This window comes from Lathamus discolor, chromosome 2 (assembly GCF_037157495.1).
Source record: "Lathamus discolor isolate bLatDis1 chromosome 2, bLatDis1.hap1, whole genome shotgun sequence".
Taxonomy (NCBI): Eukaryota; Metazoa; Chordata; class Aves; order Psittaciformes; family Psittacidae; genus Lathamus; species Lathamus discolor.
Window position 1 is genome coordinate 74,977,728 of NC_088885.1, and position 225,925 is coordinate 75,203,652.

Below are 225,925 nucleotides of genomic sequence, written 5' to 3' on the forward strand. Positions count from 1 at the left end.
GACAAAAAGTCAGTGCCTAAACACAAACTGTACTGATTATAAGTAACCAGTCCATCTTGCCTATGTATGGACTGTCTGTGCAGCTGCTCAGTCAGTTGTCAGCCCCATGTGCAGTATCATATGCTGACCAGCATATACAGGAGAACCAGTAGAAACCACAGTGACAACAGCCCTGCAGTATGTCCGACCCCAGCCCCCAAAAGAGATCAGACAATGATGGGGTGTGTAAGACTGTTCCTAGACATTCAGCTATCACTGAAGTTATTGAGCTGGTAAAGATCTTTGCAGGCAATTTCTTCTCAGACAGCATGGGCTGCAAAGTAATTGCTGTATTTTGCATTCTTCTTCTGACTACTACCCATGTATTGGGACACATATATGCATGTATCTCATGGGTTGGCCATGAATCAAAACAGAACTCCTGTCTCCAAATTCACAATAACCACTGTGTTGTTCTCTGGTGTTAGAAGTATACAAAATAGGGGTTGCATGTTCCTGTTTAGAAATCTCCTTCCGGTTTCTTTCAGACCTGAAGCACCAAGAGGAATTCTCGAGTCAAATGCTCCCACTTTTTGAGGATACATAACTGAATTATTTGTAGAGTGGTACCAGCTAGTAACATAGTCCTTACTGGGAACTATCATTAGGTGGTCCAGAAGGGCAATCCAGACATTGATTTAGTTTTTTATTTTCACTTTGTGGGCTAAGTAAATGGATTCATTTTCATTGCTGTCATTTATTGGAGGCCAAGAGTGAACACTGACAGTGAACACACAAGAGTGAACACACCAACTGACGAAGGAGGTATTGCAGACATTTGACACGGGTTTTATAGTGCTTTATTCTGAACAGTAATTAGGTAAACCAGTACTGAACATATGCAGCAGACAGTCTTCAGACACAAATGAAATCTGATTACCATGACTTCATATGGAATTTGGAGACTGGTAATTACAATGTTAATCTCACTCAAGTTGAAGTCCTTATTTCTCATGCCTCAGACATCAAGTAATTGTATGGAGTCTCCTTAATGCTGAATCCAGAACTAGAAATTGCAGACAATCTGTGCATGAAAAGTGTGGCACTTCCAGTATTAATTCAACTGTTTTGTATCCTAGAATTGCATAATTGTTGTTTTTCTCGGGATATATATATAATAGGACTCCTTGTAGCTGTGGTGAATTGGTCCCATCTTGTCTAAAGGGCAAAGAGTCAAAAAATTCCACACAGCAAAGTCCAATTTACGGACCAACGTAGGTCATGCTGAAGAGTCTTCTGGGTAAACATTCTGTCACCATGGTTATTGCCTCTTGCATCCACAGGTCTCAGTGCAGCTGCTGTTTCACAGATGCAAACTCTGATGCTAGCTTGAATTGCCTAGCTAGGCTGTCAAACTTGGACAGTGTTTCACTGGGCATTGGCAGGATCCAGCAGGGCACTCTCTGGTCCACCAGGGTGTAGCCAGCTACAAGGAGAGGGCTGTCACACCACATGTCCACATTTTCCCTTTCTATGCAGTAGGAATCCACAGAGCATGGGTCACAAGGAAGAAGAGTTTGGCTAGAGAGCAGGAATGTAGCCCTTCCTCCCAGAGCCCTTTCCAACTCCTGGTCTATATAAAACAGGCTCTCAGTTCACTTTGCTTGGGGAAAAAGATGTCAAAGAGGAACAAAATATATTCATTGCCAAGGCTGGCATACTTCTCAGTAAATCACGATGTGTTCTTCACAGTGAGAATCCTTCAGCTTACGGGGATGAAACATAAGAAGATAAACTAGTCCTGCTGCATATGTAGAGTACATTGTATTACCCCGCTGATATACGAAACTCCCGGATTTCCTTTCAGAGGTGGTAGTCAGGATGCCAAGCTTTATAGGAAAATGCACCACCATAAATGTAATTGTGCTTTTTCATAATGAATACACCCTGATTAAGGAGAACAGAACCGGCCTGAAAGAATCACATTGCGGGTTTTGTTGTGCCTAAACAAAAAGATAAATGGATGGTCAGCTTTAAATTCATCTTTGTGTTGCAGAATCCGATATCCTGGTACCTCTAGTGACTCGCCACCTTGTTCATTTACTTCCAAAGAGACTTTATGGATGATTTTTGACATAACCACACCTTTGGTCTCACACATCTCAGAGAAATCGGATGCATTCTCATTGAAGACACTTGTCATTCCCAGGCTTTCCAGAAGTGGCTTCAGATCATAATCACCTTCCACGCTAAACTTTGGGAGAAATACATTCACTTTGGTGTTGGCCATCATGCTGGGATTGGTCCACTGTAATAATGTCTCTGGAGTGAGTGCCTTTTCCAGCTGAAGACATAAAGGAACAATGGAAGTTACTGAGCAGTCCAATGAAAGAGAAAAAAAAGACCATTCCTGAACTTCCCAGTCCTATCAAGCCCCCAAAAAGTAAAGTCCAAAAGGTGACCTTTGCTTTTGAATTCACAACTGTAGCATTCAGGGTTAAGCTACTCTCAGGTGTATTGATGCAAATACGACTTAATCCATAGAACACAACGCTGGAGCAAGTCCATTTTACATGCATGCTGTGATTCTTACCCCCCTTTACAAGCCTTTGACAGGCAATCACTTCAACCACCATGTGAAGGAACCTGAGAAAGACAATCTGTACTCAGGCTACACCCAGCCAAGTGGCAGATCCAAAGGTCTGTAGCCTGACCCTACAGAGTAATGAAATTGCTTGTATTTGGGACAGAAAAAGACTCCAAATCCAGAGCCTGATCTCAGTCAATCATGAAGCTGTTTGATCAATTTTTTAAAAATTGGGAAGTGATGAGGCAGAATTTGGGCCCGTAACAAACTACTATCAGAAAGGCCTCTCTTGCATTTTAAGATAGGAGTTCTGTAATTTACTCCTACATTAAAAAGTACCTTACAGCTGCAGACTCCTCTGCCTTTACAATTTATGGCCAGTTGTAGCAAAATACAAAGGAGACTTGCATGATCATCTATCTCTTAATCCTTAAACTTTGAATAGAGGTGAAAGTATGTTCTAAAATTTTTATAGAGAAATGACATAAGAAATAGTTGTTCTTCAGGAAAAGCCTTACTCATTTTCAAATTTATGTGCAACTGTAATAAAAAATGGTTCATTTTCAGGCACCTCTGCTCAAAATTAAAATTAAGTGTAAGACCTCAGTAAAATAAATCATGGATACATGTCAACTGAAAAAAATGAGGACACCAGAGTAAGTAATGTCAGCAGTACTGAGTACTCAGTAAGCACAACTTTAAGCACTTTACTATGGAAAGAATAAAAGTCTTAAGATGAAAACTATTTTAGAAGTCCAGATTTTCAAATTGATGCAGATTCCTAAAGTGCAACATGAGCACCTTCTGCACTTCACAATGTCCTCTGTGTGCACCCTACCTAAAACTCTTGTTCACAACCTCACGCTTGGCCACAGTGTAAACAACATCACAGACAGGAGATCAGGAACAGAGAAGCAGAATAAGAAGGTAAATTCACAGGAAAAGTACTTTTTGTTTCCTTCTATATAGCATCTAAATAAGAAAAACCTTCCCTAAGCATATGCCATTATCAGCAGGCTGTTTCCAGGGGGCACATCATACCAATTACATTTTTTCATCTCACCTTCTCCAAGCCAGTGGTCTCATCTTCAATCTCTTTGGGCAGCATAATGAGCATGCTTATATGTTTGTTAAGGCATGGCAACTCAAGGATGGCAACATTTAATTCTTTTACATAGCCCAGGCAAAAAGTAGCTTCCAGATTCATCATCTGCACTGGTTTAGTTTCAGTCTGCAAAACACAGAGAAAACAATCGAGCATTTCTTTTAATTAACAAACAAGTTGGTGAGAGTTGGAAAAGTTGTAAGCTTGCATGGAATTGGTATGTTGAGTTACCATCAGAGAATTTGTTGGCTTTCACAGGTAATTAAACCAGCTGTAAGAAACTCTCTTGCCTTTTTACAGTAGGCAGCTTTACAAAGAAAAGTGGAATAGAATTCTACTTAATATAACAGCAATATATGGGGGATGTGCCTTAAAAGAGAAATTTATCTAGTATCAGTGGCCCTTTATGCTTATTTCACTGAGTGCTACAAACTATACTGTCTATACAATTATACATTTTAATGCCAGTAAGTATCAAGGACTTGAACACTTCTCAACCGTGAAGGTCAAGCTGTTCATACGAATAATTGATATTTTCTTCAGGAGCTGAAACAGAAAAAGAAGAAATTTCAGGCGTATCTAAAGCCCATGTCTTTGCCTTTCATGAAGGAAACAAACCAAAGCAAAACTATTTTATAAGGAAGATTTACAAGCTGCACTGTTCATCTGGAAACGTTTAAAATTCAAATGATAAAATTTGAAGTGTTACTTTTGAAAAATAGAAAAAGGAACTTGAGATATTTCCTTAATTTTGGTTTTGATTGTATAATTTTAAAACTTATTTAGCCAAAACTGTTGCTGATGTGGTAATTTGTGAATATTTTCAATGAACCTGAAACTCCAACTTTTCTCATGCACGTATATACATATGTATATATTTGGAGTATAATCTCTTTATCTCACAAATGTTGCCCAGCTTTATATTTTGGTTTAAAGCGGAACGTATGATGGCAACATTCATATCTGGTTACAGATTCCTGAAGGCAATGGCCATAGGCGCTGCACACACTTGTACCTCATGGCTAAGCACAGCAGATATGCCAAGGGCTGTAGCCCTCAACCTGACTGGAAAGAGGGAGATTGATGGGGCACCATCCCTGAAGTGGAAAGCACAGGGCCAGGCGCATAAGGGGTATTCTTAAAGAGACCCCTCAGGTGTAGATGTTTCACTAGCCCTGTGACCATGAGAAATGCAATGTTTTGTGCTTCGTCTCTACTGGGTTTGGGATGCAGCCTCTGGTACAGGCTGCAAGCTCTTGGAAGAAGCTACCCATGAGAATGTGTATCTCCTTGTAGGCAATGTCTGCTTCTGATCACTTGTACTCAGCTCCTGTTGTCTAAATATACTAACAGGACAGTCTGTTTTCACACTGGGCCTTTGAAAGACAGATGTGAATGCACCAGCAAAGTTTTAAAACAACACAACAAGCAAACTGGTTTAGGGACCCTTGCAACAGCATGCAGATAGCATTATATAGAGTCTAAGAATCCTATAATAATACGTATTTCTCATTTTCTATTGCTGGGTTTCCTTAGCTCAAAGTTTGCATTTTCTTGAGTGAAAACAGTACTTTTTAATTTTTATTTTTTTTTCAGAACATAACATACCTTGTTGACTTTAAAAGGACATTCTTTGATCTCTGCCTCTGGAAACTTCTTCATCCAATTTGTGATGAAATAAGCTGCATTAACTAGGAGGATCTGAGTCTGGTCATTTACACTATCCTCATTCAAAATATTCTCCATTTTGCCTGTGAACAGGTTTAAGATGGTTGTTAATACAACAAAACATTATCAGCATATATGGTAACATTTCACTGAATTAAAAAATCTGTGTCCTGCACCTCACAAATAAAATATTTTAATTCTACTAGAAAATTCCAAAAAGAAGCACTGACTTAAAATTGCAGCTTAATGTTTGAAAGTGGATTTAGGTCCAAGGCAGATCTTCCAAATCACAGGTTTTCTTGGCTTATATAGCATGTTATCAAAACTACATTTACTGCTTTGTTCAGTACCTGAAAGAAAGTACTGAATTTTCAGTGAAATTCCACAGGTTTAAGCAAAAAAGTATTTGCCATTAGGAGGGCAAGACTTGAAGGGAAATTCCATATTAGCAGCCTCTCACTTCTAGACTGATACATGAGAATAAAATAACCAGAACAGCAAAAAATGCTGCTCTGGTTACAGTTCATAATCAAATACTGCTACAGACTTCAAAAAGAATATGGAAATGTTGTGTGCTTTACTCTGTTTTAGACCTGTGCAAGCACTGCCATAAAAGACACTGAATTCAGAGCACAGTAGAGGCAAGTCCTGCCTTCATGCGTGAATTGCACAGGGCGAGATAATTTCACATGGGCATGTGTGCCATCCCAGGAAAAACCAGTTGTGGACCCATGTTTGCATATGTGCACCACACGAGGGCAACAGGCAGCAACAGACCCCAAAGACACCTGTGCCTAGGCTGCAAACAGGCTGAGTGATCTCCTGGGCCAGGGCCAGATCTCTGTCCCCAACAGACTGGGCAGGTTCTGCCCCAGGGATCCTCATGGTCACTGAGGGGCATCTCCCATAACTCAGGCCCATGGTTGGTGGCTCAGCAGCACTGCAGGAAAAGTTCCTGCTGCCCCATTCCCACAGGAAGGCAAATAAGAGATGCACATCTGCTTGTGGCTTCCTTGCTGGCAAAAGCAGCCGAGCTGAACTAAGCCAAGCTATTAATTAACAGCCTGAAATGCAGAGCTCAGCAGGTACTTCCCATCACAGTAAAATGTTTAAAGTAGACCAGGGCCCTGGTGTTTGGTGTATCTATGTCAGATGTTTGTGAAGCAACACAGCCAGGAGCTGTCATCCTCCCAAACTGTCTTGCCGCAGTCAAGTGTGAACAGCTTTGCCCAAGGCTAATGCAAGGTCAGTCCCACATTTCCACCTTCAGAAGTGTTGCAGTGTAATTCCAAAACAGGCTGACATTGCTAATCCTCATGAATCCAAATAGTAGCTCTAGTCTCCTTGCCTTCTCTAGGTGTTTATTTCTAGAAGCATTAATAAAGACGTGTCACAAGGACAAAGATCTCTTTCTCGAAAGAGGCAAACAGCACCCCCAAGGTTAAGCTGTACTCACCATCAGTTAGCTCTGAAAGAGATTTGTTGATCTTCTGCCGGGTTTCCTCGGGTTTTTCTTTGAACTCCACTAATTCCAGTTCAGATGGAAAAGGCCTCTTTGTAGAGTTGACAAAGTCCTGAAAGACACAATGTACCAAAGTCATCCTAGGTTAAATGCCACCCCCTCAATGGCTCTCTACAGAGTCTGCAACATCAGCATCCCAAGTCTCACCACCACGTAGCTGGGGAGTTTAATATGAGTGACAGTGGATGACAACCAGGATGCACAGCTACATTCAGCAGATTGCTCCCAAGGTTGTCTTCAGTCCAGTGGTGTTACATCAGCAGCTAAAGTAACTTTGGTATTGCAGGAGTGACTACATTTTCAGAGTTTGAAAGGATAAAACAACCCTTGGTGCAGACCTGGGTAATAAGGAAGACTGAGATAAATGCTACAGATGCTCACATCATGTCTGTCATCACCTGATGTTTATTGCTGTGGATAGGTACTGGCCTTTGCTGTAGCAGAGGCTGAACAGCAGGCAATATGATTCATAGAACCACAGAATGGTTTAGGTTGGAAGGGACCTTAAAGCTCACTCAGTTCCAGCCCCTGCCACAGGCAGGGACACCTCACACTAGACCAGGTTACTCCAAGCTCAGTACAGCCTGGCCTTGAACACTGCCAGGGACAGGGCAGACACAGCTTCTCAGGGCAACCTGTGCCAGTGCCTCGCCACCCTTATAGTGAAGAACTTTTTCCTAACGTCTAATCTAAATCTACCCTCTTTCAGTTTAAAAACATTCCTATCAATATGATTATAAAATTATTAAATTATTATAGCACCATTTAAACATGTTGAATTTTCTGAAACACCACTTTTAGGCTGACTTTGTCTTTGCTTGGGGCCCTACTCAAAAGCAGCTTAGGGTGCAAAACAGAACAAACCAAACAAACAAAACCCCCAACCAACCAAACAAAAAACCACCAATGTTTTTCCCAGGTATTTGCAAGGTCCGTAAGTTATAAGGCCAAACACCACTTGTGGTGTTTCCATAGCCAGGCTCCTGCCTCCTCAGACAGCTTAAGTAGTAATTACTTGGGTGTGTGAACTGGACACACACTTGGCCCACGAACTTTTTTTAAAACTGCTTTTCACTCATACTTACAAGGCAAAGACCTTGATGTGGCAGAGAAGTTAGGTCACATTGAAAACCTACTGAGCTACTGACATAAAGCACATTAATGAAAGAATTAGAAGTGTTGCAATAGTTGCATAGCTTGGGGTCAGGCAGAACACTCATCCGTCCTCCTACAAACTTGCATGGCATCAGAGCATTTTACATTGTTCATCATCTGAGTCTACCCAATTAACAGCCAAAAGTGAGAGAATTTTTTTTAAATAACATTGCAGTCTGATACCATAACCCATCGACATGCTGGCCAAGCAATTCATAGCACCAGGCTTTTCTGCAGTACTTACTGTGGTAGGATTAAGAGACTTGTCTACAAAGAGCCGTTTGACCATTTTCAGTGCAAAGAAAGAGCTGAGTTTGGAAACGTCTGAAGTTATTGTTTGAAACCCGAAAGAAACATCTTTGACATCTTTTAAATGGAGTACCTGTAAAATGAATATAATAAAATACTAAACATCTTTATTTTTATTATTATTATCTAAATATTCCTAACAGCTTTGCAAAAAGTAATGCTCGTTTGTGACCAGAATTGTGGCTTTTTGTATTTAAGCTAACAACACAACCTCTCACTGCTCTTACTCAAAAATCATCTATTTATTTGGCATCCTCACATAAATCTAAAAATCTGATCCTAAAAGAACTTTGACCAATTGCATTTCTTTCCTGTGAGCGGTCCAAAAACTCAATAGAGCTGTTCATGCTGGTGATGTGGCTTTCTCAACTAAAATGCTGTAGTATACAGTCAGGTTTTCACCTAACTTATATTCCTGTTCAAAAACCTGGAGCTTTTAAGCCAGATAAATGACGGTCCCAGTTAGTCTCCTTTCTAGAAGTGGGCTACACCTTTAAAAATGCTTAACAGATCATCAAGTTTTCTGGTTGCTGTGACTGATACATGACAGGGACTGTAGCGATAAGACAAGGGGTAATGGGTTCAAACTTAAACAGGAGAAGTTTAGATTAGACATAAGGAAGACACTCCTTACTGTGAGGGTGGTGAAGCTCTTGAACAGGTTGCCCAGAGAAGTGGTAAATGCTCCATCCCTGGCAGTGCTCAAGGCCAGGTTGGACAGAACCTTGGGCAATACAGTTTAGTCTGAGGCATCCCTGCCCGTGGCAGGGGGGGCTGGATGTAAATGATCTTAAGGTCCTTTCCAACCCAAACCAGTCTGTGATTCTATGATCCTATGACATCATGTGATATTTCAGCAAAAAATGATCAGATAAGTATGTCTGTTTTGGCAGACGAAGTATGAGCTGGAGGTAAGGCTGCTGACCCACACATGGCCACATCCCAGCTCCTGGGAATGACAAGTCCAGTTCTAGGATGTGCTGGGGTGACCTAAAGCTTACTGCTTTTAGGCACCAGAGGTGAGAGGTTTCTGCTGGTCTCGTTTGAAAATAACCCTGTAAATATGAATTGAATTCCTAATGTCTGCTTATTACAGGATCTATGATGGTGGCTGTTTCATTACAGGCAGCCTGCCCAACCCTCCTCACATGTCTCAGACTCCCACATGAGGCATGGCAGGCACTAGCAACCTGCTTTTCCCTTTGTCCTTCACTACTGCTCTTTCTCCCTGAACACATCGTATCTTCACAGACACAGCAAATTGCTGTTCTGCCTTAGCCAGCCCTCTGTGTCCTTCCCTCTCCCTGCTCAGCAGGAGCAGAAAATAAGCTCCCAAGCATACAGCACCAGCGCAGGTCTCATAGCCAAACTCCGTAGTCATTTCCTCAGAAACAACTTTCTCCACTTGTTTCCTTTTCCTCCAACAGTTTTATTTCTTAGCATTTTACATGCAGAAAGCTTCTGTGCCTGGAAATTATTTGGGGAGAAAGCTAAACTACTGCTACTTCTTTACCTGGGAAAGCTTTTGGCATAAGTTTGTTAACTGATATTCCAGAGTAAGACTGCCAGTTTGGCTCCCTTTGTATTTAGTATTTAAAAACCAAGCACGAACTCAGGGGCAGGAAGAAGTTAGAACAGTGGGAAACAGGAGATTCTACATTTAAAAACATACCAAGCTCTCCTGAGTGTTTGCAGTCAGGACTTTTTATATACCACTTGAGAAATATGAAACATAAACGCATTTGTGAAACAGAGCTACATTTGTGGACGTGTATGCTAACTTATTATGGGATGGTTCAAAGCAAATTACAGACATAAGTGAAAACAAAATTAAGAGCAGGTTAATATTTTGAAATCTCCCATTAAGAAGAAAATGCTTGAATTCTGAAATGGTGAGGAAGCTGCAGGGGTCATCTAAATTAAAAAAAATAATAATAATGATCGGAGTTAATTTAATTAAAAAGAAAAAAAACCCCACAATGCTGTGTGGAAAAATCTGCAACGCCTAGAAGATCTTCATGGATATATTGCTATGCAGCTCTGTGAATAGCACAAAACTCATTGTAAACCTGTGGCATGAGTGAGGGCACAGGGGGCTGCAAGTGGGGCTCCCTTCAGTGAACGACAAGGTACAGAGAGGAATTCCCAGTGGAGGGAAAATATATTCAAATATGTAGAATATCCATCAAAAGTAGGTAATAATTATCACACAAATGCATATGGAATTTGTTTCTGATCCACCTTTAAGGAACTGCAGAAACCATGGGCACCCTCACCAGGATAAAAAGGAACTATGCAAATCTCTGCTTACACAGGGGCAGCAGAAGAGGCTGCAAGGCTGTCTCCCTGCACTGTAGAGAGACCCTGATAAACTGCCATACTGTACCATGGTGTTGGAAACCCCTTAAACACCACAAGCTGCTTGTAAGGAGAAACATGGCTGAAGTTGAGCCTTCTTCTGCTTCATCTGCCTCCTCCTAGCGGTATTGCAGAAGAAAGGGGAAATGTCAGTGACGGAGCTGCTAACCATACTTGCTGCTGACAGACAATGGAAAAATCTTTTCCAATTCTATAAAGCTTAGGCAGTATTGAAAGACGAAAAAAAAAGAAAAAACAGTTATCCAGAAAATTGAGTGATCTTGACTGTGACTTGCAGCCACAATCAACACCATGCTAAAAGGAGACAAAGCTTCAACACAACTGTTGAGGATTCTGCCATGTCCACCTTGTACACAATTGAGAAAGCTTTTTCTTTATACAAGATTTTCAACCTCTTTTTCTGTGTGGGTTTATGGAGTGGGGAAACTTCCTGGAATTTTGAAGGGATGGTCTGCAGCCTGACTTACATGGGAACCAGATGTCTAGTAGTATATTAATAAGAATAAATAAGAAAGCATCTCCAAGTGCCACATAATTTTGCAGCCACAGAACAAAATGCTGACACCTTACCTGTTTCATTTGGTCTGCAGTATCACCTTTTGTAGCTTTATATGCCAGAGCCAGAGATGTTGAGGTACACAGTGGGGAAAATATAATATTGGCTGTTTTGTCCTTCTCACATAGTTTTTTGAACATATCAACTGCAAAGGCGGTGTTCGCTAGTTGCAGAGCATCCATTGTCATCCTGAAACAGAAAAGAGAAAAGAAAGATGACTCAGCGTAATTCTAGCTCCTGCTGTGGTGGGGCTGCATCAGACCACTGAAAGAGGCTGGACACCCGCACAGAACTGAGCAGCTTGAACCTTCCAGGAGAAGAGCGAAGGGCCTGACTGAGGCCACTCAGCTTTTGCCAGCACACTGGCAGCTCCTGAGGTCTCATCTACATCCAACCAAAGAAATGAGAGTGGTTCATTAACAGCCATCATCTTCAAGTGACAGATGGCAATCCCACATATTACACGAGCCAGTATTGCCAGAAGCACTTTGGGAAATCTGGGTAGGTCAGGGTGACCCACGCACATGAGTCAAATTGGATCACATATGAATTTAATCTGTTTTTAATTGATACTCTTAGAATGTGTCAACTTCTAAGGTACTTTGCCTATGCTCTGGGCTCTCCTGGCTCTCAGACAGACCTTTAATAGTCTCATAATCGCTCCTGTCTCTTGCTTCATGGCTAATTGTTCATCAAGGCTTTAGTTTTTGTCCTTCCTCTGAGGGACGATTCCCCATTCTCCCTAGCCTTGCTCGAAGTCTTCAGAAAGCTGTCTGGTCCTATAGGTTGAGATTGTCCGAGCAACTTAAAGGAAGCCTCCTAAATAAATACTGCTGTGTGCTCACTCACCAATTACACTGTTTTAACCGCAAATATTTTCCTAGTTGTTCCTAATAGCTACAGTTGCCACAGGGCTGTTAGCTGATCTGTGCAGTCAGAAATGGGAAGGGTAGTGCCCAAGGGACAGCCACTGCAGCCCATGTTCTGGGAAAGCCAGAGAGTATTCCCATCTTCTAGACTGCTTTCACATACCTGAAATTGCACTTTGGTCTAAGCATGTTTGTGTAGGTTCAAGCTGACAAGGGTGAAACACAGAATTTCAGTCAACAGCACAAGTCTGGCTTTAGACCAGCAAGCACAAAAAAGACAACCCCTTTTGTCATAGTGAATTTGACACTACTCTGCCTCCAGTGTCATCTATCCCTAAAAAAAAGGCAATCTGTTAAAACTGGCGTTAAACAGCTCCATCAAAGCTACTGACAGAGGCAGAAAGGAAATGGAAAAGATAAATATTGAGCATAAGATTTCACACAGAACATAAAGGATATCTCCAGCATTTGCTCTATCCAGAAAAAAATGGCAAAATAGTGGAATAAACATGGAGGGGTGATTTTAAAAGCTGTGTTCTTATCCAGACACATACCTATCTACACTTGCATGTCAGGCTCTGACACTGAAGATCTAGGGGCCCTATTTTATCCTATCATGAAAAGGAAAGTCAGTTATTTCTTACATTGGTAGAAGGTTTGCTAATCTTTTGAGAAACACCTTAAGGACAGGGATTTCTCTCCAATAGCTACTTAATACTGCAGTCTCACTTACCTAGTTCATATAACTTACATCCTAGTGCAGGAAAGATCTCACTTTCGTGGGAGAAAGGAGAAGCAGAAAGGTATGAGAAGAGAGAAAGGGGAAGAGGGAACATATGGGCAGGCAACTGTCTCCAGCAAGGTAACTTTCTTGACTGCTCCCACTCCTCCTGGTTTGGAAAGGCATTTTGAATTAGAACTGTCTCCTGTTTGAGTGCATGTGTCATACCACTCAAACGTAGCTAAATATCTGACACTACTGTACAGAGACACTGTTGTAGTACTTGACAGTAGTGAATGACTTCCAAATAATCTGTGGTATTTAACATTTTTATGGGAGTAACAGAACTGGTGCACAATTTGCCTGTGACACAGTAGGGGGAAACACTTTTGATTTACTTGTAAGGCCTGTTTGATTAGAAAAGGCTTCTTATAAAATAAATGCCTTTATTTTTATTTTAATTAACTTACAAATGTTCTTGCATCTATTTGGTAAGGCAACTGTTTTACTTGGCAACTGGTTTGTTTTGGGCTAAAAGATGCAGTATAAAAGGCTACTGAAATGCATTGCACAATCTAATTAAGTAAAAAACCACAAAGGTACTGGCATAAAACCAAGGCTCTTTAAATCCACGTTTGAAAAGCACACCTAACCGGCACTGCACTCTTGCAAAATGTTCTGGCTGTTGGTATTAGCAACAAACTGTTTGCTAACAAATTTCCTTCCACTGGGAAAAAAAAATAAATGGGAATTTGTCTTGAAGAGGGGAAACATTAAATATATATCACTGAAGAAAGTTATCCCTACATAAAAATATAGAAGAGTATGCTTTGCAACATCTAGGGGCCAGTAGCCTGGCAGTGCCCAGCAGCTGCTAGGTAAAGAGAGATTATCCATGTGAGATCCCATTTTACAATGTCAGCAGGTAGTCACGCTGATGTCAGAGTGAGGCTCACGAAACATATCTCAGAGATCTTATATGTCTAAAGCACCAGCGCAGCAATGCAACCATCTATCTCATTTACGTAGTTACAACTTATCACGCAGGAAAGCAAATAATTACCAGAAAAGAGGGCTCAGCATGCACCATAAAGGACAACAGCTTTGGGCAGAACACTGGCAAAAGTCAGTTAAAAAAAATTTGAAGGACTGAGACTGCTGATGAGGGAGTAACTTGGAACAAGAGGCAAAGCAGCAATGTAACATCATCCTTTAAAGTGCCTGTCTGTAGCTGCTCATCCCAGACGTGCACTTTTGTGCCTGTGCATGTCTTAAATAAACTGCCTTGCACAGGCTACCTACCTTATCTTCCCCATTAACTCAACCATTCACAATGAACACAGAATACATAATCCTTATCTCCTTTTCTCTTTCTTTGTCCCCCTCCCCAGCCCCCTAAAATTTGAGATTTGTGGCAAGTAGCAGCTTCTCAGGTATTTCTTACTAAGAACCAGGTGGAAAATTACCCAGGTAACAAAGAATGTGTCATTCAACATCTACCCCCCTCAAGAAGTCAAACAATACAAAGAACATCACAATGCAGAATGAGGCATGTAGCTCATCTGAAAGAAATCTTGACTTAAAGAATATCATTCTTTAGTGCTGGATGGCCTCATATTATTCTATTCAGGCCTCTGGATCTTCCTTACAGGCCAAAACTCAACATGCAATCATAACCACTAAAAAAATACTTCTTGACCCTTTCTAGCTAAATATTGCAAATCCTACGCTGTCATTTTACCATTGGTATTTTCAGTTATATTGGCAAACCTAGGGTGATTTTAAGATGCGTGTGTGCTACCTGTGTTTTGCTTCCTTAAGTTGCAAGAGATTCAGAGTAAGAAAATAAAATAGGAAATTTTGCAAAACTAAATGAAACTCTTTTTCCTTATGCCAGTGAAAAGCTGTACCATAGCTTAAAACCTCTTCTGACCTCATTAGTAACGCTGATACTGCTCATGTTGGTTCATTTTCTACAAAGTTTCAGTGTTCCTTTTTCATCGAGGAAAGCAGGAGGTACTTTGTAATGAACCTTTTATTTACCTTTTATTCATATATTAACTGCTGATACTCTCAAAGCCTCTTTTTTTTTGGAGTGAAACTATTCCTGGTAGCAGTAAAGCTCTTCATTCTCCCAATTTCTTTCAGTGCTACCATTCAAATAATGCCCATTCACGGCATTTTGTTGGGAGAAAAGCTCAGTCCCACCCTTAACTTTGAACAACAGGCTGGATAGAGAAGAATAATCTCTATACCACTTCTTCAATTCACCTGGTCAGCCATTTTTTTATGCTCTAGTTATTTATGATGTATGACCTCACCTGGAGTATTGTGTGCAGTTCTGGTGTCCTCAACATAAAAAGGACATGGAACTGCTGGAACAAGTCCAGAGGAGGGCCACGAGGATGATCAGGGGGCTGGAGCACCTCCCGTATGAAGACAGGCTGAGGAAGTTGGGGCTGTTCAGCCTGGAGAAGAGAAGGCTGCGTGGGGACCTCATAGCAGCCTTCCAGTACCTGAAGGGGGGCCTATAGGGATGCTGGGGAGGGACTCTTCATCAGGGACCATAGTGATAGAACAAGGGGTAACGGGTTAAAACTTAAACAGGGGAAGTTTAAATTGGATATAAGGAGGAAATCCTTTCCTGTTAGGGTGGTGAGACACTGGAATCGGTTGCCCAGGGAGGTTGTGAGTGCTCCATCCCTGGCGGTGTTCAAGGCCAGGTTGGATGAAGCCTTGGGTGGGATGGTTTAGTGTGAGGTGTCCCTGTCCATGGCAGGGGGGTTGGAACTAGATGATCTTGAGGTCCTTTCCAACCCTAACTATTCTATGATTCTATGATTCTATGATATTTAGGAGCTTATGACATTCATATTACTGAAAAAAAATTACTGTAGTAAACATTTCAAAATGTTAAATCCCACTAAGGACTTGAGCATCCCAAGCCTTGGGAGTCCAGTAAAGCCAGTTCCAGTCAAGTGAGAAGGGCTGAAGCTCCCATGTACAGGAAAGCCCATTAGCTGCCCATTAACAGTCTTAGAAATTAGACCAAGCTCCTGAGTCAGTAATCACAGGGAACCCTCAAACAGGGAGGAGTAAAACAAACTGAAAATGAAATTTCAGAACGGCCTGCTGCATTGATTCTTGCTGAGTCCCTCCTTTCCCGGGAAAGCGGTATGTCAGCATTTCCAGAGAGGCCCGCGGCACTGGGGCATCTTCTAAGCACAGGTAGCTTGTGATCCACCCAGCTTTCCTTAAAACTGTCACAGAGTTACAGAAGCACTTTCAGGTACAGAAGGGGGCCGAAAGGCTACGGAACCAGTTTGGAAAAGCCTGCTTTAAACATGTTTAAGACACCATTTTTGCTTAGTCACTCTTGAATGAAACAACAACAACAAACACTCCCCCCTCCCAAACCAAGAGAGAGGCTTTGTTTACTACCTGCTTACTAAGAGAAAAGCTAAATACAGCTTATCTTTTAAAAATATAACCAGCAGAATAGGAATGCCTGTGTGGAAATGTCTGACAAGTTATTTTAACTTTAGGGTAGGGATAATCTGATAAAGCAGAACAAGCATTTATTTTATTCTTGTCCTGGTTAAGCAGTCCTTCCAGGAGAAGTCACTTGTGACAGATACAGCATGACCAGTGCTGGCCATTCAGTGCTGGGGAAGTGTATTTGGTTTACAGCTCAGGAGCTGTGAGCGCCAGTGCTGTATTCTCTCCAGTTCAAGCAAACTTCCACTGTCTGAAACCGTATGAAACAAGATATATGCATGTTTCACAAATGAGGCATTAATATCTGAAATTAGCTCAAGCACTGAACATGACCCACTTTAGTTTTTACTCAGCAAGCAGAAAATATAAAGGAAATAAGGGATTTCTGTGAGCCTCTTCTTCTTACTTCTACAAAAATGACAACTCTCTACCTGGCGGAATACCTGGCTATGCAACGAGGACACAGTTTCCTCTGAACAGACATTTGTTTGAGGAATGCAAGACATCAGACTGATGTGGGACTAGAACATCTTGTACGGCTGAGAAAAAGCACTGTCAGCAAAATAGCAGGGAAAGTCACTCCAGGAAGGAAATCGGGATGAGCCACCACAATATGCTTTGTTGTACCTCAATAGCCAGTGAATTCGTTAAACTGTCACGCTGAAAATAAATTGGTAATTACTGGACCAAAGTTCCTGCCCTTCACTTTAAACAAGCGTGGGTTAATCACTTGAGTAATAAAGCAAATGGAGTGCAGTGTGCACACCTCTGCATAAAATGAAAGGCATACTCCTCTATAACAGAGACTTACAAGACAGTCCAAATGCTATTTTGACACATGGAGTATGTTTCATGGTATCATACACAACCTGTTTTTTCTGATACAGGGAAAGCCATTTGCAATAAACCACCGTATTTTAATAATTCGTAATGCCCTCCACTGTCTTACCTGCCAGATCCGATTCACTGCTTCCAATAAATCTTTTCAGAGGGAAGAAATATAGCATAGCAATGCAGCAATTTTGGGATGAAACCAAAACATTGCAGTCTGGGGAGGATCTTTGCTCCTTTCATTTCAGATGGTATCTTTTTGAACAAAGTTCCTTATCCCACTCCCTCTACAACATTATGTTTCACTGTGGAGACTTTTTTAACTATTAGTTAGGTGTTAACTAAAGTATCAGAAGAGGAAAAAAAGCTGTACTTACTTTGCCAAGCTCTAATCCTGGTAAACAAGTCAATGGAATGGGTACAGCACGAAGAACTAACTACCGGTGGTGAAACCTTGCTGAGCAGAAGGCTCTCTTACCTTGCCTGCTCATTGACACCACTCCCACTTTACCAACCTTAATTTGTGCAGACACACACTCCCTCTCACTCTCTCTTTCTTCCCTCCCCCAGCCTTAATCATGCTTCATAGCAACTCCTGCATTGCAGGAGCAAAATGATTCACACCCAAGTTGTCTTTACCTGCCCAGCTACTGAAGACAACAACAAGCTCTGGCAGGAAAGAGCAGCCTTTGTCCATTGCCTTCAGCAAGCACAGTACAAAAGGCACCAGACAAGAATGAAGGAAGACTATGAAGGAGAGAATACAGGAGCAATTAAAAGGCCTTCTGAGCAAAACAGTACTCCAAATTACTTTGGAGTTTCCGCTATTTGCAGAAAAAATTGCAATCGTGAAAAAGACACCCAGGGTAACAAACAAAACATGTAGGAGTGTGTGGCTGAGCACCTAGCATCTGTATATGCATTAAGGCAGTGTCTTAACTCTGTCTTTGTAAGGGGAACAGGTCTGTATTTGGTTGCCCTAAAAGCCCAAGGCCACACTGGAGTTAACACTCCAGGGAAAATACCTGCCCTCCTTATTGCTGTAAAGCAAGAGCTTCCTTCCACAGGCAGCCAGGTCTTCTGCAAGACAGCAGCCTTTTCTGCTGTCCCTAGAGGTGGAAGGGGAGCAGAAAATCCCATCCCTTCACCTCCAGGATGAGGACACTTGGGTTCATGTTGTAAAGCTGATTTTAACGGCTGGACAGTGGAAAAGAGAAAAGACTCTACATTGCCAAGCTGGAGGTGTATAAACATCACCCACAATTAGAAAATAGCTCTGTGATGGCTGAGGTCGGGCACTATGTAGCTGTACTGAATCCTTCAGCCTGACCTAGTTACTGCTGAGAAATTAATTATTTCTGGTCATGGTGCTACAAAACTAATAATCACTGCTGCAATTGTGATGCTTCAGATGAAGGAGTCCACACTGGCACTGGTAACTGAGCAGCTCAGAGGGAAGTCTTGCTTTCCCTGAGAATGGGTATTTTTGGCTTATTTGCCGTTGGAGGCAATGTTAAAATAACTGTGACTTCCTGGTAGCTTCTTACTCATATTTATGAGAACTCCTGCCATATGACTGTGTCTTACTTACAGCCCAGCCAGGAAGATGTGGAAAAGTAGAAGATGCTGATCTGAAAATTACAACATGCTTAACCTCAGGTAGTTGAGGTTTGCAACGGACAAGAAATGAAGCCACTCTCTCCCAGTTCAGGAACACTCTCTCATGGTCTGACTGAATAACAACTACTTGCATCAGCTTCCCTGTGTCCTGCACTTACCTTTCACTAAATTAGGCTTGTTCAGTTTAATCTCAAAGCACTTTCAACACACACCTATTATGGCCTGTATTTCTATCACCAAGTTAAAAAAAAATAAGAGAGAATAAAACAACAGGATTTTTCCTTATAAAAAAATCAAAATTATTTTTAAGCCCGCTGTTAGTTGGACACCTTCTATTGTGATATTATGTCAGAAAATAAGTAAATCAGGGAAAAACAATGGGTGTGTGATGTGGAACACTTTGAATATTAAAGCCTTGTAATGCAGACAAGTCACAGTCTACTTACAAAGTAATAGCTCAGCTCTTGTCCTCTCTTTTACACAGCCCAAGGAAAAACACGAAGACACTGCTGGATGCTGGGATCCAGAAGTTACATATGTGTGTCTTCATCTATGAACTGGCAAGCTGGACGCACTTCCTTGCAGAAGGGATGCAACCAGCCAGCTGACTCTCCTGTTAGTCAGCCCGCTTTCAGCCCTCGCTCCCCCAGCTCTCCCTGACACTCCCTCTGAACAGCTCCCAGGAACGCTGTCCCTGCATACTGCTGGAAGGGAACAAAAACCAGCTACCTTCTCTCCACCCTTAGGGCAAGCTTATTTGGGAGGAGGGAAACTCCTCCTGCTCAAGACCACATGGAGAACTATTCTAACTATTTCAGAGACTCAAACACTGTAGTGTTCTGTTTGTTTGTTTTTTCCTTCCCCAAACTCACTAATGCTCAGTGCATACGTGATTGCAATTAATGCTGTTATGCTCTGAAGACCACATGGGAAATCACCTACAAGTGGAAATGAATATAAATAGAACAAACTGGTGCATTCTTTCTAAGCTGCCAGTCATGAAACGTCTCCTAACCAAGTTACAGCTTTCACAGTAAGCTGTGGATCTTGCAAGGAAGCCAATGACAGGAGGTCAGTTGTACTTTTTATTTTGATTCGGTGACCTATAACACAATTAGAAAAATTCAAAGGGTAAGATTGCAGAGTCTGTAAACAGGTACACACAGCAGCACTTTTAATATTCCCCACATAACATGAGTTCGGATTTCTTTTTAGCAACAGGAATAAGTGATAGCCCAAATATTTTTAATTTCCATAAGAAATACTATCAAAGATCAGACTGACAGTTACAAACCACAAGGTAATTTGAAATTAGAATAACATTTGCAATAATAAAGTGTTATTCTCTGGTTCCATTGAGAAAGACAACTGAACAGCAACAAGCTGTCTCTATTTTCTCTTTCTTCCCAAGGTGTATGCCCTGTTACACATAAATGATGGTGTCACATAGCAACACACTGATTCAACATGTATGGTAGCAACAGTTTTCTTCAGACACATCTGCTGACGTAGAAGTATTACTCACCGGTGATTACTTCTAACAACAGACTGGAAATTAATTTCTCATACCTACTTACTTACTTTTGGGGTTTTTTTAGTGAGGCTGTTCTGGACTGGGGTGTACATTTCACTGGGAAAAAAAAATGAAATAGGCAACCAAATACATGACAGCTTTCAGTGAGAACAAAGCCTTTAATCTGGTGATGAGAAATTAATGATCCCATGTTCTGGAATCAGGCTGTTGAGAATCTGACTACTTTCCCTAAAGGTATTGCTCCCAAAACTTAGCACCAGGCATAATGCTTGGTGCAATACAAATAAATCAGCTTAACAGAGACAGATTTGACTGACTACTTGGAAGAGCCTGTGAAACAGCCCCCTAATATGACCAGGAAATCAAAGTATAAGGGGAAATGCATATATATATAAGAGACAAAAAAAAACCCATGGCGCGTTATTCTGAAACTTCATCTTTTTCCCACAACAAAGACTAAGATCAACTGCTGTGAAACAAAAGCAGAGATACAATGCTTTGGATTTATCACTTCTCACTATAACATCAGTGATCCGCTCTGTCCAGGAAGATAAAATTTCGAACCCATCCCTGTGTGCACTGCTGATTCAGGGTGCCATCTCATGGGGACATAGATAATACTCTTTTTCCCTTGTCACCAATGCCGGCAGTTACTGCACCATGTTCCTTTGCCAGGCTGGAACTATGAGTCAACATCACCTGCCTTAATGTCTGTTCCAGAATGTCCTGGGTTCAGCAGTAGCAGTTATTTTTCTCCTTCTTAGGAGCTAGTACAGTGCTGTGTTTTGATCTTTTGGCCTGAGAAGAGTGCTGATAACGCCGATGTTTTTAGTTGCTGCTCAAATGTTTGGTCTGGCCAAGGACTTTCTGAGCCTCATGCTCTGCCAGGGAGGAGGGGAGGCCGGGAGGAAGCAGAGACAGGACACCTGACCCAAACTAGCCAAAGAGGTATTCCATACCACAGCACGTCATGCCCAGGATGTAACGGAGAGTTACCCAGAAGGGCTAGGGACTGCAGGGTTGGAGGAGGTATCGGTCGGTGCTCGGCTGGGGAGAATGGGGCGAGTTATCTGTTGGCTGGTGTTGAGGTGTTGTATTCTTTCCTCTTGTTATTTCCTTTAGCATTATTATTATTGGTGGTAGCAGTAGTGATTTGTGTTACACCTTAGTTACTAAACTGTTCTTATCTCAACCCGTGGGAGTTGCATTCTTTTTGATTCTCCTCTCTGTCCCTCCGGGAGTAGAGGGAGGGAAAGAAGGGGGGGAGTGAGCGGACAAGCTATGTGATTGGCTTTAAACCACAACACAGAAAAAATGCAAACATTCTCACATTTGTCATGTTTCCTCAGTCTTCTCTTTTTCTTCCCATTTAGTGATATTTTCAAATCTTTGAAGTGCCACTCCCTAGTATTCATAGGATCACAGAATAGTTTGGGTTGGAAGGACCTTAAAGCTCATCCAGTTCCAACCCCCTGCCATGGGAAGGGACACCTTCCACTAGACCTGGTTTCTTCAAGCCCATTCCAACCTGGCTTTGAACACTGCCGGGGATGGGGCAGCCACAGGTTCCCTGGGCAACCTGTGCCAGTGCCTCACCACCCTCACAGTAAAGAACTTCTTTCTAATATCTAATCTAAATCTGCCATCTTTCAGTTGAAAGCTTGTCCTACCCCTTGTCCTATCTCTACATGCTCTTGTAAAAAGTCTCTCTCCAAATTTCTTGTAGGCCCCCTTCAGATACTGGAAGGCTGCTATAAGGTCTCCCATGAGCCTTCTCCTTCTCCAGGCTGAACAGCCACAACTCTCTCAGCCTGTCTTCATAGGAGAGATGGATTGTTTAGGTGAATGGATTCACATGATTGAAACCACCGTACCATGGGAGTACTGCTACTGCGGATGCTTTCTCTACATATCCAGTCTGTTGTACTCAAGTATAGATCTGTGGAGGACCTCAACTACTGAGTTACTGTCAGCATAATAATCCGTCAGTAAGTTCCTAACTGAGCATTGGAGCAATTTTGAAATTGTCATCCTTCACCTAACAAAATCTGTATTGGGATAGGACTGCCCCTGTGGCTACATCAAGGTAGGGACTCTAATGAGAGAGGAGATCATACTGACATAAGCTAAATTAGCAGACCTACTTTTCCCAACAGGAGTAAAGGGACCAAGCAGCCCTCTCCCTCAGAAACCAGACTAGTTTTAACTCAGGGCTTCAGCAGTTTCTGGAAGGGGTTACATGACCTTCACTGCCCTCTGTAGTAGACCTGGACTCTTGACAAACAGCTTCCCTTCCAGCTTTGTGTTTGCATTACTCCCTTAAGAGGGTATGAGAACTAGGGACGCCCCCACACCCCCACTGCCCTTTCTTTTACCTACTGTCATCAGTAGATGAGTCACTCTCTTCTGTAATCCCCATAGTTGTGTGACTGTGTGATTAATGCAAGCCAAGGCACACACTTTCCCAGAGTTGCTCAGTGCAGTTTCATAACCTGAATATATGTGTATTACAGAAAAACAAAGGCTTAGAAACAATATTTGCTAAAGATTTCACTGGAAATGGAAACAGAAATTCAGCCTTCACATGTTGAATTTTCTCCTGTTGTCTGTTTTCAGTGGAGGGTGGAGTGAAGGACTTTGTTTATCCCTGAATGCAGCTAAGATGAGGTGTGAACATGTTAATTCTTGCTTCTCCTGTTGGTATTTGGCAGATCTATTAAAGGCAACCAAATCGTAGTGGCATTCTTTTGCACTACTTGAAGGAACACACCCTGCAAGTTTTCTGTATGATCAGGAAACTATAGAAGTTATAGCTTCAAACCATCTCAACTTCCAGATGTAAAATTTAGAAATAATAGCCTAAAACCCCAGCTAATGTAAACTGATTAGTGTCCATGATAGCAAGGGAGCTATTCCCATGCTGAGCAGTAGCAGGACAACTACCAGTAATGCAGGACTACTAGATTGGCATCACAAAACACATAGAAAAGAATACTGTATTAGCCTATAATGTGAAAATATAAAAAAAGTTATAAATCATAAAAAATATTCTATATTTTACAAAATAAAGTGTTAGGACTTGATAATAGAATGCTTCCTTTTCACTTTCCTAGTTACAATTACCCAGACAACAGGCAACCTATGGAGAAATAGCTTTCTTCAGTCATTTTGAGATCTAATGCTCCCATTAAGCTCTATGGGGACATTTCAGAGGATACTGCATGTATACCCCAGCAAGCTACCAAACTTATTAGCACAATAACATTAACATTTATATGATAGGAGTAGGACATAAAGATGTAATTAGGCCTACAGAAATTTGTGGTAATGCAAATACCTATCCATCTGTTTATCTAAGGTCAGGATTCAAAGCCCACTGTGAAGGTGGCTATTGACTTCAGTGGATTTTGAGTAAAATAGGGCAACAGACTTGTTAGTGAGAATCATATTGAAAGGTGTGGAGAAGGTGTTGTGCATGTGGAAGGATTACAGACAGCTCATGACAGAGTAATAGCCTGGTTCAAAGAACTTCCTGCTTAAGATGAAAATTATTCTGAGTGGCTTGGATGAAGAGAAAGTTAAATGACTTCTCTATCCTGTTTCTTCTCCATTCCGTACAAGACCTAATTAAAAGGCTTAGGAATTAAAACAGCGATTAAAATTTAGAGGGAGCCAGGAAGGAAATGCTAGCCCAGAAATGTAGTGCAGGCTAGACTGCAGTAGCTACACAGCCTGCTACTCCTAATACAGCTGCTAGCTTTTGGTGGTTGTGGGACTTCTTGTGCTCCCCTGAGCCTGCAGAAGTGAGAGATGCAGCAGCAAGTGTCTTATCACTGTGATGCTCATCCCCCTGTACACCACCATTGCATCTCCCATACTGTGGAAAGGGGGAACATATTGGTTGGAAGACACCTTGGATGGCCCAAGCTCTTCCTACCCTCCTGTGAATTAAAGAACTGTGAGACTCCAGATCTGAAGCAGAGGGGATGTTTAGACTCTCACTTCTTAAAACACTATTTTGAAGAAAATTACAAGACAAACCACCATTCAGAAGAAAAACTATTTGAAGGGGCTGCACTATGGTCTACTCCCAGAACAGGTCTCTTATCCTTTATTTCCTCATTCATCCAGACTACAAGTCACTCAGTAATGTTGCAAACACTGCTCCCTACAGTCACATAGGAAAAAAACACTTTGAATTTAGCGTGAGAATGAAGTCTGCTGGAAACATCAGAAGTAGCACATCAGTTTTAAAATGTATGCATGCAGTGTGACTCTCTGGTTTGCAACAGCTAAGTTCAGTTATTCTGCCGCATATTGGAACTGCAAAAGTTACTCCCCCATCATCTGTGTAGAAGAGTCTGGTAATGCCTTTAAAAGCACCTACTTGAGCAGAACTGCTTTTCTGCTTCTCACTGCCTAACCATCCTGGAAGCCTGGCAACAGCAAACACTACAGGCTTTCTATTGCACCGGAGAGCAAATTCCCAGAAAGAAAAACTGGGTCAACTCACAGATTTGTGTCTTTTTTAAGACAGTGAGACACAAGCTGTGACAAGCAGCTGCCTCGAACCTTTGCATAACATGGGCTGTAGAACCTGATCTACCGACTTAATGAGACCCATGATTTGTCTTTGGATTATAGCATATATTTTTAAAAAATATGGCAGTGATTAAAAAGAGACCCCAGATGATGATAGCATCTACACTATCCTTAGGAGCTGTTCCAGAGATTCTACAGGTCATCGAAGTATTAAATGAAGGCAACGTGAAGTAACCCAAAGTGCACAATCCAAACCTGAAGCTTTCTAAACTCAAAGAAGCATTGGCTGCAGGACATCTTTCAACGGTTTTAATAATAAAATCTCCAAAGTGAGTTGGGCTGTAAGCCTGCTAAATGCTGTGACTGTGGAAACATTTCAAACAAAAATGCAGCTACACCAAACTCAACAATGCATAGCAAATAATCATATATGGGTGGCTAGGAGTTGGCAGCTCCAGCTGGCAAAACTGGGTATCTTAAATGAACATGAGTCAAACAATACAACCCTGAAGCCACATCTGCTCAATTGTGCATGAAGTCATCACTGAAGAGATTTTACTCCATTTAATTAATTTAATCTCAATGAGTTAGCAAGACCTAACATACAAAATGCTATGCAGAGAAGACCTAGGTGAAATGTTTGTCCTTGGCCTGTATACAGAACACCACACAGTTCCTGCGTGGTGAGCTCATGATGAGGAAAGCCTCACCAGAAATCACCAGACTCGTGCTGTATAGGGAAAATATTACCCTTGAAGATAACACCGGCAAAGCTAAGAAAAATAATCAAGCCATGGGATGAGATACAGATTCTGAAGACCACTTACTCCTAAAAAAAACAGTCCTTCAAGATTTGCACCAAAGCTCACCTTTGCTTTGAGTACCATAGATGTAACACAGCTTTATTTTGGCTTGTCTTTCTGGTCCTGAGTACAGCTTTAGCTCATTTCCTCCTGGGCACCATAGCTATACAACACCCTTTCTGAGCCCCAAGTCCTGAGTGCATTAAAAATAAGGGATGTTAGGATACAGCTCTGTTCTACCATCCTGGTGTGGTTTCAGTGCTATTAAAGTGGTTATGGATGACAGCCATTCACCCAGGAATATCATAGCAGCAGTACTCCCAAAGGTACTATGTTAGAGGCAGACACATTCCCAATGACAGCTGGTGGCTTGGATCTCTTAGAAACAGCAGTGCTCCTGCTTTTGAGCCCCTCATGTTTTCCTGTGCAGAGGGGGAGGCTTCAGACTGTGCAGGCCACACAGCCAGACTGACAGTCTGTGCCCAGCACAGCTTCACCACACATCCATTGGAGGTCCAATCTCAGGTGCATGAGCTCACTGTGTTTACACCAAACTAGATCAAGGTAACATAATGGGATTTGGACAACCTGAATTTTACTTGCTAGCTTTGTTACTGCCAGCCTTTGTTACCTAGGTCACAGTGATCTTTCTGCATAGTTTCACCAGGTAGAAAAATACAGAAAAACAGAGGTTGTATTTTCTTACCTTTCTTCTCTGCCTTGCCTATTTTCAGTTAAGTTTTCTGAGACAGTGATTTCTCTTAACTGCACAGCTCTCATGTCATCTAGTTAACACTGAAGTCTCACTCTGATACTAATATTAGTCATCTCTAGCTATCTCTCAGCTGCCATAATGGAGGAAAATCACAGCTATGAGGCCTGGCTGTGCTGTAGACATGACTTGTTTTATACCCATCTATCCTTGGCCCAAGGTGTTCATGCAGCATGTAGTGCGGACGCCTTCTTTCCACACCAGGAGATGGCAGCAGGAAGTGTTCTCCACAGTAGCTCACTCAGCCTTAACACGGAAGATCATACATGCCTGTGCCACCCACCTGAAGTCACAGCAATGTGAGTAACAGCACCCCAGGGAATTAAGAGATGGACTTAGCTGAGGCCAATAGGTACCTATATTAGCATCTTTAAAACATTTTCTTTTCATTACACTTTATTGTACACAATCATTGTGATAAGGATTCTTAGAATACGGTAACACAGGAACTTTTTCCTAAAACTGAAGTAATATCCTTTCTGTGATAAATCATTAGCTTCTCAGGAATTAATTTTGATGTCATTACTCAGCATTCAGCCAGTCTTTCCTCAGGCAAAACTAGCTGCGAAGTGCAATTATAGTAGGAATACTGTATGAGTAAGACTTGAGCAATGAGTGCAAGATTTAGCCTGTTATCTGTATACATAGGTCCCTTCTCTTTTTGATTTGCTTTCTTTTAAATTTCATTCATATTTGCAGAAACCAGGTGGGCTTTGTGGAGTTTCAGAAGCTAGTTCAGTGCTATTGGGGTGGCATTTACTACTTACATGCTTGTGACATACTTACTGTTTTAGAACTTTAGATGTAAAAGCTAAATACAACATTACAGATTTGAAAATCATAGGTACAGATGACACAGACAGGAATATTAGTGACAGGAATGTATCTGAGAATGTGCCATTACACAAATCAGAATGAGAAGGTAAAGACAGAAGGGAAACTGAATCCCCAGGGAAGTAGTGTGGTTTTGTTAAAAAAAAGGAGGTTAAAAGTAGACCAAAGGCTCCAAGATGGCATAATCAACAGTAAAAGTGTAAAAAGGATGGGTTTGCCTCACACTTTGAAGATGTAATAAGAATAAGAAAGAAGCAGTTACATGTGATTTAAGCCACAGAGCTTCTTGAGCACTTCAGACCATGGATGCTCTGCTTGAATCCTGCTGCCAATGCAGCTATAAGTTTCCTTTAGATATCATCAGCTCTCCCATCACTTACCCAGTTTCAGTTGTCTTTTGTGACAAATGCAATAAAGCATATTTTCTGAACCATCTCTCTTTACCATCTCACTTCCCAAAGCCCAATTACATGACTTTATCTTTGGTAAATCACATCTTCTCACATTTGCAATCAAGCCAAGAAAAACAGCTGTTTTCAACCATGCCTAAAAATCAACCAAAGCATCCTCCAGTATGTGGGTATACGAAGCCACTTACTAAAATTATCTGCGAACCAGATGACTTGAGGAAAAGATTGCCACAACCTTCTCAGGTATGGGGGTCACTGTGGGGGTGCCTTTTATACTCTGCCCAGAACAGGCAGACTACCGACAGTATTGGACGAGTTCACTGAACCATAATATTAGAAAACAAAATCAAGAAGTGACACTAAAATTTGTAAGTGTACTTACTAATCTATAACTACCTCTACAGGCAAATCTCGAATTTACAACTACTTCTAACTCTGGCTCCCTACAAATACGTGAAAGGAGGGTGCAGTGAGGAGATGGGTGGTCTCTTTTCCCAAGTAACAGGACACGAGGTAACGGCCTCAAGCTTCACCAGGGGAGGTTTAGATTGGATATTAGGAAAAAATTCCCCACCGAAACAGTGATCAGGCATTGGAACAGGCTGCCCAGGGAAGTGTTGGGATCACTGTTCCTGGAAGAGTTCAAAAAACATGTAGATGAGGCCCTTAGTGACATGGTTTAGTGGTGGTCTTGGCAGTTCTACGGTAATGGTTGGACTTCATGATCTTAAAGGTCTTCTCCAACCTAGCTGATTCCACGATCCTATGATGCCAAGTCAAACTCACATTGCAGTCACCTGGAGGTAGTTGGAAGAATGAGGTTTATTAATCTGGTGAAGTTTCCCAGATATTCCTTTTTTTGCCCTAAAGGAATGACAGCAGCACAGTGAAGCGTATAGCAGTCACTTAGGAGAGGTTCACACATCCACACAAGGGAACTTCGCAAAACTGGTTTACCATTTGCTACATGTTCTGCATCACTTCCTCCTTCACATTCTGTGGGCATCGCACCTTACCCGAGTGTTCTTACTAACACACGGGTGAGCAACACCCGACTGCTCATCACCGTGCCCATTAAGAGCCGGTTCTGCCACTAAAAGCATTCAGAACTCGGGCTGTGCAAAAGACAGCACTACTGAGGGCACCAAATCACGGCAGAGGGGCCAGAAACTTCCCTAAACAAACCGGAATTAATTCTACCCCCCAGCCAGCCTTTTAACGCTTTACTGAACCAACGCTAACACCAACACAATCCTACAGCGCTGGGCAATGGATACGCATGCGCGCAGCGCTCTCCGCGGCACGGCGGAGCTACCGGGACGCGCCGTGAGGCGCACGTCATGACGCTAGGGGAGTGCCCGGAAGCGGAAGCGGGTCGGTCGGTGGGTGTTGGGGTGCGGAAGTGTCTGGTGGAGGAGGCCGCGGTTTCGGCGCTGTGGGCGGAGGGGAGCTTCCCCACTGGCACCCGCGGGCCTGCTCTCTCTTCTCCGGTGACCCCCTGCCGCTGCGCTATGGCGAGCCCCAACATGCAGGTAGAGCGACCCGCCTTCCTGGGGGACTGCTGGGGGTGGCTCCGCGCCGGGCGGGGTGGGGGGATAGGGAGCGCACACGGCTCAGCTGGTGGGGTTGGCAGCCGCTGGAGGTGTCGAGGGGACTCGGCAAGTAATAGAGGCTGCGGATCAGTGCTCTGGTCAGTATCGGCCTCCGCTGACAGCGGGCGATGGGCCTCGCTGGAGCGGCGGGGCCTGGTGTCCGCCTGGGAAACGCTGATGCCTTTTGTGGGCTAGGTGCGTAGTTTGGCTTAGGGTTCTTCTAAGGCTAGCGACGGTAGGAAGTTTTTGCCTGCTCTGTTTACTGTTTGTGCCAGCCCTCGGTTGGGGCTGTATAATTTGTTCTGTGGCTGTTTGGCAAGACAGCAATGATCTGTGTTAGAAACAGTCATTGTCTCTTCAGCTGTTTTGAACCACGATCATTTCCCTAAGCTCATTACGGCCATGTAATGCTTACACTGGCAAAGCTAAGGGAGGTACTGCAGAGTCTAGAATAAACAGAAGGAGAATGAAACCCGTTTAAGATCATGTTCTTTCTGATGATGATGTTCATCGAGCTATCAAACCACAGCCTGATAAATAGTGTTTGTGCTTCATGGATAGTTAGAGCTGGACAGAGCACTGGAACAGGTTGCCCAGGGGGGTTGTGGAGTCTCCTACACTGGAGATATTCAAGGCCCGCCTGGACAAGTTCCTGTGTGATGTACTGTAGGTTACCCTGCTCTTGCAAGGGGGTTGGACTAGATGATCTTTTGAGGTCCCTTCCAACCCTTGGGATTCTGTGATTCTGTGACATCTATGCTATGGTTCATACAACTTTCTAATAAACTATTTCCTGTTTGATAGCAGTGTTGAGCTTCCCAGTAGCAGACTAAGATGCCAGCTGGTGTAATCAAGTACTAGAATTGAGAATCTAATGCCCAAGTAATAGGCTTTGGTATTTACAAAAGCAGAGTATACCAAAACCAGCCCTTACATTGTGTAGACTTTTTTCTGTTTCAGAGGGCTGCAACATGCTGTATTTTCTTGCACTTCCATTTTAGCAGGTGGTCTTTGCCATTTATTCTTTGGATTTAGTGTCACATGCATCACTTTGTTGTACTGTAGCCAGGAACTGTTGGACTCTTCTGTGGTAGTCAGAGGTACTTAAGAACTTTAAGAAAGTGTTTTCTGGTTTTGGAATAAATTTTGCTCTTTTGCTGATTTGAATGATGTGTAGAGGGGCCAAATGGAGCCAGCACAGCATGAGCAGCAAGGAGGAGATTGCCCAGTTGTATGTGGTAAGCTGCTTATCAGCTCATGGTTTCCCCAAAAAGGGAAGACTGAAATTCTGTTCCAAAGAAACAGATGCTTACAGTGTTCCAGCACTTGCCGCAGCAGAGCTATGTAGCCCGCTTTACTGGATCATTGGTTTTAAATAACTTGCTCTATGATTTCAGGTAGATCTATTGAGGTGATCTTTGCCTCCAAGACACAACACGGAACAACAGAATGAGAGATTTTGATATTTCTTTTTTCATGGCCACTGTTTACTAGTTTTGTTTCGCCTGAAGCACGACTGAGTGTCCAGATAGCTGCAAGAGTGTCTGTACTGGAATGTCTAATCAATACTCCTTGCTGTAGTTGAAGCTCTCCACCTTGCTCCTGGACATTGTTAGTATGCTCAGTATGATTATGGCAATGCTTAGGAAAATAAATAGACCCGATGTGGAAAAATATTTGTGGAGCTATAGAAAATGTAGTTAGTGTTGGCTAACTTTGGCTAAATGACTGCCTGTTTTAAACTTACGTGAACTAGGCATTCACACTGACAGTTTTAATTGTCCTGAAGTGGTATAGGCATTCCAAGGAGGAAAGTGTAATAAAAGGTAATAAGCATTTAAGAGCAAAAGAGTAACGGTGATACCAACAAATACACAGGTCAATGTATGCAATACACTGAATGGATTAGATCACAGTTTTATTTGAAACTAGCCCAACAAATAAATTAAAAAACCATTTGTAACTTCTAGAACTTTTCTTGATGCTCATGATTTGGGCACATCCTCTGTCTGGTGGGGTTTTTTTTCTCCCCTCCCACTGTAGTGTGAATTAGTATCTCTCAACTTGGATATCAAGAAGCTGAGTCCTTCTAGAGAAGCCAAACAAATGTATTTGAAGATGTCTTCCAGTATAGGACTGGAAATGTGATAGTGCATGTACTTCCTGTATTGACTCTGTTGACAGAGTTTGCTGATGTCGTCAGTCATAGTTCAAAGTGTCTGGGTTTGTGATTAAAAAAACCTCTTAGAATGGATTTCCAAATTTTTCCATTATAAATGCAAGAGATTTGTAAGGTAAATTTCATAGACACACCAGTAGTAGTTCCAGCTTACTACACAGTTCTTCTCACTTACACTTTTTTCATGTGCTAGTAAATTTCAGCAGTTTGTTAATCACTGTTATAAATGGATAGAAACATTGTGTCACATACAAAGCACATGTAAGAGTTGCAGTCACTTGCTTTCAAATTTTTTGGGGCAAGTGTTGAAAAGCGGAAAAGCTGGCTGTCAAAAAACAGAACAACAGCTTAAAATGTCTCTTTGGTCATGCAGTATGCTCTCATGTAGCGCTTAATTATTCGCTTGTATTACAGAAAGCAATAGACCTTGCTAGCAAGGCAGCGCAAGAAGATAAAGCAGGAAACTATGAGGAAGCCCTCCTCTTGTACCAACATGCTGTGCAGTATTTTCTCCATATTATTAAATGTAAGTGTAATGTATTAGATAATTAAGTAGAGTTTAATATTCTCATTGTACAGGGTAATCTCATATGTTGACATAATTACTTAAATTTTTACTATCATCGTCAGTTGGTAATTGTAGTTTGACTGAGGTCGTATATTTTGCAGCTTTTGCTTTTACCATGTTGTGTGCTTGCTCCATTCTTGTAAGAAATCGGATTATTTTTACTTGTGTTTTGGTTTAGACAGGGAGGCAGGGGGTTGCTATGTCTCCTGTGGACTTTTGTAGCAGTGTGTCAGGCTGGCCACTGCACAGGGAAATGTAATAAGTACAGGGATCCGTGAATTTCTGTTGTGCTGAAAAACCATGTTACACAACAAGTCTTTGTATCTACAGAGTGGTTTTTTTGTTCCCTAATTCATGCTGGTTGGTTTTTTACAACCTCTCTGCTGGCTTTTTTCTTAATGTTATAGTCAGCTGTTCATCTTGGCCAGCAAAATGTATGAGATGGATTTGTATGTTGTGTTTTCTCTTCAGTTTCCATATTCTCATTATTTTATGCCTTTTCATGCTTCTCTGTATCTTTTGTGTCATGTCCAGTATTTGTATGCAAGGAGTAAGCTTTCTTAATGTAGGTACAGCCCTAATCTAAGTGGGCTAGGGTAACTCTCCTGACATAAGTGCACTTGCAGATCTCCATGATTTGGAAAACAAAAACCCACCACTATTTTCTTTATAATCACTTAGGTAATTTGTGTTTATCAGTTCCTATCCGTTTATATCTTACAGACTTTTATTGGAATGTCACTTGCTGTGCTTTTGACAATACTGATGTATTTTTTGAAACTTAACACAAACCTAACATGTTTAATTCTGATTGCTGATTTGAAATACTGTAATAATGACTAAGAGAAAAGTGGCTGTTAAACTTAACTCCTTCAGATGTTTTATGTAATTTTTTTTCTTTGACATGAACATCTTTTAAAATTAGTAGGCTATGGAAAAATAAAATATAATTCTAAAGAAAAATTGCTTAGTACAAGCAGCTTCTTAATGAGGTATTTTAAGAAATGAATTAAGGCAATGTATAGCTTTAAAGGTTGACAGTAAAGCTTCCAGTGCCATTATCTTTAATCCTTTACAGTCAAATTTTAATGTTCAGGTATATATTTGTTTTCTGGTAGGTGATGACTTCCTGTCATTTCTTTCTATGATACAGTGGCAAAATAAGGAGTTGAGGTGTTCAGTTATGTGGTGAGACCTGAGAGAGGTATATTGATAAGACATAAAGACAGCAGAGATTGTCTTGTTTTCTGATTGATACACATGTGTTTTGCTGTTAACAAGGCATTGTTTCTCTTTAAACTCTTAGATGAAGCACAGGGTGATAAAGCAAAACAGAGCATTAGAATGAAATGTAGAGAATACTTGGACAGAGCAGAACAGCTGAAAGAATATCTGAAAAAGAGAGAAAAAGCTGCACCAAAACCAGTTAAAGAGTCTGGTCCTGCTGATGGAAAAGGGTATGTTTTTGCAGAAGGTAAAGCAAAATACTTCCTGAACTCAGCTTATGCTAAAATTCAGCTCTTCAAAGATAATTTTAATTAGTATTTTTGAAATGCTTTGGATGACTACTAATGCTGAAATACAGCAGGCTAATAGAAGAAAACTAACATGAATTAGCATTACAGGAATTTCTGTGCTTGTTTACTAAACTGTGTGATCATTTGCATAGGAAATTCAGTGAAGAATAAGAGCTGTTTCAGACTAACACATTATTACTAGATTTAAAGGCAAAGAGTCTGATGTCTCTTAATTTTTTTCTACATTTAAATACTTGCTAGGAAATAAATTCAGACTCATGATTACTGGGGCCTGAGTTTGATGTGTCTCACAGTTCATAACAGGTGCAAAGTTCTTTGTAGGGTGAAGTTCTGTGAGATGGGCTGAATCGCCCTAATGCCTTTCTGCTGCCCAGGCTTTCTGCTGCTTTCCTTGTATTAGATTTGTTTTTCATTTTGCATATCAGAGCTGGACAAGCAGAGCCACCTGGACAAGCAGAGCCACCTGAACAAGCAGAGCCTTTTTTGCGTTTGCTACTGCCTTTGAGGAGATAGGAAAGGGTTCAGGATAATGCCTTCTAGCAGATTGCCCTTTTTAGCAGTGCTGAACAGCTACAGTTATTAAGTTGTCTCTTTGAAACTTCACCTGATTTTCAGTCTCCTTCATTGTCTACTTGTCTCATCAGTTTTATTTTTTGAGCTGTACTGTGTTCTGGTGGTTTATAATTGAAGGAGCTGATAACATCACAGAGGCTACATGTATTTCATGACCTCCTCTCCAGTTGTTCACTATCTAGTCTCCTTTTATCCTTCTTTAACTTTGTTTCCTTTGCTCTGAAAAGATGAGGATGTAATAATACTAGATGGAATTGACCAAGTCCTGTTGCAATTCCAGATAGGGGGCAAGAGCCAATGTCTAAAATTAAACCATTTTAGCACTCTGATATTGCTTTCTACAAGGGCTTTTGCTCTCTAACGGCTGGCTCAAAGCATGTAGAGGCATGTTAAGAGGGCTTAGACTGGTAAGAGGAAGTTGAAATGGTGAGGAGGGTGAATTAGGAAGAATGTGGTATAGAAAACCGGTAGTACAATGATGTAAACTTGTAGAGATCTGAAGGCTTCTCAAGGTTTCTTTCATTCCTTAGCCTGGTGGTTTTCCTGCTATTTGCATTCTGGTTTTTATCCAAAGACAGCAGTCTCTTTTATTGTATTTCAACATTTTTTCTTGTTTCAAATCAGGAATGACAGTGATGGGGAAGGGGAGTCAGAGGATCCTGAAAAAAAGAAGCTACAGAATCAACTTCAAGGTAATTTTGAAGTATCCTTTTCTTCAAACAGCAGGGACTTCAGTCAAACAAGTTCTCATATTTTTGTCGCCTAAATGTTATGGATTAACTAACTGTCTGTAAGTGGCTCAACTAGTATGCACTTTTCACATACAAAAGCATTATATTTCTGGAAGTATGGGTTTGCATGCTATGAAGTCATAAAGTGACAATGTTGAAATGTATCTCCTGTACCCTGTACTTCATGTTAAAATTGTAACATTTATCAGGATAGCATTTTCCAATGGGAGAAGTTGCAAAATTCCATGCAGCTGTTGGCTAAACTGACTCAGTATTTTTTACTCTTAAGTACATTAGAGTATTGCCTAGAGGCAAAGGTAACAGGCATACAAACAATATAAGCAGGAACATTTTCACAAAAGCTTACACTCAAGTTTAGGAGTTGAGAACATGGATTCTTGCCTATTTATAGTAATGGGCAGCATTTTCTCATATGCAGTGTTGATTTTCTCCCAGTTGAGTAAATAATAGATTGGTGTTTCTGTATCACTGACTGTATGCAGCATTTGTGTTCAATGTATAGCAGCTACCAGTTGTTTTGTACACAGTAAAAAAGAGGCTTTATTTGGTATTTATTACCCTTTAATGGTGAAGAATTGTTTAGAGCTTCCCTGCCAGAAAGTGCTTATGGATCCAAAGAAACTTCATTGTTCTCCACTCTGTTTTTCAGTGTAACAAAGATCAAATGCATTTACCAGATCTCTCTGCCTGTGTATTTTCAGGAACTGTTGTATCATATTTGATACGATATTTGTAATAGCCTTCAGGAGCTATTGTATCATATCTGGAAACTGCACCATGCTTTTTACGCTTCTCTGCACGTTTACTTAATCCTATTCATAGTTATGTGGGACAGTTTTCTATGCTTTAAAATGACAGTAAAATGATGAGCTGCCTCTCACTGTAAAGGGTTTGTTTCTTCGCACGTGAATCTGACCTTCAGTTCTTAGTTCAAGAAACAGTTTCTTGCATCCACCACTTCTTTGATACCTCCTATAAAATGACAGTTTTCTTGCTTATACATTTGATTGCTTGAAAGCCTGAGATGTGAGATCCTTGGTACCTTGAATCTTAACACAGGAGTCTGTTACTTGGGTAATACAAGCTCTGGGCAGCCTTCAGAATACTCAGTTTAATTTTGCTTCCCACAACAGCTACAGAACTTTCCTGTATTTAATATTGCTGCCTTGTCCCATCTTCCCATCTAAAAGTAATCAAGACAAAATAATTTTTAGTATGTCAGGCTAACCAATGTGAAGTCTGAAGAGACAGCTAAATTACAGTTCAGTTGGCTAAAGTCAAACTGACCTTGTTGATTAAGCAAGATGGGACTTGGTGATCAACTTTGAGAGAATGTGGCTAGACTACGACACTTTGCAGCTAAGCAGGCTGCATGTAACCTTTCTCATTCTTTCAGACCTAGCTCTTGAAGTTTTTTACCATTAGATGATCCAGTTGTTTGCTGCGTATCTGGAGATACCCAACAAGTTACTTCATCTGCTGGAGAGTCTTATAAATCCTGGGCTATAGCAGCTACATTGCTTCCCTTGTTTAAAATGAAATTTCAAATTTTTTGGGAAGTACAATGGTGATTTAGTGAGGAGATGGTGCCTGTGTATCTGCTGGAGAAGGTACCCCTCTGTGACTACTGAGTGCACATTTGCTGGTCAGTTACAAACTAGCTTTAGCCATTGCAGGACCTCTACTAACTCTTTGAGTATTCTGATTATCCGTGGCTTAATGTGGTAAAACAACATTGTAGATTTCTGTAGAAATAACATCTATTTGACTTACAGTATTCAGTGTTTATGTCTACTTTGAAGCGCCTTGTTTTTATTCAGTATGGACATGGGCATTGATTTCTTAATTTTTTAATCTTTTTTCTTTCCCCAAAATGGAATTTATTGAAGTTATAAAAAGGTATGCACATCCCTAACTTATACAATCTTTTGTTATAGGAGCAATTGTTATGGAGCGACCAAATGTCAAATGGAGTGATGTTGCTGGCCTTGAAGGTGCCAAAGAAGCACTTAAAGAAGCAGTGATCTTGCCCATTAAATTTCCACACCTATTTACAGGTCAGAATTACAGCATTTATTTGCTATCGGCCAGTCAGGAGTAGCACTGGGGTCTGAGAAGAGTGTTGTACCAATGTGTCAGAGACTCAAGCTGAGTTCTTAACAAAGGGATTGTGATCAATCTGACAGAAGTTTCATGGGTAGATATGGAAAACCTCTTTAGTAAATTTAAAGGACTTCATCAGAAAAATAGTTTCAGTCTTTCTACACTATTTTGAAGGCTGATGTTTTCTCTCTTCCAGGAAAACGAACACCCTGGAGAGGGATTCTGCTGTTTGGACCACCAGGAACAGGAAAGTCTTATTTAGCAAAAGCTGTGGCAACAGAAGCGAACAACTCTACCTTCTTCTCAGTATCTTCCTCTGACCTTGTATCAAAGTGGTTAGGTGAAAGTGAAAAGTAAGTTGGAGTTGCCAGAGGTCCAGGAAATCACTGGCAAGAAGAAATTAACATAAAGCTAGATAAGCTGCTATGAAGAAATTGAGTTTGAGTGGAGGGTGACATCATTAAAAAAAAACTTCAGGTGTTTCTATGTTTCATGCTGAAGTGCCATGGGAAGATACCATTATGTGCTGTGTTTTGTACTGCTGCAGCTGGACTTTTCTTCAGTGCTCTAGATAGTTTGTTTTTTTTTTTTTAAACTAGCTCAGAAAGGTTTCAGGAGCACTGTGGAGCTCATTCTTCTGTGCTTGGCTCTGATGCCCAGTCACCCATCAGTCACCCAGATACCCATCAGTCTGGAGTGTTGGGGTACCTCTTGGCATCTCCCTGCTCACGTGTCCGAGCAGCTGTGCTGTTAACACGTGACATGTTTTTGTCCATATGGAGGAGTTTTTCTTTATTCTGGTTTCAAACAGTATCAGGAATCTAAGAGACTTACAAAAATAGGTTGGAAAAGAGGAGCAGCCATGAAAGAAAATTTCATGGTTTCCAATGCTAACTCTTCACTTGTTACTATGTATTACGTTAAGACCACCAGGAAACCTGAAGTGACATGTTGGCTCTGGTCTAGAAGTCTAGACTTCCAGTGAAGACTTACTGAACTAGAAAAGAAGTCTGGGATTGTTGTAAAAAAAGCACTTCCATGTAATGATAAGAATACTTGTCAAAACCATGCTTTGATAGTTTGAAGTGTGGACAACTGAGCAACATTAAAGTTGATAGGATGAGGAAGAAAGGCTGTTAAATTAAGTGTTTGAACTGGGTTTTTTCCCACAAAGCTGGAAAGCTTTTCTCCTCCTGCAAAAGCAATACAGAACTTGAATCCAGTTTGGCATTTTTTCTGTTTAACTTCATTTGAGACTATTGCCTGACATTTAGTGTTGGTAATGTGAAGGATTTCCCAGCATGTTCTTATTTATTTTCCTTTTTAACTTGGGAAGATATGTTAATAACATTAGGTTATGATCATAGAATAGTTAGAGTTGGAAAGGTCCTTAAGATCATCTAGTTCCAGCTCCTGATGTTAAATAAGAGAAAGCAGTGTTCTCTCCAGTCTGCCTGGAGTGGTGGTTTTGTATAGTCCAGGCTGTCTTGTACAAATGTAAACTTAAAAAGGGCTTTTTCTTACAAAACCTTTATGCTTGGCTATTCACTCAGTAAAATGATGAGACTTGGAGCTGGAAAAATATTATATAGTTTGAGTAGCTTTATATTACACTTTTTTCAGCTTTCTCTAAAAGAAGTGACTGTATCATAATCTCAAGTTACTTGTTTTCACTGGTGTAATCATTAAGATAACTGAAGCTGTTTCCTTTTTTAAGATTAGTGAAAAACTTGTTCCAGCTTGCCAGAGAAAACAAACCTTCTATTATCTTCATTGATGAGATAGATTCCCTCTGTGGGTCAAGAAGTGAAAATGAAAGTGAGGCTGCCAGACGGATAAAAACAGAATTTCTAGTCCAGATGCAAGGTAAGTTTACTTCGTTTTCAGAATCTGTCAGAGGAGTTAAGATACATATGGTAAGGGTAGCTTGCATGAAAACATGAAAAAGATCTGCAGTTGCACCCTGTTAACTCTTCATGACATTTTAAACCAGTCTCTTGTTTATTATCTAACCTGTAAATTGGTGTCTGCCCTGATACAGGAGTTGGTATCGACAATGACGGAATCTTGGTCTTGGGAGCAACAAACATACCCTGGGTTTTGGATTCTGCTATCAGGAGAAGGTATGATGGCATTTTTTTTATGATACGAAATTTGCAACTTTTGTGAGGGTTCAATCTGAGACTACTTCAGGTAGTAATCCAGCTCATGTTTGCAGACATGGCTAATGTTCTACAACTCAATTCCATGAGGTGAACTGAGCAACACTTAAAAAAGGTAGGTTGTTCACTCTTATATTGGCCCTACAGTTTATTTGATTTTCTTTGTTTAGATGATTGTGCTTGAGCAAGCAGAAAACTATTCTGTTTCCTTGTTGGCTGGTTTTCTGGTGGGCTTGGGGGCCAAGTTACAAAAAACGCACTCCAGAAGGGCAAGAGTGAGTAAAGCTTTCCTTTCCAGCTTTTAAACTGTTGTGTAGCTTGAGTTCTTTCATGGAAATGTACCTTTATGTTACACGGAAACACCATGGTTTTCTGCTGGTCAGACATAATTTGCAAATTTTCAGTGCATGTTTTAAATGCTGTTCTGTAGATAAAGAGCTTCCATACCTATCTTTGACTAGCTGGATCTTTATTTGAGCTGCAGAGCAGCAGAGGAAGAATTACAGCTCTGTGACAAATATAATTATGTTGTGATGAGGGCACAGCTTGGATAATGGTAATTTTTGTGGGCTAAAGAAATACTACCTTTTTTTTGTGACTGTCACTGACTTTATTCGTATACTTCATTGAAGCTGATCACAGTTTGATTAGAGGTTGAACCAGGTGACCCCCAGAGGTTGCTTCCAACCTGTATGACTATAGTTTTGTGTGAGTCAGATTTAGAGGTGAATATGTTGCTTAAAATTTCAAGTCATTCTTGAAATTCCAGTGCTGGAGTCCACAGTGGAAGACAGACAGATAGTACACCATGGATATAATCAGTGAGGGCTGAACACCTCTCCTGTGAAGAAAGGCTGAGAGAGTTGAGCTTTGTTCAGCCTGGAGAAGACAAGACTCCAGGGAGACAGTAGAGCAGCCTTTCTATATATAAAAGGGGCTTTTAAGAAAGATGGGGGGGGCATTTTATTTACTTGTTTGTTTGTTTATTTACTTACTTACTTACTTACCAAGGTCTAAAGTGACAGGAGAAGCGGCAACAGTTTTAAAATGAAAAAGCATAGACCTACATTGGAGGAAGAAATCTTAATGATGGTGGTGGTGAGGCACTGTTACAGGTTGCCCAGAGAATCCGCTGCTGCCCCATCCCTGCAGTGTTAAAGGCCAAGTTGGGGCTTGGAGCAGCCTGATCTAGGGGAAGGTGTCCCTGCCCATGGCAGGGGAGTTGGAAGCAGATGTTCTTTAAGGTCCCTTCCAACCCAAATCGTTCCAGGATTCTTTGCAGTCTGAAAGAGTAGCTGTCTAACTCATGTCCATAAGACTTAAAGGAACTTGTGCAGCAATGGCAATAATCAAATTAATTTTTCGTGAATTTCACCTGTTTTGTCATGTATATCAAGTTAACTGTATTCTAGACTTCGGAGTCACTCTTACTTCATTGGTGGGAGGTAATCCCCATAGTGAGAACAAAAGCTGTTTCAAAGGAAGAACTGCAGTTACAAACATTTTGTACTGACAACTGTATTGAGAATATGACTTCAAATTTGCTTTCAACTATGAGCTTTCCTTTAATTGGAGACTGTAGAAAGTGGTTGTGTCAGCTTGCTATCACACAGTTCTTTGAGTGTGAAAATGCTCAAATGTACTTCAACACTTGAAGACTTTTTCCCCTCAATTCTTTCTTTTAAAACACAAACTACTGGAGAGAATCTGGAAAAACTTCAGTCTGAAGAGATCTTTGTCATGGAAAGGAAATAGTTGCTCTGCTCTGGATGTTATCTTATGCTAGCTACGGATTTATTTATGAGAACACATTGTTGAATATTGGCCTTAAGTGTGTGGTTTTTTTAAAGGTTTATAATACTGAAACTGTTTCTTTCTAATACTCTTAGGACCAAACTGTATTTATTTGCATAAGCTTCTTTCCACCATGCACCTGCATGAGCTAGCATCTGTAGAACATTTTGGGTTTTCTTTTTAAACCAGGTTTGAGAAGCGTATTTATATTCCTTTACCTGAAGACCATGCCAGGGCTGCAATGTTCAAACTTCACCTTGGGTCGACTCCAAATCTCCTAACAGAAGCAGACTATCGAAAGCTTGGAGAAAAAACTGATGGCTATTCTGGTGCAGATATAAGCATCATTGTACGTGATGCACTGATGCAGCCTGTTAGAAAAGTGCAATCAGCTACTCACTTTAAAAAAGTAAGTAGGAATCTTTGTTTGTTTTTGTTTTTTGTTTTGTTATTTCATCTCAGAACTATCTTAATTTGAAAGTTCCTCGAAAGTAAACTGAATTTGGTTTTGGGTAATATTGCATGCTTACGAGTGTCCTTTTTATCAACCGTGGGAGAACTTGAGTATTTCTCTTCTATTCTTTTCCTTTCTCTCTACCTCCCCCAGTCCTGCCATATATCTGGTGGAGCTAGTTTCTGGGTATTCATGACTCTTCATGTCTCTAGATAGTGTTAAAAGTATTCAGTTTGAAGTTTGACGTAAATGGGAATGTTAGAGGTACTTATTTCTGGATCAAGTTACATGGTTCTTCATGATTTTCTAGCATGTTTAAAATAAATGTATTCCTCATCCACATGGGAACAGATGGATTATAATTATGCACATTCTGCTTGCTTGGCATATTTTTCTAACTGACAAATTAAGGTTCTTGTAAAGTTCTAGTAAAAACATTGATTCATTGTTACTTGTTATAGTATTAAAGATACACGAGAACTAAGCAAACAGATTTTATAGGGCTTTTGAGGAGCTTTACCCAGTTTAAAAACAGAACAAGTATTTTGAAACACTTGATTTGATAAGTTTATTCTGGGTACAACTCGGCAGTAACAGTGATTTAAACTATATTTGTTTAAAAATAAGCAGCTGTTTTGATCTCTCAAGTATTTTCTAGATGCTTCCTTCCTATAAGCAGCAATACCCGAAGCATTTATCCACTGGTGACTCTAAGTGACAATGACATTTCAGGCTAAAGGGCTATTACCTTTTAGCATTTTCTTCAAATTTTGAAGAATCTGAGGCACATCTCGGATTAGCATGGAGCAATGAAATAACCTTGGTTATCACGGTTTGTGGAAGAAGCCAAAAGGAATTCTGGCCTGCTTTTGCCCCTAAAAAGGAAGGGAAAAAGCACACAACTAGAGTACTTTGAGTGTTCTTGCATAAGCTAAGTGTGTGGTTAGTACTTTAGTTTCATTCAATTTCCTACTTTTAGAAACAAAATCTTAGGTTTATTAATTATTTGCATCATAATGGACAACTCGGCCCAGTTAAACAGTGCTTTCCTCAATTATTACTCATTCATTGTAAACCATTCCTTGCTCCATGTGATGACAGAGGCTTGTCAGAGTGCATTTTGAATATTCCAATATGCGCTCTCCAGCATCGTGCTCTAAATGCAGTTTGGGGTAGTAAATCCAGTTCTCTGCTGTTAAAAATAGCCAGCAAGTGTGGTATCCTTCAGTCTTTGCATATGTTTTGCGTTCCTGTGGATGTATGATGCTTCAGGTAATGGCGAAGGAAAATAAAACAGTGGGTCCCAGATAACGTGTTGGAGAAAGGTAACAGATTCCTGGTGCTGCTTTTCTGAAGCTGCACATCAGACCTTTTCCCCCAGACCGACTGGCGGGGGCGGGACGGGGGGACGGACAGGGATGGTTTTTGTTCTCCCACTAGATGGTGCTGTTCTCTCTCGCGTGCTGCTGAGGTGGTGTCCGAAGTGCTCAGAGCTTTGTGGTGCATTATGTCCAAGATTGACTAGCTGTCTCTGGCTTCCTCACTTGAGGGACACTCAAGGGTAACTATTGAGCAGAAAGCTGTTAACCAGCAATGAATGAGCTCCCAAAGTGACTTGGGATTCGGAAGGGTGGTCTTCTCCAACTAGAATTCCTGGCATGTTAGTTATCCACAGAAATCCTCAACCTTAGGAGGAAGCTTCTTCTGGGATTTGACCTGATGTGAATTTAAGTATCTGGCTGCAGCTGCACATTATCAAAGGGAATGATGTAAGGATATTCATACCATTTATTTTTCATAGGATAGGTCTTCCCAGTGGGTCTGTATAAAATCAATATATAAAATATATCTGTATAAAATCAAGGAATATTTTTGCTGTAAAGATGCTGTTCAGCTTCTGGGTTTTGTCTTTAAAATTTTCCTCCTATAAACTGATTATTTTCTTAATTTTAGGTAAAAGGACCATCAGTGTCTAATCCAAATACAATGGTAGATTTGTTCACCCCTTGCTCCCCAGGAGATCCTGGAGCCATAGAAATGACATGGATGGAGGTTCCTGGTGATAAATTACTGGAGCCTCAAGTTTCCATGGTAGGTATTCTTTTGTACCATTTTCTTCTTGCTGTGCAGAACTCTGAAAAGACTTTAAAGCCTTTTTCAAATGGTTATGCAAGGCGGTTGGAGTTGATTGTTTTCACAGATGCTGGACATACCAGATAACATCTGAATTCCCAACACACAGTGCTATAGTATGGCAAGCCTGTGGAAAAGCCGGCTCTCTATCCCTGATAAGCATTTCTTTCTTATTGTTCTTCTCTGCTGGCATGCAGCTGCTGTCTTTTTATCCATAGACAGCATCTGGCTCTTCCACTGTTCTTTCACTTGTCTTTTATTCATAAAATCATAGAATGGTTATGTTTGAAAAGGACCTTTAAAATCATCTAGTTCCAACCCCCAATATTTTTTTTTTTTTTTTTTTTTTTTTTTTTTACATTTGGGAACTTAGCCCCAAGACATGTTTCCTTCCCATTGCTCTAGCATTAATATCGACACTGGGAAATGCAAAATTATATTCAGTGTAAACTGGGAGGTGATGTGCCATAGGTAAATATTGCCCATGAAATAAATACAAGCATAAACAATAAAATATAAAGAGATTGTGGATATAATAGTAGTTCTGGTTAAATTTTATCACAGGTGATACAGCTCTTTTAGGTGTTTTCTTTGTGCACCTTAAAATCCTTGTTTTGGTCTAGGGAATAAAATATGTCCTTTTTAGACAAATTGAAATTGTAGTTCACTGCTTAAAAAAAAAATTGCTGGACACTTATTCTGTATTTTTTCCCTAAGAGGGGAAAAAAAAGAAGCTTCTGAATTTAAGTATTACATTTGAGGGAAGGACTTCATAAACAGATCTGTGCTGCTACCATTTCTTGTGTCCAAAGTTCTGTGACAAATTAAGGAAATGAATTTATTTAATGGAGATCACAAACCTCTAAAGCAGTAGGCACTACTTTGTAAATATAACCATCACTGTATTTCAGAAAATCATTTTCTGTGCATATTTGCATACTGAGGAAATACAAAAGGAAATATGCAGGTGCAGGCCTGCCCTGGAACTTCTACCTGCATGGTCTATCTGGATTTCTTTAATCACTCTTTCCTGGAATTCAACATAATACGTTGTGTGCTCCTAATGGTACCAGGGCTCTGACTGATGCACTATAATTGCACAGGTGTTTAAGTGTCCTTAAAAAGATCAGGCTTTAATTCTTTTTAAGGAGGGTATCTCTAGTCATAATACTAACTTTTGCTTTTACCCATAATTTTATAGTAATACGAGGTGTTAGGCATTACTTTTTTTCAGTTGCCCTTGGCTAGGACTTGATTAGTTTTCTTGTCTGTTTTTAGTCATAGGGTGTTCTAACTGCTGCTTTCAACTTTATAGATCTGTGATTTTTCTGAACTCCATTTTCTAGTATGTATTTATCTAGGAAATTGACTTAATTGAAGGGACAAATTACTAGTTATGAACAGTAAAACTTTGCTGGAAATTAATCACAAACTGATATTCTATATGCTTGCACTGTAAAGAGCACATGGGAACATCTGATTATTTTCCACTTCTAAGCTCTTGAATGGATGAGTGGCATAAACCTAAACCTGAGGTTTCATTATTAGAAAACTCGATGATGGTGTCTGTCTTCGCAGGGCTAAAATATTGCCTCTGTGCAGGAGTGTTTAGGCTTACTTAAAGCCATGTGTAAATAGGAGCTCCTGTGGCCATATTGTTTTAATGGGCTTTTTAATACATATTTGTCTTAGCAACCAGATTGTTAGCAGTGGTACTGTACTTGTTTCTGAAAACACTTGTTTTCTTTTCTGTTTGTTTTTTGACAGGCTGATATGCTCAGGTCACTAGCTAACACAAAACCAACAGTTAATGAACAGGACCTGGAGAAGTTAAAGAAGTTTACAGAAGACTTTGGTCAGGAAGGCTAAACCAAAGATATATGTGGAGCATTAGAACTTTTATTCCCTTTCCTAAGTATTCTTGTGTCTTTACTGATGGCACTTCAAATAAATGCCAATAAAATCACTCCTTTCTGACTTTGCAGAAGGAATAGAAGGTACCTTTGCAAAGACCCTTAAGCTTTTGTATTGTATTGTTTTCCTCAGATGTCTATTAAATGTCTTCTATTGAAAAATAATACGAAAATACAATTTTAGGGTGAGACAGCAAAGTGATGTGGTAATGTCTATTAAATGCTAGAAAACTTTAAATCATTAGTTCAGTTTTAGGTATTATATTAAACCTGGGTACAAGTGAGTTTTAAACTCCCAGTAGGCTCAAAAACCCCTTTTTTTGCAGGTGGAAGAGAACATATTTGGGTGTTTTCAGTATCAGTCAGTTTCCATATTAATTGCTCTCATTTCATATAGAAAAATGTATCAAAATTTGCTTATCAAGCATATGGCAAGTGTGGGTTTGCTATTAAAGTAAGGAGAAAACACTGTGAGGGTAAGACTACATGGGCCAGTACTTTGTTTAAATACTGATGGAACTGGTATTTGGCTTTTTCTGCTATACTGTGTCAGAATTTTGCCTTAAACAGGAAGGTTTTGTTTTTAACTCTTTACTAGCTGATACGCACTGTCACTATGCAATTTAGCAAAAGTTTGTTAAATGCAAATATATGGGAAGGTGTTTACTGGCTGTTCTTGTTTTGGAGTTTTATTTTTTTTTTATTGTTGTTGCCTCTAAATCTTGATTTACTTTCTGCAGGAGTTTAACCGAAGTTAGAAAAAAGCATTAGTAATATCCTGTAAGATTCCACATGTCAAAGCTGGCAAGGTGTAGGTAGTCTTTGGAGAATGTATGGGAGGTATTCTGGGAAGCAGCATGCTTTCACATGCGAGGAGAGTATAACAGATGTTTTAGCCACAGACTTTCTGATGATAAATTAACCCAGAACTCTACTGATAACTGTTGCATACATTACATCAATTTAGTGCTTAAACTTGGAGAGAAAGCTGGCAGTTTAGTATGGTAGTAGCACTTCCACTGGTCTCTTTCTGAAGAAATACAAATGGAGATGTGCCTGAATGGGACTTAACAACACTTCCGTGTCAGCATTGAGTTTGTGCCTTGTAAGTTTGCACTGGCTGTAGATACAAAACATCCTTAGGATACTCTGTTCCAGGATCATTGTACAATTCTTATCTTGTATAGGCTTTGTTTAACTTGCATTAAAATAAATTTGCACATTTTTTGTGTGTATGTTATAGGTACATATACACATATATGATCATCTTTCGATGGGGTTTTGTTTCCTTTATGTACATATTTTATGTACTTTATAAATCATAGGATGGGTGAAATTTGCTGTACTTCATTTAAGTAAAATGTTAAGAGTACATCACCAGCTATGTTATTTGAGTGTTTCTTCAATGTTCAAGTATTTTCTGCTTGGGTTTGGTTTGGTTTGGTTGTATTTCTTAGGCTTTGGTTTCTATGTTTAACAGCTAAACAAAGTATTTAGTTAAAAACTCTTTGATCTGCAAGGTGCTGAGCTTTTATTTACTAACATGATGAAACATTCTTTCCAAAATCATTCAATTATACACAGCTTTACCTTTGTCTTATGTTAGAATGTGTAAATGTGAATCAGTGGACTACAAATCTTTTTACGGACCTCTCTGGGGGCAAAGGGGCAAGAATTCCAGTGCAGGTGCAGGCAACTATGGTGAGTAAAATCCTACAGCTTTGCAATAGGATTGCTTTTTCATAGTTGCCTCTTGTGAATACTTTAGAAATATTCACAAGTGTATGAGCCATATACTGTCAGGGCTTTCACTCAGAGAGAGGTTCGACGCTACTATCTGAAGTACTTGTCTCTTCACCTTTTTTTAAAATGAGAGTCATTATTGCAATCCTAAAATTCTCAGGAATTTTTTTGTTTGTTTGTTTGTGGTAGGCTGATTTGTCCTATGAGTTTCCACAAGCTGAACTGTATAATCTCTTATCTTTAATGTAGAAGGCATCTTGCTGCTTGCTCAGTTGTGGGATGACATCTGTAACAGAAGCACTAATGTTTGATGTTTAAAGTTGCTTTTAGAAATATATTCCAAATAAACGTTGCTGCTTAGAATTGCAGCTACAATGACAAATTTATGGTTTGCTGTCTTTTTAAGGTAGAAATAATTAATATATATCGCAGAGCTACGTAGCTAAGTTATCCCAGAATAGATGATAGCCTAGTGGGGGGTGAGGGCTGCAAAATCACTTCTTAGTTTTCAGGGTTAATAGAAAATACTCTAAATAATTTATGAAAGGTTGCATTTGCTTTACATAATCAAACCCTCTTTAAATACTGGATAAATTAGTTGTACATTTTTTATATAGTCTGAGGTATGACTCACCTTTTGCTAGTTAGCTCACATTTTTTTCCTGACTTCTGATGTTACTGCTTACCCTGAGTGTAATATGAAAAAATGCTGTTTTCCTTCCTGTGGGTAAACTAGTTGGTCACTTAAATCAATTGTTTGTGCTGCTGGTGTTCTTTACAGATAGTTTCTTCACATTGACATTAAACTTCTTGGATTTCCTGGCACTTGTGGCACACATCTCAATGCATACACTGAAAGGGTTACAAAAGCTCAGTAAATTAACTTGGTGTGTTTTTTCCCACGTTGCCTGATTGACCTTAAATTCCAGAGTCTTGTTTCTTCACTAATTTACCTGTTAGTTTTGTTTTGTCATTCTCTAGCACAGCCAAACCGTACAAATTTCTTTCAAAGTTTTTGTTTAAATTGTTTTGGTTTTGAATTATCTGCTGGTCTTCAAATACGCTTTCGTTTTAGTTAGCAGAGCACAACACATATCTGAGGGAGATACTCTTGAATCAGCTGTTGTTCATGCTTGTGTCTGTCAGGGGCATCTGATCAGTTTGCTCTTTCTGTCAGCTGAAGCAAAGAAGCTGCTGGATGTTCCCTGGTCAGGCATTTTGATCTACTTTTTGTGTTTATTTAGTCTGCTTCCTAATAAGAATATTCTAAACTTTTTTCATGTTACTTCTGAGAATTATCTTGATAGGAAGCTTTCTAACAGTTCTGAATTTGTTGAAATATGCAGGAACATCTTTATTGTGCTGTTTACTCTTTCCTTCCTCCAGAATTATAAGCTTGTTTCACGATTGGCTTCCATACATGTTTTTGGTCTTAACCAGATCCATCCTAGTAATCATGGTTGACTTAAAGCCATTCCTTAACTTACGTAAACTGTTGCAAGGATGTAGTAGACTTTGTTTCCTACTGTGCTGCTTTTCCAACAGATACTTATATCAGAATGCTGTTGCCTTTATTCTTGAACAGGTAGGTTTTGTTGTAGCTCTTGTGTCATAGTGCCAGTGCCTTCCCCTTCAATTTTTCTTTAGCTTTTTTATTAACAGCATTTTAATCTAGAGATTTTATTCCACAAATCCTCTGTCATCATAATTAGGTGTGTAAAAACTATTAATTGTTCATTCATCCTCTGTCCTGGCATTTGTGTAATGGCAGCCCAGGTATTAGATAAGCATGTCCTGTTATTTGTCTTTTGGTTGCTGTGACCCAATTACAATTCTTCCTCTCCCTCCCCCACCTCTACATAGACATATGCACACACACGCCCTTCTGCTGGTAGCTTTTTGACTCGGCCACTTTTTTTGTGCCATTCTCTGTTTACTCACACTTGCATCCTCTATCCTACATAGGAGGCTCCAACTTGAATAAGTGCTCGGGCATACTTCTTCCCTTCATCACACAGATTCAGCATTTGGGGATGCCAGAGTCCATCTATCTGTACCACCTGTGCCAGACTACCTACCACGTGTTGGTCTGCTGGTCCTTTGCAGAAATACTTAATATTTTAGGGCTCATTTATTTGGACTTGATCATGAAATCAAAAAATTATGTCCTATCTGCATCATAGCAGGAGCTGAATTCTCTTCTAAAAAGGCTTTGGTCATGTTTTGAGACATCTTCAGGAAATAAGTCACCGACACCTGAGTGCAGGGCTGATGTTGATAATAAAGCCAGGGTTTTCTTTCCTGCTTGGTGACTTATTAGCAGGCACTGTGCCATGAATTGGCAAGAGTTACTTTTGCTTGCCTTCCCTCTTCTGCTGCCTCAGCTAATTCAAATCAAAGCAATTGAAGGCAGGGACTTTGCTTTCAAACATGCTCAGTGTCACATGTGTTCTGTAAACTATAAACAGTAATTTCCTCTGACTCATTGTGTTGTGGCTGATGACCGTCCACAGGTAGTTTGTTACAAAAATCTCAGCTGGAGCAGTGGCCCTGCTGCTTCTTGTCAATGTCTCAACAATAACAAGTCAGCTAGACGAGGGACTGAGAAAGTTGCTATAAATACCGCCATCTCATATGGGAAATACAATGGCAAATGAGGACTGTTACTTACAGCTGTGACCTGGGCTCTGGAAGAGTTAAGTGAATTGTATGCCCAATAGAAAGCTAGGAAATAAATTAAATTAATACTGTATGAATTCAAATGATCACTTTTCCTCCCTCCTCTCCTTAATGGCTGGAGCTTGGGCTGTGGTGGGGAGGCTCTGACCTGCCAAGGCCTTATTTTTGGGTAAGATTTTAGAAAATCAGGAAAATTAGCTGACTACTGTTTTAAAATGCACCATTTAAAATGCCAGCTGAAATGCTCATGCTTTTGCCTTGCTGAGTCTGAGCTCACTTGGAATTTTAATGTTTTAATTAATTAATCACAGCCATGAATTGCTCTGTATGCAACCAAACAGCAAAGCAATTACTGATTTTTTTTTTTTTTTTAACCTTTACACGTGCTCTTATTTTGTTGTGCACTTGTGCATTCATGTCTAGCCTTGTTCTCTGTCTGTAATTTAAGGTTTTCTTTTATAGTTTGTTGTTACATGCCCCAAAAACCTCATGCGTGTGTCCACTGTCAGTATGGAAAGAAGCAGGTAGTTTGCCTGCCTGACAGCAAACCTTGCTAGTTGCAGCACAGCGATTAGTTTCCATAGGAGCCTCAGGGCATTATGACAGAGCCTAAAATCTTCTCATTGCCCTTCAGCTTCACTGTTCCTCCACCAGCTTCAGGACAGAGAAGGGACGCCCGCCCATATAAATAGATACCATCATTACCTGAAGGCACATGGAGGGCTGTGGTAGATGTGCATATCCATATATGCAAATACTGGTTACAAACCCCTCAGGAAGGACCCACCAAAGGTTCAACAGGTAGTCACTGCAAAGTCACCTTCAACTTCACTTACAGCACTGCATAGTGCCTGCTTGTTCTGAGTTTAGGTGAGCTCAGTCCAGCATAGTGATGGCATAGTGAGGCATAGTGATGATGGTGTTCTTCCTGGGCAGTTGGAGACTGAACATGGGGTAAATGTATCTTACAGAGACACAGGCGGGGTGAGATGCACTGGTCTTCGGGCCTCCTGGGGCTGGCACGGGGTGGAAATCAATGGGTGACCAAGGGCAGCGATGCTGACGCTCTTGAGCTCCTGTGGGGTTTTGTCCTGTCTTTGTCCTAGTTGTCAGCTGTGTAAAATGGTTTCCACAAGCTTTGTAGCCATCAGACTTACTCTCTTAGGCTGCTTTTTGTATAAAGCATATTCACTTCACCACAGTAGAAACGGGAAATGCCTGATGCTGCTGCTTAGAAGAAAAAGGTTTTGATCAGAATTTTCTTTGATGTGAAATGTTAATTGGCAATCTATGCCTGTCATTTCCCTGTTGCTTTTGAGTTGTATTCTCTGTTTTCTTGCTGTGCTCTCTAATACCACGTTTTCTTGTTTTTTTGTCTGACTTCCTCTCTGTCCTTCACACCATTATTTTTTTTTTTTCATAGAAGATGAGGCACTGATTCCTTTTTAAAGCCTAATTCAAAGCTCTTTATGTCCCTGTATTTCTTCAGTGTTTATACCAAAGCAAGCTTATATGCAGCAAACAAGCTGACAGAACGCTTGCTATTTCCCTTTTTCCCTTCAAAGCAACAGGGCCCATCTGTACATGCTGTCCTTTTCCTGGCTGACAGCAGGATGGCAATGGGCTGGGCTGTTTGAGGATGGAGACAGATTCAGAGAAGCACAAGCAACACGGTGTATTTCGTAGCAGTGCAAGGGGGAGAAATGGTTGAATGCTTGCTTTTAGACAGCTACTTTGTAGTAATTTCTCCTCTGAGAAGAGACCTGAGCTACATACATCTTCTAAATTTGCATTGTGTAACAGTAGCTTCCCTGCAGTGTGTTTCAAAGATAATTTATCAGGCACTGATACAAGGGCAGATGTTGCGTAATTGCATCAAAGAAATAAACAGCCTCTTGCCAGTGCTGTGGATATCCAGTGTTACCTGGAACTGGAAACAGATTTAATTCCTGTTAAAAGATTGAGCAAACAAAGTTCTCTGAATTGCTTTGAAAGAGAAAGTGGCATGAACCTGGAAGTTTCAGTTCTCACAGTATTTTTAAGAGTTCAACTACAAAGCAAAGGGCCATGGAAGAGTACACGCAGAGCTCTCCCACACAGCGACATGGGGTAGGGCAACTGGCTGTAGAAACATGAAACGTTGTCATCAAGAGGCACAAAGAACATCTGGAGAGCAACACGGTAGCTTTACAAGCACAGAAACTACCTAAGATCACCTCCAAAAGGTAAGTTTTTGATAAACCAGGGGCCTACCAACACTGCAAATAATTAACCTGTTGTAATAAGATTGAGTAATATGAACATGCACATAACAGACGTGGCTTGACTGAATGACTTGGGGTGGTATAACTAGTAGCTTAATCCTGAAGCAGAGTGAAGTCGGGGAAGTTTAGGACCTGTCATGTTAAAGATTACCTAGAGGTATGTGTTTCCAAAGGCATGATATAAAGCACAAAATGATGCCTGTAAGAGAGGCTTGCCTGGGAACAACTTCACCACCAAGTTGCTGAGCAGAAATCAGGTACAGTGAAAGAAACAGGCCAGAAGCTGCTGGAAGTATAATTACAAAAATGTTCCCTATCTGGCTAAAAAATGAAAACATTCATGAAAATACACATCCAGGAAGGTTGTAATGACAGTAATAGGTGCAAGACTGCCTCTAAGGAAAGGCAAAACATGATATAAATATTGCTCAAGTGATGTGATGGCTTCAAGGGTAATTCCTGAAGGAGTTAATTGAAAACAGCCAGGAAAGACTTTTTCCTGCAGCTGTCCACTTAGAATTACTATCTGGAAACCTAAAAACATACAGTGACTTAGAAGTTAACTTCTCCGCAGATGAAATTCTGTATTAAAGCTCACTGACACAGTATGTCAACATGAGCTTAGAGATGGTAACTGCAGGCTGCAGCAGCTGTGGATTTCCTAGACAGGTAGGGAGCAAGGGCAGGTGTGGTAATCCTCACATGGCTGTTCTCTGAGTTTGTTACACAAGGGACCAGGGGGCTTTACTTAAGCCTCTGAGGCTGTTCCTTGGCTCTCATTATCCAGTTTTCCCTTGGGAGGTAGGCACCACCCTACTTGTAAGCACAGGACTTGTACGTCCTCTTTTCCTCCCCCTGAAGCATAGATTCCCCATCAAAGCATAACTTCTTTGCTCCCTTTGGCATGGCAGATCCTTGCTTTATGCACTTGGCAGCTCAGCCCTTTCCTAGGACATCAGGGAAAGGGGGCAGCTACCACCAGAGTGGAGAACTGTGAGCCAGGACAGGAGCTGCACCATCTGATTTTACTGGTAAAGGAGGAAGTGCTCTGCAGCAGCGCTGATAAGTGGAATGTTGCAGGGGAAAAGAATGGAAAGCCAGCGCAACTCCAGAAAACCTTGATGTGTCGTATGTTGAATTACTGTTACTGTAAGAATGGCTCTACAGACCAAATGTAGGATGGAGACCTACAGATTACAAGGAGTATGCCTTCTGCAGCAAAGGCGACAGCATGTTTGCTACTAGCGAAGCAGTCGCTTTTTATTAGGAACAAAAGAAAACCCCTCTTACCTAGCATGGAAGGTGGCATACGCAGTGGGGAAAATCTTTCTTACTACACCTGGCAGGAACGCAACTGTGGTAGAACTACATTTTCAAACTTGCCAGCAGGTTGCTTCTACTTGAATAGCACGTTTTCCTGTATATGTTCAGTTATGGTGGCCCACTAGTGAGTTCCTGGGGCCTGGGTGCAAAATGGTGTGACAGGCAGCATGGCAGTGTGGATATTGTGCAGTCTGTCATGGCTTCTGGGTCAAACAAACACACTGTGTATCTCTTGACTTCTGCTCAGACAACATCCATAATGCTACATGTGTGATCTTGGAATATTAACTTTAATTGTATTTATCTGCTTAAATATAATTTTTAAGGCCATTAGAACAATTCAGAATGGGTGCTCTTATGTCAAGAGCCAAAATGGGTGTCTCTATGTGAAACACCTGTGTTCACTGCTTACAGATATTTAAAAGTTATAGCACTGAGTCTTCCAATACAAAGGACTGCCATAGCCTGTTCCTTCCCATGCCTGTTCCCACCTGCTTTCAGCAGTGCTTGCTCCAGCACATTTTCCATGCCACCGGAGAAGAAGCAGTCCACTCGGCATTCTCCTCCAACCTGCAACATCCCTAGGAATATTCAGCAAGCTAACAGAGTCTCTTTTGCTCAAGTGTGAAGAGCAAATTGTTCCAGTGTGAAGTCTGACATAAGCAGGTGTACCAAAGGAGAAGAAATATGGATAAGTGAAATTCAAGATCATTTTGGTCCCAAGTTTGACTTATGTATTTTTAAGTTACAGACAGTAAAGATTTCCTTTTACTACTGGTTGTCATTAATTTTATTTCAATAGATCTATTGTTCAATATGCAAAATAGCAATACAGTTACTTCTTCAGCATAAAATTAAAAATACGTATAACAGATAATTATTCACAATTAGAGTTACTAATGAAGAAAGTTGGTTGACAGGAACCACTCATCTAGGCTGCCATTATTCTAAAACCTGGAGCTTCACAAGACTCACAGAATTACTGATGTGGCTCTAAGCTCCCGTAGCCATTAATGCTCACTTCTTAAAGAGTGCCGTTGGATGCCATACAATGCTTGCTACAAAAAAAAAAAAAAGGCAGAACGCTAGAGAAGAAAGCAAGTTAATTTGGAAGGATAACAGGAAAAAGTTGTTTCCCTTGGCCATTAAACTTACTCTTTCATGACACTTTCTTTTTCTAAATGCAGTAGGACAGGCTGGATGGAAATCACATCAAGTCCCTAGGTTTATCACAGTATAGCCTATAGCTCCTGATCTCTTCTCCCCTTTCAAAATACGCAGAAAAGACAACCAGAATATTCAGCAGATGAATAGCTGGGGACAATACAAGCGACACCAGTGGCTGGAGGTTGCAACCTTGCTACCTGCTCTTCTAGAACTTCTCCCTTCTTCTTCTCGTTTCTCCCAAAGGAGTCTTAAAACAAGACGTATTTCTTTTACGTGTACCTGGTATGTTTCGGGAGCATTTAAGAAGAAGATCAAAAGGACATTTCTAGTATCAGCCATTGTGCTGCAATATTAGCAATTCACAAATTTGTTTCCACGTTCAAATGACAACTCTGATTATTTAGTTGCCATGCTTTGATTCATACTGTATATCTCAACCCGTAATATTGTTGTTGCAAAAGTCTGTTGAAAGATTAAATTAACAAAACTGAGGAAGCAGAAAACCGCAGCTGCAACAGTTCTTACAGTCTGGCTGCTTTCATCTACTTGTATTGTATCCCCTCTCCTTCCCTGAACACATCACTGTTGTACTGAAGCTTCTTCTAAAGATTAATTATCAAAGCAATAAGAATGTTTTATCCATTCTTTTTCCCTCCCCATCCTCAGGGTATGCATAGAAATTGGTCAACTTGCTCTTTAAAATTATACGCTTTGTGAATGTTATTTACAAAGGTCAGATTAATTGCACACTGCTTTATGTACAATCTCAGTTTGGAATGGAGAGCAACGATGTTTACGTTAGCATTCAACTTCTAGTTCCGCTGTCATTGAGAAAACAGTTCTATAGTAAACAATTCCCTTGTGCCAGGAATGCATTTCCTCCGTGAATGAGGTCATATGAGAGGAATACAAAACAGGCAACTTAGGGCAAACTGTAGTTTCCATTGGTGTACTTTAAAAGAATAAAAAAAAAAATCTGCTGGGGAATTCACCAGTGAATTATATGCAGCTCATAAGGTCTTCCTTCACCTTTGATTATATTTTTCACACAGAAATACATAACGCTTTACAATCCAGAGAACAAAACAAAAGCAGACATTATCAGAGCTGCACAGTCACCCCCAAGATTGTAAGGTGGCCTCTTAGCCAAAAAACCCCAAACAGTATGGATTTCACCATAAAATCTACTATTAGGGAACTCCACATTAGCCTAGAAGGGCTTCTAAAATGTGGTTTGTAAGGTGTTATTGATTTTAACTGTGACCGATCAGGACTACATCATGCATTCAAGGCTTTTAAAGGCCCCCTACCAACCCATTTTAACCATCATTTTACTAGGAGTTTATTGCAGATGATTTCTTGCACCTGTGCCCTCACCTCACCTTGATGTTGCCAGTGATACTATATTGTGAAAGATGGATTTATCTCTGCCTGCTTTGCTTTATCTTCATAATGCTGACATTTCAGCTTTGAAAGCCTTGCTGTCTTCTATGGTGGAAGTCTATAAATAGTCTATAGTTATTACCTTATTAATCTCTTTTATGTTAATTCAGTATTGTTAGAAAGATAACATATATATGCTGTCCTATGCGCAAAAGAGGAAATGAACATATTTTATTGCTGTTTTTTCCCGATCCACATCTTATTTGATTTCTGCTAACAATATAATTAACATCCTGTATTTTCTTAGAGGGACTGCTAATCAATTTCCATTGTTGGCACTGCAGCAGCTAGCATCCTATTATGCATGTTTTTTTCCTCTCACTTCCTCGTACCTCTGCCTTTGCAGGGCTGAACTCTAAATGCCACCAAAGACATATTCCAGGTGAATCCCATTTTGGGATTAATTCTTGGTTTCTCATCCTTTTACTGCATCGAGTTCAAGTTCTTTGTTCTCACCCTGAAAACTGCATAATCCCTGCCTACACATCTGTTCCCATTTCCACCTACTCACTACTTCTAATCTCTCCACTATTATTTTCACACCCTTCTGCACACCCTCTTGCCTAGGGGGTTTTGGTTTGGTTGTGGGGTTTTTCTGTGAACTATTTTGTGGAAGTCAACGACTGCATAGTAACTACTGAGAAAAAGTATTTTGAGAGAGTTTTAAAGCTACACATAATTATAGCCTAAATTAAAGAAAAAATCAAACTCAAACATTCATACTAAATAAATATGTAAATATCTAAGTCAAATATATGGAATTATTTTATTTGGGCTGCTCTGGACGTGGTTTGTTTTAATCTTTGTTCTATGATTGCACCTAACAGCTTAAAATCATGCTGTTGTCCTTTCCTCATGCAACTAACACGAAAAACCTGTAGTTTTCCCAGCAGGGACCAGCATGGTGAAAAAATACCAGATTTTTAGGTTTTAGAAGGTGGCAGCGTTAAGTCCATCCGCAGCCAGCAGAAAACAGTGGAGCTCAACTGCGCCAGGAAACCCAGTCTGGCAGAATCCACGTCGTTTTACTGGAGGCGATGATGTAAATGAGGCTTTAGAACCCGCCTGTGATAAAGTCAGCTAATTATCTCTCATAAAAGGTTTTTGTTTTCCCGCAGAAGAGAGTACCCTCTGCTCTCGTCCCTCTTCCCAGCGCACGTCTGTCGCAGGAACAGCCTGACACATCTCCACCGTTTGGAGTTGCGTCAATTGGTAACCTCGGGCAACGTATTACAGAGTCTGTGCACAAAGAGGTGCTTATTATTCAGGACATTTTTGTAAGCACATCAGGAAGCCAAGATAAGTGCTTAATATTGCCGCACTTAACCATCACTACTTGTTTCCCCGTTCAAGCTGGCGCTTAGTGCCCGGTGAAAGGGGCACCCGGCGTTCACACTGAGCACGGACCTACAGCGGCAAGGGGATGCGCCCCGCTGAAAGCCGGTACCTGCGCAAGGGCCCGCTTCTGCCCCGGTCACCTCCGCAAACAGCCCCCGCTGGGGCCAGGCAGCCAGCACCCCCTCACGGAGCCCCGGGCCCGGCTTGCCTCGGCTTGGCCCCGCCCCTCCCTTTCGGCGGGAAGCGGCCGCCCGCCCCACGTGACGGGGCAAGGTCCCCGCCTCCCCGCGCGAGCCCGCCCGTCACGAGCGAGGACCCCGCGGGGCGGCGGGCGCGGAGCTGCGGCTCGGCCGGCAGGGGGCGCCCGACCGGCCCTGCCGCCTCGAGGGCCATCCCCTCCCCGCCGCCCTCTGCCTCCGGCCCTGACCCCCACAAACACCCTCGGGCTCCAATCTCCGAGCCCGGTCCTTCCCCTCGGCCAATCCGCGGGCACGTTCCCGTGCCTCGCCTCAGCCCGACCAATCCGAGTGCGCAGGCTCGCGGTGGCCTCAGCAGCCAATCAGGTCGCGGAACGGCGGCAGAACCCGCCTCCGGCCCGCTCGCCCTGTAGCAGTGACTTCTCTCCTCTTCCTCCACCCCTCTCCCCCCGCCCCTCCGCTCCGCTCCGCTCCTGCCGCGGCTCAGGCTGGCGGCTGCTGCGGCGGCCCGCGCTTGGCGCCCACCTTAGCGCAGCACCTGCCGCCACCGCCGCCTGAGGGGCTCGGGCCTTCCGCCAGCTCTACCCGAGCCATGCTGCTCCTGGCGGCCGCTTTCATCGTGGCCTTCGTCCTCCTGCTCTACATGGTGTCGCCGCTCATAAGCCCCAAGCCTCTCAAGCTGCCCGGCGCTCACGTCGTGGTGAGTGGGGAGCGCTGCGTGAGGAACGGGTTCCACTCGCCGTCCCTCTCCGCCCCGCGCTGAGGGAGCGGGCCGTTGGCTTCGCTCTTCCCCGCCGCGGCGGGGAGGGAAGAGGGGTGGCGGTTTCCGTGCCGTTTTGTCCGTTGGGCTGGCGGGGAGGAGGGAGGCCGCTTCCTCTGAGGTGGGCGCGCAGCTCCGGGAAGGGGTGTCTCGCTGTCGGCGGAGGGCATGGCGGCGTTGGGGAATACTCGCGCTGGGGGGTGAGCGGAGGAAGGCGGCCAGTCAGAGGAATGGCGGGGGCTCTCGGGGAGCGAGCGGGCGGTCAGTCCCTGCAGGCTGGTGGTGGCGAAGTCCCGTGAGGCGGGTGGGAGGGTGTCGGTGCTGGGGAAGCCCCCTGCTTGATGCACCCCGAGCTACCAAAACATGGGAGCCCCAAGCCCCGGGTGATAAGGAAATGACCTGTACTGATGAGCCTGACAACCGCTGTCTATCTCGGTTGGCTTAAGGTTATCTTCTGAGTCACTACAAGTACGAACCGTTTTCGGTCTTCATGTTTACTTTTTGAGACATCTCTTTTGTACTCTCGAAGTTACCAGATACCTCGAGTTATTGTTTTCTTACAGCATTTCCCACGGTATTTCAGTGGGGTGTGTGCTTATAAACAAAGGCAAAATCTGTTGTCTCCTTGGTCTAAAAAAACAAGTCAGATGTGAGGAAATGGAAAAGCTAATACAAAGGAAGTGTTTAGATGACATTCGTGCACCTCTTCATCTTTAAGCATGTAGATACTGATGTCTGTGAGCAATATTTTGACTAGTCAAGATGGTAGATGTAAGTCTTTAGGAGGAAGTTTTCAGAAAGACGTATTGTTGAAAGAGTTCATGAATAGGGCACCACTAGAAATTGTATGGGTTTGTAGCTTGGGGAGCAATAGGGAAAGGAAACTATACCCACCATGTGCTTTCAGGTGGATCACAAAGTAGTGGATTTGGGCACATGAGAGCTGTTGAAGGAATTGGGGTCCCAGAATCAGCTTATTAAACTTTTGTTAAATCTTTAAGGTATGTTCTGTGCAGAGAAGCTGTAGTCTACTGTTCGATTAAATATGGGGGGAGTAGCACTTGCAGATGTCCTTTATTACAGTGGGAGTTTGTGATTATCCAAAATATAGGTGTTTTAGGTGCAGGTGAGTTCACAACTGCTCCAGGTTGTTTGGGGTATCTTTCTTTTGATCCCTGTGTGGTGCCTTGTTTTGTTGGTATGTGGTGATGGGGTTGTTTTTTGTTTGTTTGTTGGTTTGGTTGGAGTTTTTTAGTTATTTTTGGAGCTCCCCTTTGGAGGATGGAGCTGTCCCCAGAATAATTTAGACCTGTCAAAGTTGCAACAGTATTCCCAAATTGCTTTATGCAGTAGGTGTTACTTGGATGCTGCAACTGGCTTTACAGCATCATATAGTGTATGAGGTGTGTCCGAGCTTGCATTGAAGTTCTCTGGTTATGGCTCTTCCCACAGGTGTAATGCTTGTTAAGGAGGAACCCTTCAATACTGTATAAAAGCAAAGGTGAAGCAGATGTAAGGTCCATAACACTATCTAAGGACTTCTTTGAAGTCTTCTCACAGAAAAGTATCAAAATCTGTTTGTGTTCTCCATATGTAAATTCTTTTTAGTTTATTACTTGATTCAGATTAACATAGTATCTTTGTAAGGCCTCAGTTAAATCCAGTCTTGCAATAAAGAATAAAGATCTGCAAATTGTGTATTTAACTGGTTAAGCCTTCTCAACTGTGCAGTGATTGCCATTGCACAATAAATACAATTTTTCAAGGTATACTAGAATAAATTGGTGGGATTTTTAAGCAGAAAAAGTCAGTCTTATCTAGAAACTCTTCCTTCTGGGGGTTGTTGAAAGTATCTTGAAAATGTATCTGCTACGTTTCTGGAGGAAGGTCATTGGACAGCTTCAGAAGCAATTACATACCAGTTATTGAATTTTCAACTCAAGTCGGCATTCTTTTCTCTGTTAATCATCATAGAGTGGTTCAGGTTGAAAGGGAACTGAAAGATCGTATAATTCCACCACCCCCTGCAGTGGGCAGGGATACCTTCCACTAGACGGGTTGCTCCAAGCCCCGTCCAACCCGGCCTTGAACACTGACAGAGATGGGGCAGCCACAGCTTCTTTGAGCAGCCTGTTCCAGTGCCTCACCACCCTCACAGTTAGGAACTTTTTTCCTATATCTGATCTAAATCTATCCTCTTTCAGTTAAAGATGGAACTGAAAGTACGCTCTTTGAGTTTAAAGCCATTCCCCCTTGTCCTGCCCCTACATGCACTTGTAAAAAAAGCTCTCTCTAGATTTCTTGTAGGCCCCCTTTAGGTACTGGAAGGCTGCTATAAGGTCTCATAGAGCCTTCTTTTCTCCAGGCTGAACAACTCCAACTCTTTCAGTCTACCTTCACAGCAGAGTGCTGCAGCCCTCTGATCATGGCTTCCTCTGGACTCACTTGAGCAGGTCCACGTCCCTCTTGTGTTGAGGGCCCCATAGCTGAATGCAGAACTTCAGGAGGGGTTTCACCAGAGTTTTCACCAGGGTTTCAATTCAAGCACACAGCAATTCTCTGTCCCTCACCCCAATATTTGCATTTATCAGGGGGGAAATAAGTCTTATGATCCCTATGATCCTTAGAAGCTGAACTCTGTTACTGAGGATCACAGCTGGAGAAGTTGGAGCCAGCCTTTTTTGAAGAGCTAATTTGGTACCTGTTCTTCTCAAACACAGAAACAGCTCAATAATGCTGCTCAAAGGCTGGTAGTATTGCATTCTGACTATCTGAATAAATATCAGATTTAATTCTCCCTTCCTGGTCAGAAATTAGTCTGTGTATTGAGTTCCATATGACCAGATACGAGTTTTGTTGACTCCTGAGGCTGGGTTACAGTGAAATTGAATTGCTACTGATCCCAATTTTTCCAATGTCTGGACCTGATGAAATGCGGTAGCACTGTAGAACTATTGGCCACAAAGGTGAGGTAACTGTAATATTGTCTTGTTTAATGTAGTGGATGGGTGGTGGTCTTTTAATTCTGAGCATCTACATTAGTAAGTTACATACCTAACAAACTTCATAGCTTTGCTTAGGCTAACTTCATTGTAGCACAAAGCAGTTTTCACTAGTGTTACGGATTTTTTTTTTTTTTTGCCATTTCAGGAGCATTCACCATGAAAGCTAACCTCCCATGTATTAGTAACTGCTTCCCACCTAAATGCTAAAGTTCTCAGCTAATTGATATTGCCTTTTGTCATTGACACAAACCCTATCCAGTGTTCTTGGGTGTGACTATGAATAAAAACTCTTTTTCCATTTCTTGCTTGACTTCAGACCTTGTCTTTCTGAAATGAAATTAGCATTGTTTGAGAAGCCAGAGGCTTGGTGCCCGTACCTTCACCTTCAAATAATTTCTCTAGTTGCTGTACAATTCCTAGTGTAGTTGACCTGTTCATGATACTCAGCAGTATGTGCAGCTAGCAAGCAGCTGTCTCTCAGTGCTATATGCCAAAAATTGAAATTGGAGCAGTATTCCATGCACATTGATTAGTTTATGTGCTGGTGTACCTGCTACTGTCAAAACTCAGTAGAAGCAGCTAATGAGTGCTGTGAAACTGTGATCTGCCCAGATGTATCAAACTGAGTCTTTTAATCTTTTCAGAGATGTACTGAAATCTTGCAACCCATTTTGCAAATACCTTAAAATGTTTAACTTCTTTCCGTCATAAAACATTAAATGGAGTTCTGCCAAAGTCCCAAATCGTTAATCTAACACTCTCACTCTTACTGACATCATTTATTTTGAAAGCAGTCATCCTTCGTTCAGAACACCACAGACCAGGTTTCACATTTCTAGACATGCGTCTTGGAATCATCCTCAACGGTTTGTGCGGTGTGAGGCTAATCTGAAGCAGCTATCTCTAATAATAGAGAAATCCTTAAGAGTTGAAATTAATCTTTGTGAGTGCTTCACCCGTTCTTGGCCCATTTGTGACTGCAGACAGGCCAGTTAGAAGCCATGGTCCATGTTATAAACTTTTGCTTGGATTATTCGATTTACCTTAAACTGTTTTTGAAGGTTAATGATAAAATACTCAGAATTTAGTGACTCATGGGAATGTGCTTCTGACTCTTCTGACTTTACTGCCTCCAGGAGTGGAAAGAATTTTAAGGACAATGCATCTCTGAAACCAGAGGCATTGGCAGATGAAGAGCAAACACAAGGCTTTTGATAGGGCATGTAGTTAAGAGATTGAGGATCTTTGCTTTGACACTAATTAACTCAGTGCCTTCATTTTCTCATACTTAAAATGGAGGAGATACTTTACCTTCTCTGAAGTATTTTGAAATGTGATAAAGAACAAAAAAATTATAATTTCCAGAGCAATCCAAATATTTTTCTGTGTGTTAGGAAATCTTTTTTTCATAACTCACTTCAGCAACAGATTTTTTTCACAATAAGTGTTCTAGGCATTTTCTTCAAGTATCTTGCTGATTATAGTCTCTTAATATGCTTGTAAAAGATAACTCAAATGATTTGGGTATGTAAGGAAGATACCTGTGTTTACTTAAGGATCAAATGTACATGCAGACTGAGACTGGGCTTAAATGAACAAATCATATAAAGGCAGTGTCAGACAGGCAGACATTTTTATTTTACTCAAAAAGAGGCGTCAGGTTTGTCATCCTACACCTTGTTCCCCGTGGAGTTTGTGAGTAGGTTTATTGAGAGTAGTCAGAGAGGTGTTAAGGTGACTTTAACCTGTATATTAGTAACATTTGGCAGTGTATCCTTCTGCAACATGTGATGCATCACCCTGCGTTTTTCTATAAACAAACTATTAATTTCCTGTTTGTGTAGAGGTTTACTCAGTGTTACAGTTTAGAGGAAGAAGAAAAGGTAATGGAAGTTCAGGTGCTGGCATCCCCACAAAACTGGAATTGTGGGATGGCATGAACAATTCGAAGTCCAGACTGGGGGACTCAGAAATGCTCTACAGAGGACCAAGTGTTGAGTTAATTGATTTTTCTTTTTTATTTCGATAGGAAAGAAGCTATTTTCTGTTTATGTTTACATGATGATATCTTAAGCAGGCATGATACCTTAAGCAGACCATCTGTAATTGTTAATTTTACAAATAATTTCTACAGTGACCAGGTATGGAGGGGCAGTATATAATTGTATCATTATGACTAACACGAATAGTGATTTCAAACTTGTAGCTACTTCTGCTTTTAAAAATAACATTTAGAACTTAGTCAAAAGCATGTGAGAGAGCCCATGTGGGTGCAGGTCTAAATGTGCTTGAGGTAAGAAATGAACAAAAACTGCCACTGAAGTAAAACTGGCTTTGGGGTAGAAGCAAATGCTCATTGATCTGCTCAGATCTTATTTTTCATTCATACTCAATCAGTAAACTAACTTTAGTGTATCTTCTGTACTCACACCTCATTGAGTGATATTCTAATCTCAGTATCTTTTTAGAATTTTGATTTGATTTGACTCATCGTATGGGGGAAGGTGTGAGGGTAGTGGACTAACACTGCCATTTTCAAATAACTTTTAGGTAACCGGAGGCTCCAGCGGAATTGGAAAATGTGTTGCTATTGAATGTTATAAGCAAGGTGCTTTCATAACACTGATTGCAAGGGATGAGGTAAGTGTATGTTTATTTTTACTGGCTAAACTCTCTTCACAAAATCCATGCAGGTGGAGAATAATTTTAGCATGTATAATTATTCATACTTTCTTCAGTGTATATTTTAAGGGGATCTTAAGCATTTCAAATTAATGCATTTGAACAGCAGAGGTGGCTGCCTTTTTAAGGAGTGTAGCTCAACATGGAATTAGCTTGTCTTAAAACTCTGCCAGTGTTACCACTTCTGTTAATGGTATTCATTATTTTACTGTCTAGATCTGTGGCAGAGGACAAAAGCAGGAAAAACCCCATATTCTTTAAAACCATAGAATTACCCTACAGTAAGTGACAACTGGGGTTTAAATACAGTTCTTAGAATTCACTGAATATTTTGGTGTCTAATCAGCATTATATCATACTTTTAACTAGTGAAAAACTGTTCATCAAGACAGTGCTGGAAGAAAAAGGGGTGTTTTGTATTTGTTTGTTGTTTTTTGGTTTTTTTTTTTTTACTAACAAGTGTTCTAAATTTAGTTGGAATGACCGTTTTTGTAATGGTTTTTTATTTTATTTGCAGAGAAAAACATTATTATTCAGGAAATAAAAGCACTTAATTTGGGGGGCTCACTTCCAGCTGTCTTTGATAATTTTCTTTAATTTGAGAACTTACTTTGCTTACTCTTGAATGAATCCAGAATGAACACTTTTTTTTTTTTAAAGGAGTATAGCAGTTTTAATTTACCAAATTTTAGTTTATTTCTGTTACTGTAATTCTGTGACAGTGATTTTACTTCAGAATAGTTTATATAATATTGCATAAATATAAAATAGAATGAAATATAGATGAAGAATTAGTACCTACAGTCTTAGGTGCTCTGTGTAGTTGCATGAAACAAAAGCATTATATCTGTTATAGGCATCGTTACTGGCATTATAAGAAGTGAAAATCAGAAAAGTGAGTTCTGGTAGTTTTATGGATTTTGTATATTCATAATATATTTATAAATCTGTAAAATTACAATATTAGGGTGTTACAACTAGTTACAGATAACTCTTCAGGGCTTAAGGTTTATTTCTAAGCCTTATTCAGATACCAGAGACTAACTGCTCTCAGAACTGCAATGTTCTTGTGTTCATTTCAGAACAAGCTGCTGCAGACAAAGAAGGAAATAGAAAAGTATTCTGTTAATGACAAGCAGGTAAGATCACTGCTAACAGTGAGTGTTGTGTGTTTTGTTTAATTCACTTACTACAACATGGTTCAGTAGTCCTGTCTTTAAAACAAAGCTGTTTGACAAACACCAGCAAGGACTTAGCATTTGAATTGAAAAATATGCTTACATGAGATATTCTGAGCTCTGCTGCGTTTGATGTTGCCTTGCTAGTGCATTAGCCTGATTTTCATAGAGAAGGATTGATGTCTTTAGCAGTAGATGTAGTATGCTTTTTTGGATAGTTGTAATTTACCGTCGCTCAATAAGTGCTTGTATGCTTCAAGATGAAGTGGAAGAACCAATTTTTTTTTTTATTTTATTTTATTTTTTATTTTTTTTCCTCTCCAGATCTCTTGCTTTTTGCAATTCAAAAATAAAGCAATTGTCTTGGGAAAGAAGTTAAGGTACTTGATTCCAGGTTTAGTTCACTTCGTCATACATTGTTTTTCCTGGCAAAGAATTGTAACAGATGCACAAGTTAAATTTGTGAAGTTCTGAAACTTCTGAACACTGAAGCTGCCTTAGTGAATAGGTAGTGCGTTCATGCATAAAAGGCACTGTTAAAGAGCTTGCAGAGGTACTGGCTTGGAATAGGTAAGCTTGCTACATTCAAAATGTGTGACTTCAAGATGACATGCTAAAATTATTTTTTTGCAGTAATAATAACCAAGGGGAGAGGTGAAACCGTATTGAGACTGTTAATGTATTTGACTTCTCCTTTCTCATGTTCCAGAACCTTTTTGTTACTTTCCTGGTTACAAATATGAACAATTTATGTGTCTGCAGAAAGGGATCTGAATTGATAAGCTGCATGTTTTGAAAAGCAGCAATGGAAAAAGCCAAATATTTGGAGGCAATAGTGCTAGTACTAGCTGATACAAAATTTTTGTAGTGCCTCAGTTTAGAATATAAGATTTTGTCTTTATTTTTTTTTTTTTGTCGAAGTGCCCAAGCTGATTTTTTTTCTTTTTTCTTTTTTTTTTTTTTTTTCCCCGTGCATGCTGCCATATTCAGGTCAGCTATTTGAAAAACTGAACCATTTGTGGTGAGGAGAAGCTATGTTTTGCCCAATTATGAAAATAAATAAATAAATCCTAATAATTGTTTTCTTGTAGCTGCTCTAGCAGTTTCCCAAATGTAGCATTAAAGTTAATCCCTTGTCAAGCACTGTGTCAGGATGTTCTTGTTGAAATCTGTCCAAGCTTGATAGATGCAGACTTTTTAAAAGAGTATTACTTAGTGCGTGTTCCTAAGAGGTTCAGTTAAAATCTCCTTAAAGTACCTTCAAGGTTGAGCAAGCTGCAGTGTGGACTGAGCAGGACTGCTTTTGCAGGGGCAGCTTTAGACTTGTAGCCAGGTTAAGTAAGCATAGGCAGTGGGACTGGTAGGTGCTGGGCTGGCTCTTCTGTAGTTATTGTTGGATTGTAGAAAAGGTCAAAGGGGAGCCTGCCTGGTCTAAATGCAAAGAACAGAAGTGGAAAAAGCAAGGAGTCTGAGGCAGAGCTCACAGTGGTACAGCAGATCAGAAGCTGGGAAGCAAGGGTAGCTGAAGTGAGAGAAGCTGTACAAAAGGATTGCTGAAATAGCATAGAGAAAGATATCTGATACACATCATGGACACAGAAACAGTTGTTTACTAAATGTCAAACTAAGAGGCAGAGATCCTCAGGAAAGATTATTTTTTCATGAGCATATGCTGTCACCGTTCAGCTCAGATATATGCATGAAACCAGGTTGCATTGGCAACCAGGGTCTGACATCTGTACATTTCAGTGTTTGACGTTTTCATGCAATTTATTTAGAGTACTGACAGTGCAGCCATTATGGGTATAGGTGTACAATGGAACAAAATCTTTGCCCTTAGGTATTTTTGCAATTTTTTTTTTTTTTTAATAGCTTTCCTAATGTAGAATAGTTACTTCACTGGGAGCTGAATTGATCTTCTATTGTGAAAGCTTTATTAATGATCCACCACCATGCAATATTTGGAACAAAAGTTGGGGAACACAGCTGCGGATATTAGACTATTTCTTCCAACATATTCCTTGTCTTAAGCACGGATCTATAGCACATGCTTTGCAGTGAAGGTAATCAGTGTATTGTAAAAAAAGAATGAATGTAAAATAATACAAGCAGAGAGGTAAATTGTAAAATGTGGTAGTAGTAAATAAAAGCTATGATAGTTCCCAAGTGTGGTGTTCACAGTGTGAATAACTAATCTGTGAGATCTGATATATGAACCAACTGCTCCAAGTTTGATACAGAACTGATTTTTAACTCTCCTCACTGATCTTATGAAGCTATCCAGATAATAAATCAATATAACTTCCGTTCAAATGGTATTGTGTTCTTAAACTTCTGTAAAAGATAATGTTTCCAAAATGGGATAAATGCCCTAAGGCGAGATGCATGCATACCACACAATAACTCACACCACAAACTTACTCTGATGTCCTACTACACTCAGTGCTGGGAGGCAGGAATAGCCAACCTGCTATGCAGGAATGGCAAGCAGATTCTGTTTATGTAGCTAAGAAGTGTGCAGTCTGACCAGAGGCGGGACTGACAAATGACTAGCTGCCAAAGCAGTTAGTTATATTGTGGTAAGCCGCTTTTTTGGTTTGTGTGTGTCCACGTGCTCCATGCAAGTGGTCGTGGTGATACTTGTTACAAACTGGTGATGATTTTGTTTTATTTCGCCTCAAACTTAAATGAAGTTTAAATGAATTGACCAAAGTGACAGAAAGAATAGAAATCGGATTAAAAATACAGGAGTACCTCCTTTTATTGAGATTGCTTTTCCTTTGAAGATGACGAATTCCCCTGAAGCTCTGCTGATTGCTCAGCAGAAAGTATAGCTTATTTGTCAACACCTGGCCAAGCTGGAATTTATATCTTGCAGTTTTTAAGTGGTAACCCAAAGGCAATGCTTCCTTTGGCCGGAAGAAGTTGGGTGAAGAAGTTACAGGTTGCCCAGAGAAGTTGTGGCTGCCCCATCACTGGAAGTATTCAAAGCCAAGTTGGATAGGATCTTGAGCAGCCTGGTCTAGTGGAAGGTGGCCCTGCCCGTGGCAGGGCTGGTGGAACTACATGATCTTCAAGGTCCCTCCCAACCATTATATGATTCTGTGAAGTTGATGTGAAGGTGTTTCCGAACGTGGATTCTGAGATCATCTTGCTGAAAGTAATCAGTGACTTTAAGAAAAACAGGGCCCAACAAAATTTAGCTGCCATGAAATTTAGTCATTTGGGTTTTGTTGTCCTGCCCTGCCTGGCCCACCCTGCTCCTCAAGCCAATGCTTATTTTCAGGCTTTCGTAGCTTCCAAACTAAACCCCATAGTCTCTGGTTTCCAGACAAGGAGTAAATATATACACGTTCTTTCACTTTTTAGATAATGCAACACTGCAACTAGTCAGTTTCTCATAGAATTTTATTTTAGTTTTGTCATTGACATGTCCCAATTAAACAGTGTGCAACTCAGTTTACTACTACAAAAATAAAGACATGATGAAAAAAAATGGGTAGCGTGCATTGCCAGTACTGAAGTTATCAGGCTTTTAACACTTGCTTTATAAATTTTGGAAAAGCTTGTTGGGGTTTTTTTGTGGGTTTTTTTCTGATTTTGTTTTTTGGTTTTTTCCAGTGTTGTTGCTGTAGTTTTCAGAGTAACACTCTGCAGCCATACCTTTCTAGGATGTGGAAAAAAATCTTTGTTCTTAAAGACAGACTAGGGCACACAAATGGTTTGACTTGTGTTTAATGCTGATGAAAGTTAAATGTAGCATTATGAAATTTTGTCTGCCTTGGTTTGAATAGTTTTTACTAAGCTTTATGTAAATAACTCAAGTCATAGTGTGTTTTAATACAGTAAATTAGAAACAATACCTTGTGCATGTGTAGCTGCTTTGAAGATCCTGAAGTGCTTTTATATTCTTAATGTAATATTATTATACTAGAATGTGTGTGTATGAGGGGGAGGGGCTCGGAGGGGGCAGGGATTGTGTTCTCCAGTGTGGGAGAAGTATAAACTGTCCTGTCAAAAAGACTTCTTGGGAGACTTCTTGGGTTTTTTGTTTTGTTTTTATCTGGAAAAGATATGTCATTGGGTTTTGTTTCCTTTTGAAAGGTTTGGAGTCAACAGTTACGGGACTTACTGTGTTATTAAAACATTCCTTCACTTTCTTTTTCCAGGTTGTACTCTGTATTTCTGTTGATGTATCTAAAGACTATGAACAGGTGGAGAATGTTCTAAAACAGGTGAGGAAGTACCTGATTCACTTATGTATCTTAAGAAGCTTATCTCTGTGTAATGTATTTCTAATGGAAATAGTTTCTTATAATGATACTGTACTAAAGGAAACATGCTCCTCATAAAGATCTTAACCTCTTTCTCCTCTTTCAGGCTCAGGAGAAGCTTGGACCGGTTGACATGCTTGTAAACTGTGCAGGAACATCAGTTACAGGAAAATTTGAGGATATTGAAGTGAACTGTTTTGAAGTGAGTGAGCATGGGGTTTTTTTGTTTTTTTTTGTTTTGTTTTTTTTTTATCATATGATTTCTTTTTCAACCATTCTAACAATTAGCTTGCATTCCTGTGTCTTTGCAGGCTTTTTAAGAATAGTGATACACTTGATCTGTGGTAGCTGCCAGAATTAGATCTGTGAGGATTGTCTCTCATTTGTGAGGATCGCCTCTAATTTCTCACTTAACTATTGGTCCATTGGTAGGGCAGAACCGTGAATTCTCCCTCCAGGGTAGTGTCAAACCTCAAGATGGCACAAGGCATGTATTTTATAGTTTAATGTACTGTGAATGGCACTGAATTTCATATGGTCTTACTTTTTTTTCTGATGAAGATTTTTTTTTTATTATTATTACGTATTTTTAACATGTTTAAGAAAAATTTAGCTGTTATCAGTGTTCAATTCCGAGGTGCACAATTTTTTTGAAGATTAAAAAGCTGCTGCTCTTAGATTAGAAGACGAAAAAAAACCTTGCCTCAAATCCGTGCATGTTGGTTACTTTATACTCACAGTCCCTAGGCCCTGGGTCATCTACAAATAATGTAAATAGGCATAATTTTACAATAAATTCGAATAATCCATTCTATTGTTTGTATAGGCTATCAATTATGGTTTAGGTCTTCTAAGAGTGAAAATTAAATAATTCCACTTATCCTGCCAAAGATTAAAATCTCTGAAATGCATAAATACGTAGAATTTTTCTTGTTTTAGAAAGCTCTTTAAACTTTTATTTCAGTATGTTTTCATATATCATGTGTAAGTGGATTGTTTCCTGGACATTGTTTAGGTTAGATTTTCCCTCAGATATTCTTTTTTCCTTGAAGGCCATATGGTTCAGAGTATTATCAGTATCCTGGATGCTGTTAAGGCTTGTTGATAGACTAGGTTTCTTTTGGCTTGAAGTAAGATTTTTAGCTATAAAACAGTTTCTTTTGGTAGCTGATAGAACAGCAAATCTAGTGAGCCTCATTATTAAAGCCGACTGAAATAAGGAGTTTTGATAAATAACACCAAGCAGCTGAAGAATTCTGAATCTGTGGCTCAAATACCGTATTAATATCGTTTGTACAGAGATTAATGGCAGTCAATTATCTGGGTAGCGTTTACCCGAGTCGAGCAGTAATTGCTACCATGAAGGAACGAAGAATGGGGAGGATTGTGTTTGTATCATCTCAGGCTGGGCAATTAGGCCTCTTTGGTTATACAGCTTATTCTCCAACAAAGTTTGCTCTTCGAGGGTTGGCTGAAGCCCTGCAAATGGAGGTACGTGTGAAATAATTTTGGTATTTTAGATTGTAAACAATTTATTTTTCTTTCAACTAGCAGCACAGCACGTTTTCATCTAAATAGGTCTCTTTGTCTTGTGCAAGCTCTGTCTGTCTGCTATGTTGGCCCCCTTTTTGGCAGTAGTACAGTCCTGTTGCTCTGCATGGGGTTGCAGAAGCTACGCTGATTTCAGTTGCATAAGAGGGAATAGATTGAATCCATCCCTAGAACTGAAGGTGACCACATGTGTGGGCATTTCTTTTAATCTTTTAAATAAAAGGACTTGGTTTTTAAATCTTTTGAGTAAAAGTCTTTTTCAAGGCTGTAAGTGCAGAAGGATATTGTAGATTCCATGGATGCATGAGGGGCAGGCCAGTGATTCCCAGCTTGTTTATGAGGCCATGGTAAGTGGTATGTGAACCATATGAAGCAGTAGAACTTGCAAGCTAGAATTTGTGGGTTATCCACCAAAAAAACCCACGAAAACCTGTATTGACAGTGGTTCACCCTTCTCAATTTTGGTATGCATGAGCTTTTTATAGTGCAGTAATCTAAGCTTATGCTGAAGTCAAGACTAAAAACCAACTGAACACATTTTTTTAATTATTCAGTGGAAGAAGGTTGGTAAGTACATTGTAGTAAAGTTAAATTAATTAGAAAATTACTTCCCTTATTCTTCTGTTATGAAGATATATTTTTTTGGTTAATTGTTCAGATATTATGTCCTGGTGTTTGGTTCTAGACCCTTGCATAGTCCCTGTTGTTACCCTGTTCTGTTCAATATAGCTGTATTCCTTGATCCTGAATGTGAGGTGAAACTGCCTCTAATCATTGCTGGCCTCCCAAATAGAACAACGTGACTGCAGGGTCCTTTGGACTGGTGACAGATATTTTTGTGAATACTGACTTACACAAAACTAAAATTAGAGTGTTTATGGACCTTTGATGTGGTATTTCAGTAAGTGTTTTCAATATAGAATGTTTCATAATATAAATAAAAACGCTTAGCTCTGTACAATGTTTTGCTTTATCTTAGCCCTCTGAATAGAAAAGCGTCTTTATTTGTATTGGAATACAGATTTTCATTGTTGCAGTTTCTGAATAGTCACGCAGTAAGTGATGTAATTCTATGACACATACATGCAAATACATAACTAAATGCAGTCCTTGACATGAGACCTTTACATTTTCTTTCCTCTCATTTTCTGCATTTTTTTCCGTTCTGTATCCTTAGGATTTGAGCCCTTGCAAGTTTATACCATGGATTGAAAAGCCTTGTGACTTGAGTATACATCCTAAAGATACCAGATTTTCCTTTCACATTTTTGTTGGTTTGCCCTCATCCAGACAGTAGTGAAAATATGTTGACATCAGCAACAGCAAAAAAGCATGCTAATAAGCCTCAGTGAATGCCTTTTTGGCCTCGTGATTGTGAATGTTGGGTACTGGTTTTGGCAAAGGTTTAGTTTCACTTTAAAATTGAAATTGGTAAAATCGCAGAACTAAACTACTTTCATATTCCTCCTAAATGTCTTAAACACTCAGATTCACCAGATGATTTACATCAACTGCAAAGCACTGAAGTATTTTTATTAAACAAAACAACACAACCATCTTTTAAAATCTTTGCTGTTTTGCATTTTCATTTGTCAAAGCTGTCTTGCAAGTGCTGAATACGTAACCCTAGGAGCAGTTTAAATTCATGCTTGCTGTATTTCAGTACAAGAGAAATTAATGAAGTTGAGGGACATGTAAAGGCTGTAAGTACTAAAATAACATTTACTTTGTAACATGCAGGTAAAACCTTATAATATCTACGTAACGGTGGCCTATCCTCCAGATACTGACACACCTGGCTTTGCAGAAGAAAGTAAAACAAAGGTAAGTTGTCCTTCAGTAATACTATAATGTTTTTAAAGCTTCACTTTGTAGTAAGTAATGCATTTCAGATTTCATTTATTTCCATAGCACTTTTGAAATCAGTGCATATTGACATTTTAAGAAGTACTTTTAAAGACTTAAATTTCATCAGCTTAACTACTCGAGTTAAATGGCTTGTAGGATAATATTGCGTATTGTTCTGGCTTTAAAGGGAAGACCTGCCTACTTTTAATAGCTGAAACACTGCAAAATCTTTCTGTACACAATTAAATTATTGTTGTGGAATGGCAAACTGTGAAACCACTGTTTGTTTTGATATCATATCTGACAAGCCAAAAATAATATCCCTATGTTGTGTCTCTGAATATGTAGTTGTTCTGGTAGATGTGACAGATCAAAATAAACCTCAGTTCCTTCAGTAAAGTATACAAACTGTCCATGCTTTATGAATATATGTAATGACACAATTCAGTAATGACTGTTGACTAGCATTAAAGTAGGAAGTAAACTTCTTGTGTTTGTAGTGCAAATGACATTCTTTCTAGAAGAGTGTGTCAGTAGTAAGGTCTTTTCCATTGGGCTTACCTTGAAAGTTTTGACTTTAGCAAATTTAGTTGCTTCTCATCATGTGACATGTCCCTGCACATGACCCACAATTCCAAAAACTACATTCAGGCCTCCTGTTCAGACTGAAGTATCAGGTAACCAGAGGAAAATGTGTCTTATTTTTTTATTTGCATACTGTGAACCAGAAACCTGATATTTAAGGAGATCAGCCTTTTCAAGATGCCTCTTCATGTATAATAGGAAATTATATGGGGTTGAATCCTATTTTGACTTTTGCCCTTTATGTTAGGAGTCAGTAGGGATGGTTTAACACTCTTCTTACTTCATCATTGTTGATACGGGTATTCTGTATTATGGAACAAAAAGCGCCAGAATTAGACATCTGCAGATACTTGTATAGCTTGCATATTCTCTGGGGTTTTATTTTCCTTCGTAATAGCCTATTTCAGGAAAATATAATCACCAGCAAAATGCACTGTTCATCCAAGATTTTTCTTTACAAGAGATTCAGTGAGATTTATCTTATTAGTCAAAAAGATGTTGTCTTTCAATCAAAGTCTTTCCTATGTTTTAGCATACATGAAGTCTTCAGGTGACTTGCTCCTGTTGTGACAGTGCATCTTAAATCTGTGCAGTACTGCATTGCTCTGACAGTTCAGATGCTTGTTTATTATTGTTGCATTTAGTTAACACTACTTACTTTGCAACATTTCTGCAGTTAGCATCTCTTTAGAACTATTTTTCTCTGTACTCACTGAATATAATAAAAGGAACTGGGAAGATGTTAGGAACTGGGGTACAGTTTTCCTCTGTTTGATACTGGCCAGTAAGCTCAAAGGTACATAGGGGTTATGAAATGAAGATCTGATGGTGTAAGCCATATCACTGTAGGAAAGTGTGTGAAAAGTGTTTGTGAATTCTGCTGGCAAAAACACTGATTCTCCTCTCTGCCTCCTCTTAAAATACACTGGAAAAAAAAAGTTTTGAGCGAGCCTGGTGTGTGAAATCAGAATTTACAATAGTACAGGTATTTGGAAGTAGGCCTGTTTCTGTGAAATTTAATTTTTGTAGTAATTTGGATTGATAATGAGAGAGGAACCAGTAGTTGCTCAGCTCTTCCCTAGAAGTATTTGGGTTTTTTTTGTGTGTTTGGTTTGTTTGTTTTTTAAAGTGTTGATCTCAGGATTAAACTAGTCACAGCACTTGACTAGGCTTGAATTCTTTAATTAAATTTTGTTACTAGATGTAACAGAATTAACCATTACAAGTCAACTTGTGTTGACCAAGTACTCCTTTCTCCCTAACTTGGTGCTGGTTTTTAATTCAGCAACAGAACTGTCTAGCTCCACCGTTGTTTGGTTTGTTTAAAAGGACATGAATGACAAACATGCTTCTAAATGCTTGAAAATATGTTTTTGCTGCTTGTTTTTGTAACAGACGAGATTTTCTTGTTTGGTTGTGGGTTGTTGTTGTTTGTTTTGGGGAGGGGATTTGTTGGGGTTTTTTTCCTTTATCTTTGGTTTGCTTTTTGTTTTTGTGGAAAAAAAAACAAACATGCTTGCTAAAATTAGTTGTCCTAATTGCTTTTTTCTAGTGAGGCAAAGTAGCATAAATGCTCTAAAACATGAAGAAATAAAATGTGATGATGGATTTTGGTGGTTACCAGTGTATGGAGTTCGAGAAATTAAAAAAAAAATAAATGAAATAAATTGTTTTCTAGGATCTCAAAATATTTCAGGCCTATCTTAATTTCTGGCAAGAAGCATAAGCTAACTAATACCAAGTGCTGAGGAGACATAGTTTAAGCATTTTGATTTCTTCTACTGAAAATGAAATACTTGGGGGGAAACACTCTTTTGTATTTTATTAGTAATAAACTATTAAAAAAAAGTACTACTACTCAAGAAAAAAATTGCATTTCCCTCCATAAATAGACTAATACCTATGAAGGTAATAATTAAGTGAATGTTTTAGGTGACAGTATGATACCACTTGGCTAACAGTGATGTCCTCCATGACAAAAGACCCAAACCCAAAATTTGACCTTCATATTTTTCTATCCTGTATATTGTTAGTCAAACTTATACTGGTGTTTTTCTACTAAAGCCCTTAGAGACGAAGCTGATTTCTGAAACCTCATCTGTTTGTCAAGCAGAACAAGTCGCCAGAGTTATAGTCAAAGATGCCATAGTAAGTAAATTGTCTTTCTAAAGCAAAATTATCTTTTTAAAGTCTCTCGTTGGAGAGACAAGGATTGCATGTAATACTTGTTCAAGGCTGTGAGACAATTGTTAAGCTAAATGCAGAATCACTTGACACGAAACTATACTCTTCAGTTAGTTTGAATAGGAGGCATACTTTTTTTTCTTTTGCTATTGTGCCCACAAATGACTTTATACAGTCGCTTGGAACTAAAAAATATCTGAAGTTGTACATCAGACAGAACAAAACAATGCATCAGTATGATGCAATGTCTCAAAGGCAGATTATGACTGACTTTAAAGCACTAAACTCTATTAGTTTTTATGCGTGAAATACCATTTGTCTAACCTCAAGAGCTTGTTGAACTATCTTACTTTTCTTGAAGATGAGTTCATATAAAAATAATTTTACAAAAATGAAGGCAGTCTAGCCTTTTTGGCTTTTAATGTCTCAAGTATATGATTTATGGGTGATTAAAATACATAAAATGCTGCTCTTAGTGGTTAAAAGTGTATTGTCTTTCTGAGGATTTCTTTTTTAATGTTTTGTTCTATGGAATGCCTGTATGCTTAATGAACACCATGGAATGGAAACAAACATGAAATTTCATGTTCCTAAAGCACCAAGATTTAAGCCCAAAATCTGTAATTACTTTACAGTTCAAAATACTCTTGATCTTCAGCATGATTTACATTTACAGCAGGTGTTCAGTTGTGAAGATTTTACAATATTTTCACAAATACAGCACAAGAACAAAATTTTGTCTGGTTTTGGGGGATGAGTTTTAAAAGCAAGCACAACCTCTCATAGCATTGTGCTTTGGTGCTTAAGGAAAACTAATTTTTTCTCTAATCTTAAGCATCTGGTATTTCTACACCATGCTTTCCAGCACTTTGGATGAAATGTTATTTCAGGCAACCATGGCCTTTATGCACTCAAGCTATCAGCGGAGAAGTCTGTACTGTAGAAGCTGATGGTCCTCTCGGTTGTGTGTTGGGAAATAACCAAATCTCTAGCATAGATTCACTCCTAACCCTGATTCAGGAGCACTACCACCTACTTTCACTTCCGCATCTCATAGATTTAGTCCTGCAGTGTTTTGGAAGGTCTGTTTTCCAGCATAAAGTCTGCTTGCAAAAAAAGGGGAGAAGCCTGGCAGAGCTGCAGTTTCCCTCATGAGTAGTCAAAATCCAACCAACCAACCAACTTGGTATCTGTCTCCCATCTTCTGCCAGCTGAATTGCTTAGCAGGCTGTGTATCTCATGCTTTTGAGGAGGGCAAGGTAAAAATCCTTGACATAGATTGAGGACCTGTTACCTAGCATCTGAAATGCACCCCCCTGCCTAATTTCATGTGACAATGAACTAATTTTAACAAAAGGCAGGCATTGATTTATTCTACAGTTACTGTAGCGATTGGTGATCTGGTGACCTGACAAGAGTTAAGGTGTAATTCTGCCTCTGAAATGCATTTACCACCAGGGAGTCTGTTGCGCATTTTCTCAGTCAGTAAGCATGCTTCTTGTAAAGAAATCTGCAGTAATATATCCCACCGCTCTCTAAAGAGATGTTAGGTTCCTTGGCTATTTTCAAGTGAATGCCTTTTGGAATGTTGCTGTATAGCACAAAATATTTTTTAATATCGTTTAGTAGTTTTTTACATAAAAATATTTGTTATTAGTGACATCAGTCAGCTGTGTTCATCAAGAATAGCTGTTGAATATGGCAAATCGCAATTTGCTACAACTGGGTAAATTATTTTTTTCCTAATTGCTGTTTTCCTTCCATCCAGCAAGGGAATTTTAACAGCTCAGTTGGATCAGATGGTTACATGCTATCTATATTGACAAGTGGAATGTCACCAGTCACTTCAATTACTGAAGGTCTTCAGCAGGTAAAATTTGGGAAGGCCCCATAGTTGTAATTTCTTACAGTTTAAAATACTTTAATTTGTGAACATTGATTTTCTTTTTATTTTTTAATTTTTTTTTTCATCAAATGGCTGCTAATACCATGGAGACTTGGATTTAGGAAACTGAAGTAGTATTTCCAAGCGGAAGCAGGAAGTTGTTGGGGAAGTTAAGATCGCTACCTGCTACTCAGTCCTGAAGTGTTACATAGTTATGATGGTTTTCATGAGTTTGTTTTCTTGAGATTATATGATGTTCTTGCCTGGAACTTTTTTATTTCATGAGTAAATAATATTCTGTAATCCAGGATTTTAAATGAATTGAAAGATGTTTCTCTCTGTTTCTAGGTTGTTTGCATGGGCATTTTTCGCATCGTTGGCTTATTTTACCTAGGAAGTTTTGACAGCATAGTGCGTCGCTGCATGATGCAAAGGGAAAAATCTGAAAGTGCAGATAAAACTGAGTAATCTTTACCTTGAATTGAAAGAAGAATGTCAAACAGTCCTGGACAGCTTGCTGCTTAAGTGGGACTCAGTTTTTCTCCTGAAGGATTTAGACTGGAAGTAACTGCGTATGTGACAGATGAGTCCCCTCGAAAGCTATGAAAGAAAACAGAAGTACAACTCCAGAAAATGCCAAACTATGCAAAAGTGTGAATGAGGATTAGATTATTTTTTTGGGGTGATCTGAGATGGAGAGAATCTGGGAAACTTGTAAATGATTCTGCAGAGTAGAATTTCAGAACGTACTATGTGTGGTAATTCTGGACAGATGCTTAAGTTTTCTCACTTTGGTGCTTATGGACAAAATAAGTACCATGACAGACTGGGCTGAAGTTAGATTGAAGTCCCCTGAGCAAGTTGGTACCTTTTGCTAACGTTCTGGGACTGTTCTTAGTTTAGAATGTTAACTTTTCCTTTGGCCAGTCTACAGGTCCTTCTGTCAATGACAGCTTTCCTTATTCTATTCAACATGCAACTGTGGAAACCTTAAAATGGCAGAAATATTTGTATGATCCAAGCTTTCTCAGTCTGGGAGTAATTAAAAAGTATGGTTTAATGTATGCATACTTTCTAAAGGGAGATGAAGAACCCGTTCCCACAGAGAAATGCTAGGAGATATGGTTGGGTCTGTAACTATTCTGGCCTTTGATGTATGTTGTGAACAAAAAAAATCAAACCAGTATCAAGTGTGTTGATTATGACTTTCAGCATTTTAAGCCATTGAAATAATGTACAATTTTTACAGATATTTATCTGTACTTTCCTATCTGCCAGTTTTTGCTCTGGAAAGGAAAGTAGCGTAGTGCTACTGTTATGCACATTATTTTTCAAAGCTGCAAATGATGAGCCAAACTAGTAGTTGATGATAGATTCAATTGTAATTAAAATGCCAGGCTCTTCCAGTAGCAGGAATGTAGCTTTGGGGCGGAGGGGGAGGGCTGTGTATCAGAATGGCATTCCACATGAATTTTGTCATTGCACGGAAAAACTTTTGCATGGCAAGAAATCATTTAAAATACTCTCCTTCTATGCCTCAGTTCTAGTTTGTTTCACTTACAATATATGAAACAAGGCTGCTCAGTAACTGCTTCAGAATACACAGAACCCCGTGGTTGTTTCTGATAAATCTTAACACTGAAAAAACTTGATGCATAACAATGATGTTTTAAGGGTGCACTATATATACTGTTTATTTAATGGACCACTGTAGCAAGTGCCTTGTGAGCTGCTTTTCTTTCAAAAGCTGCATATTTTGTATTTGTTAGCACTGCTGTGCTTTCAATGTCATATTTTTCATTTTCAGTCAGTACTCTGAATCTAAAATTACTCATAAAACTGGGCACTTTCACTTACTTGAAGGTAGTATTTAACAGCCAAATGGGAAAAGTTGTTTGCTTTTGTTAATATATTCTCTACATCTTCTTCAGAAGAGTTATTCAAGCTGAGATGAAAAATAATAGGGGGTTAATTGGAAAACCTTTAATATGTAATTTATTGAGGCTGTTTATTTTCTGTCTTTGAATTTGGTTGATTACTTTTCAGTTTTTCTTCACATAGGCCAAACTTGCTTTAATACCTGGTTTACAAATGTATTTTGGGGGGAGGGTCACGTTGGCACTCTCATTTTAAGTGGTTAGACTTTAGTTGAGGCATTGTTGAATTCATCACAAAGACAATGTTTTAGGTCCTGCCTCTTGATTTTGTTCAGATACATGAAGCTGTGTGCATGCCTGTGTTATACTAGTTCTGAGAATAGGGCATATTCCTGCATTTTTAAACAGCTAGGCTTCAATACAAAGAAATCTAGTGTGCATATGTTTCCTGTGCTGCTTAATGTGAATGACATAATGGAGCATTTATCACACATCCATTGTCAACATTGCTGTGTTTCTTAAAGCAACAGACCAATGCTGTCTGGACCCTGTTAATTGTGTTAATTCTTACTTTGATGAAAATCAAATACTCTGTGACCACCTGCATGAGATACAAGATGGGTAAATCAGTTGTGCTGTAATTTGAAAGAAATGGTTATGTAAATTACTTGACAGCAAAACAAGCTTGAAGGTCAGGACTTATAACCAGTAAGACTTGGGATACTTGAATTTTTGGATCTTCAGCTTGCAGTGTTAAAGAGTTTGCATTTAAGAAACATAATCCAGAAGGTCAGAGCACACACAAGACACTATGGCAGCTGGGCCTCTTTAAAATATTTCGGGTTGGACATCACTAGTCACTATTTCTTGACCACAGAGTCCTCCAAGTCGTGACTGATAAAATTTCAGCTCAAGTCTCTGTGAAGGAGAAAATTACGGCCCTCATCTATAGACACATCAGCTCACAGCTGATCTTGCATAGTGTGCTTGTATTGACAGTAAAACTGTAGGTTGAACCCCTCAGCGACTGCGCAAATTGGAGCAAGGCAAGTTTTTGAAGGAAGAAGTGAAGAATAATCTTTTAAAATGTTCTCGTTTCTGCTGTTGCAAGTTAATGAAGTTAATTTTAACTGATAAACTTTTCAACTGTTTTATTGTCAACACATAGTAAATTGTCAACAACAACCTTTGGTGTAAATTTTGTTTTCTTATGCACATTCTTTATCAATATACTCATTTTAAGGTCCAATATTAAGTGAAGGAGATGCCTTGTAACCTTGTGGAAAAATGCTTAGCAGCTGAAAAACTATTTTGCCAGTTTAAATGTTATGAAACCTCTGCGTTGAAATATTTTAGCAATGTGTTAGATCCGTGAAGAACTTCAAATAGGCTTTATTACGTTTTGTCAAATTGTCAGTAATTTAATCACTTGTGCCATATCAGTCACTGTCTTGTCTCTTGTTTTCTTGGTCAATCTCTTAGATTCAATTTAAGCTTTTTGACAGTCTCTTCCATTCCATGTAGTTTCTAATGACTGTCTGCTTTAAAATACAGATTCATTGTAACTTTGCGTATAGTTTATTTCACCAAGGTGTTCTTGTGCAATTTGAATAGATCTAATATTTTACTAAGAAATAAAGATATAGGTAAATAAACTTTATTTGCTGTGAAGAGCTCTAGGCACTTTTAAATGGTAAAAATATATAGCATTATTTGTAAAAAGAAACTTTGTGCTGATTGCTTCATCATTTTTGTGCCAGAACTGTAAACTAGTTTTCGTATTTTATATTTCTTGAAATAAATGGAGAATCAACAAAGCCTGTAACTTCTAAGTTCTTTGAGAGCAATGGATAAACTAATATGCAGGGTGTGGTGCAGTTTTCTTGTTGGTTTTGTTTTGGGTTCAGTTTTTATTTTTTGTCTTGGGTTTTTTTAAAATTTAAGTCTGGGATTAGTTCAGCAGGATCTTCTTAGATTTTCTTAGATCTTTCTTAGACAGCAGAGGGGGCAATATATCCCTTCGTATTAGCAGTTCAGGACAGGGGTGTACAGCAGATGAAACACATAAGGAGTTCTACTGAATTTGCCAGCAGACCCTGTGTCATCAAACCATGATAAAAGTGGGATGAAATTGACAAAATCTGCCACTATTGCAGGGGGTGCTGCCAGCACGTTAACTAGTGATTGTGCTCTCTGATGTGCTTGTGGATCCTGGTGATCGAAGCGATGCTCATCCTTCCTAGCAGAAAACACTAGAAATAATAGTTATGGGTAACTGTCTTTCTGTACCAGCACTGAGCATGCAGCTGTCCAGAAGATTACTGTATTATGTTTCAGCTCTGTGGCAGGAGGGCTGAAGTAGACAGCTAGCTCCAGGATAATAGTGGGGGAAAGATACTTCCTCTCAGAGTAAATCCAAAATCGCAAAAGTTCAGTCTCTTAGGCATTCTTGTTGACTTGTCAGAGAATCAAAGATGGATTGAGGAAAGTACGTGCTATCTAAAATGTGTTTTAAAGCTGAGGGGCTGATGTTAATCTTGGAATGCTGGAGAATAAATGTTATGAAATAGAAGAAAGCTATGTTGCATATTGGAGCTGCTGATTTTTCCTTTTCAGTAGAAGCAGCAGGCCAGAGTAGATTGCTCTTCATTCCTCTTTGTAATCGGATTTCAGCTACAATGCTAAATACCTGTGAGCTCCTTTTTTTTCTCTTTTCTTTTCTCCTCCTGCCCAGCCAGTACCAAGCACACTGAAGAGTAGGGGTGTGTGACCGTCAAAGCTGGTAGTAAAACCTCATGAAGTTTCCTTTCCTCTGTCACTGGGGGGAGAGTCTCAGGAGAGCCAGAGGCCTTTAAGTGAGGTGTCTGTCTTGCCACACCTCACATCCCCTTTTTTCCCTTTCTTTCAACCTAGCTGCACCAAATTGGTGGAAAAGGTGACCAGACTAATCTTTTGGTGATGGTGGTGGTGGTCTGCAGTGGGGGGAAGTAATGCTGTTAAGCTTTTGGACAGAAACTTACACTGAAGGAAGTGGAAAGTGCAAATACTTTTATTATTAACCACCCCCCCCCCCCCAAAATGCTCATCTAATTTGAAGGGGGGAAGCATTTCATAAAGCTGATTAGGAAGGTTTGCTGTTTGGGGAAACCTTGATGAATATAATCCCAAACCTCCTCTGTAGTAGAACACCACCAAGTCAGTCTGAAATTTTATATTTTCTAAGTTGAAAACAAGTTTGTTTTCAGCTTGGAGGGGAATCCCCGTGTTAATTTTAAACCTTTCGAGTTCTAACTATGATGTTCGTTCTGTAGCAGTGCTGCTAGAGCAATGCAAATGAACAAAGGGGCAAAAGCAATGTATATATAATTTAGTGTTAGGCATGCCACGAAGCACTGAGAATCAACTGCCTTGGCCAAAATAAGGTGTTAGGTCTGGAGCAATACCAGCTGCCAATAATGTATATAAGTTTAAAATCAAATTTTAAATGTTCTAGGTAACTTGCAGCAGAGCGGAATATTATTTTCAAAGCTCACAGGTGTGTCAAAGAGTGCAGTTAGAATGAGGTGTGTTGGTCATTTTCAAAGCATTTACTCAAAAAAATGCTTTTCCCTTTTTGGTCCGAGAAATTTTAACAGGTGTAATAATAGTTGATGGGTCAGAGACGGACGTTCTCGCTTGTCCAGCAGACTCTTCCTGTGTCCTGTTTCTCCAGGTTGAAACTGTCTCCTTCACTTGCCTCCTGTTTCAACTTGGAAGCATGTGTCTGATTCCTTTTTCCATAGCAGAAAGAAGGAAGAGCAAGCATAGGCGGCATTTCCCAAATTGCAAGAATAGGCTGGTAGCTTGTGAAAGGTGGAGAAGACAACTCAGGTACCGTAAAGATAAGACCCTGTTGCCACATCGCAAAGCAGAGATGTCGAACAGAAGGATTTCCAGAGCTGGATGCTGTTATTTCATCTTCGTCCAATGCAAACCACAGGGTTTCTCTATCTCAACAAGAAGTGGAGGTAGTTGAGGAGCAAGTACAGTAAAAGGCGTCTGAAAGTCAGGAACTGTTTGCTATGTTGGACCCTAAGGATATTATCTGAGTATCTTGCCCAACTGCCTTTCCTGATGAGCACAATTAAGCTCCATGAAATAAGCCATAATTGCAGGTTGAGCATTCTTTAAGCATTTTACAGTAGCATTCTCTGCTCTGTGAGTGCTTCCAGCCAAAAAGGATGCACTCCATACCTGTAGCATTTGCAACACCGGCAGGATGAAAGGCAGTCTCCAGTTTCAGGAATGCACTCTGAAGAAATGAAAAAGTTTTTTCAGATTAAGCTGCCACCATCCTGGTTAAAAATTAGGAAAGTACTTGTCCAGGCTTCATGGGCGCTGCTTTTTCCTATGCTTTTTCCATGCAGAGCGCTTTTTTTAAAGCATTGTATGTGACAGATGCTAGCTGCTGCTGAGATAGCAATGTTGAGCAACAAGTTGAGAAAAACAGATGAGACAGCAATTAATGGTGGTATGCAGTTGGTAGCAGACAATTACATGCACAATGCAAGTCTCCAGACGATAGTTGATTTCAAGGCATTTTGTGTATCTTGGGAGAGGTCTGTGGGTATCTTGCATGGTCTCTCAGGCAGACAGAACATGAAAGATCACAGTTGGTGGTCAGTTTTATAGTCATTTTGATTAGGGCAAGTTAGAAAGCTATTGCAGGCACAAAGGCACGCAGAGCAAAGACACGCTGGCCTGGAAGGGTGAAAGCACTGAGTGCCTTGGACACAGGGAAGCACAGCTGTGGGTGGCGCAGGCAAATGCCTCCTGGACAGGGCACCAGTGAGCATTTACAGAGCCTTTGGCTGTACAAGGAAGAGCCTGCTAATCTGCATCAGTGCAAATTCCCCAGCCGTGGGCACCATCTTAGTGAGCTCTTTCAATAAAACCAGTGTTTAAGCTGTGCCAGAACATTGTAAGGCAAAGAACCTCCTTAGCTGTCATAATTGTATTTGCCTATGGCACTCAAAATATTAATTTGGGGTTACTTAAATTTAGATTTTTGTTAGATTTTTTTTTTTTTTTTTATCCTTTGGGGGATATGATTTCTCTGGAATAGAAAATGTCTGCAGATTTTCACTGTGAGGGTGGTGAGACACTGGAACGTCCAAGGAGCAGCTGTGGCTGCCCCATCCCTGATGGTGTTCAAGGTTAGGCTGGATGGGGCTTTGAGCAACCTGGTCTAGTGGAACGTGTCCCTGCCTGTGGCAGAGGGGGTGGAACTGGATGATCTTTAAGGTCCATTCCAACTCAAACCATTCTATGATGCTCAGCAAACAATGCAGCAATGCACTTTCTCTCTTTGCATGCTGTCACACAGCACAACATATACCCCACTTGTCCATGCGCGCTCAAGCAGGGCTCTGAACAATTGCTTGCTTCTCTCCAACTTGCTTGCTCCTGAGCCAAGGAAATAAAAGGGTGGGCAGGTCACCAGGAGCCAGGCTTGCTATTGAAAGCCTGTTGATGTTAATACAAAGGTACAGGGAAAAGGTGTCCACTTTCAAACTGTCAGGAAGTTCAGCATTGCCAGGCATTGCGAACTTTCCTGGATTATGTGTTAATAATGCGCCTAGTGCACCTTGGGCAGCTGGGAAGCCATCAAAGAAACAGCAAGCTGTGCAGGATCCTGCCCGTTTGGCCAGTTGCCCAAGCACGGATGAGAAAGCTATCTCCAGAAAATAATCTGTCCTTTACATTGCCAGACCCGACTGATGCTCCTGCTTCTCTAAGGCAGGATCGTATCTTGAGTAATCATCACGTTATTCTGCTGCCTGAAAGCACTGTAATGATTTCTTAGCTGACTCCATGCCCTTATTCCATGTTCCTTGATATGCCCTGAGCCTTTCTTGCTAGTTCCTTCTATCTGCCACCCCAAACATATTGCCTTTATTGTGGGTATCTTTTTAGCTGTTGTTTTATCATGCTGAGCTCGAACAAAAAGCAAGGGAAAAAGCAGTACCATGATGGAAACGTGTGACACTTTAATCACCTGCTCAGGTGGTGTTATAATTGGCTTAAGGATGCCGCTCCCTTCGATTACAGTCATAAACGTGTATTAGATGCAATGCATTTGACACATTAAGTTAAGAACAAGACTGTTTAATGCATGTAATTTTGTTTTGCTTTTTTCCAGAGTCCCAATTTGTCATTCTTCAAGGCACAGTTTTAGTGTCCCATGACTCATCCCTCATACCCTTGCTTAAAGCAAAAAGTGCCTAGGATTTTGCTTTGTGTTTTTAACTTTTTGGGGTACAGCATCAGCTGTGTTTGGTATTAGCAAGCTTTCTTGTGAACCATGATCTCTATTTTCCTATTAAACTTTTACAAAGGCTGGGATCTATCATTCCTATAGCAAAGTGCTGAATGTAAAGCTGCTGGGAGAAAAGCATCATTACTAAATCCATTCCAAACAGAAAACCTCATAAAGTTTTGCTGTACCCCTTACTATCAGAAATCAGTTATGAATTTTGAAGCTATTTTATTTTACTATGTGCACTCTGTTCATTTAGTTGGTCTTACTTCCATTTCTGCATACAACCCTACACAAATTCAATGGTATTTTCAGTTTCTCCTTACAAAAGCCCACTTATTTTATATGCATCTTTGTTTCCCGCACCAGACCCGCACTGGTTTATCCTCTGGGCTTTAAAATCGATCCTGCCATGCCATTGCTGTGCAGCTTGCCCGGATAGTTTTCTTGTGTTAGCTAATGTTGGTGTCTGATGTATTTTCAGTTGTGGGACCAGCTGCACTGGATTCAGTTGCTAGCATAGTGACAGACATTCACGGCCGCCTAGTTGGTTATGGCTGTTCCAATTTTGTGTATCGCTTGCTCCAGTTAAACCATAGCATATTAATGGAAATGCCAGGTTACTTTCTGTATGCAGAGGACACTTTTTTCTTCATTCACTTTTGGTGCAAGACTGAAGGCAGTGATTTTGCTTGGTGGGCAGATCCCTCTTGTACCTTCCTGCCATCAGAAGCGATCCCTCAGCTTATGGCAAGCACCATACTTTCTCAAGTCTTTTGCACAGGCAGAGACGAGGTGTGTTTGCGCTCCAGCATTTCACCATGCTGAGAGTTACACACATCCCCGGTGGGGTGCAGCCCTTAGCCCCTGGCTGCACGGAGCATCCTCCGTCTTCTTTGGATCTCACTTCGCCCGCCGTCCCGCAGCCTCTGCTCCTCCTAATCCCCGAGAGCACAATCGGCCCCGTTTTAAACACCCGTAGTACTGGTCGGAGGCGACTCCCCGAGCTCCCCGGCACGTCTGCGGCGGGTGAGGGCCCGGTTCCTGCCCGCCCGCATTTAGGAAGGCGGACCCCGGGGCCCGCCGCCGAGCCCGGGCCAGCGGCGGCCGCCGGGGGGCGACAGCAGCCCGCCGGGGAGGCTCGGCGGCGCTGGGCGGTCCTGCCGGCACTGATCCGCACAGCACCGCCGGCCGGCCCCCGAGCATCGCTCCTTGCGGGGCCTGCATGGGCGCCCCGACGGCGAGAGGAGGGGAGGACAAGGAGGAGAAAGAGAAGGAGAAGGGAGGTGGAAATTGCTAGCACTATGTATGGTGCCAAACACCTTCCCAAACCCACCTAAATTAAGAGATGCCAGAACAATTAAACATCCTGAATGCCCCTTCAAGTACCTGGAATCATAGAAACACAGAGTGGTTTGGGTTAGAAAAGACCGTAAGATCACCTAGTTACAACCCCCCTGCCATGGGCAGGGACACCTTCCACTAGACCAGTTGCCCCAAGCCCCATCCAACCTGGCCTTGAATGGGATAGGGCAGCCACAACTTCTCCGGGCAACCTGTTCCAGTGCCTCACCACCCTCACAGTGAAGAACTTTTTCCTTATATCTACTCTAAATCTACCTCTTTCAGTTTAAAGCCATTCCCCCTTGCCTCATCCCTACATGCCCTTGTAAGAAGACCCTCCCTAGCTTTCTTGTAGGCCCTGTTACGTACTGGAAGGCTGTTATAAGGTCTCCCAAAGCCATCTCTTCTCCAGGCTGAACACCTCCAACTCTCTCAGCCTCTCTTCACAGGAGAGATGCTCCAGCCCCCTGATCATTTTCGTGGCCTCCTCTGGACTTGCTCCAAAGGTGCTGGTTTGCACAGGTTAGAGACAAATTCCTCAGTGTGGCCTCAAAGCAAATCCCCGGATCACCCAGAGCACAAGTGAGCTCTGTGCATGGGGAATCCTTCCAGCTTGGATGCCAGGAGTTTCCCTTCCTCCCCACTCCAGTGTGTATTCCCTCAAGCAGGTGAGCTACCACCTGCAAACTACTCATGATGGGAGATTCTGTGAAGGAAATGGACACTTGGAGGGCAGCATGCTTTTATTCCCCATATCCCCTGTTAAAAAAAAAATCAAGTTCACAGCTTCATTTATGCATTTTATTCCTTTTAGGTTCAGGGTAGTTTACATACGAGATTATCATCCCAGTCACCCTCATATGGAAAAAAAATGGCAGAATTTATCAAACTCTTTTTTCCCTTCTCATATTAGGCAGGAAAAGGTGCCGAGTATGGCCCCCTGGTCCTGTTTCACTTGGCTCTCCCTGGGATGGATGCCTGTATCTGGAGCTGTCTCGTCATCACTCATCCCTGCCCTGATGCCACTTGTCAAGATAACAGGGCAGTTGAGCCATCACTACCTCCCAGCACTGTGGGTTTAACGTACTTTGAAGGTGAACTCTGCTTCTTTGGTCAAGCTCCATATTAATCCCTAAACAGTGTTGTTCCTGCTCTTGCATTGAAAAAAGAAAGAATCTCTGGGCTGGGTGCAGGGGCAAATCTTGTGTCTCATTTCATAGAATCACAGCCTGGTTTGGGTTGGAAGGGACCTTAAAGCTCATGCAGTTCCAACCCCTGCACGGGCAGGGACACCTTCCACTAGACCAGGTTGCTCAAAGCCCCATCCAGCCTGGCCTTGAACACTGCCAGGGATGGGGCAGCCACAGCTTCTCCGGGCAACCTGTGCCAGGGCCTCGCTACCGTTGTAGTGAAGAATCACTTCCTTCCATCTCATCTAAATCTGCCTTTTGTCAGCTTAAAGCCGTTCCTCCTTGCCCTATTCCTACACACCTCTGTAAAAAAGTCTCTCTCTTCTCTACTCCACGCTGAACAAGCCCACCTCTCTCAACCTCCCTTCACAGGAGAGGTGCTCCGGCCGTTGGAGCATCATTGCAGCCTCCTTGTGTTGGGGGCCCCAGCGCTGAACACAGCACTGCAGACGGGGTCCAACTCCCCTCCTGCCCCACGGGCACGGCCTGTGCTTGGAGCAGGTGTGGGGGGAACACCACAAGCCGGGAGGTCACCTGCGGGGCCCAGCCTGTCCCTGGTCCCCGGTCCCCAGCCCCGCAAGGGCTCCGCTGCCGCGCAGCGGCTGCTGCCGGGGCAGCCCCCCCCCGTCTGCGACCCCTCCCCGCCTACAGCGGGCCATTCTTCTTTGTAAAAATTACTATTAATAATAATAATAGTTATTATTATTACTATTATTAATCTATTATTTATTTACGTATGTGGACCCGCGCAGCTGCAGCAGCCCCCGCGCGGGGCGGCAGAGGCCCGCAGAGGGTCGCGCTCCCTCCGCGGAGGGCCGGCTTCCTCCGCGCCGCCGGTGGCCCGGTCCGCCCGCTGCCGGCCCTCCGCGCCGCCCCGCTGCCGGCCCCAGGCCCGCGGCGCGCTGGAGGGCGGTCCGGCTCTGCGCGGGGCTGCTCGCAGCCGCCCCCTCCGCATTTCCCCCTGTTCTTGAATGAAGCGTGAGGCGGGGCTCTAGCGAGCCACCGCGCCCGGCTGCGCTGCGCGGGGCCGGCGCCGGAGCCGCAGCCGCAGCCAGAGCCTCCCCCTCGGGCTCCGCTCCTCCCCGCCTCCCCCTGCGCCCGCCCCTCCGCTCCGCTCCCCGCCGCCGCCGGGAGAGCTCCCCGCCCGCGCCCGCCGCCGCCGCTCGGAGACGCCGCCGCCCGGAGCCGGCCGGAGCCGCCGCCGCCGCCGCCGCCGGCAGCAGCAGCGCGGAGCGCCCGGAGGAGCCGCCCGGAGCCGGCGGGGTGCGCGGGCGGGCGGGCGGGCGGGCGGGCAGCGGCGCCGGGGCCGCGGTCCCCATCGGCACCGGTCACACCGTACACGCGGCCCGTCCGCGCCCCTCCTCGGCAGCGCCAGGGGCTCTTCCTCCTCCGGTACAAAGCTGCTCGCTCGGCAAATGGCACTTCGCCCCGGAGCCACAGTCAAAAGCAATTTTTTCTCCATTTTTATTTTCGTTTTTCATTATGTTTTTTTTCACGCTCTTTCTTGTGAAAAAGAATTGATTTCCTAAATACATAATTCTTTTTATTTTTATTTTTATTTTTTTTTTTTGGTGCGTGCGTGCGTGTGTGTGGAAGCACCGGGCTCTCCTGCGATCGGTGTCTGAATGAAACTACGTAAATGCGTATGTCTGTACGTTGCACTGGAGGGAAAAACGGAGCACTTCTTCTGCACGAGCTTGGATGCAAATGCAATTCATCTGGTCTCCAGGATTTTCCATCTCTTTGGGGTTGTTCGCCTTCCCGGGCTGCGAGGCGGGATTTTCTGAGCCTTGACACATCTTTGGAGATGGCTGTTAAGCAGGAGTCTGGGAAAAAGCATTTGAAATCCTAGAGAGAGATATTTTTGTGTGTCCCTTTCCCGTCCCCTTGGTGACTTGAAGCATCAGAGCAGCCAGAACTTAATGTTTCTGAACACTTGCGATGTTTGGGTTCTGTTGTTGCTATTTTTTTTCCTAGAGGAAACATGACAGAGGAACGTATTTATAGTCCAAGTAAGTACTTTACAGAGGAAATTTAGTTTGTGTAACTTAACAAAAAGTAGCGTTGAGGTTTCTAGCCTAAAGTGCGTTGGATTAACGTCCATCCGAGGCTGTTTAGCAAATCGGATTGAATTGCAGCTTTTACGGTGCGTGTTCGTCCGCTCCTTCGTGTCCGTGTAGTTCAGCACCGAGGGGAGAATGCACCTGATCTTGAGTCCGTATTATGCTTTTTAAGATGCATTTCAACACCGAGGAGGAGATGGTCCTAAAGTAAATTTGTAATAAGTAGTAAATGTGCACCTGGAAGTAAAGTACTTACAGCATTTTAATCCCTATTTATACCGTGCATCTCAAACCGAGGAGGAAACACTGAGAAGACAAAAGTACCTCCAAGAACTCCCCCACACCACCATGAATGAAACCGTGCCCGATACAGTAACTGGATTATAATAATTTTTTGGGGGTGTTATTAATTTTATTATTGTTGGCTTCTTGTTTGGGTTTATCCTGCTCCTCTTCTTCCTCTCTCCCTCCCTCTTGTTGCTTCCTCTTGGGAATTATGGCTCATCCGGGGAGAAGAGGCTACGATAACCGGGAGATAGTGCTGAAGTACATCCACTATAAACTCTCGCAGCGGGGATACGACTGGGCACTACTGGGTGAGGACAGGGCACCCCTGCCTCCGGGTCTCTCTCCTCCTGCTGCTGCTGCTCCTGCGGTTGCTGCTGCTGCTGGGACTTCCTCTGATCACACTGGGCTGGTATCTCCGCACCCCGAGCCCCCCGGCTCGGCTGCTGCTAGCCACGTGCCCCTGGCCGAGGGGCTGAGCCCCGTGCCCCAGGTCGTCCACCTCGCCCTGCGCCAGGCAGGGGACGAGTTTTCCCGCCGCTACCAGAGGGACTTTGCCCAAATGTCCGGCCAGCTGCACCTGACGCCCTTCACGGCCAGGGGCCGCTTCGTGGCGGTGGTGGAGGAGCTGTTCCGAGATGGGGTTAACTGGGGCAGGATCGTGGCCTTCTTCGAGTTCGGCGGCGTCATGTGCGTGGAGAGCGTCAACCGGGAGATGTCTACCCTTGTAGGCAGCATCGCCGCCTGGATGACCGAGTACCTGAACCGGCACCTGCACAACTGGATCCAGGACAACGGAGGCTGGGTACGTCCCCCAATTGCTTGTTCTTCCTCCCGACTCGGGCCTGTGGCCGGTGGGCTCCAGGGTGGGCAGTACCCTGGGGGTTGCACTTCTGTTGGGGTGACCAAAAGGTTTCCCTGGGGAGCATCCACACTGGTGTGTGCCGAAGCAGCATAGGCCTTTTGCCAGCTGTTGAGTTTCACCTCGCTATGGGGTTACAGTGGTTAGGGATGGGGGAAGCAGTTGCATCTCGGGAGACTGAAAAGGATGAGAGGCACTCTCTTCGTCACGCTCCACTCTCCTACCTCTGTCCACCCTCGCCCGGCCAAGGCAGGGTCCTGCAGCAGGGTGGGAAGGTGCAGCAGAGGCACCTGTCCCGCTGTTGGGTGCAGGCGCATCGTGTCAGGTCCCAGGCATGGGGCAGTGGGGACCGTGTGTGTGCCTGCCAGCATCCCTGCCCATTCCGAGTGACGTGCCAGGCGGCAAACACAGGATCTCGGTGCTGCAGGCGGGCAGGTGGCCATCAGTGCTGGTGTCTGCAGCTGCGGTTGCAACTGGAGTGGGGTTTCATGCTGTAGGATATGTTTAGTGTAAAAATCTGTCTTTGTCTTGAGATGAAACAAAGATGCTGGGAGCTGTGTCCATGGGATTCTTCTGGAAAACGGGCGTTTGTCATGATCCAATGGGTGGCTGTGTTTCTGGGGTAGAGATGAGCTCTGGCAAGGGCTGGCTTCAGCATCGTCCAGAAAGGGAGGGTTTCCATGTGTGGAAAATGGACAGCTTTTACGCTGGTAGTCAATCAGAAGCCTCTCCTTTCGCTATCTCTCTTTACTGGATGAATAACCGCGTGGAAATTGGAAGGGTAGTGCTTTCCTTTTTTCTTGTACTAATTGATACACTGTAACAAAATGTGGTCCCAGCTGCTCTCCAGCAAGCCAAGCCTGCTGTACCTGTAAAGTTTATGATATTAAGGCATTGGAGGAAGAAATGGGGAAAGTTATACTGAAGAAGAAACTTTATGTATATTCTGAGAGCCGGCATAAGTCACTTGGAAATGGAGGTTGGCTAGGTAGGACACCGGCAATTCCAGGTCCCGTCCACTGTGAAATACTGAGGGCTGCTTCAGTTGCACAGCGCACCTTTAAGAGGGGTGTATGAAGGAATGTGTGTGTTTCCCAGTTAACATGGTTTGAAAGCCTGGTGTTAGTGATGCATTACTCAACTCAGTTTTTAGCCTTGGGTCCCTTGTGAAGGCACTGTCAGGCCAAGTAACATGCCACCTGCATTGACCACCTCTGTTAAAAAACAAAGAGGCTGCTACCTACTGCTGAGTGTGCCTGACTAACAGATGTATGTGTCTGGGGATCCAGAGGACATCTACTTGCTGCTGTAATGGAGGGAGTAAGGCTCCCCATTGAAATGGGAATCCCAGGAATCCCCATTGAAAACCCTCCCCAGGAAACCCCCTGAGGAGTGCTGCAGACCCCTGGTTGCTTGTCATGTTGGAGGCAGGAGTGTTCTCCTGCTTTCCCCTGCTCCCACCAAGGAGAACAAAATTCAGGGTTCAGGGGCCAGAAGGGAGAGCAAAAAATGTGTGTGCGTGCGTGTGTCCCCCCGTGTATTTATATACAGACATACAAATATGTGTATACAAATATGCATATATATACAGACACACACACAGAGTGACTCCAAGTGCTTAGTGGTTAGGACCACACTTGGAAGAGGCAGACCTATCTCCTGATCTCCTGTTTCATGGATCAGTGCAGAGGGTTTGTCAGTGTTTTGTTGGGATTTCTTTTTCCATGAAACAGATAAGTGGGGGGAAAAGAATCTGCAAAGAGTTGAGGCTTTTGGAGACCTTGGCTGGTTAAAAGCTGAGCAGCTAAAGGGTTAGGGATTTTGCGATTGCACTTCTGGGCTGGGATGCCTAACTTGTGCGTAAGTCCCTCCTCAGGCTGGAAGCCCGTTTGTGGAGCTGGGGCCCTTGGTTCGCTCCAGAGCCAGTGAAGTCATTCTGTTGACTCCAGTGAGCTTTGGATGAAATCCGTAAGCATGCTGGAGATGTATTGTCCTGCGGGTGTATTGTGTAAAGAGAAACATAAATAATGAATAAACCCGAGAATGTGAAAAGACAGGTGTTACCAGGCGTGATTGGCCAGATGAGGCGAGTGCTGGAGCTGTTTCTCGACAGTTAGAAATGCAAGAAACTCGGACTGTAAGCACTGACTGCCTTTAAAAGGAAAAGATGCTTCTTATCGATAGCAGTTTAGCTGTTTATTGAGGTTTCCTATAAACAAAAGCTCCCGAGTTTGGATGCATGTGATGCCATTTACTGCCACGTGTTATTTGTAATGTACACATGGAAGAAGATGTGCAAAATACTACCCCATGGTGGCTTTTGCCTGTCTGTCTGGGAACTGTCTGGTACCTTTGTACCATGGGATTATTAAACATAGACAAAATTCCAGCTGATTACAAAGAGCCAAAGACTAACGTGAAGCTGCAAACACAGCTTTTAGGATCCTCTCTTCAGATGGAAGAAATAGAATGGCATTCGGGTAGTAAATTTCGATCTTTCTTTCTTTTTCTAGCTTTTGGGATCTGTCAGTGGGAAAGGATGCTTTAATATATGCACTCGATCTTCAGCTTGGCACTTGCACCATTCCCCATGTATGAACCTTACTAAAGCATCGTAAGTGGTTCTTCCAAAGTAACTGATCACCTTGTAGGAGGTGAGGCTTTGTAGGACTTCAGTGCAGCTGCCTGTGAGATCTCCCTGTCACACAGGCTGCCATAACAAGCAGGAGCACCGGCTGTTGTAGTCTTCTCCTTTATGTTGTAGCTCCCTGGTATGTTGTGGAGTGGAAAGTTTATTAGAAGTTGTATAGTAGTAGAGAGGAGAGCATCGGAGTTAGTCATGAGCATGTGTTATACAGTGAGTAAGTTGGACAGCATGTGCTTTGGGCCTCTTTTATGGGCCTGTGTCTTATACTCGGGCCTGAAGTTTGGTCAGCATTTCTTTCTTATTTATCTGTTTGGTTTGAATTGGTTCCGTAAGTTGGCAATGTATTTCCAGGACGTGAATTCTTTCCAAGTAAATTTGGATTCCAAGGAAAACAAAGAAGGAAAGAAGCATATCCAGGGGCAGGTTGGAAGGGGATATAGCTGCTGCAGTATAACTTTTAGGCACTAGACATTCCTGTTAATGGTGTCTGGGAAATGTTAATACCCTTACAATACACAGCGTCATGGGTTTGTTAGCAACATGTGGGGACTACCTGCACTGAAGCTGTATTATTAACTTGCGGTTCTGGTAGCAAATAAATGCAGCTTTCAAAGATTTTCACATAGGCCAGGATACCGCAATATTGTACTTTGGCCTGATAACATCTTAATTGTGTTACAAAAGAAATAAGAGGAGAACCAGCTCATCTCTGCAATTTCATGGTACTTGGTATGATGTATGCTTTCTGACTGACAACTTAATGGCTTCATTTCTTGTTTTAGAGGCTGGTGTTTGAGCTGCAGAAGGACAGGCTTGGCAGCAGGCTGTTGCACTTGGCGACTTTTGACTTTGACATAGGGAACAGTGAAGTGATGCAGCCGGAGCAGGGGAAATAACTGGGTTGGTCTTGCAGTGATGGCTTCCCTCTTTGGATACGCAACCTAATGTATGTGGGAGTTACGCTCAGCTCTGGATGCTTCTAGTCCAACGTATGGCTTCCTCCCTGAGCTGTTCCAGAAGAAGCAAAAGCGTGAGAGCCATAGGAGACACAGGCACTATAATGTACGTGTAGACAAGTACATTTTTGATGTAAAGAATGTAAAGAAGCCCAGGTGAGAGAAGCAGCATTGTGTTGAAAATTCAGCCAGAAAAGGCATTGTTTAAAATTACAATATTTACATTTGAACCAGGAATGTGCTGTTTTCATCCAATTCTGTTCTTTTATTGTGGTTCTTTGTTGTGTTTGAGAGTTATGGCCAGACGTGGGGAAGGATTTAAATGTCTGAAGTGGACCATAGGTGAAAGACAAGTGCTTGCATCCTCTGAGTGCCTGCCTAGCCAGAATGGTGGCAGAAGCCCCTGGCTTCTCTTTGCTTCTTGCCCAAGCCAGCTGGAAGCTGCTCCTGCCTGAGAGAGGGGAAGCCACTTGGCACACTGTAGGGAACACTGTTCCCAAGAACCTCCATGTCCCAGAGCCGGCAGGCATCCTCTGGCCTGGCCACTGTACCTCACATACCATCCTCATACGCAAACACAGTGAGGGAGAAAGAAGCCCCTGCTTTTCCTGGTGGCTCCTTGGTCGAGGCCTTTCCTTAGGTAACAGGAGGTTTGCCTACAAGACCTTCTCCAGCCTGGCAGGGGTGTATGCACCCTCATCTCTGACATCTCAGGAGGCTTCACCTGCCGGATGGCTGCTGGTGTTGCTGAGGTGTCCTCCGCTTTGGCAGCAGGGCTCTTCCTCCTTTTGCAGGGGTGAGATTTCCTTTGGTGAAGGAAGAACCGGGGTGTCTAATTCCCACAGTCCTTTTTCTCAGGTGGCTGTCTACAGCCAAGTGAATAAATGCGTCTTGGATCAGCCGCTAGACCCCACGTTTCCCTTCTCCTGGGTTGGCTGCCCTAATCACTGTTTCCTCTTTTCCTTTTTTTTTTTCCTAGTAAATCATTAATTCTTCTTTGCTCGGTAGCATGCCTTGGAGAGGAAGTGTGGAGAGTCGCTATGCCCCGCAACGGTCCAGAGCCCCTGTGTGAAGGTTAGGGATGGCAAATGCTTCTGCCTCCAGGACAGTGCATGGATATCAGTGTGATGGTGGGGCCTCCCTGTGCTTGTGTGTGGGACACTGACCGAAACCTCATCCCTTTCAGGCTCTGGAACTACTCTCCCAGCAGCTCAGCCAGACATCCACCTGCACAGCACCTTCCTCCTATTGCAAGCCCTGGGCAAAAGCCTCTCACTTGCGCGGGATGTGACGGTGTCTTGGTTGGAGCCGGATGCCCCATGCTGGAGCAGAGGCACTTTGAGTTTCTACCGGTGACATGTGGCCTTGTAACGACTCAATCCCCAGTGGGGCTAACCCCAAGTCACTGTTTGACTGGTAAAAGGAAACTATCTGAAATCTGCTCAGTTAAATAAATGAATTGGTAGTTTCAAGTGTTACACCTTCTGGGTCCTTTGCCAGTTTTTGTGGCTTTGTGGGTTTATAATCGAATTCTCAAAATATTATCAAAATATTTTTCTTCTTGCTGTTGCTGGAGAGCAAAAAATCAATTCTGTAGAGGACCTGTGCTGAAGCAAGGAGGAGAAGAGCTAGGGCAGAAAGAGAAAATGGGTGTGGTTTTCTAGTCCCTTTCATTTGTAATAGCTTTCTCTGTGACGTGCAGCAACTTTGGGTTGTGTATTTTCTCAGAAATACCATCTTTTTTTTTTTACTTGGAAAAAAAACAAGAGGAAAAAAAAAGAGTGACCGTGACCTTTAAAATTTCAGAACCAGGGGTCTTGGTTATAGAGATGATGTCATTTGCCTTGATCTTACAAAGAACCGTAAAGTTCAAACATCAATCCTATTAAAAGTTTTACTTTACTTTCAATATTGAGAAAGAAGTTAGTTCTGTGCCTGCATTAACACGGGCCTCTCCCGAGCAGCTGCATTAGCTCTGCTGGGCAGTAAGTAGCTTAATTTTTTGAGTATGTAGCTTGAAATTTGGAGTCAGTAATCCACGAAGAAAATCCAGTTGAATTTTTCTGCTGAGGCACAAGTGTTTCTCTGATGGCAGAGCATGGCTCTAGCTGGAGAATCACAAGACCTGCGCAGTGATGTGTGAAATTGCATGTGGAGCAGAAGCATTTTCTCAGCAGCCAGATACCAGGGCCTGGGCTTCCTAAGGCAACACAGGAACTTTGTCCTGCAGCACCAGCAAACATTAAGCCCTCATGCCCGATACAGGTGTCCTTGATGACAGGGCCATCTTTCAGTGGGTTGGACCTGGGATGGTGGAGGGAGGTGGATGGTGGCTCTCCATATGCCGCTCTGCTCACTAACATGAGCTGCCAGCAATCTGGCTGCGTCCTTGTCACTCTTCTCACTCTACAGCCGCCTCACTGGGCTAGCCCGCAGTGTTTTAGCACCCTGGGGCTGCCAGCGAGGCTGCGAGTGCTGGCTCCCAGCCTGGGGTCTGGGCAGCCCCAAAGCAGGTCAGCAGTTTTGGCAGTTGAGCAGCTGTAGCTAAAAACCAGCATGATAGATCAATTAAATAACAACTCTCTTGTGGCAAAGTGAATTTCTATGTTTTGGCGGTTGCATTGCCATCCCTGTTGTCTGTTGGGGTTATGGTGAAGGCTGTGGCTGGGCAGAGGTGAGCACATGGCCATGCACCCCATGGCACGATGGTGAGGCATGCTTCCCCCTCCATTCCCAGATACGATTGTATTTGGTGGGCGCCTTGTTCTTTGCTTGTTTTGCCCTTCTGCTTCATGGAGGGCTGGTGATCCCCACCTTTCTGCAGGCCTTTCCTTCCCATCACCACTGCTGGCACCAGGCACTGGGTGCCGGATGTGGCCCTAGGTGCTGCTGCCCGGCCATCAGCTGTGGTGTGTGCCAGGTCTGGCCCTTCCCACCTTCCTCCCTGACCTGTTCTATTTTCCTTCTTGTCCTTGGTAGGATGGAGCCCGGCCTGTTTGATTTGTTGGGTTTTTTAAAATCATTTATTTATGAGCACCTCGTGACTGCTCTCCTGCTGGTTTAGTGATAATAATAACAGCACTTGTTACCCGGTGGCAGCAAAATACTGGTTATTTCTGAGGGCAGTACTGGCCTGTTTTATTTTCCATTTCATATATAATAATAGGATGGACGAAGGTGTGCAGTGCCATAAATCTTCTCTTCCCCAGCAGGGTAACATCCAGGCCTTCTTGGCAAACATGAACGCCGATGACAGATTTGAGGGATTTTTATTTTACTCTGGCATTCAGTCTCATTAACAATCTGATGGGTTTGGGGTTTTTTTTTTTTTTCTTCTTTTTTCTTTATTTGTTTGGCTCCTAAAAGACTATGAAACCGGATAACTTTTCCAAATGTATCTAGAAGTCTGGAATTTATTTTCTGTTATTTTATCCTAATGTTAGTTTGCTGTCGTTATTATTGTATATTGATAGATTTTGCTGAATAGCCCTCACTGGAAAGTTCCTTTCAGGTTTCTGGATTTTACAGTTAATGAATAAGAAAACAAATCTGATTTTAGAAAGTGTTGTCACTGGTTTTCAATAGGAACAGCAAGAAGCACTTGATTGGACAGTTGTAGTTATGTTTACTTTGTACGTGCGGCAAGAAAAATAAGATCAAATGGAAAATACAGGTTTTCAATTAATAGAGAAACACAGCCTTTTCTGCAATGCATGATTAACCCTTGGGAGCTGTTTTCATGGGAGAGCTGTGAGTGGAAGTACCAGGCTGCATTCAGAAAAGGTTTAGGGATTTATAAATGTACAAAACCCATCTATGCTTATGTTTGAATAAGGTTGCTTGAAAGAGCATACATACACACCTTGGGGTAAATTTAACATCAGCTGCTGAAATGAGATAACCAGGTGCTGAGGGTAGACCTTTCTCCAAGGAATGCAATTCTCTTTTACACTGCTTCTCCCCCAGAGCACCAGGTGCTGGTTGGTGGCTGTGGATACTGGGATGGATCTGCCTGTCTCATCCATCCGGGGAAAACTCCTTTTTTCTGCATGTGCTTTGTAAAGGTAATTGTAAATGTGCTTGTTGTGTTGCTAAGAGCACCCACGTCACTGAATATACTCCTGTGCTTCTTGAACATCTGTTATGAACTGCCACATTTAGTGAAAGAAACAGTCAGTATCCTTCACCACATACATCATTTTACTGCTATTTTATTTTATTGAAGTATAAAAAGGATGATTCCATTTTGTTGACTGACAAGGCAACTCAGTGGTTTTTGGGGTACTTCAATGAGTAATTTATGTACGTGGGCCAATATCAGAAAGCAAAGGCCCCATTTTTCCCACATAGTGCTTGAAAGAGGCTGTCACACAGTTGTTCGAGAAAGCAGCTGAGAGTCAAAACTTAACTTCCTCTTCTTGGCTCTAGTACTGAGTACATAATAGGATGTGGGACAAATCATTAATATCTCTCTTTTTCAGTTAACCAGATATGAAATCAGTATTCCTGTTAGTATCATTGCCCACCATGCTAGCATGAGTTGGGCTGATGGTTTTTTTGTAAGAAAAAAGAAGTCATACAGGGTCCAGTATTGAGCAAAATGTCTGTCATTGTAATTTGGGGCTTAGAATAAAATTCATTTCTGTAGCATTACATTTTGTCATTGCTGGAGCTTGCTAGCCTGGGAAAGAACAAAGTGAGACAGATTGTGAAACTACCCGGGGGTGAGACCTGAGTGGAAAGAGGAGAAAGAAAGAAAAAGTTAAATGGAAATTAGGATTAAATTTGTTCAGCTCCACTGTTTAGATGTGTTAAGCAAGGTTTGTGATAGATCAGTTTCAGGAGCTGATTTCTAGTTTTTATTTAGGAAAAGGGTTAACAGTCTGAGAAAATGGCAAATGGCAATGGTGGTTTTTTCCTTTATGTACCAGCACAGTTCATCGGGGGTTTCAAGAAGGAAATTGTCCTTCCTTTTCTGTTCACACCATATGTAAAAGCTGTCTGTGGCACTTTAGGAGAAGGAGCAATAAGCTCTATTACATGCACCTGTAAGAAGCATCTTCATACACATGTATTCATTTGCTTCCATTCGCAAACTTCATTGAGTGTTCAGATACAGGCAGAAAAAGCAAATTCAAAACTTTTTTAGGAAAAGGAATTAGTAATCAAGTCTTCGGGCTTGACCATGAGGTTGAATTTACTTTTAACTGGCTTACTGAACTGAAGCTTAGGAGATGAAATTCCTGTTGTGTGCTCTGGAGAGACTTGCAAGAGTCACTGGAAAGTCAGGATAAGGCCTTGGACAGGAGGCTGCTGAAATGCCTCCCTCTGTGGTTTGGGACGATCCTCTAGCATGTCTTCGTGATGGAATAACTATTGCCAGCTTTGTCTCTAAAGGAAAGAGCTCCTTTCTTAGGAATATTTATCACATGTTCAAACCATATATTATAAAATGCAATAGAAGACCCTATTTCTAATCTTTTTTTTCTTAGAGAAAGAAGAATGAAAAACAATTCAAAGACAAATTTGAATACAGCAGTAAATGAGTTGGCATTTCCATTATCAGAATAAGCTGATCAATGTTGTACATTAGTAAAACCTGTTAACTTCTGAAGAATGTATGCATAGCTCAAGTAAAAACTACATTAAAAAACCTAAAAACTCCTTGTTCATAACAGAAGCAAATCCTACATCATGCTCCAAATATTTGCAGATTTTAGTTCAAGTAGACATACCCAAAGCCCCTCTCCTGAAATCATCTGGCAAATCACAGTAAATCACGCTGTCTAAATATCGAATCCGCGATCTGCTGCAGAAGGTCTCGAATATAACCAAAAAGGAGGCCTTACACCTGTGTTATTTTCAGGTTCCAGCCTGCCCTGTTCCATTGCCAAGATCTGCCATAAATAGCAGTGCTGCCATGAAGCCTGGGCAGGGAAAAGACTTTCCTCCTAGTGGGGCTGGAGGATGGCAGCGGGGCACACCGGCAAGGGAGGAAATAAAACCGGTCACTCAAAATGTCAGGTGGCAATCAAGGCTGCAAGTAAATGAGCTGGCCTGGAGTCTGTTCAAGCTTCTGCAGTAGCTCATGGCTGTCTGCAGTAGAAAATTCCTGCAGTAGAAAATTCACGTATTTGGCTCGGGACTGAATGTGTGAAATCCTTGCCCGGTTATAGTCAGTAGCTATTTTTTTTCAAGTATGGACATTAAAACCAGCAGTATCCAGCCTCGTATAGAGTGAGCATGTGGGCAGACCCAAAAAGGGATCTGTAAAGTGCTGTACAAAGCCTTGGTTGTAGTGGATGATTGGGCATGTCTGTGCAGTGATGGAAAACTGGAGGGAGGCTGCCTTGGGTTTTGCCTTGAGGATGCTCCTCAGCTTCCCTAGCTGTCCTTGCTGTAAGGGGAACCTGGCCTGGGATGCTACAAACGCCGCTCTGACAATGCCTGTGTGGGCCAGGGATAGTGTTGTCCCACCAGGACCACAGTGCGTTTCTGGAAGCTAGTCCTGGTGGGACATCAGGCTGTTTAGGTTTGTCCAGTAAAGCTGTGCCTCAGCCCCAGGGGTGACACCATGAGAGGGGCAGCTCCCTGCTCTGCTCTCCAGCCTGGGTGGCACGAGTGGTGGGGAAGCCTGTCAAGGCATCTCTTTGTACCTGTTTTTGCATCTGTTGAAGCTGGTTGTTTGTATTTATTTTTCAAGCAGTTGGAATTTTCTGCCCTTTTAATTTTATTATTTTATTTTCCCAACCTAGCAAGAAGGATGCTTGGGACATGGTAGTACGTCTTGCGAGCAGGGACCTCTGTGGCAGTTTAATGGGCTGACGGAAGAGGCAGCACTGGCATGCTGTTAGGCTGTGTAAATGGGCTTAGGGTTTGTTTCAGAAAGCCTGCTCTCTTTTTTCCCCCTCTCTGCCTCCTTTCTTTCTCCCCCTGCAGACAAAAATACATCATTCTCACAAACGAAACTGTTTAATTTTAATAACTGGCCTAGAGCTAAAACTGGCAGTGAGAGAGGAGCTGTTTGGTTTGCAGTCGCTGACAGCTGAAATAAACTACCTGTTCTCTTGGAAGGGATGGACAGCCAGCTTGTTTGGTTTTGAAGACTCTTTGATCCCTGTAGAAACTTCTCTCTCAAAAAGAAGGAAATGAAAGATTGGAATTGTGGCAGCTTGGTGTTACTGACTGTTCTTTACACGTAAGGCTCCAAGTATGATGGAAAAAGGTGGTGTGTAGACATCCCTTGTCTCTGTAGTTCAGACCCTTTTGTTGAGAGCAGCTCCTCATCATGAAAGGCTGCTGTCACCAGCGCCTTGGGAGAGACTTGGGGTCCTGCTAAAATAATCATCCCGACTAGGCTGGTTGACAAGACCTCTTCAGCGTAGCCAAAATGGCCCAGGTTCTCAAAACCCTGCCCTGGAGTGATGAAGGCTCGATGATTAAGTTAGATATTAAATAATTTTGCAATGACTAGTTTTACCTCTGGCTCTGTCAGAAACTCAGCTTTTCTATTTTGCTAGTTTTCGAAAGAAAATGGCAGCACTCCCATTTCCTCTTCTCCTCCCTCAGGGCCTGCCACCCTTTTTATTTCTACTTTTTTCCTCCCAGGGCCATTAGACAACACGCAAATTATTGTTAATAAGGCCAGAACAATACTGCATTCCCAGTGGGATCATTAGAGTCAAAGACATCGCGTGCCAGCCCTCAGTGTGATACTAATTTTGGCTGTATCTGCCCCAGGGTTTGGAGGTCAGGCGGAAGGGGGCTAGGAAGCATGGACCCAAGCAGGACCTGTCCCTGCAGCCTCCCTGCTCCACAGCAGGCTCTTGGCCAGGCTGTGTCTGGCGGCCCTTGTGACCCCCCAGCAAGGCTGGTGGGCTACAAGGCGCTGGCTTCTTGCTCTACCTCTCCTGCAGCCTTATCAGATGTTTCTCAGAGGAGACACATCCTCCCCTGGACAGAGACCTTGCAGACTACTTCCTTCTCTCCCTCTGCCCTCTGCTGCTCCAGAGAGGCATCTTTGTTCTTGAGAAATAAGAAAGCACCACATGGCTCATTTTGACATCAGCTCCCGCTTGAAATATAGGAATGCTCAGTGGCAAAAGGATGGCCAAAGGGCAGCTGGCAACCCTTATTCTCCTGAGCTTTGATGTGGAGTCTCCAGAAAGCAAAGATAGGCTGGGGGAGCTATGGAGAGGATGCTGTACTCCCATATATCCCTCCTCTGCCCCAGACCCTTCCTTCTGGAAGCCCTGAGAGTCTTCCTGCAGAGCGACTTGCTGGCAATGCATGTTTTAACATCAGCTCCATAAACTGCATGGGCTGTCTGCTACAGCTCAGGGGGAAAGGTGGGGCAGCTGCCTTCAGACCTTGGCCTTGGGCTAGTTTCTCTCTGCCTTTGCTTTGAAGTCATGGCATTTTGTCAGTGGGATTGTTGAGAAGGGGGCTTAGGGCATTTGCAAGGCTCCTTTTGTAACACCTTTTACTGGGAGGTGGCTGTAACTCTATTAAAGTGAGTATGGGAGAGGAAAGAGAAATGTACCTCCGACATCACTGACTGAAGTAAAACTAGAGCACATGGGATGACTCTGTCAAGGCTGGGGTTGTGAGTTCCCTGTTTCTCCTGCAAGACTTGCCAAGGGCTGTGTTAGCCCAGTGCAGGGCAACGGCTGGAATCCCCACCTTGGTTACACTTTTGGAAAAGGCAAATCCCCGACATTGTATCTTCACCTTAGGTTTTAGTGGCGAACAAAATTAAAAAGGAATGCTTTGAATTTTATGAAGTACTTCAAAGTAGTGGTTTGTTGTTTTTTTTTCCTCTTGCTGGGGATTCTGCTAGCTCCCCAGTGCTGCGAACCCAGATGCGCTTACCTTTAAGAGGTAACGAGCCTAACTGAACTCTCTGACTTCCAGGGAAGCAGGATGAGAGGGCTGAAGCAGAAAGTGAAACTCTCTAAAACCAAAGATGCGACAGAGCAGCCTTCTTTCATTTTCCCAACTGAGCGTAATGCAAAAAGTAAGCAGTTGGCACAAATGACTAATGCAGGTTTGCTAGGGGGATGATCAAAAGCATGCTGAATTCAGCAGTATGTTTTGCATGAAGTTAACAGGGTTTTGCATCAGACACATTGCAAGGGAGGCAAGAATGTTTTTTGGAAAAAAAAAAAAAAGTCTTTTAAAAAAATGTGGAAAATTCTCCTGTTCTACCTCCTACATGTTTCTATTGTCAAACAGTCACTGATCTTATTTTAGACTTGACCTTCATGTTCTTTCCACAGCACGCAGGCTGAATGACATGTTATTCAAGTTCTCGGACAATATTATGATATATCTGCTTTTATATTTAGCTTTAACTTTTATTCTCCTTACAAACAAATCCACCTAATGCAACTACCACCTATCCAGGGAAAATATTTCCATTCCCCTCGGTTTAATTTGGACAAATTTGGCATGAAAACATTCAATAGTTCCATAATAACCTTTGCGACAGGATGCCTGTTGTGCTGACATGCAGGTCTAGAGCAACTTGTACCATGTGCCAGGAAATTGCATTCTTAAGAAAAATCTAGACATAAATTCTGAACAATCAACACTTAAATTTTGAAAAGTCTGGCAGCAAGCTGTTATCTGCCTCATGGGTTTTCGCTTTAATAGCTTTTTGCTTTCTGAGCTCTACCTCTTGGTCCTTAATGCAGGCTGTATGCCTCTGGCCCAAGCAAGCTGAGCTATGTAAAGTGGAGAGAGGGGCAATTAGTTGTTTTGCTCTTGCTGTTTCTTGCATGCCTGTGTGCTCCAGCACTGCACCTTGATGCAGCAGGGGGTGATTTCTTCCCAGAAGAAAGCAGAGCTTAACTGGAAGTTACACAAATGAGCATTTAGCTGTCAGTGGGCATTCACACAGCAGGAGCTTGCTGGATTTCAGTGCAGTTCAGCCTTGCCTCCTAGTCCAGAGGGCAGGAAAGTGGATGGGAAGAGATGAAGTATCACCAGACCCAAGTGTCCTATATCAGACTGGGGTATCCTTCACCCTGGGACAAGCTAGTTTTCTGAAATAGAAGGGAACTGAAGAGTACACTGTCTCCAGGGCAAGAAAAGGTTTTCACTGCCTTGAGGTCTCTGAGCACTTCAGTCCTGTTGCTCATCTCACTGGAATCGGAGCAAACAAACAGCATTGTGTGGATGCCCACCTTCTAGAGCTGCTGCCAGCTTGTCTGGAAGGCTCCATGACTCTCACATGTTCCCAATACCTTCATTGCTCCTACTTAAGGAAGCAACAGCATGGCTGTAAGACCTTTATGTGGCACTCTGCCAAGACCCTGTGGATGTGTGTCAAATCAGCAAAAAAAGGGTGGTTGCGACTGCATCCGTGAGCTTTGGTGGTAGGAGATTGCAAGAAAAACTGACACAACACTTATGGCTCATTGGGAAAAAATAAACCCAATGGGTTTTGTGATGAGTTCAATAAAGCAACTCTCAAGTTTAATTGGCAAAACATTAAATGGGATTGTAGGAGGAGGTGGGGATAGGGTAAGGGTGTTCCATGGATATGAACTCGAAGCAAAATGAAGGGCTGCGAAACTGTGTGAACTAAACCCCATCAGGGAAGGCTTACTAAAACTTGAACCAGGAAAAATTATAGAACTCTATAAATAGCTAAACTGAAAATTGAATGCATTTGTGTGTATGTGTGGATGCACACGTCTATCTATGAAGTCATGTGTGTAAAAGAAATATAGTAGTACTTCATGTGTTGGGGTTTTTTTAAGTAGTGGAAAATGTTTTAATGATTTTCTTTATTTATTTTTTTCCTAGAGACAGTACATTATGTTCTGTCCTTAGGGCCAAAAATACAAAGTGCCTATTTTCATGAGGAATCTACAGAAGGAGGAAGGGAAAGTATTATGCAGTGTAGCAAGGGTATAGTAGCCATTCCACAGTGATTACACATCCAAGCAAAGCATGTACTAGAAAACTCAAAAATATATTAGAAGCGGAAAACAAGATGTGTGAAGTGTTTCCTATTCCCTCCCCACGCTTAATGACAACCGAGTGAGCAGGGAGGCGGTCATGGAGTTTAACCCCTTGTATTTGAGAATAAGACTGTATTTCAGCGGCAGGCAGCAAGCATGTTATGTATGCATTAGATTGAGGACTTCCTCTGCTTATTAATTTTGCTCCCTCAAAACTTGTAGTTATTTTTGATGTGTTAAAATAGTCCAGACACAAACCAGAAGGGACTAGAAGCACCAAATAATGCAGCAGACATTCAGGAATTAAGACAGCTGAAATGAGCCCCATCCTGAATGGCTCCTTAATTAATGTGCAAAAGTGTTTTTAGTTTTATACCAGTAATTTGTGATTCAAAGGCTGTCCCCCCACCCTCCTCCCATTATCTTTTCATACCTTTCATTCATCCTGCAGTGGTCAAATGATGAATGGAATCAGTCTTCTGGGAAAAAAAAAGGAAAAATAATAAAGCAAAAATGCTCTTTTTCATACAGAATTCAATGAATTAAAGAATCTGTACAGCTCAATTTGATTTAAGAGCAGGACGCAGTCTGGAGTGTAATGCCCTCATATCATGAGGGAATCAAGTTCATATTCAAGTCTCCTTTGCCGGCTTGTTTAGTCGTTTATGATAACATCAGTAGCTTGGTAAATGATGTAATGGGAGTTAAATCAGGATGACCAACATAAACATCTGTCAGTGCATGTGAACATTTGATGTATGACCCCAAGGCCCAGTGCAGCAGTCAGTATCTTGGCAAGGAGTCCTTGGACGTCAGCATCACTCGAGGTTGCAGGATCGCACGCTGGAAAAGATACACGCTGTCTACTCTGTGCTGTTAGCTGGTAACTGGGTACGTGATCTGGCTGGTTGGTATCGGGTGTATCCCTTGCCAGCGTGTCCCCTCCTTAACTCACTGTGGGCAGAACTCACCTCAGTGCCAGGGGTCAGGGCAAGGCACTGGCATCACAGTGCTTCCCCTGGTGAGCCTCAGCTGGCATTGGGTGATGAGTAGGCTCGTGCAGGTTCTCTGAATGCAGAAGAGTTTTACAGAGATAACTGTTATCATTCTGGGTAGCTGTATAGATTGAGATTTACAGACCGATTTTGTACCAAAGAAATCAGCCTTAGTATTTTGTGATGGTAATATCAGAGGAATCATTTCCTGGGCTCGCATTATATGAGTTATTTTCATTCAGATAATCTTGTCATCGTGTTCTTGCATGGGTTTGTAATTTTCTGAAAGCATACAGGCTGGTATGTTCGTGTTCCTCATTAATATTTCATTATTATTGTTTTTAATGAGATTCATATAGGAAACTGATAGTATCTAGTACAGACAAATGTGTAAGTTATTGAATCTGTATGCCTGCCACAGAAATGGACAGAAAGGATCTAAAAAAATGTCTTGCAGAAAGCAGCACAGAGCTAAGGGATCTCTGCCAGCTATGTTTTGGATTGAATTGTTATTTGAAGGTAACACAGGTGCGAAGGTAACACAGGTGAGAAACACCCCAGTGAGGGGCACCGAGGGCACCCTGTCATCAGTGGGAGCCTCAGCATATGCAGTGGCTGGACATGAAAACCGTGATTGGTCCCATGTGCCCACCCCCCCCAAAACCAGCTTTGCTTTAATGCATGGGGATACTTGAATACTGTTCCCATTCACGGTACATTCTTGCTGTTATAAACATGGTTGTTTTCACACAAAAACTAGGCATTTTTAGCTATTTTACTTCTTTTTAATAACTTCAAGGTACTGCATGCTTGTAATTTACTTCAAAAGAAGTCTTTTATCGGTCTTGAATAAATACATGAAGTTGCAAAATGCAGACATCTTATTGCCATGACTTTTCAAAATAGAGCTGGCAGCGTCCCTCAGTTTTTATTATGAATATAATCTAGAGTCTGTTTGCAACAAGAAGGAGTAAGTTATATATTCCAGTGTTATTAGGATTTTGGAGATGAAATGCAAGCCATTCAAGAACGCAAATGAAGCTCCATTACTTCAAAATAAATAATAAATGCAAGCTAAAATATTTTATCTCTTTAAAGAGGAACTACCAACTATAAAAAAAAAAATCATAGTTAGCTGGATATGTTAAAATTAAAAGTGCCAGAACAGCACACTGTTATTCTAAATGAGAAGAAATACTGAAGAAAGAAACCACCCTTCGTCGCCCGCAGATGTGCACACGTGCACCACACATGCCCAATTTGGCTTTTACAAAGTATGCTGTCAAGTGAATACTGTCATGTTCCCTGTTTAATCAGTTTCCTCTTTTATTTGTGCGCTGTTGTATATGAAAGGAAATCTGCTTGTAAAGTCAGGCTTTTTAATAATTCATTCACAAATGATTAGAGTTCAAGGAGAAAGTTGTTCCTTTAAATGGCTGAGCCAAACAGGAAAAAAACACGGGTATCAGGGGATGAAAATCACTTCTGCCTACATTATGTATTGTATATTTAAATTCCATGTTCAGGCTTAAAAATTAGGTAGGGCAGGACCAGCTGCAGCAGGGCATCCATTCCAGGAGATTGGAGATGCTGATCAGCACCCGCACAACCACCATTTACACAGACGAAACAGTGCTGACCAATTTGGTGGCGTGGCATTTGGAGGCAGGCGGAGGGATGGTGAGAGCGACTCGGCGGGTGGGCAGGGCACGGGCCTGGCTGGGCTTCAGCGCTTTGGGTGATTGCACTTGTGCCCTGGGAAAGGGCTTGCAGTGGGGTTTTTATTTCATGTGTTCCCTCCTTTCTCTTGTGCAAGGAAACAACTACCAAGGGCCTGGATTCAGGAGTGTGTTTAGACTTGAAGCTTCCCTTTGAAATCCCTGTCAACACTTTCCCAACATTCAGCTAAACAGTGAAACAAGACCATGAGGATGCTGAAGCAGAGATGAGAGCCTGTGCATTGTACTCATTCTGGTCTCCAGAACTGTCCAAGTGGCCCCAGAAAGCCTCTTTCTATTAATGAGAGCATTCTCTTCAACTGCTTTGCTTTCCAGAAGCAGCCTAAGCAGCTGCAACCCATGTTTCCAGTATTTGCAGGGGGCTGGTTGTACAAGTGCAGCTCAGACACTGCATGGTGAGACACAAGTACCTTTCCATTTTGGGGTGGGGGGGGCTTGCTCAGCAGGGATGGTCTGCACTTCTCCCATGCAAAGCCAGTATGCTTGTGTGTGGTTAGTGTATATACCATCCTTGGGGATGCTGCCGTGCCTTGCACTTTGCCTCTCATCCTCCTGAAGCCACACTTGAATGAGTGAAAGGGTGTTGTCTGAGTCACTTGAGTGTGATGATGCCATTTAGATGTGACTGAAGCCCAAACGATGATAGAGGCATGAAGAGGAAGAAAGATAGCACTTGTCAGATAGAACTCTGTGGTCAGCAGATGCAAGAATATTTATTGGTCAATATTGCATGTATGGTCAAGAACGTCTTGGCCATGGAAATATGTAATCTCATTTATTCAGCTGGAACAGCCTCAGCCCAGGCCCCCAGTATCATATGAGCTAGTTCAGGTCTAAGCTGTAGGTGTCTCAGCATGGGACGGAGTTTGGTAAGTCCCAGAAGTGTCATTGGGGTGTATCTGCCATGTGGGAAAGGCTGTTGGTAGTGATACAGTGACCCTGGATGTGGTGGGGTCAATGGCTTTCTTGAAAGAATGAGCAAGTGGCAGCTGGCCATGGTCCGCAGGCAGGTAAGTAGCTTGATGATAGGTGCGGTACCAGTAGATGGTGCTGAAGAATGGATAGCACAGGTCCCAGGTTTCACGAGGACCCATTAAGAATTCTTGTTTGGTAGCATTTTACTAGCTCCTTGCATGCCAGTCCGTGTGTGAACATTGAATCATCAGCTGGGTGCAACCTGGGCCCTGAGGTCTGAGCCAAACAGGCTACTGAGTGTATCGTAACTTCAGTTTCTCCTGCTAAATTGAAGATGCTTCATGTTTCAAAATTGGGCGTGTTGCTAGTATAACATTCCCTCTACTAAGCATGCTCTGAAACTGCTTACTCACTGGCAGTAGGGAGCATTACTTTAGTGGCTTATCATAACACCCAATAGCTGCTCATTTTCAGTAAAAGGCCAATGTTTATTGGCTTTCCTGCTATTGCCTCTGTGCTCTTCTGTCATGTACTGCTTTTGTCTCAGAAGGTCTGCAGTACTCGTGGGTGTGATTGAGTCCCAGAAGACTCTTACTTGACCTTGGTACACTTTGAGTAATACCCAAAGCTGTCTTTTTTCACCTCGGGTTGTATCCTAGTTGCTACAGGTCAGAACTGCTTGAGTTCGTAACTGCGTAGGTGATTACTATAGTGTTTTCCATTTGAAGTAGGAAACTGCCTGTGCGAGAAAAAAGAAGTAGAATTTGAGATTGTTTAACAAAAAATAGTTTCAATATTTTGCAAGTTCAATTATGAGTGATTTTCCATTATTAGCTTTACATGCTTTTAATGCGGAGTGTAAATTAGGCCACAGGAAAAGGACGATCTGGCTTCAAAGAAACAATTAGGCTGATTGTGTTCTTCAGATTCGTGGAAAACAGCTGTGGGTGTAGTGGTAGCTCCCAAGCTTTCTTCCATGCTAGCATACAAGATGCGCATGCAAGGTGGACACTTCTGCTGTGTGGGAGTTTGGAGGAGAGGCTTGGTAAAACTGGTTGGTGAAATTACCAACAGAGCTGTAGACCTGCAACAGTAGGATCTTTTAGAGGTGTGTGAGCTAGGGGAGGGGGACAGGAGAAAAGGCATCCCACATCCTCCTCATGCAACTGTTAAGCCTCATGGACAGAGACCACACTGCATAGATGCATGAAGACATTCTCTTTCACTGCTGCTTGCCCATTAAGAAAAGTTTCTGTAAGAATGTAATTATCGTTCCTTTGATTGAAATGCAACCCTACCCGTATTAATACAGCCTCTGAGAGGCATGTCTTGTGCATGTACTACACATTCACAAACCTTTGTGGGATGCTTTGAAGGCAAGTGGGTATGTAGCTAACTGCTGAATTAAGAAAGGTCTTCAGAGAGGCAAGAGTAGGAAGAAAAAGCATTATCTTAATACTTAATGACTTGTATTTAGCTATCAGTATGTCTTCTTGCTATTCCTTGTGCAGTGTACTCTTGGAATTAAATTCAGAAAACATGACTCTAATTTTCATGTACTTGTTTGCATGTTAACTTTTGTACATGAAGACTAAACTTATATGCAAAATAAATTGCTTATTTTCCATGTGAGAATACCATTTTGTGCATGAAAAGGCATGTTCATGGGGGATAACATGTATGCAGAGCAATAGGCCATGAAAATCACCAGTGATTTGGTTGTATCCAAGCTGGAAGGTGGTACCACAGGGAATGCTCCCTTTGGAAAGCCGGTGGTTCTGCCAGGAGAGACTCTTCTCATTGACCTTTAAGGTTTTGTAGTGATTATTCTTCAGATTTCCCTACAGCTTTTCATAGAGCTTATCTAGGTCAGTTAGTTAACCTCCACTGCTCATATCTGGTACCCAATGACCTGCATGTGGGTGACTAACACATCTGTATATGTCCAGAGCCTGACATTTTTGATGAGAGATTTCCCAGGATTTCTCTACGCCTGTTATTCAGAAACAGGTATGGAGGAGCAGCTGTTCCTGAACAAGTCCATGAACCAATAGTCTTTTTTTTAGGAAGAGTCCACATTGCTTCTGGACAGTCTTTAGGGTATTGCAGTATTGGTTTTGGTGAAAGAGGAACAAAGCACTCTTATTGCAGAAGAAGAGTGGCAACTCATGGAAGACTTCAGAAATAGCTGCTGTTCAGTAATCCCACATAAAGGCAAGCTCTATTCTTTCGCTGTGGATGTGCTGCAGGGCTTGGTTTTGGGCTTCTGAAGACCTGTCTTCACAGTTTATGTTACTTAGTGGTTGTCTGAATTGTGACTTCAGAAACATTTAGCTTGGCAGGCAAACTGAAGAAGCATTGTTTAAATAACCAAACAGGTACAGGAGGCTATTTGATGTTTGGAATCGTCAACAAATTATGTTGGATATCTATTTTCAGCGAAATCTTTGTAAGTTTCGTGCTGCTTCAAAGTAGAAATTCTGAGATCAGGTTTTGTTTGAGAATATTAAATTCACAGGGGTACAAGTGCTTGTGTGTGAGGTGCTGCAGTTTGGTTTGGGCCAGCAACTCTTTGCTGGCTTGCCAGTGGTAACAGAAGCAATAACTGTGCCTTGAAAAAATATGTGTTTCTCCCAAAAAGCTCCAGCCCTTTCAGCAAATGCAAAAAATTAGCAAAGATCTTCATTGTTTGATGTTACGGATTTCATCAGCACCTGGAAGAGGAACGCAGTTCATAACATAAAACCCTTCCAGCCTCCCTTCCAGCACAGGCCAGTTGGTGTTTCTAAAAGAGACTCTTTTCATACGTGTGTCTGAACAGGTCCTGTAGCCCATCTTTTGTTTTAAAGCTGAGAAATACAGGAAGTCCTTTTGAGTGGTATTCATTCTACCTAATTTTCATTACACCTTCCTTCTGGCCAGGCTGTGATGCTTTTGCAGATGCCAATGACTGCTGGGACTATCAGAGAGCAGCCGCTGAGCCTCTCCAAAGCTACTCGCTCTGGCCCCTGGTTGCAGCAATGGTCAGACCTGGCAGGCTGCATTTGTGCCCCAAAACCATGAGAGAGTATTTATCTGACTTTTTTTTCTCAGCAAGTGTCAGTATTTCAGTGCAGTGCTTTGCATGGCTCTTTGTCTCTTTGGATTTGCAAGTTACTGAGACTTAGAAACCTTGTTTATTGTTCCCTCTCTCACTTTCACATGACTTTTTATTGAAGGCCTGAGCACTTCATAGGCAGAGTGTTAGATTCAACATTCTTTTTAAATTAAATGTACTGGGGTGACCTAATCAGATGCTAGCTGGTTGACCACAGGAATGGGAACCACGATACTCTGTAATCTAGTTTAATGTTAATTCACTCTTTGACCTTAGGCAAACAGCTTAGTTGCTGCAAAATGGGGATGATAATTCCTTTGAAATGTTGACAGAAAATTGAATAAATAAGCAAGTTTTACTCTCTGTGGATCAGAAAGTCTTCTTTTCAAAGGGACATCAGGGCTTGCATTCTTTCAAGTGACTTGGGAATCAACGGGTATAGCACAGGCTTGTGGATCACCAAGCACGTACCGTGTTTTCTAGTACTGAGCCCTGTACCTCAGCTTTCTGTTATGTGCGTGGGTTTTTTTTCAGGGTGGAGTGAGGGATTCATGCCTTGCCTCCAAAGACCATGCCATTCACCACTGTACGCCTTTTGGTGTGGAGAAACGAGACAAATGGACATCCTACTTCCCCTTCAGGCAGAAATGTAATGCTCAATTCCATGATGGTTTTAGTTTTGAAGTAATGTGCCTTTATACTAAATAATGACATTAATGAACCTCGCTCCATAAGGTTAAGTGCAGCAGTGGCTTCATTTGCTGTCAGTGAATTTGCTTCTCTGGCTTTGCCTGAAATTTCCCGTGAAACTCAAAGTGGTCCACTTGCTGTTTAACATCCCGGTGACAAAAGAGCTCGTGAGAGCAGAGCAACCTTTCCAGTTTTTAATTTCTCAATTGTGTTTTCTAAGTTTTGACGTGCCATTTATTTTGATACCTGGTATTTTTCAGGCCACGCTTTTATTTGGTGGGAATAGCATTAACGTGTATTAAAGCAGAAAAGCCTGAGGAAAAGGTTAGAAGTTATTCCCAGAATGTAAATAATTTCCTAAATTTTGGGCTCTACAAGTCTGATGTGTTTTAAATGGCCTTCCAGAGTGCAAAATGAAACTCAGCATGGCATTTAACCAGCAGTTTACAGAGGTGCTAGTTATTCCACTTGGCTATATTTAGGAGTCCAGGAAACAACAATGACAAAAAAAAAAGTGAAACATTCTTGCAAAAAAATTAAAGGAACAGTTTCAGCTATAAAACTGATGTCTACAGCAAAAAACCACAGCTGCTGAATGTTACCAAATCATAATAATTGTGACGGAATTACATCCCGATCTTTCTTTAAGACATCTTCACCCATGTGAAGGCCTCTTGATTTAAACAGCGCTCCGCAGCAGCAGGAGGGTTTATGTTAGAGGATCCTGGTAAAACTGGACTGCTCATGTAAATCAAGGCTTATTTTTGCATTCCAAAGGGGAGTGAGATACAAGCCATGTGAAGCAACCTTTATACAGAGACTCTGCACTAGTGAAGTCTCAGCTGGATGCTGTGCCCAGCTTCCAACAGAAAGCAGTTGACCAGTCTGAGAGGGAGTCCAGAGGACTGCCCTGTGGCTTGGAAACATCTCCCACAAGGAAAATTGGGGCAAACACCATGTGTTTGGTCTGTGAAAGAGCACAGAAGGCAATGGGATGGCAAGATAAATCTTCACAGGAGCAAGAAGCAGCCACAGATCCCGAAGGGGGTAGGACAAGAGCAGAAGTATAAAAAATATATATAGGCGTAGTTGAGGGACCACCTCTAGCTTAGTGAAACCTTACTTAGTAAAGAAAAGACAGTACAATTAACATAGGTAAGTGGACATAAGTAGTCCCTCTCCAGCAAATAAAGTAGGTAAAGTAACTTAAGTTGATATTTTGCACTCTGCCTTATGAAGTGATGTAACTTTTACCAACCTTTAAAATAGTGATTGTGAATGAGTCAGTGTTTCTCAAGGGCTTTGGTCAGCTGTTCCCGTTTACTGGTCTGGAATCTCACTTTTATCATGCAATCTCCCTCAGCTTCTCATGTGTTTAAAACCAAAGTTGCTGTCATTATACTGGGATACTGTCATAGTCAAGATTGGAAATTCACTGTGATAGATGCTACTTAAATACTCAGGGAGGCAGTTACCTGCTTTTGCAGGTGTGTGGTTAAATTGCTTTCCTGCTATAGTACAGTTCATTCAGGCTGTGATTTCTCATCACAGCGCTTTTATAACCTTAGCATAAATGCAGATTTATCTTCAAAAGGTTGGGTTTTGCTGCAAGAAAGTGCTAGAGAACATATTGATGCAAGTTTCCTTCCTTAATTCCCACCTTCCCCAGGATAAACGGCGTTTGCACTGGCTGAGCATGCCTGTGTGATTACGCTGCCATAGTTCCATTGGACAGCTATTCTTCGTGCCGACCTGGCCTCAGCCCAGGCTGCTGTAAACACAAGATGCATTACAGATTAGAGGGCATCCTCTTGAATAGGAGCATCAGCGGGCCCGGCCCAGGCACAGGCGTCGTGTTGTTATGAAGGGGAGGGAGCTTGTCTCACAGTGCTAGTCTCAACATCCTCCAGACATGCCAAAGGGAGAGCCTGGGAATGACTGTGTTAAAGGGTGGATTGACATTTAGTTCTCATGTCTCTCCTCCAAGAGTTTTGCTGCTATTCAACAGTGATTACTTGGTGGTAATCACCCCCTTTGCCCTCTTTGCCTTCCTCTCAGGCAGGTAGGAAGTCATTTTATAGCCAAGCACCCTCTTTGCCTGTCCTCCCTCCCACCCCAGCCCCTTGCTATGAGCAGGTCGGCAGCAGTGGTCAGAGGTATCCCTAATGAGGTCCCTAGCTACTCACTGGGCTGATTTGGTTGTAGATTTTAATAATGTGAGGTTATTTTGTTAGCAGCTTTACTTTCCAAGTCTTTTCCCCCTTCCAGCACCCCTAGGTACAGCTCTACTGGATCAGTTACCATCTGCTCCAGTGTTTGCGTTTAGCCTGCAGGGCCTGTGATCTCAGAAATATTTCCTGTAAATGGGATCGCTCATGCCAGGCCTGTCACACAATAGATATATAATTGGATAAAACCTGAACTGAAAACAACAAACAAAAGAAGAAAACTACATGTTGTGCCATACACAGCGCGTGAGGCTGTCCAAAATGGGATACACTCCTTGTTTATGTCTTAAGCTGCTCTCATATATCTTTTTTATTCTCCTTTGCTGTTTAACAACGTCAAATTAATGTAATAACTAAATTCCACAGTGCAGTTTTTCCTCACTTAATATCCGACTCGAGCAGCTTGCAGTGCACAAGCAGAACAGCACTAGCACCACAACAAATGTATTTGTTGCATTTTAAGTCGTTATCCTCATCTGGGATACCAGCAGGAGCCCACGTGGAGGTTGGAAATCTTTCTGCTTCTCCAAGGGTTGGCTGCTCACAGCATTTCTTGTTCAATGGCAAGCAGGATGATGCATGGCCTGGGAGCAAGGGCGGGCCCCAGGGGAAACGGCTAGCAAAGCACAGGCAACCAGTCCCCTGGTCAACAAGAGCAACTGTGAGCATGGCAAATCATTGATCCTTGCAAAGGAAAAAGAAATGCAAAATGTCTTTAAACCTACTTTGAAGGCCTCCTGAGTAGGGGTGTGGGTTTGTGTAAGACACATACTGTATCCTTTGGGACAGCTCGCCTTTGGGACCTGCCAACCTTTCTGCAAGAAGGTGGAGTTGATGAAAAACATCTGATGTGATGAATCCACACAGAAATGTAAAAAACCCCAAATCTGATTAAATAAATCAGAAATTGATCACTGTGGTTTCCCCCTTGTTCATAATGTAAATTTTCTTCGTCATCACTGCAAGAACAAACTGTGAGTCGAGTCTGTGCTGTTATTCTAGTAGTAGTGAACTTACAAATACATTTTCTGTTTTGTTGGAGGGACTGCAAATGCTGTGTGCTAGTCAGAGCTTGCAAAAGCTGCTCGGAAGTGCACTGCACAGCATCAAGAAAGGAATTGAATTCAGCTTCAGTCAAGACCAATAATTGGTTTTTATACTTAAACCAAAAAAAAAAGAAAAATCCCCAACCAAAAGATGTTCATTTGTCTCTGGAAGATAAAAACAAAAAAAAAAAAATATCCCAGAGTTTGGATTTGATTGCCTTCCCTTAAAGTAATAACAGTAAACCTAATAAAGGGCCTGATTTGCAAATTTCTCCCAACAGACAGTGCCACGACGTTATACTAACTTTGACTTATTTATGATAAATGTACTCTAAAGCACCAGAAAACCTTGAATCCTTTCTAATTCCAACATAAATGGATTACATTTTATCAGTATAGCTTATCTCCTAGAACTCTGCCTTTTTTTCTTGCATCCTTTTTTACAAACCCACAAAACATGTTTTAGTCTATTTTTTTGGCCATGACCAGCAATTTCTAAATCAGGAATAAAATCCTAGTGCCATTTTTGGCAATGGGCTATGTTATTGGTTTCTGCAATGCCAACATGTCATCAATAATGGTTAAATATAGCCCTGTAAATTCACCGTTCCTAAAAGAAAGTGTCCTGATATATTACAGCAGCTTCCGTTTGCTGTTTGAACTGTAGGTTTAGTGGTTCAGAATAAAATCAGGTTTGATGAGCCTTAAAGAAACAAATAAACCAAGCCAGAAGCAATCAAAAATACATGGGAGTTCATAAAAAGTGAGCCTTGGTTTCTTTGTCTAGAAGATTAACACTTCCTCAGGAGGGCTGTAATAGGATTGAGCCTTCCCTCTGGTACTTCAAAGACATGTGCTCCTGAAGACTTTTGCTGAGAAACTTGCAGTATCGTTTGCTTTGCCTTTGCTTTGCTTCCCAGTTTCTTTCAAAACTTTAGGGAGGATCTGAACTGAGAATCATGTTGCTCCTCCTCCTTATTTTTATCCCTCAAATATTTTCTCTGTTTTCTATGCAAATTTTTATTATTTATATTTATGCAAATTTTTATTTTTATCCTTAAAGAAAAAAAATAATAATCTGAGTTGCATGACAGTTGGAGATTTTTTAACATAAATCTCTCTCTCATGTGACTACTTTGGTACTTTCACATGCTGTATTCTTGTGTTTAATGATGTAAAGTAAAACACTCTTCTTTTTCATTCAAAGTGAGCCACAACATGTATTTTTATTACATCTGCAGTGCTGTTCTTCTTTTTTTTCTGGGAGAACACACTGTAGGCTTTGACGTCCCAGGCACTATGTACCATGTAATGAATTTAGCTCTCAGTGTTCATGTGTGGTTGTAATGCACTGTCTCCTTTTTTCCATACTTGGGCTATTTCCCCACCCCTGTTCAGATGGTTAGGCTGCTTTCCTTGGTGGTGGAAACCTTGAAAGCCTTCTGACTGAAGACAAAGCAAACCACCCTCTAGGTAAGTGTTAACTACTGGCCTGGCGATAGCTACCGCTATGTGTTTAGAGAAAAGAAAGCAGATGTATTACGTGGGAGAAGCGGGTCCTGTGCATGGGCTAAGCATGCTCTAATGGTTTGGCTCAATAGGTAATAGTTCCTATCTGGGCTGGGCAGATTCGAAAAGTAAAGTTGTGGTGGCCAACAAGTTCCCCTGGCTCCAGGGTTACACGGTGCCATGCTGGGCTCTCTCGTTCTCTCTGTAGGTCTTACAGAGACGTGTGTGCTGCTTAAATGCCTGCAATTGCCATTTCTGGATCTGTCTGTAAGTTGATGTGCCTGGAGTTGGGTAGGGAGCAGAGAATCAGACACAGATATATGCAATCTTTGGCCAGGTGGCTGAATCACAGGATGAAGCTCCCTCTATATGCCCCTAGGAGACATCAAGGAAAGAACCAGAAAGTCCCCAAGCATCTTGTTCGTTTAGTTCTTGTTCTTTCTATGACAAGTTTTGCTCTTGTACTGATTGAAATGAGTGGGATTAGACAGGGCACACCAGTTACAATTTAGTATTTCACTTCAAATGTGCTGTCAAGCTTTGTAATTCTATTGCCAAGATTTCTCATAAAGCATTTTGGTATGTTAGTTAATACATTTAAATCTACTTAAAAAGCCTCTCTCTCTCTCAAGAGTAAATGGAGCCCTGCTTAATATTCCTTATTAGCTTACTTAGGGGGGAAAAAACGGTTGTCTTTGCCATATTGGCTGACATAGGGAGTTGTATTCTTACTCCATGTACTTTACTAATTTGTAATCTTTCACTCTAAGTAGCTTGTTTCCATCTTCTAGCGATTTGGTCATTTAGTATCTGCCTTGACTAATAGTGCGGTGTAGCAGCACAATTTCAATGACCACAAATAAGCAAGAAAAAGTTGCAGACTAATTCTGGAAGCTGGACCTACCCGAACAGAAACTTCCAGTCTGCTACACAATGTTCACCTAAGCCCCAGTGAAGCAGACCCCTCTGACCAGCCTCTGGGCCTGCTTGTTGATTACCAGGAAACATTAACCAAGCTATGGAAGGTACTCATTGCTGGCACTTTTTGCATTACTAAGCGGTGCACAGGGGCTCCAGCTGTGTGGTGGATAATCCCAAAGTTTCCCAGTATGGCTGCAGGGTGGTGGGACTTGGCACTGTGATGGTATTGAGGGCTTTTTGGGGCAGCTGGGACCCTCTTTTTGTCCTCCTCACCTGAGGGAAAAGGAATAGTGGGTACCTGGGGTGACCCTGCTCTGCTTGGTACGCAGGGCTGGTGACATTGTCCAGGTGTGACCCAGCATGCAGCTATGGTCCGTGTGATGGAGGGTTGTGTGTCATTGGCTTCTTTCATATTGGGATTGGGCTCCTGGTTTATTGCAACCCTGTAAATTATGCCTTTGCTTGCTATAAATTAACCACTGTATGAAGTGCAAAGTCCAGAAATAAAAGGACATAAATAGTTGGGTTTGAAAGCTGTATCATCATCTGTAGATGTTTAAGTGGGGATTTTATCCGTTAGATTAGAAATACCACTTATCTCATCCTTCTGGTTATTTTCACTACCCTTCTAACTTGGAGATAAATATCCCTTAATGGTTTTTTTATGCGTTTTATTTCTTTTTCCATGATGATCAGATCAGTTCTGGCTGAAAATGAAGCCAATTATCAAGAACAATAAATAAAAAAGAGGCGCGCATTGCTCCTTCTGCACTGAAAGAAAGAACAGTAAGTTGAGACAAAACAAATTTGGTTGCCAAGTCCAAGTACCAAAGGCAGCAAGGAGAACTCGGGCCCCATCCTAATTAAAGAGATCTAAACACAATGAAAACATATTGTACTGATGTCATATGTTAAAATATTTATAATTGCACAAAAAGGAATTGCAGCCTATTGAAAACATTTACAGAGCTCACCATTTCTGTGAGCTAAAGAGAACAGTGACTGAAAAGGACTGGTTTTGCTCAACTGTGAAAGTTTTGCTCTTCAGGTTTCTCCTGTGAGGTCCAACACTACCTTGCCACTTTGTCTTATCACTCGCTGAGATAAACGAAGTGTGCTGCTGACGTTGTATCCGAAGACAGAAGATGATATCTGTCAGGAATTGCCATTTCCCCGGGCATTGTGTTGCGATTGGCTCTGCTGGAATAATTTCAGCTGCCAGGAAGCCGTTTGCAACACAAGGGCCCTTCATATTGATCCGGCATGCCAGGTTGCTTGCAGGAGGGCCAGAGGCTCCTGAAAGGAGAGGGAGGAGAGCAAGGGCATTTGGTTTGACAAAAACAAATACTTTTGCCTGTGTTCTGCAGAGAAATAGCTGGGGGAAAATGATGTGTTGGAAATCACAGTCCCTTTCAGCAAAACCAGAGAGGCAATAGGAAAGTCCACAGCTGTATGTATACAGAAAATCTTGAAAATGCTGAAAAGTCAGGCTGAACTAATTTTCCATAGCTGTGTGTAATGGGTATGGTGAGCAAAAGGCACGGGTGGCTTATGATGCTCCAGAGTCCACTGTCTCTGGTGGATTGCACTACCTGGTACACACTGGTGTGTCAATCCACCTGTGTCCGTTGTGTGGACAAGATCCACGACATATGTTCCCAGAGAAGCTTATTGCAGATGTGCTCAGTTAAATACTCTCTGCAGTATAAAAATAGGTTTTTGGCTGCACATCATGTACTCATTGGAGTAGGAACTTTTCAACTGTGGCTTAATTTAATATCTTCCTTGTTGGTGTTTATGTTTCTTGAGATTCATTTACATGTTATTCTTCCTCAAATGCCGTTGAGATCCTTTTGTAAGTAAATCATGCAAGGACCTTTTTACGTTTCTCTAGTATTGACAAGCTCTATGCCAATATATGGACATACTGAGGCTTCTTACTAGCATATTTGCTTACTAACATACTTGCTGAGGTGAGTAGCTGGAGAGAGGACGCCTTCAACAGCTGAGCGGGGGAAGCTCCGCGTCCAGGAGCCCCAGCTCAGAGCGGCGACAGCCACCGAGGGAGCCTCAAGCCCTCGACAGGACCTGCCCAGGAGCTGGCAGCTCCGCGGCGGGAGCAGGGACTCACAGGGGGAGAGCCAGGAGCAGCGGCACCAGCCCTGGCTGGGTATAACCTGCCCCAGGGAGGGCTGTGACCAGGACGGGTCGGGGCAGTTCGTGCGGGCGGGCGAGCGGGATGGTGAGCACCCGTCGTATGGCCAGGGCCCGGCCTGGGAGCTCTGCTCTGGCTGCCCCGGCGGTGGCAGCGTAGGCACCCAGACAGAGCCGATGAGAGGGGAGGCTGCAGTGCAGAGCTCGGGGTGTAGAGAGTGCCTGCACTGGTCTGGTGAGGGGAAGGTGCACAATGGGCAGGGCTGCGCTCGGTGCTCCCTGGTGCAGGTCCTCCTGCAGCAGGTGCCTGAGCTGCGGAATGTTGTTAACAGGTTTCAAGATGTCAGGGTAGCTGTGAGGAAGCAGGACTGCTTGCTCCAGGCCCAAACTCTCCAGGGGCCTCAAGCGTCCATCGTAGCTCATGGAGCAAAGAAGGAGGCTGCTAAGCCAGGAAGCTGGGAAATAGTAGCAAAAAAAAAAAAAAAAAAAAAAAGAAGAAAAAAAGGAGAAAAATCAAAAAAAGGAGGAAGAGGACAAGTAAAAGCAAGGGGCTTCCTCCTAAATCTGTTGTCCCCACTCAGAACCGCTTTGCTGTCCTGCAGGGGGCTGACGAAGAAACACACACCTTGCACCAGAAACAGCCAGCTGATGCACTGGTAACGAAGATCACTGCTGGTGGTGCCAGGAAAAAGCGGCAGGTCATAAGTAGTACGGGACTGTACTCCGAAAGGAACAGAGGCACTCATCTGTCTACCTGACCGGTCTTAAGGGAGGTGTGTTGTGTACCAGGGGCATGGATCAGGGATGTTGCAGAGAGGCTGCCTGCTCTAGTAAGTCCCGCTGTCTGTTACCCACTTCTAGTGATCCATGTGGGTGCTAGTGATGTAGGTAGCAGTAGCCTGGAGAACATGAAGAAGGACTACAGAGCCCTGGGAGAGTTGGTTAGGGGCTCTGGAGCTCAGATTGTCTTTGTCAATTCTCCAGGATAAAGGGGAAGACCTTAAAAAGGTTAGGCAGATTGGACAGGTTAATAAATGGTTAGAACAGTGGTACCATAGTAAGGGGTTTGAGTATTTAGAACATAGGACTCAGTATGGGAGGCCAGGTCTACTGGAGGCTGGTGAAGCTAGTCTGACAAGGCAGGGGAAGAGCAGTTTTGATAGGAGGCTTGCCAGATTGGTCAAGGATGCTTTAAACTAGATGTGTTGGGGGAAGGGGGCATCATTCCATCCCATCACACCCAGTCAGTTGCCAGCACCTATAATAAATGCTCGGAGCAGTGTAGAGATATTCCAGCTGCTCCAGCCAATGAGCCAGCTTCATTTGGAGCTCAGCTCAGATGCCTCTATACACCCGTAGCATGGGGAACAAACAAGAAGAGTTAGAGATGTATGCACGTCTATGGGGGTATGATATAATAGGCATCACAGAAACATGATGGGATGGCTCCTATGACTGGAGTGTTGGAATGGGAGGTTACAGGCTCTTTAGACAAGACAGGCTTAGCAGCTGGGGAGGGGGAGTTGCTATTTGTGTTAGGATAGGCTGGAGAATATGGAACTCTGTCTGGGGGCAGGTGAGCAGTGGACAGAGAGTTTGTGGGTCAGGGTTAAAGGGAGAGCAGCTATGGGGGACATTACTGTGGGGATCTGTTACAGACCGCCTGACCAAGAGGAATCTGTGGATGATGCACTCTATAGACAGGAACAGCCTCACGCTCACAGGCCCCTGTTCTCATGGGAGACTTCAACCACCCTGATACCTGTTGGAGCGATGGTACAGCCTGGCACAAGCAATCCAGGAGGTTCCTCAATTGTGTGGAAGACAACTTCCTTCTGCAAGTAATAGAGGAGCTGACAAGGAGGGGTGCCATGCTTGACCTCGTGCTCACGAACAGGGAAAGGCTGGTTGGAAATGTGACACTCCAGGGCAGCCTTGGTTGCAGCGATCATGAGATGGTTGAATTCTTGATCCTCAGGACAGTGAGAAGAGCGTGCAGCAAGCTCACTGCCCTGGACTTCAGGAGAGCAGACTTTGGCCTCTTCAGGAACCTGCTTACTAAGGTTCCATGGGATATAGCCCTGGAGGGCAGGGGGGCCCAAGACTCTTGGTTGATATTCAAGGATCACCTGCTACAAGCTCAGGAGTGTTGCATCCCAACTAGAAGGAAGTGCAGCAGGAGGGCCAGGAGACCTCCTTGTGTGGAAAAGGAGCTGCTGAGGAAAATTCAAAGGAAAAAAGGGGCTTATAAAAGGTGGAAGCAAGGACAGGCAGCCTGGGAATAATATAGGGATGTTATCCGGGAAGCTAGGGACCAGGTTAGGAAAGCTAAGACCAGTTAGAATGAAACTTGTCTAGGGATGTTAAGGATAACAGGAAGGGATTCTATAGGTGCGTAGCAAATAAAAGACAGACTGGGGACAATGTAGGCCTCCTCCGGAAGCTATCAGGAGAGCTGGCTACCCTGGATTTGGAGAAGGCTGAGGTTCTGACTGACTTCTTTGCCTCGGTCTTCACTTGCAAATGCTTTGACCACACTACCCAAGTCTTAGAAGGCAGACTCTGGGACTGTGAGAATGAAGACCTTAGGCCCACTGTAGGGGAGGATCTGGTTCGAGACCATCTTAAGAACCTGAATGTACACAAGTCCATGGGACCTGATGAAATCCATCCTCGGGTCCTGAAGGAGCTGGCAAATGAAGTTGCTAAGCCACTGTCCATCATATTTGAAAAATCATGGCAGTCAGGTGAAGTTCCCGACGACTGGAAAAAGGGAAATATAACCCCCATTTTCAAGAAGGGGAAAATGGAAGACCCAGGGAATTACAGACCAGTCAGTCTCACCTCTGTGCCTGGCAAAATCTTGGAGCAGATTTTCCTGGAAGGCGTGCTAAGGCACATGAAAAACAGCAAGGTGCTTGGTGACAGCCAGCATGGCTTCACTAAGGGGAAATCCTGCCTGAACAATTTGGTGGCCTTCTACGATGGGGCTACGGAACTGATGGACAGGGTTAGAGCAGTTGACATCATCTACCTGGACTTGTGCAAAGCGTTCGACACTGTCCCACACGACATCCTTGTCTCTGAATTGTAGAGAAATCAATTTTATAGGTGGACCACTCGGTGGATAACGAACTGGCTGGATGGCCGCACACAAAGAGTTGTGGTCAGTGGCTCAATGTCTGGCTGGAGACCAGTAATGAGTGCTGTCCCTCAGGGATCAGTGTTGGGACCGGTCTTGTTCAACATCTTTGTTGGTGATGTGGACAGTGGGATTGAGTGCGCCCTCAGCAAGTCTGCCAATGACACAAGCTGTGTGGTTCAGTTGATACGCTGGAGGGAAGGGATGCCATCCAGAGGGACCTTGACACGCTTGTGAGATGGGCTGATGCCAACCTGATGAAGCTTAGCCATGTGAGGTGCAAGGTCCTACACCTGGGTCAGAACAATCCCAGGCACAGCTACAGGCTGGGAGGAGAAGAGATTGAGAGCAGCTCTGCGGAGAAGGACTTGGGTGTGTTGGTCGATGGGAAACTTAACATGAGCCAGCAGTGTGTGCTCGCAGCCCAGAAAGCAAACCGTACTCTGGGCTGCATCAAAAGGAGCGTGACCAGCAGGTCAAAGGAGGTGATCCTGCCCCTCTACTCTGCTCTTGTGAGACCTCACCTGGAGTATTGTGTGCAATTCTGGTGTCCTCAACACAAAAAGGACATGGAACTGCTGGAACAAGTCCAGAGGAGGGCCACGAGGATGATCAGGGGACTGGAGCACCTCCCGTATGAAGACAGGCTGAGGAAGTTGGGGCTGTTCAGTCTGGAGAAGGCTGCATGGAGACCTCATAGCAGCCTTCCAGTACCTGAAGGGGGCCTATAGGGATGCTGGGGAGGGACTCTTCACTAGGGGACTGTAGTGATAGTACAAGGAGTAATGGGTTAAAACTGAAACAAGGGAAGTTTAGATTGGATATAAGGAGGAAGTTCTTTACTGTAAGGGTGGTGAGACACTGGAATGGGTTTCTCAGGGAAGTTGTGAATGCTCCATCCCTGGCAGTGTTCAAGGCCAGGCTGGACAGAGTCTTGGGTGACACGGCTTAGTGTGCAGGGGGGTTGGAACTAGATGATCTTAAGGTCCTTTCCAACCCTAACTATTCAATGATTCTATGATATCAAAGAAGAGTATTTATTAATTACTGTCTTTATCAGGAATTTAAGTGGCACCAGAAAGGTGATGGAAACTTGAAATATCTAAAGCATTGGTTTAGGGAAATAAGAGTATCTCTGTTTAGCTGTTTAATGTCTACCCATGATATCTAATATGAAATGAAAAACCAACTTGTAAATCATACAATAGAGAGAAAATGGCATTACTTCTCTGAAATTATTAATGAGCCGAGAAAAGCTATTGCATTTCTGCACGGCTTTGCTGTAGTTGGAAAAATTGACACTTTTTGTCAGAAAGATTGATAGCTCTGCAGGGGTTTGGGAAAGAACAAAAGCAGGTTAGTGGGGGGAGTGTTAGAAAGGGGTATATGAGGAAAGATGCCTATTGTTTTTCTAAGTAGCTACGGGTCATGTTAGGGGAATGCGGACAATCCCCACTTACCCACTAAAGGCAGTTTGAAGGTCAAGAGAATTCCAGTCAAAATCTATATACATGGGTGAGCGTGAGGCTGTCCCCAAAGTAACACGCTTGCTAGGAAGCTGGAGACAGTGGGTAGAGTATAGTGCCATGCTTATGCAGCTGCGTGGCTTTCCAGCAGCATGGAGGCAGTTCAGCCCATGGGCAGGCAGAGTGACTGACTGTTGGCAAAAACAACCAGTGTAATGAGGGCGGATGGCAAGAGCTCAGCAGGGGCAGAAAGACATTGAAAAAGCAAAAAATTAGCTTAAGTACTAAGGAAATCTTTCTCTGATTAACAGCTTTTAGGGTTTGCATTGTTTCCTCAGGGATGTGAAAGGCGGCAAACCTTTTGCAAATCAGGAACATGGCTTATTCTCCTAAAGCCAGGGGAAAGTCGTACCTGGGTGAAAAACCTTCAGAGGCAGGGAGGCACTGGACATGGCAGTGTTACCCCAGTCTACATGAAGTAGCATATGACCCTCTGATAGACAGAAGCAGCCACCAGATTTGGGGATACCTAATGGCTTTTGTCTTTTTCTCTTGATCAGCATCAGTAGCACACAGCAAGAGCCCTTCAGTGGCTTGCTTCTTAGTGATTCCCAACACGGGTTTTCTAGTCATGCTCCTAGCAGGGTGGTGCCGGTGTTTGCTTTCCAAGAGGCCTGTCCATCACCCATGCACGGCTCTTTGCTAGAGCAACATGGCTGCTTGCCTCACCCATTGAAGCAGACATTAGCTTGTCCTTCTGCTGCAGAATTCTCCAGCTCTGTCCTCTATTTAGTCCTACAACAACTCAATTAGCCTGATGGAAACGAGATGTCAAAATGCCCCAGGCTTCAGTGACTTACCCAATGTTGCTCAGAAAGCTTTGGCAGAGCGCTGCCTCCTGAATCTGCATGCAATCTAGCAATGGGCTGTTTGTCCTCCTTACCTTCAGACACAGACAGGGCGAGTGAAAGTCTGAGGCATTCAAAAGACAGTAAAAAAAAAATCTTTTATTTATTTAACTTTCTAACAATTTAATCAACATCCTGTTATTCTTAGGAAGTTTAGATATGGCTCTGCTTTTGGTTTTTTGTTGTTTTTTTTCTTTTCCTTAATTCAGCTTGACATATGCAGTCCTGGGGTCACTCCTTTTACACATAGCTACAGCCTTGGCAAGATAAATCTAGACTATCAAAGAAGAAACGTGTTCATATAATAAAGTATGGACATATTCTCCCAAATCTGTGTTTAGCAATTGAAGCTTATTATGAATGTAATTTGACTAAGGGGAAGAAAACCCTCACTTATCTTCAAATACTGCATATGAGACCTGCGTAACTGACAGATTGCAGAGCAGGTTTTAAAGTGGACATGAAAAGAATGGCAAATTCTGTTTTCCTGACAATAATTGCCATGGAAAGAAGTTGGGTTAGAGTAGCTGGAATAAAAAGTCAGGCTCTAAAAGAAAAATACTAATTATTGGTTTCTCTAATCATGCAAAATGAATGTTTTATGACATTTTAATATGATGCTTTTAGCCTTTCCCACTTTGTCAGTGCCAGCATCCTCTGAGCAGCTCATGGATGCTATAATTATGTGCTCCAAGCGATCAGCTGCATTGTGCCTTACCTGCCTGATTCAAGCTGAGCTGGAGACATGATACTCTGACTCAGTGATGTGCAAACCACTGCTCATTGGGAGGCAGAAATGAGGATGCCAAAACAGAAACTCCTAGCACTTGCCATAAGCTTTTGGAAGGGGATTTCTCATGGAAACTGAGGCTTGGGATCTAGAGAAGAGCTTTGCATCTGAGGTGTCTCAAGATGATAAGGTATCTGCATGCAGGTTCTTGATACAGCTTATTAAAAAGATGTGGGCTAGTTACAGTATCTGAATATAAATTTAGACCTCCATAAAATTTAGAAGCATTTGGATCTCAGCTTTGAGGCCAACCTTGCCCCTTTAGTGGGATGAAAACCCTTTACATATTTATTAAAACGAATTTGCCAGCTATCAGCCCCTAACCGTCTTTGCTTTTGAGGGGTTTGATTATAGATTCATATTTGAAAGGAGAACATTCATCTACCGTTTTCTCAACACTTAAAATTTTCCTGTTAAATTAATTCTCTGCTGATGCCTATTTAGATGGTGAGATAGGCTTATTTACAGGCTTATTTACAGGGTGTACTACTATTGAAATTAAATCTGCAGTTTAATTTCCCTTTTAATTTGTTTCTTCATTGGAAAAGCATCATTATTTCTTGGGAATGCTCTATAAGAAGAGGAGGCTGCTGTTTCTACTTCATCACTTCAGAGGTATACCACAGGATTTGGACGTAATGCATCTCTGTGGGGTTGCTGATTTCCTATATTTATTCAGGTATATGATTTGTAAATAGTATGGGAAAGTAAGGAGAAAATATTCTCATTTCAAGTGGGTGGTGCAGACTGTATACAACTGTTTTCCACCCTACCCCCATCAGGACGTGAAACAGCTGGTATGTCTCTCCAGAGACTAATGTGCTGTCTCTAGCTCCATTTTGCCTTTAAGCCTCAGGCATTACTCTGTAAGTGCACTCCAGGAATTAAATTAATTTACAAGCTGAAGAATATGCTGTTTCTCCTTATTTACAGGTCTCAGATAGGGCTGCTACTGTATGGTTGGGAGGATAATGCGCACATTGCTGTCGAGACTAACTAGCGTCTTCCCAGGGCAGTCAGCATGTTGGCCAGGGCAAGGGCAGCCTTGCAGCCTTCACCACTGTCTGCCCACGTCATTTCAGGTCCCAGTCATGTCAGCTCACTGGTGAGGTTATTAGGAGATAGTTCAGGTAAGCTATGCCTCCCCTTATCTTAACCTTTATCCCTGCCATGCACACATTTCTTAATATGTCAGTTTGGTTCTTCCAAATCATGTCCATTTGTACTTAAAATCGAATCGCTTTAAACTGTCTCCCTGAAAAATGACAGCTTCTGGAACCTAGCTCATGTTTTCCTGCATAGAGAGTGCAGACAGCATCTGTCTTTGAATCAGGTCATGCTCCAACCCCCGATACACACAGTCTTCCTTCTCCAGCTAATGAGAGCAATCCAAAATGGACTGTGATTTTTTGTTCATGTCAGTAATAGCCATCTCGGTTGCAGTTACTTCAAGAGCTCAGTGGTTCCTCCTATCTACCCCCTTTGCCCAAACTCCCTGGCAGGGTGTGTGTTTAGGTGTGCTGCTGCAGTGCTTCATCCCTGATGGCCCTAGCAACCTTGTCTGCCTTCCGGCATCAAGGTTCATCAACATATATATTTAGTGCCCACCCTTGTTAGCCCTGAAATAAACCAGAACTTTCCTCCTGCCCTCAGCCAGAACAGAATTTGCCTCTGCAGTGAGACCATGATAAGATCCGGTCTTGAAAGCCCTGTGTTTGTTGCTGGGGAGATTGGCTATACCTTGCCTTACATCTCTTCCAGTGAAATGCCACTCACAGACAGGTTATGTGTTATACACAAAAGCTGTACCCCTACACAGAGAGGAAGGGCACCAGCCCTGCTGCACACCAGTGTTGGAAACCCAGTGGTCGAACAGCAGCATTTGAATTAGAAGAGCAATTTTTAAACAGCTTCAAAGCATAATTCATGTCACAGTGCAGGAATGCTGAAGCTTTTTGATCTTCATCATCATGGACCTAAAGGTGAAGGGCTTTTTTCTGGGGGGCTAGTTTCTTAAATCCCCTAAGAAAAGGTAACTATAACAATAAGGGACCAGATGTGTGGGAGTAAATGCAGCTGTAACTGAATCCAGACGCTCTTCTGTATGTAGGGACATGAAGGGAATGTTCCAATAAAATTCACGTAATAAAAATCTGAGCCCTTTTTTTTTTCTTTCCCCCTTGCTTAAACTTGGATTCACATGTGTAGAATTCCTGTGGACTTTGATATGGATTGACATTAGCACCATACAAAACCGGGCTGCGAGAAAGATTTTTAACAGGCATGGTGTACTGGAAGGTAAATGATCTATGGAGACCTGCAAATTTCAACAGAAAAACACTTGCCCAATTAAAGAGCTTAGCAAACCAGATATTTAAGCCATTCAATCACCCTAGTAGGATGAACTAGCTGGTCTAGTAAACAGTTTCTCAAACTTTTGGGAAGTGGGACTCCCTTTTGGCTCACCTGTTTCCATGGCACCCTGAAAGGAATGCAGAAGCAGCTCAGCTCCTGGGGGAGAGGAGAGCAGAGGGTGGGTGAGCTGTAGTCATTGGCTGGAGGTGCCCACGTCATACCCTGTTCAGAGAACAGAGCTGCTGCCAGTGACTAAAGGAGGTGAATGGTGCCCTTCCAAAGGTAAAGGCTCCCCATTTGTAGCTGCTCCCTCTTCACTCTCCTCTGAAAAAGAAGTTTCTTGTGGTTGTTGCTGCTCTCTGAGACTTGCTGTGCCCTCACGCTTCCTTTGAGCTGCCTGGGTTCATGACCAACAGTGTGAGTAGTTCTCTTTCTTGTAGGAGAAAGGAAAGAGCAGAGTGGCAGGGTAAGTTTTTTCCTGTAGTTTGTTTTCCTGTAGTTGAGATAGCTCTGTGCTGAATTAATTTTTACCAGACAACTTACATTGCACAGTAGTGTCTTTTGCTCATGCCCCACGCATGCTTCCAAACACAGGCAGTACCAGACATTTCAGCACGACCAAAAGCGCCTTCCATCTGCCTCACAGCAGCTGAAATCCTCTTTGTATACAAAAACAATTTCATTGAATGCACACAAACCCCGTTTGCGCTTTTGCTTGTGTTCCTCTTTGCCGGGGTGTAGCAGGAACACTACGGCATTGTCCTGGCGGGACATCTGTAGTGCTTCGCTTCTTCCTTCACATGGTGTTCCGTCTCCATGCCCTTTGCACCCGTCTCCCTCCCGCACAGGAGAGGACAGCAGCCTTTCACCACAAGACATCACTGGCTGTTCCTAATCATCCCCGTTGGTCATCATGAAGTGTGGGCTTGGTATGGCACCAGCAACCACAAATTAATTGTCTGCAGGGCGCAGTGGTTGAATAGGCAGAATTCGGCACATTTGCGGAGTTGCTGGGTGCCCATATAAGGCTCTTCTATGAGTCTGTCTCTGACATACGACTATTTAATTAGTCCAAACTCCATCAAGCGTCAGTTTGCAGAATGGTTTATTGGAGAAGTGTTTGGTGACTGGTACATGAAAAACCAGTGAGCTCTCTAAAGCACTGCCCTTGGCTTTTTGTAGATTTTCCAAGGGAGGTATACGTAGTTCTGCTCCATATAGCTGTTTATTAGTTGTTATTATGATGATGATGATGCTCAGTTTTAAGGACTAATTTTGGGCTTACTTGGTCCCTGTTTTAGAGCTATTCTTAGTGGGTGATATCAGGAACTGAGAGAAATATGGCTGTTACTGACTTGTTTGCAATCATTTGGCCTTCTAACCATTTAAATATTTAGTTGTTATGCTACTTGCAGGGGAAAATTCCAATTCTTGTCCAAGAGTACTTTGGAAGTGTGTGTACATAGATTATCTCCCTGGTGTCTTAACTGTAAATATGTAGTTTTATGTATCTCACTGTAGGTGGAAAAACTTTACTGAAAGACCTTTTCACTTAGCAGACTGCAAGTTATTTTCTTCTCTTTCTTTGGAAGATGTATACTGGAATTACTGCTGTGTTGTAAGGCTTCTCTGCTTCTGTTTTGCCATGGGATGTGTGAATGGTGCCACTCACAGCTCTGTGACAGGGAGATGTGTATGACCGATGGAAACAGACGCAGTGAGGACTGTTTTGCATAGAGCTGCAATGTTCAAAACTGACTGCCCAGCTCGTCCCCCTTGAGCTTCCCCTGGGTGATGTCCTGCTCTGCAGAGCATCCTTCACACCTGCCCTGGTGCCTTTCTATAGGTGCTGGGTGCTGCAGCTGAGGATGCTCTAAATCTCTGCATTCATGGATGCTCTGAAAGTTTTGCCCTCTCTGCTGTTTGCCAAGGCTGGGAAATCCAGGTCTTTCTGTTATGTTTTGATTATAGGCTTTCCTGCTTTTATGAAGTTTGGACTCGTTCATTTTACTATGTAGAGCCTGAATATACCATTGAAAATTTACTCAGTATGCTTGGTAGAAGTGTCGACGCTTCGTTAGGCAGACAATGCCAGCTCTTACCCAGCGGGGCTGGCACATGCTCACAACTAGGCTCCGTTTCCTCTGCACCCAGCACACAAAGGCTGTGATTCAGCTGCCTCCTGAAGCACAGACTGGCTGCTTTTATGTACCTGGGGGACTGAGAACAATTCAAATCCCTTGGTTCAATATCTGGCTGGCAATGGGTTAAGTTGTTTTACATGCACTTTGCACAGATGGAAATGAGTATGGAAGCCATAGGAGAGTGCCAATGGGGAAGCAGCAGACACAGCATGTATATCTCTCTTCCTTTATCTCGATTACCTTAGTGTGGTTACAGCTTGAATGCAGGGGGCAAATGGAGAGATGTTAGGACCTGCTTTTTCAAACCTGGGACTGAGTTTCAAAACCCTCTCCACCCACAGCTCCCCCTAAGGTCTGGGATATTTAGGTCTGGGTTACTTGCTGAATGTCCAGGGAAGTGTGGTAACACCCACCTCTATCTACCTCCTGGGGTCAGGACATCACTGCCCTCCTTTCAAGTGCAGTAGCACACTGCTGGAAGCAAAGCTGGGTTCCCACTCCCCCCATGGGTACAGAGGGAGGCAGTCCATCATCTCAAGTATCTTCAGGAAGCAGCCACTCACCTCAATGCCCAGTATCCCACCAGAGGGGACAGTGCCAATGGGGCACAGGAGGGTGGTGGGCTGCCCCACTGGTGTATCCCATAGCATCCTATGCCTCTGAGGTGGCCTCATGGGGTGCCACTGCTGCATCCTGAGCAGTGCCAAAAAAAAAGAGGATGTCCAGAGACCAGCTGTAGATGTACTTGTGCCCTCTGTGTGCTGTACTGAAAAAAGGAAGTGTTGTTTTAAAAATGAAACAAAAGGGGAAGAAATTATTTAGTAATAATGATATCATTCATTAAGGTTCTGTATCCTTAGTGAGCATTGAAGGGTGGCAGGGAAGCATCACGATTGCATCAGGATTTCCTTACTAACTGACCTTGCTCTACCCAAGACAGAAAGAAACTGAAAACTGAGGGGGTCAGAAGGAGGGGGAGAAAAGGAAAAAGGGGGAAAAAGTAGAAAGCAAAGGGAAGATAAAGCATGAGATAAAGAAACTGAGAAAGAGACAAGATTAGTACCATGGTCTGTACCAAGGAAACTTTAGCAGTGTTTCCCCAACTCTGTGTTTTATCAATATAAAGCCAGACAGTTTAGTTTTTTGGTTTAGTGTTTGTAGCCACAAAAATGTGTATTATTTCCTTCTTACCCACAGTGTACTCAGAGTCATCCATCCAATACAGAAGTTAATCCCAAATAATCTTGTCACCCAGAACAGGGAAAGTGCCTTCAGTTTTACCACCCTTTATTCACTTTTTACTTACATATGTATCTCAGTAGAATTTGTGCTACAATATTTTTGAGTTTATAACACTTTCCTTGCTGTTTGGGTTTTTTTTTTTTTACATGAATAACTTCTTTAGCAATAACTTGTGCTTACTGCCAGTTTTTCTAACTGTTGTGGCATAGTTCACAAACCTGGCATTGGAATGGATATGCTGAGAAGAACACTTTGGCACTGTGGGAGAAGTCCTGTGATCTCTGCGCATCTACTAAATCCAATTCTGCTGAGACGCTTTGAAAGATACTTTTTAGGGATATAGATTTAAGAAAAAAAGCCTCAAACCTCTGTTCCTTCTGCCTATGAAATCAAAGAACTAATGGTGTGATAGAGTGCTAAATGCAACTTCATAGGCAGCAGGTCATAATTTCCCAGTTGCTAACCCTAAACCCCTGAAGTTTTCTATGGCAAAGCAGCAACATATGGTGCAGAATGCCCAGGCTTTCAGTTTTAGTCACCATTTTTTCATCATCTAGGCTTTAAAACACTTGAAGAAAAATCCCCAAGCTCCACAGAACCTCCCTAAAACCCGTTGGTAGCGGTTTGGCATGAAACAGGGAGAAGCTTTTACCCTGGGGATTACCCATAAGAGTGAAATCAGTCATGAAATACTCATGAGTTTGAATTTGATGCAGTCTATCTGTTGACTTGCTTTTGTAACTGCTGTTTGCTATCTCAAAGTCACTTGTCACTGTGGGAGAGTAGATGCCTTTTGTCTGTCTGTAGCTCTGCTCACATGGGCCTCTTGGGTTTCGGAGGCCTTTTGGGCTGCCACGTACACTGGCAGCATTGCCAAATCTTACGAGGCTGAGCCTCACTCTGATGCTCTTAAGGCCTCCACTTCTGGAGTTGGTTGCAGAGAAGTTTCTCCACTGTGGAGAAGTCCTATGAAAACTCAACACCAGTGCAACCTTAAAGGGTCAGAAACAGAGGCTACACAAAGCCCCCAGAATTACATTTTTTCCGAAACCCAATGTGTTATTTTTAAGCTGGTGGCTTGGATGGGGTTTGGCTCTCACGTGGGAATTCACTGGGGAGTTTTCCCAAGAGGGAAAACTCTCTGTCATCTCTGTCATCCTAACGCAATTAATTCCTGCAGCTAGATCTGTACTGAGCTCCACCATCTTCTTTGGGACTGGAAGCCAAAAGCAGAATGAGCAACAGACGCAGGTTTATTTGGGCAGCAGAGATTTGTGTCCAGCTGTAACATCAAAGTGGGGTTGAGCCAGGAGCTCTCTGTTGTTTGAGGCAAAATTGGGTCTCATGACAGCACATATTCAAGGAGGAACCATCTAGCAGCTGACTGGAGAGAAAACACAAATGTAAACTTAGCCTCTCCTTGATCATATGTTTAAAGCTAGAACTACAGAAAAAGGCATGTTTGCTTCAAAGTTTGAGTAAGTGTATGTATTCTCTTCCCCACCATCCTGACTTTATTTCAGTTGTGTAGGGTGCCTGACAAAGTAACCATTTCTTCAAGTGTTTTCTGAAACGTAGTAGCTCTTTTGTTTGTTTTTTCATGTGAAGGGAAATGGTTGAGTTTATGAAAATTAAGAATCCAGTATTTTTGTAATTACTGTCAAAGAATACTGTATAACACTTAGGTTACTAGCCCTAGGTAGATTCATTATAGAGTTTATTAACTATTTAGTAGTTGGAGATGATTGTGTTTTTCTGCATGGGCTGGAGTTGAGATAGCTTAAAATTAGATATCCAGCAGACAGATACTTTCAGAAGGTGATTCATTTTGTCCTAAAATAGGTAGGGTGAAGTGAGATGATTCATCCAGGATAAAAATCGACACCATCAACTCTGTCTAGACTTGCAGTTTTAAGACAACTCAAGCTAGGTAAAATGCATCTCACCCTATATTTCTTCACTTCTCTGAGTGGCTTGGTAGTCCAAGCAGGGAACAGGCAGTGAAGGCTCAGCTGGATGTTGTGCTTTGTCACTGATGCAGCGGTGTTTATCCCGATCTGCAAAATGGGCCCAATGCTATTTCCATACCCAGCAGATGACAGATGAGTGACAGAATTCACAAGCACCTAAATAAAAGATCTTTAGATTCTAGGGCTAAATAGATTATATAAAAAGCAAAGGATTAACATGATCCACAAGACTACCCATCTATCTAAAGGTAATAAAAATTATAATGATGGTGGGTTTTGGCTCTTTCTCCATTGTGAGAGAAAAGGGCTGTAAGATTTTCCTATTTCTCATACCTGCTATATTTAAGAATAATTAAAGCCATTCTGGCTAAGGGTGATATAATGCATATATTCAGAAGCAGGCTTTCAGTTTAATTTTTCCAGCTGGTGGGCCTGTTAGCCCATTTATTTGACTAATCTTCACACATTGACTGAAATAGGTAATTGCTGTGTTTCCCCTGAGATTTCTCTTCCATTTTTTTTCAGTCATGAAAGATATTAGGCTGTGTGTATTTTAAATTCAAATACACTGTAGGATAGATTTATGTCCTTAAAAGCTATGCAGATCTAGCCATAATTTATTTCATATAGAACTGGAAAATGGATTAAAACAAGAGTGCTAGACAAGAAAATCCAGTGTCTTATCTGATGAGTCTGGAGTCCTTTAATCCTCACTCCTTGAAGTGACAGCAGTATCTCCCTTCATTTTATGTTAATTTCACATTTTTGTCTTAATGGAAATGCGGGGTAGATTTGTTTGTTTGCTTTTAAATCTTCATCCATGATCCCCATTGATGTGGGATCATGGATGAGGTACTGAAAGGGTGTAAAGCAGGACGGTGCTGCTGAACCCAGTGGGGTTGTACCAGACCTCTCAAGTCCCACAGCTGGCCTTGCAGAGAGGGTTGTGTGGACCCTCACCTCGAAATGAACAGGCATCACATATTCTTAATAGTCAAAGGCTGTGGACTGGCTATATTCAGAACTGGACCCGTGCCAGTGAAACGTTGCTAGAGGAAAGAAGCAGCAAGAGTTTTAAGGTCCAATAGCTCATAAATCACTAGGGATAGAAACACATGCCGTATCCCACGGGAATGCTAGGATTATACTGTTGCAACAGTATCCAAACCATGTTCTAGCTCTATACTATCTGAGGTTACTAAGCTTAAATAAATAAAAGTCTTTATTCATGTATATATAGATAATACTTGTCATCTTAATTCAAATTTCAACATGCTTTAGCTGTCCATTGTGTCAGGAACTATTCAGACATAACAACCTCCTTCTACATAAAGCCAGCAATGCAGCATTCAGATGGTGCAACACGGGTTGCTAGTCCCACGAAATTTTAGCTAGTGGGCTGCTAAAATCATTTTGGATTTAAACAGCAGACAGGGGATGGGAGGATAGGATTTAAGGTGCTATTTAGTATCAAACATGACTGAAGTACATGATTTTTTCAGATAAAACTCCTGCTTCCAGGATGCGTTTGGTTTCCTGAAATAAAAATTGAAGAAAGGGAGTGATGTGACAAGAATTTCTGAACCAATATGCAGACGGTTTCCTAAGCTTCTTTGGTTTTACCAGTTCTTCTTGGGTTACTAGTGTTGTATTTTTCAGGTCCTAGCAAAAGAGAATGGCATTTTCCGGTAAGAGGAAGTCTTAACACCTAGGTTTTGTATACTATATAATATATATGTGTATTTTCCCTAAGGCAAGTTTAATGTCTTCTCTGTTTTTTACAAGCTACAAACCCCATTAATTCTCTCTCAGTTTATTCTGGTAGAGCGTAGTTTTCTGCGTAATAAAATAGGGTTGCACTTACATCAAGTCCTTTGTTACAGATTATTTATCTTGAACTTTGGAAATGATTGAACTAAAACCAAATCTTCATGGTACCTTTAAACATGTGGGTGTTGCTCAGAAGCCTATTTCTCATTATTGGTGCTTAGGTATTTTGCTCTGTTATTAGTAAAAATACAATCCAGAAAGACAATACGTCACTGTGTATTAAAGTTTTTCAGAAGTACCTTAAAATTACTTGATATTTTGTAGCTTTCTGAGGAACTGCATTAGACTTCTCTTACCTAGTTGCAGCTGCAGAAACCCCATTTTAGCTTCTTGCTGTTTGAGAAAACATTCCCATATGTCACCATCTGTGAAAAGCATGAAATGCTGGCTGAGGTCTGGAACCCATTGATTTCATAGATATCTTGTCCTCCAAATATTTTTCCCATAAACATGAAGTTGCATCACACTCTTCCATCCCCCTCCCCTCCAACCCAAACACTTGCAACTGGGCAAAGGAAAGCAAAAAATAATTAAACCCCCTTCTCCTGCATGCACTTTGATTTGGTTAGAGTTTGGTGTTTTTTCTTAAAAGATTAAGGCCATTATTATCATTGATAATAAATAGATAAAAATAGATATGAGAAATTACGAACTACATCTTTTCCAGTGCACTTAATAGTATAGGTTGTCTTAATCCCTTACCCTCCTGGGTTAAGACTTTAGAACTTAATGCCAAGAGAAATCATAATCCACAATTTAATATGGCTATTATCTGGTTTTATCTGTCTGTGAAGAAGATTAAATTCCAGATGGTAGAAGTTATAATCCAAGCCTGTTATGATCACCAAAATGAACCAAATAGCCAAATGAAAAATGGTCTCACCAGAATTATTTGTTCAGGAGCTTATCTGCTGTAGCTGCTATCAGAAATGCAAAATTTCAGAAGTATATTGGAAAGGATTTGAACGACAGTGCCCCCCAGCAAACTGTGAGCTGCTGTGAGGCAACATGGATGCAATGAAAGCCCATTTCCTAGGTCATCACTTCAGACCAGCTTTCCAATCACCTTGTTACTGTCTACAAGCACTATGTTCCCTCCTCAGAGGAGGAAGGAAGGAGTGGAGACAGCAGTATGGGAGAGGATGGGAAATAAATGTCTATGAAGAAGTGCCCTGTGATGATGCTTGCGTGGTCACACTTCATGGACATGGTCAGGCTCTGCTCCACCAGAAGCAGGGTGAGCTATGTGGCAGTGCTTCAAGCCCTGGTGAGATATGGGACTCATCTGCCTGCATCACCCTGAGGCCAGACATGGCATCTTCAAAATGCCGTCCATGCCCATGGGCAGTCTTGGTCTCTGTCCCAGAGGCCTCACAGTCCAACAGATATTTGGCAGATGATACACTTTCAACTTGTGCTAAGATTTAAGACTTAACGGAAGTTGCCATCTGATTAGTGTGGTTCATGCATCACTTGCCTAGAAAATCAGGCTCTTGACATCGCTCTGAAATTGCATAGGTCAATTGTGAAAAGTACGCAAGGGGAGCAGTTTATATTTTAATGGGCATTACCAGCAGAATTCATGATGATTTTATTCATCTGGTAACAGCATATGAAATGGACAGCATACCACGGTTCTTTGAGGTCATTCAGGGAAAGATTTCCTGTATGGCTCAGAAGCTGCATTTTAGAGAGATGTTAAAAACGATGCAGCATGAGTACTCACGTATGTGTCAAACCTGATAATTCCTCCAGTTAGCAGTGGCCTCCCTGCCTAGAAAAAGCTTCATGTGTCTGCATATTGATAAGCAGACCTATTTCCATTTTTATTGAGGAATAAATTGAGTTGCACAGTGGCAAAGCGACTTATCTATGGCCACCATTAATGGGAACTGGACAGGGCACAAAACCAGGTTCCCTACTTCCCAGCTTGTCTCCTACATGTCCCAGTTTCTCCAGTCATTCCAAAACATTGACTCCCAGTCAGCTGCAGAGATTTCCCAGTAAACAAAATTACTTCATGTAGTCACATGCAGGATCCCTAAAGGATTTATTTTTTTAAAGGCTATGATTTATAATAGCCCCTTTTCAGGGACTGCCCGTGCTTAGGTGAGGTTAAACCAGCGATTATTCCGAAGTCCTGTTTTCAGTGCAGGCTCTCCGGATGGTTGCTAATTCTGTTCCATTTAAAGCATTTTGTGGCATGAACTCACTTTGTTTCTGCCCACATCACTGCATTCCTGGGATGTTTTTCACAGGCCTTAGCAAGATCATCTGACAGCAACTAGTGAGGTCAATGAACTTTATACACAATTAAACACTTGAAGCTATGAGAATTAATTGTTATTTTTTTCCCCTGCAAAGTTAGGGAAGGATACACGGTACGTTATAGTCTGTAACAGAGTCAATGTTATGTGTGGTAATCAAGCTAGTTTCACATGATTTAATGCTGAACAGAGTCAGAAAATGATTGCATCCTTTACATGGGCCTCACAGAGCAGTCACCACCCACACTGTTTATTCAGACTCGGAGCTCTGCCATTCACTGTTTAAGCCAGAGGAGGAAAAAAATCCCTTCATGAATGCTCTTGAAGCCATGTATTCTCTGTGCAAAGTGGAGCTGGGGGGAGGAATCCAAATAAGGTCCTTTCGATTACCGCAGTTGCAAGGAGGTGTGATTTTCTCCAAACCTCCAGTGGCACAGTAAAGGAAGGATTATTTGGAACTGGGAATATCAGGGGGAATCAAACCAAACATAAGCTGATGCCACTAAAATTTCCTGAGACAGCTGGGCAGCTTTTCTCCTCCCAGCCTTCCCATCTGTTAGTACCTGAACAAAGAGGTAAAATTACCTTCACCACTCCATGCAGGTATGGTTTGCCAAAAAGGCATGTGATATTGCAGATTTTGTTCAGTACGCCTCTTTCAAGAGTGAAAAGCTTTACTGCTGTCTTACACCTTAACTTTTTTGGTAATAGAAGTGTTTGGGAACCAGCTCTTTGCCCCCTCATGCCTACCCATCTGTTACAAAGGAAGCTCTAACCTAAAAAGATTGTAAGCAAGGATTCAAGACATCTAAGACACCCTAGTAAAATTTTATATGCATCCAGTGATAGTGTTTTTACTCCTTCTATAGCTAAACTGATCTCATCAGGAAGGCTTTCACTACGCTTCCATTGATGTTTTCCCTTTTACAGTCCTTCACATTTCTTCTGCCTAATCCCTTTCCTTTAAAAAGGGATTCCTCGCTTCCCTAGGCACTCATAATTTAAAGTTTCTGCAGATCTAAGCCACTCTTTTAAATTTATATCTGCAGGTTTCTGAGGTTATAGAAATGCGAAGAGTACATCATCAGCTAGTCTAGAGACATAAACTAGAACACCCCCCACCCCCGCCACCTAAATTTTAATCAGCAATTAAACTTTTCATCTTAGGTGTCGGATAATCCCAGTAGCAAACACCAACTGGTTGGTTCCTCATCTGAGACTGCTCATGTGCCTTGCTCTATCCAACACATTATTTTGCATCCATGAGTGGGAGATTCTGTTCTTCCTCTCCCCATCTCTTACTTGCTGGTCTCTTTTGTGGGGATTTTCATAGAATCATAGAATCACAGAATAGTTAGGGTTGGAAAGGACCTCAAGATCATCTAGTTCCAACCCCCCTGCCATGGACAGGGACACATCACACTAAACCATCCCCTTTTTTCCCCTTCTGATTTGTTTTAAATGAATGAAACAAGGATTCCCTTGCTCAGTAGATTCATACCCCCCTCACCCCCAAAGAAAAAGAGGAGACTATTTTCCTTCTTACAGTTATAGTTGTGTAATACATACTGATATAGTGTTAGAGTGGTAACTTCATGTTATCTTACTGCCTTGAAATATTTCAAGACCTGCTCAGTTTTTTGTATGCCCTTGCCTGAAACAGTTTTATTCTGAGCTCAGGTATCTCATCCATTTTTCCATTTAAGATCTGATCATGAGATGTGCAGTAGCTGTGTGCTTTTGTTCTTCTTGCCAGGCTCTTGCTTCATAAGTTAGACCTGAGCCATGGTAAACCCAGGGATCTGCAGTGTCCTTCAGGTTGCTGTCTAAAAATACTTCAGGCAATTTTTCAGCCACCCAATATCTAATAAGATGGATTTGTTTCATGCTCACAGTAGTTAAATATTACGGGTGAAATTCTTCTTGGAGAAGCATAAACAGGGCTCTGGCTGACTTCAGTGGGAGGTGCATGGGCAGATCAGAGAATAAAACTTGTCCAAAGTGTCTTCCATTGGAAGGTAATGGTGCAGGTGAGCTTACAGAGCACAGTGACTACTTCAGTCATTGTTTTCCCTGTTATTCAAAGCACTTACATAAGGCAGTGCCTGGAGGGACAGAAAGTTAATTATCCCCAAACAGAAACCCCTTTAGATATAGTAAAGGTTATTGGAGCAGTATTTATATTTCCAGCATTTTCAGTGCTGCTTTCCCACTTGCCTTTGAGATGTGACAGAAATGTTCCTCTCCTCCTGCCAGTGAATGTGTTGTTAGTACAGAATTCGTTGGTACCAGAACTGTATTTGTATTTCCACTCTGGGTCATTTGCGTACTTTTAACCCACGTTTGCCTCCTTCCCCAGCAGCCTGAAAATTGCAGTATGTAGTGTTCTGGCTTGGTCAACCTTGTTTGACCAAGCCACAACCTTTGTTGTTTGTACCTTCAACCCAGCTTCATGTGTTTTGACTCTCCTCAATAACAGGTGCCCCACCAAATCAGCGATCTTAAGAGAAGGAAAACCACTATTTGCTCTGTGAAGTGAGCGAGCTTGATGTAGGAGTTTCTGTGGGATCTTTACAGTAAGTATCTTTACAGATACAAAATAATCATATTTGATACGGAAAAGTGAGTCACTCAATGGTTTTGGTTTTTTTCTAGGCATCACTAGTCTTTCCACTTCCCTTCCAGAGCTGTCAGCCTTATGGGGTCTGTGGTGGTTTAAGCTCTGTTGGCAAGTCAGCCACGCAGTTTCTACTCACTCCCCCAACCTCTTTCTTCCCCCCGCCCCCGCTCCCGGAGGGATGGGGAGGAGAATCAAAAGAATATAACTCCCATGGGTTGAGATAAGAACAGCCCAGTAACTAAGGTATAACACAAACCACTGCTGCTGCCACCAATGATAATAATGCTAAGAGAAAATAACAAGGGAAGAGAATACGATACCACCCACTGAAATGAGCCCGACCGAGAAGAGAGTGCCCTTCTGGCTCCCTCCCAGTTACATCCTGGGCACGATGTGCTGTGGTATGGAATACCTCTTTGGCTGGTTTGGGTCAGGTGTCCTGTCTCTGCTTCCTCTCGGCTTCCCCTCCTCCCTGGCACAGCATCAGACTCACAAAGTCCTTGGTCAGACTAAAACATTTGAGCAGTAACTAAAACCATCGGTGTTGTCAGCGCTGTTCCCAGGCTGAAAGTCAAACCCACAGTGCTGCACCAGCTACTGAGAAGGAGAAAAAAATGACTGCTACTGCTGAACCCAGGACAGGGTCACAGGGGTTATATGAAATCTTTGCCCAATTCAAGCCAAAGAGGGTAGTTGACTGGTAACTTTCTGGTTCCATGGTGCCCAGAGCCTATTTAAATTATGGTATAAACTACTGCAGAGCTCCTCAGTGCTGTGCCTTGAGCTAGTTCTACCCATGACCAGGCACTGCCAGCCTGAGCTGGCACATCCTGCTTTTACACAGCCCTTGTCCTGCCTATAGCCACATTTTAATTTCTGTCATAGAATCATAGAATCAGCTAGGTTGGAAAAGACCTTTAACATCATCAAGTCCAGCAGTTACCCTAGGACTGTCCTTTGTGATCATGGTCCTGTTAGCTCTCTCTGGGGCTCAGGGAGCTGGGAAACTAATTTTTCTATTGCTTACTGCTTTTCAAAGGCCCTACCCCACTGATATTTGGATGTGCTACATTAGTCTGTATCAATATAATGCAGGCAGTTGTCATTTTACAGCAAATTCTGCCCAAAATATCAAATATATTCAGGGAAAATCTCATCAATCGCTCTAAGGCTTTGTTACAACCATGACCATCTTACTCTGTGAAGACCATCTTGTTTTTCACTGTTGGAGTACTGAGACAGCCTTCAGTTCCCCTGGATTTGTTGCTGAATCCTGATGCACTTAACAGTGAAGGTGAGAAACTGTCTGGCTGTGGTCACCTTGAGCTTCTTCTGCCAGATAGGTCTTATTAGACTTCCCTTTGTCATCTGGAAAACAAAGTCCTTGCAAGCTTGGATTGACAGTGGGGCTTGTTCATGGTAATATAACAGCCCCTGAACTCCTGAGAAGCCCTGCTAATAAATGCTTCATTGAAAGGTGCTCTTTCCTTTCAGTTACCTATCCTGCATGACAGTGGGATTACACCTAGACTGAATAGAAGGCTGTCAAGTTACCTAGGAAGTTGTGTGTTGCTCTTATAATGCTATATTATACTAACAGTGCCTCAGGTGAGTCCCTCTACCTTCTGACTCTCACCTTCAAGCAGATGCTTCAGCAATGGCTGAAGGCTGTGCTGTCAACAAGACCCATGTGCCCTTTTCCTCCTCCCCACTGGGTTCCTTGGAAAGGGGACAGGCATGCATAAGCTCAGAGGAGTGCAGGATGTGCCCCGCAAGTCTTTCCTGAGGACAGTCTGCATCTTTGGAGTGCAGATTTGGGTTGCACTGTGCAGGTGCAGCAGTATTAATTCCTATTTCTTTTTGTCTATCTGAAATAGTGGAAGAGAAGCCCACTAAAGTAATATTGCTGGCAGTTTGTTGCATTAAGCATAGGAAACATCTCCATGGTTTGTTATGCTGTCCCATTCTGCTAGCCTTGCCCTCCTCTGCCCCTGGGACGGAAATTACTTTGCAAAATTCTTTTTGTAAGGAGAGCAGGAGCTGGAGGAGTTCACAAAGATTTAAGCATGGGTGGTTTTAAAGTGTTTCTGAATCAGGATGCTTGCTTGTTTTGGAGACTGATTTATTTCCTCCTGTACCTGTTTGGGATCAGAGCACTGCTTCCTCTGACTCCTCGTGTTTCTGTGGTCTCTCTTTGGACTGCAGCTCTGCGAGGGAGAGACTCTTACTCTCTTACTTTGCTATAAAGCTGGCATGGTAAGGCCTCTCATCAACACTGTAACCCAGAAGATCAATAATAATAAGTGGTGGAGAAGTTTCAGATGCCTTAAACAGTCATACGGAAAAGGAGTTTGTATTCCCCATGGCTGTAACATGGATGCCTGACAGGGTGGGTCAGGAGGTTGTGCTGGGGGTCAAAATGCTAGATGTGCATCTGAAAATCCTTGCTTTTGGATGGCAGAAGCTAGGAGCTGGGGTGGAGGTGGGATTTAAGGCCCTTAATTCTATATAAATATAGCTTTGTGGTTTAATGTGCACAGCTCTGTGGTTTATCATTTACTGAGAACTATGCTTTTCTAAGAAAATGCTCTCTTCCTGGTGCATATCTAAGCCAAAGCCTCTGCTGTCAATTCGTTAACCATAAGGATTACTCTTTAAAATAACTGTTTGGTAGTAATAAGGCCACACAACTGCCTGATTCACGCTGCAGGTGAGTTTAAATTGTGTTGACTAAAGCTACCCTGAGCAAGACATCAATGTTGCATTTGAGTATTTGCCAAGAAAAATGTGAAAGCTCCTAGAACTGGCTACAAGGACAAGGGATTAGCCTGTCCTTCCAAGCCTGTAAATAAGGTCCTCAGACACTTTTTGCACTTGGGAACACAAACACTGATGGTTTTTAAAGAAAAATTAAAAGATCCTGTGATTTTGCTGATTGCAAAGAGTCAGCTTTGCAGTTGCTCAGCTACCAGCATGTGGGTCATTTGATGTTCTTTTCTAATCAGGAATGCATCATGAAACCACTGTTCCTTGCAGTGAAAGGTCACTGGATTTTTCATTTCTATTTGCCATTCGTATTTTTCTAATAAATCACACCCTCTGATAAACTGTATGAGTGAAACCATGGAGCAAATGAAGCTTCAAAACAAAACCTTTCCTTTGGCACACATAAGGATCCTAGAGTTTGCCTGAATTTCCAAACAAGGTACCTTTTTAATGAAGTAGTTGGTTATTGGGTGGCAGGCTAGATTAAGAAACTAAAGGGTGTGCATCCTGTATCACTGCATGGATTTGGTCTGCCAGAATATTCTAATTTGTTTGTAAGCACGGATATTTAGTTTCAGAATTAGTATAGGGGCTGAATAGTTAACAACCCAAGCTGTTATGACTACGTTAACAGTGCAGAAATGTATTCAAGTGCAAGTTTCAAAAAACATAGCTTGATACTTGTGATGCTGGTAAAAGGTATCTTACGTTGTATCTGTTCAGGAAAGACCAAAACCATTGCTTTGTTGCAGAGTTTCATGCGATGCAACTCCCGTGAAATGCCTCCATATTATTATTGGTAGAGAGTCTCTTATTCTTTTCTCTTCCTTCTTTCCCTTCCTTAAAAAGAAAAAATAAATCTGATTTTTATAGCTAAGGGCTTGCTTATTTTCAAATAGTGGGAACTGAACTGTAAAACTTGAACAGGGCAACATTAAATCAGACTTAGAGCTCCATTTTTCCTCCACTGCGACCTGTTCTGGGACAGAGCTTGGGTGCAGGAGGGACTGTGGCCAGGCTAGAGCTCCCTGGCTCGGAGCTGCTTGGCTTCGCCTCTCCCTGTCACTCCCCTGCCGCTGAAGAAAATATTTCCATTTGTTCTCTCCAGGTACTTTATGGCAGTGCGACGTGGCCAGAGAATGCAGTCCTCCCTCCGCGAGAGGGGCAGGACACATCCTTTATTTCACTTGCCCGCTGCTTCTGTGCTGAGCAGGCAGTCTCAGTTCTGGCATCTCCAATCTTTCAAGTACTTGCCTTTGCAAATTTAGGGTTCTTTTGATTGGAGAGAAGTTTTTCGATGTCCTGTCCCTATAACTTATGGATGCTTTTTTCCCTTAATGAAAAGAAGAGGAAAAGAGAAGACATACACTTTGGTTTGCAGATTCAACAGAGACACAAAGGGTGCATTGTTCTGGCCCTCCCAGCATGCCGGTAAATTTTTTCTGTTGGCAAAAAGGACCTGGACCTCAGAAGTCCTGAGCACTTCTGGTTTCCCGTGCAGGAGCTGGGGCCTGCAACATGAGCCAGCACAAAGTCTGGGAGCTGTATCTGCAGAGCAAGAGGGAGCCAGCAGCCTGCAGGACAGAGCATTTCTTGGGGTAGCAGTGGAGCTTCCCAGCATCGCTTCCCCACTTGGCTGAATGCTGCTGTCTGTTAGGCACTGGACAGAGCTCTATAGGAAATATCTGAGGCTCTGCAAGTGGCATTTGCAGTCATCTGACTTTCCCTGCAGTACCCTGTGTACCCGCAGCAATCCACCCGATTCACTTTTGTGCTGCCAAGGTCTGGCCCTAAAGCTGTTGGGAAGATGACCAGCCCTGGTCTAGTGTCCCGGACCGCATGCACATTTCACAAGCAAGTCTGGTGCAGCAGAGAGCTGTCTCCATGAAACAGTGAAAAACTTGTCCCAGGGCCAGGAATTCCAGCAGCTGGGGGGTATCCCAGCAGCCATATGCAGTGCACTCAGGGCAACAGGGGCTGAGCTCCCTTACAACACTGACCCTCAGCTAGTAAGGCCTTAGACAGGAGGATCAGACAAAGGTAGGACAAATACCATGTCTTTTTCTCTTTGCAGTTGTTTTCAGCCAATATGATTCCCTGGAGCAAGACAGGGCCGTGGTGAGCGCACAGATGCCTCACTTGCATTCAGGGGCAGCCTCCTACTTCTGGTATGCAGAACAGATTGTAGCTCCTGTTCACTCACAGAAAGGAAGCACCCCATCCTTGCTAATAGAGTTTGCTTCCTTGATGGGGAAGTGTGAGTTTAAGCTGCTGCCTTGCTCTTTACCTATTCTTCAGGGTTTCAGAGGGAAGAAAACCTTTCTGCAGTAGACATGTGGTAGAGCTCACTAGCATTTAGTCCCATGTGTGAGCCAGGTATTGCGAGAGAAGAGCAAAGGATATACTTCCTCTGATGGGGTGTTTTTGTACACCATGTGCTTGTTCAGAGGAACAGTGTGCTTTTTAGTTTTCTGTGGAACTGGCCCTCTTACCATGAAGTGCTTTGCCTGCATCTTCCCTCCCTCCCACCGATATACACCTCTGCACACCCGGGATTAGGGTTTTGGCCACAGCAGTGGGGATTTTACAGGCTTGCCCCAGGACCTGTCCTCTCTATGTTTACTGCAGGTGCCTCTCTGAGGACAGCTCCACTTTAGCGCCCTATGGGAAATGCCGGAGGGGGTGTTGCAGCTAGAGAGGCTAGGGGTGTTCCTGCCTGCCTCCCTGCCCCGCGGGGCCACTGCTATTTCTGGTCCCCTCCTGCCCCGTCTCGGTGAGCAGAGTGTGAACCCAACCGGAGGTATCTCCATCAAGGTGTGGGTAAGGACCGGGGCGGAGGTAACCGTAGATGTGTCTGATTCATTTACTTCCTGCCTCTCTCTAAGAAAGGATGTAAATAGACAAAAGCCAGGGATTCCAGTGAAAAGAGCAGGCGGGTGTCATGTGCTGCCGTGCCGTGCCAGCTGCGGCACCCAGCCTCGCGGAAGGCCGGTAGTGGTGAGAGCTGGGGATTCTCAGAAGCAGGGCAGGCGCGGCTGGCCCTGCGCTGCATCGCTGCGCCACATCGGAGAGGCTTCCTGCAGGCGGGGGAGAGCGGGGAAGGAAAAACCTCCGCAGCGATGCTGACCTTGCCCCTGACTGCAGAAAGGGTGCGCCCTCACTTCTGCATCCCAGGCAGCGGCAGTGATGCCAGTGCCCTTGGAGACAGGTAGGCCCCCCTGTGCCTTGGCCAGCCCCCAGAGCAGGGAAGGTCCCAGAGGGCTGACAGCTGGAGCTGCAGAGACATCTTTTCACGGGAGCTTCATGGCTCATAGCCACTGGCAGGGTAACATGGGCAAGCTTTATGTCCATACTGTGTGGTCGTACTTATGCCCATGGGTGTTGAACAACTCCCTTCTTATAGAAATACAGCGTCACATCACCCTTGTTCTCCATGTTCCAAACACAATAGATAATTAGAATGACCATACAGAGGCCCAGACACCAGTGTCCCGCTAGCATAAGAAGGATGATGTCAGTCCGGCCTCCCCCTCTCTCAAGGGCATAGACTGGGCAATCTCCTGCAACACTTGGCAGTGAGGTGGTGAGCTCCATCCCACAGCTCATCTCATGCATCACCTTTGCAGTCATCAGCCAGCAAAAGACATGCCAACAGTAGAGCCTTCACCTTGCTGACCGCAGGCCCCTCTACTTCTTGTTATTTCCTTACACTCAAAAGGAGAGTGCTAAGGAGGCAATCCAAGTAAAGGGGTTCAGTTCTGTAGCACAGGCAAGTATGGGACTGCAATTGATGTAACATTGATAAGGGATTTGGGTGTCAGGCACCCACTGCTAGCCAACAGACATGGGCATTCACCTGTCTTGCTTACCTGTGATGGTAATCTGTATAAATCCAGCACACCGGTACCTTTTTGATGAGGAAGCAGGGAGGATGGCTCACAGTGCAGTACTGGAATTGTTCATTTGGTGTCCATCTCCATGCTCCTGCAGCAGGAAAGCATCACATCTTTAATCAAGTGTCTTCAAGGCTGTTACAGACCTAAAAAATGCAAGAGCTGGGTCAGAACTGAGGCCCGAGGCATTAATCTGCAGCAGAGTTTGAGATCTTTTTCGAAGCACAGCTTTCTGTAACACTTTTTACTGGGAGCAGTAACCTAATACAAAATACATTCAAGGTTCAGAAAAAAATACAGATATAGGTGAGGATTGGCTAGCTGTATCTTATGAGTGAGGGCTGTATGGATGGCTCCAGGTTGCAGATAAAGCTGATTACTAGCAGAACTCCTACAAAATTTCACATACAGATTGGTTTAATATTTATTTTTATAATAATATAATTTTTATTATTTATTAATATTGCTAGCAGAAGACAAAGTCAATCTACCTGATACCACTGCAGAAGATGATAAAACCACTGTTACTGACTTTAATGGAAAGGCGATCTGCTTTCCCCACCATCTTATCTTTACGTGCCTGTCAGTGCTCTTTTCCCTTTCAGATAGCTCAAAATGGTTTCTGCTGTCTTCCTGTAGGAAATTCAAGCTCCACCTGTGTTTAATTAGATATTGGATAACCTGGGTTGTTGTATTACGAACATCTAGGGCAACAGTCTAGAAAAACTAATCAGTACTAGGTCAAAGAGCAATAGTTCCAATTTTAAGCCAAGTGAAGCAATAGGAGATACAGAGCATGAGACCTAACAAATACAGAACAATTGTTAAACAGAAAACTAAGCCAACCCTGTTGCTCGACTGTACTGGCTTGTAACGTGTTTGTGATTGCATAAAGAAACAAACACATAAAATGATCTTTTTCAAAGACACATGAATATTATTAATTTTTGCAAGAGGTTTTCATACCCTTTAGTTCCTTTACATGCCTTGCTTGCTTCACAGCTTTAGGAATCGGTGCTTACATTTGTTCTACAGGAAATTTTAGATATACACAAGGTAAATCTTACTTGCTAAAGCAAAGGATAAAGGAACTATTTTCTTTCAAATCCTCCTGTTGTCTTTCAAAGAAAGGAAAGAAAGCACAGTGTTCATGCCTCTAAAGGAACCGGTCCAGTGATAATACAACACTTTTATGGCCTATGATACCATCAGGGAGTGTGGGGATCTGCAGTTTGCTGCCTAGCCCAATCAATACTAGTGCTAGAGGGAGGCAGGGCAGGTGGAATCTTTATAACATTCCCAATCTAATGGGTGGTGGTGGGGAACAGATGCACTTTTGGGCACACAGCCCTTTGTGCCATACATGCTGGATCTCATGGCTGTGCCTGGGTGAGAGCATCTGCTGCTTCCATCACGTGGCTTGTTCCTCCCTCTGTCTCAATAAATTAGCTGTGAGCTGTGGAAACCCTACAGCAGGAGGGACTTGCTGCATTTTCACCTCGGGATAACCCACAATGTTGGGTTTGAAACAAAGTGAAGCAGTGGGCTGCAATCCCTTTGGGCTGGGAGAGGAATGATCATGGGTCTTCCCATATCCCTGCAGAGTGGGGTGAGCCCAGACCCGCTGGGTTAGATCAGAGAAGTAATTTTGGAAGGAAGCAGAATGTACAGGCCTTCGGGTTCTTTTTTAATTTGAAGGAAAGTAAGTGCTTCCAAATGTAAGTGTCTATAAACTGCCCGAGGATAGAGGCATTGCTCTGCAATCCTGACTTAATACCACACTCTGGCCTTGGGGTGAGGTCATGGTTTCTCTACCACATATTCTCTGGGCTAGCTCCTTTCTCAGACAGCTGATTTCCACTAAGGCCTTTCTTAAATGTTTAAAACTCCCTCTGCACTGAGCAGGGAAGCCCTGGTGTCATACATGGGATTGGCCAGACTCAGCCCTAACAGCAAGGTGCTTGCAAGGCTTGGGGCTATCATGGGTTAAGCCTCTCCCAAGGCAAGGTGGGCAGGCACTTTTAGGCTGATTAGAAAGCTCTGCTTGTATATGTGAAGATGTCCTTAGTTATAAGAAGTCTTTCTTAAGATCTCCATGCCACAGGGTTTTATTTTTCTAGCTGCAGGCCCAGTGCAAGCTGTGCCATGTCTACAGCTGGTGAACCTTCAAGTTCATTGCAAAATCTTCCAGCCTTCATGTGTTAAAATATGACTCTTTCCCCCTTCCCACCCTAAAATTTCAGCAGCCCAGCAGCAGTACCCTTCCAACAGCACCCAGAAGGCTCTCCCTCCTCACATAAATGGCGCTCTTGATGGTCAGTGATGACACTCTCTTGCCCTTGACTTTTTCGCTGTGGGTGAAAAGGGGCTCAGCTCTAATGACAGCAGCTCTGACAGTTATAAAAATCCTCATCTGCTCTCCCAAGAGCTCTCCTTCCACAGATACAGCTCTCCTTAAGAACTTGAGGTCTTCTTTCATTGCAAAGGTTCTGTGAGTCAGCAAAGCTCCTTGGAGTGCCCATGTAAATTCACAAAGAGCTTTGTAAATACTGGACTTTATTTTTGCAAAACAGCCACGTAAAAGTTACCTGTTTATGATATGATACCTGGAGATGTATCTAAATACCCACCAGGTTGCATTAACTGGGGAATGGTGCTATTCCTCTGGTGCACCAGTTGGCTGGTGCAGTTCCTCTGCGACTGGCTCAACATCAATGCAGCCTTGCATGCTTTATACCTTGAGATGAAGAGCAGGTCTTGCATTGCCACCTGCAAACTAGCTAGGAGAGACCTTGCTGGAACGTAGTTAAAGGTGTATCTGATCTGTGGGAAAGAGTAAGATTCTCTTTAGATTTGTAGAGGTTAAGGCATAGTGGCTATTAACTTGTCTAGCCTACTTCCTAGGTAGCATGTGTGTCATGCAAAAGTTTCACTCAACCTGAAAGATTTTATATTGTAGTGTTTTGGGCTAAAATGAAGTGTCACAAAGTGGCTCCAGAAATATAGGTCAGATGATCATATCAGGTAGATGGATTACAGTGGTAGACTTGTCTCCTGGCCCTGGATCATTTTTCTGATTCTCTCTTGAGTTTTCCAACATGTCTCTGAGCTGTGGAACTTTTCCAAACCATGCTGTGCCACTACTGTTGCTCCAAGCTAGCTATGGGTCCACAAACACAAGAGCCAGTCAGGACAGGGACAGACACGATATTGACCAAGCCATGTCACCCCCAATAGTCTCACGTGTGGCTCTGAAATGTGGTGCTTCCCTGCTGGATAAGCCTCATACTTGTTTCACTGGGTGGGTAACACAGAAAAAGGCATTAGGCTTTTCGCACCAGGCTCCTATGCTCTTTTCTAAATCCTTTACTAACTGAACTATGTCCTTTTGGCTCTCCCCCATCTTTTATACTTGGTATGTTTTATCACTGCTTCTGTATTTCCTTCTTTAGTAGAAGTGTCCTTCTATCTAGACTTAGTTTTGGGCTTCTTCTGCTTTGAACTTGCCTGTGGAACTGTAGATGTCTTTTTATAAAACCATGGTTTTGTCAGTTCTTTCTATTGCTAATTTTTGCTGCCAGTCAGTTACGCTAGTGTGTCAAGTTTGAGGACAGCGACGCATTTAAATTTCTGTCATGCATTTCCTTGGTTGATGCTTTATTCCACTTGATCCTAATATGGTCATCGTTATGCACAGCCACCTGCTAATTCTTCAGTCTGTAAATCTGCAAGAGCTTTTCCTTTTTCTTCTTTTTTTCCCCTATCTGAATGAGGTCAGTGCTCATCTCAAGTATGCTGGGTGCATGACCGTCTAAGGTATTTTTTGAATGACCACATGAGTTCTCCGGCAAATATCTCCGAGGCTGAAGTCACCAGCGATGGTAATTCCTCTTTCTACACATTACAAACAGATGGCTGAGGAGATGTTCCATTCACTGGTAAAATTTGTTCTGTAACAGATGCCTGCCAGCTGCCATTCCCTGCCCTGCTGCGTGATTTTATAGAGCTAATGAGATTAAGAAACTGTTGAAATTGATTTTTGCTTCTAAATACAGCAGATCTGATTCTGAGAATGCAGGGAGGGCTCTCTCTCAGGTGGTACAAGCTGGCGCAACTCCAGTGAAAAGTCAGTGGAGCTGAACCACTTCACATCGGCCTCGGTGCTGCCTTGAAGAGCAGCTCTCTTAAATGAAAGCGTAAGCATTGAGAAATCAACACCAAAAAGAAGTTTCCAGAGTAGAACAGCAGCGCAAAAGTGGGAAGAAGGGAGAGTCTGGGGCAGTTTAAAAAACTACACTTCACTCATACCAGCAGCTCAAAACTGCTGATACTTCTTGAAAACGCCTTGCATTGGAAACTCCAGTACATCAGATAGATAGCTCATTGCTCAGCCTCGGTGCTGTGGCAGAAGGTTGTTTTGCAGCCGTCGGAGCATGCTCGCTAATGAATCAACACTTCCCACCTGTAGCCACTGAGGCTGAAGCCTCAAAGCCTTCCAGGCTGAACTCCTACTGATAAAAATCTAGAATGAACTCGGCATGAAGCTGTGGAAAAATGCAGATGTAAATTTTGAGAGTCCATGGTCGGGCTTTGAACAATCAGATGAGTATTAAGAGAAAAAAAATGCGGTGGTTTAAAAATAACAGATCTACTGCATGGCAGCCATAAAAGGAGATTTTAAGGAAAGGAACAGAAAATCATGCCAGACGAAAGCATTAGGAGCAGCAGTTGATACGGCATGTACAAATGACAACATATATATCCCCCTTCTCTCCAAAATACATGTGAGAATCTTACAGGAGCAGCCAGAGCACACTGTGGGAATTCTATTAGTACAACATTCACCACATCTTGTTATCACCATAGGCTTTTGTTGAATGCTACTACTGTTGCTTTATGTCTCTGGCCAAAATTTAAACTCTGCTTAAAGCTTTAAGCAGTGCTTAATTGGACTAAGCAACTTAAAGCTTTACGGGCAGTTTGAAAGCATCTGTGACCTGACAGATTTGAATAGTGAAAAACATGACATTCAGCGTGACCTTTCTTTCCCTGCTCTCGCAGCTCCTTTCTTCTCAGTAGATGTTTGAATCTCTACCATCTTCCCACTCTTAGTTGCCACTCATCCATTCCACCACAACCACTATTTGCAGGGTCATTTATTCCATCACTTCTGTAAAGGGATGAGAAGGCAGTGCTGGGCCTCAGCAACATCCTCCAGCTGGCCAGACACTGTCATGGGCTTCCCAAACAGCAGGACCCTGAGGTCTGTCCTGGTTTGAGCTAATCGGCAAAAGAGTTCAGGCCTGCCGCAAATGTCCCCTGCCATCACCACCCCACAAGCCCAGCCCATCTGAAATCACTGTTTGCTTGCTGTCTACATCAGAAGTCCTTTGTGAAGAGTACAGTTGCTCCTCTGTAACTGACCTACATGGAGCAGGTCATCAGCTGCTTATGAGCTTTCCTTTTTTTGTTTTTCAGTTTTTTTCCTCAAAAAAAAAAAAAATAACCACAGTGTGAAGTCATGTTAGAAATAAATAGGCTTGTACTTCTCCCCTAATAATAGAAAGAGGAGCCTTGCTAGGCTACACGTGATTTTCAGTCAGCTCCTCACCTGGGAGGGTGAGTGGGTTTCCATACTGCAGAATAGGTGTCTCTACGAGTTACAGCAGTTTGGCTCGGCAAAGCCTGAAACAAAATGCTTTATTTTCTGCAAATCCAAAGAATGATCTTTGAATCCCTGGGTCTTTTCTCAGGGTGACTTTGAAAGCCATTTCACTCGCCCTAGGCAACAAGATCTCTGCGTGGCATACAGCTGTGATGGCCCCTGGAGAGTTTTGTCCAAGCCGAGAAATTAAGAGCCCTGTCTAATGGCGTCACCGGCTGCTAATGAAGTTGCACCTTCATAAACTACAGCTACAGCCCTCAAGGGAAACTCCCGTCATCCCTGCTTTGAGCGGCACAGTTTGTTTGCGTCATAGGAGCTCATAGGACCCGTGAGAGCTGATGGAGGCAATCTATTCTGTGGGTTTTAATTTTTACCCCCCATCCCCCCGCCCCAATCATGTTCTTCTTTCATTCCCAAATTGAATTGAGCAGAGTTTTAATTTCAGTGCCTATGTCTATTTGTGTATTTGACAGTAGCCAAAAGAGATGGGAATTATTCATCTTTTTTCCTCCTGTGGCGGATCAAACAACAAATCTGTATGAGGAATTCCTGATGGAGAAGCCTAAAAGGAAGATTATGAATTTTCAAAGCTGTGGCCTTGTAAGCCAAGTGTCTCTGCAGACATTGTGGAGCAAGAGCTTATTAGGAATAATCATTTAAAACCTGACTGAAATCTCCATAGCTTTTGTGACTTACACCAGATAAAGATGTGATCCATTTACCTAGTTTTAAGACACACACTCTTATGGTGTAGATATAATTTCCTCTTCATGCATAACCATTGCTTTGCGCTGTGACAAACAAATGTTTATTGGCCTTTGAATGGCTCAGCATGAGCTCATAAGTCATTTTTTAAATGGTGATTGTTTTGCTATACATGATGTATATTTTGGTGCTTTTGCTGGTACTTTGCCTCTCAAGATCACTCATTTCTGAAGCACAAGTGTGACACTTTGAGAAAAATAACTTCCACTTAGTACTGATCCATCATGTTGACTTTATTTCTGTCATAGCATATAGAGAGCAAACAAACAACTTACTAATATTCCGTGCTTCTCAGCTAAATGCCTTTTCCAAAAGGCTAGGGAAATCCAGCTACGCAGAAAATAAGGAGGTGCAGTGGATCGGGCTTAATCGAGCACTTAACAGGTTCAGACTAGTCTGAGCTTATGTTAACTGAACCACTGAACCCATCCAAGCTGAACAGATGTAGAGCATTTTGGATATGCAGATAAAATACACTTTAGCATGGTGTTCTTTATCTGCAGGTAGTAACACATAACCACCTGGGTAGCCACACTGAAAATTATTCTCCAGCATGTACAGGATAGAGGGGCATTTTGTATCTGCAGAAGGGAAGCTGCTCTTGGCATGTCTGAGTATAATATGCCCCTTTGCCTCTGAAGATACAGCTGAGTATGCTCCCAGGCTCTTGTTCTTTTTCTTTTTTCCTCAAGTGTTTGCCCTGGGAAACAGGCATTGGGCATATTCTCAGGATTTCAGGTGGCTCAGAGGCAGATGGGGCTAGTGGATGACTTTGTCCTCTCCTCAAGACCTTCACTCTTGCATGCCCCTGATGTCTCGCTAGTGTGATGCTTCTTTCAACTTTCTAAGGAGCCAGTATCTTGAAGTCAGTCTGGGAATTGCCCCAGAACTCTCCACCTCACTGGAAATAATGCTTCTAAAACTGAGTGGTAGTCTTTACTAACTAGACGGTGTTGCTACCCCCCTGTTACAGCTGTTGGTCATTCCACAGTACTTTTTGCTATGGAACAGATTTTCTTTTTCACCTGGGGAAAAAAAAACCCTATGCACACTGTTAGACAGGTGATAATGTGCCTGTCCTAGGAGATCACAAGACAGTTTGTATGATTGTTATGTCTGCAGTTAATTTAGGATCCTTTAAAACAAATGTTCAAGGGAAAAAAGTGCGTGATTGCAGCTTAAGGTCATGGTTATTACAGCATCCCTGGCTCTAGCAGGCAAATCAGGAACATTGTAGCTCAGCATTTTCTGGATTGTAGAAATCTATCTGCTGGCTTAGGCTTTGCTAAAATGTAAGTGGTATTTACAATTGCACTTGGCCATGAACTGCTTCTTTTTGATATGAATCCAAATGCTAGGGTTATAATTACTGTGAATCCTGCAATCTGAAAGCATAAGCTTAACATGCATTGGGTTGGTCTTCACAAAGAACTTGCTGAGGGCTGCAGTGGCCATCTCTGAGGAATCTTCCCACCGCACGGAGTTATGTAGCAAGCCTTCATCTCTGTGGTCTCCTCTTGATAGTGTTTCATTTTGCCTGCAATAACTGTCTTAGACACCATTGCGGACTGACTCCACAGCCTGATGCTGGCCCAGGCATAAGATGTGGGATACATCCTCTTCCAGGGACTAATTTTAAGTACTTAAAACAGAATGGAAAAGCTTCAAAAGGGGAGAGACCCACTTAAAAGGGATACTGTCTTACAGTCTTGTAGGTCATCTTGTAGTCCTTATAATCAGCAAGGGAGGGAATGAACCTTGAATCTCCCAGAAAGGGGAGTAGTAGCAGGAGGATAATACAAGTACTCTTTTTGTAAGGCCTGATCTTGACAGTGGTCAGTGTAGGCGCATACCAGATCAAGCCAGAGCAAAGCCAAATAGGCAGCCAGCATCCAGAGACCTAGGAAAATATTACTGGTGCAGAAGTAGAACATCAGTACTTGCAGAACTGAGAGGAGTTGCCTAAATTTGGGACAGGCATCCTTAAAATGACAGCTAAAGGTATGAATCATTTTGTGGGCCCGCCTGTATACTGCTAGTGTTGAAGGGTTCAGCATTGCCAGCTGCCAAGCAGTAAGCCTTCCTAAGGGCTGGGTGATCAACACCTCTCAGGCCAAAACGACACTTGAAATTGACTGGACTCAGTGGATGAAAACTGAAGCTAAAACCACAGCTGGAAGTTTGAGCCAGGCTATAAATAAAGTACCCAAGTAAACTAAGAAGAAAATGTTTTTAAAGAAACCTGTCCGCACACCTTGCACTTCAGTGATGGGAGGCAGCTTGGCTGAATTTTTTCCCAGTGGGTAATACAGTGTGTGCTTACAATGAATACATTAGGACAAATGTGGATGCTACACAATGTTAATGTTGGGTTTGTTTGGGGTTTTTTTCCCCATAAGCAATTTGGTCAGTTTTTCTGTAAAATTTGATTAGCAACAGAGCATTTATAATGTGTAATTGGTGAATTTCCTATGCTAAACACTTTGTCTTACAAGCATGTAGTCAAAGAAGGGTAAGAGATTCTTACAGAAGACACAGGTACGCTCATAGTCTTAATTTTATCAATGAGGAAAAAATCCCCTGAAAACTGAACAGGCCTTAGAATCCTCTTCTCTAGATTCTGGTTTTGCACTGTGTTCTGAATTTGACACAGCAGAAAAATTTTCAGCTAAAGATAGAAGGGATTTTATACAGACAGACTTGCTCTTTCTGTCCTGTGTGTGCCTACATATGTATTTATATAGTTCAAGAAGAAGAAGATGAAGTATGCCCTCTTTAGCTTTGTAATAAACTCAAACTTAAGTGAAGCCAGAGGAAGACTTTGGCTGTGTACTCGGCCTCTGCAGGTAGAGTCTCATTTCCAGTTTGTTCTATAAACAGATTCTTTTCTTCCATTATTTAAGACTGCTCAGCTGCTTCTCTGCAAGAAAACAGCAAAGGCAATTGAATACAGCCTTTGGTCACGTAAGTGGCTCTTGTCTCAAAACCTAGTTCATATTCAATGTTGTCCTAGTTTTTCTCAAGCCCATAAAGGTCCTTTTCAGAGTTGAAGAAATTCCAGTTAGTGAGTGCTGGAATCACTGTGTGCGAGCAAAAAAAGTACAGTATATAGCACACTAGTATAAAATTACATATAAATATTTACATACCCTTTAATGTCACCTCACATTCAGTTAAGTTGCTGGGGGTTTTTTGCAGCTTTTCTCTAACCTTCATTTGGCCATTTCAAGCATGACTAACATATTTCGAATTATTTTTAAACTTACAGCATCTTCTCTTTAAAACAGTGTGCATGAAAGTGCAGGTGGCTGAGCTGAGTTCAAAAGATTCATTTGCCAAGGAGACCTAGGACTTTCCAACTGTATTTCAGAGCTTGTTTTGTAATAAAGCCGCTGTGTTATCCTGAATTTAGACTAACTCCGTGGTCACAGTGGTGTCGATTAACTATAGTGTCAAAGAGAAAAATTCAGCCTGAAACAGGCAATACAGGGATTTTTATTTTCCTCTCATCTTCTCTTTACCAAGCACAGACAAAGAGGCAGGTTGCTACGTATTGTTGTTACACCTTATCTAAATATATTGATCAGTTCCTCCATACTCTTATCTGTTTGCTCAGCAATGACTCTGGTTCATTCACACTGGGACTGCAGGGGAGCTGAATGGATACAGCCACGTGAAACGTACCAGTAGGCTAATTCAAGCTGGGTGACACCGTACCAGGCTTCTCTTTTGTTTCTCCTTCCTGGTTGTTTGACATCCGCCAGCCTTTCTGTTCATTAAGTCCACGTGATGAATAGAAGGCAGCAAGTGTAATTTGGGCAGTAAAGGCCACCTGGTCAATAAATATAATAAAGATCCACTAGTGCATCTCTTTCAGCACTGAGTGCGTCAGTGAAGTGCAAACTGGAAAATTCATGATAGTGAATGGAAATCTTAAATCGATGTGGAGATTCTAGGAGTTTCCAGTGTCGCACTGGCGTCTCTTACTCCCAGCCTTTTTCAGCCCAATAAAAGAACATTTTCAAAGGTGAGGTTCCCCCAGTAACAGAGAGATTACATTCATGCTGTATTGTTTTTCGAGCAGCAGGCATCTGGTTCTGCTAGTTTTCACACTGGGATAACTTTATTGGAGTGGATCCTGCAGTGCCCCAAGGGGAGGTGTACCCAGCCGTGCTTGATCAGGCTGGTGCATAGAGTCAGCACAGTGGTTTCCGTGCCATCCATGTGCTGCCTTTGTGGCACAGGCAGTGTGCTGGGGAAGGCAGGAGAAGAGGTGTCTTGCAGCACCAGTAGTCCTTATGCAGACGCAGGAGGAAGCTCAGTCCACAAGAGCCCCAACACCAGCTGATTTTAAACACCAGCTTTGCAATTAACACTCCCAGCCTGTGCCTTTGCCTGAGCTGAGCTCTGTCAGTCCTGACTTCATCAGCATTACTGTAAGAGTGTGGCATGGGCTCGAGTCAGAACCAGGGACTCAACATTTGTTCTCATGACTTGATAATATTGACACATGGATGCGATCTTGGATTTGATGCTGATCAGTGAAGGCAACGCTACAGCATATGGGATCAGCCTCATGCTGGCCAGTGAGTGTAATGTCTTTAGCAGACTTTACATCATGAAGTGGTTAATGAATTCTTTTGTACTGAAGGGCTGGATTCAATAAAAAGTTTCTGGGGCAAGTTACCATAGCCTGCCATACTGCAGTGCATCAGGCAGACCTTTTTTTTTTCCTTTTCATTTATTTTTTCTTGCCCTTTTAATTTTAAATTGAGTACAGCTGACTGCCTCCAATGCTGTTGTTAACAATGGCTCTTCTTTCCCTGGGACAATGTAACATTTAAAACAGATAAAAGCCCATGTGGGGCTAATAAAAGTTTGTCCCCATCCTCATTCCTGTAGGGCAAGTTTCCCCATCGTTAACATTTTAAGTAGCAGCCAGCTATGAATATGAATGTAATTGAGTTTTACATATTATTACTTATCAGCGGGTAACTCCGAACAGGCGTCACTGGAGGGATGTGCTGAATCTCAGAGAAACTTCACAGCAGCGGGGGAGCCATTCAGAGCTGCACTAGCTGCAGCCTTAGTGGGGACTGGGGAGTCAACAGGCAAACAACTATGAGGACCGTGTTCCTATGGGGCATGGCAGCCCAGATGCCCCAGTCCCAACAGGAGCAGGAAAACAGGAAGGATCCACAGATCCTTCAGCGTTTGCCCCAGCAAGACTTCTGTGCTTTCCTTCTGGTGGCTAATGGAGAGAGGGAGCAAGTCAGGAGGTTCCCATTCCAAATTTTCCATCTCATTTGCTTGTGTAGATTGTGTTAGGGCTCTAAATGAAACCCTCTGAGCACTAGTCTTTCTGTCCATATGAAGGAGAAGGTGTAAGTGGCTGTCTACAGACATGCATACCTTCTTGGATGGAGCGAGTTCATCGAACCCTTACAAAAATCATTACAAACAACATTATGGTTCCAGGGCATTATAAAAGCATTAGGTTTTGTAAATGCACTTTGAGGTGACTTCTGTCCTGAGCAGTTTCTGCATGGTATATATGCAGTCATCAAACCAACTAGATTTAAAATAAAAGTGTGTGTGTGTGGCAGGGGCATGTGTTTTGACTACCCTCCATGCAGAGCTCAATCCAGAACATCCATGATTGGAGTCTTCCTTTGCCTTTGGTGGTCTTTGGACTGGGCTCCATGTTGCTTTGCATATCCATGCATGTCTGTGGGGTTTATTTTTCTAATTTTTAATTGTTATTTTCGGAAATGGTTTGAAAGCCTCTATCAGTGCTATGATGGGAAGGTGCCTCTGTCCTTTCCTTCACCTCTTCCTGGTATCTCTGTTGCTGGACAGCTCTTGGTTCCTACATCAGCTGCTGTAGTACCAGACCTGTCCAGCTGTGTGAGCTGAGCCCCTGCCCTGCCCTTTCCACCAGCAACTCAGATTAGTAACAGGACCCAGGAGTCGGTGCAGCATGGACTGTTTGGATTTACAAATCTAGAAATGTGGTTGCTCCCCCTCAGTGTTTACCAACTATACATTCCAGCTGAAGCACGAATGAGTCATTTTTACATTGCTCATAGAAAATAAGAAAAGGTTTAAATACCCACAAAATTTGCTTACTCTTCAGATGTAGCCCCCGGAAGGGTGAGGACAGCTTCTGCCATGTTCTGGTTGGATATGTTACTCACATGACTATTGGAAAGTCGAACAGTCCGTACTAGTGATAAGTGATGTGCAAAAAACAGGGAAAAGGCCATGAGGTCAAATCCCAAGGACAGTTTCAAAAAAGGTTGGAATGCAAAAGGTGTACTTAGCTTTGGTAAGGCCTTTTCATGACATGTAGCGCGGTGATGCTACGTAGTGTTTGTAGAATTAAACGTGTCTTTGTCACACAAATATGAAGTTAGATCTTTATGCACTAGTGGCAGTCTGCAGACTGATACAGATGGTCATTTTGTTCAGAGCAACATGCATGAATGTATCCCAGAGGTGAAGCTCAAAATACCCGCATTGCTCTAGTGTGCCGCTCCCTCTCTTTCCATTAACGTGAAATGACTCACAGGCTTGAAAGGACAAACACAGATCAAAAGACCAAAGAGTGATTTACTGCTGCAGGATGGGACAAGATGTTTTAGCCCAACAAACAGTAACTGCATTTAGAGGTGAGTATTGCCAAGGGAGCCCAAGGCGGTGCTTGCTTACTAAATTGAGTAAAATGCAGGGATTTCACCAAATGCAAATGACAATGAACAATATGTATGACTCAATATATCCGCTATGCTTTCAATGTGGAGTCAAGAGGGTGGTATAGCTGACCTTTTAAAGTGATGCTTTTCAAACCACATTGTTATGATTGTCAAAGTGTTCATTTTAGAATGCAGTATTTGGACCCACTCCTGCTAATATTCTCATGTATCATTTGAAGGCTGTTTTTGCTGCTGTTTAAAGAAAGTACTTCCCGGCAACCCCCAGAGTGTCATACTTTTAGTTCTATGTCTAACCAGGGAACGAAATTTGCCATCAGTTCTCTGAGGCTTGACGCACACCTCTGGAATACTTCAAGTCGTGTATGGAATTGGCTAAAATAAGTTTGATGGTGATTTTGCAAGTCCTTCCTGTGTGCCAGAAATAGTCTCTGAGAACAATGTGGGGTGAGAAATATACTCTGCTCTTTAGCCTCAGCTTCCTTCTATCTAAAAGCTATCGGTGGTATCACTGGCAATGCAGAGCAGATCCCAACACAGCTGTGGTGTGACTGCAGTTTTGCAGTACTGTAGAGAGAAAGAAAAAAAGTCTGGCATCAAATTTGTAAATTTAAGTGTAGGAAAAAAAAATAAAATAAAATAATGCCAGTACAGTATCTGTAACATGGTCAGCCCAAGGCCAGCACGCAGACTGGAATGAGGCCCCCGCAAGTCCGATGAGAGGCAGTTTTGCTGGGATGCATTTCCTCCCTGTCTTCCATCAGCCAAGCCAAAAACTTAACAGGAGAAAAAATTAGAAGGAAGCCGTACACAGCAGTTTGGCTGCACACCGGTACTCATTACAAATAAATAGCTCAGGCCTGGCTCCTCCGTGGTACAGGGACTCAGGGCGATGCTTGGGGCCAGGCAAGACGCTGCCACTGTGACCACCGATGGCCACCACGCTGGTCCCTGTAGCCCTGCTTATCCCCAGGCTGTCACCCTGCTGGCCTGTGAGGGGTCTGGCACAGGCTAGACCAGCCATGGTTAAAGTGCAGTTTTCCTGAAGCAGGAGCTGTGATGGTCACAAACCCAATCGGTATCTAAGTACTAAAAAATTAGCAGAGTCTTTTATCGGGTTGGGGATGCCTTATTTTGATCATGGAGGTCAGACACAGGCGTGGGAATTCCCCCAAGCTGGTTTATTTGCAGGTTTGTTCAGACAGTTTCTTTTCTTTTCTTTTTCTTTTTTTTTTTTTTTTTTTTTTGACAAATCAGCCTTTTTTTATAATAATCTCATCTTGAAACTTGAGAGGAAGGGAATGTATGGGTGAGCAGTTAATATCAGTGAGTTCTGGAAACTCCCTTTTCATGATCTCCTTTAGCAGCTGTACTGTTTTGATGCTTTCATTGCACTAAAAACATGTTTGACAATAAAGTAACTTCATCTGTTCCAGTAAAATTAGCTTCAGCTCACAGTAAATTTGATAAAAGCACTACTAAATAATGTGAATATACAGAGAACTTGATCTAATGTTTTGGCCTAATATAGCATAAAGAAGAAAAACATCAGAGGTTTCAGGAGAGAAGGGGAGGCTATTTTTCTTTACTGATTATATTCCTGAGTCCAATATTAAGAGTGTATATGTAGCATCTAGTGACTGGCAGATGTAAACATTGGTTTAAAATTAATTTTAAAATATCTCTTTGTACAAAGCAATATATTTACTTATTTAAATCATACCCATCTGGACATGTTATCAAAATCAATCCTGGTCTACTATAAGCCATTTGCTGCCATTGCCACCCACTGGCCAGGGACAAATAACTATCCTGTTACTGACCCAGATCAACAAATATCCTGATTAAACAGACACATCTTGCTGCATATCCAATTGCTTCCTATACAGCATCTTGTTGTTAATATGAAACCCGGCCAGCTTTGTACAAAATTTATTTACTGATTCTATCTTCAAAACATAAGTCATAGTCTGGGAGAAGGGCAGGGGGAGGGAGCATGATTTGCAGACTGTGAACTCTGATCTGGTAGTTTCATCCTTCTGTCGTCTCTTTAAATGTACTATTTAAAAACCAAAGGATCTCATCCTTTTATGTTTCTGTAATACAAGAGACAGGTTTGGCAATATGTAGTAAAATAATGAAACTGAATTACAAACGGTAGGGAGCTGTTTTTCTCACACGGGGTCAGCGTACATCGTAATACCTTGGATTAAGGATGAAATTACTATAGGACCATAATAACTAACCTTATTAATCTGTTCCCATTTTCTTAAGAGTATCACAAAAAGAAATGTTACAGCAATTGCAGCTGAATATAGGAATCCTTCTCTACCTTAAGCACAGTCCTTTATGTACTGTGATTTTGTGTGTTATTTTGTTCTAATCATGCTAACAAGTAATCTTATTAATCATATCTGTTGATTCTGGTTTACCGCTTTCCTTCACAAATGATTTTAGGGCCCAATATTTGGGCCTTTGTAACAAATCTGAAAAACTGATATAAAAATGATTCTTCTCAGGGAAGCTGTTTTTCACTTAGATGCCACTTAAAAAAAGGTAAACCAGGCCCTTACACTTCTCTTTCCTGTGTCCTTTGGTACCATACCAGGTGCATAGGAACAGTGCTGGGATAGCCTTCTCTACAAACGGTTAATCAGAGGCAAAGAAAGGCAATAATGTTTTGTTCTCTGCATCATTAGTAAGGGGGAAGGAGAAGGACGTAGCAGAACAACCGCATCTTTTGTTTTTAAGTTCTTTGGAACAATTCTGCCAGGCAGCGCGTTTTCCTTCTGTTTCATTTGTCTTTGTTATTTTCCTGTCTAATTAAAATTCTGCAATTCTGTCATGAATTTGTTGTCCGGTTAAGGTCACAAACAGCTTCTGTCCTAATGAAATATGAATTGCATTAGTTAATTGAATTGCGCACTTATTGTGTGTTGTGAATGGACTGAGCACACTTATATTCTCAATATATACTGAGCATTTTATCAGTCAGGGAACATGCGGACACAGAAAATGCTGTTATCATTATTTGCTTCACAATAACGAGATTTAATTGTCAATAGACAGGGCTACAAAGTATTTGTGAAGGACAAGAACTGTAAGATCTCACACAGGCATCTGCTAGCTGGGATAAGATCTTCAGCAATCTGGGGTCAGGTCACAATTCTGAGCAGAAAGCTCGAATAAACCCGTATTATGCACGGTGTCTCTGTGATGTCTGTAAAGATAGGAAGAAGCAAGGAAGAGCAACAAAACATCTGTGGCCTTCTGCAGCAGCAGGCTTTTTGCATTAAGTGAACCTTGTAATTGAAACCCTAAGTGCATGGTCCAGGCCATTCTCTTTCCGGATCTGCCCGGTCTCTGTGCAGACACTACCCTCATACCTCTGGTAACACAACCAGCTTTGCTCTGGGATCATTTTTGTAGATGAGAGATTCATCTCCAAACTGGAAAGTTCAGTTTAGCACGTCAAGTACCTGCCCAAAGTCAAGGCTGTGGATGAAGCAGGTGCTTAAGGGAAGTAAGTGCAGGCTCTAGTGCTCATCCTTAACAATGTCTAAGATTGATCTTTTGCAACTGTAACCACTCAATGGTGGACTCTGCTAATGAACCAAACTATTTCAGAGGACAGCAATGGAATGCGGTATTTAATTTCTTTACATGGGTCTTAATTTTTCACGTAGTTATTCAAACAGTCGAAAGGTTCAAAGGTCGAAGGAGGTGATCCTGCCCCTCTACTCTGCTCTTGTGAGACCTCACCTGGAGTATTGTGTGCAGTTCTGGTGTCCTCAACATAAAAAGGACATGGAACTGCTGGAACAAGTCCAGAGGAGGGCCACGAGGATGATCAGGGGACTGGAGCACCTCCCGTATGAAGACAGGCTGAGGAAGTTGGGGCTGTTCAGCCTGGAGAAGAGAAGGCTGCATGGAGACCTCATAGCAGCCTTCCAGTACCTGAAGGGGGCCTATAGGGATGCTGGGGAGGGACTCTTCGTCAGGGACTGTAGTGACAGGACAAGGGGTAACGGGTTAAAACTTAAACAGGGGAAGTTTAGATTGGATATAAGGAGGAAATTCTTTCCTGTGAGGGTGGTGAGGCACTGGAATCGGTTTCCCCAGGGGGGTTGTGAGTGCTCCATCCCTGGCAGTGTTCAAGGCCTGGTTGAATGAAGCCTTGTGTGGGATGGTTTAGTGTGAGGTGTCCCTGTCCATGGCAGGGGGGTTGGAACTGGATGATCTTGAGGTCCTTTCCAACCCTGACTATTCTATGATTCTATGATTCTAAACCATTCAGTATTATACATACGTACACATGTACTGATGTATATATATATGCATATATGTAATATACATATGTACATCATATGCATATGCATATGCATATATATTTATATCGCCAATATTTACCCTTTAGATTTATTTATAGAGAAAAGTATGTTTAGATTCTGCATAATACTTATGTAAGATAATAGATCTGTATGTAGTATCTTCTAGTAGCTCTTTAACTTGACAGGTGTGGAGAGATACCTATTGTTCTGTCAAATAGTGCCTCCCTTAGCTTGAAATGATACTTCATTCAACAGTAGGCTGAAAGAAAAGATAAGCTATGTTCAGGTTGAAAAGTTGTTGAGAAATTTCTTCTTGTAATCATTTTTCACTCAAAAACTGAAGAGATATGCAAATGCTAATGGCAGTCTTTCTTTTACTACAGCAAGCTCATGCAGGAATATAAAACCACTTAAGATAAACACAGCTAAAACTGACTTGCCATGTTACACAATTCCCAAAGAGAAATACCGTGACCCTTTCTACAAAAGTAGCAGAGAGAAGAGAATCTATCCTTGATCTCAGCCGGCATGGGCAACTGCTTTGTGGGGGACTCCCAGCTCTGTGCACGTGCAGAGCCACTCATGATTTCCCACTGCGGGCAGTTCTCCACGGCTGCTGTTGCACTCACCTTCCAGGAACACTCCTCCACATGCCCCAGTCAAGCACTTCATTACCACCATCCACAGATGATGCACCAAGATACAGAGATTAAATGAGGTATTCTTGCTCGGGTGTGTAGGCAAGGACTTTCCCTATATGCTCAACAGAGTGGGGAGAGAGGTTTCTCCAGAGGGCAACTTGGGAACAGCCACATTAGGCTGCTTCTTCTTTGAATCACCTTCTGGAAGAGTTCCTCTCTCTTGAGATCATTGTACTTACTGAACCTAAGGGGACATTGCCTCTGGGTGTAGGTGTTTCATTGCAGAAGTGCTTCAATCAGACCAGTGTCCTGCACTCCCCAGTCCCACCGAGACAGTCATACCTGCTAAATCTTCTAAGGAACTTCCAACCTAGTGCCTGTATCACTCGGTTACCTCCTCTCTCTCTCGCTTTGAATTTTCTGCATTTACCGCAGAACTAACAGCTCTAGCTGAGCTACTGTTGAATATCCCTGCCCGCATGAAAGGGTTCAGGAGGTGAGTAAGAAAGGGTGGGCGTCTGCAATGGTTTGGTGAGGTGCTTCCTGACAGAGTCATGGCAGTGGGCAAATGACTGAGAGCGAAAGTGGTGGGACGGGGCGTGAAGGGTGATTGACAGTGGTTGCTTAGTGGTCTGAAAAGAGATGAGTGAAAGTACTTGGGGGTGGGGAAGTGAGTTTGGGAAGCACGGCTGACTGTGAGAAAGACACCACTACATTACCCGTGGCGCGCTGCAGGTGTATATGCTGTACTCTCTTCTGTGAATGCAGCTTTAAAAGTCTTGATGTCATTAAAAATATTCATGTACTTCTGTCCAAAAATACATGATATAATGATGTATAATTATGGAGGGGAGGAAATGAAAGAGATTCAAGGAAGGCTGAAAAATAAAAATAAACTGAGGAGTCCTCTAGGGAGAGAAGAGCAGAAGTGAAGACCGATACAGCCTTGCAGACTGTAATGTGGCTTTGTTGTCTTCTGCAGCGCCATCGTCTGGGGCCCTGCTCCTGTGGGTGACCCTCCATGGGGACACCTGCGCTACAACTGCCCTTGTGCTCCTGGGCACAACCGCAGGACAAGTTTCCCATCTGAGGCTTGGTGCAGCCTTATCTGCCCCAGTGCCATCAGCCCTATGTACCTCTGTGGCCTCTGCCAGCATCCACCTCAGTCCTACATGGTGCAAGGAAGTTTCTCTAGGTGGCAAGGGATGATCCTCAGAGCAGCTTGGGAGAGCCTGCTCCCCTGTTGTAATTAATTCAGTTAGAAAACCAAAACTAACTGTCCAGTTTCCTATACCTGAACAAAGAAGTGAAGGCAGCTGTACATAAACAGTAGCGTTCTGTACCCTGGCATAGCTCAAAATTCAGCATCATTAGCAGGTTATTTAGCTTTATTTTCAGTCAAATAGGAAACTTTTTTTTTATTTCTTTTTATTTTGCTTTTTTTTTATTTCTATACAAATCTTAATCCATGGGGGTTTTTTCAAAGTCTTTTTTAGTTAGATGAACACTAGAAACTTTAGAAAAAATCCTTGTAAAACACTGAAGGGCACTGAAAAAAACTCCCCTGTTCAGCTAATACACATGTATTAGAAATTGCCTGTCTTCACCAAAATCATGATCCACCCAGCACAGACTGTGCCTGTGCTCAGCACCACCTGCTTCAGATGAAGGCAAAGAAGTGCCACAAATGGCGGATATGAGATAATGTCTTCTCTCTCCCATCCTTGACCCTGTCCTGCATAGTCCCCCCTTGAAGACCTCACACTAATCCCATGAATTCAGAGACTGATTTAATCCTTCAAGCATAAGGCTTCCATTGTTATTATTGTTATTGTTGTTATTATTATTGTTGTTGTTACCACCATTACGCCTACTCCTACTCCTACTCCTATTACTATTACTATTATTTTTTAATAACTGTTAACAGCTTTTGTTTACTATAGAAGCATTTAATTATTCTTTGAAGCTTGGTGAACTGCCTTCTCAGCATCCTGTAGCAATCTAATTTAAATTCTTTATATAATAGAATGGTCTAATTGTGGATCCCATGCAAAAGTATGTCCTCTTACCAGCTTTAAATTTCCTGTCTTTCCTTATGTAATTGAAATCCTATTTCTTTCATGTTGAGGACCGGGAGTACTTAATTTCCATCCCTACATTCTCTTTCCCTGTCAGTCATTCACTCCTTGTTCAGTTAGTTGCTTACTTACTAATATGGCTAGTTCCAGTGCCCTCCCTGTTGAAAAGTCTTTTTCTATTCTTATAGTCTTGTTGCTCTACTCTGATCCCTGTCAAATAGTGCAGAAAATTCAATACAACTTTCTGGAAAGATTATTTAATTCTCATAAATTTTAATTAAATTATTATCAATGCAATAATGATTAATGAATAATACTAAATTTTAGAAAAGGGATCAGGAATTTAACTTCCTCTGTCTCCATTCAGACTTTAGCTTTGTAATGTATTACTTGGCCCAAGGCTTTCAATGCTTGGTACCTACTTAAGACCACAGCAGGTTCCCCCTGTGAAACTCAGTCTATTTATTTAGGTGTCTACTCATGTGTTTTGGAATCTAACATGAAAGCTTAGTTTTTGAAGATTCAGGGAAATGTGATATATTACAGTGAGAATGAGAAAGAACTTTCTTGGGCAATACAGTTCTGGCAGTTATTTGCCCAACCAAAAGCCCACCATTTTTATTGAAACTTAAGCAAGTAGGTACAAAGATAGTAACTCTTATTCTGACTGTTGAAAATATCTTACCTTCTGTTAAGGCCCCTTGATCTTACAGAGTTTCTGCTTCTTTACTTTCAAATGTTCTGAAATTCTGCAGATGTCTGTAAGAAATAGAGGAAGCTCAGAAGCTGAAAGGTCAGATGGGAGGGGAATGGTGGCTTTTAGGCACATGCTGTCCAATGCTTGGTTTTAAGAAGCCAGCCTCCTGGTGAAAGAGAAGCTCGGCTACAGAATGGAGGGTCAGATCACACTTCTCTGGCAGAAAATGCGATTCTTTGCAACTGAAGATGGCTTTTGTTACCAGTCAGAATGAGACTGGAGAGATAAATAACCCCAGTTATCTCCAGGAATGCAGTTGTGAGGAACATGAACTCAGCAAACTTCTTAGTTGCAGCCAAAACAATGGATGTCATGAGACACGGGATGAGCTTTTCTTACCAGTAAGTAAGAGAGACTGTCTGGGAACTAACATCATTTGGCTAGATAGAAAACTCTGGGTCTGAGACAAGGCTAATGGTTTTGACTCAGTTACTCCCTGCTTCATCTGCAAGCCTGATGAGGCAGTGAGATCTATGCCAGTTCTGAGTGTCGCCAGTAAAGACTGTTCAAGAAGGCGTTTTAGTTTGTTAGAGAGTGAGGAAACCTTCAGAGGCTAGAAAACGGAGAGGACCAGAACAGAAGTAGATCCTGCAAATAAGCCAGAAGTTACGAGGATCTGGGGAACATATTAGTCAGATATGTCTATTAAAGACATCTGTATATATGGCAGCATCTTGTGAATTCAGAGAACATGATGCCAATTACGACCATCAGAGAGTCGTAATTTTGGTAAATGCATAAAAGGGAATTCAAAAAAACTGGGAAGGTATCAGAAAAAGGAGTTGAATAAGTGTAAGTATTTAGACAAATGTAACAAGCTTAAAAGCAAAACAGAGTATTTTGCTGTGCAGGATGATTTCAATAATAATGGGTGGTAGGGAAATGTAATGAGACAACAGAAACTATTCAGCAAAGAAAGATTGGCCACAGAGGCAGGGGAGATACCACTGTATAGAAGAATAACATGAACATTATTTAGCTGAACTTGAAGCGGGAAGGACTATGAAACTGAATGTCTGAAGACAAATAAATAAATGCTAAAGTAGAAATTCCAAAGCATTTTAACAACTTTTGGAAAATAAAGACATTAGCAGATCTTTGGTGCTAATATCCAGGTTAAGAAACGGAAATGGAGTGAGCAGTGTCAAACTCAAAAAAACTATTAACAAAATAGTCGTAATAGGGACTTTGGATACTCCCCTATGCTTGTCCAAATAGATCGGGAGGCACACAGATTAGAGGAGAGATTTCTTGACACTTGATGTGACAGCATCTTGGAAAAGTGACACACAAAAGAAAGAAGCTAGTCTTAGTCTTAGCTCAGGTATTAATCATAAACTGATTGTAGCCGATTCACTAACTTTTAACGTCTAGGTGGGCAGGCCACAAGGCTAATTCAATACAGCAGCTCCTGTGTTCACAGGCCATACCTTTCATCTTTTCCAGGGGATGCCGTCTCATTTTCTTTAAAAACTGTAATGTAAGTACATATTTTAATATCTAAGAAATTCAACAAAGAGCAACTTCATGTTTCTCCTCCTAAACCTACCCTTAAAATTTGGCCAGAGGTGAAGTACTAAACACAACTTTATGAGCTGCTTTTCCTCCCGGGAGTGTGAAAGCTTTCAGAGAGCTTCTCATGTGGCTCAGCAGCTACCAGCTTCTTGATAAAGCACATAGACTCCATGCACTTTCCACATATTAGGATTCATAGAGCAGGATTCATTGAACTATAGCTATACACTGGCCAGGTATCTCCACTTTCCAAGCACGGTTTTGTGTTGGCTCCACAGCAAAACAGACACAACTGGTGTTTGTACCAAGTCTTGTTTCAAATGCTCCCACCTAACGCTGCTTACTTCTAGAGGAACACCACCTCATCTTAGGTTTATTTGAGACACAAACTGGGTATTATAGCCTCATCGAATGCTAGGCAGGGCTGGTCTTCACTGCAAGCTACCACTGTGTCACAACACAACCTTGAAGAGTCCCCTTGGCACAATGCCCACAGTGACTTGGCAATTACATCCACCTAGGCTGCACTCAGCATTGTGGCAGCCAGCTGCAGTTAAAACCTGCTGGGACCACAGCTCGAGAACGATTAGCTGGCACGATGACAATCACGTATTTGTCTCCACTAGCTTCAACTTCACAGACAGGAATAAGCAATATGTTGGCAAGGAAAGGCATGACTTGTATACACACTGTGCAAGGTAGTACTGAATGTGTGAATAGTGATAACAAAAGTAATGAATGAGGGGAAGGTTGCACACCCATAGAGAGATGGAATCACAACAAGGAATAGCTGAAGAACAGGGTCAGGCAGGCATGAGCAGAGACTCATTAACCTACCATGGTTGCTACCTACATAGGAAGGCCATTTGGATGGGACAGAAAAAGGATGCAAAGGAGCAGTGTATTTTTTCCAATCAAAAGCCGTCTGTCACCTATGCTGAAAATTCCTTCTTTCTTCACTTCAAGCATATTAACAGTTGAATATATGATGGCATTACTGTTGACACTGAGGACATCGGGCTTTAATGAATCAATAGATTTGTTTCATCTTTAACTAATTTGAACCTTTAATCCTCTTGCTTGTGCAAATTCTTCTTCCTTCAGGTCAAAGCATTAAATAAGCTCAAGAAGTAAATAAGGAAATAAATACCAGAATCCCCGTGGGGAACATTTAAATTAAAGTTTTCTAATAGTCAAATCAACTTAATGCTGTGATCACAGACTTCAGCTTCTTCCCCTTCCTTCCAGCTCTATGGTTGAAGCTGTGGGAATAAATAGCCAAAAAAAGGGATGGCCTTTAGTTTTCTTTTAGTGTCTTGATGCTTGTGTTGCTCTAGTTTGTTTCTTGGTTTTGTTTTTTCTTTGGTTTGGTTTGTTTTTAACTGCTGTCTATATAGACATGCAGGAACTTTTAAAATGCAAATTTGTAAAAATCACATTTTTGCCCAAAACATCAGGCTGAGAATTTCCCCCCATGTTTCATTCCGCTGTACACCCATGTTGGCTATGCATTTGACTTTTTCAATGGATGTATACTGCTGCAAACCCTTCTGTAGACAATATCTTGCTGATATAACTGTTTTCCACCAGCACAACGTATTTCAGTTAATGAGTCAGAATACGCTTTGATATGATACCAAAATATGGTATAAATGTTTCCTCCTGTAGGAAGGATTGCCACTTTACTGTTAAAGTGTAGATAAGTTCTGATCTTTTTCTTTTCTCTTTCTTCGGCTTTAATCAGTCAAGCCCTTATCTAGTATTTCTCATTCAGAAATAATACAGCTTCTTTTCAACACCTTTTTGACTTCTTTTCCCTGTCTGTGGCCTTGCTTTGATTGTATGGTCATCAGAAAAGAGTATGTCTAAAATCTTCTTGAAAGCAGAAGTTCTGTTTCAAGCAACAGCAACTGCAAGATCAAATGCCTCAAATCTTAAAGAAAACTGACCTGAAAGTTTGAAACTAACAAATGGTTTGTAGTTGGCTAAGACAGTTGTATTTAATATTGAGGAAGCAATGACTTTCTGGCCTGCAGTGGAGCATCTTCTAGACAGACAGGCACACAACAAAATGAAGTCTTAATGCTGTGAGCTTCTTGAGAATGCTACAATAACATTCTGGCAGGCTGGGCTCCTTTGGCTCTTGTACTCACTTCAATTTGAATGTCTCTTTTGGTTTAGTGTGATGCTTGGCAGGTTTCCCAACTTTACATTATCTGGGAAAAGAAGACAAGAGAAGCTGGTACATTCAGGGAGCCTTTGAAGAAGCTTCTTCACAGTTTGCTTATAGCAAAACAGTTGGCTGCATGTAGGAGAAGTGTTAGGACTGCAGCTTATACTGCTAGCTTGAAAAGGGTTTAACTGAATTGCATCCAGGCACCAAGATGCTCAGATACCACAGCAATGTGTGTGGTATAAGAACCTAGATAGAAGAAGATTAGATACCAAAACAGACAGAATTTTGCATGTGATTTCCTGGGTTTGTTTAAACTTATAGCAGCAACAGTTGATTATAGGAGGTTCTGAAGGCTGCTTTCATGGGTGGGTTATGTCACTTACGCACGAGGTTCCAGCCATAAATTGCTGGAAGAGAGAATTGCTGGAAAGAATTCCCTGTGGCAGGAAGCCCCTATTCATAAAAAGCTGATGGAAACCATCCCTGTGCCTTCCCCCTCAGGGGTAGAAGCAGCATATATCGGTGAAGAAAGACCTGGGGGTGAATGCTTGTAGCACGATGACAGCAATGTCAAAATTCTCATGAAAAGAGCATAAAAATGGGCACAGGTCATCACCCAAAGAGAGACCCAGGAGGTCACTGCACACAGGATTTATTTGTGGTCATCCTCTAGATGATTGCTGATACTTCCAGATTTAGTCATTCTCCTTCTACAACACGTGAATCCCTTAGCTCTTATAATCACGTCCTCTGGCTTTTAAGCAAGGGTAGGTCTTTAATTGCAGGTTAATGCTTTAATGAAATTCTTGAGACTACTTTGAAGTGACTGGGTAAGGGGGACTGGCCTTTCAGCAGCAGCTGCTGGCACAAGAGTCACAGCACACATTGCTGTACAGGGAAGGCAGTGCTGTAAGACTCTGTGCACAGCCAGATCCATAATTCTTTCTCCAGTAGTGCTGCAGGGCACATCTACACGACACAGCACAGCACTGCACAGGGATACTTGAAGTGTCCCTGATCAGTGGTTGCACTGATTTCACAGCAGGAATAATTAGCCCACCTGGAGTAGGATTCTAATACACCTATAAGTGGTTGCAGCCCTATACCTGCCCCTGAGCTGGCTTGTTCAGTACGAGGTCAACTCTCTCTTCCTCTCCATAGAACTGCATTCTGCTGTGTGGACCCACCTGCACTGAGAAGTATTGAAAATAGTAAATTATGAAGTTTAGGAACTTATATAAATTTTGATCTGCAGTTTTCAATCTGCAGGGTCTTATTTATTTTAGAAAGTGGGAAAGCTTTCAAAACTGATTTCATAGGTAATGCATTTTTTTTTTTCTTGGCTGATATTCCAAATTTTGTTTTTATTATTTCCTTTGAATATCTGAAATTTTGCATGAATTTGTACTCACTTGGAAACACCAGCACATGAAGTAATTAGCATTCTCTCCTGCCTAAGTTAACAGCCTTATCCTTCCTCATGCTGTTAGTTCAAGGTCACAATGATAGATTTAAATCCTTCGTGAATTTTCATCTGACTTGCTGCCCACAGAAAGTGTTCATTAAAAGATCCAATTTCCATTGGCATTCTCCCTTTCAAAGGATGTCAACAGGAAACAGAAATGCTCAGGCCTTTGTGAATGATCTGCAAGGACATGCAGGCTTATAAAAAAATAATTAAAAAAAAGCAGCACTTACCCAAATCCTTTAGTTTCTGCTTTGAATGACTGGCCATAGGAATGCAGGCTAAGCTGTATTTCAGCTGTTCCCAAAACTGTGTACGTGTAACTTGTTGACAGCGACAGGTACATCAGGCTCCAGTGACAGCTATGTGACCACTCTGCTGATCATTCTCCTGTAGCAGAACCAGCCTCTGCCTCATCTCATTAACACCAGGAACAAAAGAAAACAGAGGCATCTGTTTTTTTCAGAGGACTTGCACTGATAGCTCCTGCTCTTTACTGAAAAAATAAAGAGAGATCTTGGTCACCTCAGCTCTCACCCTGTGCTCCCAGCAGCCAATAAGGTTGTAAGGAGCTGTGCGACTTGCTCCAGCAACTGATGTGAACATCTGATAGCTGGGAGAGCTGAGACAGGACATGTAGGAGATCCGATCGATGGAAGCAAAACTCAATACCCAGAACACCAGCTTTCTTCATTGGGAACTACCCATCACCACCAAAAGGAAAGAAAAGCCCTCCACAGCCTTTAAGTTTCAGTTCTTTATTTTTAACATCTTACCGGTGTCCAAGGTATATGTCTTTCACAGTAAAAATTACTTGGAGTGCACTGTGAACGCACAGACACAGATCAGTGCTGAACATCTGGTTAAAATAAATTACAGTCTTATTTTGCAAATAAAAGCTCCTAGGGTCTACATGACAAAGTCTGGCCAGCATAACTATCTCATGGGGAAAAAATCACATCCCTAGTCTACAAAGATAACTATTTTGGCATTATTCCCTTCCCCACTATGCAGACTTACGTAGACTTACACCAAAGAAGAGACCTTTTGCCAGTATAACTCACATTGTTTGGGAGGTACTTCAACCACACTGGCACACTCCTGAAGCTGGTATAAGCCATGTGTCCATCAAGGGATTTGGCCAGAACAGTGACACCAGCAAAGCCCCTGAAGAACAGAATAACCCTTTTTCTCCTGTTTACTAGTCTAACATTTTTCAGTTTAAAGCTTCCTGCTAAAAGGAAACACAGAATTTGTGCTGTGTCTTGTATCATTTCTTTTTACAGGGGAATTAAATTATACATAAGGGTAGGAGGTATGTTGCTTTCAGACATCCCAGTGGTACTTGATTTTGGATGGGAGAAGATCCCACTTCTGTAGGATGTCTGTTGTTTCTTTTGGTATTGGTTTTGAAGGTGGAGGGGCAGAGATGGTTTGCATTTTATTAAGTCTTCATACTTTGGGTTTGTGTGGTGGCACTTGAATAAATCTAAGGTCATAGTAAATGGATTACAACTGTGTATGCAAATGAATTTGAGCTGTTTTGAATAACAAAACGAAGTCTTTCCAAAGTCTTTGTGAATTGTATTCTTTGTATTCTTACATTATGACTCTTCCTTGTTTTTTCATATGGTCTCTGTTAGCTTTTACCTGATAGTATTTGCCAAAGGACTTCCTGGATGAACCCGAAAATTCAAGATTTACCAGCCAACCTTAACCTATGAGCCCCCTGAAGGCAAGGCTATTCATGAAACAATCTTGGCTTTAAAGTAGGATTCAGCTTATTGTGGCAACAGGCAATTTTTGGCTGTCCTATTTAGACAATTCATTATGTCTAAATTCCCACTTGCCTCAGTCCGTGCAGACTCTCATCATTCCTTTTGCCACTCCTTCACTGTCCATTTGTCTTTCGGTTCTTGTGCTTTTGTGCTAGTGGTGAACAGGACAGAAAGGACAAGAAGGAGGAGTGGAGGGGAGGCATCCAAACCACAACCAATCTCTTCTGAACAGATGCAGACCGGGAACTTCCCCTTATTTTAATTTCCCATTATCACTTAGCTGTGAAATGACGAAAACAGGGAGCAAGCCACCAACAGGCCACCTCTCTTGCGTCCACTGTGTTGGAAGGGGGGCACATGCAGCTTGCTCTGCCAGGCTGCTTGACTGCCAGGACATGTCTGCCTCCCCTACAGCTAATCATAAAATCATAGAATGGTTTGAGTTGGAAAGGACCTTAAGATCATCTGTTTCCAACCCCCTGCCACAGGCAGGCACTCCTCACACTAGATCATATCCCCCAAGACTCTGTCAGCCTGGCCTTGAACACTACTGACAACATTCCCCGTGGATTACAGCACCCAAGGGCTGATTTAGGAAATGGCAAGAGAAAGCAATGACCAAAAAATGCTGCCTCTTCTCTGCCTTAAGTAAGGCTTTTACAGGTGAGCAGAAGTGGTTTGAGCTGCTAATGAGGTGTAGGCTGCCAAAGAAAACACATGCGCAAATTCATATTTTCCAGGTGGCTGCTGGTAGAAGTGTAACTGTCCATTGAAGTTACAGCACAAGCCTTTTTTGCACTTACTCATTAAATTGCAGATTTATGATGAGGTTACTTATCATAGTGTTAGCTGTGTTGTCTCATCGGTCCTGTAGATCAGTTGATTGTCACAAGATATAGAAATACACAAGAGCCTGCTTCAAGCCACATGAGGAGTGGGTGGCACATCAGCAGAAGGTGCTGGTGGCTCTGCGTGACCTGCACCATGGACCGCCAAGACCGCTGCCCCAGCTTTGTGCTACTCTTGCTCAATGCTGAGCACGAGTTAGTCAAGCCAAAGGGATTTGGATCAGAATGGAGTGTTGAGACAACAAACACGGGATCGAGTGTTTCCCTGAGGGATGTTAAAACAAGAAGCAGAAAAATGCATGACTGCTCCCTCGTGGCTCAGCCAATGGGCCAACCTGCTCAGACTGGTTTGATTTTACCCTACTTGTTTGCGTGCACGCTCTGGCTTTTCTGGCTGGGGCCACCCCAAGCCAGGCCCTCCTCACCAGGCTGACAGCCCTGCTGTCTTGCTTTCCTCTCACGACCTTTGCTGATACCTGTGCCTCCAGCCCAGCACAGCTGGACATGCTTGTTAAATAAAACCCTCCATGGCCTCGATGACAAACACTGCCACAGCACTTTGAGCATTTCTACAAGCAGCTACTTTCGGTTCCCATTTCTGAGGCGGTTATGTGATTTAACTCTTTTTGCAGCAGCCCAAGAACAGCATGGGCAGCTGGAGCAGGCAGGGAACATAACGGGGGATGTGTTCACATTTCCCTCTACTACCAACGTATCTGCAGCAGCCACATCTTCACATTTGGACTTTTAAATTAGGTAGTCTGTTTCCAGTATAAGAGGACTCATACTGGAAGTAAGTTATGAGCAAGATGGAGAATTTAGACAAGATTTTGAGAGGAACATGTATCTGTTGTTATGAAGACCCTTTTTGTCATTGTTTTCATGCTAAAGTCATTCTGAAGATTTGGCAAGGGTCCTAATGCATCTAGCTCCTTTTCAGGATGCAGGTGTAAGAGCGATGTTACAGCATGAGATGAGTCCCCACAGCAACTCACTGGCACTTGTGCTGTCCTCCAAAGTGATCCACAGATCGGTGTTTCCCAAGTTTACTGTTGCATGTGAATGAAAACTCTCTAGAACAGGTTTGATAAATGTGAGTAGAAGAAGAAGGTAATCTCAAACTGAATAGTTCTCAGTGCAACCGAGAGTCACGAAAATATGTGCGGGGACGCATTTGTTTTTTAAGTAGGAGTTACACACAGCTTCTAGCACTCTACCCGAGTAGGGTACCTTCAGCAAATAAAATTAAGACTGCTAAATATTGGTGCAAACAAATAGCGAATTAATTGAGTAGGATTTTCAACCCACAAAAGATCTGAAAAGAAAATTGTGAAGGATCAAGTAGAGCAGCTTGGACCACATTGTTTGAACATCAAGGATTTTGTCCAGAAGGCCTTCCCACCTTCTTTCTCTCATTAATGCTAATACTGCTTCCTCAAAAGCAGCACCCCTTAAATACCACCAGCTAGCTGCTGTAGTGACATTACAGGCATTATGCTGATGCCAGAAATACCTCATTTTAGTGTGGGCCTTTCCAGGAATAAGAAAACAAGTCAGCCTCCACTGGGTCTGGGCTTTTGCATATTGCAGAGCCATATCTAACTGAATTAAGTAGAGACGCCAAGACTAAATTGCTGAAACATTTCTCAGGCTGACTTGGTTTAACAAGAATGTAGCCTAGTCTGAACATGGCATGGGTCTCTATGCAAGCTGAATGATCAACACCTTACAAATCATGTGTTTAAAGAGATGTCGTGACCATTACCCAAACCCTGGGTTTGTGCTTCGTGGCGCAGAGGAAATCTGCTTTCCAGCAGGGTCACTGTTTAGGAGCGTGGACAGGAGGAATAGTCATCCCTGTTACTATAACCACTCCCATTTATATATTGCTAAGCATATGCATCAGTTTTCATGAGCAAACCTAACCATGATTAATCCTTGCTCCTTCGATGTCTCCATCTGAGTGCCATGTTTAGTCAGCCTTATGCAAATAGTATTTCCACTGATTTCAATGCACACAGACTTCAGTGTGAGCCTGGCAAGACTAGGATCTGCAGGATATGCCCCCAAGCTTACAGGCTCACCCATGCAAGAGTTTATACAAATAGACAGCAAGGACAAGGAACAGAGAAGTTTGGTAAGACCACTGTGATGAGAACCAGCTTTGTTCAAAGTCAGAAGCCATTTCTACCACAGGCAAAAGTGAGGAAGGAAAAGAAATATTTGGGATGGGGATTTGATCAGGGGTGCACATGCTGAAGCCACTCCCCAGGCAGGTTCTCTGCCCGTGGTCAGCAGGGTTCGTGTGGTGACACCTTCTTTTCCTTCCCATTATAATTCGGTAACGTGCACCTGGCACGACTGTCTGTGTGTTGGCACTCCCCAGTGTAAAATGATATCGGCCTCTGTAAAGATACCGACCTCGTGAAACACCACACCTTGGCACACCACAGTCAAGGCCTGAGCTATCCTGATTTGCATGTACTCATGACTTAAGACTTGCGTAAAAGACCCATAAACTCTTTGGGAAAAGAACAGCTACAGATTGCCTACTTTTTATGTTCCAAGAACTTTTCTCTTTAGCTTCATAATGACATTTTAATGAGGTTTCGCTGCATAGAAAGCATGGGATGATTTAACCAGCTCTGTCTTCTCCCTCCTTCCCTCCCCAGGCTCTTTCTGAAATGAGTTACCATTCAGGAACGAAAGCTTTTATGAGGATTTATGTCATTTGTATGCAGGCAAGAGTTTTGGAAGTCATTCAGCTGCTAAACCTTGGCATTGGCACAAATGCCATTCCCACTCCGGGTAGCAAAGGTGCCTTGTTCAGACCTGTGCAAGTTTCTTCAAAAGCCGGGAGCTAGTGTGTGTTTGTTTGTTTGTTTTGGAGTCACAGAGAGAGCAGCGTAAAATAGCTGCAAGGCAATTGCCGTTCAGTAAACTGGAAGTCTCACCGGCTCTTCATTCAATACAATGTGGCTCAAGAGGATATCCTGCCAACCCAATGATAACGAGGGAAATAAAGTCACTTCCTCACCAGCTGTTTGATTCAGGTAGAAAAAGGAAGCCTTTACTTCCTCATGTTTGCTCTCCCCACCGCCCCCTCAGTCAGAAAAGCCAGGCTGAAACTGCCTTCTCCCTCCATATCTTCAGCAGGGAGACATCAGATCCGTAATGCTTCGCTGGGCTCAGCCTATGGGAAGTACGTACTTCTCTGTGGACAAGAAGGTATGCCTTGCCTCTCAAGCAGGGGTGAAGGCTGAGCTGCAAAAGAACTGAGACGGAACAAACTCGGCTGAGTGCGCAAGCAAAGAATGCCCATGTAATTAAAAATGACATTTGTTTCTTGGATCAGAGCTGCCAAATTTGGGCCAGTGAAAGACCAGGATAGTGTGATGTGGATGCTTTGTTTTGAGACTGCCCTGTCTCAGTGCACCATTACTCCTCCTAGGGTAATTTTTGCCCTGCGCTCCCTGCAAATCCCATGAACTCTGGCCAGGAAAATGCTATGTCCTCCCTGCATATAATTCAAGAGGCAAGAGGACAGCAAAGGGTACCCTCAGGGCAATCTTCCTGGCCTCACAATCAAGCCTAGGTAGGCAAAGACAGGCATCTCAGGTGCTTTGGTGCTAAAAGGAGCTTAGGCAGAGCTTCTTTCCTTTCGCCTTGCTTCTCAGAAACAGTCAGTATAAAGTTGTATAGTAAACCAGCAATGGACTGATTTGACTTAATAAAAGCTTCTTAAGAAATGACTTTTTAAAAACTCACAGAGCTGAATGAAGAGTTCTTTTCCATATAATTTTAACTGCCCTGATAGAATTTTATATCCAGGATATAACTTTCCATTAAATTTTGAAGGTCTTAAAAGCAAGGCCTGCAACCATTTTCTTTCCAGTTATGTAAGACTTATGTAAGAAAGGTTGACCAAGCCAGAACCTGCCTCGGTCTATTTGCCAAGGGGACCCTTGCTTTCATTATAAAGAGTGCTTTTCAGAGGACATCAAGTGTTTCAAGCAATTTTCCTAATCTTATTTATTTTAGCTGAGATTCTCTTATTTTAAACAGACCGTTTTAGGCGACAAAAGTCCGGTGACAAATACATGGGTTTACAGAAGGAGAGAAACCTTACGAAACAGTTGAGATTCTGTTTAGGGTTCTCTTTGTGCTAAAATAGTTTTCAGCAAGGGGTCATACTTCCCTCCCCCCTCTCCTTGTTTTAGTACATAAAATGGACATGTGTTTATTTAAAACAGGTTTGAAACTTAAACAAATAGTGACAGGCTGTTCAAACAAGCTTCGGAAATAGGTCTAATCAGGATGTTTGAGAAGGGGAGGGGGAACGATCATAAAGAGCTACTTGTAATATATAGTGCAGACACCATTAGGTTGGGTTCATGTTATTGTTGTAATACTCTCATGCAGAAAAGTACTGCATGCTGCACAGTTTTTGTTAACATTCCTCTTCTGAGCCGTAGGTTATACCGTACTTTGCCTTGTCTTCGACTTTTACGGTAACTCTCTGTCCATTTTCATACCCCTACCAGGAACTCTACCAGATCATTAGATACAGCCTCCCAGACAGACTGGGAGGAATGATCCTAAACTGGGATAGAAGGGAAGCACAAAATGTGCTCGTTTTGGTATTGATACTGTGTATGCGTCAGCTTTCCTGAATATACAGAAGTGAGACCTTCCCACAGAAAGAAACCATGAAATTCTTAAATGTTAAAATGTATTCACATGACTTGCATTTCCATGGGTTTTGGTTTGTTTTTTTTCATTTCCTCTCTTTTCTACCCATAATAATATCACCAACTGTTGAACTTTACCCCTGTTGTATTTTCATAAGGCCTGATCTTGAACTCCCTATACAGACAAAGCTCCTGTGGAAGTCAGTGGCTCTACACTGGCGACAACAGGATTTAGCCCAGTCTGTAACATTTTAGGATATTGTGTTACATCATAGCCTTAAGGAGAAATAAAAGCAGCTTTACAAAGAGCCGCACAGCAAACTGTGTATGCTTTTTCAGCTCTGCCACAGCACAGCAGAATATTAAGGCCAGAGTTTGCAAATGTCTATTTGAAAGATCAGGCAGCTAAGCAAAAGTTGCCAAATTTCCTCCGGAATGAAGAGTTTGTATTAAAACGTTCCCCCACAAAGGTTAAGCTGCTTTCACTTAAGAATATATCTTTGGAGACCCAAGTTTGAAAATTATTGCCTTGAGGAAGAAGCATTGAGAAATAGCAGGGGGCAGATGTATTTTCAGGTCAATCTGTTGGCCAAAGCCTATAGCAGTTCTGTTACCGAGTCTTACCTACTGCTATCCACTCTTGCCTACAATGCGCAGCGATATTACTTAATGTAATAACGTATTCTGGAAGCAAATACCTATTATTTTTTTGAATCTCACTCAGTGCCTCAGTGGAGTCAAAATGGCAAAATATTAAAAAAACCTTACACGCCCTCTCGTGGTAAAACCGCAAACGCTCTTATTCTGACAAAAGCTGGAGTTGGCAAGTGATGGAGGCTGGTTCAGCTACACAATTTATGGCAAATTAACTTGGCTGGAAGGTTTGTATTAATAATAGAGACCTTTCTCTCCTTAAGTCATGGTGGAAACCATATCATACATGCATTTTTAGAAGGCACGTTACCTCCTAGCGTAGTAACATTACAAAACAAGGTCATAAAGGTAGAGAAGAAAACCCCCACATTAGATAGCTCTTTAATGGGTTTATCTCAGTAGTTTGGGAGCACAATAAAAAAGTTGCCTTAAACGATGCTATCAGTTCTGTCACATTTTAAAAGCCATTCAGCTTTGCTATTTACTGCTTTCATGCCACTCAGTATGATTTATCTATGTCTCAGGAATGCTCTGAAGCTTCATGTTAGTTAGGAATTACAGCCTGAAAGTAAGGCATTACGTGCAGAATATCACCAGTCTCATCACTCGTCCAGTCAAATCCCACTGTATTTGTGCATCACAAAAACATTATCTTTGCTACATAAACAGCATTTCCACTTGGTGCCTACACATACCTCCGGGCTTTCCCAGAGCAGCTTTACAAAGCAGCTGTCCATACATGGAGGACTGCAGCTCAAAGAAGAAACCCAGGGTGATTTGGGCTGGGTTGAGGGAGATGACTCCCCCTACACTTCACGCCATGTGATTTGTGGTCAGCCATGAGATATGGCATCACTGTATGCTTCTCCTCCTCTTCCTCTACCTGATTGTTTGGCTGGAGGGCAAGTCAGACTGACAAGACAATCCCATGGCAAGGCAATTCTTGCTCAGGACTGTCATATCAGCTGGTGGCCCAATGGACCCTACAGCCAGACCACTGCCACATCCAAGGTATGATTAGCAGAAGCATGGGACCTTTTGGTGACAGCTGTGAAAGACCATGAGGGGTGTAACACAAGCCTAGCAGCTTTATTTCGTATGAAAGAAACATCTGCGGGTGCTACATGCAGTCTTCTAAGCACATCACAAGGAATCAAAATAAATAATGCCTTATTTTCAGCAAAGCCAACCAGCAATATAGATGCCCCATGCCCAGTGGAAATGAAAGGTTTGGAGAATGAAGGTCTGTTTACCTCCTTTGTGTATATTTGTATATACAACATTCAGGAGCCAAAATGGTGGTACTTGTATTTAAAAATGCTGCCTCTATATTTTCTATTAGACTAGGCATACCTAAAGGGGAAGTCACAACTGTAAGTACAGCAATATTTGTAAAGAAGTAAGCAGAACTTTGTGACAAGCGCTGCACAAAACCGTAGCTCCCAAATCACTATTTTAATAGGTTTGGGAGAGGGTGGGGGGTTGCTGGGTGGCATGATTGCTGGGTGACCACTGAGCTTGAAGAAGTTGTTTTCCCTCTCTGGAAAAGTTCCTGCAATTCTGATATTCCTTTATTTCCCTTTCTAGGATGCCTTCGTGGAGTTGTATGGCAACAATATGAGGCCTTTGTTCGATTTCTCCTGGATCTCTCTGAAGACTATCCTGAGTCTGGTTCTGGTAGGAGCTTGCATCACTCTTGGCGCTTATCTTGGACATAAGTAGAGTCATCCAGTTTATCGTGGATTACAAAAGTCTTTCAGAATAACAAAATAATATTTTTTTTTCTGTAGCACAATGATATTTTATGAGCAAAACAACTTCCCAGCTAAAGATTAAATCAGCTATTACTGCCAAAGGAAATACCATTTATTTTTACATTGCAGGAAAATTATTTATTAAAAGATATTTACATTTTAACCTGCTATTTTCAGAAACTCTGCAAGTTGTATCTGTCATCACATCATGTTGTTATTCTTAACTTTAATGAGCCCCAAAGTCTTTTAGGTTCTCTTTCAATTAATGCAGCTGGCTGGATTATTTTATCTTTGAAGAGCAAATATACTGACAAAGACCTACCTGCTTACACTTACAAGGGCAGTTACTTGAGCTGCTAAAGGCTGCGTAATTGCGTTGAGTTTCCTTGCATTTTTTGGGTGGCTGGGAGGGATCCGAAAGACAAGGTCAGCGTGAACAAAGCTCTCACCCTGTCCTGCTGGCAAGAACTGACGGAGTAATCGGTTCAACATGGTACATACGAGGAGTCAGGATGGCAACTTCTTGAAGGACAACTGGCTATCCCTACAGGACAGCAGTTGGAAATACAATTGCCTATGCCTTGTAAACATGCGTTTTCAAGTTACCAGTTGCACCATCACGTCATAATCACAGTACCCTGCTACATGTCGACTCAAATACTTTTTTTTTTTTTAATAGAAGTGTGAAGTTAAATCTTTGGGGCTTGTAAAAAATTGTGTTCCAATGATTTTCTCAGCAGTAAAACATTTTTTGTGGCTACTGACAGAGAAACATCAGGAGACCTAAAGTGCCTGCTTCAACAGAGCAGAGCTGGAGTCTGAAGACCTGACCTGTGTCCCACTTTAGTGGGCTCATATCTGCAACTAATCCTGTTTACTTACTGAGTTCCTCCAGGGGTTTGAAACCAATTAGATGTGGTCTCTAAGTCCCTGAAAGTTGAAAAAGATCTCAATTTTATTTGGCAAGAAGCAGACCTCAGCTGAGTTACAGATTAGCTCTGACTATCCTTGTTTATCAAACTGGACACCAAAATCAAGTTCATTTTCATAACAGGAAAAGAAAGTGAGCTTTATCCTCCTGCCCCTCGCCCTCGAAATTATTTCATGCTAATCATTTCCTAAGACTGTCTGCAGAAAAGATGATGAAATTCAAAATCCTCTCTCTGGACAAAGAGCCTTTGACACCTCGATCACGCAGGTGCCTACTGTCGTTTCAAGCAAAAATAGGGTGGAGGAAAAGGGGGGCAGTGAAATCATCTGCTCATGTTACAAAATGCAACTCGAGTAAAATTAATGCAGAGTACTCAGTATACAGTTTTATAAACAGATCTGTGTTCTGAAACCAGATGTGTCAATGCATTTTAAAGCGGGGCTTTCTGTGCGCTCGAAGGGGGCCAGGAGTCCTGACGAAGCCGAAGGAAGAGTCTGAAGCATGCCCCAGGGGCTGCTCTGAGGCATGGAAATATCCAGCTTCAAATGTTTGTCAAGCGCGCCTATTTTTTCTATGAAACTTCTGAAATCTGGGATTTGGGGGTAAAGGGATGTCCAGACATGAAAGGCTGCAAAGCTCTGGATAAAATGTACTATACAATACGTAAGTGCTCTAAGGGTGAAAAAATACAGTGAGTAAACTGTAGATTCAACCTCAAGATTTCAGCCGAATAACTTTGTGGCATTATATGCAAAATATCTCCATTAACTTGGGAATGTAATATGTTCAATGTTAAGGCTGTAGTTGATGTTGTGTCTTCAAAGCTGCTTTTTTGTTTGTTTGTTTTTTTAAGAGTTGTACATCTCAGCATTTTTACTGCTATTTAGTTGGGGCACCTACACTTTGTATGAGCAAAGATGGAGCAAGCTTATATTTCAAATTTGAAATGACTTTTGATTTTACAGAAACATAGAAAAGAAATGTTTCTAAGAACACAAAAATGTGAACTATGCTTGATTACAGAAAAATGAAAAATCTCAAAGAAAAGGCACCTGCAATGTTTTCAGAGTGCTTCTGTCAGAAGTGGGCATGCTCATGTAGGGTTCATGTGAAAAATATTTGAAATGGGAGCAACTGAATATTGTGAATTGAGTGTGGGCTTTGGTTTTTTCAGCTTCCAAGCTGAATTTGTCTGCAGCCAGTTTCACAACTGGAATTGGCTGGTATTGAGCTAATGTTTCATTTCACAACCTAGTCTTCGTTTCAATTTGTGCCCATATGCCCGTTAAAGTTCATGAACTATTAGACCTCAAATTGTTTCAATATTGTTTATTTTATTAAAGGTTTACATTGTCAAAAGTAGTAAAAGAGTAACTATCAATTCCAGTGCTGCTATACTACCAGGATAATTTGAATGGGTTTTATTTTTTAATACCTTCCAATGGCAAAAGTTTTTTAAAGCTGCTTTAGAAATAATATGAAGAAGACACATGATACACGTTGAAATAAATACTGAGGATTTTGTGTTCTGTTGTGTCTACTCACTGGACTTCCCAGTGTCTTAGTTAATTCTTGGCGAAAAGAAGAGTCATGATGACTGTTGATTATTTTATTTTATTAAAGAGCTAATGGAGTTTTCCCATTCTGACTGCAGAATAGTACAGTATTGTGGCTGCATTAGGTATAATGATAGTTGGTAATACATTTATTAAGAAACATACTAGAAACATTGAATGTATATAAAAGCTTGAACTTCTTTAATAAAATCCTCTCCTCTCACTCCTGCATTTCTTTTGCAATAATTCCTGTCTTTCTTATTCTCCATCACACTTCCACATAAGATTTTTTCCCCACAAAATGCCTTATAGATTTCTGTGCTCCAAGACTATGCTTCAGTCAAAATCCATTCTCTGTCACTATGTATGCACACACAGCTGACCACTCCCAGCATATCCAAGTTGTGAAAGTAAAAAATAAAGAAGAGGGACACTTCTGAGGCTGCTTTGGTGTGGAAGATCAGAGGACAACAAAGGAAGAGGTCAAAAAGTGGCAGGAAGCAAAGGCATGACTGAAATATCTCCTTGGTTAAAGAGGACTGCTACCTGGAATTCATTCATCTTTCATCCTTTCCCTTGGAAAAGGATGATATAAGGCCAGAATAAAAAATTACAGAGACGCCACAATTTTTCTTTACTATAAAACTTTGTTAATTCTGAAGGCAGTCTCTTGCAGAATAGGAAATCCATAGGAATTTAAGAGAAATACTTTATTTTTCTGTATTCAATTTATTTGTCATTAATTCTTTTTCATTCCATTTATTAAGAAAATAACAAAGGAAAATATATTGCTTCTGAAAAAAATAATCTGTAAGATCACCCAAGATCTGTTATAGATCAGTAACTTAGGAACAGATGGAAAACAAGGGGAAAAAAATTGTGAGTTAACTATTCTGAAATTGAAGCTGACACAGAGGACATTTCTTGATAGAACAAGCACTGGATCCACCAAAGGAGTACTGGGGCTGTCAAGGTAACAGAGAATATACGGATAAGGAAAGGGGCTGGAAGATATGGAGGATGGCACTGGTATGTAAGAAAATCTAGAGTTTTGTGTGATGCAGGAGTTATTCAAGATAGTCTGAAAATAATTTTTAACTAAAACCAGCTACAAATGTGTGCACTACACAACTGCAATTACTAAAAATTTTCAATTACAAAATTACATGTAAATGATTATAAAATTATCCAGTCACTATAAAAGTTTGTTGATTTGCTAGTGTAAGTGGGGATTACACAGCCTCAGTAGGGTTGCACTAAAAAGGAACAATTATGGGGAAAATAAATGTTTGTCTGAAACCAGATGTGCAAGGAAACATGAAGGTGATGCAGTTCAAAGAATACAGACCCGGTACCCCAGTCCTTGCATGCATGCATTCTCCCCATCTGAAGCAGTGGGAGTCAGCTATACATAACGACTGCATGCTTTGACCCTCAAGCATGACACTCTGCTTAGCTGTGCACCTGCACTCCACTCCACAAACCTACATGTCCTATTGATTAAAAGTGTAGTGAAGTAGCATGTTTAAAGCCTACAGGTTTTTTCCTCTCTCTACTTTTAAACAAGCTAGCAAAATGATTCATTTGTATTATGAGTTTATGGCTCACTACTATATGAAAAATTAAACATCTTTTGATTTATGAGTATAAAAATTCTGTCTCATTGTGAAAGCCTAGCTTTGTTTTTCATTCCTATCTCTCTTTCAAACAAGGTTAAATATAAGGAAGACAAAAGAGCTAATTTAATCTGTATTCGGTTTAAATCACATTCCTATACTAAGTTAATGCAGCTTCATCACACAATGAAATGTTTCAAAAAGTTACACAGCATTAAAAGTTCCACAAAAACCCTGTATATTTTTATAATTTAAATAGCATATTTTTTCTTTTTCTTCTGAATATTTGAATTTTAATTATCACCAGCATAAATGTACATAAGCAGATATCGTTTATCCAGTACCTTTGAATGATGTATGTATGGTAATGTAGTTTGTCAGTTTATCATCACTTAATACGATTATGTTGTTCTTTGTCTTTAAAATGTTATAAGAACATGCTGCCATTAAACTTTCCATGTCTGTCTAGTTAATATTGTGAAAAAATAATAAAGCACACTGTGAGTTACTTGGTTCGCATTTGCATCGTTTAGGATTTGTTGATAAAAAACTACTCAAAACATTTTGTTTGTAATCCCATAAATGAAACATGTTTCCTTCCTGATAGTTCTATTGGCATGTTCTACTCAACATTGGCCGGTATTCATCAGTCATCCTCAAAGGCCTCCATGCATGGAGATTCAAGAACCCAGGTTTGAGAAGCTGCTGCTGTGTGAAATGCATTCCACAGATTTACCATGTGCCCAAAGGACCCAAGGACAATGTCGCCCATTCTGCTTTCCCATACATCTGATGTATGGAAGATGTCTGATGTGGAAGGTGCAGCAAGCTTCTTCTATTTAATTGCCTAAACTAGTTTTGTCCTTGTGGAAAGGAGGTGGAAAAGCATATTAGCAAATTTCAACAGGAACACAGAAGTATTTTTGTTCCTGCTGAAGGTTTGTCACAGTTACGATTGGTTTCCAGCAGCTATTTTGCTTCTTGAAGGCACATATTAATTGGCCCTCAAATCTCAGTTGTTGCCACATAACTTCTGTGGCTTTAGTTCATGTAGAATGTAGCTGAATATGTTCAGATAATGAGTATTTAACTGCCTTAGGAATCTACCCACCTTCTTGAGTGGGTGCTACAGCCTAGAGTTTTTGCACTGTGCTGTCGTGGATGCACTTGCGAGTACCCGAAGTTATTAGTTTAATGCCTTTCAAGGACAACTCAGATGCATGCAAAACATCTGCCCCTCTGTCTATGTCCCTAAAGACACAGAAGGTGGAGGAAGTCAGCCTGAAACCAAAAGAAGCAACAGCAGTGGAACACAGCTAACAGACTTTGGGCTTATAGGATCAAACCCTGTAGCAGAGAGCAAGGTTACTAAATCCTTTGCAAGGCAGAAGGTAAGCAAATTTGCAGTTCTGCAAGTCCTGCCATTTCCTCGCCCTTACTCTGTAAGACTTGAAAATAACGGAAGAAACAACTTGCAGGAAAGTAACCTCAGCACTGTCTTTTTCTAGCTAAAACCTAACAAAGGAAGATGGGATTGAGTTTTGCTAGGGAGGCAAACCAAGTTCAGCAAACCCAGGTAAATGAGTTCAGTGATTCTCCTCTTTCTGCCCATTCAGATGACTCCAGGTTTTCTAAAAAGCTAACAGATCAGCGCCCATGATTAAATATCTACCTTACCACTGGGACCCAGCTCCGTGAACAGATGGGGAGAACAGAAGAGTTCTAGATAAAGACAAACTGAATGTTTGACCTGATAACTAAAGTGGGGTTTGACTATCTGAAAATTAGGCAGGAGCACCTTAAAAACTATTTTTTCTGGAGCAAAACCAGGACACTCCCTTCTCAAAATATACTTGAATAGTTTCAAGCACTGTAAGTCTTCACAGAAGCTGCACTCCTGGCAGCGCGGTGCAGTCCCTCTGCAGCAGCAGGCTCTAGGTCCCATGGTACCAATAGCTCCTGCTTTTGTCCCCAGTGCTTATGAAACATTTAATGGGAGACTGCAAGTGATTCAATGTAATATTTACTCCACTATGGTTGGCCAGATAACTGTATGCCGTTTAAGTTCTGCATAACACCTGATCCTAACAGGAGTTAGCCTTCTACTGGTAAGTAACTTTTTGGTACCAAGAACTGCCTCTGAGGACAGTTTACTCAGGGCCAAAGACCATGTAGTCAAGATCTGTGCGCTGCAAGAAACTGGCTTGTGCAGATGGGCGAACAACAAAGCAGCTCCTGAAGCATCCATCCCACCATAGCCTGCAGTTCACATTTCTTCAGGACTTCTCAAGGTGCAGGCACACTCCTTACTATCCTGCCGTATACTGAAAAGTGTTTCTGGATTTATTCAGCCAGAAGATGCTTCTTCCTGTCTGATGGGGATACATATTCTGATACTGACCAGTGCAAATCTTTCAAAATATGTACTGAGTTGCTTCTTGGATATCCCAGAGAAATGTGTGCCCTTTTCTGCCTGTGTCCTCCAGAATTCCCAATTACAAGCACAGCCACAAAGGTGGGAATGCAATGCCTTGATTATAGTGAGAAGCTCTGAAATCTGCACTCAAACTTAAACAAGGGCCTGGTCATGCAGATAAAAATGTGCATCTGGATCACACAGTACTGGTGCAAACTTTTGTGAAGCCACAGGTAACAGGAATGAAAGCCAGGCAATCTATTTATTTGGAGAGGAAATGGGAAAGGAACCTCCTTCCCTTCTTTGTTCAGCTGATAAGCTACAGACACTTCCCTGCCAGTGTGATCAGATATGTCCCAATGGCATAGTTGGTAATTTTCTTAAGGTTACCTAGAGTTTTACACAGCTTTAAATGTCTCCCCACCTGTACATTCCCACTCTAAAAAGATTACTGATCCTCAACATACCCAGTAAGTAATTTTTTTCCTTTTCTACCTCTGCCTTCCAGAATGTTACTATTCTCACCTATCTGAGAATTTGAAAGACCCTTTGGTGGACAAGGTGCAATATATGCAGGCTGAGAAAGTTGGGGCTGTTCAGCCTGGAGAAGGCTGCGTGGAGACCTCATAGCAGCCTTCCAGTATCTGAAGGGGGCCTGTAGGGATGCTGGGGAGGGACTCTTCGTCAGGGACTGTGGTGACAGGACAAGGGGTAATGGGTTAAAACTTAAACAGGGGAAGTTTAGATTGGATATAAGGAGGAAATTCTTTCCTGTTAGGGTGGTGAGGCACTGGAATGGGCTGCCCAGGGAGGTTGTGAGTGCTCCATCACTGGCAGTCTCAAGGCTAGGTTGGACAGAGCCTTGGGTGACATGGTTTAGTGTGAGGTGTCCCTGCCCATGTCAGGGTGGTTGGAACTAGATGATCTTAAGGTCCTTTCCAACCCTAACTATTCTATGATTCTACATGGATGATACTATCAGTGGATTATTAACAGCAATGCCCAATGTGCATATCTCAGGCTATGCTACTGCAATCATAAGCACCATCGTGATCTCTGCATTGCTAGACCACCAACCTGAGATAGTTTTATCCAGATTATGAAGAGACACCTGATGCTATTCTGTCAAAGCAGCCACAGTTCATGCTAAGGTGTTTACTCAGGCTGTAGGGGAATGAATGACATTGGATCCAGCATAATTGGCTTGCATGGCACAAACACACTTTATCTTGCTGTTTTGGGTTTGCATAGGAAGGTTTTGGTGGCTAGGGTGGCTAACAGGATGGGTTCTGTGAGAAGCTGCTACAAACTTCCCCCATGTCCAATACAGCCAATACCAGCCAGCTCCAAGATGGAACTGCTGCAGCCCATCAGTACCCACAGCTTCTCTGGCAGCCTGTTCCAGTGTCTCACCACCTTCATCATAAAAAATTTCTTTGTTATGTCTAATCTAAACCTACCCTGCTTCAGTCTGAACCATTGCCCTTGTCCTGTCGCAGTCTTTCTTACACATCTCAGATCATAACAGCACCTCAGAACTCTAAAAAATAGAATTAAAAAATAGAAAAAAAAAGAAAAGACACTGTGACTCCTGGACAGTTCAGAAAGAAAACAGCAAGAAATCAGAACATTAACCCATGTGCCACATGAGGAACCCTAACAGGTGCCAAGGCAGTCTTGAAGGCAATGGCATTGGAATATGCAGAGAGGCATCACACCTCCATACCTGTTACTGTGTGATCCCACAACACTGCAAACAGCAAATCAAAGTGACTTTGGCTAAACAGCCCCTCTTCCTGACCTGCACCACCTCCACTGCCCCCCTCCCACCAAACAACCGAGGAGCCCACCAGTGAGAACCAGCAACACAAAACACATCAACCATCCTCAAGCACAAGTTTTGTCAAGCCCCTTTCCTAGCATAAAGATGCCAGCACCCTATAATACACCTGGCAGGTGGAGGAGAACCCACGGTGCTGTGGTATAATTAATGTTGCTTTTCAGCACGGAGCCAGGGCACAGACTTACTCTATAATGCTCTCAGCAGAGCCAAGCCAGCAGCCTGTGCCGCCTGAAAGGGACCGCTGCCTGCACTGCTCTGTCCTCTGATAATTTTGCTTGAAGGCAAAACTGGCAGCAAACCAAGGTGTTCTCATGAGACTGTAAATTAATGTTGCTGAAGGAAACTGGCTAGTAGTTCATGTGGCTCTGGGTTTGCTTTCCATCTGGCATCAGACTTTGAATTCCCTCTGCATCTAGGAATAAAACAGGTGAGGTGCCTGGGCCATTCAGCACCCCCTACACATTACTAATTTCCTTTCATCCAGGCCTTTAAAAAAAAATCCCTGATCTTGCTACAGTTTTGAAATGTTATAGGGTTTCTTTTTTGCACTTAAAAAAACAGCTGTTATTTCTCTCCAGGCTTTGCAAACATTCTTCCCATTAAGTAACTCATTTACTGCTAGCAGCAGGCACAGCTTCCTCCAACACACAGCTCTAAAAGAAGTTGAAGCATTTTACACTTTAGAAATGTGGCTATGGAAAAGAAACAGATGTATTTTAAGCAAAGGTGCTCATTTTCAGCTCCTCCTCATTCCTCTGCCTTACAGACAAGGTATCTAATAAGCCCTTCACTCTCGCTGCTGACCAGCTAAATCAGCACGATGAATTGTCCTGGTGTCTTCATTAGGGACATAAAATCAATCTTTAACCAAGGACAAATAGCACTGCTTCCACTTACATCCAAGTCACAGCTTCCAGTTCTGGAATTAGCCATCAAGCCTATTACTTTATGGCTGCTTCCTTGTTTTCTGCCAAAATGGAGGGGGAAAGGGAGGCCGGTCCAGAGATCGTACAAGATGATATTCAAGAAGTGGAAAAGGAAAAAAACCCTATACAGCTACCTCCAACAAGGGATGAGATAGCATCCCAGGTTGATGGGTCTAGGCTCCTCTTCACATCACACACTTAAACTGAGAGAGGGGAGATTCAAGCTGAATGTGGGGGAAAATTCCGTACAGTGAGGGTGGTAAGATACTGGCACAGATTACCCAGAGAGGCAGTAGATGCACCATGCCTGGAAACATTCAAGGCGAGGCTGGATGTGGTTTTGGGCAACCTTATCTAGTTGAAGATGTCCCTGCTCATTGCAGGGGGGTTGGACTAGATGACCTTTGAAGGTCCCTTCCAACCCAAACTATTCTATGATTCATGCTACCAACTCGAGAACTACTCGCATCACCATCTGCTGGGAAACTCCCATTAATATCAACTGGAGCTGGGAAGAGAGATTTTAGTACTTTCACTGGAAATGAAGCCATTGGTAGCTGCACAACAGCTTTAACTTCTATACAAGTTTATTCAACTACCTGAGAAAAGGATGGATCTTTCTCCAAATAGCTTCATTTCTCCTAAGTTCAAGTTGATTGTGCTGGGAAGCTCCGTGGCTGGAAAAAATCAGGCAGCCATCCCAAGTACTGCTCATCTCTTATGAGGACAAAACCCCAGCTGTCCCTTTCCAATGCTTGCAAGCCCCTTTGAAAGCAACACCAAAATCTGTGATAGTCAGAAAGGTATTAGGAAAATGGAACATGACACACAGCTGCGACATGCATCACGAATGAGCACAACACATGCAAACACAGATGTACCCTGCTCTAAGTGGTATCCATTTCTTTCTTTGCTTATTTTGCATGCTTGACAAGTGACATTTTACCTTATGCTTTCCCAAGTCTTCCTGGAAGCAATTTCTCTATGCATCTCCAGAATGCCACCAACAAAGACATGATCAAAAAGTCTTCATTTGCTTGCTCCAAAATGTTCAAATTCTCTCCTTCAGAAGAAAATTTATTAAAACAAAGCAAAACAAAAAATAAACAAACAAAAAAAAAAAAAAACCCAAACAAGTTAAATTTTTTGAGGTAGCAGTTACTTGGAAAAAAATAGCTAGTCAAAAAATGTTACTTTTGGCAAACACAAGTATACACACCCACGTAAAAAACCCAAACTGTCCTTCATTTTCAACTGTATGCCCACCACCGAATCATCCTTTAATTACAGCTGACAATATCAGAGATGTCTCCAGTGCAGTTTGCTCATAAAGACACATTCATTGCAATGAGATACATGACAGACTTTACACATAACAGTTGTCAACATAACTTCATTAACGTGCCTTGAGTATCCATTTGCGCACCCCCGCCCATTTCAAAACCAAAATTAAACCCGGCTTTTATTCTGTCATCGCATCTTCCAACAACTACCACCACTCACTCAAGCGTTAGGGAAATAAGTCACCACTTTTTCCATAGTCTCCATCAACTAATGCTACTTCCAACACAAGCAGTGTACAAACAAACTCAAAGTCACAAATTAAAGAAGCCATTTTCATTTCCCAAGACCACATGTATTTATCTTGTTGACCCATGCAATTAAGCGGTATGATTCACCAATGACTAGTAGGACAAACATACATTCATGTCTTAAATTCTGTCAAAACATTGCAAAATTAGACAGCACAGAGCAGCCAGTGTTGTCATTTTAGTGATGTGCCCATGATGACTGTAGCTGACAAAACAAACATTCCAGCATTATATGAGCTCTTTTAATGCATAAAGTATTTCCTATGAAAATCAGCTTATAGACTTAGAAGACAACTTGTTGTCAGAGTTCCATTATAAGAATTATCTTTATTGGGTAGAAGAAACCTAACTCTTCTCACTTATGAACATCAGGCAAAGCTTACCTTATGCAGAGGTGAGGCAGCAGCCCCAAATGGAAAAAACAAAACTATGGGACTCTAAACAAGAATTCCCGTATTTCATGCTTGTCTAAGCAGGAACTGAGTACATGATGAAACATGTCTACAGATGCAGCCGAATATCTGAAAACAAGAGATGTTAGCAAATTTCATCTTTTGAGTAAAGACATTTATCAGTCAAAACTACTTGTGACTCATGCTGAAATTAAGTTTTATATTAGAACAATGAATTAAACCACCTGTTTGTGTCATCATTGAGAAGACTAATAATCCACCTGCACAGATGAAATTTGCTCTAAAGCTCTATTGACAGCAGTAACCAAGGACTTGGTTACAACACTGCTCATTTTTCATACTCTCACAGGAACAGAAACAAAATTTTCAACTCTGGAACCTCTTTATGATTACTTGAACTGAGGGAGAACTGTAAGGTAGACCAAGTTCAAGAAGGATTCAGTAGATCCTCCCTACTCATGAGTCCTCCCTGCTCATATCAGGCTTTGTATTTCGCAAGACCACAAATCCTAGATGAAGGTAAGGGAGTTGTGAACCTCATAAGAGTCAAGCCTTTGGTGACCTTCAGAGTCAGGAGCACACTACAACCTGAAAGGAATATTGATGTAGGAGGTGGGGCATCAGCAGAAGAAAAATCCCCTTCTATTGGAATTTGGCTCAGGAGGAAGTCCCTTTGAATCTCTCTGCTGGTGTCTCACTCTACTCCTTTGCTGTCTCCCCTCTTTTGCACTACAGATGTGTGCACATACATAGCTGTAACTTAAGACCCCCATCCTCATTGTCAGGCAGGTCTCTCCGCCACTGGGCTGTAAAAAGAGCATTTACCGCCACAGGTATGTGTCCTCATGAAACACTTGTTGTTGTTAGACAGCTTTTTCCCAGAGTTCCCCTCTCTCCTCCAGCCTCCCCTACCTTGTTTGATGGGAAGATGCAACACAGGAAGGAAATTTTACAGCTGGAAGTTCCGCAGGAAACTTTGGAATAGTTCTCCAGTGCTAAAAAAAAACCCAAACAACAAACCCAAAGAACATCCATGGACATTCTAAAATCACTTCTAATACTGATATATCTGATACATTTCAGGAAGCATGTGGTGAATCTTTCTTTGTAAATGTGATTTGAATATATGTGGGCAATAACAGTAGACAAATTCAAGTTCTGGCAAACGAAGACTTTCTATTACTATGTATGCTTTACTCGGCAGAAATTCAGAATTACACACAAGAAATTACACACAAGAACATGAGAAAAAAGCAGCCATACTGACAAAAGTGGGGTGGTTGTTTTTAAATGTATTTGTTTTGGGAAAAATTCCATCCAAATGCAAAAGCTTAATATGTCAGCTATGGTTCTGCTATTCTAGTTGTATAATCAGCCTAATGCCTCTGAAGATTTAAAGAATAGTGTAGCAATTATGGTATTACCCCTTAATGCCAGCTTTAAAATTAAGGGAAAAATTACTTCTATATGCCTCACAGAAACAAGCAATTGCTTTATATCCATCATCCTTAAAAGCAAGCTGTAAACTGTCCAGTTTCAAAACAGACAGATGAATCTTATGCAATTTGTCTGGTTTCTAGTTATTAAGATGATTTATAATAAAAAGCTGGAGGGGGAGAATTAGGTGCTAGGGAAAGATGTTTGGGCACATATCAACCACCAAAATGGATTAAGATCAGATGAAAAAGAGAGAACAGAACAGCTATTAAACTCCTGCCTAGTCTTCACTGGGACTGTTGTTATAAAATTTGAGTACAGCTGCACTTAATGAGTTTGTGTAAAAGCAGACATCATACAAATGGGAGAAAGTAGGAACTTCATCCAATTAGATAAGAGAATTGGCCAGCAGCCTCCAATGAACTGAAAAGCTCTTCCAACTTTAGGGATGAGAGCTAATTATAACTCTATTTTTGTGTGTGTGCGATGCTAGTAAATTACTAAGCAATGTTGTCCTGTCAAAAAACCATGTCATATGCACTGACTTGATTATTACAGATTAGCCATGTTCCAGAGACGGGGCCGGATAGTGATTAGCCTTGATAATAAAAGTAATTATTCCTCAACTTCAGGTGCAAACGCCTTTCCTTCTGTAGTTTCTCCCAAAATGAGTGAAGTGACAAGAATTTCTATTTCTTCATAGCGAGGAAGACACGTTGATAGAGATCATTTTGTGCTTGTTCAAGAAAGGTAGCTCAAGAGATGTTCGCTGTTGAAACTAACAAGAAGATGAAGAATCAGGCAGAAAGGTTCTCACTTTCGCTTTATAACAGTCAGTACTGCTTCTTTCATCACCGCCAAGCATGCGTCTTTAACACGCTATGCTACAACTACTTAGGGTGTGCAACTCCCACCAGCCATGTTACAAACATCCTTGGCTCCATGGCCAAGTAAGTCTCCCAGACACCTCCAGGCAATTTTCAAGAAACAAAAGACATTTTATGTAAGGGGAAAAGTGTGAGAAGGCATGTTCTCACTCTGTGGAAGTGCTTGCTGAGGGCAGCAGGGAGGGCAAGTGAAATTAGAGAATCTATTCACGGAATATTAGAAAACAGGTTCAGACTCTGGACCCTGCTATTTCACTTCACTCGTATTTCCTCTGGAGTAAGTGCTTATGACCACTGCCAAGCAATGTCTCCTTATAGCCTAACTCCAGGGCTCCATGCTCACTGGCAAAACCTGAGGTGTTTTTTTTGCCATCATTATGAATATGAAGTGTAGCTTGGTTTTCCTTTCAGGACAATGTAGAGCCACTGGGACTCTCTGAAAGAAGACAGAAAAACAAGACAAAAAAACTCCAAAGCAGACACAGCACATTGGAAGGCTGGGACTGCTAATGGGACAGCTGTAAACAAGGATGAAAGACTCAAATATGGGATTAAAAAGGGCAGTGGGAATTGTCAAGAAGAGCTGGTTTTGAATCTATCCAAGCCATATTTCCAAACTAATATATTTTAATTCAATTATCCTAGAAGCAAATAAACTAATTAACTTAGATTTATATCATCAGTAAGACAACAGAGCCAGCAACATCTCAAAGAGACTTACAGCAATCTTTTGAACTTTGAATGAAGGCTACCAGTGCAGCTCCTAAAACTAACACAGGCAAGAAAGAGGTTTAAGGCTTCTAAACACAGATTCAGCATGTCCATTTAGAAATGCTAAATAAAAACTGTGGTGCCTTATGAAATGAAAAGCAAATCACCAAGAAATCAGCTTTCAGGGATCAGCTGAACAGCCACATTGTACTCTCATGGAAAATTACCCAGCAGCTTTTTCTGAGTGAAGAAACACAAATCAGTTTTGCTTAGCAAATGCAGGAGCCAAACTCTTCTATTGTGAGGGTTTCAATAGACGCTCAAATAACTTTGACAGCATGGAGGGGGAAGGGTGTCTCTGACCCAGTTTCTACATTACAGCGTTGCTTGGGTGATGGTGGTGTGAGTGTTCACAGCAGAACCTCTTTTCTTTGATTTTCTTCTCCTGCTTGCTCACTATCTCTTTGTTTAAATAATCCACAGATGTTATCATGGGCTCAAGAATAAGATTAATTGAGCTTAATGATTGCCGGCGAGTTCTTATATGCATTCAGCTGGTGATGTCTTCAGCACAGAGGCACTTTACACAGTGCAAGAGGAAAATTCTCTTTTTTGTTTGGCTTTCTCCTTTCATAGCCATTTTGAAAGTAGTGTTCTCATTTCATCCTGACACCTTTGCTCAAACACTCCTAACATGCCATGAGAAATTTTGATGGTCAAACCCTCCTCACCTGGTGGAACCAAAATGATTTTTTTCTAGGTTCTCTGCCAAGAAGTTTCTTCTCATGCTACTGATCCAGAAGAAGATGCAATTGCCCCCGTTTGTAGAACAACAAAAAACTACAGAGGCAGGGAACTGGACTACTGAGAAAGGGGACAAATGCCTAAAAGAAAGGCTCCACGTGCAGAGGTGGCAGGGAAACTGAAGAGTCTATGTGTGCAGGCATGTAAGGGCAGTGTCCCCACCAGGCACCCGGGCAAGAGATGTGACAGATGGACTGGTCTGAAAACACTGAACATCTGAGTAATAGAGGCAAAATCCAAAGGATGCATATGAAGCTGGAATGACAGGTTTTTTCCCACAGCAAGGTCTGAAATACACTTATGAGTCTGAATATCCACAATAATAATATTCACTCTATAAAGCCCTCACTGCTAGCCATGTTTCAATCTGGTTTTCAACAGAACTTGAATTCTTATGAACTCTCACTTGTCTGCTTTGGTATGTCACAAACCATCACTAAACTGACAGTTCTCTGGCAGACTTTCAAGCATCTTTAAAAATACAAAACCAGCCTCGCTTCAAGTTTTCCCCACTTCCAGCTCTTAAACCAAAATCTAATTCAGGGGCCTGAAAACAGCAGAGTCAGAATTAGAGCTCACCAATGTCCTGATAAAGAAAGCTGAAACTAAAAAGTTACGGTGTCAAAAGCAATGGAATAAAGGGGAAGAGCAAAGCAGGAATGGTTTTGTCAGCTGTAGCCTCATATGACGGGTATGTGACACAGCAGGGGAACCAGCCCTTGAGAAGCACACAAATAATTCTGCTGTGCATAGGCTGGGCTTACACCAGATGTCTCCCAGCACAGATGCATGAATGTGGGGCTATGGAAGTAATGGAAGGAGGTGAGCCAGCAGAACTGTGAAGGAGATCCCTGTTCAATCCTATCAGACAGTAAAGCAGCCAAAGATGTAAGGAGCCGCTGTTGTCAGCCACAAAACCTCTGCCCAGCTCTCTAACTTTCCTTCGCTAAGGAATTTTGATTGAAGTGCTGGTACACTTTTTTTAGGGTTAAGGAGACTGGTCACTCTCGCAGCAGTCAGTTATGAGATAAAAAGAAAAACCTAAGACTGGAGAGGTGAAATCCTGAAGAAAAGGTGCAATGTAGTTTTTCTATTTCAATCAACAATGCATTTGTATTCTCACTCCATTTGAGAAACCAGGAAATCCCTTTTATGTTTTCCTCCCCAGAAGGTTTTCTTCCTTTTTTTTTCCCCCCACTGAGGAAAAAGAGATTGATTGGAATATATATCTTTTAAGCCTAGCTCATTTTGGTTTGAATACAACAAATTTTACTTCACTTTCTCAAAATACATGCATTTCCTGCAAACATTTGTATCATCTGAAAACTCATTTCTGTTAGGAAATTTTGACCATTTCTAGCAATTCCTTCTTCATGAGAATTGTGCCAGTTCCCTGGAAATCATTAGCTAGTGCACTAACCCCAGGACTGTTACTTTCACTCAGGTGACAGAGGCATAATTCCCTCTGCTGCCAGAAACTTCCCTCTTGACTTTGGACTACTCACTTTGTCTCTGTGCTCTCTAAATCCAGTTATAAAGTGGACATTATGGCAACTTTTACCTCGCAGAAGCACCATGGGTATAAAACCACAAACTGTGAAGCTTTTGCATATTGTGGAGGAAGACAGTATAGAATATGTAACAACCCATGTGAATTAGGCTTTATAAAGATGCTGCAGAGGAAGATGGACTTGACTGAACTATGTGCAGCTGAGCAAAGCAGTGTTATTTTGTGAGCTACCAAAGCCTTAAGACGCTCCTAGTCTTGCAAATAGCATCACAAAATCTCTAATGGATTACAGATAGACAGGAATTCTGGTTTATATCTTAGCCAGAAGACAAGAATCACTCTGCTGTTCAAAGGGCTAAAAACATGCAGTGGGTCAAACAGACGAAAAGGGAAGGCAGCCACTACCACAAAGTCAAGACCTATGGAATAAACAACATCATTCCTAGAGCACTTTTATTTTATCTCCAGTGGAAAAGCCAGGCTCAGCCTTGCTAATGGCATATGAAGAGTTTGCTGCCTGATCCCGTATGCCTGTGATGTTGCTTCAGTGGTGGACATTTGTAGCTCCCCTCCTGCAACTTAAAGCATGTTTTCTCAACTCAGCCTTAGCAAAAACCCTTGCCTGACAAGAACTGATCTCATTCACTTGCTGGTCTTTGACATCCTTCATCTAGACTCAGGGTGGTCTATTTGCCTTTCTCTGAAGGCTCCCTTCCTTCACACACCAGAGCTGAGCTGGACATGGTGAGGCTGGTGGCATCCTGGTGCGGATACTTGCTATCAGAGCCCGGTGCCCTCCTTCTCTGCAGATTATCATCAGTACCTGGTATCAGAGCTGGTGGGGAAAGGGAAAAAAGAGAGAAAAACTGAGAAAAATGAACCAGATGATTAAGGAGTAAAGAATGGCAGATGAAACTAAAAATAGTCCCCTCGGCAGTTGTAAAGGAAGTTCGTTTGACAGGAGGCTGCTTCTTCTGTCAGGAGTGGTTTGTTTTGCAAGACACTATACCAACACCGGCTCTTCTTATCTTGGTTGTCAGTTTAACTGACAAAAAGGAGCAGGGGTTAACATCACTGGAGCCGCAGCCAGTCTTAACATTTGTTTGTTTTCATGCATGTGCGTATTTTAAGAGGCAGCCCAGGGATTAATACTGGCAAGAAGCTGTGGTGCAAGCTCAGTTAAGCAATTTCACAAAAATCTTAAGAGTACTCACTCGTTATTAAAGGCAACAATTAAGCCCCTGCCTGCTGCTGGTTTTGTTCCCATGCCTCCTGCTTCAGCCATCCCAAGAAGGGATCACGATGACTTTCCTGCAAAACAGAAAACTTAGCGATCACAAGTTCTTCTGCGCAGAGGCAGCAGCAGACACCCTTGCCCGTACACTGCTTTTCCAGTTCTCAAGGTAAATAACCCAAAACATGCAGAGCCTTCTGGGTACAAGAAAATGAAAAAATCGAATGAACAAAGTTGTTTTATTTCTACCCACACTCCTTCCTGATGCTTGAGCATGCAATAACATTTACACTTCCACATATGAAGGTAAGAAGTAGGAAGGAAGAGGTTTTAAAAGGACCAGCTTAACATCTCCTTTCTTACAGAAGAGAAGACAGTGGAAAACAGAAGAAGGGCAAAAAAATGACGCCATCAACAGCTTCCCTGACAATTGCCCGTAAGATTGCAGGTAAGCCTGCATGTTCCTCATTAACATGCCTTCCAGCATTCCTGCAAGCTTTTAGAGAGCTTGGTGGTCACGGCTGCCAATATTGGCTGGTGAGGAGGTAAGCAAATCACAGCCTGTCCAAGTTAAACAAGTAAAGGCCAGGATTTCGGGAAACTAAAGAGACACACACATGGTGTGTGGGAGTGAGCATCCAGGTATGCTGTAGGCACAAGGGAAAACAACTCTTACTAGCCTTATCTTCATTGGACTTTCCTGAAACATTCATTTTTAAACAAAGTATGTGGCACTAAAGCCTGGGATAGTTGAAAACAGGACACTCGCAGTCTCTACTCCATTCCTTTTTTCTGAGGAAATGTTCAGCAGCACAAAGACAGCAACACAGAAGTCCTCTCTCCTAGGTGATAACTGAAGTCATCCTCTCTTTCCCAAACACTGACATGTTTGGTACAAAAATAAGCAGCAGAATATAAGTTGGTGGAGAGAACCTGTGGAAAATTAGACAGCAGCTTTGTACTTCAGGCAGAAGATGTGCACCGGGTTGAAATACTGTGGACTTCTTTTGTAAACTAACTTAAAAATAACTTGATCTATTTCCCACAGGTGCAGGAAGACCTCGGCAATGGATTCTGCCCTACACCAGCCCCACCTGCCATGAACTGCTCAGGCCACAGGATGCCACTGTTGCATTTCTTTTCAGAAGGTCAAAAGAAACTGCGACAAACCATTTCCACGAACTGGACACCTAAATTTAATGCCTCTCTTCCCTTCTTGATGCATGCAATTGCCAACGTTACAGCCCAGACAGACCAGATGTAAATAGCTCAGAGCTGCCCAGGTTTATGTGTTTTGATCTGTAACAAAATGCTTGGATACCTTTTAAGGATAGATTACTGAACCCAGCATCTCATGCTTTCATAAATTTTCTATGCACAAGAAGTCTGCCAGGAGTGTTGACTCCAACCCTGATAGTTTTGACCGCAAAACAAATACCCTTTGTTATTGGGTTGTATCTACATCCAGATGAGAAAAGAAAAACACTAGATGGAAGAGTAGATTAACTGAGAGAGAAGGCAGACTGCTCGTAATTCCTACCTCTTGTAAAAGAGGCAAGAGCTCCTACCATGTTGATAAAACTTCATAAATATTTTACTAACATAAAATGGAATGTAATGCATTCATGCCAGGAGACAGAGAAGTGGTATGAGCTCCTAGGTAGCTCCTCTTGCTGCAATTTTGTGCATTTTGCAAGCAGGCACCCAGAAGCATAAGCTCCACCAGTGTGAATGTTAGAGCAGTAAGACTGCAAAGATTTGCACAGGGTCTAAATGCCCTCTGAAAGCAAATTTCAGTCCTGAATACATTTACATTTAAGTGGTAAACTATTACAGAAAACCAAGTACAGGATTGCAGATGGTCTCCAAGATCTATTCAGACAGGGGTTTCCCCAAGTTCAGCATGACACAGATGGAATTTGGGAGAAAGGACTGTTAAGAACTGAGGGAGAAATTTTAATGCTAACACTTTCTCAGATTTTTAAAGGCCGTTTTGGTTTTACTCATCATGTTAGGGAAAAATGGCTTCAGCCTACTACAACTCTGCTTAAGAACAGGGAGAAAGACAGTGAACGATAAGGTTTCAGGTACAGCTTGGGTGGCCAGCAACAGCAGAACTTGAGGAAAGTCAGCACAGAAGTGACAGCTGTGGTGATTCAGAGCATGAGCAAGGCTGGTGTTACCGCTCCATACTTCAAGATGATATATATACGAAGGGGCCCACAGATAACACTCTTTCGGGATTCAAGGCTTTGATAGAAACATCCTCTCTGCCTTCAGCCTGTTTTGGAAATGTTCCAGAAGCTGGCTATTCCCCAGCCAGTGTCTAGATTCAGTGTGACAAAAGTCCACTTTTCAGAAATCCATGTTGTAAGATTTTTAAATCAGAACTAGGCAATTGCTCGGAAGATGCTGGGAAGGACTCAGCCTTGGAAAAGAAACAACTACCAAACAATTTACGTGTTACCAAAGACAACAATAAAAGAAGCCTTAGGATGGTTTCCATTGCTTTCAAAAATAAATATTTGTTATATCACACACCAAGGATACAACATTAATAGTAAATCAATTAAGATTGTTTACATTTCTTTTGCTGAAGCAGTATTTGGTGTTGTGATGGGTTTTTTTCCACTAGGACAGAAAAAAATTGACCAACACATAACCAACTACTTCGTTCCCAAACTCAATTTACTTCCCCTTCCAAAGACCAGGGATTTCAAAATCTCTTTAAGAAGAAAAAAAATATAAAAATAAAAGGAAGCCTTCAACCCAAATTCTTTTATTGCTGTTCATAACAATAAACAATAGATTTGATATAAAAGCAACACTAAGAGGGTAGGAAAAAAATATGCCAAAGCTAATTTTAGTCCTGCTGATCTCAGGAGCTTTGTGTTCCTGTCAGACTCAACAGACTCCAGTGGTGCCCTGAGTGCCTGGCTGGCTGGCGAAATCTGTCCCCTGGAGGTCTATTTATGGCACCTTGTACCCTATACCTAGACTGGGGGACTGTATCGATCCAAGACATAGATGTGACCTACTCAAGTAAGTTACCAGGAAAAAGTAATCTAAATGGTTCACACTTTGTTTTCTGCAAATTAGTCCCTTTGGACTTCAGTAGCTAGCCAAAATCCAGTCCCCAAAGTTATTTCTATTAAAAGGAGAAACTGATGACAGAATCATGTGTATCTTTGATACAAACCCATCTGCTTACATACAACACAGAATCCTTCTACCTGCAACGAGGTAAGAACAAATGATGGTTCTCATCTAAAATTAGCCTGTACCACATCCAGTCCATTCATGAGCTTCTTCTACTTTTTTCTCCTTAGAGACACATTCCTACTGCTACCTCTGGCTGTTTCTCCATAATCAACACAATTTTCTGTGGCTTGTTTCACTGGTTCTTATGTCATACATAGGCAACTCCAGCAATCACTAGCTCCATGCCTCGTGTTTGCTTTATGAGTTCCCAGGGAAAATCCCTTTGGTCACCTAGTTAAGTTTTTAATGTAGATCTCACCATGTAATTCTGGGTTGGTTGCAACCCAATTATTTCAACTGCTGGGTTCCATAATGACTTGAACCACTTTTTAAACACTTACCTTGCCTGCCAGCTTCACTGAATTTTACCCAGTCCAAACTGCATCCCTTCCATTCCACCCAGTCTTTCATCAAACCAAAATGGCAACACTCCAACCTTTCCAGCCCAGCAAGAGAAATGGTTTAACAAAATGACTAGCTATACTGTAGACAGCTGCTGTCAAGGTACTTCCATACTTCAGCTACACCCCCTGCTCTTCCAAATTCTGTTTCCAGCAATGTCTCCTTGTGATTTTTCTACTGTTTTTATGAAACCTGCCTACCTGAAGGGAGCTGTAATTCCTTCGCCCCCCATCAAGAGCAACATCCTCTGCTGGATGCAAGTGAAGAATGCATTTCCCAAATGTTTGTCATCTAGACAGGAGAACAGAATTCATGCAGGCATCCTGATCTTCCTCAGGGTAAAATCTGCCAAACTAGCCTAAACTACCTTTAAATAGAAACAGTAAGAATTAGGAACAGAGCTGCAAAGCAGTAAAACACTCCTGCTGTTAGACTGCCTTTGCTAGCAGGATGACAGCCCCAAACTGAGAAGGCGTAGCAACTAACTGATGGGTAGTAGTGTCTCAAGCTGCAACTTCACATTAAAGCTTCAGTTACATTCACCACTTGCTGTTGCCAAGAGAGGTAGCCCTCTCCCCCTATCCCTCCCCCCGTTTCTTCCCGCTGGGACACACGCTTCTGCCAAGTCCTTGCTCCAGCACACATTTGCTTACAGCACAAAGCCAATTCAACTCACTAAACCAGCAGAAAGTAAATTGGTTTTGGCTAGAAAGCAAGCTGAATTGGCTTATTACATGATCAAGTGAGCACTGGGGTTGGTGCAAGACAGAAAGAAGATGAACTGTACAGCTGAAGGCAGGAACAGCAGAAAAGGTCTAGGTGAGGTGGGAATGGTAAGAAGCAAAAGAAGCTGTTAACGCAGCTCAAACGCAGCAGGGAATCACAGTCTTACCACAGTAAAGCAATTTACAAAACACATCTTGAGCACACAGTTCCCATAGATATCTCATTTCAGGGACAGCAATTCCTCTGATACCTGCATGTTATTAAAGGGGATTTTGTATCTAGCCTTAGCATGGAACTGCACTAACAATTACAAACCTTAAACCCAAATTCAAGAGACACAGGTACCCCAAGTGTATTGCCTGGGAAGGAAAGGGATTTTTTGGTCCCAGCTCTTCTGCAGGATAGTGCCAGAGACTAGGGAAGCTTTGCAAGGCTTCACGTTAACCCCCTGTTCTGCTTCTCAGGCACTGATTGTTTTTGTGCATAGGACTGCACAATGAGCAAGTCCCTCCTTGCAGTGCCACTTCATGGGTCTGCCCCAAGCTCTCTACAGAAATAGATACATAGAATCATAGGATGGTTTGGGTTGGAAAGGACCCTAAAGCTCACCCAGTTCCACCCCTCCTACCATGGGCAGGGACACCTTCCACTAGACCGGGTTGCTCCAAGCCCCGTCCAACCTGACCTTCAACACTGCCAAGGATTTGCATTTGCAACTTCCTTGGGCAACCCATTCCAGTGCCTCACCACCCTTACAGTAAAGAACTTCCTCCTTATATCTAACTTAAATCCCCCCTGTTTAAGTTTAAACCCATCACCCCCTGTCCTATCACTACAGTCCCTGATGAAGAGTCATAGAATCATAGAATAGTTAGGGTTGGAAAGGACCTCAAGATCATCTGAGTCCCTCCTCAGCATCTTTGTAGGCCCCCTTCAGATACTGGAAGGCTGCTGTGAGGTCCCCACACAGCCTTCTCTTTCCCCCAACAAAAAGCATCCTGTGGGGACCAGCACATTATTCCTCTGTAAGAGAAACACTACAGGCTGGCAGTGAGAAGACAAAGCCCCTGCAGATCCACCACAGTGGGGGCTTTCCGCAGAGTACCAAGCACTGGGACTGCATCCATTCACACAATCAGTTACCTAAACCGTGGCTTTACACCAGAGGGGAGTTAAATCATTTACCTCCCTTTCCCACCCTTCTAGCATAGCACAGCCTGTTCCTACCCACCTGCTCCTAAGGCAGGACAGCTTTCTCCCATTTTCCTCTACCTTCTATCCTCTGTACATCTTGTCCTGCCCTGAGCACTGCAAGTCAGTGATGTTGGCTTTAATAAACAAAAAACCAAACCCAACCAGTAGAGACTTTGAATTTTAACTTTATTAACCCCCAAGTTTTATATCCTCTCCGGGCCTCTCCAGATTCTGCCTCCGCACCGCCATGCTCGGGGACCTCAGTTCACTAAGCTAAACCCCAGCCCAGCCTGGCCCACAGCGGCTCTCCCCCACGGCCGGCCGGGAAGCAGCACCCACCCCTGCTTCCCCCCGCGGCAGTGGTGTCACGGAGGCGCACAGGGCCCGCAGCGGGACGAGCCGACGGGCACGGCAGCACCTGCGCGGGGGCTGGCCCGCCGCAGGCCCGGGGCGCGGGGGAGGTGGGAGGGCGGGCCCGGCCGTGCCGGAGCTGGTGCTGCAGGGCGGGCTGGAGCTCAGGTGAGGAACGGCAGGGCGGAGGGACAGCTGGCCTTCGGCCCCGGAGCGGCAGAGCGGGCCCTGGGGCAACTGCTGACCGGCGGGTGGGTAGCGAGGATCGCGGCTCCTTCCCTAGGGGTGTGGAAGGGGTGGCCGGTGTGCGGCCTCAGCGCCGGGGCTCCGCAGGGGGGACGAAGCGGGGTTTCGGTGTCCTGGTGCTGAAGCAACGGGACCAGCACCGTGAGGAAAGGTGCGGGGTTGAGCTTTGGGGAATGGCTTCTGCCGGAGCAGAGGAGCTGAGCTCCCCCGGAGGAAGGCGCGGCCTCTTTGTTAGCTGTAAACAAATGGAAACCTAATTTATTTCTGTAGTGACACCCTAAGGAGATGGAAGTCAGGAAGAGAGTTCTCGGTTTGATCAGTCAAAATTAAGTCGACCGCAGGCATTTCTGTGGTAATGCTGAAAGGCTGCGTCGAAGGCAAATAAGGATAAAGATTGCTTATGTCCTTAAACTCTGTGTTTCTGTATTTCACAAGTCTGGGCTTAAGAGTACTGCACTTGAAAGGGTAAAGACACTTTCAGGAAATAACATCCCTGTAATGTTTAATACCAGCTAACCAAGGGTGTGTCTTCTCGACGACTGATTTTCTTCCCAGCACAGCTTTCTTTGCCTATACCTATTTTTTATCCAGATCACAGGTGACGTGGGGAACACTAAGGGTGCCCTCCTTTTAGAAACTTCCAGGACAAAGGTCACAGCCTGTGCTTTCAGGTTTGCCCTGCCGTCAGTGGCAGCTGCATGCATGCTCATGGAACGTACCGGTGTTTGCTGGGTTTAATATTTAAGACAATGCTAGAGAAGCCAAGATTCATGTTCTTAGTGGACACCGTGCCCTGTCCTTGCAGCAAAGGTAGGAGAGTCAGGGCAGACCTAGTAAGTAAGCTAAGCACAATAAATGTTGAATATAAAAGCATTACAATTACTTGGTAAATAGGAAAATGTAAAGAAAAACTTTGTTGTTTAATGAAGTTACTTTACCTATAGTTTAAAGGGTATTACTTCCTTTGCTTCATAAGGAAGTTAGTACTAAATCTTGAAACTGCATGAAATGGATGCAAGTGCTGGTCAATGAATAACTAAGTAAAGCTATAAAATGAACCAGTTTTGTTTCTCTAGCTCAGGAAGTTATTTTAGGAAGAAAGAATACATGTAAGAAACAAGATGCCTCATGCTGGCAGACGACACCAAGATCAGCAGTACAGGCACCATGAGAACCATGGATCTGACAGATATGAGGAAGACAGAAGAATGAGAAAACCATACCCATACAATACAAGGTATGTCTCTATCACCTTAAAGAAACACATCACAGCAGGTCTTTAACATGCCATTTAGCTTTGTTTGCTTTTCTGTACCTTCATGTTACAATAGTAAAGAAAGCATTTACTCAGCCTTGAAATTGTGAAGCATGAGCATGCCACATTTGGAATCAGAGAGCGATTTTACACTTAGAAATTTAACCCTTTTCTTTGTAAAGAGAGGGGACAGAAAGATAGGCTGTGTGACACAGGCAGAGATGTGCATTTCCTGGGTTATCTGGATCGAGTTGGGTCACAAGCAGGTGAAGTGTGGCCATGTGTCTTAGTACTGTTACTTAGGAGGCTGGTCAGTAGGTGACAACAAGCCATGGCTTGCCAAGTATGCATTGCTTAAATGAGAATGTTACATGACTGAGACAAGCACAGGGACCTGCTGAAGTCTCAGGTTGCTCTATTTCAGCTGTGAACAAGTTAATATTAATCTAAACCAAAATTACTTTCAGTAGTTGCAGTCGATAAATGAGTATTTGTTTAAGTGTCTAAGGCTGTTTATAGTACTTGATACTGGGTCAGCCGCTATCATTGCAATAAGCAGATCAATTAATGGGTTTGGAGTGACAAATAAACTCTTCTCCTTCCAGCCTGGGCAGCCTACAGAATATTAGGTGTGAGCTTAGGCTGTTTCCTTTAAGGCATGACAGTGCCTGCATTGTAGGAGAGAAGTCTGTAGCTCTAAATGGTACTGGCAAATTAGCTATGGCAGTAACATGTTCATCATGACTGTGTAGTCTCTGGGGGCATGATTGTAGGGCAGTTTAAGAATAGAGACAAAGAGGGAGAGGAGATAAAATATAATTAAGATTATTGAGAAGCTGAAATAAAGAACTGCGCCCTGATAATACGCATGTCAGCAAGAAAAACAGGATGAGAATAAAAGCAGCAGTGAAGAGCACTGTGTAGACTAGGAGTACTTATGGCTAAGTGTAAAACATTTGGATGGTGGTATCTTATTGTGTTATGGAAATAGCTAATGAATTTTTCTTCTGTCTCTCCTAAATCATGAAAAAATTGAGAGAAATGGAAACAAAGGTCAGCCTAAGAATCATTCTTAGAGGCTGAATGACTCCTTGGCAAAAGCAGAGATCTGGAGGGGATACAGTTAAATTATTTTGAACATACTAGGAGTGAAAGCAGCAGATGCCAGGAATGTATTCATTGAACTGTGGAGAGTTAAAAAAAAAAAAAAAGGATGAGTTTTTGGGCATGGTTTGTTTTGGGTTGGGTTATTTTTCTTTTTTTTTTTTTTTTTTATATAGTGTAATATGAGCAATGTGTGAAAGGATAGCTATAAATTAAACCACCACCACTTCTTAATAAAGCCCTTCTCTGGACTTCTTGGGTTTGCTGTTGGTTTGAAATGACTGGACATGTAGACTGAAAATTGGTGGATGGACTGTAAAGGCCCAGGACAACAGACCATCCCTATATCCATGGAGGATTAGAGGAAGCTGCATCTTAAGTCTGTAATAGCCATGGAGATAATAAGAGTCAAGCTGAGAATCTGGGGTCACCAGCCTTCACTACAACTAATCAAAAAACTTTTCTGTCAGTTGTTTTGATGGAGTTTAGCTTAACCTATCAGCATTTCTCCTACTTAGCTCTCATGACAAAACCAGCTGCTCTTGTAAGGACATTTCAGTATTTTGGTGAAGTCTGATTGACCGAAAGACCTCCTCTGTAACGAAATAGATAGGAAGAGTTTTGTGGAAGCTGTAATTTGGGTGCCTAATGCTTTTATCCCTTAAAAGCAAGACTTTCTAACTAGAGTATTTCTCTTAACAAATGATTTTCTTTCTGAAGCTCTTACAGTAACCTTCATCTCATTGCTGAGGTGAAAGAGTTGTATTACCCAGAACTGGAAAGCCCTGAAGGAAAACAGAAGCAAAGGTGGCTGAAATAGGCCATTGTGAGAGGAGAAAAACAAAAAGCATCTAAAACAAAGAATTTTTTTTTCTTTCCCTAATTGTACTCTGTTGCTGAACATTAGGGTTTTTTTTTTTGCTTTAGTTTTTGCTTTGTTTTGTTTTCTGGCAAATAGCAGAATACAATAGAGAGAAGCAGCTGCATCAGAAGTACCAAAGGGATTGCTTTCAAGTTAACTGGAAGTCTTATAAATCACACAGCTTATTTAATTTATGTGACACAGCTGCGCAGGATGCTTTGGTGGTTGCACAAGACACAGGACAAAGGTCAGAAAAATCAGAAATGTTTCAGCCAAATAGAGCTGTTGGCAACTGCACACAGAGATGCTAGCATTGGTCTTGTTATTGAATGTCTTAATTAAAATGTAAAAACTACAAAGAACATGATTTAAGGTGGATGAATGAGATAATATTTCTAAGTTAAATCCGGAACTGGATGAAGATAAACCCTAGTGAAGTGCAGCGATACTAGGACACAAAACTACAGTTGAAAATGCTGATCTGTGGATAAGAAAGTCAAGATAAAAACTGAATAGGAAGAAGACTTTTAAAAATAATAGTGCTGAATGAGACTTAAAATACACTTTAATAGCAAGATTGTCCAGCTGTACCCTGAAAAAGACAAGCTCCAGTTCTCCTTCAAATGAGGGAGGACATTTAGATTAGACCAGATGCAAAACAATTTACAGATGATGTTTCTTTTAGCCTGAGTGTTACCTCGCTTTAAAAAGGGCGAATTGCACTTTTCTCATAGAATAATCTAAATCTTGCCAACCTTACAAGTCATCAGGCTTCAGATGTGGAGTTGTGTATCATTGCAGCAAAGTGGACAATTCTATTCTGAAGTGTACTAATGAAGAGTCTGTCAGAGACATGAGAAAATGATTTTATTGGGTCAATTTTAGATTCCTTTTCAAATATCAGCAAATACCTCAAAAAAGAAACTTAAATAGGCAGGGGTTTTCTTCCTCACTTTAAAATCTTTATGTGTTTTGTTTGGGGTTTTTTTAATAGCTTTCATTCTTTTAAAAGGCATTGTTCTGAGACATGGTAATTGGAAGTAAAACTTCGACAAAACGCTTACCCATGACATAGGTGTGCTATTTTACACCTGTATTGTGTGAAAATATTTTTCTTTTTTATTCTCTGGGCTGCTATGGACTAGCTAAACTGTTTTTCATAAAAAAGCTGTTACTTGTTTTTATAGGAGAAAGAACTCCCCCCCCATACCCTCCTCCTTGCTACTGTTCACAAGTAGCCTAAACAGTTCAGCCAGCCTACTCAGTAAGTCCACAGTTTTTTCAAATAAGAATGATCAAGTGCAAATGTCCATGTGAACATGGATTTGTGCAAGTATTTGGGATATTTCCTTTCAAAACATGCAAGCAAAAAAAAGATCGGATACTTGTAAAGCAGGCTGGCTGGTTCCTCTAACAGGGGCATCTACTAATTTCTTATGTTCTGATGTTCAGGAGAGAGCATCATCTAATTATATTAGTCATTTACTTTATTGTAGATCAACAGAAGACATCCGAGATGTCCAGCACTCAAGGACTTCTACTGTTTGCTCAGAGCCTTACTCTAAAACCTCAGGAGCGGCATTGGAATACTTTGGCCCACCACCAGACTATTACCCTCCCAAGGAAACCTTCTCAATGAAGTGTTCAAAGGTATGCACAACAAGAGGTATGTGAGATTCTTACTGCCTGCCATCCATCCCTCTCCTTCCAAGGACTAGTCTTGATTTGGGTTTCTGTCTTTAGAAGCACAACAAAGTAAAGCTAAAGAATTATTAAAAAAACCTCCAAACAAACTGGGAGAGTTAATGAATGGAATAACTGAGGGTTGCTAGCGTATTTTAGGCATCCAAATGTAAGATTTATAGAGGTACTTAGGTCCTTGAAAATGCATCTCCAGAATAGCATTCAGAGGATCAGTGGGTCATGTATGTAATCGCCCAGGTTGTGCAGCAAGAGTTAATCTTTGCGATTTAAGAATACAATAGATATTTGCATCTGTAGGCAATTTAAATATGGCTGTTGGAGCTTTGATGCTAGTTTATTTCTGACACATTCTTCTCAGACTTTTTATCAGCTCTGGATTTAATCCCGTGATCACTTAAACATCTTCATAAATCAGCATTGTGGGAGACGAAACTATTTTATGGACAAGAATCCAATAAAACAGCTCTTGAGAAATAACTTTTTTTTTTTCATAGCTAGAAAGTGACTACAACAAGCAGAGAAACAGGTATTAATGTGACAGGAAATCAGCCTTAACACTTAGTAAACTTGTTCCTGTAAACTGGGGGAAAAGAAAGTCACTAAAATACCTATTACTCCTTTAAAGTTTTCCCTCTTCCAGGACAGTGACCATTCTCACCTTGTTTGTAGGAAAGGCCCACTGCAGTCTAAGTTGAAACATGCAATTAGGTGCAAAGTCTTTGTCTGAAGTCTACAAACAGCCTTTCAGTGTTCAGTAGAGGGACAAATTAAGAGTTTAGTTGAAAGTAAATTAAAATACGTAATGTCAGATTATTCCTTCAGTCCATGAATGAAAGTTGAATAAGACACTTGCTTTGCTCTAAATATTTCTCTGAATGTGAATAATTTTAAGAGTGAGCTGAACCACTATCCTTTGTATGTACGTTCTGTGTATTTGTCTGCAGTTTGTTTTTCATGTAGATTTAACTCTAATAGTTAGTAGAGCATATTTAAACATCCAGTGCCATAGTGATATTTATCCCTGATAAAATTTTATCAGCAGTTTCTTCTTCAACAATACTAATTTATTTAAACTTGTTTGAGAAACTCTAGAAAACTCCATGCCTTATTTTATCACAGCTTTAGAAAAATGAAGTGGCAAGTTATATTTAGTTTACAGTTTCACTGGTTGTTTAGACTTATGGATAGATTAATGTGACTTGCTGTTTTGGTTTGGTTTGGGGTTTTTCCCCCTGCATTTGCTTCTCATTATTTCAGTGCATCATTAACATTTTCAAAATGTCCTAGTTTTGGATGCATCAGTTGACGATGATGACTTCACTCCCACCCTTCCCCTAAGTATTGCTCAGAATTTTCCAAAAATTTAATGTTTCGAGTTTGCAGTGGAGGAGGGGAAAGAGATCATGTAGGGAAAAAAAAACCAAAACCTTTAATTAGCAGTTTTATTTCAAAAAATGAAAATACATTGGACGTTGTTAAGATTATGAGAAATTTACTCCCCTGTTTAATTTTTGAAAGTACCAAGACTTGGCACAATTTTCTAGAGCCATTTTGCAGAATTCGGTATTTGGTATTACCTGCAGTCATAGTAAATGTTATTAAAAAAAAAAAAAAAGCTACATGAATTGTTTACTAAAAAGTCAGTATATGTGAGCTGCAATTTCTTATAGCAAGAAAAGTTCTTGTAAATACTTCTTAACTATCTCTGCCTTTTGCCAGTGATTTATCAGCACTCTGGTGAAATTCCCCCTTCCCAATCACCATAATTCTAAAATAAACTTCAAACAAGGCCAGGAAATCAAGTGATGTACCACAGTCTTTTCCAAAGCAACAACTGAAATGTTTAATGATCCTTACTTTCTGACTGTACATCACTCTACTTTCACTACGGGTTTGTTTTGTTGTTTTTTTCCTTCTGCCCAGCAAATACGTTTATGCTCTTTGTGCATGTTGACCAGTTTGGCATACTAGAGAGGAGTTCTAAACAACCATAGCTCTGAAAAGTATTTGGTTCCCCTAAATACAGCCCTCCTCATACAAGCTTTCCACCAGCAACAGCCCAGAAAAGCTAAAGCTGAGTTTCAGAAACAGGCAGTTATTTTTGCAGGGATCCTTCGAACACCTTAGCTGCAAGCAGCAGCAGGAAAAAGGACATTCTCCTACCTTTGTTATTCCCACCTTCCCTGCTTAATCACCACCTCCTTTTTTTTTTTCCCTACAACCACATTAATAAAACCAACCCAAATATAATGGAAAAACCAACTGATACTGACCCCTTTTGCTGGTAGGAACATTTGATACCATCTAGGAAACATCAAAACATTCATCTCCTTTTTAATCCTTTCCTCAGAAAACAGAAGGAAAAAAGTCTGTTAAAATGTTTTATGAGCAATACCTATGCAAAGCCATTCAGGTAGGATCATGTGGCTGGATCATACAAGGCACCTAATTATGCATCCTCTCAAATAATGTACTGGACTACAAATTTAGGAGGACTATTAAAGTTAGAGTCTCACCAGTAGAGAGTGAGATGTCACTGGAATCTGAGTCAACAGAAGAGTGGATGGTTGATCTTAAATTGGTCATAGATACTTGGTCACTTGACCTTGAAAATTTTCCATTTTCTTTTTATTGTGTATGTTGGTGTGAAAGAGATGGGATAATGCAATTCCAGGATAATGCTTCCTCTAGTTTTGCTCAAACAGTGAAGGTAAACTAAGTTTCTCTCATCTTCAATCAGTATGCGACTCAGGAAATGCCTGCACTTTTGCCTTGTGTAGAACTGTACTGTGCTGGTCATCATTTCTGAGCTAGTAACGTCTTATTTTTTTAGAAGTTCTTCAACCCACTTGGCATTTAAGGGAGACAGCACTAAAAAGGTTAGAAAAGAGTTTGTGGGAGAGCAAGTATAATTGAATCCCTGTTCTTTGCTGCCATGAATACAGCTTTGCACCATGAATAGGGTCAGATTTCTTAAGCATATTGTAGGCGCTTCCAAACAATCAGGCCTTTAGCCTACATTCTAACATACACAATTGTTAAAGCCTTCAGACCAATTTCCTCTCAGAAACAGACAGCATTACAGTTTGTAACAAGAAGAACAATCTCCAATTTCAAGCATAGCTGGGAGGAAATATCAAACTGAATTTATTTAGAGGAGGAAATAGAATTAGGGAGTAACAATTACTTTCTCCAGGATATATTCATGCATTAACAAGCCACCATTAATTGAAATGTAAACATCTATAAGCTTTTGTTTTTACAAAGCACAGTCAAATGTTTTTCCTGTAGCTATGAAAGCTGGCAAATACTCATAGACTGGAAAACATTCTGAGATGAAAAGTCACCCTGAATACAGGGTTCACACTAATAGACACTTGGTTTGAGTTATGCCGTTGTTCATAACTGTTATACTGCTGCTATGTTGCTCTGTGATATCCTGATACTGTTCTTTTTGGACTCAGCCATGGGAGCAGAGGGGAAAAATATTTCACACAGCGCTTGTATCCCTTCCAGTGCTGAGGAGATGTTCGGGAAATAGTGATCTGCAGGAGGTATTGAACTGGAGTAGAAGACCTTCTGTAGCTTCAGTTACATATGTTCAAAACCACTGAAGGGTCATTCAATGTGCATAATGCAGGTAACCTGCTTTGTGTATGAAAAAAAGCATCTTACAAGCATGTTCAACAGCACGTTAGGTCTTTCCAGGAGTGGTCAGCAGGATACTTATGTTTTGGTGGAGGCACCCATAGAATTAGAAACAGGTGTATTTTGTAGCCCATTATATTCACATTTTGCCCCTGCAATCTGCCATGCTTAGCTCCTTTACACTGGGCTCAAAGCTGTCATGCACTGTTCCTCCAGGAGTTAATTTGAATGTATTTCTCTGTAAGAAGGGAACACTAAGGTCCCCTATAGTCTCCTTGTAATTAGATGGCTTCCCCTTCCTATCTGTTGCAAAGTAGTTTTAAATACAGTGTGACTAACAGACTGAATCTGTCAATAAGTTTTTAATCTTGTAATTATGAAGACAGAGGATACTAGTAGTGGGAATTAGATGGAACTGTACAGATTGAAATTATCCCAGTTATACAAAATGTTTAATTAAAATTGTGCAGTAACAAGATGCAGTGGCAAAGCTGCAGGTATCATTCCTGTTCTGAAGTTAAAGTATTTCACTTGGAGGAAAGTCCTGTTTGTTGTGAAATACAAATGGCCATGAGCAGTTAGCTATATAAAAACATGTAGGGGAGCTAAACAAGCTGCAGATGCCAAATGTTACCTTTAGCAAAATGTTGTCCTGCCAACATATGGGGCTTCTCTAGGCCCACATCTTTATATCAGGGTTTTTTTTTCATCTGAGTTCTGGCATTGTGCTAACATGTACACTGTTGTTTTTAGAGAAGGGAGAACTATAACTGAGAAGACTCACTTTAGTTGGCAGGGGAAGATACTGTCAAAGTTGATGATAGCTGTTGGATATGTGTTAGATTCTAGCCTGTGCTTCCTCACTGGGAAATCTTATCTCTCTACCATCATTGAACCTGGAGCTGCATCATCTTTCCTGTAAGACCACTTGGGTTTGTCTTCCCCACATCTGATCCAAATTCTGGGAACCAAGAAAAACTCTTTAAAAAGTGGCTCTCAAGACTAATTGATACAGCACACTGACTACCTATTGCATGTAGCTCTCTTCCTTGAGCAGTTGCTCTTGTCTCACTTAAGGAGAAAAATCCACCCTGTCAGGAATGTTGCTCACCAAGTGTGACAACCCACAACTGTTACAGTGAATGAGAAGCTCAGATTCACAGGTGCCTCCAACCTGACCTACCTTAAGACAGACTATGATTGCTTAAAGAGCAATAACACCCCAATCTTTGTGCTTTCTAAAGGTGGCTCAGTTTCAGTTCAAACGGAGGGAGTGGCTATGGAAAGTTGGCATAAGGAACAAGAGTGTTTCATTGTTTTCTGAACTCTTAAGAAAAAACACCAAACCTCCCCCAAGTTTGTTTCAATACCAAGGTATTTGTTTACTGCTTGAAAGAGCTACGGGTACATTAGGAAGAAAAAAGGCCATTTCCTGAAAGGCAGAACATGAGGTGACTCTGTAGAAACCTACCAGTGCTACAGATACATGTACAACTTTTTAGAGCCATTGTATTGAAATCAGTATTGCCACATGTTACAGTTTAATGCAAGACTTTGCTTCCCACCCTCTCCAAAATTATGGAAGATGACTCATGCTCTGTTAACAGGAGAGAGATCAAGAACATGCTAGAAGTGATGCTTGAAAAAACTACTGGGAACAAGTAAACCAAAGCTGTTTGTTCCCAGGCAGGGGCTGGGTTGTGCTGAAACTGTGCCTTGATGGCAAGTAAATATTAGTGTCATACAGTGGTGGGAAGCCATGGGGATAGAGGCTGATGCAGTAGTTCTGCAAATGAAGTCCACCCTTTCCTGTGGAAATTGGAACAACACTATTTAGAGGATGGGAGGGAATTAAGCAGAAGGAATAGATCAGGTGGGACAGTAGGTCTTTAAGGGAAGATGATACACAGAAAAAAACAGGACAATGTTTGGATCTCAGCACTCTGTGAATGCACGGCTCTTCTGAATCATTAAAAGCAAGGCGGGTCATCCTTTGAGATTTCCTAATGAAGTGATTATCTTGACTAAAGAGGGATAACTTGTTAAATGATAATAAAAATGCTTCTTTCTCAAGCCCATAAATCATTTAATTTTCCTAGTTTTAACTATTTTTCCAGCAATTTCCAGTAAGATCAATATCTCAAATGCGCATAAATGCGTTGGGCATTTTTCTTGCCATTTAAATTCAGTTGGCTCTGAGTATGTCGTTCCCTTGGGTCCTTTGAAAAGCCAAGATTTTGCTGGTGTTACATTGCCTAACTATTGTGTTTTAGGGCTGGGTTGTGGGGTTTTTCTGCCTTTGAACATTACTCTATTAGGGAGATTATAACATAACTCAGTGAAAGCTGAATCCACCACTCGCTGAAGAACACAGATACCTACAAAAACAATGGTGGGGTGGGAGTTTGGGGTGGGGAGATTTGTTTGTTTACGACAAAGCTGTATATTGCCCTGATCCTGCATGGGTGAATGTGGTTGAATGTTGAACTCTTGTAACTGGTTTCAGTAAGATCTTGATTTGTACTGGTATCCATAAGGGGAATAATACTGTTAGCAAGGTGTTTTAATGCTTTGCATTCAGGTTTAATATTTTTAACCTATTGCAACTGTTGTCTCTGTTTCATACCCCTTGTTCAGTTCTTCTGCATTGTTTTGGTTCCTCCCCACTTCTGTCACATTTTTGTCCCCTTCCTAAAGCAGAACAAAACCTCTCTTCTCTTTGGTGTTTTCTCCTCCTTCTTATCTATTCCTCCCGCCGCTGACTCAGTTCAGCAGAGACGTGACCAAAGCTGTACATTGAGCTGTGCCTTTACTCTCTGGGGAATGCCAAATCTGCACTGCCAAGAGAAATTCAGCATTTGAGATCCTTTTCAGGACTGCCTGGTGCTTTTGTAAGTCACTATATATGATAAGAATACTTGTCTGTTCCTTTGGGGGTAAAAAAAGAAATACCTCTGAAAAGCAGAAAGTTACCCCAACTAAGAAATAAACCAAAAGACAATTTTCAGTGCTGAAGGCTGGGAGAATGCGTTTTATTGTGTTTATCCTCTAACTCCCCTCATCCCTTCTCCTGGAGCGACCCCTAACGGGGTGCGGCACGGGCACCACTGACAAGCGCTGCTGCGCTGCCACTGCTGTCGAGGTGGCAAACGGGCAACCCTTGCCGGCTGGGTACTGCTGGTCCCAGTGTTACTGCAAAGGAAGCAGAGGGAGAAAGCAAACTAGAATGGAGAATAAAAGACATTAATTATCTTAGAAGGACACAGGAGTGTTAACTGACGAGGGTAAATGATACCAAAAGAGACAGGAGAAAGAGTCCCTGTGCAGTCAAGAAAGGAAAAAAGTGACTGCTGTGCCAAGACACAGTGGAGGGAGACGCTTGAAGGCCTCTATTAGTCAGGTCCTTGTGGGAGAAGAGCTTGACACAAACAGCCAGAAATCTGACAGATGCAGAAATACAGGAACAAACATGAATTGGCTGTTTTACTTCATGTACACACACTGTGATCCTGACACCTGAACACTGGCACCATCCTGCCCCAGTGCCTGGATAAAAATCACATGAGACCTGAGCACACAGTTGAGTTACTGGGTACCACACAGTCAGCCACAGTGTAGTTTTATGAGACAGAGCATAAGGATTTAACAGCTCACCTCACCTGTAGAGTTGCAGGTGTTTCTCTGTCTCTGGCTTTGTTTTTTCCCCTGCTACACCCATGCCAGCACAATTGCTCATAGCAGGAAACCTACCTAGAAAATAAAAGACTGGATTCAAGCAAAGTTAACAAATATGATACATTGAAGTTACTATCCATCACTATCCATAAGATTGAGATTTTTATGGAATGAATAAAACAACTATTTGGAAAGTTATGGCAACAACCACTGTCTTTTAAATTGCAGCCATTCTCACCTTCAGTGCTGAAAGTCAGTGCATTAAAGAAGCATGAGAAAGAAAATGGAAATCCAGGAGCCCAGACTTCAGGCTCGTTACTTGCTCAGTGTGGGGAGGGTTAGTTCTTTTCCTACCACTACAGTCCCTGATGAAGAGTCCCTCTCCAGCATCCTTGTAGGCCCCAAAGCAAGTAATTTCCCTGCAGGAAGACCTATTGGCAGTTTAGTTTCTGCAGCTGTAACTCCTAAGATGACATAGCTAACTGGCATGTGAAAGCAGGAATGGCAACACAGACTCAGAAGTGTGGCTTTCAACTCAGCCCTTTCTGCCAGCAGTTCACTGCTTGATGTAGGTCACTGCCAATAAATGTGCATTAGCATACCCTGACAGAGCTAAGATCTAAAACTTCACTGTCCTTTTATTCCTTATTTCTCAAGTCTGTCTATCCTGCTTATACTAGTATAGTAGGATTAAGTATCAGCTTGTAACTATCACAGATCAAAGTTGCACAAGGCTTTTGGGATGCCAGGGTCAAGATCTGAACATTAATATTTCTGTCAAAGCCCTGATGGTTGTACAAGGGTTTAGGGATTTCCACTAATTGTCTGCTACTTTTGCAAGCCCTGGTGGCTCTCCTTGTAGACCTGTAATTCACAGCTTCATTCTACATACTGCTTACCATGATAAGATATTCTTTAACACAGGAGGCTTTGTTACTGCACTTTTTTTGTTGTGGTGGTGATGTTGGCATTTTTTAAAGTATTTACATGCAATGTAAATAACTGGTGGAGTAACTGCTAATGAATCTCTCTCCATTGTTTAGTTACTCTAACCAATTCTGTAGCAGGCATGTGTGAAAACTGTTCAGGTACATGCAAAACCTGCCCAGCCTGAATGCCCTGCCTAAGGGAATTTTTCAAGCATGCCATTAAAGCATCAACTGCTGCAGTTAAAAATACAGTGGACTTACAATGATCATATGTTATTGCATGAGAAGAGAGACAGCCCTACTGTGGTACCAGCAGTCAGCTCAGTGAAATGAAGGGGTTGCATGCAGAATTTGTGTGAACACATAGGAAGTTTTGGAACAGCATCATTGAGGACCAGGGACAGTTATAAATGTGGGGAGGTTAGCAGCAGGTGCTGACTGCTTTGACAAGATAAAATTGCCTTTTCTAAAGCTCAGCAAGGTGATGTACAGGAAAAGTTGATGCTCAGTGAGTCAGAGTGCCTCACCAGTCATAGAGGAAAAGGAAATTCTGAAGACAGTGGTAGAAGAAAGCTGGACTGGTCATGAATTCCCTACTTCCCAAACATATTTAAAATTTATGTTTCCCTTAATCAAAGGGTCTTTCCTCCCTGTAGACTTGTAAGAACTGCTTCCTGATGGAGCAGTTTCTATGAAATCAGTAGTTAGCCCTTACAAAGGGAAGCAGACTTCAACAACACTGAGAGTGCAACACTGTCTGAGGGCCCTGAGGGCCTGCGCTGACTCCCTACATTTGGAAGGCATATTATACAGCTCAAATGAGTAAACAAAAAATATTTGATCTAGTTCCAGTGGATGTCCTGTGCAGCTATTACTCTTTCAAAATATTTTGAACACTCCTGGTAAAGTGATGATTCTGTACCCATGAAAAACGTTGAGTCATTTGGCTGCATTGTTTGAATTTGGTACAAGGAGTTCCAAATCCTGCCTCATGGACTGAGATTTAAATTTCTCTTTACGTTTAGCTTCACAAATATTTCCTTTGAAACATTTGAAGCCAACTGGACAGATTTGGTAACCAGCATTGTTACTGACCTACTTCACGGAAATGGTTGTGTGGAATGGTCAAGGAAAAGGCATGTTGTCGTGCAAAAGTCAGCATCACCCCTGAAGAACACATACGCAGAGCTGCACATTTAGTTCCTTCTCAACAAGAGCATTTTGTCTTCTCTGCCTGCTCTACCTAATTCATTTTAGGATGTGAAGTCTATAATGTATGCACTTGTCTATATTACACACACACACACACACACACAAACTGAAACATGCTGAGTGAGCCTCAGCTATACTGTTCCCAGGTATTACCATTATTATCACTGCTCCCCTTTGTGCTTCTGGGGTGGTTTGCCAGGCCCCAGTGTGAATGGGCTCAGTACCTACCTACTTAGGAGGTACCTACCTGTTGTATTAGGAGAAATAAGGGGACTAGTCTGGGTACAGGGGAAAGCAGGACCCCCTGAAGTGGCCAAAGACCCTTGTCAAACCAGTGCAAGCATCTTCCTGTGAAGAGCAAACAGCAGCAGGATGGTGCTCATTACCCCAGCCCTCTGTGGAGGAAATAAGAAGGGGCAGAACGGGAATATCCAATAATCCTTCATGGCGGCTTTCACTAGCTAGCACGGTTAGAAGCATCTGGCAAGGCAAGAGAGGAATTTGTCTAACTGTCTTGTGTGCTGCTTCATCCGTTTGTTTTCAAGCCTATTACAGCCTCGACAGCAACTGAGCCATTGCTCAAGAGGAAAATGCCGTGCTGATCAATGTTAGCAGCATAAAATGAAAGTGTATGCAAACTGTAGATCCATCCCCACTTTAAAGACAACTTAAAAGATGCTGTGTTGAGCATCTTATGTTCTTGGCTGTCAGACTGCAGTGGAAGAATAAAGATTTACAATCCTGTAATTAATTTCAGAACCTGAGGAGCAGCACACATGATACACTAGGGCTTTTCAGTTCCCAGATAGGCAACTCTAGCTATGCTACACTTCAACATCTGTCATGTTTACTAATCTTAGTCTGACCCCTAGTGAGCTGTCACAGAATAATCAGATTTATCTAACAGATGCTGCGCCTTCCTGACAGACAGGTGGCTACCGCAAAAAGAAGTCATCTATCTACTTTCCAACCCCATCTTAGAAAACCTTGGTTACCTTTATTAGTAGGATAAGAAAAAGAATCAGCGCAGAAGTCATAAGCCTTTCTTCTGAATGTGTAGGTGAGGAAGAGAAAAAATGACCCAGTAACAAATTCACTTAGCTTACCTTTGCATATAAAGTGGGTTTTGCCTCCTTCCCTCCTCATTTTCTGGGCAATTTCGAGCTGCTTCTCAAGATTTATGAAGAGATTTTTCTCTCTGAAGGAGATGAAGTGGAAGCTGCATCTGGTTAGATATGTTTAAATTAGCAAACACTTAGTAAGACAAAAAAAGGGTGTAAGTTAAACCAGTAATGACATTTTAAAGGACCTGAATAACTTGCCTAATTTTTTAAGCTGTTAGAAGCTTCTATGCTTTTGTCAGCTTTAACCTCAGCATTTTGTTCATACTGGATGTGTCTTGCTCAGTGTTTTTATGCCAAGTAGTTACAGGCCAAAATGCAATCACTGTGCGCTTGCCTTGGCAATAACACAAGCACAGTAAATTTTTTATGGATCTCTCTTCCCGTGTGAAGATCCATTTATCAACACACTGACAAATTAAAAAAAGTAACTTGCCCAACCTCTGAAATGTACCCATGACAGCTTGTGCTTCTTTGGGGTTTCATAAAGCAGCTGTAGCCAAGGGGACTATCTCAGTAGTAGTGCTCTCTGTCTATGGGTTTGGGGTATTTGTGTCACATCCAGTTTGCACAAGATGTGGTTTTGACACCTGTTTCCATCCTTCTGCTCCTTACAGGCATTTTAAAGTTTGTGGAAATCATGGTCAACCTCCTGGTGCTGATTTGTGTGGGTGCTGCCCAAGCCTCTGTTGCAGGCTTCACATCCCTTGGTGGCTTTGGCACCAGCTCCTTTAGCCTGAATTCAGCCTATAGCCCCTTTGAGGGCACAGAGCTCCAGGAGGTGAGGGAGCTAGACATGCAGTTCACTCAGATGCGAGCCCCGTGCGTCTATGGCGGAGTAGCCTTCAGCTTAACAGCAGCAGCACTTACCCTTGTCTTCCTTGTCGTGGGAGCAAAACCCATCCAGCAGCTCAGGACAGGGCTGCTGGCAGGCGAATGTGCCTTCAACCTGCTGGCTGGCATGGCATACGTCACAGCGGTTGGCCTCTACCTGCATTTTGTCACCCAGGTGAATGCCACAGAGGTTTGCAAGAGGCGCGAGAGGCTGTATGCACGCCGTGGTTACACCTCCATGAACTGTGTGGTCCAGGGTGGTGATGCAGCCGTTGGCCTTTTTGGTGTCATTGCTGCCTGTTTGTACTTTGCCAGCCTTGTGGTCTGCATCCTTGCTATCCAAACCGTCCGTGCCTTCCAGAGCCACATGGCCAAGATTCAGCACAGCCCCGAAAGTGGCATTAGAGACAGAAGCGTCAGAAACCACCATGCCGCTCACAGGACCTCAGAAAGGTCCCACAACGTCCAGGCTCTTGCCACGTTAGTGTGAAGTCAGCTCTGGGGCTGTGCCAGAGAGCTGGAGCTCCAGTAAGGGACAGAACTGGGTGCCTGTCATGGTTTAAACAAAGACACCCATAAATCATGTAGTCGCTCTCTCACTCCCCCCCTTCTTGCCCCCCCCCCTCCACACCTGGAGGGATGGAGAGAAGAATCGAAAAGAATGCAACTCGCACAGGTTGAGATAAGAACAGTTCAGTAACTAAGGTATAACACAAACCACTGCTGCTACCACCAATAATAATAATGATAAAGGAAATAACAAGGGAAGAGAATACAACACCTCAGCACCAATAACCCCCCCTCCCCCAACCGAGCACTGGCTGATACCTAGTACAACCCTGCAGTCCCCAGCCCTTCCGGGTAACTCTCCGTTACATCCTGGGCGTGACGTGCTGTGGTATGGAATACCTCTTGGGTCAGTTTGGGTCAGGTGTCCTGTCTCTGCTTCCTCCC

At 42.2% G+C, this 225,925-nt stretch overlaps 5 protein-coding genes across 12 annotated transcripts; 4 read left to right on the plus strand and 1 right to left on the minus strand.

The window, feature by feature from the left end:
• Positions 1-707: 707 nt before the first annotated feature.
• Positions 708-28,662, minus strand: SERPINB5 (serpin family B member 5). 2 transcript variants are annotated; one of them, XM_065667492.1, is made up of 7 exons: positions 28,652-28,662; positions 11,275-11,449; positions 8,261-8,398; positions 6,796-6,913; positions 5,280-5,422; positions 3,630-3,797; positions 708-2,323 (listed from the first exon to the last, which is right to left on the minus strand). In XM_065667492.1, the coding sequence occupies exons 2-7, from the start codon at positions 11,446-11,448 to the stop codon at positions 1,931-1,933; spliced, it is 1,134 nt and encodes a 377-aa protein (XP_065523564.1). In that variant the 5' UTR covers position 11,449; positions 28,652-28,662; the 3' UTR covers positions 708-1,930. The 2 variants fall into 2 exon arrangements, with proteins under 2 accessions (XP_065523564.1, XP_065523563.1); XM_065667491.1 differs by lacking the exon at positions 28,652-28,662 and adding an exon at positions 17,557-17,633.
• Positions 28,663-29,044: 382 nt separating this feature from the next.
• VPS4B (vacuolar protein sorting 4 homolog B) lies at positions 29,045-47,580 on the plus strand. The gene is made up of 11 exons (XM_065667498.1): positions 29,045-29,226; positions 31,880-31,991; positions 33,340-33,490; positions 34,769-34,836; positions 36,834-36,953; positions 37,196-37,352; positions 38,717-38,865; positions 39,041-39,122; positions 41,145-41,364; positions 43,363-43,500; positions 45,310-47,580. The coding sequence occupies exons 1-11, from the start codon at positions 29,206-29,208 to the stop codon at positions 45,409-45,411; spliced, it is 1,320 nt and encodes a 439-aa protein (XP_065523570.1). The 5' UTR covers positions 29,045-29,205; the 3' UTR covers positions 45,412-47,580.
• A 10,344-nt stretch (positions 47,581-57,924) lies between these two features.
• On the plus strand, positions 57,925-81,255 carry KDSR (3-ketodihydrosphingosine reductase). Its single transcript, XM_065667499.1, has 10 exons — positions 57,925-58,309; positions 63,925-64,014; positions 65,139-65,195; positions 69,404-69,469; positions 69,615-69,710; positions 70,808-70,999; positions 72,800-72,883; positions 75,557-75,640; positions 77,445-77,546; positions 77,910-81,255. Exons 1-10 carry the CDS (start codon positions 58,202-58,204, stop codon positions 78,027-78,029), a joined length of 999 nt encoding a protein of 332 aa, XP_065523571.1. The 5' UTR covers positions 57,925-58,201; the 3' UTR covers positions 78,030-81,255.
• Positions 81,256-89,562: 8,307 nt separating this feature from the next.
• Positions 89,563-205,644, plus strand: BCL2 (BCL2 apoptosis regulator). 3 transcript variants are annotated; one of them, XM_065667500.1, is made up of 4 exons: positions 89,563-91,423; positions 184,405-184,494; positions 202,813-202,895; positions 203,496-205,644. In XM_065667500.1, the coding sequence occupies exons 1-3, from the start codon at positions 90,830-90,832 to the stop codon at positions 202,885-202,887; spliced, it is 759 nt and encodes a 252-aa protein (XP_065523572.1). In that variant the 5' UTR covers positions 89,563-90,829; the 3' UTR covers positions 202,888-202,895; positions 203,496-205,644. The 3 variants fall into 3 exon arrangements, with proteins under 3 accessions (XP_065523572.1, XP_065523574.1, XP_065523573.1); XM_065667502.1 differs by lacking the exons at positions 184,405-184,494; positions 202,813-202,895; positions 203,496-205,644 and adding an exon at positions 141,941-142,016; XM_065667501.1 differs by lacking the exons at positions 184,405-184,494; positions 202,813-202,895; positions 203,496-205,644 and adding an exon at positions 94,910-95,418.
• A 2,800-nt stretch (positions 205,645-208,444) lies between these two features.
• Positions 208,445-225,631, plus strand: LOC136008377 (MARVEL domain-containing protein 3-like). Of its 5 annotated transcripts, none has more exons than XM_065667505.1 (4): positions 208,445-208,549; positions 209,704-209,864; positions 213,345-213,514; positions 224,755-225,631. In XM_065667505.1, the coding sequence occupies exons 2-4, from the start codon at positions 209,749-209,751 to the stop codon at positions 225,459-225,461; spliced, it is 993 nt and encodes a 330-aa protein (XP_065523577.1). In that variant the 5' UTR covers positions 208,445-208,549; positions 209,704-209,748; the 3' UTR covers positions 225,462-225,631. The 5 variants fall into 5 exon arrangements, with proteins under 5 accessions (XP_065523577.1, XP_065523580.1, XP_065523576.1 ...); XM_065667508.1 differs by having other exon boundaries at positions 208,498-208,549; positions 209,690-209,864; XM_065667504.1 differs by having other exon boundaries at positions 208,544-208,632.
• The last annotated feature ends 294 nt before the right edge of the window (positions 225,632-225,925 follow it).

Excerpts from the sequence above, each read along its gene's own strand:
- SERPINB5 (XM_065667492.1), bottom strand. The coding sequence starts at position 11,448 with ATGACAATGGATGCTCTGCAACTAGCGAACACCGCCTTTGCAGTTGAT. Across the intron at positions 5,423-6,795 it reads TCTTTCAGAGCTAACTGATG|GCAAAATGGAGAATATTTTG; the intron begins GTGAGTACAGCT and ends ACCTGTTCACAG. Across the intron at positions 2,324-3,629 it reads AGACCACTGGCTTGGAGAAG|CTGGAAAAGGCACTCACTCC; the intron begins GTGAGATGAAAA and ends TTATGTCTTCAG.
- VPS4B (XM_065667498.1), top strand. The coding sequence starts at position 29,206 with ATGGCGAGCCCCAACATGCAG. Across the intron at positions 33,491-34,768 it reads GGTCCTGCTGATGGAAAAGG|GAATGACAGTGATGGGGAAG; the intron begins GTATGTTTTTGC and ends GTTTCAAATCAG. Across the intron at positions 43,501-45,309 it reads TGGAGCCTCAAGTTTCCATG|GCTGATATGCTCAGGTCACT; the intron begins GTAGGTATTCTT and ends GTTTTTTGACAG.
- KDSR (XM_065667499.1), top strand. The coding sequence starts at position 58,202 with ATGCTGCTCCTGGCGGCCGCTTTCATCGTGGCCTTCGTCCTCCTGCTC. Across the intron at positions 64,015-65,138 it reads CACTGATTGCAAGGGATGAG|AACAAGCTGCTGCAGACAAA; the intron begins GTAAGTGTATGT and ends TGTTCATTTCAG. Across the intron at positions 77,547-77,909 it reads TTACTGAAGGTCTTCAGCAG|GTTGTTTGCATGGGCATTTT; the intron begins GTAAAATTTGGG and ends CTCTGTTTCTAG.
- BCL2 (XM_065667500.1), top strand. The coding sequence starts at position 90,830 with ATGGCTCATCCGGGGAGAAGAGGCTACGATAACCGGGAGATAGTGCTG. Across the intron at positions 91,424-184,404 it reads TCCAGGACAACGGAGGCTGG|GATGCCTTCGTGGAGTTGTA; the intron begins GTACGTCCCCCA and ends TTCCCTTTCTAG. Across the intron at positions 184,495-202,812 it reads CTATCCTGAGTCTGGTTCTG|AAGAGAAGACAGTGGAAAAC; the intron begins GTAGGAGCTTGC and ends CCTTTCTTACAG.
- LOC136008377 (XM_065667505.1), top strand. The coding sequence starts at position 209,749 with ATGCCTCATGCTGGCAGACGACACCAAGATCAGCAGTACAGGCACCAT. Across the intron at positions 209,865-213,344 it reads CCATACCCATACAATACAAG|ATCAACAGAAGACATCCGAG; the intron begins GTATGTCTCTAT and ends ACTTTATTGTAG. Across the intron at positions 213,515-224,754 it reads AAAGGTATGCACAACAAGAG|GCATTTTAAAGTTTGTGGAA; the intron begins GTATGTGAGATT and ends TGCTCCTTACAG.